The sequence below is a fragment of the Rhamphochromis sp. 'chilingali' genome (genome assembly GCF_963969265.1).
Source record: "Rhamphochromis sp. 'chilingali' genome assembly, chromosome: 16".
NCBI classification, from domain to species: domain Eukaryota; kingdom Metazoa; phylum Chordata; class Actinopteri; order Cichliformes; family Cichlidae; genus Rhamphochromis; species Rhamphochromis sp. 'chilingali'.
In genome coordinates, this window is record NC_137943.1 from 16,977,291 (window position 1) to 17,265,648 (window position 288,358).

The following is a 288,358-nucleotide window of genomic DNA, read 5'->3' on the forward strand; positions in this document are numbered from 1 at the left end:
AAAGTGAAAGTTCTTAGAAACAGACGTTTGAGTGGGATGGTTTGTTTTAAGGAGACGAGAGTGTATTACAGACGCTTTTGGCTGAAATCTAATCTAACCCCAGCCAAAACCAAGCTTCTTTTTTTTTTTGGATGAAGAATGAAGATTGTCCCAAAAGCAGCAATTTTACCTGAGTTTAATCAAACAACAAGAAACATCAGCAAATACCAACTTAAGCCACAGCAGTATCAAAGTATTCAGTGGCAGTTAAGATCTCATTGAAAGCAGAACCTTACCCCGCAGGCACTTGTGAAGTAGCAGGTCAGGTCTCGCGTCTTGTCTAATCCAGTTAGCTGCTCTAACTTCTGTTGGTTCTGTTTTGGCATCTGGCTTCAGCTCTGGTCTGGTCCCCCTCACTCTGACATCGTCACTTTCTGTTCCTGTTTCCCTCGCTACCCTTGTTTCATCCTCCTCCTTTTCCCTCCTCCTCCTCCTCCTCTCTGTGTAAGTGTGTGTTTTGGTCACAGCGTCACTGCACCCTGCCCACTTTGTATAAGAATGGGCCCTCTGTCTGTGCTTACATGTTTCCTACACACTGTGCTCAAGAGTTGTGGTTGCTTTACTTTACCCTCACTAAATGACGTCAGGCAGAAAGATGGAAAGTCAGATAAATGAAGTTAAAAAGTCTGATATGAAGTCACAGGAATGCCGTATTAAAAGCTGAATCCCTCCACAATAAGGCCTCCATGCATGCACTCATCTGAAAACCTTGCAACTACAGCGGAAGTTGCACGCAAGGTTGAAACATTTTGCATAATAGCACTAAATGACTGCTTGAACAAACACCGCTCCACCCATCTGTGGGCCCCGAAACAGGAATAAAAAGGGGGAACAAAAACTGCGCGAGCCTACGTTTGTGTGTGCTGTAAATACAGTGACAGAGGTATGAGCAAGACAAGAAAGATATGAAAGAAGGAGGTCATGTGAAGTGCACACACACACACACACAGAAACCCACTTTTTATGCCTGTGGCATTGTGGTCGATGCCCTTTCAGTTCAGTCAAGCAAAACACGATTTTTATTCAAGTAAGAATCAAGAAAAAAAAAGGGTTCAGCTGACATTAAAGAAAACTCTGTTCACTATTCTGATCAGAGGGTTGTTTTACTTTGACATGCAAACTGTAGGTCCTGTGCATTCATATATTATATGATGTGTGCTTATATACATGCAAAAATATATAAGCACACATTATATAAGGAGAATTAGTTCAAAGAGTGTCTAATGTGTGCAGAGCCTGGTCATGAACAGAAAGGAAAGGAACTTAACTTTTACCACCCTCTTAAGGGTGCTAATGCTAACTCTGCCATGGAGGAGCTGCACAAGACAATAAGCAACCAGCAGAACTCCCATCCAAACGCAGTGCACATTATAGCTGGGGACTTCAACCATGCTGATTTAAGGTCAGTATTCCCCAGATTTGAACAGCATATTAAATGTGCAACGAGGGGGAAAAACACATTGGATAAAGCCTACAGCAACATCCAAAAAGGCTACAGAGCAACCCCTCTACCACATCTAGGTTTGTCAGACCACATGTCCATGCTGTTGATCCCTGCATACACTCCCATTAGGAGAAGAGCCCCCCCAGTCACAAAAACTGTGAAAACCTGGCCAGAAGGTGCATCACATCAGCTGCAGGACTGTTTTGAAAACACGGACTGGAGCGTGTTCGAACATCAGGACCTTGAAGAGCACACAACATCAGTGCTCTCATATATTAACTTCTGTGTCAACAGTGTCACTGTGGACAAACGTCTCCGGGTGTATTCCAACCAGAAACCCTGGATGACTAAAGAGGTCCAGGTCCTGCTGAAGCAACGTGACGCCGCTTTTAGATCCGGTGATGGTATGCAGTACAGTGCAGCCAGATCTCAGTTGAAAAGAGGCATCAGAGAGGCCAAGGCAGCGTACAAGAGAAGGATCGAAGACCACTTCACCACCAACAACTCACGACAGGTATGGCAGGGAGTTCAGCACTTAACCAACTACAAACCTGGCAATACCACGTTGACTGAGGGTAACGCGGAGCTTGCAGAGGAGCTGAACCACTTCTTCGCACGCTTTGAGGTGAAGGGACCAGAGGCAGCAGCAGCAAAACATCGGACAGCAGCAGCCCAAGCCTCATAGTGCAGGAATATGAGGTGAGGCGCACACTGAGGGCAGTGAACCCCAGGAAGGCCACCGGACCAGATGGGGTAACCGCAAAGGTCCTAAAAGAGTGTGCAGACCAGCTGGCTGGGGTCTTCACTAAGATCTTCAACACTTCACTTTCACTGTCCCAGTCCTGCATCCCGCCGTGCCTAAAGTCAGCCACAATTGTCCCACTGCCAAAGCGTACTAACATTAGCAGCCTCAACGACTACCGACCAGTTGCTCTAACACCTGTTATAATGAAGTGCTTTGAGAAACTGGTCCGACGTCACATCATGTCCTGCCTGCCACCCACACTCGACCCGCTCCAGTTTGCATACAGAGCTAACAGATCAACTGAAGATGCCATTGCTACAACGCTCCACACCACCATCTCTCACCTGGAAGTGCAGGGCCGTTACGCCAGGCTGCTCTTTGTTGACTTTAGCTCTGCTTTCAATACGATACTCCCGGACAGACTAATAGTTAAACTGCTGGAAATTGGACTTCCTTCCACCACCTGCCGCTGGATCAGAGACTTCCTCTCAGACCGTGTACAGAGAGTTAGACTGGGGCCTCATCTTTCCTCAGCCCTCACCCTCAACACCGGCTCTCCACAAGGCTGTGTACTGAGTCCCCTACTGTACACTCTGTACACACATGACTGTGTTAGTTCCCACCCAGACAACACAGTCATCAAGTTTGCAGATGATACCACCGTGGTGGGGCTCATCTCAGGGGGAGATGAGATGGCATACAGAGCTGAAGTTCAGAGGCTGTCAGATTGGTGTGTCAATAACAACCTGGACCTCAATACCAACAAGACAAAAGAACTGGTAGTTGACTTCAGAAGGAGGAAGTCCGAGCTGCAGCCTGTCAGCATCAACGGGGAGTGCGTGGAAAGGGTCTCCAGTTTCAAGTTTCTGGGTGTGCACATAGACACAGACCTCCAATGGAGCTCTAACACCGCTGCGGTCTTAAAGAAGGCCCAACAGCGTCTCCACTTTCTGAGAATCCTCAGAAAAATGGACCTGAAGAAGGAGCTGCTGACCGTCTTCTACCGCTGCTCCATTGAAAGTGTGCTGACATATTGCATCGGTGTGTGGTTCTCCAGCTGCACCACAGCACACAGAAAGGCACTCCAGAGGGTCATCAACATGGCCCAAAAAATCATTGGACATCCTCTTCCCTCCCTGAAGGACCTGTACAGCACTCGCTGTCTCAAGAGGGCACGCAGCATCCTACGGGACTGCACACACCCAGGACACCGGGTGTTTAAGCTGCTGCCGTCTGGCAGGAGGTTCAGGCTGCTGAGGTCCCGAACAAATAGACTCAAGGACAGCTTTTACAACAGGGCAATAGCCCTGATCAATGTAAATAGCTGACCTGACTGGATACCTCCCTGGACTTTTTAGGGGGAGGTAACAATGTTTAAAACGATAACAATAATATTTATATTTATAACAAGGTGCAATAATAATTAATGTGCAATAATAACAGTGTGCAATACACATACACTTATTCTTCTTTTTTATACTAAGTTAATATACTGTGTTGTGTTGTTTGTTACGTTGTGATGTGTCATATCGTGTCGTGTTGTGTTATATGTAGTGCCGACGTAGGACAGTTTTTCCAATTTCATTGTACTACTGTACTATGTATGACTGTGCAATGACAATAAAGAGTTATCTTATCTCTTATCTTATAAGAAGCAGTAGTTGTGGAAGAAATCAAAAAGTTAAATATATAGATAGCTAGATGCAAAAGATGTCTGTGTCCTTTATCTGAAACATGATGAGACCAGATGAGTCGCCGCTCTTTTATTCACTGCTCATGGTGTATGTAGATGGGACGATTTCATCTGATAATCTGCTTCTTTTTTTTTAAATCATGCCTCCTGACAGGTTTCAGACTGCCTGAAGAAGGAAGTGGGCTCTTTTGTAGCTATGAGACATGGTTACGTGAAAACCTATGAGACAAGCCTCACCGTGTCTGCAGGTTTGCCTGAGCCATTTCAGACAAATAGCAACCAGGCATTCACACACACACACACACACACACACACACACACACACACACACACACACACACACACACACACACACACACACACACACACACACACACATACCACCACAGAGGGTGCCGTCTGATTGCCAGGGCATGCAGTGCTGCACAATACAGGGTCCAGTCACCTCGAGCAAGCGTTGATTAATGACCTGAGTGCAGCAGCACTTCTCTTGATGGAAATCCTTCTTTACAGTAGTTTGTATGAAAATGATTTCTCTGTGTATTCCATTTGCTGCTTTTGATTGCTGCTTCAAACACCTGCGCGCAGGAGCTGCCTTTTCTTTTGCTTAGATCTACTCTTTTGCACAGGCACACTTTTAAACCTGCAGGGTTGTATTAACCTAGATTTTATGTGTGCTGTTGGATCTGCTTCTCAACCTTGAGACGACACAAGAAGCAATCTGAAAGGTGTCGGATGTAACAATTTGCCTTTTCAAATAATGGAAAAAAACAGCAGGTTTCAGTATCAGAACAAATAAGAGGCAGATATTGTAGAAATATGTTGTCAGGGATTTTTTATTTTTTATTTTATAAAGATATATATATGATTTATATGCATTTCCCTGACAGACTGTGTTTTGTTCTTATAAACCTCAGTCTCTATTATCTCTTTCCTTCACTCCTTCATTCTGTGGACACCTTATGTTTAGCCTATACTGCAGTGACCCTCATATACGTCCCATTTCCTCTATGGAAATCTTACTCTCCATTTATACTACCTCGACCCTGTGCTATAAAGGGTGCAGCTCCCATCTGGTTTATAGAAACTGCTCGCAGCGGAGCTCACCTCAGAGAAAAAGGTTCCAACGATATATCTCTTTATCCTACTCAGGTCTGTAGCTGAACAAATTGCGGGAAAGACCACTGAGCTCATGTCGGATCACTGGTCATACAATCATGATGGCAAAAAAAGTGACTTTGACATTACCAGCAGCATTAAATAAAGCCTCACAGAATCAGTGGACTGTGCAAAAGGGCATTACGAATCACCATGACCTGCTGGTTCTGCCAGCATACACTGAAACATGAGTATGAACCCTATCCAGTGCACTGTGAGAGTTTCTGAATGGGAGTGCTAATGAAAACTGGCTAAAGGGTTGCTGTAGACGAATCTGACAAATGTCCAGAAATAGCCTGCTAATAAATCCAGTGTCCCCGGAGGAAAACCTGAGCTATAATCCAGTCCTGTAAAATGTCTAAGGCCAACTCTGTGACAACGGGCAGAGAGCAAGACAGAGAAAGAAATGATTTTGTCTATATAAGGAATTGCCTCTTGCTCTCAGAGAAAGTCATCTTTCAATAGCAATCGGTTGGCATTATAAACTTTGGGCTTTTTTTATGAGAGCACATAAATGCAAAAATCTAGCTATGATGTCAGTGTGCTATTTTAACATCTATTTATGTAATAATCTAAGCATAGTTCTCATGTGACACAAGCTCTACTTTGGGAATAAATATGTTAAACATGTCTTTCTTGGCTTGTGAAGAAGAAATGTCCTGCCTGTTCTGCTGCATAAATAAATACAGAGTAATGCTGTCAGCTTGCAGTGAAGGAAGTGTTTTTCCAGAGCACTTAATTATAATCAGCGGGGACTTTCTAAGTTCCTCTTTCTTGGCCTAGGATTTCCAAATACAGAAGAAACAGCGTGACACACTGTGGGAAAATAAAGTCACTCGTGTTGGACAACAGCTTACAAATACCTTAAGTGTAAATGACGAATACAAACCGCAGAAGAAGACCAGGCATTCTTTCCTATTTTTATGCAGAAATCTCTGGCACCCCTCATTTCTTTATGTTTTGCTTCCAAGGAGTCAGACATTTTTGTATTTTTTTTAAACTGGTCTGAAGTAATAGTTCTCCAGGCTTTCTGAAGGTCTTTCAAAGTTTTTCTCTCAACGTTTGTGGCTTTCAGTCTCATTTTTAGTCCAGCCATCATACCTGAATCATAGGAATGTTTTTTGAAAAAAAATATCAGTCACTGTCAGTCATGGATTGGCCTCCCAGAGACCAAACCCCAACATTACTGAAGCTATGTGCAATCATATAGACAGAAAATGGAACAAAGATTACTGAAGACCACTAAAGGAGTATAAGAAACCTTAAGAGAGCTCAAAGAGAGTTCAGTATAAGGGTGGTCATACTGAATATTGACTTTGATGTTTCTTAAAACTGCACATTTTTTCTGTTTTCTAAGCAAAATCCTAAGAACTAAGGCCGCTCAAGACATTACTGCACAGTTTGCAGTGCCCATTTAAGGCGACATAACATTTACTGTCTTTATCTCTTCCAGACAGACTTAACTTCTTTTTGACAAATAGAAAAGCTTGATGGACAGTCTTGAGACAAAAACAAGCTGTGTGGCAACAATATGTGGTCATAAGATAACAAAGAAACATAAATACACTTCCTTTCTTTTTTTAAATGCATACGTGTGTTTGGTTTGTCGGGTTTGTCTGTTTGCTTCAAAGGAAAGAACCTGTGTAGTGTTTCACAACTGTTTAGTGTAAGTGAAAATGATAATAGAGTGCCTGAAGCACATGTTTAATTTCTAACATGTAGTCAAAGAAACATTTTGACACAGTAAACAAATCCAATCAGAAAATGTTGAACCTGCACTTTTATTTAAATTATTATTAAAACTCAAAAGCACTTAACTGTTCAACCCCAGTTTATATCAGTGTGATGGTAATTGAATGTTTTTCTTGCATTAATCCCCCCCGCTGGGTCAAATTTTCTCGTCTTGTTATCACCATTGATCAACTATTCAGACTTAAATCTAAATCACTCAGAGGCCATTATGTAAGTAAGGCAGATATGCTGGTATGGTAAATATGACTTAACATCTTCTGTTGTTGTTGATGGCTAATCAGCTTGTGCTTGTGTTTACCCAGCGGGGTATAAAACAATACGATTTAGCCTTGAGGCAGTCTATGGAAAGTTCTCAGTAAAGTCCTTAACTTGGGTGATGATCACTTTGATTGTGCTCGTGCTTCATTCTGAGTAACTGAAAGTTGGATGGTGATCATATTTTGTTTTAGGGAGATTTTATTTCCAAGCATTCCTGGCATCCCGTGTTTGTTCCTAAGTCTTTACTTTAAAAAAAAAGAAGTAAAACTGACAGCCTTACTGAAATGCCATTACAGCATAATTACCATTTGCTACACATAGTGAGAGGTGTAGCGATCTCACGCCCTCATAAATGCACAGACAAAAACATACGTTTTCCCACCATTTTCCGCAAGAATCACTAAAAAAAAATCTCTATCCAAAGTCTACTCAGTGTAGAATTGCTTTCCCTCTAGGTGATGTGACGAAGTACAGAACATACTCTCTACTGCGCTTGTCCCTCGGGTCACTGTAGCCCTGAGAGACACTTTCACATGTCTCAGCTCTCATATCTGAATGGCTCCCGAGGACTTCTGTGTAGTTCAAATGATGAAGGGGGCATTAAGGATCCCCTCTGGCACACTACAAAATCAAAATCCATTTCCTACTTGGCCTTAAATCATGGAAAGAAAATGGCAAAGCATGTCTTTGCAGGAAAGAAAGGCAAGGGGGGGGGGGTAACTGACGTACTCTGAGTACAAAAAGTAAACAAATACGAACAGTAGCAAAATATGGGTTAATCAAGTGTGGCTCCCCATGTGGGTAATGCGTTATTTTTGTGTATGTGCACACACATGTTAGCAATTCATTAGCTGGTGTATCCATATGCTGGTGACACTGCTGTTGTAGCTGAATAAGGTGGAGCTAATCCATCCAGTTGGTCATAAACTATCTGTAACGGGTCACCAGCTGATATACACTAAATAGTGAGATACTCTGTGAGCATTTTTTCTTCACTTTTTATCTTTTAATAGATTTAATAGGAAATTAGCCTTGGAGGAAACGGCTTTTTATAAAGCAGGTCACAAGCCAAGTATTTTTAGCAAAACACCTTTGGTCTTCAGTTTAGGCTATAAATTTTAAATGTTACACCTTAATCTTGCAAAAACAAGCAACAGGAAATGGAAAGTCTCACTGTCCTCCATGTAATGTTTGGATACCCACACCCCCACATCCAATGTATCTTGTTTAGCTGATTTCAAGTCAACTATGACAGATTTCTTTACTATTTTTTCACATAAAACACAGTAATATAGAAAGTAACAGAACACAAAACCCATCACAGAACTCTGGACACCTTGGAGTACTTAGTAATACACCCTCTGGCAAATATCACAGCTTGTAAAGGCTTTTTGTAGCATGTAAGAGTCTTTCACTTCTTGTTTGTTGGCTTTTTGACCATTTGTCCTTATAAAAGGCTCCGCCCAAGGTCTTTTAGCAGTGCATAAAAGACCTTGGGCAGTCTTTTATGCACTGCTATTCTAAGGTTGCTTCACAGACTTTTGATGATGTTTTGGTCTGAGCCACAGACTTTGAGACCCTGGCAAAACCTTCAGCTGTCATAGCTCAGCCTTGCATATGTTGAGCGTATTATCTGTGTCATATATATATATATATATATATATATATATATATATATATATATTTCTTTTCCTTGCTTTATTTAGTTCTTTGTATTTCTAATCTTGTTATCTTAATCTTCTGTTCTCAGTAATTACTGTGGCTTTCAGGCTGTTTTTAGTGACTTCCCTTTTGTGTTTCATTCCAGTGTAAAATATGTGCCTCACCTTCAGTGTTCCTCTTTGTCAAGTTTATCTTGTTTCCCCATTTACTCACCTTGATTCATGTTTTATTTTGTAAGTGCTTTTAGCTTTTGGATCTTGTCTAGTTTCACTTCCTATCCCTGCCTTCACTCATTCCTTGATTGTCTTCAGTTGTGTTTAGTTGTTTCCTCTTCCCTCATTACCTTTTGTATATATTGCCTCAGTCTCTCAGTCATCAAATCACTGGCTAAGCGCTTCAGAAGCCCCGGGATTTTCGGACTTGGATTTGTGCTTTGTGATTCTCTGGGCTAAGAGCATTAAAGCTTCCTTAAAGTCTCCTGAGTCCACGCAGAGGTTCATAATGACAGCCAACCTGTTTTTCTTGGTAGACACCATTCTCTTTTTATCTACAGCTTTCCCCCCCTTTTTTCTCTGATAGATGCCGTAATACTTGTTATAGAACTTTCAGGGATTGGATTGAACCCATTATTTCCTCTCCAACTTCACTTGAGAATGGCTGCAGCACAAGCCCAAAGCATGATCGATCACCCCGTGCTTGACAATTCATCTTCACTCATTCTCTTATTCACAGTAATGGGCTTTCACACCTTACTGCAGCTATGTGAAAGTTGGGCTCTGATATGCAATCAGGACCACAAACTGGTATAATATCTTGAGTATAGGGTATGTTTACTTTGGTGTTCTGCCTGGGTCAAAGTGAGTTCATTAAGACTGCATAAGAACTAAGCGGGAACAAAAAAGTCACACTGTAAATTAGTTCAGTGTCCTGCTTCTGAAACTCCAAAATGGTAGTTTAAAAACAAAACATAAAGCTTTAATATCAACAATATGAGTGACCATGCTTTACATGAATTTGCATGCAGCTATGTTTTCTCTGCAGATAAATACTACTCTACAAACCTTTCCAAAAATTCAATCTGTCTGTGGGAGTACGATAAAGGCTTACACAAGCTCATCTGATATGGCTGTCAGGGGTACGCTGAAAAGGACTAGAGACCACTAATTTAAATTATATATCAAATACAACAACCTCATAGGAAAGGAGGGGAGGCAGGGGGAGGATGGTAACAGTCCTTAATAGAATGAATGAAATCAAAACTAGAACAAAGAAAGTGCGTGCTTTATCCTTAAAGAATCATTTGTTTTAAAAAAAATCATTTTCTCTTGTTTTACTCTTTTCTTAAATCTTCTCCGGGAGCTCAGCTGTCAGTTCTAATGTTTTACCCGGAATAACCGCACCATAAGAATCACGTCAACTCATATCTACTTTTGCAGGTCAGCCATGTCCAGAGGGATGATGGTTAAAGCTTAGCTTAGCAGCTGCAGACAGTAAATGCTTTGGACTAAATTTTAAAGATGAAAAAGTGCCAGTCATATCTGGTCAATCACTACAGGAAAAAAAAAATAGTCTTATGAAAAAGTACTCAGGCGTCAAACCTTCAATTAATGCATTCATTAATTAGCTGCAAGTGTCCAAGTGTGCTGAAAGCCCTAATGAGGGTTAGACAGTCCTCTTGAATAATAGGAGCTTTTCCCATTTTCATTTTTTTGTATTTTCCAATTTAAAAAAACTGGAGCATCACACACAAAAGCTAATGGAAAAACGTATGAGACTGTGACCAGCACAGCCAGATCTTACCTCACATTCAACTTGCTGAGGCTGCACAGACCAGTCTTCATGCCTTCCACTGCACTTGTGATGTATGTGAGGCCCTACTCATGCTCCCCCATCCCAACTCATGGAGCGCCAATAAAAGCATGATGAAAATCAAGCTGTTCACCAGCCGCATGCCCAATTAAGCCCCAGTGTTTACAATGCTATCACAGAGAGAGTCTAACTGGGAGAGCTGGATTGCACCTCCTTCTTATTCAGATGCCTGCCAGGGCCTGTTAGCTGTATGAGTTCAGTGAGATGTAAAGAGACTCCAGGAGCGCACGGGAGACTCGGGATGCCTCACAACGCCGCTTTTCATCAGCTTCAAGCCATCTGCATTCAATCCTGTGGAGAGATGTGGAGACATTACTGGATGGATGGGACGAGAATAAGATGAGTGAGGGCAGAAAATGCATGAGGAGGGAGGAAGAAGATGATGGCTCACACGAAGAAATGCATGTCTGCCGTTCCTTTCACCAAACACTGAAGTCATGTAGCAGCATTTTTTGTTTTTTATGAAATTTGTGGCTTGTTGTTTAAACTTAACCTTTTCAGTAAAAGGAAAACTCGAACTTCTATGTCTCAAAGGGAATTTTCTATGTAGTAACTGATTGTATCTTTTCATTATTATTTCTTTTTTCAGACAGCAATATCATATGATATATCTTTGGTTCTGAATTGCCTGATTAGAGCTTAATTAGTTTTCCATATGAAAACATTGCTTTGTAAACTCACAAAGTCTTCACAAGACTTTACAACAAAGCCCTCTGGCACTTTTGTAGAGGGGACTCTGTCGATTTTTCATAAGCTGGACTTAGCAGGAATGCACCCAAACATCCACAAAGCAGAGAAAGAAGACACTGGGATTTAGCTGAGTTAGTGAGCTGACATACTGGAGTCAACAAATCATCTTATGGCTGGAACTGTGTCGGGGCAAAGACATCCTAGTGTAGCAGTTTGAGCCTGCTGGGCTTTAAAGAGGATTCATCAGTTGTGCTCTTTAACTAACAACCACTATATGTCCAGTGTAATGGTTAGTGAACGCATAATTTAATTAAAAAGCACAGTGTTGCTGCTCCACATAAGAGTAGGATGTTTACCTGACTTCATTAATGTTTAAATTCTGTGTTTAGTTTTGAATAATCTCCAGGTTGGTGCACTGTAGCCCCTCTGTCTGTATGATTACTAATTCTTTTTATCTGGACTGGCACATGACTGAACCGAAGTTTAGTCACAACCTCATTTCTAACAAAACTATTACAACTTCCTCTGAGTTTATCCCTTATTTTCACACAATGAGCCCTAAGAAGTCATGCTGTTCCACCTGGGAGTTCTAGATAATAAACATGCTGCTATTTCTGTTTATATATATAAATGTAATAAAGTTATTTTAAACACCAGTGGCCCTGGGGTGGAAATAAATGATTTAAAATAATTGGGTTTGCAAAATAATGTAACAATACTTGCAATGCACAAATGCCGATGGCATTTTAGTTCTAAACTGAGTTGTAGTAGCTTTTTTTCATCGTACTTTGCATACAGAAAGCCTCATATTTTTTCCCCACTGTTGTTGTCACAGTGCAATAGAGCATCTTATTCCACACATTTGTGCTTTTTTGGTATTTGATTTAATGTAAAAACAAACTTTCTCAATGCTTTTTCATGTGAGCATTTACAGTTAACAAAGCAAACAAACAAACAAAAGAAAATATTTTGATTAGTCATGACTAATGGTTCATTAGTTATGATCACAGATAGTATAAAATGTGGACGTGGTTTCTGACGAAGTCACTCAAACCTGCATTCTACTCAAGGCCACCAGATGGCGATAGTGGTAGTTACAATAAAACTTCCAGGATTATAGAACTCTGTGGGAAAACATCCCTCTGACTTGACATCTATCAACACTTTTCTCATAATTTTATGTTCTCAGTTACTAATTTCGGGGTCACGTTGTATAAAAAATCAAGTTTGTTTTGTAAATCTTGGTCATACCATGTGTCAAAATGAAGAATTATCTGTGGTATGAAACTTCTGGCTCATTGGCTAATGACCTGTCAGTCAGCTCGTTAGGTAATGATTATGTGCTTTTGCAGTCAGACCTGCCCCCCTTTATCATACCCAGGTTTTTGCAGCCAAAATGTTGACAGCAGGCTTCAAAATGGGACTTCATAAGCCAGTGGGCGATGTCATAGTAGATACATTATCCACTGTATCTAAGGAAACTGTCTAAAATTAAGATTAATATTATATTTTTTATGACAAGATGCACAGTATCCATATGAAATACAGAGTACAAAATCATAACACAAAGATGGCAGTATGCAAATGAAGCAGATTAAAACAGAGCTATTTTTTAAGTGCAAGAGTTACAGTGACAACAGACATTAAACATGAATGGTTTTTAAAGCCTTTTCAAATTAAAAAAAAAAAGAGTTCCGTTTCCTTCATGAAAATAGGGAAGTGTGAGTCTATAGCTCAGATTAGCACAGACATGCACAGTAAGCATTTGAGGAAGATTGAGATGTGCAGCGCATGGGATAATCATAATCTACTGTCTTCTTACAAGTGCCATCAGACATGTTCCTTCATTTATTTCCCTTTATACAGAAAAGGAAATGTTTGTGTGTGTGTGTGTGTGTGTGTGTGTGTGTGTGTGTGTGTGTGTGTGTGTGTGTGTGTGTGTGTGTGTGTGTGTGTGTGTGTGTGTGTTACAGTGTAAAACCACTCTTTGACTTAGCTCAATTAGTGGAACCTAGTGGAAAGTATTAGCTGTAGCTAAGTTGCTACCAAAGCAGTAGGGTTTCATTAACCTTTTATCATAGTATCATACAGGATCACTGGACTTGTCATTCTGGCTGTTAAATTACAAAATAATTCTCATCTTTCAGGAACGATTTGGATTTTTTTCCTAGTCTAAAATGGTTAAAGAGTTATAGTAATGTGAAGCTCACATGGTAAAATGTAGGCAGAGCTGATTTTTCTGTGTTCAGATGGTACTGCTTTGTAAATACTTTGTGTTACTGTGATAAACTGAATATCCCCCATAAAGTATGTCTTCTCTTCTTTTAGAAACCATTGAGTTTTGTCTCTAGCAGAAACAGTAACGCAGCTACGGTCAGTAAAATAGTGCTTGTAAAATGGTCCTGCCACCAGAAAGGGTTAAATTGGCTTTACTGGCTAATTAAGCCAAAATAGTTATTGTGAATATATTTCACTGGAGGGAAATGAGTAGTACTGAACCTGATACTTGGGTTTTAGTCAGTACAGTAATGCATTGCAGTACAATACAAAAAGCCTTTTTATAATGGCTCTGCCTGAAGGTGCCATTTTGGCTGCTGCTATGTTGCGTTTTGTGGGCAGACGTAATAATATCAGCTAATTTAGAAGTTAAGTTAGCAAGCTACATCCATAAATTGTATGGGTGCAAAGGCACATATCTCATAATTACTGCAGTAACAGCATAAATCACTAACATTTCATTCAGGCCACACAAAAAGCAATTTTATTGGTTAAATAATTCAATTAAAATGCTCCAAAAACCATCAAGACCGCAAACATGGTCAAGAGGTCCTGTTCAGGGACTCCAATTAGCGATGGTGAGGAAAGAGCGGTGAGCTGTAGTGACCTGTTTCAGCAATTCTGTCCATCACAGCAGCCATGCACCCTACTTTAAGCCTCACCAGTACTCTGTCCAAATAAATTAGCTATTTAAAAATAAAATGTACCAACTGTACAGTTTCGGTGAAAGGGGATACTTTCCAGAAAACAAAACTATTCACGAACCATGTTGTAAATGTTTCTTTCAGCTAATAAGTTGGTCTCTTTAGTGTGTATGTGTATGGAAACGGGATTGCTTGTGGACTCCTCCAATTGTTGTGTAGGTCCTCAACAAAGACACCTGTGTTGTTTCTTGCTGCTCTCCTTTACTGCAAGACTAAAACAAAACAATAGTAAGTAAACTCTCTCTTTTACTTTCAGACTGAGTGTATGCTATCTTCATATACAGTACGCATTGTTATTGTATGTTTGCATGGTTCATTAAGACTTGTGAGTGTTTTGTATCTATGTTTATTTGTATGTGTCTAATTTCTATGCTGAGTTTTGGGTTGTTTAGGGTTTTTGTTGTTGTTTTGGTACATATGTTTTGAGTATACAGACCAAACCAATATTTAATTACAGTTTTTGTATTTTTTACATTTAAGGTCAGTTTTTAAAGGTTTTTGTAAATTTAAAAAAAGTTCCCTGCTGCTTCAAATTAAAAGAGAGTTTTTCCTTCCCACCGTCACAAAGTGCTCGCTCCTCAGCAGTCACTTGATTGTTAAAGTTTTCTCCAGAAAATTGTACAATATGGTAATATTGTAGTTCTGGGTTGTTTGGTGACCTTGTGGATGAGTCATTGATGCCTTCTTGGAGTAGTTTTGAGTGGACGACTACTGGAAAGGTTCCCCACTGTTCCAAGTTTGCTCCATTTGTGGATAATGGCTCTCATTGTTGTTCACTGAAGTCCCGAATCCTTAAAAATGCTTTTGTAACCTTTTCCAGACTTATAGATGCCAATGAATTTGCTTCTCTGCTGGATTCTTTTGAGACATTTTAGCCTACCTCTCTTTGCCAGACAAGTTCGACATAAATCATTTCTTGGTTCAATAGGTTTAGTAGAACTCAGGCCTGGGGGTGAACTGAACTCAGCTTTCCAAAACTAAAACTGGTTAATCATTTGTTTTCAATCATTCATCAAACAAATCAGTTTGTTTGATAAACTGGAACATTTAAATGCAAATATACAAAAGAAATTGCAAATGCTTTTTCACAACACTGTGGCTTTGTGAAAAGGACCTTGTGTTAAGAAATCAGATGAAAACATCATTCTCAATAAAAGCTTAGACATAAAGAAGACTCTTGAAGTGTTGGCTCAAATCAGGATTTTTTGTGTGACTCCCAAATCTGTGTCCATAAACCAGTGTAGCATGTGATGCTTAGTAATTCTGCACCAGTCCAACATAATAACTGTATCCCCCAGCTTAATCTCGCAAACTGAATGAGTAAGCTAATATACACTAAGTTGCTTCATATCTCCACTACAATGCTTTCTGTTAAAGATTAGACATACTTCTCCTAATTGGTTCTGACATCAGAACAGATCTAATCTAGCCTGGAAATTTTATTTCATCATTTTTGCAGCCTCGGCAGGTTCAGCTCAAAGTGTCATGTGCGCTGTTGTTTGACAATGTCAAATATTGCATTATAAATATATACAAAGTGCAGATATATACTATACTTTTGTGAGATATAGCCTTTGCTGCCTTGGTAACACACTCTCATATTTTGAAATATTATAATAAACAACAAAAGAGTTGAAACAAGAAAGAAAATGTCCCCACCTGCTGGTCCAAACGATGCTGTTTGCAAACTGGTCCGCCATTTTTCAAATGTATTTGCCATGAAAAAGATCCAAAGTTAATCCTCTGTAATTCCTAAATAATGTGGATTATAATTTGTATACAACTATCTTTGAATGCCTGGATTTGAATGTTTTTATTTCATAACTCATTTGAATACCTTAAACAAAAAGGGCCAGTGTCCAATTATATGGGCTGAGCTGTACAAGCCATATTTTGCAGTTGCCATGCAGTAGCTGAGATCTTAGTTTTGGTTTAGTGGAAGTTGGCACGTGTTTGTGAGTGGCTACAAGCATGAAGTAGCCTGTGTGACTTTGGCTGCAGAACAGCATTTTAGCCAGCAGCGAGAGGGTGACATGCTGGTTGGATATAAGGGGATCCCACTGAGAAAAACGATGCAGAGCAGGGAGCAGGGCACACTGGCTTAATCCTCAATCAGTGTGGAAGAGCTGAGCAAAGCAATAGGCACATGTGAGGGGAGGAACTAAACCTGAGGCACAGGAAACAAGAGGTTACTGGGAATTAAAAAACAAGAGTCACCCATGAGATTTAGATTTGGCTTGCCCACAGGCTACACTACCATGCTGGTGATGATTTAATGGAAAATGAGTTTAAATACTGCTGGAGGTGAAGACTGGATGAATCAAATGTCCAAGTCCACTGACCGAAGAGTTGGAGGAACCAATTAAAAAAGTGTCTGATCTTACCAAGAAATAACTTCATGCCATGGACGTACCTGGTGAGCTGATTGGGTGGCAGGCAGTTATTTTACACTTGTTGCTCTCTAATCTCGAGCCTAACCTGCTCCAGTCTGGGTTAGGTCTCAACATAAGTTGCCATGGCAATCTAACCTTGTAACTGAACCCCTTTCATAAATAAAAAGACACAGTTAACCTTGAATGTACCAGGAAATTAGCCCCAATCCCACTTTGAAATGAGAGCCTCTAGCTTGAGCTCTGTCATTAGTTAAAGGATACGTTTGGCACAGTGTCTCCTTGTTGCTTTCTGAATGTTGTGTCGATTATGAAGAAAATGTCACCCGATTACACATATCAGTTCCACATGACCGGAGAACCCTGTCGAATTGCGAGGATTACTTTAATGATCCAGTTGTGCATGTGACATGTTTTGTTTTGGTAAAGACTGAACAGATTAGCTTGTCTCACTGACCTTTATTCCACTGGTAAAGTCTGTGTTGCTCATCTATTTGTGCTTGACTCTAATATATTCACAAACTCCGCACAAGCTCATTACTTACCAAAGTTGTTTTTTGCTGACCAAACACATGAATGGATTATTATTGGATAATTAGAACATGCTGAAATCAAACAATGAATCTTAAAACTGCTGAACTGAAGATTTGCGAGTATTGTAGCTGTGCATTATAATAATGATAATAAAAACAATAATACATGGGTATAGTTGCGGTTGCACATATTTTTTTCCGCAGGCTCAGTTGTTTGATTTAGGATCCATGCTAGTCATTGCATAGTCTTTAAGCCTACATTTACAGCTAAGGACATGATGCTGTTCCCCTACCTTTAGGAGACATACATTAGGTGCTGCATCCAAGTCAGATTGGCAGAAAAAACATTTAGAGTCTTCTTCCATTGTTCTGCCATATTGGCCTAAACATGCAGTTATTTGAGAAATATTTTAAACAGACTCCATGCAATCTCGTGAATAAGTCCACCTCGTGATCCAAAAGCCTGTACAGCCACCTTTAGCAGCAATAACTTGAAGTAATTCTTTTCACTGTGACTTTCTCAGTCTCTCATCATCATTGTTGAGGAAATTTGGCCCACTCTTCTGGGTAGTGTTGCTTTATTTCATTGAGTATTACATTCATTTCTTGCACATCTCTCTCCTACCACATCATTTCAATGAGATTGAAGTCTGGACTTTGACTGGGTCATTGAGAATCCTTGATTCTTTTCTATTTGAGCCATTCTGTAGTAAGTTTTCTGCTGTGGCTGCGATCATTGTCCTGTTGCATGACTCAATTTCTGCAAAACTTTAGTTGTTGGACTCACATGGCCTCACATTTGACTCTAGCACACTTTGGTAGACAGATGGTTGACTCAGTGAGCGTAAGGTTCCCAGGTCTTGTGGCTTCAAAACAAGCCCAAATGATCAACCCTCCACCATCGTATTTGACACTTGGCATGATGTGTTTGTGTTGATATGCTGTGTTTGGTTTTTGCATATGTGATGCTGTACATTATGTCCAAACATCTCAACTTTGGTCTTGTCTCTCCAAAGTACATTGTCCCAGAAGTCTTTTAATTTGTTGAAATGCAACTTTACAAACCTAAGCTGTGCTACCATGTCCGTTTTAGAGAGCAGACACTGTCTCCTGGCAACTCTTTGAAAAAGCCACACTTGTTCAGTCCTGTTCTAATTATACTGTCATGAACTTTAACATCTAACATGCTAACTGAGGCCTAGAGTAGAGTCTGACATGTAGATCTGTTTTTTTCCATGCTCTCTCAGCATTGCACAGTCTGACCTTGTGGCAACTTTGCTGGGCTCCACACCAGCTAAAGTTCTGCTTTCATAGAGGTGTTGACACTTGCTAATGATCAGTTAATCAAGTGCAGTTGATTTCCAGCACCTGGCTGCCTCTTAATTCCTGTGGAAGAAGCAAGCGTGTACTGCAAATGTTTATGTATTGAGTACGGGAAATACACATTTTACTTTTGTCTACAATTAGTAAAAACACTAAACTGTAGACAACAGCTGATTCTCCTCTTTTTTTCTAAGCTAACCTTACAGAGCAGACGTTATCCAATTCCCGTGGTTGTTTTTTTTAAACAATTTCACTTAAAATTGCACCAATACTAAAAAAAAATCCTCCTCTTTGTAGATGATGATTAGGTCACGAGCAGTTGTCCAAGCATTTCACTACATATCGTACTGTGTATGACTGTGTACGTGACAAATAAAATTTGAATTTGAATGATTAAAATTTAAAATGAACGTGTTATTGTTCTTCTGTGCCTACCTGTAATATTGCATAGGTTGGGTTGTTTTAGGTTCATGCAGGCCTGTTTTGTCTGTTTGAGAATAAATTAGAGGTCTTGTAGCCAAACCACACTGGCAGATTGTTATTACTGCCCCTGGCACTATTCACGAGTAGAAGTTGCATTTCAGTTCAGTTTTTAATGGCCTCCAATTAGAGGTGGAGAGACTTTGATAAGTTTAGGACATGGAGTTGGTTCTCCATGCTTCGTTATTTCATTGGAGCAAAATGGAGAAGGATTTTCACAGTAACCATAATCCCATTTGTTTAATATAAAATGTGACTCAAAAATGAGTGTCTATTAAGCAAATACATCCAAGCAAGTTAAAGACCCCGTGAGCAGTTCATTGTGTCATCAAATTTATGTAACAGCTTGCAGTCAGCGCTCACGAAACAAAAAGGAGAGTCAGACACCGATTCAGACTATTTGAATATTTTATTAATATGTAGAAAATGTATTAAAAAAGGAACTATATAGTACATGTTTAAGTCAAACTAGAGCTAAATTTGACAGTAATATCCAAGGTTATCCAACAATAATTCCTAGTTTCAGCTTACATGAGCGTTTCAAACAGTCAAGATCACATTTTATCAACATTTACATTTCCATGGCAAGATTTGTCAAATGAATGCAGTTACATTATCTGCCTATATAAGAGTTATTACCAACCACAGTGGCAATATCAGTTAAGTAATCTGTGAACACAAACCCAATAAATAAAAGCATTTTCTTTTTTTTTTGTTGTTTTTGTGTCACATCAGTCACAAAGAAACAGGAAAATAAATAGCAGTGAAATAAATAAAGGGAGCAGATATCCTCTCAAGTGAGTGGGCCAGTCGAGATAAATACATTACTGGGTAATTATACAATATATGGACACAAGGTCAATATTGTCCTATTGTGTCTACAGAGAACATCACCAACGTTTTAGCTAACTCAATGTAAATGATTACCAGGAGAAAAAAAGAGAAGTGTATGATTTGTGATGTCTAGGACGGACAGGTTCCAAGCTTTGAAGCATTTGGCTCAGCCCTAATTATTATGCTGTCAGTATATCAGTAGCATAAAAAGGTCATATAATCGCCATAACATTGGTTAAAGGTGGTATCGTAACTTGTAAGAAGTTCAGTACGAGTCTTAAGTTTAAGCAATGGGGATAAAATGTACTTTTTAAACCGGATGCTGTGCAATAGGTGGAAAAGATTTTATAAAACACAGAATATAGACCAGATGTGGAAAAAAATATCAACACAACTTGATCTCAGGTAATGAGGGAAGGAAATAATATCAAGAAAATATTTCAGGCCCCTGTTTTTCTGTAGAATTTCATTGGATTTGTTTTCTCATGTAAATGCAAAGAAGAAGAATGGATGTGGATCTGTGGATGACGTTAAACAAAATGCTCGTTCTGTGAAGTTATTAACGGTTGAAGGATTATTGCAAAATAGAAAAAAATCAAAATCAATGGAAATATAACGTTAGCTTTCTTTAAGAGCACCTTATAATCCGCAGTGAGAGGTATTCCTCACAATGCAAATGATTTCTGTTCCTTTTCTGCTTCCCGACCTTTGTTCCTCGTACATAAAACCCAATGAGGCAAACTTCCTCTAATTAGTTAATGAAATAAGTACAGATAATTCTCTATTCTATTATAAATCACTACAGGAGATGGGCTGAAGCAGTTACTTAGACACTGAAACATAAATCAGACTCAGGAGAGATCATGTGATCACCTGACTTGGAGGCTGATAATCAAAGTGATCTATATCTTCTACCTAACAAACTTCAGGAGCACCTTTTACCCAGATCAACAAAGAAACGTGACTACAAATCAGATTGCAACGCATCCTCAGGACATATGGTTTTTACTGTCAGGCTCTTGATTGCATTTTAGTCCACATGCACAAGTCTCCCTCCAGCCTTCACCACAACACTGGTTAAAAATACAGCACTTAAAATGGAGATGTTCAAAAGGGCTTGTTGAATTAGTTTGCATCTTAAGGGGGAACACATCAAAAGCTGTTTTCAGCTCTATATCTACATGAGTATATTGTTAGTAGTTCATAGAGGGGAGAGTTACTAATATTTTAAAGTCTAAATGGGGAAGAAATAAAGACAAATATACAAAGTCGCAATAGGAGCCAAAGTCGCTTGCTCACTCCTGTGAGAAAAGTGAAGAAATAAAGAAAAGTTCACTTTCCAGCTGATCAAAAATTGAAAAAAACAGAATCAGATTATCAATCGTGAGACCAAATGTCGCTTGCAGTGATGGTGACATCGATTTCCGTGGACTGCTGTGTGGTTCATCTTCCGACTCCGCAGAGGGCATTTTCCCCCCCGAAAAGGGGCCAGCAAAACTCCAAGAAAACAACTTCAAGAAAACCAACTGGCTCCCAACACTTTGTGCGACTCTGTGAGCGGTGAATTAAAGCAAAATGTTTGGTGGGCACGCTGCAGATTACACCCGCCCAGCTAAAAAGGAATACAGGCTCAGCCGTGTTTGCTGATTTTGTTGTTTCACCAGGGAGCTTAAATTGTGAAGCGAGTAAAAGAAGAGCACAGAAGAAAGACTTGGCTCCTCTCCACCTACTGTTCTGCTTTCTTTGTTAGGTTCATTTTCAGCCAGCAGTGGGAGAGAGGTGGGCCAAAACATGCGCTGTACCCCTGACTTTCCCCTGCATAGAATTTAGCGATCATAATGCATAAAATTACGCCTGGGGACACAGTTACCATAAAAAGTCCCTGAAAAAGTGGGACTCTTATTAACACAGGGTGGAAAAAGCTGCTTCAGTGACTTTGGTGACTGGCATCTTTCCAAACAGCAGGCCGGGCCGTTATTATGCAGATCTTTGGTTAAATGTTGCATCTATCAGCGCCATCTCTGCAAGCAATCAGAGCATCTATAGCAGGGGTCAAAAAGCAATTAAGAGATTGTTATTTTTGGCCAAGAAGACGAGCTCGAAAAATCTAATGCCCATTAGCAACCGAAGAAATGAAGTGAATGACCAACAATAGCTTTGCTGTGTTCCCACTCACAGTGCAAATACTGTCTCAGCGTGGCCACCAGTAGTAGTAATAATAATAATAATAACAACGATAATAATGATAATAATAAGAGAATCGTTTTATTCTGCTTTAAAATCCATAATCCATAAGATAATGAAAAAAATAAAGTAGATGGTTATGAAGCTGCTGCTGGTGCACTGCTTTGTGAATGTTTTGTTTTTTAATGCTAATTATCCAGAAAATTAATATTAATTTTAATATAGGGTCAAAAACCAAGGCATCAAATAAATGGACTTTGTCACAATATCAGGTATAAAAATAGATATATATTTTACAGAGGGTTTTAAGGGCATATACAGGTTTTTTTTGTTTTTTGTTTTAGTTAAAAGTGTTATTTTGTAACGGTTAAAATAATGCTAGCTCTCACTCCTGAGGGCGCTTCTGAGCACATCGTAGGGAAAGACAAATCACGGATTAAAAGAAAAAAAAAACAAAGCTTCCTGGTTTGCCTTTCCTCTTGTTTTGTCTTTTTGTTTGTTTTATACAGCAAACAGAACCATTTTCATTCATAGTATTTAATAAATTACATACAGTGTCTTCTAACTTCTGGGCAGAAGTACAGCAGGGTAAGACAGCTAAAGCTGGGCAGGTGGAGAGATCAACAGAGTTCGGACATTGCTCGAGCCTCGCTGCTATTTTATGATTACATCCGTGGTTATAACATCTTCTTGTTAATGTTTTAATAAAATATTAGTAGATTTTTGTCATATTCTGCTTCTTCTTTGAGCCTCACTAACGTTGCCCTGCCGCGGTCACATCCCAGCCTGCTGCTCCTGTCAGTGAGGCACGCGAATAGCAAAAACTCAACATCCGAACTCCATTTATCCATGACTCTGGGCTGGATCGTGGCGATTCATCTATACAGGGGCAGACCGCCTCCTCTTGCTGCTGATGCTGCGGAAATTGAACGGCCTCATTTTCATGTCCACAAAGGGAATGGAGAACTCGTGGCCTTTCCAGTGGTACCAGTTGATACCCTGTAAAAAAGCGAGAAGTACAATTTGGGAAGCAGCTCGGATCAACAGGATTTTTTTCTTCTTCTTCTTTTATTTTTTTTTTTTTGAGCACATGAGATATGAGATATTTCTGAAGATGGAAAAGTTATGCTTCTATTTAAGTGTAGTTTTCATTTAAATGAAGCATTCAATCCAGGATGATAGGAATCCTGACTTAATAGCTAGCAAAAATACGACCCTGGTGTAATTACAGCCTGAGTCTAGCCTTTCTAATCCCCATCACCACCAACATTTCTTTCGCCGCATGTCTTTATGGCCGAACATCTCTGCTGCCACCTGTTCCCGTTTCATGTCATTAACAGATGAAGAGGAAGGCACGGGAGCAGAGTGGGAGAAGCGGCGATGCTCAAAAGTCCTAATCACGGCTTCACACAACACATTGAGCCATTTCACTATGAAGCAAGCAAAACGAGGAATACCACACACCAGTCAGAAGGGACACGAAAAGCCCTCAATTATCCCACATCACATGTACAAAACACAAAAAAGTGTCCATTTTCGTGTTTGGCTGGGGTGCCAGTGCTTTTTTATTTTTAATCTCACATTTAACAATTTGTTCCGTTCCTTAAAGGAACTTGAAATGCTTGAATTGTTTGAACTTACTGGGAAATGAAAGCGTATCTCTTGACAAATTAGTCTCAAGCGCCATCCTCTTTCATTAAAATCAGACGAGTAGTGTAGCAGATTTGGTCCTTCAAATTTTGACCTTTCATTAAAAAACTCCTTCATCAAGATGGATGCTGGTAGCAAGTTCCATGTGATTTCATTTGCTAATTATTACCCTTTCATAATGACAAGTTTTAGCCTTTAATCACTGTTCTGTATTGGATCCCATTAAAGTGAGACTTGTAAATGCCAAGATACACTTTCAAAACGCAACCTTTTTCAAAAGATGGCACTTACTTTAAGGCTTGATTCATTCAAATAGCCAAAAAAAACCCCCACATTTTTAAAAACTTTCCCACTTAGAACTGGCACGTTCATGCAGTAAGGTTGAATGAAGTTTTCAAAGGATTCCTATTCTTGTGAACGTGGTATCCATTGCACACCTCGTGGGAGCTAATTTGGCACAAAGTTGATGTGGATTCAAGAATGAAGTCATTCAATTTTGGTCATGAAAGATCAAGGTTAGCGTGGTCTCGCAGAACACATTATGAAAAGATTTAAAAAAAAATATCTAAGAGGACAAAACTGTAACGTTTAAAAGATCAAAATTTAGCTGCAACATCAAAAATATTCGGCACAAACATTTGTTGGCCGATAATCTGAACAGAGGTATTTCACAACGACTGCAAAGCTCTTTTACTATTTGTGTGAAGATGTGGGTGAAGAACATCTACATGCACTATATGTCTAACTTCATGGCTTCAGTTTTAATCCCATAGCATCAGCTGGTGTTGACATTTCAAAAGTTTTCACCACGTATATAAAATAAGTTGGACATGGAAGCACACTTCAACTGACTCGCTGGCCAAAATACTCAATAACCCACAAAACGGCTATCAACAACTTTCCCTTCAACTACTTCTCATCTGTTATTTCTAATGGAAACACTGTGCTGAATTTCATTCCCATTGCAATGAGCTGACAGTTAAATTTTCACGCTACAGTCATGAAAAGGAAAGCAGTGATTAGAGACCGCAAACAAATTATCGCATGTGTGTTGAATTTGCGATCGTGCTGCCTCTGAAACAGTTGCTTCCAGGACATCGTTCAGGTTTGTGACCACTTGCAGTCATCTGCATCTACCTTGACTTTGTTGCATCAAGGTGACAATAAAACGGCAATCAATTTGCAACCGAATGGGGTCAAGTTGCAATTTCAAGCGGTCTTGTGATAATGTGGAAATTGTCTGAGAGTGATTGGAGTCAGATTGTGGCTGTTTGGAGACAGGTTGCCTTCTTCCACGCATTGCAAACTTTGCTGTAACAACTCACCTGATGCAAAAAAACCCCCACAATTTTTCCTAATTGCAAGGAGGATGCCACCCTATTTTTACTGTAGTGTGACTCAGCCAGGTGATCCCAGAAGGAAAAATAGAGTGGTTTACATCATATTTTCTAACATAAACACAAATGAAATCAGGAAGCACAAAAAACAAAATAACTATCTCCGGTCGCACCGACTGAAGTTGTGTCCTGAACATACTGTCAAACTAGCATAAACCTCTCGGAGCTCAGGTTGCTCTAAGAGACTTCGTCATGTTTTAAATAACAAACACAATAGTTTTGCCCTCTTTTAAAAAAAAAAAAAACTTGCACCACAAAATTGTCAAAATTATATATCATTCATTCAGGATCATTTCTTTTTCATCACTTAATATGTATATATGAGCACTGACCTGACTGTGCCTGGACTCGCCGTATTTGCCATTGAGGTTAGCCCGGTGGCAGTTCTTGTACCACCAGGCTCCTTTGTATGACAACGCACAGTTAGTGACAGCGATGTCATTGTCTCTGTCTTTTGTCGAGAAGGGCCGACCCTGGTGGTAGCTCAAAGAGTCACCTGGGATCACAACAGAGAGAGAGGTAGAGAGCTTTTAATATTAGTACTGCTTCCTAAGAAACACTGAACTTCTGTGAATAACAGCGGGACATAAATGAGCCAATAAAAGCAGGAGGGTGACAGGAAGATGTAAGAGGAAAAATGTCCCAACTTCAGGCTCTTTGAGTTTATCTTGAGAGAGAGAGCATTACGATCATAAACATAAGGGCATCATGGGTAATTGTGGTATATTGTCACACTAACAGACTGAGTGGACAGGAATGGAAATGTGGAGGAGTGCTGAGGCAGGTTTACAACGACAAAAAAATGGCAGAGGCATAGGGACAATTCTGACATAAAATGAGGGTCATATAGCAAAAACTGACAGCGCTGAATGTCACCACTGGCTATTTTGGGGCATATATATATAAATATATATATATATAATACATATAAATTACCAGCTGTGCCATTGTATTCTCCTATCCTGAGCTTGTAGAGATTTCTTGCATCTCCAATGGAGAACTTGTCATAATTAGCGTAGACTGACTCCTGTCCGTCCCTCATGTCAATCCTCAGCTCATAACGTCCCTGAGCGGCAATCTTCTGGATGTTGTCTAGACCTGCAGAGAAATGTGCAATTTTAGATTCAAACTGAGTTATATTTCCCGTCTGAATTACCCCAACATTCGATCACCAAAAAAAAAAAAAAAAAGATTTTCAGGTTTAGTCAGACTTTCCTGTAGCAGGAAGTCTACATTGAAACATCACCAAGATGTGCAAGCATAGGCAATAATGAGCAGTAGCAGATTTAAATGAAGACTGTGCTGCCGAGATAAGGCAAAGCCCTTAAAAGAATTCACAGAACAATTTACAATTTGTTGTTTGCAAACGCCTAATCGCCCCGAGATGTTCTCATGTGACTGCTTTAACCACCTGTTATAATCTTCACAGGCCCGATGTCAAGCGTCTTCATCAGCTGGCCTTGTGGCTCTACTGGATATGATTGGCAGTGTCGGCCGGTGGACACCGTCACCACCAGCCCTCCGGCAAATGCCAAGTTCGCGAGATATGCAGCTTTGCTCTCTATCTCAAAGGTAGCAGATACGGGGGGCTCTTTTGAGCCCCGACAGCCGATAAGGCCCCGCACTATCCTGAGCGATTGGAACTGCCTTCGCTATCAGATTACAACAAGCACCCATTTGGAAAAAGAGCCTCCTTCCCTGCTTAACCTCCGACAGAAACACACATGCACTTTTTCTGAACCCTTGGAACATTTTGAGCAGCAAATAAATAAAATAAAATCCCCAAGCCTTCGCTGATAAGAAGTAGGAAGTCAAAATCGGGGGAGAGCAGGGAAACTAAATCTGCTGTAATATGTCAATGGAAAGTAGATAAAATCTATGTTACAACCCAAAGGCACTTAGGGTGACAGGGGAAAAGCTATTGTTATAATAAAACTGTGTTTAACACTCAGTCATCTCTAATATCCATAGCATATCACCGCATTATCAGCAATTAATCTGTCGCACATCGTTTTTCTTTTTTCTTCTTCCAACACTTTTATGGGATCAGACTGCTCTATTCCAAACTGAGGCAATTAAAAATGCATTGTGAAACACTATTGCGCTCTTCTCCTATTATACTACCAATATTACCATCTCATCAAATTTTATTACCACTACATTTCTCTCACAATGAAGTAGAAACAAGGAATAGGGGGATTAAAGAAAAATCGAGAGCAGGGGATAATGATCGCAAATCGCACACAGTCGCTGTGCGTTTCTCTCCATTATGACATCATCAAACTGGCATTGGATTCGGGATAAACCGGTTAAGGTCAGCGGGGGTGGGGAGAATAGATTGGCCTAGAGCTGCAATAAAAATGGCTGTTCTCAAGCTGTAACGGATAATAATGAAAGTTCAATTTCCATATTCTTTACTGCTGGCCCGTTAAGTGCTCCTTCTTTTCAGTTTGAGTGGATTTAGTATCAATGTTTATGGTTGGTATATTGCTATTCTGTGTGCAGAGGCAGTGATTAGCTAAATGTTCCCTGCATTGGCTCTCCAGGGCTAAGACGGTGACCTAATCTCTTGAAAGAGGAGTGAAGGTCACCTACTCTGGAACTGCAGTGACCATCTGTAGGACGATAACCTTCACGTTTTTATGAGGATAGACTTCTTTACACAGTGAAAAGTGAAATGAGAGCGACTACAGCGCCAGAATGAGACGCAACAGAAACATAGCAATTAGCTTAATTGATATGAACACAGCTCCCTGTAACATTTAGGAGTGCAGGGATATTCCGATCAGTGATTTGGGACGAAGTAATGTCCATTTCTACTTGTTTATTTTGGCTAGCAACAGATGTCTATGTATAACACATAATATACTCCAAAAAATGCAACATTCGCTGTGTTGGGGCTTGATGAGGGCAGCGATTAAAACCAGCATTTCATTTCACAATCAGCTTTGCGAAGCAGTGTAATTCCTGTCATCAGAGACTTTGCTCGTTCAGGAGAAACAAGTTGACACTGGGCCTTATGTAGAGTTTGATTGATTTTTACATGCATTTTAGGCAGTAAAGACATTAAAAGACAATTAGTGTTATTGACCAGGGGGGCAACACTGCATATTGCAAGGAAACCCTGAGGATTAGTGTTCTGGTCTCAACATTTTGTGTTAAGACCTGTAAAGCTGAGGCTTCTGTGTGCTGTGCTGTCAGCATATCTGTCTTGCTTTATGGGGCCGCTCTTGACGCTCCACACCCTGAGGTTACATTAAGCTCCTTTTGTGCACCGAGGACAAAGTTACAGCGCAGCCAGAAGAAATAGGATGGAATGGGGGAAAGTGTATCCTGGGAGGCACCTAGAAAGTAAAGGAAGACCCTGGAGATGAAGGTACCGTTCTACGGGGCCTGCTCAGAATCGGCGAGAGGGCAAATTATAGCTGATTCAGCTGTAGTGGAAACAGGTCAGATGAAATGTAGTCACTGAGCCAGATACGCTCAGGCATCTTTAGACTGTATTGTACTGACATAGCCATTAAAAACAATCTTTCAGATCTGTGCCAGGAAGCTTTTATACGATGCCTTCAGGTGCCTCCATCAGAAAGAGAAAAAACATTCCTGTCACTTTATAGTTCACTATCCACACTCAATACTTAACAGTGTGCAAAGGAGAGGGATTTCTCTCTTTATTCTATGTGTGTGTGTGTGTGTGTGTGTGTGTGTGTGTGTGTGTGTGTGTGTGTGTGTGTGTGTGTGTGTGTGTGTGTGTGTGTGTGTGCAGTATCATCCTACAAAAATATTTAATATTTTTATCAAAAGCTCTTTGCTTCCGGGAGTAATTTCCTCTCTTCTTTGTTGAAATACAAAAACAGATAAATTATTAATTCATACCAGCAGACAGCAATCCAACTTTTCCTGTTGAGATAAAGAGCTACCTTTGAACGCGCTCTCTTGTGTGCATAACAGTAACAGGAACAGCTGACAATATTATTTAATTCGGCTCAACAACAACTCAAAATAAATCTTTAAAAATAGCCAGCGTGAAACCCCCACCCCAAACAAATCTGATATGCTCAACAAGAACTGTACACTCTTTTACTGGATTATATTATATTGTCAGCTCATGATGGGTTAGATTTAAAAAAAAAAAAAATCCCTTTATGCTTTTACCTATTACAGCGTGCTTAGTCACAAATGGATGCCGCAGCTATCTTGCATTATTATCCAAAATGTGTCATCAAAGTAGCAGGCTTCCTTCTGGCGATAATGCAATGCCGTAAAATTTCCCCGCCGTGTTATTTCTTTCTTTAATCAAAAAGTTCAAAAAAGCATTCCACTCAAGGTCCTGATTCACTTGATGAAATATTCATGTAATATTTTTCCTTTAATCATCTGCACCAAAACAATAACACAAAAACTGGCCCATGAAGAAACATGAGTCATTTGCACATTTTTTAATGAATATAATTATTGTTTCATAATGAGATTTGGAGGGGGGGGGCTGGGTGAAAAGTATTCAGCCGTCCATCAAAGCAGTGAGGACGTTCTGTTGTTTTTGTCTTTGGATCAGAGTGACGCTAAAAAAACAATTACCAAGTCATTTCGGAGAGAAATGAGCTTTCAGAGATTCCAGTAATGAATCGGATAGACTTTGTGAAGTCAAGTGCTAAAAGACGAGATGAGCGGCGTGACTCTCTGTCTTTGCACAACGTGAAAAATCTGACGAGAAGGGCTTTACAGCCTGCACAAAATATTGAAGACATCTTTCCTCTCCATAAAACAGATATATCAATTGAAACCAAGTGAAAGCTATGAACCTCTATTGATTGTACCTATTAAATCCACCTCAGTCATGGGGGACAGGGTGTAGACAGAGAGAGTGTTACAGCCTTCAGAAAACTGCAGCAGAAATTGAACAAAATGGGTGGCAGCTTGCAGCTCAATATTGCCCATAAAATGCAGCTGAAATATATTGGGCAGGGTGACAGGCTGAAATACGACGGTGGCAGACCTGACCTTACCTGTGAAATGTGCGATTCACCTACAAGTCAATCAGTGTCAGTTTTTTTTCCAAGAAAAACAAATAAATGCAGATAATCTCACCCCTGCCACCTTAACCTCACCGAGTGATGCAACATATGTTTCTAGCCAAGCCCGCAGACTTTCAGAAACTCAATATGTTTTTTTTCTCTGTCTTGCATTTGACAACTAAACATAATGAGTGAACCTTTGCTTTGGAACCACAGTTTATATAATCGTTATCTAGTGGGAGATTTACCAAGCCAGAACTCATCCTCCAGGTTTCCAAAGCCGACACGATAATCACTCCACTTCCTGGAAAAGTCCGTCAGGCCGTTCTGACGACGCTGGAATACCTGCAGAACAATAAGGTTTATTGAAACCGTTTGAACCACACGGCTCATAGGAATTTGTCTTGGCGTGTTCACATATAACAACACAAGACGCATCTAACAAAACTCTATGGAGGTTATAGATCAACCAATCAAAGTAGTACATCCTATACTCAGATTGGTACATAATTATACACAAGCTGTCTTTACACCCACTTACAATCCAGCCTCCTTCATCCGTGGTCATGTCACAGTACACCTGCACCCCCTGGCTGGGGTCTCTGTTGATGTAAATGGTGTAGATGCCGCTCAGAGTCTCTCCATTTAGCAGGTGTTGGGCGCAGTTCTGAGGTGTCGCAAATAGGCGACTCCCTGGAAAAAAAGGCGGAGGACCAGTGATGAGAAGTTAAAATTTGCTTGCTGTTCCCCATTTTGACTTAAAAATATTCAGCTTGTCAAAATGTTGCTCTATTACAGTATTTAGAAGCTTGTTACTTTAGATATTATATCAAAGGCATGCTTTTAAACATCATTTATTAAGTATTTTTTGCCTTAAGAAAATGAGCTCTCCCCTGACTCTAACTTCCTCTAACAACTTGTGGCCATCATTTGGTTGAATTTGTTGAAAAATTGCAAAGGATGTGTCATGCAATGTAATTTGCTCTGCAGGTCAACAGTCGTTCTCAGGACTTTGGAGGCAACACAGAGAATAACCAGAAACAATTGTTAGGCATTGAAGTAAAATCAGAATTTGTCACTTTTACAAGCCTGGCAGTTTGTGCCAATGCTGGAGTCATCTGTGTAGGTTTACAGTTATCCGGTTAAAGGTAGTCTTGAGAGTTTGAAAAGAAGCCAACAGGACTCCAGTTAGAGTCATTCACACCTAGCTCCTATGCTGGGTAGTTAACAATTTGCTGTGTGAGCATGGTACGTTCCATCTGAAGAACACTGACCAGGCCCGCTCTATGAACGTGCTATAGCTTGTTTTTAAGTGCAAAAAACCAACCAATGGCTGTATTGCTGTAATGCTGGCTCTACCTTACTGAGGAGCAAAACGTTCCTGTTTTTCTTTACTTTTTCAACTTTACTGTTGGAATGCTCTCAGGTTAGGAGTGACGTCACTCCCAGCTCTGGCATCTGACTTCAGAGGCAAACAGGAGACAGGATTAACATCATCTACAAAAGAATCCAGTCTTTCTAGTAAAGTGCTTCTGGTCAAAAGGGAATATGACCAAAGTCTAGGGAAATCTAGGGCATGATTATCAGGGCATTAAGTTCACTTACAAAGTATTTCTGTGTCTTATATTTTGAGGCCAGTAAATTTGCTGTCAGTTTCAATCTATTCAGAAACTGCTGATGCAGCAGGTTGCAACAACATGAACTTGGTGTTTTGAAATTGGATGTGACAAGAGAGCGGCTGGGTCTGACTGTGAGAGCACACACTCATTGGCTAACAACCTAGCATAGGCCTCAATTTTTTATTCAGTACAACCCAAAATGAGTACAACTTACTCATCAGGTGTTTACAGACGTTTAGTCAGAAAGCTGTTTTCTATAGCTCTGGGTGTATTTCTGTCACCACAGGTGTCGCCACCTGGTGGCCAATAAAAAGAACAGGCATTTCTAAGATGGCTTAACTTTTCAGACCATGGCGCGATGTCTATCCTTTTTGATTGCCAGTGATATGTTTGTATGCCACAGATGTTGTGATTTATTCCTGCTGCTTTATGATGCTTCCTGACGCATCAGACATGCTGTCACACAATAAAAATTAAAGCACATTATTCATACAGCCACCCTGCAGGTGCAGCCTAACAGTAATTTTCTCTCACTAAGCGATGGGGTAAGGATGGAAATTGTGCTTGACTTTGGGGAACCATTACTGTGCACGTCTGTTAGAGTAACTGTAATGCAAAATGCAGCGAAAAGTCTCAGGGGCCAAGAAAACTCTACACATTAGTATCGCTTTCCCAGCTTCAATTAAAGAATACAAATGCATTACGTGTGCGTGTGATTGAATGAGTGCATTCTGTACCTGTAGTAAAGGTGGTAGAGACTACAGCGCTGGTGTCTAGTCCCCTCGCAGCCTGGAGCTTGACGGTGTACTCTGTAGTCTCGGCCAGTCCCTCCAGTCGAATCCATGTGTCCTCTGCATCGAGAATCAGCTCCTAGTGCACACACAGGACCAAATTCACTCGCGTAACGCATACTGTGTGAGGGAGGCGATGTCCGATAAAGAAACTACATTCTGTAAAAGTAATAATTTAATGTGCATTCAGTACAAACCTCAGGGTAAAAATAAAACTGTGAAATTAAATTCTGAGACCTTCAGATATTCGTTTTTAACACATGACAGCTGGACTTCAGGCCCAGTGGCCCATGGGGCGATCGTGGCTCAAAGAGTTGGCAGTTCGTCTTGTAACCGGAAGGTTGCTGAACCCGAACTCGAACCCCGGCTCGGACAGTCTCGGTCGTTGTGTCCTTGGGCAAGACACTTCACCTGCCGCCTACTGGTGATGGCCAGAGGGGCCGATGGCGCGATATGGCAGCCTCGCTTCTGTCAGTCTGCCCCAGGGCAGCTGTAGCTACAACCGTAGCTGCCTCCACCAGTGTATGAATGTGAGAGTGAATGAATCGTGGAATTGTAAAGCGCTTTGAGGGCCCCGAAAAGCGCTATATCAATGCAATCCATTGTATATTCTCATGCTAACAGAAACAAATGAGGAGTATAGCAAAGAAATTAAAACTGCACATTAGGTGAAACTTAAATATTGTACGAGTTACGGTAACACTTCCTTTGTTTTCACAGGTGAAAGTGCAAGAGAACATGCAAAAATTTAAAGAGCAGAGGAAGTGAGAAACAAGAGATGCTAAGGGCGGGGTGGGTGGGGGAAATGAAAGACTTTTATCAGACAGCTGCGCTGAGAAGCTGCAAAGCAATCAGGAAACAAGAATTTCTATTTTAAGGCGTGACACCACAGTGCAGTCGCTTCCTTTGTCTTTGTCTCGAGGAGCCAAGACGTTTGACCGATTTGTGAGCGTACTTTCTGTGACACCAGTTTCTTACATGTGGCATGAATCCAATGGCATGAGGTTTGACCGATGAATACAAACTTGTGCGTCTACGTGTGTGTGTGTGTGTGTGTGTGTGTGTGTGTGTGTGTGTGTGTGTGTGTGTGTGTGTGTGTGTGTGTGTGTGTGCATGTGTGTTACAGTCTGGCCTGAGTACACATTAAATATAAACAAGAAAAAATGAAATATTCAGCCGGTTTGGCCGGGGAAAAAAAATCATACATTCTGAAGCAATGTGTCCATGTGAATTATGCAGGGAAGCAGCTGGTAAACGGTGTCTCTCAGTCTCAGAGGATCTGTCATTGTCCCGCTGGGTTTTCAGGGTCAAGATAAGATTTTTATTGCAAGTGAGCAGCCCCGTCTTATCAAGGCTAATATATACCTACGTGCGCTTGCTATCAATTGTGTACGTGTAGCCGAATGGTTGGATGTTGTCCTTGTGTAAGATCTTTATCATTCCAGACATGACCATTACTGATACATGTATTTACAAACTGTTCTGTTCATCAGATAAGAAATTAATCTCAAAGCTACTTTGTGTAAATTATAAGAGCCCATTATCTCGCTAAGAGGAGAAGCTGATTGAACAGCTTTAAGGCTCACCACTATGTGGTTAGATTACTGCTGAGGTAAGACCGAAGCGAGAACGAGCCATACCCTAAAGCAGAGACTGAAAGAGAAAAATCTTAAAAGCACTTCAGTCTGTTGCTGTTGCTTTTATGGGTTGAATGACTCATGTGTTGTTCAATACCCTAAATTCATGATGCTATGAACAATCGTTGTTTACGCAGCTCATAGCAGTGAACAAAGAATGAATAAATAAATCATCACATCTGAATAAATGATAAAAGACAGGGTTCACACAGGTGCTGAAATACTTGAGAATGCTTGAATTTTAATGTGGTGTTTTCAAGGCTTTATAAGAGCTTGGATTTTGAATAAAGCAACTGAAACTGAAACAAAGCAACTGAAACTTCGCTGCCATATCTGCCTAAATAGATTGCTTTTTAGATAAAGTAAATAAGCCCGAGGGAGGATAATTGCTTTTGCCTTTTACAACAAACACAGACAACGCTCGAGGCTCACTTGCCACCTTAATCTTTTCGTGCGTGGCGTCAAATGTGATCTGCCGGTGTTTTTGGATGCGCGTCCTGTGATGCAACGTGAGCAGGAGATGACAACATGTCAGGATGTTGCTGTTTAACTTAGTGAGGGCTTAAAAATAACAACCGCAAATCGTGGTCGAAAAGAGGAGCAAATACTCAAAAGTCTGCAAAAAGAGCACGCAGCCTTTCACAGTAAGAGAGTTTGCGTTGTAAAAGATGAACCGCAAGTTTTTATTTATTTCTTTTTATTATTCAGTTTGCTAAATTATACATTTCTCGAATCTGTACCCCATCTGGCAATGTTAACACACAGACTCCTGAGGATGAAATGGACTGTGATGTTTAGCAGCAGAGAGTCAGTCTCCAGTGAAATTCCTAAAGCTTTTATTTTTTTTAGCTGTAAACTCTTCACACTTCACTCACTCAGCTCTGGACTAATCTGATCTTTCTCACATTGCTAACTCGGTCAAGTCTCTGAACTCTTTCCAGTCATTAACATCTGGAAAAACACCCAGGACATTGTTGCCTGATGTCTGAAGAAACAGATGTACATATATAGCTTTTGTGTGTGTATATTGATCTATATTGATTTTTCCTCATATCACGTGGCATTACACCAGCAGTTGTACTATAAAACCCCAGAGAGGTATACCTGAAATCATGCATCTCCACATTCCTCCACACAACCGCTCCCAAAGTATGGAAATGCAATTTTTCAGCTTATTTACATAAATATGCACATATATCATTTATACCAGCTGTGTGGGGCTGGAAAAGCTTAATTTTGCACATTGAAATGTGTCTGAAATCATCTTCAAAAGATTATAGAAACCCTCAGTTTGCCTATAAAATGAAAACAATTTCTAAATCTGTTAGCTTATTTTTTTCTATTACACAATTAAAATGCTACAAGGCATACTTTGTAAAAAAAATAAATAAATGTCAAAGTGACTTAAATAGCTAAATAGCTTTCTTTTCCTCTCTGTCTCTGAAAGAGTGTATTTGGAGTTATAATGAAGCGTAAGAACAACCAAGATACAAAATGAGTGAAGTCACAGCTGGAAATTTTAAGCAGCTTATGTGTCAGTTTTTAAAGATAGGAACATTTCTCCATCTCTCCTCTAGAACAGTAAGAGGAGTGTTTAGCTTGTTCAGGTAGCAGCTTTTTGGTTTAGTGCTGACCATTGCTCACTTTTTGCAAAAGCATCGTCTGCAGCAGGTCATGCCATCTGTCGCTAATTAACATAAATACTTCAGCACCTTGATGGCACTTTATTATCATCATCATCATTATTACTATTATTATTATTATTATTATTATTATTATTATTATTATTATTATTATTATTAATAAAGAAAATTAAACTATGGCCACTATGGATTTTTGAGATCACTGCTGAAATGCCCTCTTTCCACTTGACTACCTTCCAAGCGCTTAGAGTGTGTGGCATATATATATGTGTAATCAACATTTAGGTAAGTAAATCTTAATTGCATATTTTTTTTAAATCCAGTAAGAAGTTCACTTTCTTTTTATCCACCAGGATGAGCTGACCATATGAAGCAAGATAGGCCAATGCTTTTTCTGTTGTTTACTCCAAATAGTTTACCTGCTATCTGAACGTCCCAGCAAAAATTGAGACTCATGCAGACAGCCAAAGTTTTTGTAATCTGTCCAAATGTCTAATTTCTGTGAGCTTACATGAACCATAGCGTCAGACTTGCGTTCTGAGCAGACAGGAGTGTCACCAGCTTCAGCTTTAACCCACCTCCCTTAAGGTTTAATGTGTTGAGTGTTCAGCGATGATCTTCTGCGGTTTCCCCCATTTCCAATTCCCAGTTTGAACTTTAGGGTCACCTCGGCTATGTTTACATGCCTTAAATCAGGGATATCAAATATAAGGCTTGGGGGCCAGAAGAAGCCACTGGACGGCTCTGGAAAATGTGAAGGAGTCATTTACTTTTAACTGTATTTTCATAAGTTTTACAGCTTTTCCTACTGATAACGATTCCTGTTATTAATAGAAAAGTAATTAAGTAATAGACAAACAATTACATGAGACAAAGTTCCTGTTTTTCCACTATGTCTTCAAATGTATATTTGTATGTATTTTTTACAGTGTGTTCACAGAAAAAAATAAGATTTTCTCTGAATTAACAAAACCTTTTTATTTTAATTATGGGACAGTCTGACACACCTTTTTCCTGTAATTTACACATTTATTATATAGTTTCACTGGTTCGGCCCACAGTGTAAAATGACATCCCAGCCTTAAATGCTTCCAATTCTGCCATGTGATTGGCTTATTATATGCATTATAAAGTGGCCGAACTTGAGTAGCTAATAAAGTGGCTGCTGGGTGTACCCAGAGAGAGCAAAAGTAAATAATATAACAGTATATATTTAACGTGTACTACTATATTATTTACTTACATTCGATTTAAATTCAGAAAATTCATGGAGTTATTAATGCACATGAAAGCAAAGTGTTAAAACTAGTACATGAAATGTTGATTCTGTGTTTGAAAACAAACCATTACTGTGGGAAAAAGGACAGAAACACAGAGAACAGGGTCAGCAGAGAGATTCTTGATCTAAGAAAGAGCTTTGCTTGTGTAAAATCTCATAAAAGAGCTCATCTCAAGAGTCAGACTGCATTCTTTGTGCATGAGTGACACCCGATGGACAACCGCACAGCAGTGCCACACTTGCAAGGTCAATTTGCGTGTGTGTGTGTGTGTGTGTCTGTGTTTGTCTGAGAGAGCAAGGCCTGTGGTAGGTCATCATTACAGTACATCAGTATGGATCTTTGTGCTTGTTTTGACCACATGGCTCTCGCTAATGTGCTTTATTACCGTTACTGAGCCACATCAAAACATTTAATCAAAATAAACAACGTCTCTACCGAGGCACATTATAATCATATCTCTATTTGACAGGCAATTTCACTGTGTGAGTGTGTCTGTCCCTGAATGCGTGACCGCTCCCCAACAAGGGGCTTTACCTGATTGAAAGATAAAATTAGAACTTTAAAGGGATTATCATGAAGTTGTGATTCTGCATTAATATTCTGTCCTGATCACTGCTTAACTCGGTGTATTAATTTCACTAAATTCGCACTTTCCAAAAAGAGGTTTCAACACATCTGACATGAATTATCATCTTTCCGATGCATTTGCTGTTGATTATACCTGAGCAATTAACATCCAATCATCCTCCATGGCATGTATATAACTCTTGAGGAGGATCATTCGGTTCTGTTGTTTGTTTATTTATTCATTTTTAATAACCTTACAAAAGAAACAGGGTTCATTGTTGGGGCAATGATGGCATGAGCTTTGGTCACAAATGCAGTTTAACTGGCTGATATTTCAATAGGAGCAGTGAATATAGTCACATCTTCGTCTATGACATCAGTAAATATTGTCAGAATTTGTTGTTGACAGTTTACAATCGATGACAGCGATGCTCGTGCATTTGTCATTATCGAGGACACGATACGAGACTGCGTCTGCAAGAACTGCCCGCTGACGAATACAACGAGAGGGAGATATTACCAGGCTGGATGCTTGACCCCTACGGGGAGGGGGTCCGATGGCTGTGCTGTGATCTGTTTGATGAGAGTCTCTGCTGGCTGCTCTTCTCTGTCTGTGTGCTATCTGTTTCACTGTGGGCGTGTAGCTGCAGGCTACAGAGGACATCTATCAAAATGTATGTGTATGCGTGCATATGATTTTAAGTGTGTGTGTTTAAGTGTATGTTCCAATTAATGAGGTGTAGCTTGCAACGCATGCACACCTACATGAAATGAACACCAGACTCACACCTATGTCTTGGAAAACTGCGGCTGTGTATTCCGTGGTTGGATGAGATCTCAGATTTGATTGAATCCAAGCGATGCCACTATTTACTCCACTAATTCTTTAAATTTCAAATAGCTCTTTGCTGTTAAGCCAGTGTTCAAAAATCTCTGTTATACAAGTTACATAAACATTTTATTGTAATATTTCATTTCATTTCGAAACAAAAAGGAGGAACCACAGGAAAAAAAGGTCAAAATATACCACATTAGTATAAACACTAAAATAGAAAGTGCGTGAGAGTGGGAGTGCTGGGTGGATGTCTTCAGCTTTATATGGTTTAAAAGATGATATTATTTAATGAGGGGAGAGAAAAAAATAAGGAAAATAGGAAAATGAAAAAAGAAAATAAGATAAATACATACAGGAAGATCTTTGTCCTGTGTGTGGATTCTGTGGATACTGGGAAAAATACTCCTTCACATGAAGCCTCTGGCTTTACTGTTACAAGTAGTTCTCTTGTTTTGTTTCCAGACTAAAACCTCTCCAAACAAACAACATTTTAGTCAAATCAACAACTTATCATTCAGTTACCAACTGAAGCTGCAGCAGGTTCATGGTTCGACGTGGGGTTTACTTTGGATCAGTAAGTGGACCAGCCCTTTCCATCCGATATCTGATGGAACCGAGACTGTGACAAGATCGGATAGACTCGCCTTTTAGACACTGCTCGTCGTTTCATTTAAATAGGTTGCAAATATCAGAATACAGGTTAATTATGCTATACAAAAAATAGGAACCAGCACTACCAGTGGAGCTCAGGTTTAGGGGGTCGAGTTGAGGCGAGCGGGTTATGCCACTTACTTTACGGCTGCCGTCGGGTGTCTTGTAGGTGAGCATGTAGTTGTCTATTTCTGCAATGGGCGGCTGCCATGAAATGAGAGCACTGCGGTGATTCACTTCACTGGCTGTCAGGTTCACGGGTGCATCCATGGCTATCAGAAACATAGAAAACACATTACTTTGACACTCGTGAAGAAGGTTTGCAAGACATTTAGGCAACGGTGAAAAGACTTCTACTGGTGCTGATACTGCACATAATAATGCTGTTCTTAACCCTATAATGCCCTTTGTATCATATTTTTGCTGTTTCCGAGACCTCTATCTCAGCAACATGATCAATACTTGCCATAATTTCAAAATGTTACGGACAAAACTCTTTTTTTTTTTAAATATAAAATTAACATTGTTGTTAACAAAAAGTTGCCAAAAACGCCCAATGTATTAAATGCGATACAAAAAATATATAATAAATACATAATACAAATATATTATACACAACATGATATAGCAGAAAAAATGTGGATTTTGTTATAAGGGTTAATAAACATCTCAGTTCCAAAAAAATCATAATTTTCTGGCTATTTTTTGACGGGTTGAGTCTTACAGAGTAAATACCCACTGAGATCATGATTTATTACTCAAGACTGTTATTAAAATGTTCACTACCTTTATATTTTATTGGTCCAGTAGTGATATGGTACACTGGTGTCGAGTGCATTGTCCAAGTACCACCCCTGCAGTTTGAGGAGCTTGAGCAAAGCTAGGAGATGCAGATGGGTACAAAAAATGACATCTCTGAAGCTCATCTCTTTGTTTGGATAAAACTACAGCCTCCGCTGCCTGCTCAGGTTTTCTCTTTATGGACAGAACAAGCAGTAGACGAAGAAAAGTGGCAGTGATCCAGCCTTCTAATAAAACCTCAGAAGCTCAGATGAAAGAGTCTCGAGTGTTAAGATATAAATTGCATTCATGCCAGTACTGCTGAAGGCCATCTTGAAAGGGTTTAATTATTTAGATTTTTCTGCCACTTAACCACAAGTGCAGCGCTGCTGATCTCCATGAAGAAGGATGAGGCTGCCATTACCACATATCTCTTAGTGTTAACAAAATGAAGAGATCATGCACAGTAATTTGTTTTAGTCCATACGTCAGTATTTCATATGTTATTTCGAAAAAAAAAATGTTACTCAGACAGGAGTCAACGGCTCATTTTGAGCTGCAGAGTAATATGCCAAATATTTACTGTGCTGCACTGATGTATGAAGGGATGTGTCATCCGCTTAATTTGTGTGACTCATTTAGTCTTTTTTTTTTTTTCAAAAGAATGAAAGTCTATGATACAGCTTTTTAGTACTTACACTACGAGACCATAAAAGTTTTCTGTATATATACTCTAAGCATTTAAAAGATGCCAGTTTTATTATAAAGGCCCCTATTGTGCTCTTCAGTCAGATTCTGTTGCTTTTGTAATTGTGAATTTGTATATCTATGGTGCGAGATGACATCATTGATTTATTTATCTTGGACAAAAAGGCTCATAGTGAACACACCATCCCCGACATCCAGCTTTTCAAATGTTCTTTTCACATTCATTACATATAACACACAAAATCTCTCTGTCTGTCCATCTGTGAACTCTGACACAGTCAGGAGACGAGCAGGCAAACTTGAGCCACAGCTACACCTTTTCCACATCACATATTATCATTGTAAATGACCATTAGCTTGCTTCAAAGCAACTTTTACAGATGGAAGCAGTGAGTCTGATAAATGCACAACTTGATGGCAAAATGTTCTAGGTGTGCTCTTTCTTTAGTGGTTGTTAAATTCTGTTGTATGTTTTATATCTGCCTACGGAGAATCGATGTGAATCACAGAATGACACAGTCCTGAGCTGCCTACAGACTGCAAACGATAGCAGAACTCTAATTTCCTTTTTACCTTTCATAGCATCTGTGATATTGAACCCTTGGTACGACGACCAACGTATGTGTTATTCATTTGTTTTATGTAAATGTTGCAAAGATCTAAAAAATACTGCAACATAGTGTTTGATGTAATTTCTAAACTGATCACCTGCCAATGGGCTAAAATGAGCCATTTTTTATGGCTTATGCACCTACAGCATCATATAAACATCCTTATAAGGTCTCATTTATGGCCACAAAACCTGAATTATACGTTGTATATTTCCGAAAGCACCTAACAATGGACTAAAACCACAGACTAAACAATACTGTAGCATCGACATGTCCAAGTGAGTCCAGTGTGTCCACCTTAATGCTTTATGACCAGTGATGATTTTGGCATCTTACAACTAAATTTATAGCCATAAGCTAATAGAATAAACAAAAAAATTCAAAGCACACCTCACCATCTCTACCTTCTAAGAAATTAACAACAGAAAAGAAAAGAGGAGGTACTTGTACACTTTAAATGTACTCCAGGAGGTGTGTACTCTAAAATCTCCACATCAGCACTCCTGATTCCCTTTAGGGCCGGCTAAAAAGAGCAGCAAGATATTTTTCCATGTTTAGTCGCTGCATATCACTATGGAAGCCCGTTTCCGCCACTAAAAAAAAAAAAACGCTAGTATCCATAACTCGAAATTTCGAGATAATAACTCGAAATTTCGAGAAAATAACTCGAAATTTCGAGTTACTTTTCTCAAAATTTCGAGTTAGCTCTGTCAATCAAAAATATACGTGAATGAGGTCGCTTTCTTGTTACCCGGAAGCATATGGCGCAGGACCGCGCACTCAAAAACGGATCCCAACAAATTAAAGTATGTTTGCTGATAGTAACACCATGTGATTCAGCTAATAACACATCATTTGTGAAGCCAGGCTGAAAACACTCAGCAATCTGTGCATTCACGACTGGATGTAATACCGGTAGCTTAGCTGTAGCATTTGTAGCTGAGGGCTTCAGCTTCCGGGTAACATGGAAATGACGTCATTCACGTAGATTACTGATTGGCAGCGCTAACTCGAAATTTCGAGTTGCTTTTCTCAAAACTTTGAGTTAATATGTCGAAATTTCGAGATAATAACTCGAAATTTCGAGATAATAACTTGAAATTTCGAGAAAATAACTCGAAATTTCAAGAAAATAACTCAAAATTTTGAGTTATGGATCCTTTTTTTTTTTTTTTTAGTGGCGGAAACGGGCTTCCATATATCACAGCCTCAAAAAGCATTCAAACCCTTGATCAGCAAGCCCACCCAAGTTTTACCGCACATTACATTGCATCATCCAAGAATATTCTGGGTCCCTGCACGGTTTTAAACAAGGCCTGATTACAGTGCCTTTGTTGCTACTTTAACCACATCACAAGAAGACTCACCTCAGTTTCCAAACCTTACATCACCCTTTTTAAGCCAATATCTGATCTTCTGACATGTCGCGGAAGCACCGACATGCTCCAGCCTTATTTTAGTGCATAATATAAAATAGATGACCCTCTATTTGGAAAATCGGTTTCTTGGAGTTACATCATGACTCTGGGGCACATCGTCAGACACTCACGCAACAGCGCTCAGTGTTAGGGAGGACTGAAACAAATGAAGTGCTGAGCTTTGTGCGCTCAGCAGTCCAATGTCACCTCTGTGAATAAGAAATAAAGATATCCTCTACATGGCCGTCTCTTCTTCCGATTCCCTCTGTCTGATTTCCTTGCTTTTGATAGCCGCCCCCCCACCCCCCCCCACCCCTTTTTTTTCTCTTCTATTCGTCCTCTGTAGGGAAATTAACATGAGTTTTTAGGACTCCAAGGATTAGAAGAGCTGGGGAGTTAACTCTGAGCTCAACATCAAGCCCCAAAACTGAACTCAGACTTCATAAAACTTTGCAAATACAAAGAAAATCCTCAGCACCAGCTTCCCCGCACACTTGTCAGTTAAATCCTTTTGTGTGTACACATGTGGAAAGATCAATGACAGCTCGGTAATTAACTGCGTGTACCTGAGCTGATAACCTCCTGAGAGATGCAGGGTGCCTTCTCTCACAGAAGGTGATAGGCAGACTCACGCTGACGGGGGGATGTTTTAGGGTGAGAGGAGTGAGTCGTCCGCTTTAAGACAGAAGAGGCACTTTGCAGAAGTCCAGGGTGACGTGGCAACCTCCTCTCATTGCATTAAGTTTATTGACCTCATCTGCATCTTATGTCTGCTTTTCCTCCTTGTCCCTTTGTCTGTTTTCTCCCACGTCCACATCAACCCAGGGCCTTCCACTTTCCTTATCTCCATTAGCGCTTATGTTTCACTCTTCTTCTCGTTTTCCCATCCTTTGCCCACCTCCTCTTGTCCTCCTTATCTGACAGGCTGTCACTCTCTTTCAGCGTGCTGCAGAAACAATGGAGTTTATCTATTCTTCTTTTCATTCCCCCGTTCTGATGAACACTGCGGCTGGATTATAGCTGCGTAGGGGACAGGTGAGAGTGGAGCTTCTGATTCATAGAAATATAACAACCATCATTTAGCTCGTCTTTATTCTCCCCTTTCTCTTCCGTCTCCAGCTAAATCTGTCCCCTTGTCTCTCTCTCTTTCAGGCTCTCCCTCCAATTAAACCTTTGCATGGAGTGCGGCCGAGCAGGTGTTTCACAGTTCCTGGCAGCTCTGGCGCTCTATCTTTGGATGACGAGGTTTGAACAATGGGATTGGGATGAATAGGTTTGGCTACATCTAATGACTCATTAACACACGTTGTAAACAATTCCAGAGGAGGAAAAAAAATAAGCACACACAGAGCGGCAGATGGGAAGGGCAGCATGGGCACCAGCAATTTGTTGCAATGAGACAAGAGGGAGGAAGTGACTCTTCTTTTTTTGAGTGGATATCACATCCCTGTGCCAGTTTACGAGTGAGTGATGGTGTCTGGATGATGTATAGGCCATCCATTTGTGTTTATGAAGTCAAATGTAAGCAAATGCTACTTGGATAAAACTCACAGATGGAGCGATGATGGCCAAGACAATACTGTGTTATTATCTTTTAAAGTCCAACTGTCTACTCCGGTATACATACGTGCCCGGTCAGTCACTTTTTTCTCCGTTTCCTTTTGGAGAACAAAAACATTTGGAAATAAAATAAATGTGTATGTCATATCTTTTGTTTTCACAATTGCTCACACCGCGGTTTTGCCTTCGTATGCAAATCAGTCACACTGAGCTAGACAGCAACCTGCTGCACAACACAAGGACTAAACACCTTGAATAACTAATGTTAGCTTTTCTGCTCAAGTCTTTTTCTTATCTAACTATTAAACAAGAACACACGTGTGGCTTCTTTAAGGATATAAACTGAAACAAACATCTTATGGCAAAAGGTGCTCCATTAAAGTCAGTTTGTAGGATGTATTGCCAATTAGCTGGTCAGTTGGTGGAACTTGAGAAGTAAACAAACTTGCAAAATTCACTAGATGTGAGTATTTTGTGTCCTACGGTGGAGCAAAGACACTCGGAAAGTCTGCAGGCTGCTGTCAATCAAACACATCCATTCCCTATAACCAGCTGAGATGAAAAGCAGCATTTCTGTCTGTTAACAAATCATTTATGATGCACGGACAATATTTAAACGACAAAAAAAGGATGTCTTGACGGCTTTAGTGCATATTATTTGATATTATACTAAAAACACAATATACAATATATACGATGTTCTATTTTCCCATAAAACATTTAACAGTGCAGGCTTTTGAGGAAGCAAGACGATAAAACTGTCCAAAATGCATCATTTGCCTGAAGAATAAAGATTACGGTTGTGTAATAGCGGCACTCGGTGAAGAACTACAGTATAAACCAGAGCTGCCTGCAGCAAGGATTGCTGCTGCTTGAGAAACGTGCCAAGCTCTTCTCAGCTAGCGGGTTCAGACACATCTGAGAGAAAAGTCCCGGTGCTGCAACCTACAGGCTTATGCGGCCACCTTCAGCAAAATCCCTTATTTTCTAGCCTTTTAGCTTAAATATCTGCCTGTGGGGAGCCAAAACTGCCTCTTCTGACAACAAAAAACTTTCATCTGTGGTTAACAGGCTTGGGGAATCCAAAAAGTACTGTGCCACCACCCGAAAATAAATAAATAAATGATTAAATAAATATTAACTGTGGATGAGCCTCATCTCTTTTTCCACACTTCTGTCTGTGCTGTGCTCAGCAGGCATAGAAGAAAAGTGAAAACCTGACATCTAGAACTTTTACTGACCTTTTGGACATGTATATGTGTTTGTATCAGGTAGACAGGAACTGCAGCTTCTATTTGAACCTTTATGGATTCATTCTTAGTTTAAAAGAATTTGTTAACTTATTTAATTCCACGCTAATCAATATATCTATGAGTGCAACGTGAGAGTACCTTTACAAATTTAACAGTATGATCTTTCTGTGTAAAACATTTTAGTCAGCAGTATTTGTGCTCTAGACAAAACCTACTCACAGGCTTACTGCATAAAAAATACACAGAGCAGTAATTCTCAACCCTGTGATCAAGTAGACAGACACAAGAACAAAGTATTCAAAACAAAAGAAAAAAGCAGAAAAAAAAGATAGCGGGAGTAGGCAGGGTGGCACAGCAATAGATCCAAAGCCGGAGTAGCTGACCAAAACAATCAAAGGTCTCATGTTTTCTCCCAGCTCATTCGCAACTTGACATTTTCGGCTGGAGTGCAACAGCGTGAGAATGCAAGCTGTGAGAGAGGAACAGAACCGTGCTTTAAGGTTTCAATTAGGAAGCTTAATTAACAACACTGGAAGAGCTCTTTGAAGCTGAGGTTGACTGAGGCTCCCCCTGCTGAGACATGTCATCATCAGTCCTGGAAGGCAGAAGACTTAATTGTTGTGCGTTTGAGAGCTCACAGGGCCACACAGCACACAGCTGTGTGAATAGAGCCTACTGTATACAGTACGTGTGCACTGTGAGGCCGACACTGTCAAAAACTCAAATTGATTTTAGTCCCTTTGTGAATTCGGGCAAAACTCAAGAGAAAAAGCAGTGGATATATAAGTGGACAGAACAGAAGTACAGTAGAAAAGAGAAGGAAGAAACTTATTTTCTCATCTACAAATTTAACAGAATTCAGCTTTGATAATTTCTGTGGCTTTATGCTCTTTTAATGTAGGGCAGAATAGATCAAATACATTTCTGAATGAATACACCGAGTCCTCTGCAAATGCCTTTTCCTCTTTTCTGTCTTCCCCACCTGAGAATATTTCCTCCAGATTGGCACAGCGAGAATACATTTAGTCTGTTCCACTCAGAGAAGGACACCAACAAAAGGGAAGCACCCGACCGTTTTCTTAATCCAATAAGACAGGACATTCAAAACAAAACAAAATCCTTGTCCTCTTCGCTCACTCCGTGGCGTTGCCTGGATCACAGCAATTTCCCAGCTTCTATTATATGAGGGATTCTAACCGGGGCAGGAGCACGCGTTTCCATCCTTCTTGTTTTGTTTTCTCGAGAAGCAGAGGTACGTGATGCACAAGCAGAGCTACTGTTTCAAAATTAGAAGCACCTTAAACTGCCAAGAACATTTGTTTATGTATGAGTTACTATATGCATATGCCGCATTGACATGGATGCAGGCACACCTAATTTTCCTGAGCCCACATACATGTTTTGAAGTGTCTGGAGCCTTGCTCTCATACATTGTCAGAGCTTGTTTCCATTTCCAGTAGTTCGTATCTGCTGCAGTGCAGGACAGGCATCTCTGGTGCTCATATCCCATAGGGGATGTGAACTCCTCTGCTGACTATTTTTTTTATTTTTTTTCCCCTGGAAGAAAAATCTAAGTTTACAGAGCTGCAACTCAGCTAAACTAGAACAATTCCTTCACCCCTAACTTTCCTTTCAGTGGAGCAGGCGACAAACGTGAATTTACTGTGGGGGACAGGTGGAGGTGGAGCAGGGATGAGTTTAATCCTCATCACATAACGACTGTTTCACCACATCTACCGTCAGGCAGAATACAGACTCTCTGCAGCAGGTTTGAAAAAGAATCAAAGCTATTTAAATCAGTATCAGAATACATTATTAATCCCTGAGGAAATTATGTAATAAAGGTGTACATACACCTGACTGGCACTGTGAAACAATCCATCACAATATTAAGTATGCCTGAAATTCTTGCTGTTAGTCTTTTTGTTCCAAACTTTGATGCATGCATGCAAAAAACTTGTCATGAAAGATGGTAAAGGTAGCCCTTTACAAGAGTGGTACAAAGTGGGTAATACCATTGTAACAAATAGGTAGCTTCATGGTGACATCAGCATAAGTAAGTCAATAACTTTGGTTATTTGTCAGGATTTAGTGCGCAGAATATGAATAAGGCAAGAAAAACACACTGCAGTAAATACTGAATTATTTAAACATTACCGCTACTTATTGTTAAATCATATTTCTTAAGTTGGAGCAGATTTGTGTTTGCAATAAATGGGGGTGGGTGGGTGGGATATCAAAGCAGCAGATGGTGCAGATAAAGTTTAATGTTATAATCCTGATACAAAGGAGCAGATTTTAGGGTAAACATATCATGAGGGCTGTAAAAAGACAGAATTCCCTCTTTTCAATATTGTTTTTGTGTTGGTGGTTCACCCATCAGAGCTTCTGCAGCTAGTGTGACTTTGATATGCAGGTGAGTTTGCCAGCCAGCATTGCCTTCATCCAACAGCAGTGATCTTGGAGCCCTAAAAGGCAAGAATGCAGTGAGCTGTATAAACAACACTGATGACTTCTTACACCTGTCAGCTGGTAGTTTCTCCCACTCTTACTTTCCACTGTGTTCGAGCTCTTAAATGTCTACAGAATTCCTTTCTTCATTGGCAGATTTCATGTCTCTGGTTTTAGTGCCATTAACATCAGGACTGGACAAGTTCAAAACAGTCCAGTTTTTATTGTTGTTTTTCTTTTAGATAGTAAGCAATCGTTTTACATCTTAAGTTCATCAAGCAAAAGGCTCTGCTTGGTTTCAGTTAAAAGGTTAAAGCCACCTTTCTAATATTATGGTGCTAATGTTACACCCTTGAGCCACCAAAACAGCCATCACACTGACACGGGAGGACTGGGTCCTCGAGTGTCTGGCATCAGGCAGCAGTGAATTCTTTGGGTGCTGTGGGGTTCGAGGGTGGAGCCTCTGCTGACCAGAGCAATAGGGAGGTTCAATTCAAAGCTTTGGGTTCTTTCTCTTCTTCTTGTTGATGGTCCTCGCTATCCAACAGTGACAGTTCTTGTCCACAAAAGGCAATGCTCAACAGACTTTCTGAGAGGGCACCTTTGTTCCATGTGTGCACCGCACAGTGCATGGCAGGATCTATAGTCCAAGGATACTTCAACTGAACAGGCACCTGGCATTAATAATAATAATAATAATAATAATAATAATGGATACTTTATTGATCCCCATGGGGAAATTACTTGTTTTTCTCTGCATTTGACCCATTCACTCAGTGAAGCAGTGGGCAGCCCACTAAGCAGGCGCCCGGGGAGCAGTGTGTAGGGACAGTACCTTGCTCAGGGGTACCTCAGGGTAGCCGTTAAGTGGATTCGAACCGCCGACCTTCCGATCATGGGGCGACCACTTTACCTACTGAGCTATCCCTTACCTCGTCAACAGCACAATCAACTTTTGCTCCTGAGGTGAGGGAAGAAATCTAAACTCTGCTGGAGAAAAGGTTCCAATAGTTCCCACTCCAAAGACCCACAGCTACTATTTCATTGTTTTGAAAGAGCCCTCTGAGCCATGAGATAACCATGCTAAATAAGTACTTTCAGTTCAGAATGCTAACTGCATGTCAGGGGGTTGGAGTCACCGTGCACAAGGAGCTGGTTAGATTTGAAAGAACCTTATTTTCATTGCAAGTCCTAATTTCATCGAAGCAGTCCTTTTGTGTACTGGATAACGGCATAAAAATATTGTGCTCTCTCATTCGGAGTCTTGCTTGTGGCTCAAGGCATCGTTGGCACCCATCATGACAGAGGGCTTCTGGCCCCTGAACTACCTCTATGAGCTATTGATTTGGGAGAATTGGCTCATCCAGCCAGCACTCACGCAGTCCTGCTGATAATAGATTTACAATCGCTGAGGTTCAAACCAAGAGAAATACCATCTTCCTCCCAGTTAGAAAGTTTCTTTCCAGAGTTGAAGTTGGACTCTGTAATTAATAATGCATGGTTATCCCAGTGTGGTCAGGCAGTCCACACTACCTGACCACACTGCTTCTTTTGGAGAGACAAAGTTCCTTTCAACATGAACATGCAGGGCAGGGCTGTGCAAAAACAAATATGTGAATTTTGTTTGGCAGGACGAGGAAAGGTAGTATATCACTCCGTTAGAGCTGAGGCATTTTTACAGCCTCAATCCCACTGCAATTTTCATTTCTGCACCACGATGTAGACCGTGACAATACCCCCATATTCACATATATTCAGTGTTAGGATAAACTGCCCTTTGCCCCACTCTCTCTTTCTCTCTGTCAGCCTATTTAAATATGGTGCTATAAGCTGCTATCCCTAAAGGCGCCTCATAAACTGAGAGTTCTAAACCACTGAATGGATTTCAGCTCCTTCCAGAGAAAGAATGCGGTGCACGGAGAACAGATACAGAAACGATTTGGCCACTGTGGATGTGTTCACCTCCTTTACTCACACAAGTTGTTGCTACAGCTGCTGATTTAGGGCCAAGTCATCCTAATCTATCTGCCTGGGTATCAATGGTTGCAACTGAAAGGGGGCTGGGTGTTATGCATATAACCAATGAGGGAAGGAAACTAGATATAACACAGGTCAGCTCCTTACTGCCTAAAGAGCCTGTGAAGTGCAGTGTAGATTGAGGAGATGAGACTGTGCAGCATCTTTAATACCCCTTAGGGAGGGCGAAGCCTCTTGTGTCAGCAACACTCTCATTGGCCTTGACAGGCACGTTGAAGTTAATTTTTCAGGTCTCGCAAGGATCCAATGCACATACTGATGTGGTATACCTTGTCTCTATCCCTCAGGGAACATTCGTTATGCAGTTGTCGTTTTTTTCTTATTATACATATATATATATATTTTTTTTTTTACTTGATATTGATTGTCATATTTTCCTATAGTTTCATACAGCAGGTGCCAATAATAGTAATCACATTACTGTGTAACTATATTAATGCAGACAGAAATTAAACCAACTGACACTGTATTCTTTATCCTTTATGGGTTCGACATAACATAACTGCTTCTTGTATCATTAAGGCGTCAGTCTGTGACAGGCCTGAATTATATAAGACCCACCTTCTTGCCATCTAGTTACCAATTAATAGGAAAAACAGTGGCATGAGTATTTTGTTTTTGCCATTTTGCACACTTATTAAATTGATATGCACTAGCAGTTTTCTCTGTTAATTATAATTAATTATATATATTTTTTGTAAGAAATAGCACAGCTGATTATTTTGAATTCTATTAATCCCCTTTGAGGGGTGAATGATCCATTGCAACTTTTCAAGGGTAGTGCAGCAGCTGCCCTTGGTCATTAAAAAAGTATCAGAAAAATTAACAATTAACATAACGATAGTTTTTGCTATAAATAAAACTGTATGTGCCCAGGACACCTGCACAGACCCAGTAGGCTAAACTCAGGCCTGCAAGAAGACGGCAGTGCTAGCTGCTGAGTCAGCTGCCCACTGTACTAGCCGAATCAAACGGATACATACGGGTTTGGAGGTTGGTGATGACGGTGCCACTTGTAAGTGGTCCTTTGGTGGCGTAGAGGGCTACAGAGTAGGTGGTGCTTGGCTTGAGGTTGGACAGCTGCAGTTCCTGCTTGTTGCCTTCCACGAGGAAAGTATCAGCCGTTACTAGAAAATGAAAAACAGAACACAGAAAACACATGAATGTTTACTACATTTAAACCATCCTAAAAAGATTGCAGTGTGTATCTCTGAAAATGTTTCCCAACACAGGAAACATCAAAGTTTATAACTCCGCCTTGTGACACCTGGACTATTTTCTCTTCTACATTGTACATAGTAATATGTTAACTTGGAAATATTTAATTTTAATTTTTATTGCACTTTATATTTTTCTGTTCCTAACTGTGTGGCTCCATGGTGCAGTGATTTACACATTACACATTCAGTATTAAGAGAGCTCTTATTTACTTTAATATTATGAAACCATGTAAGACACTGTGCTCAGGCTAAGAAAGATAATAATACAAAAACAATGCCACATTCAGAGGCTCACTGGCAGTATTTGTGGTTGTGGAGTGTTAAATTAAGGTGGCAATGATGGAAGGTCATCTACACGATGTTCTGAAGCATCTTATAGATGCAGTTCTGGATATTTTGAACCTTTTTCAGTTTCTCGTTCATCCTTTTATATACAGAAACATCACAAGAGCACTGATGCATTTTAATTAATCTAAAACATTACAGTAGACAGGTATATATTATTCGTAGTCCATGTGATACCATTAATCTCTGATACCACGATGGCTTGGATTTTATTTTATGTAGGTGTTTCCATCAATAAAAACTATTTTGTCATGCAGGACAATGCACAATGAAATATTTAACTATTGACCCTGGTTTAGTACATTAACACTCAAGGGAATTTGTCCACAACTTACATTGCACTTCTCTAAACCTTGGCTGGGGCTGGTTTCCAAATATGTGTCCAGCATATAGATGCTGTCTCCGTATCTGTGATGATCTGGCTGCAATCCAGTCAGTCAGAGTGTAATTTACACTCAGACTCTGACAGCTGAGTAATACAAATTTCTCTGGATAACTCCAGGCGTGGCATACTGCGTGGGGTCATGTGCAAATGAGAAAGATGCTTCCCATTACATTTTCCCCAGCCAGTTTATAAAAATAACAACAGCATGAGATAACACTGGTTGAGTGTTGTATTGACCTATTAGTAAAACAATATCCAATTTCTTGGAAACCTTTTATACCTACACATATCAGCGCTCTAGTTGTGTGCATGTCAAGTGTCTTTAAGCCATATCTGTACCTACTGCTGCTTGGCAGTCATCCACTTGGTTCAGGGAGCACATTATAGACTGGCTCTGAGGGGCCAAGCAATATGGCTATCTTTTACCTGTCTGGATATGGCTGTCAGATGCTGAAGACATGGGCTGCATCAGAAATGCATGCCGCCTAGTAACTGCATTGTTTTTGCCAAGGCTAAGCAGTTTAACCAAGCATAATGAACTGTTCTGAAAGCAAGACAAATGGATCTATATTGCCTCAAAGGACTCATTGCACTGATCTCACTTCTTAATGGGAAAACTGTGATGGTACCTGTCACATCTTCACATGCAACCGATGACTCTCATTGCACTGTATGCTGCCACTACTACAGTACTACTATATATATATATATATATATATATATATATATATATATATATATATATATATATATATATATATATATATATATATATATATGTGTGTGTGTGTGTGTGTGTATGGTATTTATGGTCTAAAGTTAGAGCCAACTGTAGATGGGCACTACAGTAATTTTGTCAACGTAAGGAAGTATAAGCTAATGTTTTCATGTGTTTTAATGTGAAGTAGTCACAGTGTCGTGCTACAGTTTAATGGTTGTTAATGATGTTATCTAATTGGTGTCCTTTCACTGACTTTCCAACATCAAATCAAGCAAATGAATGCACACTCACCCTGGTTGTGTGTGAGAGTCACCACGTAGTTGTCAACATTGGACACGGGTGGATTCCACCTCAGCAGGGCTCCTTGAGGGGTGATGTTGAGGGCCGTCAACTCCGACGGCATATCCATCGCTATGTTTGCAATACAAGACAAGAATGAACACAACAGTTAAACAAAAGATAATATCAGGCTCTTTGAACATCTTCCCCATCATTTATGAGATACTGTGTCAGTGCTACACAGATAAATTGACAGCTGTGGATCACAACCAAGAATGACAGCGGTCCGCTCATTGCAGACAAACACAACATGTTTGCTATACATTGTCGAAATGATCTTGTTTGTTTGTAGCGTGTGCAAATCTATACAATTTTTTGTCAGCTTGCTTAACAGTGACCTATAAATCATTTGAGGAAAAAATAGGCACCCAAGTCAAGAGGCGAGAGAAACAGAGAGCATAACACATAACAGAGAACTTACCAAAGAACCCTTTTAAAATTTTAAATTGGCCTTTTTGTGTCTAGAAACCTGTTGTAAAAATACACAAGTTGTTCCAAAAAAAATCAGAAGTGGACAAGAGGATGACAAAAGAAGTGACATGTCCCCCAAAAAGATCTACAGCCAATCAGGAGTATTTGAAAGTCATGTCCTCAAGAAATAAGAAAGAAATCCAGCAAAAATCTGACCCTGGACTTGAGAGATGTATCTAGCCTATCAGCTGCTTAATCTACACTTCAAATGAGTCTTCACTTAAGCCATTCTTACGGGAAATGTGGGGGAAAAGGCTGAGGAATGCCAGAATAGAAAAGGTCTTATGGAGCAATGAATCCAAATTTTTGTCATCATCAAAAGTCATCATCAATATGTATAAAAAAAGGTCGGGATAGATGTACATCAGTGAGTATCTACAGTCATCTGTGGAGTCTCTGTCATTGTTTGGGTCTGCATTTTAGCAAGTGGTGTTGGATCTTATCAAAATTGATGTAATTATAAACGCAGAAAAGCATAATCAGATTTTGATCTACCATGCAGTACCATCCTAAAAGCATCTGATTGGCATTAATTTCATTTTTCTGAATGACAATGATCCCAAACACAAGGCCAATGCAGTAAAAGTACCTTGTTTATACCTTGTTGTCAAACGTGTATGGAACAAAATCCATCGCGGATTGACAGAGAATAGAATAAAAGGCAGCCAATGTTCAAAGAGGAGTTTTCAATGTCCTTCAAAAAGCCTGGAGAACTATTCCTGAAGTCTATTTAAAGAAGTGGGAAAAAAAGCTTGGCTAATATGTTTCCATAAACTCCCGATTTCCTAGTAAAATGTGAGAAATTAAGGATCTTTTTTATATTACTGTGCATAGTTAAACCAGGAGACTGCTACACTACTTTTTGTATCACATAACAAAGTTCATGTAAAATCATGTATCTCTTAGCTGCTGGCTGTCACTGGATTTCTCGCCCAGTAAGCTCAGAGCAAATAAAAGAAAAAGGGAAATTGACTCTGTCAATCACCGCTTTTAATGGAAAATAACTTATCACTGAATTGTTCACAAATTAACAAGCTGCATCATATTTCCCTTCATATGCAGAGAGCTTTGTATTTTGAACACTGTGTGAAATTCAATTGGAGACACACCTAAATTATTAATTAGACTGACAACAACGAGATATATATTCATATGAATTGCAGAGACAAAAAAACTTTGCAAGAATGCTGATTAATGGTGACTTCACCGTGATGCGAAAGTTTCATATTCTCTTAGGCCTCCTGTTTCACACCCTCTCCCTAATTTTGTTCTCAGACTGCTGGACATGCCAAAATTGAGTTTGAATTTAATTATACCTTTAACCTCAGTGCTTCAACCCCAATTTCTCCTCAGGCATGTTATTTTGGCACAGCAGAGAGCGTGGCAGGAGAACACAGAACACTGCGAGTGATCCCAATCTCTGCCCAGATGAGGTAATTAATGTTGCCCTGCCCTCATCAGAATAATAAAAAAAAAAGAATTGTGCTCTTTCTTAACACTGCGATAGATGGACGAACCTGATTAAAATCATTACGAGCCTTGCCAAGTCAATTAGATTGGCAATGGAGATAGAGTAGAGATAGCCAAAATAGAAAAAAATAAACAGGTCATCCTCCTTCATCAAGAGCTGCGATAATTCAATCATCATACTGCATCTACTGATTGCATGGGTGAATTACAGGCTCAGGCTATCTATATACTTTCACTCAGATCTGGAAGTCAAGGCCCAGTGGGAATATAAATGCAGGCCATTATATGATTGCAGAAAATGATTTGATCACAACTTTGTATTTATTATGTACAGTATGTGTCGTACTACGATGATTTATTGGCTCATCTTCTGACTTAGCCTTGGGAACAGTGGATATTTTTCAGAACTTTCTTTGCATCCATGATATCTGGATAAGCAGACAGTTGATATCCATGCCAAATATCCTCAGAAGGGACCATACTGATGTAGCTGAATGGCTCAAGGATAAACCTTTCATCTAAGAGATAAGAAAGGCAACATATTATTTTTAGACTTATTTTTCTCCCAATATTTTTTACTTTTTACCTGCTTATTTCTTTTCCACTGTTTGGTTAGATTTAGGCAACAAAACTACTATGATTTAGGGTGAAAAATATAGAGTTTCACACAGCAAACCAGTTGCTTGAAACCATTTCTTCTTCTCTTGTTACCATATTTTTCAGATCTTAATTATGGCACAACACAAACAACACAAACACAGCAATACCTGATAGACCTGCAGCAGTCCTGGTGAGGAGATGATTGAGGTTTGATGTTCTAAGTCGTCGTTATATGTTTTATTTAGGGCGCTCGGCTTGCTGTTACATGCAGAAAATATGCTCTCAGCTCATTATTAGTGTGTAATTCACAACGTAGGATATTTCAGAAACACTCCAGCTGTGCCGCTTGGTCACGAGGTCAGCCTGCGTTGTATTGAGACTGTGGCCATTAAAGCCAGTAAGACACAAAACTCCAGTAAATCTCTGTACACCCTCTCATTATTGTGGCAAAGCAAAAGAAAGCCGCATGCTCTACACATTAACCTCGGAGCTACGCTGAACGCGTATATGCGTGCTCCTGGTGTCGCGTTAATACTCATGAGGCGCACAAATATTTAGACACATAAACAGTGTTTTGGCTGCATATAATCTGTGGCGTTTTAGAGCCGCAGGGATACCGGTTGACTGATGATGTTGGATGTTGAGTGTGTTTCAAGTGTAGGTAAAATGCTCACTCATACAGTCATTTAAAATGTGAGACCAGTCATTACGCCCAATCATTAAGTAAAGATTAATTACTGGTTTTGTGGCACTTAGTAGCTGAACCTAAAGGAGTCTTTAAGATAAGGATCATTATGTAAATTCACAGAAAATAATAATAATTATCATAACATTAGCATAGCGGTAACTGTCCTGCTGATAAAGTGAGTTCTCTGTTTTGTGGAGCTGCACATTATTGCAATCCCTACTCGAGAACTGTTTCTTAGCAAACATGTAACAGTCACCGACTGTTAACTATTTCTGTGCCATTTCTTTTTTTAGTGATCCTAATCCACTAGTGATGAAAAAAAAGAATAAAAACCTATTTTCTCTTCTCCTTTCCTTTATTTTCATTACCCTTTTTAGTCAAATTTTTTCCATTTTTGTATTTACCATTTCCTCTGCATGCCTGGCATTATGCCTTTTGTTTTTCTGTCAATTTATGTGTTATCTCTGATGTTCATTAAGTGTTATTTGGTATTGTGTGGACTATTTTAAGCATGTTTCAATTAACAAAGCAAGTGCATTCCCCTCCTCTGTTTTCTCTTAACGCAGCTGGCAGGGAGGATGTTAATGTTCTTTCCACAAACTTCAGTTTTGGGAAGAGTAATACTTTACTGGGGGTCCTGACACTTTGCTAATGAGCACTGTCATTAGCCCTTAAACAGGCCTTCACACAGTCCATTTAGTGTCACCCCCGCCAAATTCATCTTAGATTAGCAGTACCTGCTGCGCTTGCAAAATGAAATATGGCTCCCCGCTTTCTCAGCCCTTCGCACAGTAATTGATTACGGATGTGAAGTAAGTCGAAATTGCAGCGTTACCCAAGTTATTACATACTTGACCAGGCAGTGTTGGATTACGCTTTCAAATCCCTTGTTTATGTATTGTTGTTGAAAGCAGTGTAAAAGTGTCCCTGGTTGAGCATTCTTGGATGTGAGGAAAATGTTGTTTACCATTTCTAACAAGCTTGACTTTGTAGTTATGTTCTTTTCAGGCTATTACAGCCCCTCCGTCTCTGCTCATTGTACCCACGCTGGGATTGTTGGAAGAAGGCGCTGATAATAAAGAACAGGAGGAGGCAGGAAGCGAGGCAGGGGGGAGAAAGAGAAAACAAGGGAAAGGGTCTCTTTCAGCTTCTTTTTTCTTACTGGATTCTTGAACCTTGCCGCTCCAGGTGAATCAGGTCTCATTGGTATGCAAACACACCTTCTACTCGCCTGTTCCCGCTCCAATTCTGCGCTCTCCTCAGCTTTCCCTTTCCCCTCTCTTGCACGTACACCGAGCATTTTGAATACAGCACTGGGAGAGTGTGTTAATCTCAGGTTAGCGGAATTCTTCAGAGAAGAATGGTATCTCATTGTCACACGTGTGTGCAACGGCGAGGTTTTATTTTTACCTAACTTATGATTTGGTGCTAATTTTGAAAGCATGAAAACACAGGACCTTTGATTTCATTAAATTCTGAAGACACAACAAAGGAGGGAGGTAGGGCAGAGAAGATGGAGGGAGGAGGAGAGGAGGAAATCGAGGCAGAATGGGCGAGACAGAGAGAGACATCACAGTGCTAAAAGACTGAAGCGAGTCAAAGGATAGAGATAGGAGGCAGGAGAGCAGCCAGAGAGATAGAAGACAGTGAGATGGAGCTGGGAGCAGGTTACCAATTACTGGGTCACGGAGTGGACGCTTTCATCTGTTGCAGCGGCAGAGACTGCACCGTCTACAACATGAGCTTCACCCTTGGATTGTGTGCATACTTGTGTGTGCATTTTAGTCTGCTGCTCGTTTTTAACACAGCTGTTATAGCTGTGGACAGAGCAATTGACCCGAAAGTCTAGCAGGGGAGGAACTCTTCATTTATTTTACATGGCAAACATTTGTCCTTCTGCTGCCCTCTCACAGCAAGACTTACTTTATTCGAGAACTGTCAGCACTGTGATTTTACGACCTCAGAGGAGAACAAAATACCACTAACCTGTGAGGTGATCTTCAGAAAATTAAACGTAAACTATTTTACAGATTATCTGACTTTGATTGACTCATTTTTTAATTTACTGTTTCCTTTTTTAGGAGAAGAAAAAGTAAACAATTCGATTTCAGAAACACAGCTGTGATTGTTTCTCTTAATATTAATTAAGGACAACAATGTCTAGATCAGAATATTATAGTTAATCGAATACTAAAGATTCGAAAAGTTTATTATAATAAAAATCCATTATGCCCTCTACACAATAATAATTTAATCAAACAATAAAAACTAAACTGAAATTATAAAATCCACTCTGGAAACTGTCTGAAGTTAAGAAGAAAAGTCTCAATTAAAAAAGAGAAAATAATAATAATTAGAAAATACAAAACTATGATAACTCTGGTGTTGATAAATTGAGTATAAGCATGGTCATTAGTGGCCTACCTTTAATTTAACCTGTTTCAGTCCATTACTGCTCAGTTTGCTTTGCTTTTGTACTTAACTCACTATACTCAGTGTGTTTGCTGTTAGCCAACATATCTTCATAGGAGACGGGATAAAGACTGTATGGCTATCTGCCTGGCGATGGACGCTGCTGCTAGCTGGAGAAACAATGGGCTTACCAGAACATTAAAGGTTAGTAACATCATCCTTTGCACAGGCACCTAACTACAGTACATGCATAAAACCTGACAAGAGAAAAACAATTGTGTATATGAATAACAATCGATGGTTAGGTATGTCTTTCACTATTGCGAAAATGTGGAAGCTTTTTATTCATTTATTTTTCTGCAGAGGGAAATTTAGGTCGTGTCACTCTGAGGTGGGGTTGCTCACTTACCAGTCATTCACAGTGTTGCCTTACTTGAGACATTATAGCAGAACTATAGTAGACAGCAGCTCTTTTTTAGGTGTCTTAGAAATACCTTACAGCTATTTAAGACCTGGAACAAACACGCAATGCAATAAGGTTTTATATAAAGAGAGGGCACTATGTGGAGAACAGCTCAGCACACTTGAATACCTTTACATGTGTCCACCTGAGCTACCACACTCTGTTCTCCTTGGCTGAGTTTCCTGCACTAACTGTTTCTGTGTAAGACATCGGAGTCTCCTCAACGTTCTTCCTGCATGAGTAAACCCGGTCTCGAAGGGCCCCCACAACAATATGGACCTAATGGTTCTGTGGTTAGCTCCTACCTGTGAAGACGGAAGTGCTGACAACACTGCTCTCCTGACTCCCGCTGACAGCTTTGAGACTGATCTCATATTCTGTGGCAGGAAACAGACTGGACAGGGTGTAGTTTGTAACATCGCTGTCAATCATCACGCTGTCTACTCGACCTGCAGGGGACACGAGAGAGAGGCCAGCACCTGAACACCAGAACTGTCACACTGATCTCCTTCTTCACGTACAGGGTACGCAGCGTAGCCAGCTGCTGTTCCTTTATTTTTTTTTGCATCACAGGGAAAATACTTAATAAATATGGAATTTTAATTAAAATTTCAATTACCTTTCACTGATAAAATGTTATAATTAATTAGGTGTGTGGCACGGCGCTCTGGTACAAAATGTATCTTACATCAGAGGGAGCCTCCTACAGCAAATGCCATGCTCATTTAACTGTAACAAGGAACAGCAGTGTGCTCTGTGTATGCTAATATAATAAATAGCGTGTTATTCAAATGCACTTAAGAATAACATCACGGTTTGCAGTTATGTGCACGCTACCTCTGGCCGACTGGTAGGACAGCTTATAGTATTCAAACGGAGCCAGCGGTTTGATCCAAGAGATCGTCACGGCGTCCTCGGTGACGTCCGACACCATCATCTCTTTTGGTGGGTCCATGCCTAAAAGTGCGATGAGAAAGAAAACACTGTCATGCGGTTCAAATGGTATAAAAAAAAAAGGATGAGCCCCAGCATATAATAGGAGCATGTTATGTTATGTACAAAGCTAATTCAGTCATTTTCATGAAAATCTATAAGAAAGACTGCCCTTGAAGGCCCGAGTAGTTCAGTAACCCTCATTTTGTCCACATTTAATGTCCTCTTCATTAAATTTACATAGAAACAGAGCTGTCCTTGGGTCTGCGAGACTGTGTGAATTTTTAATGAACATTTTTATTACGAACAAAACACCATCAAAAGATTAGCGAGAAGAAACTGAGCAGCATCAAGCTAAAAAAAACACAACCGTTAATGTTGAGGCTGAGCAGAGGAGACCCCTCCCCTGCCAAAATTCTGTTTTATATGTCTCCTCAGACCACTGAGCTGCCACGGAAAAGGTTACGGTGAAGACAATTTGAGCAAACAATTAAAGCCCTGACAGATCCTAGGGAAAAAAAGAAAGATATTTAGACAGTGAAGAAAAAAAAATAAGAACGTACGAGAATGGAACAAAAAAAAAAACAAAGATCAAGATTAAGAGATCGCTTCCATCTCCTGTTGTGGGCGATGGGTAAGAGCACTTATAGACGACTGCTACACTCTCTCTTCCCTGATTTGAGAAGAATTATGGCTATTATTCCCACGCAGAAAGCAGGAGATTTCAAATTCTTGGAAGAGGACTAATTTAAAGTCTGCTCGCATGGAATACAGTTGCATTTATTCAAGTCGTGCATGTTTTACTAATTACGTTTGCTTTGGCAAATGTAGAGCCAAAGAAAGAATAATGGCTGTAAAAATTTATTCTCTTATAAAGGTTCCTGGGGGGGGGCGCAGGCAGAGATATACAGCTAGTCACTTTTGCATTATGTCAGCCAAAGCGGAGCTGGACCATAAAGTAAAACTGTGGTTAAATCTTAATGCAGCACAGTTCAAGTGTAGCAAGTGATTCAAGGCAGCAAGCAGCCCCCCATCAATGCTCACGTTCAAACACGTGAGATCAAAGCAGGGCGCTAAAATGATCACAGCGTAAAGACCGGTGCAAGAAATAGTGTACATCTGTCCCATCCCATCCAATCTCACCCCCTGAAAATCTGCCTCTTGTGTGTGCGTGAATGTAAAGCGAGAAAGCGGAGGCTCCAAGCTGCCAAGGGGGTGTTTGAAACCGGCATGTGCAGGTGTTTCTGCCACCGATGCTAAGTTAACATCTCTATTGTTTACTGCTGGCTCTCCTATTTTCTCCATTTGTCTCCAGCCCTCCATTATTTTTTTGTCTCATCCTCTTCCTTTTGTCCCCCTCGCTACAAAGAAAGAGAGCGATCCTCTTTCTTCCAGCTCATTGTCAAACTCTCCGGCAGGTTATAATACTGACCCTCTTCTCATTCATTTATCTCTCTTCTCTCTGAGATGTAAATAGCACAGTCGCAATCAAATGGAATAGGGAGAGCTTCTTTTCATAATCTGCCAATTAAACTGGAATTTAGAAAGTCTGCAGAAAAATGACACAGAAATACTGTACTAATTAACGAGGGGTCACGGTGGCGTCGCTGAAGGTAAAATAGGTTAATAAGACATGGAGAGAAGTGATAGAGAAACCGTAATTAAGATGTAAGAAAAAAAGACAAGAATATACTTAAATGGGTGAATACACAGGAAAAACAAAACAAGCAGACTGCTCCTTTCTGTTACTGCATGGCCTTCACTCCATTAGGCTGACACTTGTTAGCCACTTGTTTTTTCTCAAATATAATCCAACGTTACATCTGGGTTTTTGAGGTTAGCTTCAACTGTGCAAACCTCAACCATCTGATAGCACTGAGGAGCAAAACCTTTATTTTTGGCACTGCATCTCTACATCTACATCTGAACAGAAAAAAAGGAGAAAAATTAAAAAAATTAAAAAGCCTCCAAGGCAGTTTCTAATTACAAAAGTCATTCTGCTGTGGTGCTGCGCAAATGAAAGCCTAAAAAAAGCATTTCTGCAAATACATATTTAATTTAAAATCACTTTGTATTTCCATTTCTTAAACTAATTTTCTTTCTCTTTCCTTTTACACGCTACCTCATACATGTTAATTCAATATTTTGCTCCCCCAAAATCCTTTCTTTCCTGTTCCCCATCTCTGTTTTTTACATTGTATCCCTCATTCATAAATATGATTAAGGTGATTAGAGTTGGAATCTTTCTTAATTGTTAAGTAGATCAAGCTAAAACAAATAAATGCTGGGAACTTGATGTCATTTTACATGCACAAATACAAAGCATTGCTAATTTAGAGCTTCTGGGGTGTGAGATTGTCTTGAATAATACTAGACTCAGAATATTTAGGATCCTTGGGGTTTTGTAGTGTTAAAAATAATACTTTGAGCTTCAAGAAGTTGTGATGATCATCTTTTTTCTTCACTTTCCAATGAACTGGGATGCTGCGTAAATAACAACATAACAACATAATACAATGATTTGTAAATCTCACAAAGCCATATTTTATTCACAGAACATAAAAAACATATTAAATGTTTTAAGTGAGACAATGTGCTGTGTAACATCAACTATTTTTTCACAACAGTCAACAAACGACTGGGAGTTGAGAAGACTGGCTGCTGGACTCTTGGGTCTGATATAGGATTCAACGCCTCTGGGTCATCTTTGTCATAGAAATAGCATCTTTTTGCTGGATGTCTCAGTTAAAACATTTCATGTGTTTTCTAATATAACTTTATGGGTTTTGCAAATGATTGGATTCTATTTACATTTAAAAAAAATTCACAATCATTGGGTCGGAGTTGCAGAAAAATGCATGTACTCTTGCCACACATAGACAAACAAAATTACTATGACCCTAAGTGTGCATATCTACTTGGACAGGACCCCCACAAAGTCACAAACCTTTATTTTGCTGCTGATGTTTCTCTATTTTCATCACTTACAAACTTTTTTTTCCATCATTCAAGCAGCTCACCTGTAGTAAGTGAAGCTGTAATGGGCTCTGAAGCAACGTCCCCCTGTATTGTGATTAGACTGACGGTGTAATGAGTGGACGGCAGCAGCCCCTGGATCAGTGACCTCGTCTTGGAGCCATGCAGTGTCACCTTAGAGGTGTCGGTCCCGTCGGCAGAGCTGTAGCTCAGAATGAAGAGTTCAGCGGGCGGTGCTGGGGCGCTCCACGCCACTGACACAGAGTCTGAAGTCACCTCTGATAAGTAGAGGTGGGTTACAGGTCTGATTCCTGGAGGAACGAGGGGGTTTAGAGGTCACCGAGGAGCTTTCAAGGACAGGCAAAAATCCTGCTATGAGCACGAAATGTTAATGGGAAAAAAAAAAAAACAGGCAGTTGCTGTCATTATAGAGATGACAGACAAGCCGTTAAGTGATGGATGAAAGCCGTCCTCGATGATGTAACAGACCGTTTATAATACAGTTGAGAAAATTAGCCTTGGGTGTAATCTTGATGGGGAAGGTGAGAGTCAAAGAAAACCACAATCATGTGGCAGTAATGAATTAATTGGTCATAAAAAGGGAAACTAATGAGATTACCCGCCGTTAGGATGAAGATGTGATGGGACTGTTCATAATAAGAAAATGGAAAAAGGATGATAGCAGCAGATGCTGTTGTCAAAATGTATGACCTGGACGGGAGATGATGTAATGAATATGAAGTAGTGTACCAGCTGACACAGCAACAAATGCAAGAGGACTTGAATTTAATTAGCCATGCGTGGATGTATAAGCAGGGGAAATGTGGCAACACTGACTTCTCCTTTCCTGAACTGCCAGGATTACAGGCATCCTGCGGAGTTTTCTTTGCAATCAATCATCATATGAAACCTGCATTGTTTACACTGGCCTGCATCTGTATTCTTCTTGGTGAGCTGCTGCCTTTTATTATTCTTCACAAGTTGTCAGTATGCATTACTGCCATGTGCAGTCAGCAGAAATTCTGTATCACATAGACCTCACGATACCAGTGCCTGTGTGCGTTCATGATCTCAACAGTGGTGGAGAGACGGGGTACAAAAAAGATCCAAACGTGTCTCCAGAGCAGCTTTAAAAAGAGAAGATTGTGGCTACGCATTGATTAAATATGAAAAAAATGCAAAAGGGGTCGAGAGTCTGTGTGAAGCAAAATTCCACAGACGTGATGAAAGTGCCGTCTTTGATCAAGATGACAGTGATAAGCTAGTTAATGGTTTAACAGCAAGTAAGACCACATAGAGGCAATGTGGGTGATGTGAGATGACAATGTGACTCACCTTTGTAGATATTAATGGAACTTTTTTATAGAGAAAATTATGTTTCCTTAAAGAGAAACCCTTGTCATGGATTGTGAAAAAACTTCAACTTCATAGTTAATAAAAGAAAAGTTAATATTATCTCTAGCTGAGGATGGAGGATCTTGCGACAAGCAGTCTGTGGAAACAGGCTACACTCTGAGTCTGAAAGGACTTTGGTTAAAAGGTTAGAATATAAAGATGCTATTAAACGCAAAAATATGGGGTTTAACATCTTCGGAGGTTGGACTATATTAAGAATCACATCCCAGTGTGACAAAATAAATCACTTAATAATCTGTCATAATTCACTACACTTCTACACTTCATAAATATGAACATAGCTACCGCGACGTGCCCAGTGGGTTGTCCTGTTTAAAAGTCTCGAGATGGTCATTTTTAAAAACTCACGTGACAAAGAGAGGCGGTTCTGACTGTGAAACTGCTCACTCATTGGCTATTGACTTGTGATTGACTCGTAAGCCGTTTCATACCACAGATAATCCTCTGTTTTGAAACGCAGTATGAGAAGATTTTTTGAAATAGTCATAAATAAATATGTCCTAAAAGTGACTGAGCGCATAAACTCATCAGTGTTTGCAAGCATTTACAGAGGTCAAAAGAGAAAGCTGGTTTCCAATATACATAGCTACTGCAGCTATCGCCATCTGGTGGCCTTCAGACAAAGTGCAGGTCCGCATTAGCTTCATTTTTTGGACCCAGAAGATAAGTCCATGTTTTATCTCTATGGTTACTCTTACTGATGTGCAGATCGTGTATTAGAAAACTCTGAACGCATAAATGCTGGAAACATGCAAATGAACGCATCACCTGAGTATACCTGAGTGAAGGCGGACAGATGTCTCCAATAAGTGAATAGTGGATGAGAAGATGACAGGTAATTTATGGTTTGTCCTCTGATTCTCTTGATCTGTCATCGTATCATTCCTTCACGTCTCCCCAGACAGTTAAAGTGGTGTTACCAAAGGAGTGCGAGATAACAAAAAGATTAGAAGTAGGATGACATGATTATGACGCTGCGGCGGTGACAACAACGATGGCCGCAGCAATAAAGAAAAAGAGATGATGATAATGACACTGGTAAAGAAAGGAATGATGGCAGGTGATTGCATGTCCATCATCTCTGAAACCGGCCTTTGTGCAACTGAAACTCACGTCAAGCTTTCGGAAAAAGAAAAAAAAAACAAAGAACTACCAGAGTGGAGTAGCCTGACAGGCGGTCCGACGTATAGTTGGGCGGATGGATGTGAGTTTAGAGGAAAACGAAGTGATTGAAAAGAAAGGAGCAACATCAAGCTGAAAAACAGGGCGAGCAGACAGCACAGAGCGTGACGGCAAAGGGAGAGAATGTGGTACGAACCGGAGTAAGAAGAAACAGAAACACAAATACATTGAGATGCAAAAGAGAGGTGCAATTAGGAGCGCTTGTAACAAGCTCATTAACGGGCTGGAATAATTTGCCTCTGCTAATTGCTCCTTCGAAGTCTTTCACGGTCCTCCATTTTCTTTAAGCGGTACTCCCCTCACCTGATGTCACACTTTAGTTCATTATATCCATCATTCAACTTCATTACACCCTATACCGTCTTTAGAAGTGTTCTCCAGCTTTCCGTAGTAATGGGCTGATCTTTCATGTCTTTGTCTGTGCAGAGACGCTCGTGAGCCTGAACGGATTAAATGAGTGCTGTTTAGGAACGTTTAGTTGAAGCTGTTGCAATGGAAAAGACAAAGGGAGACTGTTTGTCGAGGAAATGATCTCATCATTATGTTATCTGTATGCACGTCTCTGCTGATCTTCATTAAACACTTTAAAGTTAGTCCTTCACTATATGAAATTAGACTACGCTCCCTACCTGTGAAGGCGTCTATGGTAGCTGCAGTGCTCTGCTGTCTTCCTCTTCTTGCTGCTACAGTGATGGTGTACTCAGTCCCAGGCTCCAGGTCCTTCAAAGTGGTGGTGTTGATGTCTTTAGGCACCGTCAGCTAGAACAGGGAAGATGAGTTAAACAAGGTCCAAATCAGACATATACATGGTTATCATTTCAGTGTTCTTTACCTCATTAGTGACGCCGGAGGCTGATGTGTAGGTGACCTTGTAGTGGTCAATGGGGCCCTGGACTATGCCCCAATTCAGAGTGATGGTGTTGTCCGTGGAAGCCGTCACAGTCAGATTCATAGGTACATCCAGAGCTAAAACAGGGAAAGCAACACTCAAAATTAAACTCAAAACTCCAGCCCAGATTCATGTAACACTCTCACCCTGAAAGATATATCTGAGTGGGTGCACATCGAAAAAATACATGACCTTTGAGGGACCTTCCTCTTAATCCTCCTTCAAATTCACAAGTATTTATATTAATGTTGTTCTCAGTCGTCTTCTCAACTGTCTTTGCAGCTTCTTAGCCCATTACCACCTGCTGTCATTTGGGAAAATACTACTGTGTTGTGTCACCTACAGTACGTGCTCGCGTGCATTTGCATAAAACAAAATAAGAGTTTATGGAAATATTCACTGATTCAAATTTGATTTGACATGTTGTTTTCTACATTTGAGGGCAACACAATTGCGCTGGATTTTTAACAATATTTTCAAATAAATTTAGAGCCAGATTTACTAAACAAGGTAAAACATCACGTGAGCATAATCCCCAAATAGTGCTCACACATGTGGTTAGAAAGATTCATTTCACTATCAAGCGCTATCAGTTTGCGCGCTTGAATATCCTCCTGTCCTTATTTTGCACCTTGAGAAAAGATCTCTCAGAAATGCAACAGGTGTGGTCGCAAACATCTCACAGCCTTGTCATCGCATTTTTGTAAATACCAACAGTGCTTTTATTCAGGTTAGTAAATCTAGCTCGAAATGGTTAAAAATAAGAACAAAAATGTTGCTTTCATGATTTCAGTGGAAACATAATTACTGCTACTGGTTACTATGTTTTTTAATTCATGTTTAGTTTCTGCTATACTCTTGTCTACTTGTGTAACTGTGGTGCAGTTCTCATATTAAAGGACAGACCATTACTAATAAAACATTTACAGCGTTTCCAATGGGTTTAATGCATATTACCACAACGATCTGACTGTCTCCTTTAATCTTTTTATATTTCTTGTGTTTTTAAGTGAGTTGTTCTCTTCCCTGCAGAATGAGTAACCCAGTTTGCCCAGTGGATCATCAATGTTTAATCCTCAGCTAATCATCTGCCGCCTTGTTTGCCTGAACCTTTGGTGTTTCACGGCTTTTTAGGAGGTCAAACAGACATAAAAAAAACCTGATGTAAATGTGTGTTAAATGAAATGATTATTTTAGCAGCTCTGGCTTAAGGTAACACCGGCGCTGCCATGAAGCTGTCTTCATAAACGGCTCTCTTAAAGCTCTTTAAGAGAAATGCGACAGATGTGATGCATTTTAAAGTTCAAAACGAGTGCAGGGAAAAGAGGCGTTACAACGAGCTTGTTTGTAAGACAAATGGAAGCATCATTTTTTATAAAGTGCAGAAAACCTTTAGCCATTAAAATAACTGCACCTGGATGAAAGATGTGCTTGACGGTGAACGTGAGGGGAAAGATTAGCGAGGCACCTCCACGCACTCACTTTTCAGACAAAGGGTTACATTTTTTTCTCCTTTCAGCCAAACAACTCAACAACACAATAAATATTCAAATAAAGGATCAAGAGAGGGCCATTAGCAAAAAAAAGTATGCATTATAACAGCTTTAAAATGTTGTAATGGGAACTTTGACCCAAGCCGACAATACCAAACACTTCTGGAGAAGAGTACAAGTCACGGCGAAACATATTTTGCTTAATTTTCTAAAATGGCTTTTAGTAGTTGGAGTGGCAGCGCCGAACCACAGGTGAGAATTACACGTATAATAACAAATGGGCCCACGAGCCTGCTGTGATGCTGCGATTCCCCGCTGTGATTTCTGTGTTGTACATGCGCGAGTGACTCACTGGCTTTTTACAGTGGAGCACAAAGCATAATTCACTCACTCGTCCTGGCGTTCATTGTGGCTGGTGTACTCTGGTTGCTACCTTTCATGGCAGAAATGCCAATGCCGTACTCTGTGCCTGGAAGCAGGTCTGAGATACAAAGAGAGACAGAGAAGCGGGAACTAATTTAACACATAACGTAGCAGGAACAAAAAAAATCATAATAATAATAATAATCACAGACAGTGCTTCACGTTCTTGTCCTCGTGCAAAGTGCACATCAATTACACTGAGTTTTTTTTCATGACAGCCCCAATTAGCTCGACACCGGTGATGAGGTCTCGGCAAATTTACATGTAGCATCGTTGTGATTTCTGAAGAAATTTCTTTTTTTTTTAAATCAACTGCACAACTGATCAGTTTCAAATCGGTTGAGTGCATCCACAGAGAGGATCTCGAGCTACAGAAATAGAGATGAAGAGATGAGGAATGAAAAATAAGGAGGCGGACGACAGAGATTATTAGCGGAGGAGAGCAGGGGGAGAGGGAAAATGAGAATGACAGAATGGATGAGAGTGAGGGAGAGCATCGATGGCAACGAGCGAACAGAATAACACGGGGACCTTTTGCTTCTATTCTTATGCAGGCTGTGCCCTTTCCAGCACTCTGGCCTTTCAGAAAAAAACATCCCAGCTGACCCCATCTTTCTGACAGCCTTTCAATACGCCCGCAGGACAACAAGCGTTTCTACAGATACAATCAGTGGGCCGTCAGCCAAGTGTTAGCTCCGGAGATAATCTTGCCATGTAAAACACAGACACTTCCAGCTTCTTTGGTACATATTAGATGCATTGTGATGATACTGAAAGCATCAGGAAAATAGGAACTCTACAAATGTCGAGGATAAATAATTCAAAACGCAAAAAAATGGTTATTCCTCACTTACCTGTGAGAGTAGTCTTAGTAGTGGCTCCCTCATTGCGCGGTACGATGACTTTGTCATACTGATCTCCTGCTAATGTGCTATAAACCACCTGGTAACTCTCCACCTACATTTAAACACAAATATATTTACAGCATTAAAGAGAAGGTAATGCCTGAAAAAGTCTCGCTATGCAAGACTTACACAAACAGTCCAAAACTGTGTGGTTTTTTTTACTGTGCATTGTTTGGTTTATTTTGTCTCGGCACAGTGTGATGTTTGGCTCTTTGTCAACACTGCAGTGCAGAATCAGAAGGATGAATAAATTTGCCGGCATCGAGACAGACGGTCTTTATAAGTCTGAATGTGTGGTTAGCGAGCCCTGGAAATATCATTGTGACAGCTGAGCAAAACGCAATTTATCACATTTTCATTCACAGCAAAACATTCGGTGACCATTTGCACCGAGTGAAGCGCTTGCTCCAGCGCTCTAACTGGCATTTTCCAAGGCAGCGAAAGGCAGACCCGTCTGTGTGGGATGGTAATGTGTCCAAGAAGGGGAAAAAAAAGAAAAAGTAGAAGGAATAAAAAAGCTGTTTTATTGAAACAATTTAAGAGGAGTAATAATGTCAGAGGGATTAAGAGGAAATTAGCTGTTTTTTATAAAAAGGGCAAGGTAAACATGCAGCAGGCTCACTGATATAAGATGTACCTGCAGTATGAGAGCCAGCAGAAGCCTTAATGTGTTTCAGGATGGTCCACTACACTTATTTAATGCAGTGAAATAAAACAGCAGCTTGCACAGTATTACAAATCCAGTGACAAATTAAAGGTAAGCCATAATGAAGCATCTTTGGTAGGTGTTAGGCCATCACATGCCACCAAAACAGCTTCAAGTACCTTGGTACTGATTGTCTAAGGTCTTCTGGTGCCGAACACTGGCTTTCAGTTGGTTTTGAGTTTAAGATTTGCTTGTTTTTAAGTCACTGAATGAGTTAGCGCCGCCTTACCTTCCTGATCTTTCAACAATGCACACTCCCAATAGATCATGAAGGTCAGCTGACCAGATGTATCCACTAAACCTGCCTGAGTCTTAACACTAACTGTTTTACTGCTCGTGCTGTTTAACCTTTCAGCTGTACAGCGCTCTGGTCAGTGCTTGTTGTTTTTAAATGTGCTTATAAATAACTTGATTTGACTTGACAGCATTAGCCCAAAAGATCTTCCCTCATTTGGTGTTTGATGATGGTGATGGAGATTATTAGACGGGACTCCCATAGTTTGATTCACTTGATTTTTATACTTGTTAAATCATCCAGTGAGCCCTGTGGATCATAACCCAGGAAGAGATCACCTCCATGTTTCAATTTTGTATTGATTTACATTTGAACCCACATCAGCACAATCTCGCCCACAGACACCAGATCTCAGTGTATGAGTTTATTCCTTTAATTTGTTCACCATCTTTATATAACATTAAGTTGTTATCATCAGGATGTACGCAGCACTTCTATGTTGTAAACTCTCTCATTATTCAGGTCGCCCAGTCCACCTAAGGAATGCTGCAAGGATCCGATCAATCCTGAGCTTTAGTGGCACTCAGACTATCGTTCATGCTTTTATTTTCTCTCGGTTAGATTATTATAATGTGTTTTTTTTTTTATCAGGCATCAATCAGAAAGCATAAATAGGCAGCAGCAAGACCTCTTACAAGAACCAAGAAAACTGAACATATTACGCCGGTCTTAATGACTCGACACTGCCTGCCCATGACTTTTAGAATTGATTTGAAGATTTTACTCATTATTTTTTAAGCCCTTCATGGCCTGGCCCCTGAATTTAAACCAATCATATCTCCCAACCAGTGTGCAGCCTCAGATTCTCAGGCAAAACCTGATAACTGCTCCCACCTCTCGCTTAAAAACAAAAGGCAATCCAGCGTTTGCTGTTGGGGTTGCTTTTGTTGTGGTATGAACTGCATGAGGAAATCTGGCCTCATCAGTATCTTCTTTTAAATGACTGCTAAACACTTTTTGGGGGAAATTTTAACATGGATTTTATATTGTCTGACATTCTTAGCTTATCTTATAACTTCTAAAGTTTTATGTTGATTTTAAGTTATTCCTTAAGGTGGAATCATACTGTGTTTTATTCCTATTCTTATACTGACTACATACAGAACTTAATATATAAATTGTTTTGAAAATTTCCATCTAGTTTGTTCTTTTTTTCTGTGTTTCTAGTACTTTGTAACACTGGTTTTGATCATTTTTACAAATAATGTTTATTATGATTAATATTTTTATTATTAGATAACTTTGGCTTATGCTTGGTGATTTAATGCATTACACTGCGTATAATTCTATATATTTGTCATGTGTTAGCTATTAAATCTAAAGATGATATAATTAATATAGCATCAGATGCACTTTTGTAAGCATATGGAAGCCAAAATAATAAACAACAGATGCTTCGTGTCAAAGGTGTTGTTAATGATAAAGTTTAAAAAAGAGCCAGACCGATATAGGATGTTTACGACCAACACCGATATTTGGTCTGACAAATGTTTTCTTTCAGACATAAATAGATTTGCCTAACATTTATTATGTGTAGTTTTCTATTAGTCCTTACTAAGAAAATATGATAATGCAGATTAAAAATAAACGTTTATGTTCTGCCCAACTCTACTCGGTTGCTGTGTTTTGTTGCCAATGGGGAATGTGCAGAGTGCCCTCTGGTGGACAAACATAGAAACATAAGCACTCGTAACATGGTTGAATGGTGTTTCTCAGTCTCTTCTTTACTTTTTTATAACTATTTTTTTATAGTCATTAGCAATTATAAGTGCACCCATTAATATATTGGCAAATACCTCATATTGGCCGTATATTAGCCAGGGTCCAATACACTTTTCATTATTGATGGCTTCATATTACCTGCAAATTTTTGGTAATTATGCAGTCATGAGGACTAAGTCAAGCTGGTTATGCTTCACTATACTAGAACATGGGCAGTTAAAAAATGTCAAAAGACTTCCTACCTCAGCTTCACTGTTATCCCATTCAAGCTCGAGCGTGGTAGAGGTCTTGGAAACGAGACGCAAGTTCTTGGGGGCATCAATCTCTGAGAAAAACGATAAAGCTGACAATGTTGGGGACACTGAGACCCATTCTCAGAGATTGTGAACAAGCAAACAACAAACACAGGTCACATTAAATTGTCAGTTACTCATATTTAGCTCTTCATGTTCATCAAACACATTTCTCTTTGTATTTTTATAAGGTGTATCCTCTTCAGTTTTCTGTAGATTTTACTTCAAGTATCAACCACAAATAGATATTTAATGTGTAAATATGGCATCAGCGGGGAAAAACAAATCAGCATAGTGTTTCCATAAATAAGTACAAACTTTAGGAGCGTAAACATTCCCCTGAACAGATGTTCACTACTCCCTCCAATACAGATAAAAAGTGTGGCGTATATTAGGCCATATGTCATTACTGTTCTACTCTCAGAGGCAGACGCAGGATCACACACACCAGTATCACCACATCTGCTTGCTGTCAGACCTCACCGGTAGTAAATTCAGTGGAAATGGATCCGCTCTCGTTTCCTCTTTTCACGCCGCTCACTGTCACCTCGTAACGCGAGCCAGGACGCAGGACCTGTGGAGAGGAAAAAAAACCAAAACAACAGAGGCCGTTTAGTCTGTGTATAATCTCTTTGCATTATGTTTTTTTATGTGTTTGTTTTCTATTTGTTTTATCTCCAGACACAGAAGGCAGACAGACTGTGAGATTAGATCGTTTAACAAGCATGGCAAGTACAAACACAGACACACACACACACACACAGATATACTGGTAATACTATACTTGTGACCTATAATGACTCTAGCCAAGTCTCATTTCAAAGCACACGCACCTGCAGAGAGTACTGGCTAAGTGTGGGCTGGAGGCGGAAGGTGGTCCGTGGCCCTTCTCCTCCCACGAGGCCGTAACGCAACACAATCTGATCAATCTTTGCCCTCGGTGGCGTCCACTCCACAAATGCCACTGTGTCCGACACGTCACGCACAATCAGCTGAGTGGGACCATCGATTACTGCAAAACAAAGAAAATGTCTAATTATAAGGTCCCTTGGTGATGTTGTTACAAAGCACAGTCACCAGGGTGCGGTTTCTTTGTTAACCTTTCCGAACTTGGATGAAGTACATGTTGACCAGGCTGGGTATTAAAATTGAATGCCAAACTATTACTTGACAATTACTATTACAAGTTATGATCTCTTAATTTTTCACAACGCACTTGTGTTTTATCATAGTTTAAAAAAGTAAACTTTCATTATATGCAAAGTTAAATACTTCACTTGAGGATGGCCCCAAAGCAAATCAATCCCCACACACGCCCACATTAATAGAGATAAAAATAGTCTGGAGAAATAACTGTCTGGTTTTGGATAGATAATTTTTTCTTTCGTGACAACTGTACGAGAGGTGACTTTCTTTATGGCTTAAGAATCTATAAAGCTTTTAGGCTAAGGGGTATTTATTATTAGAGGCATGGCTGCTTTGACTGATTTGTGCTGCGAGCTGTGTGCGAATTCAAGTCACTTAACTTGACCACTCAACCGGTGTTGGTGCTTTTCGGGGCATTTTAAATGTAATTAAAATAATATGGCTTGTTGAGCAGCTGATTATACTTTTGTAGTTTAAAAAAAAAAAGGTTTTAAAATGGGGCTTAACCAATGCCTGAATACATAAAGTAATAATATAGAGAATCTATAGTTTAGACCAGTTGGAGAGACATCCCCAGAAAGAAACTGTCAGATGGTAAACATTTGAACAGATTATTTACTGAATAGCATTTAATCTGTCATTTGATCCCAAACAAGCTGAACCCCTAAAATGTAATCTAATCCCAAGAGGATGTAGTGTCATCGCCTTGAATTTTCTGGAGCGCTGGATGTGGATTTGATATCAGTGAAAGCTGTTCTGACAGCCAGTCACGAAAAACATATCAGACCTGACGCACGCTGAGACAGTAGGATTTATCTGCGTGAAAGGGTTAAAACATAAGCCGTGATTGAAGTCTTTCCATGCTGATTGCTAGAAAACAACACTTATCAAGTTCGCAGAGCTCAAAATACATCAAGGGAAAACACAAATGTCTGACAGAGGAGGGATTCACTAAACATTTTCTCTGCACTTGTTACAGCATCTATGCCAATGCACAGACATTTTGTCAAGGTAATGGGGTGTTAGAGAATGTGATAATTAGCACTTTATTTCATTAACCTGTTAATTACCTCTTTCCGCAGAAGCTACGGTTTAACATCTGCTGCGTTTAACATATTGTCTGGGAGAATGAAGGAGCGTTTGATCTCAAATTGAAACTTTTCGGCATAAATTTGCTGCCGTTAAAAGAAGTTCAGAGCTTAAAATGAAATGGCATTCTCGCACAGTTCGTGGCACTTAATTTGAAGTAATCAGCTTTTTGGTTCCGTTTGAAAAATGCGTGAAATTTTTAAATGTTGAGGTACTGACCAACAGAAAACTCCACAATGGATAGTTCAGCATACATATTTTTTAATTGAAAGCACCATGCTGTGCTGTAAAACCATAATTATTTTCCACTGCTCAACCCTGTGGGAACTCAGGTGAAAGGCAGATCTCACACACTGGGTGATGTAGAGCCAGTTTTCTTTTCTTTCAAACCTTTTTTTCTCTTCTTTTTAGTTTTCTGAGGTCTAAATAAAGTCTCAGACTAAGGCCTGACATATTGCAGGTCCGGCCTGATTCTTGATATATTAGAAATTGGCCCCAAGGGTCTCGTCCTAGAAAGCATCCCAGGGAAGGCAGTTGCTGAGAACCAGTTCCCAGATCAGCTGCGCTCACTCTCTGGCTTTCCTCTGACTCCTCATGGCGCTACGTTGTCTCAGAGGAAGGATAAATCATTGCTCTAAATTATTTAGTTACTTCAAATTTGTCTTTTCCTCTTTCTTTATCCAATACGGTGTCATAGAGTGGGCTGCTGTAAAAAAATAATGAGCGGGTGCCATAAATTATTAATCGATACTTAATTACAACCCAAGAAATGAACAAAGACTTGACAGGAAATTGATGGTGTTTTGACTGTGCATATCAGAGGCTGAATTGTTATGGAGGAGGTTTGAATTGGTGAGGAGTGGGGGGGGGGGGGGGGGGGGGGACGATACTTCAGCGAGGTTTACGTCAGGGGCCTAAATGGTTTGCAGAGCAAATACGTCAAGGTGACATTCGCTGCTTTGCTGAGCGTACAGTGAGTCGGGAGCGTGCAGGGAAAGCTGTGCTACGGTTTATGTCGAAGTGATTAGCTAATTAACTGATTAACAGAAAACTTTTTGTAAACATTTATGCAGTTTCATTAAATATTTAGGTTTAGCACAAAATATGCTAAACTGTTTCTTTTTTTCAGTTTACAATTACAAGGATTAAGCAAAATAAACAAAACAAAACCCCCAAAAATCATCAGACTGAACTTATTTTTTGGCCTAATCACGTTCCCAGTTTACCGAGGATAAAAACTGATTTAGCTTAAAAAGGTAAAAAAAAAAAAACATTCCCTGCAACCCTCAACATGGTAAGCAGATTCTGAAATGGATGACTGAAAGAATTTATGGTTGATCAGCGTCGAATTTTATAATCACAATTCAAAAAAAGGTGGGACGCTGTGTAAAATGTACATAAATAGCAGAATCTCTTCTAATATTCTTAATCAAATATATAAGATCTTTAAATTGTACTATTTTATGAAAAATATTGGCTCATTTTCAATTTGAGGACCAGCTGCTTGTCCCTCTTTTGTCTGAGAGACGAGTCACTCAACAGTTGTGGGTCTTCTTTGTTTTATTTTTCATGCTTTTATGTGTTTAAACTTGGAGAAACTCTTCTACTATGAAGCCATTCTGTTGTAATAGCTGCAGTTTGTAGTTTAACATTGTCTTGCTGAAATATTCGAGGCCTTCCCTGAAAAATATGTCATCTGGATGGGAGCACATGTTTCTTTAAAACCTGTTTACACCTTTCAGCATTCATGGCGAGCTTCCACATGTGCAAGCTGTCAGTTACATATGGCACTGCCATACCATCAAAGATGCAAGCTTTTGAACTGAGGACTGATGACAACCTTGTCATTTTTAGTCCCTCTTTAGTCCAGAGGATCTGGCGTCCATGATTCTCAAAAATAATTTTAAATTTTAACCACAAAACAGTTTTCCACTTTGCCTCAGTCTATTTTAAATGAGCTTCAGCTCAGAGAAGATTATCATCACCACATATGGCTTCTTCTTTGCATAGCAGAGCTTTAACTTGTATCTGTTGATGGCATTGTGAACTTTGTTCACATATAATGTTATTTGAAAGTGTTCCTCAGCCCATGCTGTGATTTCCATGCTGGCTGAGGGTCTGAAGATCATGCACAGTACTGAGTTTCAGTCTTGTCCCTTGCACACTGATATCTCCAGATTCTCTGCACCTTTTGAGGATAATATAGACGTACGACATATGACAACACGCATTATTCTGAAGTTGTTCCCTGATTTGTAGATGCAGTGTTTTTACAGAGCAGTGAAACTCTGCCCATCTTTTTAAAGATGATCTTTTTAGTCCTGTTCATGTTACTTACCTGTTGCCAGGTACCCGAATTATGTGCAAAACATTCCTCCAGTTGGTTTTTTTAGTACTATTTTCTTTTCAATGCTTTTGTTGGCCCATCCCAACAAAAGCAATTGTGTCATATTACTGCCATCAAATTAAAAAATAACTAATACTTCTCATGAAATAGTAAAATAACCCAGTTTAAACATTTTATACGTTTTGTATGTATGTGAATAAAATATGGATTTATGAGATTTGCAGAAAATGGCCTTTCTTTTTAACGCACATTTCGCACAGCAGCCTAACATTAAATACAAATTTTGGTGGTTATAATATTATAGCTAATTGTTGTTAATTTACAGCTTCCAAACTGAATACATACGTGTTGTGACAGTAGCTGTGACTGGCTGGCTTCGACCTTGGTCCCGGAGCGCCACCAGGTTCACTGTATATTCTTCGCCTGGCCTCAAACCAGTTTGCACAAATGACGTGATGGTGCTGGGCAGCTGTGTAGTCATCCCTCCATCATTATCCTGGAAGAAAAGCAAGGATTAAAGTGACATAGGGGAAGGAAGAGAGAGAGAAAGCTCCTATCTGTTTTAATTTTTCAGTAAATATCAGCAACTGTGTGGCACAAACAGTGTCTCTCAGTGAAGGTAAGAAAAAGGCCCTCCCCCAATGACAGAACTTCAGCAGCTAATTTACATGCAGTACATTTTCTGTGTTGTATGCTTAAACTTTTGGAAGGTTTAGCACATTAAATTCCCAAACCGAATATCAAACGGGCTAGAGTGATATTTCTCTGGCCATGTTCTGCAAAGGCAGCACTGTGTGCGTTTCCAAAGGCGTGTCACTCATCCATACAGAGTCACAGCCATTCCCAGCTGTTCTCAGAGAGCCAGCATTGCTAATGCACTACCTGCCATCACACAGATGTTACACCCACTGCTGGTCCGAGATCTCCAATCCCCTGCGCTTTGACGGTTGCTATTAAAACAGAACATATAACAGCTTGCTGCTTTCCTGAATCAAATCTGTAATTAGAGATGTAATCCATTTAATCACCTCAGCTCCAATTACCAGGGTGGGCAGTAACACTCACAATGGTAATGTTCTAACAACAAGTGGTGTTCAATCTCAATAATAATACAGTTTCATGGAGGTAATGCTAAATTAAGCAAAATGAATCACCACAAAAGTATATCCCACTCCCATCTCATGTGTCACTTTGCTCATAATTAGTCATCATTATCTGTGCCGACAAGATCGCTTTGGCGACTTAGTCCCTTGTATTTTCTATTGCTTCCGTTTCACTGGATGAAAAGAAAATGTAGCAATTTAACTGCCCATTCATACATTCACTGTTTTCGTTCTTTTCTAATGATAAGAACTAGTGGGAAGTGTTTTTAGTCATCTCACAATTCAGAGGAAAAAATTCTGTACAACAAATACATCTAATTTGTTTACAGTTACCCGCGCTGAAAACTTATGTGTGAAAATCATTCATTATCCTTTTTAAACAGACAGCAATAGACGGTAACAAGGAAGATCGAAGAGTTCCCCCAGCCCGACACACAAAAGTATAGTCTGTTATTCAAAGTAACGGTGACACTGCTTCCGGAAAAGACGTTCTCGTCTTTTGTCTTTTAAATGTCATGTTTAATGCTGTGAGCACAAATATCAAAAAATCATCAACTTTGCTGTCTTAAGTTGAGAAACACTTCCTCAAAGACTAGTAGGAGAAAGTTAACAACATGTGTGCACGAGCTCGTTTGTTATCCTCTCATTTATTAACACAATTCTTTTTAAGGTGATTTGAGAAAAATAGACTTGAATTGGAGTTTTTCATGGTTGCATTTTTTTAAAGTTGAAAGAGTCCTTACAGAAAACAAATATGACACTAATGAACACAAAAATTGTTTAATGTCAATATGTGACTGCAATATCTGTCCAATAACACCAGCCCTAGTTGTCAACTGACTGATTCTTCTGCTTTTTCTCCTTCTTGGTGTCTTTTATCTCATTCTTTCCCTTCCATCCTTTTCTATCCCACCAACCGTCTGCATGTCTGTGGTTCTCCGCTTTTCCTCTTTCCTGGCAGCTCCATCGTCAGCATCCTTTTTCCAGTGTATCTACAATCCCACCCCACCTGCACATGTCCAAACCCTCTCAGCCTTCCTTCTTTTTCTTTGCCTCCAAACTGCTCAACCTGAGCCGTCCCTCCGATATACAACTGCCTTTCTTTGTAGTCTTATCTATTTTTTTTATTGAATTACAAAATCCAACATATGAGATGTTGCAGTACTGCACGCATGCAGTACAAAAACCCTGGCAGTATATTACATTATGGGAATGTACCATATATACTGTGCTATAGCAGTTTCTAACCATATTAATGGTGGGTCCTAAAGCTCACCTTCCCCCCTTCCCTCTCGCTTTGTTTCCTTTTTACAGGGTAGTGAGTTTTGTGTTTGTTCGCATAGGCCAAAGCTTTCATGCCTACTTCCATTACAAGATTGTCAAAATTCACAATCCCTACTGCTAGATTAAACCCACCAGGGGTGGGAATGCCAACTCATAATATGATTTCCCCTGTGGCTGGAGAGAGAGGGAGGGAGGGAAAGCAAGGGACGATTGAGGAAAGAATATGAAAGAGAGAGAGAGAGAGAGGGAGAGAGAGGGATGCGAGAGAGGTGAAACAAAAAGGGATGGAGGGCAGTTTCAAGGGGTAACTGAAAAAAAAAACAGTTACAGATTTCAACCAAGGGCTGTTGGATGGAAAATAGAAACAAGGGATTAGGTGGAAAGGCCCGGGGGGGATGGGAGAACACAACAGTGATGAGACATGAAGGAATGGACAGACCAAAGGAGGATGGGAACACTAAAAGCAATAAAATAAAATTAAGATGAGCACTTTTTTTTAACTTACTATCCTTAAAAGGCCTTGAAAAACAAACACACAAAAGCATCTTAACATCAGATTTGAGACTTAGTGCCTGGCTGGACCAAAGGATATCTCCCTTGAGAACACCTTAAAGGAGAAAACCAATTACTGTGAGAGGGGACAAGATTAGAGTTCAGAGTACCTGAGTTTACAGCAGGAATTAGAAAGAGAAAGGCTTTTGCTTTTTGGCTTTGAACCTGGCCCTAGTATGGCTTCGCGAAGGATTATTCAGGAAAAAAGAGTTCAATGGCTCATCCATCTAATAGCCAATAAGCTTAAGACAATCCGCTCGTTTAATTTGGTATGGGCTTTAAACCCCCAAGAAAACCTAAATCCATGCAGTTTTCTCCCCGTTTTTACAGACATTCAAAGCTAGAGGATGGTATTAGTGAGATTTGAAAACAATTATTTCCAATCAAGATTTCACAAGCAAAACCCTGAAAAATAAAGAGTGTGCAAATATGTATCTAAAGCATAAATAACTCTTTATTCCTTCTGTTCACCTCACAAACACACGGGGATTAGGCGAGACTCGTGCACTCTCGCTTCTGAATGGGTAGATGTCACATGGTGCTGAACTACATTATCAATCCCTTGTTTTACTTTTCTGGCACTGTATGTGATAAAAAACAATCAAAATTCAACCTCTGAAGCACCATCGTAGACGTCGTCAAATCACATTGATTCAAATGTTCCAGCAGAGCCATTAACCAATGAAACGATGGTACGCAAATGTACTGAGAGTCTGGTTGCCTGGGCAGTTGATCATTGCGGTGAATAATCAACCTGTTGAACAATCGAAGCTCAAATAGCTTGCCTTGTGATTCCACTCAAGGTACACCCCAGCCACACACAAACACACACACACACACATATCAGGAATGCCCAAAATCAAGAATCGCATCCATGTGTGTCATGTTTGAGTCTGCAAGCTTATTTAATGGTAAAAGGACTGATTATTATACAGCACTTTTCTACACTTTTCATTGTTTTTATGTCTTTGTATGTTATAATTTTGGTCTTCTTCTTAACCAATGGTTGACAGGCCAACAACAGCACTAGCGAAGGTAGTCGTGGCGACAATAAATGGTTACCTGTAGACAACAGTCTGCAAAACTCACAGCCAGCTGTGCGAAGGACTATTGCAGAACCATACTGGATATGTTTCACTGTACTTTCAGCATCTGTGGTGTAGTCTGACATAAGGAGGAGTGTCAATTCCATTCATTTAGATTCAGACAGGTAGATTGTACCTTGGGGATGAAGCTAATCTCCCATCCATCGAAGGAATAGTAGAACGGTTGCCAGTGGACCTCCACTGATGTCTCTGTCATGGATTTGAAGACTAAAACATCTGGACTTGAGAGATCTGAAGGAGTAGAGACATATCATTGTTCTTCAGTTAACCAACAGTCCATAAATCACAACTGTCTAATGCTTAAAAAACTCTCTTCTTTCTCTTTTTAAGTTTGGATACGTGAAAGTTTTCATAGTTTTGATGATATATAACTCACTGAAAAAGAACAGCTCATTCTTTAATTTTCAAAGTGCTATAATTAAATGTTTCCCAACAATCTTTCCAGAATATCTAATTAAACCCTTAAAATTAAGTTTAGCAAAAAAATAATGCCCAAAATAAATCATATTCTAGTGGAAAAATGGATCCATCAGAGTAAATTGCCCTGAATCTAATTTATTAGTAGAAATTCTACTTAAATTAAATTCAGTTGTTGTTGAAATTGAGAATAATTTTACAAGCCAAGCCAGCACTAATAGCAATACACTGTATGTACCTAAACGTCACCTAATACACCGATCATACAATATTTTGCTTCCAGTGGAAGAAAAAAAAACTTATTCAGGGTTTTAATGCTTGCAGAGTGTTGGTAAGCGTGAAAGCAATTGGTGTATTTCAATATCAGGTGCAAGGACCCGGCATTAACACAGTGTGTGTGTGTGAGTGACACTAAGCAGTTGTTACAGGTGAAAATCACAAGCAATTTGCACAGACAAGCAAGTGGTATTCTCACTCTGTTGACACAGAGAAACATCTTTGGGAGGACTTGACAAAAAAAAAAAAAATCGTGATAGACACTGTGTGCACATTTGTTAATGTAGAACTGCACGTGCAATAATCCAGGAGCCCGGGGATATTGCATGAAGGTAAATTGAGATATTAAATTGGGAAACAAAGATGCTTTCAGGCTCTTTCTGTTGCACCACAAGGGAACATTTTATAAAAAAAAAAGAACAAAAAAAGAACAAAAACATATGATTGCACTTACAGGTCCAAACAGTAATACTGGCAGGAACGCTGATAGTGTTGTTAATGACAGCGAACACATTGATGTTGTACTCCATGCCAGCTTGGAGCTCCAAGATAGTGCAGGTAGTCGTGTTGCCTGGAATCCTTATCTCTAGCTGCACACCTGACAGGGAGGCAGGTGAAGAGATATACACCGATACATGGATGCACTGCTTTTTTTTTTTTTTACAAAGAAATAGGAGATGTCGATGCTTTCAAGAGATTTCGAAGCAACGGGAAGTTAACTCACGGCTGTCCTGCTTTGAAAGGTCAGCGTGGATCTGTACTTACCTCCGGGGGTGCTCGGTGTGTAGGTCACCAAGAAATCTGTCAGCACAACTGACCCCTCCCACTCCAGCTCGATGGTTTGATCTGTCACCCCTCGAACTTTCAAGTTCATGGCGGGTGCAACTGTTAACGAAAAACAGAAAGCAAAACAACTAATTTGAATTTTTTTTTGTACATTTGTTTTTGGTGTAGCAATGAAAAATACAAATCTTACACTAGTAATCTGCTACTGTAATAAATATGTGATAAAAAAAAAAACCTTAACACAAAGCAAAACACTGAAAAATAGGCTTGAGTGGTACCATCTGTCTACCAGCAGCAGAAAGATGAGCAGCCGGACAATCTGTCCCTTCATCAGGCTGACACTGAAGCAGAAAGTTACAGGATTAAAATAGTTGTCATCAGCTTAGCGGAAGGAAATAACTACTGTTTTAACATGAAGATTTAATTATTATTAATTGTACGGATTCTTTTTTTAAGTAACATTTGGAACCATATTAATTCTTACAAAAATAATTTGTTTATTTGTGTGATTTGAACAAGTATCTGTGGAGATTACTTCAGTAGATGCCAAAAAAACAAAACAAAACAAAAAAACGACGAAGAAAAAAATGTTGTGCGCCTGCGGTGATGTGTGACTCACAAGAATGGCAATCTGTCTGCTCTGTGAGATGGGCGAGCGACAGATTGCTTCCAAAAAACGTTTTCTGTGTGGATTCGCCTACTTTAATCAGAAAACTGTGAGCATTTAGTAATCGAATTAGTATAAAGGCTGCAATTTGCAACAGAAGGTTCACATGGCATATGTCATTATTTCAGTGACTCGCACAGAGAGCGGTCAACCAGGTTGTGTATCCCTTGCTGTAATCCTTTGGTGAGCCAGCTTAAGCGCAGCCTGTCCAGTGAGTTAAGTAAGCCTGACATCCAAACTCTACAGATAAAAGATAATTTTACATGAGAGCTGTTGCCTTATCAGCTCAGCCAGATCAGTCAAAGGGCTAGAAAATGTTAAGGTGGTTATTAATCATGCCGATTTTAGAAGAGACATTAAAGTCTTACTTGTGGGCTTCGCAAGCTACTTATGTAGGAAATATGAGAATTTGTGTATTTTTGAAGCATTTCTGCAATAATCATTGAAGGTCCTGTGAAAAGGCTGAAACTTTTTAAAAGAAACTGGCTCGCTATAGTGGATTATACTGTGAGTGGAGTTTCTTTGGTGCACGTTCAACATAGCCAGACTTCAAACCCCAGTCAGAAAGGATGTTAGTTAGTTATCATCTTTCTTTGTTAACCCACACGTTGTCCTTCAGGCTCTGTGCGTGCTCCCATTTAAAGGAGGTGTTTGACCCATCATTTGACTTTTCTTTCTCACAAAGTGGATCGATTCAGTGCAGCCTACTTCAAGTCAGAAACCCCGTCAGACCAACAGGTGATGGAGATCTATAAAGAATGTGAGGAGTGTAACGGCAAAACAGAGCACTAGTTGGAAATAAGGTAAGAAAGCAATGCTGACGCTTGATCGGGTCTCTTTAGATTTGTGGCAACAAAGTAAAATTCATCCGTGCAACATTCTTGGTAATAACTATCCTCCTGACAGACTGATCAGTTTTGTAGTCTATGTTCTGGCAGCAATTTCAGGACTGTACAACTAAACTGATGTTGAATTAGTACAAAATGTAAAAACATATCCCTGCACTATTTGTATCACATTTGTCTCATCACGCGTGCAATTATTCCACATTTCCTTTGGTGTTATTACCAACATATGGCTAAACAAGCTCAATGTATAAACTGTATCTATTCACCAGAGAATATAAATCACACTTATACCGCCGCCGAGGAAAAGAATCACTGAAAACATGTCACTTCCACTCAATTTACACTAAACTAACTAAATGATGCCTTAACTGAACACTTGCTTTGAGTCCGGTTATGTTTTAAGTTACAGTAAGAAAGACACAACCATTCATGCATGTCTTTGGCGTGTAGGAGGAAGCCAGGGTACGCAGGGGGAACACAAAAGTGCAGAAAGGCTGCAGATGTGATGGGTTCAAACTGGGGAGTGTCTTGCTGTGAGGCAACAGTGCTAACCACTGCACCACCATGTCGCCAGCTGACTTTGTGACAACGAGAACTTCTAACTCATTAATCACGGTCTTTGGTACTCTGCTATTTAGCCTGTATTTATTTAGATTTTAGAACATTAAGTATGCAATTTCTCTTTTTCCGATCTAACGTCAGATATGTTAACTAACAGCATTAAATACACTGACACTGAAGAAATTTTAAAAAACTGATGATCCATGGTAAGCTGTGATGCACTCCTTTTTTCTGGCCCATTACATCCTTACAGTGAGTTACAGCTTTTTTCACCAAATTGGCTATTAACTGTTTTTTGCTTTGTATGAGATAATATCTCAATTTAATGTTTTCTTTTTAAAGAAAGCAGTGATGTAATTAAGAAAGTGCACATGCTCCACTGCTTATTGAGCAACATGCATACAAATAGGTTGTACAGCTAGTATGACCAAATTTCCTGCATCCAACTGGACCGTTGCAAAGCCACAGTTTGATTTAACGTTAAGCAATAGTAACTAGGCATGTTGAGCTTTCAGAAGAGGGGGAAATTCAGAATGTGTGCAAATGAAACCTGCAAATCACATATACTGTTTCAAAATATTCAGCTGACAAATTAAATAGTGAATGTGGCTTCCCAGCACAAGTGCTTTCTCTCATTCATTTCAGAGATTTACTATTATTTCCTTTGAATGTCTCTCATTGACAGTTGAAAATGCCATAAATTGACACGCTGGGTGCTGGAGCAGCACCCGACAGGGGCGGGACTTGGCTAAAGGTCAGAAGCTTTTATTTATTTTTTTACATTTTTGCCTCATACCGCCACCCGTGCATTTCACGCAGGCTGACAAGACGTCATCATCATCGAGTGGCGAACCTATTTTGTGGTAATGGAGTATGAGTAGAAAATATATTTATAGATTATTAAGATCTTGGTTATGAAAATGTTCTTACCCATAAGGCAGGCAGTAATTATTATATTTAAAACTTTTGTTTGTGTTTTAATTATCCCGAAGTCACGCCTAAATAGTGCTCTGTTAGTTTAGACACTGTGATTAGAGACAGATGTTAGCCAGGTAGCCTGTCATACTTAGAGACAGCTTATTACACCCATCTCATATTTGAACAGATTGCATTGTTAAAACGAATCCCAGACAGTAAAAGAATCCAGTGCTGGGTGCAAGAAATCCTGAACTTGAGATCATCAGGTCGTAAACCTAAGAGGTGGTGCTGAATGCAAATGTGGAGCCATAAAGAAAGACCGTCCACAACTCCCACAGGCAAACACAACAAAAGGGGAGGGGGAGACAAGTGAAGGACATAAAGGAGGTGAGACAAGACAGATGATACAAACAGTTTGACTTGGGGGGGAAAAAACTGTAGGATGGGCTGGATGCACAGAAGACACAGAAGAGGAGAAAGAGATCTGCTGGAGAAGAATAAATAATTTAACACTGAAAAACAACTAAAAGTAAACTAGAGCAAAAAGGATGAAAGAGAGAAGGAGATAAAGGAGAATTGTGATGGTGTGAAAAACAAAACTCTCCCCACCCCTGTGATACAGGACACTACAGCCGATCAGTGAATCCCCCACCGGAAACCCTTGGGCACTTTAGTAGAATTTTCCAGCACTTTCTCACGCACTCGACAGATGGGCCCATCCTGTACAGTGGCTAGATCATTTCAGAACTGAGGGGCAAATCCTGCAGCATTCACTTAACGAGATTTATTTCGTCAGTTCAACTTGTCAGGTATATAAAGGGAATGATAAATCAAAGAAGGGGCAATAATCCACGGGACAAAAGAATAGTGACTGAATAAGGTCATGCAAGAGATGAATGGATGAACTCCTCGAAAGCAAAGGCATACAATACTATGCAAAGGTCTCAAGCCACCCCTCATTTCTTGATATTTTCCTTCCGAGAAGCCAGACTTTCTTCGGACATTTCAAAGTGGTCTTGGGCAGTAGTTCTCCAGAGTTTCCGATTTCCTTTGGTTGTTGCCTACTTTTTCACTCATTTTTAGTCCACTCCTAGTACCTGAGCATTTTTAGAGGAATGCTGTTTTCCTTCTTATGCCACTTAACACTGACCTATGAACCACTCAAGAACCACTCCAGCTCAAGGGATAAACAACTGTGTCTATATATACAACTAAGCAAAGAACTGAATTTTCTAAAAGTATCTAAATGAAGGATGGCTCAAGACTTTTGCACAGTACTGTAAGTACAGCAGAAGGTCAGGGGTAGAGTGATTAACAAGGTTACTCAGAGAAGTCTGTCAACAGTATTAAATATTATTTCACTATGTGGCCATGTAAAAGCTCACTATTAAACAATTAAGTTGGGTAAGGTTTTGGTTAATTTTATTTACCCTGATGAGTGGTCTAACAGAGGATTGGTGCATTCAGACATCCCATCAACATTTCTAGTTGGTGAAAAACCAAGAGTGAATGACAGGCAGCACCAACCAACCTTGGATGGAACTAATCGCCTCTCTTAAAACGATCCGCAACATAAATCACATATTTCAAAGTACACTGCTTGAATCACATGAACTAATTAAAATGCTCAAGGTTTTTGTCTTCTTCAGCTTGTATTCTTCTGAATGCTTGCTTGAGAAAGGGCAAGTTGCTGAAGGTTGTTGAAGAATCTTGCCCGGAGTGTTTAAGTCTCATTAAGTCTAATCAGTATACTATTATAGGCAGATATAGCAGTATCCACCGAACTAAGACCCCGATGGTACAACTTTAAGCACACAACGAAGGTCAGTGCATCATCAGAGAAGGAACTTACCTTCAGGCTGCTATGTGTAATGGAATTTTTCATATAAATCACGCTTAAATGACTAAACTGCATGTTTTAATGTTAATTATAATATTTTGGAGTTTCTGTTGGGTGGAAAAGAAAGGACAGATGATTTTTAGGAAGCAAATCACGACAGATATTTTGAAGATACAGTACAAGATTGTTTTCTTCCTCTGGCTCAGAGTAAAAGACTTACTGCTGCACTTTGAATGATCCAAACAAACCAATATCTCAATAATAAATCAAGCTGAAGTTAAACAGACTGAGTTATCAGACTCACAAAGCCTGATAATCGTGAATCACAGGCGCGACTACCCGCTGAAATGTGATAACTGCCAACACAGACAATGCTGAATAAAAAAAATAAACAACAAGCACAAAAAATTTCTTTTGTGTTGTTTTTACAATAGTCATTGATAGAGATGCAAATAATAATTTTGTGTTGCACATACAAAAAGAGCTAAAACAAACAAACAAAAAAAACAAGCTGAAGCACAGTTTCAGTCGAAACCATAATAACGATGTATGTTCTCACCCTGCTGAGGCTGTCCGTGAAAGCAACACGTGAAAAAAAAAAACCCACCCGCACAGCTGTCAGCCGATTGTGACAATGCATTACTGTGCGATGAGGCGAGTGTCACATTCCTGCCAAAATCGCTCGAGCTGTTAATCATAATATAATTGTATGGAGCAAAGTTAGTCTTTTAACAGTAGGCTTGTTTTAACTGGGCTGCTGTAAGTAACAAGGCCATGCTTTTGACTCATGAAGCCATAAAACTGACTGATGCTGAATGGGGCAATAAAACAAGGAAACAACATCTATAAGCAGACCACAGCGCCTAACTCTAAAAAATAAAATGTATACATGTGGCTTCCACTTTGTCCTTTTACAACACACATCCATTAAAATGGTTACATACATTTTTAAAAATCTATAATATTCATATAGTTTAATGGCATAATAAAGCTATTACAGTTATGGCGCATAAAGCCAGCAGCAACAGCCCTTAATATTAAAAGTACAGCAAAAGGTGATGCAATTTTGCTTGTATGACGTCAATAAGAGTGAATTTTTTTCACACCCATGCAGCAACATGCTTCCTCTTGCCTGGAAATGTTAGATGACGTGCTGCGGCAGCTTCTCGAGCCACAACTCCCGCCACGCAGGCTCTGCGGCTGTTCTAACCTGTCAACATCCTCGAAATGAGGATCCACGACCGTCACGCGCAGGTCGGGTAAGCGGTGAGGCCCGGGCCCCGAAGCTTTATCATAGCGCTGATATGATGAGAAATGTAAATGTCAGTTGTCACCACTGCAGCACTCAAAGGATGTCAACAAAGCAAGAGTGTCACTGTCTCTCCACAGTGGCGTCGGGACTCATAGAAATGATCGTGGAGCACTTCTGCTGTATGGCTGAATGTCACTTTCCTCCGGGTGATTTTGGCTTTTTGGGGGGAATGTATTTTTATGTAAAGATATACTATTTCTTACTGCACGCCTGAAACGTCCAATTTAAATTCAACAACCTCCATTATTTCTCGTAGCGGGAGAATATAGGCCACCATTATTGAAGCAAAAATACATGCCGCTTTCTCCAGTTTGTGATAACGTGAAACACTTAAGCCTGTCACCCTACAAGTCTCCGGTAATTGAACTGCTTCGTTTGGTATTCAGCAAACTATCCCCTACAAGCGCTGCCTATTTTGGTCTCTAATTACAAAGAAATAGGCAATTCGGTCTCCCTCACTTGGTGTAGATATTAAATGGGTGGGGTAGGACCGAGACGCCTTAGTAATATGATTTTGCATCCCTGCCTTTCTATCACTCGCTCTTCTGTCTGTCCCCATCCGTCACCACGTTGACAGGCCTCTTAAATGGCAGAGGAGGATCTGATATTTTGGCGTGGAGAGCTGGCTTTGAACAAAAGCGGCTCAAAAAAACGTCTTAGCTACGGCTAAAATGACAGCTCTCCCCCAGATGAATGTGACTTTTGACAAATGAATGCTGTTACACCTTTGGCTGTCCAGCAAGTCAGGCACCCCACCACCTCCATTTGAAGCACAGATGGGTTTATTTTTCAGGTGTGCTTTCAAACCTGTGAAGTCTACTTCCTATCCAAACACTGCACTAGGTTGTTGCATTAACAACCTCCTTTGTTCGTGCACGTGTTCATGCAAGCTCTCTGCGGCAATCACAGATAGTACTGGGTATTTACAGGAAGCTTTAAGTTTCTGTGTTATGTTCCACTTAATGTGGAAGCAGTCAGTTAATACATTTAAGACAGAATTCTGAAAGTGAATTACGCACATATTTGATCACGGTTTTAGTCAAATAAGAACAAAAAGCCTCTTAAATGTGATGTTTTGCAGTTTTCCACTGCTTTATATAAAACTGTAAGATTTACATCTTTAGGTTTAATGACCGATAACTGATATTGCTGTTTCTTTGGGCTCAGGGAAATTGTGATGGCCTTCAGGTAATTTAATTAATTAACTGAATAACAATGAAGTTGCAGCCCTAGCTGTATGTGGGGCAAATATGTAGGACTTGTAAAATCTCTAGCTGGATGTAAAATAGTGACTAAAAATATCTACTGCTGGTAGTTTGTTTTTAACAAGAGACAATTTCTTATTTTCCTTTCTTTCTTTCTTTTTTTTTTTAGATCTCTATAGAAATAACACTGATATCCTCTTTATAAAGATACTCGTCTGAAACATGTCACATCAAGCATGGTTATGAGATACATAACCAGAACTTAAAGAGGAAAACTTTATCATGGTACACTCAGGAAACACTGTTTACAGATTGTCTGTACACTGAAGTTGATTCTTGTTCCTCTGAAATGGTTGTTTTGGAGACAAGGACTAGTTCTGCGACCCCACGCAATCAGTCATTGCCTCAAACGATTTTTTGGTGCAGTAAGTCTGAGAAAGACCGCCAACTGTGCCACACAGTGCCAACTGTGGCACGCGTGCCTAGGGTTGCCAACTCCTGCTGTAACTGGACTGAACTTCAGTTGGGAGAACTGAGATAATCCATCCACAATACGAGGTTAGTTATCAACATACTGCTGCATGGGCTGAGCTGTAGTTACATCGTAAGGTTTTAAAAACTGAGCTTAGCAGTAATAAAAACCGAGAGAGGCCGACAGTGATCACAGACTGTTTTTAGGGCCTTGTTGAGATTAAATGGAACAAGATACAAAGCATTAAAACATGTAAAAAACACAAAAGCCTTATTAAAGGCAGAGTAGTTTGGGCCCGGAAGCAGGACTCATTACGTCATCACTTAAAGACCGAATAGAGTCACTCTATTAAACATTTTAGCTACAATTCCATAAAAAACATGCCTCATTTGTAAAGAATTCAGTCTAATCTGTCTGTGGGTCACGCAGTGTTACTATAAAATCTGCTTAGACTGGATTTCTGTTCTGAGTGTATGATCCTGGTCACACCGATACCAAGTGTTAAGAAAGACATCTCCTTCTCCAAGAGTTTCTGCTCTAGGAAATAGAACCACAAACGTCAGACCAACTGCTTTTGGTACTTGCCAACAGGCAGACGATCAAAGCGATCAGTGGAAGATCAAAATTAGCAGTTAGTGTTAGTGTTAACACACAGGAGTTGTTTCAAGGCAGCATTTAGCTATGTTGAAATGTATGCAGGAGTAATTGCTTATATGCTTAAACTTAATTGATTAAAGTGGTTGTTTTCTTTTGGATCTTTTAGTAGAATAGGCGCTTACGATGATTTTCTTGTTAAAAAGGTGACTTAAGATTAGAGTAGAGGAACTTGCAGCAGCGACAATTTGTACACAGGATGTTGATGATCAGATAAGGGAAAAATAGAGCGAGCAACCGGACGTGAAACCAGCGCTTAAAGAATTTTAAAGTGATGAGGAACGTTGAAGAATATATATAAATACAAGTCAATAAGTTAAGAGCATAATTAGGATCATGCTTTTGATTAAAGAGTCCCAAATAGGATAAGTTAGGGAGGTGCAGGAAAAGGTGTTTTGTTTCCTTTGCAGAAGATCTCGACGACCACAGGGAGGTCCGAGACCACCAGAGAGGGACCGAGAAAACCTAAGCTTACACATGGAGTGTTCTCGAATGGGAGCGGGTGTTTATTACTGGACCAATTAGATGACATGAGGTTGTCTGAGCGAGGACACAATGTATTGCGACCTCTGGTGTTCCAGAGGTCGAGAGAGGGAGTGTGGAGCAGGGAAATTATTTTACTGCTATTGTTAAATAATCATCATTATTACCATTGCATTAATAATATAATCTGCAGTATGATCATTGCTTTAACAATGTAACAGATAGCTTTAAGATGGCCTTAAGATGTTTATGATGATGTTAATTTTGTATTTCAGATGCAGTTATAACTATTGTGTACACAATGCATATCTGTGCTTATTTGAGTTGATGTTCAGGTTCTTTAAAGGTCTTAAGCTTCACTGACGTGACTGTTCAGGTGATACATGCTGAGGGAAAACTAGAACATAGAAGGAATTGCAATACATGCTTACAAAACACTTATATATCAGGTCATTTCATATTAAGGTTTTAGTAGAGGTTCTTGGTTAAAACATTTATTTAGTAGAAGACATACACATAGTCTCAGTGAGCCTCTGGTCTAGTGAAAGGTCAGAAGTGCAACAGGTGAAGAGGTGACACAGAGAGCATGTGAGGTCGTGACACACACACATGAGTTAGATTTATTTAGAGGAGAGAGAGATTAGTCATGTCTGGATTGGAACTGCGAAAGTGTCTCGGTAAAAGAGGAACCGTCCTTGTCGTCTCGGCAAGAAAGAGGAACTGAAAGGTAGAAAGGAAGTGCCGGCCATGAAAAATAGAAGATGATGTTCTGTCTTAAAAGTCATTGTGGTGTTGATTTGACGTATGTATATATCCTGTCTGTGACGTATGAAGGGGCGTCAGTAAATCAAACCCTGATGCTATAAAAATCTGTTTATGCTTTGATTAAGTTGAAGATCACTTGCTGTCTGCGCACAGAGTGTTCTTCCCACACGTGTGTAGTCATTAAAATCATTGTTTGACCAAGAGCTTCTGGACCAAGGGTGGTTTGTACTCTCCCTCCTCAATTTTGAACCTTAACACAGCCTACCAGAGTTGCAGTCATCTCCAGCATATCCATCCTGACAGACGCAGAAGCCCTCCTTGCAGATTCCCTTCTTGCTGCAGTTGTTTGCACAGTAGACGAGCGAGCAGTCCTCTCCCACATACCCAGGCCGGCACTGGCACGTCCCGTTTATGCACAGCCCCTGGTCCGAGCAGTCATTGAGACACCTTCCGACCATGCAGTCTTCGCCTGTGAACGACTCCTCACAAACGCACTCCCCATCGATGCACAATCCGCGGCCAGAGCAGTCCGAAGGGCAGCGCGGCTCCGAACAGTTGTCACCTCCAAAGTCACGGTCGCACACGCACTCCCCTTCAACACACACCCCTTGACCGGAGCAGTCATTTGGGCAGCGAGGCTCGGAGCAGTTTTTGCCGGTCCACCCTTCCTCGCAGATGCAGCTGCACATATCGAAGCTGAAGCTGCCGTGGTTGCTGCAGCCTGGGACAAAGTCCAAACGGCCTGAAAAGACAGATTGAATCGCTTAGTACTTGATTCAAGTACAAAACCTCCCACACACACGTCTTTAAAGCGGGAGTTTGAAAAGTTAGGGTCACATTACTTTGTGCATTTTGTGATACCTACCTCAAGTAACCACCATGAAATACATAGCATATTTGAAGAAACATATCAATTCAGTATAGAATAAAAAGTAACAACCAATCAGTTTATCATTTAGTTAATGTTGTCAAACAGCCCTGATTAAAGAAACAGTAGTTAAATCTAAAATACTCCAACTTTTTCTACTTTGCCTTTCCCATCCTCCCATTGCTCTCGCAGGCTAAACATTTCATCCTCTTTCTGATTCTGATCGTGACTGCTGGAGATAATCATATTCTCACAGTGGAGATGGAGCGTTTTCAGAAAATATTTGACGGGGGGGATGGTGTCAATGGAGCAAATCCTTTAGCCATAATAAATTCTGTAACTCTATCAGTTGCAGTCCCCTCATATTATAATGGCAGCATCTCTTGAATAGACAACAAATTTTTGCCAGTAACAAAGGTTTCTCCACACATTTCAGACTGTGAGCAAGACAAAAAGAGGAAGAAGAAGAAGAAGAAAACCCACCTTCCAGCATCAATATTTTACTGGCGTCTGTCTTTTCTTTTCTGCCTGGTTTACAGTTCATGTAATTCTTTTCATAACGCAGTCTTATTTCTTTGCATTTTTGCCTCAAAAAGCTCTCTGCAACACCACGGTCTGTTTGTACAGATGCTGAGGGGATTTATAGACAAAAACTACATTCTACAAGTTTGTCTATAGTATTTGTTGTCAGTGTTAAACAGTACTCACCAATGGCCGAGCTCTCCCCGCAGCATCCGGATCCACACTGAGCTCTGAGCATGGAAACCTCTCTCTCTAGCATCTCCACCCTGGTGGCAAGCTGCTGGATTGTGGCCGTTGCTGGACAACCGCACGCTGCTTTGGGGATATTGATGCGGTGTGTAAATGTCACCTAAACAAGGAGAAAATTTTGACAACTAAGTGCATCCATTAGATAAAAGAGTCACCATGAAGTAGAAATGCATCTTTAATTAACATCTTGAGGAAATCCCGAGTATATGCACACACAAATATCTCCTTTCAAGGTGTTTTTATTACACAACCAAGAGGTGCTTAGAAACATTATCATTCATTGGGAGTCGTGCTCATGGCTTCCACAGATAGCTCTGTGATTCACCCTTTTAGCTCTGTTTTTGTGCTACTCTCTCCTGATGTAAATAGCTGTCTCTTTAGCTGCAAAAAAGTCTCTGCTGTATTCACCAGATAGTTGCCAGCTCTGCTGTTTAATGCTGAGCAGGTAGAGTGGGTTTTTAGAGCTTTATTCCCCAAAAACAGTTGCCTGCTGCAGCAAAAAATCAATGCTATGAGAATGACGGGAGCTTACCAAAAGAGTTGTTGGCCAAATCGCTAGAAGATAAGCTAGACTAGCTATAAGCTCTGTAAACCCAGGGAAGCTGTGGATTTGGGTGATAATTCTCTGTAGGTTTATCACTCTGAGCTGCTGTGTTCACATTATGAAATGTTTTTTCACATTGTCACGTTCTCATTCTAGCATTTTAAACTTCTAATTATTTATAATGGATGAGTTGGCAAAGACTGTTGAGCTGCATTTCATGCTCCAAAGCCTGAAATAGCACTAATTATATGACTTCTTACCTTGTGTGTGCTTGTGTAGAATCATTTAGAAACAAATATAATTCATGGATAATCATAAAGCTTTAGAGGTGTCCAGGTGAGACGTAAATGAAGGCCACATTTAAAGGACAGATACAGATAGGGAACAGATCCATCGTGACAAAGTTATTAATGTCTGGCCATCTATTTTTTTCCCTTCCATTCCTAGAGTTTCTCAACAACCCCCTTCCTTTTCTTTATTAGCATTGTCATTTAATTACTTTAATTAACTTAAATAATTAACTATATATATATATATATATATATATATATATATATATATATATATATATATATATATGTGTATATTAATTCATTTATTTTATTCCAATCTTAGGATTCTGATCATTTTTATCATAGATGACATTGTTGTTGTTATTAGTACTCGTTCATCCTTAACCCATCTTGGTCATGTGTGATGTAATTAATCACACTCACACAGCCTTGAGTGTAGTATGCGTCACACTCTTTTACACGCCAGTTACCCTACCATCTACCCCCCTTCTATCCTGTTTGTTTTGGCTTTGTCATGCTTTCTTTGTATGTTCATGTCTTGTGATGTTGTTGATCTGTTTTTGTAAATAAAGCCGTTTTAAGCTGTAGTGCTCGCTGTCTGGATCCAGCTTCTTTTCACCCACCCAGACCATCTACATCCTAACCACCTGTCCTTCGCGCTCTCTATTACCAGAATCTCACTGTAGAACAATAGTTTTCAGTTTGACAGTTTCACTTTGACTGGATTTGTCAAACCCAGTTTAAAAGAAGAAGAACAAAACCCAGACAGAGAAGCGGAGGGTTATGTGCCCAGATACAATTTAAAATTCACCTGTTTGCACTCTTGTTGGAGAGCGCTGAATCGTAATAAAGGGAACTATTAAGGTTCTGTCCCACATTAACTGTTACAACTGGATTGTCATTAAACAGGACATAGTTTAAAGTAATGAGGTTGGCATATACACTACGTAATCCCTGTGAGTCAAATGCTTTGGCTTCATGCTAAACATTCATGGCAGTTTTTTTATTCCTAACCTGAATCTGAAGAGAGGTGGTAACTTTAATAAGGTCATCTCAGAAAGAAGCCCAACTTACCTGCTGTTCAGTTTTATTATTTACAAGGGGTAGCCAATCAGGAAAATACTGCCTAAAAGGAGGGCGACCTTACAGGGAGAGGAGCTACAATCAGGGGCTGCAACAAGGCCCAGTATGAGATAAACAGAGATTTTTTTGATTGCTTTTTTGTTTTAATTAACTCTGGCAAAAACATCCCCATGAAACTCTTTCGTATCATATCTTTTCACATTAGATTATTTAATTCAACCCAAGAAGTCTCTTCACGTCTCGTAGCTCTTCCAAATTTTTAATGCTAATTACACACAAATAAAACACTGTTGAAGCACCCACCTGGCTCTCAGCATCCAGTGTTTGCTCTGTGTATTCTGTTGCTCCATTTGGATCCACTGGACCCTCTACAGAAGGTCTGGATCCCAACTCAGCACGAGAACCTATGATAGCAAAAAGAACAAGTCTCAAAAACTTCTTAAAGGCTTGTGTGTGTATTTGTGTGTTTGTGCGCGCACGCGCAGGACCAGAAATCGATCCTCACCGTCCCCTGGGCCTGATGGTGCAGAGGTGTCCAAGTCAACAGAGCATAGAGACTCCAAGGGTACGTTAATGTTATAGACGTGGTTAAAGACCAAAGGTTGCTCCCGCAGGGTCTGGTTGGCTGATAAGTCGGAGGGGGGCAGATCCCCCCCTGGGGTCTGCCTCCTCACTCTGGTGGTACGAACCAGCCTGTTGTCTCCTGATGGAGCAGCATGAGCGGCACCCTGGAGTGAGACACAAAATGAAACAAAAAAATAAAAACCAGGACACGTGGTTTGTACTCAGAGGCTTCCAATTGTTTTTTTCTGATACCTTCTGTTTACAAAATGATAGAGTGAAAACTCAGAGGAACCCAGGGGACACAAAACAAGATGACACTAATATACAGTATATGAAAGATTTTCTCACTGGCTGCAACACTGACAAAACAATTTTCACATGAAAAAATTGGGTCATTTTCAAAATTCTGTGGTGACAGTTTAGTGTTTTCAGCTTGCACTCCCGGCGTGTGAGGTAGAGAATTTGGAGAATTACTGACATTTAATAAAGAAGTAATATTTGAAGCAGAAAGGGAATGATAAGTAAAAAAATACAGCCTGAAGCAGGTACATTTGAACTCTACTGGATGAGCTCTTAGTATAGAGTAACTGCACCTATCTACACAATTAACTGTTTGTTAAACTCATTCCCTCAGTAGCACAGCAAATGGTACAGTATGTAGCATATATTTCTCAAAATGTTTCCACATGGCACAGTAGCTGTACACCTGTATATATTCTGCTGTAGCAAATTAATCAATAAACTAATATTTTTGTCAGTGCTATCACACTATCATGCTATAGCTATAGCTTGATAATATAGGATTTTTAGGATTTCACTAACATCTGTTATCAGCTGGTAGTTGTGGCGATTTGCCAACAGGCAGGTTGCAAAGTGTCCTCTGGTGGCCTAACTGCAACAGCAACACGTTGTAACATATTGGCAAATAGCTAATAGTGGCCAGTAATATTGGCCCACAATAACTGGTTAAATACAGACTACATGTTAGTAAGTTTTTGGTGATTACTTTTCTATCTATAGTTTATTTCAACTTGACCATTATTTAAGAGTCACAGAGTGCATTTGCCAAAAGCATAGACACTTCTCAGAAAAGTGTATTCATCTATCTGCTTGTTAAGTGGTGGCACATCAGCCCCAGTCCAAGTCAGCTATACGTTGACTGAGGCTGTCTTCGTAAAATGTTATGTTCCCTGCGCTATAGTGTTTATATTAGCCTAATGATAGCTCTGCAGCTAGCCACTAGCTATCATTATATGTAAACTTGCCCAACCACTAACCCTGCTATTTAGTCTTTTGTCTTTGTTTACATCCAAACTTGTAGAAGAGCTGTACATTTTAGCTTTTTAGGAACACCAACGGTCAGAACATGGTGTATTATCTTTGTACTGAAACTAGCAAGCTAACGTCCTGCTAACTAAAACTCCTAAATCCTCTTTTTCATCGATGCTGTTAAAATTTATTGTTACACCTGGCAGAACAGCCACACTGATGATTTTATTGAAGTTGAAAGAATTTGGACCACTTTCCCAGTGCCTCAGTATCTCGGTTATTACTGAACTGAAGGAGGGTTTGTACCCGGACATAGCTAATGATGTCAAACCTAACAAGTGGACAGAATTAAAAGAAAGCAAACTGTTTGACAAAACATATCTTGGTAATACAAATCAAACAGCTATTACTGGAACATGTCTTACATCTTTACTGAAGAATGATAGCAACATGTCTTAAGTTTTTTCCCCTTCGATACCTGTCCCATAATTCTATTTTATTCTATTCTGTTTTAAGTTAGTGAATGTGATCTCTGCCTATACAGCTTATTAGGGCTACCCTTCGAAAAACCAGCAATCTGTTCTAATGGTTGTCAAACCATATCTTTTTTGACATATAGTGAACTGTGAAAACTCATTGAGAGTACAGGGGAGGTTGTCAAATGTTGTCGAGTATGCCTACTTTTTACTTGACCATACAGGTTTAGCCTCATCCTTGAACACTGTATTGTGTTTGTAGCTCTCACATAAATACAAAAAAGCGTTTTCTTTAAAAAGAAATCTGAGAAAGGAAAAAAGATGTCAGTTACTAACTGGTGGAGAGAACATTAGCTTAATTAGGTAGCTAGCTGCAGATGTCAGGGACAGCTGTCACTGTCAAGGAAAAAAGAAAAAGAGGAGCTTGCTTTTGTCGCACTCTTTCTACCTCTTTCACTGAGAATTTCAACCTCTTTTTGTTGTTTATTACAGAAAACTGCACAAGTGTAACGCAGGAGCAGAAAGCTCGACAAACACAACATTAACTAAGACAGTCAACTGTGAAACTTTGAGTTTAATAACTGAAACAGTCTACTTTCTAGAAGAAACTGGAACAAACTGAAATGCAAGCAGTCGAACTCATTATTTCTTCTCGATATTCAAACTGGCCAGGGCAGGATTTCAGTGGATTTGTGCCCAGAATCAAGTGATTAACATTACTGCCAATAATAGTTCAGTGGAAATAAACAATGAATGTGAAAAAACAGTGCTACTCATTAAAAGAAAAAAGAAAAAAAAAAAACAGAAAACAGAACAAATAAAGAAACCAACAGGAATATTTTTTTAATTCACCTGTAGAGTGAGAAACAGAGCCAAAACCAGGATCCAGCTTGTTGTGGGCACACTGGCCTGGTGATGCTGTCGTGCCATCGGCATGCCGGAGACAGCCCGAGTGAACAGTACCATCCACTGGAAACTGCGAAGGAGCAAAGAAGTAGAAGAGAAAGAAGTGAAGCAGGGAATCATTAAAAATTAGGTTTCAGGAAAAGAAAAGTATGGAATTACTCCTGTGTCTGTGCATCTCTCTGTCTGCTGTACGTGAGCGAATGGGTAGTTGTAGTACCTTCAGCTTATCCGCTGTAAATGATAAATAAATGCCTTTGATCTGATGTGAAATAATTGGCTTTATAGAGAAAAAGAAACTCTTCCGGGGATTATGGAGTCAGCTAAGAACCTTTGAATGGATTTCACTGTGCAATACCAAATATTTGATCTTCCCACTTGGGAGCAATACAGAAATATTGCTCAGGGAGAGGGTTGATAGATGGATTTCAGCAGAGACATGGTCTGAGTGATGCTGCTGTAATCCCTCTCCGTTGAGCAGAAGAGGGAGAACGGGAAACTACTGGAATAAAAGCCGCACAGCTGATGCAGATGCTCGAAGCAAACTGTCAGATATCAGCAGGGACATGACAGGACTGAAGTTTAATTTTAAAGCTGCTAGTTTTGTCACAATAATAACACATTTTCATTTTATGCTCGACCGTAGATATTCGCACATTACCCCTAAGTTTTAACAGACATATGTGGTTAGTGGGGGCGAAAGGAAGGAGTTAAAAACGAGTCTGTGTTGTCTGCATTCAAAAAACCTTTTATCACAACAATACAATCTCATGTTGGTGAAGCAGGCTATTGCTCTCAGCTGGCTCCTTTTGTGAGAGACAGATGTCAAGTCAAGTCAAGTCAAGTTTATTTATAGAGCACATTTAAAAACAACCAAGGCTGACCAAAGTGCTGTACAGTAAATACAGATAAAAATACAATAGAACACAATTTCGTAATAACACCTCGCTGATAAAAATAAAATTAAAATATATAAAACAAATAAATTAAACCTTTCTAAAAGCCAATGAAAAGAGGTGAGTTTTAAGAGCGGTTTTAAAAGTTTCTAGGCTTTTGGAGAGTCTGACGTGAGGAGGTAAACTGTTCCACAGTCTGGGTGCAGCCACAGCAAACGCCCTCTCTCCCTTTGTCTTTAATTTATACCTGGGAACATCTAAAAGCATCAGGTCGGCTGACCTCAAAGATCTCCTGGGGCGATAAGTACTAAGGAGTTCTGACAGGTAAGAAGGTGCAGTGCCATTTAAAGCCTTAAAAGCCAGCAATAAGATTTTAAAATCAATCCTAAAGGCAACTGGGAGCCAGTGGAGAGAGCAGAGAACCGGAGTGATGTGGTCTCTTTTTTTTGAACCGGTCAACAGGCGAGCGGCAGCGTTCTGCACCAGTTGAAGGCGATGTAGACAGGAACGATCTAGGCCAGCATAGAGGGAATTGCAGTAGTCTAGCCATGAAGTAATAAAAGCATGGACCACTCTTTCTAGATCGTTCCTGCAAAGGTAAGACTTGACTTTGGCTAAAATCCGCAAATGATAAAAAGATCCCTTAACTACAGAGCTGATTTGTTTATCAAGTTTAAAAGCATTGTCAAAAATAACACCAAGACTCTTAATGGAAGAAGTGCAATCGGAGGTTAGGGGTCCCAAAAAGTCAAGAGAGAAGTTGGGATCTTTAGGAAGCCCAAACACAATGACTTCAGTTTTGCTTTCATTAAGGTGTAAGAAGTTAAGAGTCATCCAAGTCTTAATGTCAGACAAGCAGGAGAGTAGCGGCTGCAAAGAAACATTGCAGTTCAACCTCAGAGGGAGGTAGATCTGAATATCATCGGCAAAGATGTGGAAGGACACATTATGTTTACGGAGCACATCGCCCAGAGGGAGCAAGTACAGAATAAACAACAGGGGGCCTAGTATGGACCCCTGAGGTACGCCACAGGTTAAAGGAGCTCTGGGAGATGACAGTTCACCAAGGTGAACAGAAAAACTCCTATTATTCAAATAGGACTGGAAAAACTTTAAGACAGTGCCCTTTAAACCGACACAGTGTTGAAGGCGGGATAGCAGTATGTTGTGATCAACAGTGTCGAAGGCTGCTGTCAGGTCCAGGGTTACTAAGACAGCAGCACAACCAGAGTCAACAGTTAAAAGCAAATCATTAAAAACTCTCAGAAGGGCGGTTTCTGTGCTATGCCGAGCTCTAAAACCAGACTGGAACTTCTCATAGAGATTGTTATTGTCAAGAAATAGCTGGAGCTGCGTGAGGGCGGCTCGTTCCAGTACTTTAGACAGAAAAGGGAGGTTGGAAATGGGCCTATAGTTAGAGAGTAGGGATGGATCTAGATTAGGCTTTTTAAGGAGAGGTTGAACAACAGCGTGCTTGAAGGGTGTTGGAAAACAACCAGAACTGAGGCAGGCATTGATCAGGACCAGAAGGAAAGGTCCGACTGAGTCCAGAACCTGCTTCAGAAGCCGAGAGGGGATAGCATCGGTGGAACGGTTGGTAGTCTTAACCTTGCAGACTATTTCATGCAGCTGAGAGAGAGAGATTGGTTCGAACTGATTAAAGGCAGAATGGCACAAAGACAAAACACAGGGATTGGAAGGTGAAGATGGAATGACAGACTGCAGGGAGGAAATCTTGTTTACAAAGAACTTTAGAAAGTCATTACAGAGGGTGGCAGAAGGTGTGAGGCTGGTGGATGTGTAAGGATTTACAATGGAATTTAAAACACGAAACAGAGTCTGAGGTTTATGGACACTACTGCTAACCAGGTTTGATATGTAGGAGGACTTGGCCTCTTTAACGGCTTTCTGATAGGTTGAAAGAGAGTCTCTGAGGATATTAAAAGAAATGTGCAGCTTGTCCTTTTTCCATTTTCTCTCAGCACACCTACAGGTGCGCCTGAGAGCACGAACAGAGTCTGTAATCCAGGGTTCAGCGTGAGCTTTGGGACGGAGTGTTTTTAGGGGAGCGATGAGGTCCAAAATAGAAGTACATGTTGAGTTGAAAAGAGCAGTTAAATCTTCTGCACACAAGGAATCAATCCATCAATGGAAATGTTCTTATCGCACCTAACTGGCTCAGGCCTTTTTTTCTTCTTTTTTTTGATCATTTAGGGTGGAAATGTTGAAACATGAGTGTATTTGCACATAAATGAAAAACAGAGAGACCCCCAGTGCGTTTGAGCCAAGCATCTTTAAAGTTGTCTCATTCAGAGAAAATGATTTTTTTTCTGGAATTAATGCATACGCAGTGTCTCGGACTATTTGCTTCTATACTGAAGATTAGTCACACAGTCACATATCTACCTGAGCACATCCTTCATTTTGTGACAGAGACAAAAAACCCTGAGTAGATGTGCAAGGGATTTTCTATATGTGTGGTGAAGATCTACACTCACACAAAGCACGACAGCGCACACAGTTTATCAAAACGGTTCCATAGGAGGAGAATGGTTGGTCATATGTTACCATTTCCAGCACGCCTCGCTCCACACTGTGCTTCTAGCACTTTTAAAAATGACTTTGGCCTTGCAGAAATTGACTTCCAACCAGCGCTCTTCACTTTATGGTGAAGAGATGGAACTTTTTTGTACTTTGAAACCTCCCTTCAAGCATGGAGCTACTGCTCGACAAGACTGGAGCCATTTAACTGGTGAATTCAGCACAGAAACGATGAGCATGAAGATGATGACAAAGTGAGATGAACAAAGCCAACTGGAACTGTCTTGTTCACAGCCATTAGCCAAAGATGGATGCCATTGGCGAGCTTCAGTGGACGGCGGACGCATTCTTAAAAAATGACAAATGGCATTACATATGTAGGGATTTCATTCAGTTCCTAAGAAAGGGAAGACAGGAAGCAGCTCTCGTGATCAACCTTTACCACGATGTTATAATATAAACAGCATGACTTGTGTCAACATATCAGACTGTTCAATGACACAGAAGGACAATGACACAGAAGTATCACAAAAATTTTCATTTCTCTTACTATAAACAAATAAGGTAGAGGTCTGGGGTGTGCATTCAGAGTTTCATCCTTCAAGGCAAATAGCAAACCCATATATATATTTTTACGCTGGCAGTAATAAAACTTTGAAAGAGGTTCAAAGTCACAAGAGTATACTTCTGTTCCAGGGTCATGGTGCAAGCTGATGCCCACGAGCATTACCGCACAGACAAGGTTTTTCACGGAAGCTCAATTAAATACAGACCCACTCATTCACACTGAAGAGAATCGACATGCTTTAGGCAGTAAAACAGGCTTAATTTACTCACTTTTTTCCAGGAGAGAGAACATATGCACTTAGAGAAGCAAACACAAAGCCACCCAGCAATGATACACATGCTTTCAAATCCACAATGCACTCACAGAAAGCCCCCGTATGCACAAGTACTTCAAAAAATGTTTGACAAATGTGTATATTTTCATAAAAACACACTTTATGTCAAATATAAAGTGTTTTTAATTCTTCTGTATAATAGAAGCCTAAAGTGGAAGTTTAAAAAATATTTCTTCAGCTTCACAGGAAAATATGAGCGCATGTGCATGTAAGATCAAAGCCATTTCCTTACCGCTAACTATTTCGTTCATCTAGGAGAATATAAATTTTATGGCTTTGAGGAAGCTCTGAAACAATGCTGTCACATCATGTATTACCTGGTGATTTTCTTCAGTGAAATTGGGTGAGTTCACCCCCTGCGAGGCTGAAATGAAACTGCCTGTTCCAATTATAATAAAAACCATCAGGGCACTTTATGCAATGTCACAAAGGAAAAGGTAAAATCAGCCTACACAAAGGAGGCCGCTACAAAATATCTAGCGCTATAAAATGAATCACAAAAGCCAGCAAGCTTATGAGTTTGATGTTAAAAAAAAGTTGCTTTGATCTCGTCTTTCTAACTTTTTTCATCTCTGTTAGATTAAACTTCTCTCTGAGGTGAATGTTTGAATCCTTGACAATATCTCTCCCTTTCATCCACAATGGGGTTTATGAGCAACCGAGTCAACATAAAAAGAGAACTGAATCTAAAAATGCATAGTGTAATTACACTGAGATACTTATCCCATTATTTAGAAACAGTCCTTTAATCATATTTAGTAGATATTGAAGCTGGAGCTGGTAAATGGCAAAACTGTATCTTGGTTTTAAGACATAATAATCAAACTATGACACATATCAATATGTAGATGATGTAGATGATGTTTACAAAGGATTAATGAATACTGTAAAGCGGAATCATTAAATTATTATACAGAGTTAAGTGTATCTCACAGTCTCCAGACCAGCTGTTACCAGCAGTACATGACAAAATATCCCACCTTCAAAAAACATATTAAGTATTTTACTCAAGCAATGCAATACTGAAATATTCTTTGCATTTTTTGACATTAAATACGTCAGTCTTTTGATTGCATTCCACCGCACAGCTCCTGCTTGTGATGTTTTAGCATTTGATTGAAACTGTAACATGTGCTATGTATAGCATCTATTTGTATTTGCATGATAAATGGCTGCCAGTGGGTGGTACAGTTGGAGCAGTGCATAACACTTTCACCTCACAGCAAGAAGGTGTTGGGGCCTTACAGGTGCAATCTGTATGTTGTCCATGAGCCAGCATGATACTTCCCCATTTGCTTTGGTTTCCTCCCACAGACCAAAGACAGGATTGTTAATTTAAATGCTGATTCTAAATTGGCCAACAGTACAGATGTGAGAGTGTGTGGTTGTCTGTCTCTCTGTGTTAGCCCTGTGATGAAGTGTTAAAATGAAAATGGACGGATAGCTGTGGGAATCTACCATTTTTAACATTTTGTGATATGCTGAGTACTGTAACAATATATACTACAATTTTTTTCCAACTGCTAATTATATCCTTAAAATTATATTTGTTAGTGTTACACTTCAGTTGTTTTTCTTTTTTTGAGTTGTGTAAAGCAACCATCACTGCCACTAAAACCTGCCATAAATGTTGTCATTTGACACTGTTTGTTACCAGCCTATGTTTGAATCAGGGACAAGCTGTTTCTGGTAATACAGCAATTAACACTGGTAAATAGTTACAGTCAATCGAGTCAAATCCCCTGGAGTTACACTCATTGATAAAGACTCATTCAGCATTTATAAACTAGGCAGCGATCATTTACCAACCTTCGAAAATCTCTTTGAGAGTGGCCGCAGTCAGTCCAAGTCAGAGTGCAACTAGTTGCAGAAAGATTGCCTTCTACTAGATGTGATGAGCCCTTATAGTTGATGATCCTGTATCAATACAATATTGCCATGCAAAAAATTGCAATACTAACGATACATACCCCCCCACCCCCGACCCTACCCCCCACCCCAATACCTACTGGATGGATGGATGGATGGATAGATATATGGAAATGTGAATGCCTGTTCTTAGCCTCTTATCCAATATCATCTTCAACAGGCTCCAGCATATCCAAGTTGCTACCCTGGCTGAATAGGCAGTGCAGAAAATATTGCAGGCTTAATGTTCGCTTGAGTGATGTGATAATCAATTTAGCACCTCTAGCCAGATTTCCACAAAGTGATACAACACTTGGCCTTGTCAGTAGAAGTCTTCATCTTCTGAACCCAACCTCTACCCTTTTCACTAAAAATAGCATTTTGGATCTAATAAGATGTCCTGGGAAGATCACCAGCTGCTCCAACAGACTCGGAGAAGCCAAAGTAAAATCAGAGAATATCCACATACTCTCAAGTGAGCTAACAAAGGATCTCTCTCTCTTTCTCTGATATTAGCTCAAACGTTTACAATCTGTGCTATAGAACTCGATTTGTCACACAAGTTTCTACAATATTTACAATATACAGAACTGTTTTCATTACGAACCACTGAGGCATGGTTAATTAACTAAACCTATTTTTGTAACTCATCACTCATAAGTTTCGACTACAATAAAGGAAGTTTACTGCAGTGTTTTCCGTTGGGGCTACTGCAATTTGTGTTTGAAGACAGCAAGTCACTCAATCACAGTGTAAGGGTGTCAATACTGCTTGGTGCCTTGATTAGGTAATGCTCATGCTTCTGATCACATTCTTACTTAAAATCTTACTTAACCTCTTTTGTGTATTCCCCAGGTTTTAAAGGTGATCCTTTCAAATCTGAACATACATTATGTTTCTGTATGAGGATATTTCTCTTTTTTTTCTGGTTTTGCCATATGCGACAGAGCAGACAATGGAAACTGAACCATCCTGAGATGTATAAGGGAGCTTTATTTTGCTTTTCTGTGTCTCTCCTTGCTGTTTTCCTTAGACCTCTCTCAGTACTTTTTATTTTTAAAAAAGAAAAACTGCTGCACCACATGATGTTCACTGGCATTTATTCCAATGGCTCTGCTTAGATCACACCTCTTGCTGATTTTGGCTCTTATTCAAGCATTAATTGAACCTGTTGACCCAGCCACACTGAACGTATAATATATTCAGGTGCCGTTATATTATTCATCCTTTAGAGGAGCTTGCAGACCAAGTTAACAAGCATGTTTGTGTAATAGCATAGCCACTGACGGTAGGAGAAAGAAGACCCTTTGTTTTGTTTTTTTGAACTAGATCCTGATGTGACTGTGTCGTGACTCTCACACAGTGTAATGTGTCAGAAAAGTTTTTATCTGACTAAGAAAGCTGGGACTTTCTTTCATCTATGAGGCAGCTTTTTTTTTTTTTTTTTGCTTTTTATCCATTTACCTGTATTTCAGACTGTATTTCACACTGGTTAAATAACAAACCTGGGAATACTTAATAAATTTTTTTTTTCGATGCGATATGAGTTGCTATAAAACCAAAGCCTATTGTTTCCTATTGTTTTACACATGAGGACATGATAAAAATAACATGATAAAAAAAACATAGCATGTTATTAAGAACTGTGCCAAAATGCAGAAGCAGTGTGTGAAAAAAACATGAGTACGTCCTTTCTGCGAAAGTAAAAGCAATACACTGAAAATCTAATGTTATGACAGCATAATTAGAAAAAGACTGAACTGTGTTGCCAGGAGAAAACCTCGTATCTAAGGGGCCGAAACTAGCATCGCTGGCGAACACAGCTCATTGTTCGCTAGTGGTGCTAGTTTCAGTCATTATGCAAATGTGCAGTTTGAAAGTTTGGGAAAACCTGCAGTCAGCTGAGACTTAAGAAGTCACTTGGATGCCCTCTTTAATAGACATTCGTATTTGTTCTATATCTTTTTACTTATTTGAGCTACCCTACTAAGTCCTGATGTGCTCAACAGTGAGCATCCTGACCTCTCCAATGATATCTCATGTGTTTGGGTGGCCTCTTTTCTGACTCCAAACAGGAAGGAAATCACAAAAAAAGTTGAACTGAACAAAACATTTTTCCTTGGTTCTCATAGAAGCTGGGCTGTGCCTAGTTTTTTTTTTTTTTTACATGCTAACTCTTGACTTCTCTTTAGTTTCTGTTAATAATAATGATATATTGTTATATGTCGCGTCTTATTGTTCATCTGAAGTTCTTTATCATGCCCTGACATGTAAAAACTTAGAACTGAAAGACAGTCTAGTTTTTCATAGCAAATATTACTTTTGTTAACAGGAATAGAAAACATATTTTTCTGATGACTATTTCGACCCACAGATTCATATCCATTTATTACACATGGATTTCAAATAAACAGTTTTGTACAAATGATAGTGAAACAACACATCGCCCAAGCCAGTACAGTAGCTTAAGAATGAGCTGTTGCTATATTTGGGTAGTTGCAGTAGGTAGTTGCAAACACTCGGCTGTACTTTTCCCAAGGATTATTATTGCTGTTGTTTGGTCATTCAAACTGCAGATATTTTTTTTAAAAACATATTGTGCTTAATATTGAACTTTGATGTCAACAGACTCACACAGAGTCCTGCAGTGCTGTACAGCTTATTCTTAGTTTACACTGGAGGTGTGAAAACCTGTCTTTCTATGTGAGCAACAAAAAACACAACAGGTTGTTATTAGCGCAACAGTATCAACAGCCGCTGTAAGCGCTACTCCCTGCCTCATCCATTATGATTCCCTCACCGCGGATGAGTGAACCGAGCCATGAATTGTGCGAGTGTTGTGCTTGCAGCTCTTTACTGAGCGGATAGCAAAATTTACAACGACTCGTGGCGTTCTCGCTCCCGTGGGTTTTCTCTTAAAACATGTTGCACCACCTGCATTTACACTTGAGCGCCTTGTAAGGTTCTGCATGAACCCACTTTTTTCATAATTTATACCAGTTATTATTTTAGGGGGAAAAGTGAAAGATTTGAAGAAGATGAAGTATTAGAAACTATAGGAACACAAGGGAAAAGGGGGGGGGGGGGGGGGGGGGAGTGTGCACAGAAAGAAATAGCATGCTACAAAAATAACAAGATGTAATTACAGACAGGAGTGAAAGTAAAATGATTACAGGGATGTAATAATGAAATAAAACAAAACATGAGAACCAACAGAAGACGGTTCAAGAGATATGAAAAAGAAAGTTGAAGAGAAGGAGCACGCAGCTGAACAAGCCTCTCTCATCCAGCCAGCTGCACCATGAAACGGGAAGCAGCTACTGAATGCCTCACTTCCCACACTCCCCTCACGATCATAGAGTCTCTCAGAAAAAAAAAATGTGTGTGTAGGTGTGTGTATCTGTGTGTTTTAGCAGTTAGGGACCCACAGGAGATTAACATCCCTGTTGGATTATGGAAGGGATGCATACTGGAAAGCTTCATTAACTCTGCATGTGTGTGTGTGTGTGTGTGTGTGTGTGTGTGTGTGTGTGTGTGTGTGCGTGTGTGTGTGTGTGTGTGTGTGTGTGTGTGTGTCTGCCGCTCTCGTTCCATGGCCACGGGGCTTTTTAGACTGTTGCCTCCTGAATAAGTGTTTGCTGTCTGCCCTGTATGTCTCAATCTGTGCATGTGGTCTCCTTCGTCTGTGGAAGCCTCCGGGGCTTCACGAGAACAGATAAATCAGCCCTGGGAGCAGTTGACTGTCACTATCCCTTTACAGCTGTCCAGAGGAGGACAGTGAAAGTGTTTATGAAGCAATCGCCTTCTGTAATCCAGCCCTGGTGATCTCTGGGGCCTCCCTAGCTTATAAGACACAGAGACACATCGGCGTAGAGAGACACTGTGATCAAGCCCTCCTCTGCTTTAAGGTGCAGCAGACTGGATGCTAGACTCAGGCCTGAACTGCTATCAGGGGGCACAACACATCCATCTGCTGAAATGTTGCCGGTGCTCTTCAGTAACACACCGCTACATTACAACATGGAGTCGGTGAGGAGAGGATGAAGGCGACAACGTTTTTTCCCCCCGACTTTTCTCCCCCTCATGATTTTATTCACCTCATTCAGAAAAATCACCTTTGCTCTATCCCGGTCCATCTCCTCTTTTTTGCTTCTCTCGTTTTTTATTATCTCCAGTTGTCACTTTCACCATCTTCTTTTATCTCACTAACAGGGATTTCATTTTCTCTCTTTCTCTGAGGATTTTCTTTATCCCTGAAAGTCATTTCTTCCGCACTGTGAAGTAATTCCATTCGTCCAGAGATGCTGATTTTCAGACTGAAAGCCACATGCTGTAGAGATGGAAAAACTGACATTTCTCTCCTCTGCCATCATTTATTTCTTACTCTCTTTTTCTGGAAGAACCCCTGTTATCCCCTCCTGGCTAACCCTATGGAAGTAAAGCCACAACTTCCATTTGCACAGGTTAATGTGCAGCCACCTCAACATGAACATAAAACCAATACCATGCTTTCTTGCGTGGGTGATCGCTCATTTTCTCTCTCTCCCATCGCTCGTATTCCTTTATTCCTTCTCCATCCTCGCATCTGCTTCTTTCTCCCAGTGTCTCTCTCTCTCAGTCTCCCTGCTTCCCTACCTTCTAAATTGGACTCAGGCAACATCACGATGCTTTTCTCATTATTCCCATCACTCTGGCCAAATTGCCTTGTCTTTCAGGACCATTGGGCTCTGTTCATTGGCTGTTCCTGCAACCAGTCTTTCCCCCATTTCAGGGCTGTTTCAGAGCAAAGATGGGACCAAGAAATGGATTCAATTCTACAGCAAATAATACAACCTCAGGCCACTGATGACTGTGTGCTCCACACTGCACACAGTGATCCATTTATCAAGGAACGTGTAAACAAATGTTCACAGGAAGAACTGTGATAACATGCAGTGAAGAAAGAACTGCTGCACAGTGGTTGTTCATCTGAAAGAAGTTTCTTTAATCTGTGTCTTTCAGTCTTTCACTAATTTGTTTCTGCTAATTAATAACTTTCAGCCAAACACATGGCCAGTACAACAACAATAGGCCAAGCAGAAATCCCAGCAAGACTTTACTCAGAAAAAAAGACATAGAAGAGCGAGACGAACATTTAGCATTTGAGGTGCCAGTCTGTGAGGTGTGCTACATGAATTAAGGATGGGCGTGTTCCACTATTGCCAGCTTTTGTCATAATTTAGAGTGTACACCTGAATGATTAAATTCAACTAATGTCGATAGATGAGAATTAACACACCAGACAACATTGTTTGAGTTCCTAGAGGACTCAGGGTAGTCTTCTGCTGTTGTGGTCTATCTGCTTCAGGATCGATATGTGGTCCATTCAGAGATACTCTTCTGCATACCTTGGGAATAACGAGTGGTTATTTGAGTTCCTGTTGCCTTCCTATCAGCTCAAAGTAATCTGACCAATCTCCTCTGATCTCTTCCATCAACATTTTTCTTTTTCGGATCCATTCTCTGTAAACCCTAGTGATGGTTTAAGTGACTTTGAACCATGCTATGTTGGAAATTAGTGGAATGAGCTTTCTTCCCTGTTCTGCTGCTCATATTTAAATCCAGCAGGTCATTCTGACCATGCCTACTCGCCTCAAATGAGTTGCTGCCATGTGATTGGATAATTGGCCGTGAGTGTATGTACCCCATCTAGACTCCTTTTGTGTTTAGCTTATATTCAAACGTTGAATTGTCTTCTCTCACTTGTTCAGTGCTGGTAGAAAAATAGTTTGTCTCACAAATGAGACAAATTTGCACAGTTTGACAGAAAATGAGACAAACTGCAACAAAAGATAAATCCTGAAACAGAGATAAAAAGAGAACATTCATAATGACAAAAAAAAGAAAAAATCAGGCAGATAAACAATGGAAGAAAAACACAAGCACAGAGTCGGTGAGGAGAAACCAGATAAAAAATAAATAAATAAATGCTGCATAGACACAAGAGAACACGAGAGAGATTCAGAAAGAGGGCACGGGGGACAGATTGAGCTAAATGGACAGAATGGACGGGTGGACGAGTGTGAGAGGAGAGTTAAAAAATTTAGAGTGAAGGAAAATGCTTAAGCCCTTTTGAGTTCAGTCAGCTGTGAGTCGGGAGAATGAAAAAGACTTCTTTTTCTCTTTCACTGTCTGCTGCAGCCGAATACCCACTTCTCCTCTATTCTGCCCTGATACAATACATGGCTTTTAGCAAATTCATTTTCCATCTCAGGGCTGCCCACTGCACATTTTTGAAAAGAAATAATCATTTATTAAATAAAAGAAAATACATAAGGGCAGAAAACATAAATATACCAAGCCAAAAGCTGCCATGCCGTATTTTGAGGGGTATTTTATGCATGCTAGGTGTATATTCTCTTTCGAAAGCAGCACTCATTTACATTTTATCACTCTTCTATGTGGGACCTGCACAAAACACATCAAACAGCCTGTCATTGCCTGAGTCCGACATGCATTTGTATTCCTCTGCCTCTCTTTCCCTCCCTTTTCACTCAATTCCCTTTCACTATCTTTTTACTCAGGCATGACCTAAAACAAAAAAAATGGACAAAAAAAACCCTTCAAAAACCTCCAGCCTGTCACCTGATGAGCTGTCATCGTCTGCTTGTCCAATTCCCTTCTTTTCTAGTAAGCCATTTCTCTCCTTTCATCTTCCCCTTTGAAAGGCTTTTGTTTCTTGTGGGGACAGAAATGACAAACACTTTCTGCTGTACCTTTCATATACAGTAAATAGGTGGGAAAAAAAAGTCATACTCCTCCCACCTGTGCTATCTGTTTCTCGCTCGCTCTCTCTCCTGTGATTTAAGGTGGGTTGAAACGCGACACAAAACGCAGCAACAATCCAATATCATAAGCTGTGCAGAGACGATAAAGCAGCTACGAGGGATCAGAAGGATTGACACGTTCTTCTGTTGCAGCTGTCTGCTCGATGCCATGACAGCGAGGGAAGAAGTGCTCCTGGCGCTCACTAGGGATTGGATTCAATTACTAAATAAATAGCTCAATGGCGGAGAGCCACAATAAGATGTTGCTTTAACGCCGAAATAGTATTATGTTTCATTATTATGACTATCTGCTTGTATTTGTGCAGGCATTGTCATACTTTAATAAAAACCTGTTTCTAAATGTAGTGAAGGCATTAAAATGGAGAATGTTTCATGCTAAAGCAGGCTTATCAATGACACTGTGATTTTACGCTTCATTCTTGTTTAGTTTAGTAATATTTTGTGGTAATACCTATGTAATCTGCTACACCTGTCACAATGAGCTGTGTGAAGAGTAGCGAAACCACAAGCAGATACTCTCGAGGCAGATGAAAAAAGCATTTATTGCTGATTAGTCCTAAAGAAACACAAAGTCTTTTGCTCTTTTGATGCATTATAGACACAAGATCAGAAAACACTGGAAATACACTACCACCAAAACACAGTCATGTTAACGATACAGCAATGAACAAAGAAATGGCAGGAGTATTTACCCAAAGGTAACCAAGAACACAAACCTAAAGAATAGAATCAACATAATACAAAGGATAAACAACTCTCAAACAGGAACTCCAATTAAACACATCAAATATAAAATCAAAACCCAGGACAATGGCCAAAAATGTCAGGCCTTAGGCTTTACTATTTCTTTCTGAAAGGTTTTGCATTCTGCCTGTGAATAAATAAATAAACTACAATATAACCTACAGAAATATATTCAATACTAACAGCACAAAGAAAACTAGGCCCTGCACTGCAAAACAAGATTGACATACTCAGGTTATCTTTCGGTTATCTGGATTCACATACCCTAACAGTAAACCAGTTAACCAAGTGTTAACCCAGTATTTCCTGATCTTGGTATACACACACTCACATAAAAAGGCTTGGCACTGGCAGTCACATTTATTAGTTCGCCGGCAACCGAGTGGATGATTTTACAGCAGAAGAGTAAATGATAATATTAAAGAAATATGAAGAGGTTACACACCGACTACAGAATGATAATAAAATAGCTGCGACAGATAAAAGACAAGCACTACAGTAGTAGTAGCAGCTTAGTGTTAAAACACTGTATGAACGTGTGCGCACTTTAAACATTTTAGTCAATAAGACTGGAAAAAAGCTACTGTATTACTGAAGCGTCGCTGATTTGAAGACAGGAAGCAAAGCTGTGTTAGCAAACTTGCATACTTTCAATTGAATATCACAACTCTATCATGGAGTCAAGAGAGAATCTGATGAGTTATAATATAGTATTAGTATACAGTATATAATTGTATTCTGTTCAATTAATGTTTAAATTTGCATAAGACAGCTTTACCATTCAGTCTTTCAGCTGTAGTCTCAGTGGTGTTTAATGGTCTGACAGGAAGTAAAGAAAGAAATACAAAGACAGAATTTAAATCTAGCCTTAGTTTACGTGTGACTGATATAAAGCCCATGAGTTCAAATAGCTATCCTGATTTATGCATTAATGCTTATACAACAACAAAATTGTTGCAAACCGGGACAAAATAAGGAAAATCTTAAATAAAAGTCTGTATCTCATACTGATGCTCATCCAGGAAACACAAAGACGTTTGATGCTATGAAAAAATGTATACACTCCTGCTATCCAGGTACAGCGGTCGGAGAAATCCTCCAGGAATTTTGGTAGTGTCGACTGGTCAGAAAGTGGTGGCTTCATATCTGCTGATCTCTAATCTGGAACCTAAACTGATCCGAAACAGGTTAGGTTTGCATCCTGAGTTACCATCAAAGGTTAAGAAGGCAAGCGAACATCATAGAGGAAGCACTTTTATGGAGGGAATTTGGGGTTTCTACCTATAGAATCAAAAATGCTGTCAGCAACTAAAAAACAAATAAATAAATAAATAAATAAAATTAAGATCCCCTGCTGAAGTTGAGATTTATGAGTTTATAAAATTATATAGTATTATATTTATTGGAAACAATTATTTAGGTTTAAACCATTTAGGTAAGAGATGCCCCCAAGAACCTTGCATAACTGATTGTTTGTATTATTATTTTTATTATTAGTAGTAGTAGTAGTAGTATTAGTAGTAATAGTTGTAGTGGTAGTATTACCACTGGTAGTATTTTTGTGCTTTTTTCCTTTGTTTAAATATGCACCATATAGTGGTTGCATCCATTTTCTATAGATACCACTCTTCATTTTTTCTCTGTAAAGGCTAACCTGGTCCAGTACTGACTTTGACTTCCAAATATAAATTATTAACCAAACTATAACTGGACTTGACTTTTATTACTGAGTCGGGTACCAACTGAGAGGAAAGACTGATAAGCCATTTTATTACTGGTCAATCTGAAGAGTTACAGACATAAAATGTAGATAAATCGTTTGATTGTCAAGTCCCTTGACAAATCAGTGCCATTGTTCAATATCTTCTGGTATAAATCTCCAAGGATTGCTTAAAGAAGCTGCTGGATTGACTTCATTCCTACCCCTCGTTAATAATCTCATCGATCTCATTGCCAGAAATCTTACTCCTATTGAGAACTGGACCTTGCGTGCCTTTACTGGCTACCAGTACAATGAAGAAATTGTATTCATTACCCTTAAGCCACACCTTGGACTCGAGCCCAGCTGTATCTGAGCTTTTAAGTCCTTGTGAGTATAACCGTGGCTTGAGATCCTGAGGCAGTACTGATTTGGTCATTTCACGGTCTAGACAGAAGACTAAGAACTGTCAAGCTTTCTTCATCAGAACTGCAGAAAAGTCTTTGAATGACATTTCTGATGAGATCAAGTCAAACTTTGTGTTTTGTTTTGATTTTTTGTGCTTTTGCAATTTAGAAATGATATAAATTCATGTAAATAAAACAGACAAAGAAAAACAGAGCAAAGCTTGCAAATCATTATCGTTATTAAGCTGCCACTTATAGGGTTTGTCTGGCATTTATTATGACTATAAATCACAGCGAAGAAGAGTCAGGTATCACAATCACAATCATATAATAAAGGAAATGTCAGTTTTTTTCTGCGGTAGGGACAAACTGTTAAGACATCCAGTATTGATCGAGCTTACACAAGGTCAAATTGAAGTTGCCTTCAGTATAGAGGAAGGTAAGGTCAGATTGAACGGGTCATCTCAGCTACATCTCTTTTCCAGGGCATCAGATTGTGATGCTTTGAGTTCCAGGAATAGCCTGGTGAGGAGAAGACACAAGGGTCCACTTCATTAGCAGAGAGCCTGTCACAGTGACAGACTGCTCGAAGTGTTTTACCAGCCTGGTCTTAACACAGCAAAAGCAGAAATAGAATAAAATCTCACAAGTAAGGGTACAGTTACAAAAGGAAAAAAGCTCCAGTTAAGGAACAGTAGGTAAATTGACATTCCTTTGGCATGAAACCTGTAATGATCTTAATTTATTTAATTTCTCCTTCCCCAGTGTTCAGTAAGAGCAGAAAAGTGCTACATAAACACCAGGCAATTTACATGCAGTGTTGGGAAGGTTACTTTTAAAATGTATTCCATTACAGAATACAGAACACATGCCCCAAAATGTATTCTGTAACGTATTCCGTTACGTTACTCAATGACAGTAACGTATTCTGAATACTTTGGATTGCTTAATATATTATCATGCTTTTTACAACAACGTGAATGTACTATTTAGGGCTGAACGATTATGGAAAATAATCTAATTGCGATTTTTTTGCCCCAATATTGCGATTGCGATGCGATATGCGATTATTTTTTAAGGTCTTTGTCTTCTGTATTATTAAACAAAGACAAGCAATACATCATATAGTATGGCCAATACTATATTACATTAATTTTAAACTGTTCTTTCCTGGAAGACAGACCTCTGTTATGATGACATGAGGTGATGCATGAATTGATGACTGACATTTTTATTTAACTTCTTCAATCACAACAGTATATTTGAACATACACAATAGTTTATTTTTAGCTTACAAACATCTGAGCATAAAGTGCTGACAAGGAACCCTGGTGTAAACATTAAAATGAAAGTCAGTACAATGTGCAGATTGCAGAAATATACATAAAAAAAATCAGTGGCTTTACCACACTCAGTTTTTCGACATCTGTGAACTACTAGACAGTCATTCAATTAAAAAATAATATTAAATAAATAAAACTAATAAATAAAAAATACACACATCTTACTGATCTCTGCAGTCAGTAACATTACACATAAAGTGCAAACATAATAGCAATTGTATAAACACACACACAAACACGCCTTTAAAATTTAAAGGCGTGAAATTGGACGGTCTAGCCTTCTGATTAGCGTCACCGCTGTCTCGGTGGAGTTTAATAAACTCGGCCGTCTGCTTCTTGCTATCTAAAATATAACCAGACACTGGTGTAAATTCTCGACTGTCTCATACTTCTGTTTAATAAGTTTTCTGTTTGACGTTTAGTCAGCTGTGTGAAAACCAAGGAGGAACCCACCCGGGGGATTAATAAAGTTTTATTTTATCTAATCTAATAACTTTAATCTCAGCCAAACCGATTTACTCGCGAACAAACAAAACACTGAAAAAAGCCCAACAATAACATTTTTAGGTTGTCTAAGTGACTTATATATTACGTTTAACCCGAGCAGCGAAACACCGTGGTGATCTGAAAATGATGTGCCGGGAGTTGTGCCGTTCTCGGCCGCATCAGTAACCCTCGAGCTCCCGGCTAGCTGTCGAGCTGGTGGGTAGCAGACGCCTCTGAAAACGTCGAAGCACTTTTGCAAATATGGGATATCTTGATAAACCGAGCAGATATTTGATGTTTACACAACTACTTTCTCGCCTGAAAATATGTTAAAAGTTTATTTTGTGACCCAGAAAGATTAGTATGAGTAATTTTAAAATTTAGTAGCGGCCGCCATTGCTGGAAACTGGAGTTTGGCTGGGCCGCGCTATGAATTCTGGGATATGGTAGTAATTTGGACAGCCTTCGGCGCGTCGTTGTGACGTAATCGGTCTACAAATGCGGCCTCAGGAGGATGCAGCCCATGAATTTGGACATGTCCAGAGTATAATCGCAGCCTTTGCGGTTAGAAAATTGCACTTGATCATGTCGCGATATTATCGCAAATGCGATATATCGTTCAGCCCTAGTACTATTGCTGTGTGATTTATTACTATTACTGAAGGTCCGCGACTCCGAACTGTAGTAAAGGGACCTCTGACTAATACGGCGGGGTCCCTGTCGGCTCGTAGCCGAAAAATAGCTTTACTTTGTTGTGTGGGTCAACTTTTCTTGCGAGAGACAGAGAGAGGCGTTGAAAGGCTGCTCCAACGGAACTTATTGTTTTCGGAGGAAAACACGAACACGGTGTACAGTCGAGTCTTAATAGCTTACTTACAACTGGGCTCGTCAGGCACTCTTCTTGGCTGAAGTGGTTATTATTATATTTACATGCTTCCAGCTCCCGTTTTTCCTCGATGACAACTCGTACCTTTCCACTCTCCTTTTTCTCCCTCCTCGCGCTCACAGACCCATAACGTGTATGGCAGTCCATTCTCCCTGCAACACGGACTACACTGCCCATGAAGCTACATTCTTTAGAGCTATGCTTGTAGCATTCTGCCTGTTAGCTTAGCACAACAACAACAACAACGAAAAGGCGCTCTCTCACCCAGGAAACACACAGTCGCAGAGAGAGAGAGAGAGCGTCACCCTGTAACCATGGCAACCGTAACGTTGCCGCCTGGAACAACAGAACGTAGCTGTCAAACAAAACCCAAACAGTCCTGACCCGCGACAAAATTAAACAGGAAAGTACCGCAGTGCAATCCATTTATTTCAACAAAGTAACTGTATTCTGAATACCACCTTTTTAAACGGTAACTGTAACGGAATACAGTTACTCATATTTAGTATTTTAAATACGTAACGGCGGTACATGTATTCCGTTACTCCCCAACACTGTTTACATGTTTCTATTTTTACCAATACAGCACTCTATGCTTGCGATCTTCTATGTTTATAGTTTGTAAATAAATATTTGTATATAACGGTTTTAAAGTTACATAAAAGATACCACAAGACCACACCGGTTTGTGTACTATGTTTTAAATATGCAGCACTTTCCCTGCAGAGTTCTCTGCAGGGTTATTTGACATTGATTCAAAGAAATATGAAACACAATAATCATTATTTTAAATTTTGAATTCCCACTGCTATTTTGCTTCAAACCAAAGTGTGTGTAGGGTTATTGGTTAAATTTTTTTTCACTGTGTTGTATGTACTAGCCAAGAGCTTAGAGATTGCTATACCATGTGGATTGTATAAAGAAAACACCAGCAACCAACTTGGAAGAAATTTCTAAGGCTGTGCCCACCCACCTTTCAGAAAAAAACACATTTCTGTTGCTTGTGTTCATGATCTCATTCTTTTGGTCATTACCCAGAACTTGTGACCACTGGTGAAGGTAGGGATTGTAGGTCAACAGGTAAATTTACAGATTCGCTTTTATGCTAGGTTCTCTTTTCACCACAACAGACCAATATTGTGTTCGGGTCAATGCAGACACTGCACCAATCTGTCTGTCAATTTCCAACTCTCCTTTCTAGTCACCTGTGAGCAAGATACTCATATACTTAAACTCCTCCACTTGGGGGAGCACTTTGTCTCTAACCCAGAGAGTGCACTTGTTTTTTTCTGCTAAGAATCATGGTCTCAGGCTTGAAGGTACCCACTGCTTCACACGCAGCTGTGAACTACTCCAATGTGAGGTGGAGACCACACTGAAGCTAAAAGAATCATGTCATCTGCAAAAGGCAGAGACAATATCCTACGCCCACCAAGATGGAAAATCTAGAAAATCCGTCTATATAATTTATGAACAGAATTGGTGACAAGGGGCCTGCCAGAGTCCAACACTCACCAGGAACAAGTCTGAATCATTGCCAGCAATATAGTGCAAGCTCTCATGGCAGTTGACTGGAAAAGGCAAACTATGGGACAGACATTCCATACTCCCAAACCACCCGTCAAAGGATGCTCTGAGGGATGCGATGAAATGCCTTCTGTAAGTCCACAAAACACTTGGTAGACTGACTGGGCAAACTCCAATGTATGCATGAATATATTTGAGATGACAGAGCTGGTCCAGTGTTTCACAAAGGAGAAAAAAAATGTTTCTCTTGATTTCAAGGTTTGACTAACACATAGGCTCTCCTCTCCAGTACTTCTGTGTAGATCTTTCAAAGGAGGCTGAGGAGTGTGATCCTCCTATAACTGGAGCACACCCTCAGATGTCCTTAAAGATGGGAACCACCACCTCAGTTTGCCAATTTGGAGGCACTGTCCCAAATCAACACATGCCATCGCAGAGGCATGTGTGGGGATGAACAGAAAAGTATTTGACCAGCATAATATAATCTGCAGTATGATCATTGTTTTAACAATGTAACAGATAGCTTTAAGATGGCCTTAAGATGTTTATGATGATGTTAACTTTGTATTTCAGGTGCAGTTATAACTATTTTATACATATTGCATATCTGTGCTTATTTGAGTTGATGTTCAGGTTCATTAATGGTTTTGAGCTTCATCTAGTGAGAGTGTCTAGGTGATACATGCTGAGGGAAAACTAGAACATAGAAGGAATTGCAATACATGCTTACAAAACACTTATATCAGGTCATTTTATATTAAGGTTTTAGTAGAGGTTCTTGGTTAAAACATTTATTTAGTAGAAGACATACACATAGTCTCAGTGAGCCTCTGTCCTGGTGAAAGGTCAGAAGTGCAACAGGTGAATTGAGAAAGAGCATTTGAGGACGAGACACAGACAGTAGGAGGTGAAGAGGTGACACAAAGAGCATGTGAGGTCAACACATACACACATATTAGTTAGACTTATTTAGAGGAGAGATTAAGTTATGTCTCGACAAGAAAGAGGAACAATTCATTTTAAGATAAGAACGGAAAGTACCAAGCCATGAAAATAGAAGATGATTTTCTGGGTGAAAAGTCATGGTGATGTTGATCTGATCTATGTATAAAATGTACCGGTGACGCATGAAGGGGCGTCAGTAAACAAACCCTGATGTTATAAAATAATTGTTTGTGCCTTAGTAAGTCGAAGATCAATTGCTGTTTTCAGTGATCTTCCCACGTGTGAATTAAAATCTTCGTTTGACTTCACCCGGCCGGACCAGTGTGGTTATTTTTCGATCACCTCTTGTACCCTTTCTCAATTCTTGAATCTTAACACATGTCAACCAGTATAGCATGATAACATCCAAGGTCTTTGGAAATTCAGGGACCCTGTCACCGAGGAGTTGTTTAACTACCTCATTGTCCTCATTCCCAATGATGGATGAGGAGCTTCCCCCGGCATTCCCCAACTCTGCTTTTTCTACACAAGAAAGTGGGACTGAAAGTATGCTCCAAGTATTCCTTCAACCAACCAAATGTATCCTCAGTTGAAGTGAGCAGCACCCCAGCTGGACTATACAATGTGTTAGAAGAGCTTGGCATTCCCCTCCTCAGTCTCTTAACATTTTGCCAGAATTACTTCAAGGCCATCTGACGGTCTTGATCCATCGTCTCACTGAACTCCTCCCACACCCAAGTTTTTGTTTCAGCTACTGCCAGAGCAAGACTCCACTTAGCCTGCCAGTAATGCTCTTTTAAAAACAAAAAAACAAAAAAAAACTACCAAAACAAAAAACTATGGAATAAATGTTTACCATACTTTAATAGTTTAGGTTAGTTTTATTAATTATCTATGATAGATATTAGGATTAAAATATTCATGTTAGTTATTTCTATGCAAAAAATAAAACTGCCACATCTGAGGTATGTATGTATATATAGTATGTTATATAGAATCCAGATGCTAAGAGACATGTTTAAAAAGGTGCCAAAAACAAGTGAAGCTTTTGCAAAACCTAAAGTAAAGGTTTAGTTTTTTCAAAAGCAGAAACTTAATCAAAAATAAAACTTTTGAAAGTCAAAGAAAGTCTAACAGATCCTCATCCAACCTTAACTAAAAACCAAAGAGGGGAGCTTAGAAGCTTAAGCATTATCCCAAAAAGCCTAAAGATTCAAAACATTCTGGGTCAACATTGCCACATGTAGCACCAACAACAAACTGAGTATTCCATTAACATCAGCCTTTGGCTGTTTACCCTCTGTTTGAGACTGATGGTTGAATGGTGGGCATCATTTTACATCGGGTTCTTGATGGGCAAACAGTGCAGTGGGTGGTCTTCTGTTTGAAGAGGAGAACATGCAAATGAAATGGACTGCTGAAGCTGCATGTGAACATGTCATGGTGTGCTGAGGGGCTGACACTGGAGTAGCGCCTCACTAAGGAGTGGAATTTGATCAAAGATGGGCCTTCTGGCTTATTGTGGCACACTGCATTTATCAAAGTGCCCAGTGACTGAAAAAAATCAGTGTTGGTAGCATTCTGCTGTGTTTCCAAAGCATAAAACATGTATTCTTCGACTTCATGGTTTGCCTTCATTCATTTTTTAAAAGCTGCACTCTTGTATTACTGTAAAAATGTTCAGATTCTTGAAAATCCTTCAGCAGTTTCCTCTGATGTTGAATGCAGGTCTGGAGGTCAAGACTTTCACGCTTCGCTTTCCTCTTACATTGGACATTTGCCAAGAATCATTTCTTCAATCATTTCTTCATGCTTTTCTTCATCCTAGCTACCATGTCAGAATGCAGCATCACACATTTGGATGTACTGTTGACACAGCTATAACAGTTTCAAGGAGCACAGCTCCAAACTACCACTTTTGTCTTTGCATACACACCTCTAAACACTGTTTTTGTGGTATAAAAAAAAACATCACATGCTTGCTTGATGCCTTTAAATGTCTTTAACAGCTTAGGCTACGTTCACACTGCAGGCGAAAGCGCATCAAATCCAATTTTTTTGACCCTATGCGACCCATATCCGATCATGGTATGACAGTGTGAACGGCACAAATCCGATATTTTCAAATCCGATCTGGGTCACTTTCGTATGTGGTACTGAATCCGATACATATCCGATGTTTCAGAAAGCGACTGCTGTGTGAATGGTCATGTCGCATTAAATCCATCTTTTACGTCACTGACACAAGACAGACGCCAATTATCAGCGCCAGAGAAGACATCACGAACGTTTCCCTGGCCATCCGGTGAAACTGCTGGGAAGACAACGTTGGAGAAACGTGAACATTTTATTTGTACTGCATAACCTGCAGATTCTGACAGAAATCTGCAACTATCCTTTGAAGCACCACTCCTCTAAAACAGCAATAAGGATCATTATTAGGTTATCTACATTATTATGTAAATAACAAAATAACTTAAAGCAAAACTTGGGAAACATGAAGTCCGAAGTCTTTATATTAAGGGCCATCAGTCAAACAATATAGTTTGCTCTGGGTCTAAACAGAGCACGTTGTGTGTGACGTCTTCTTTTGCGCATGCGGGCCGCTTTGAGCGTTCACCCTAGAGCGCATTTGCTGTCGCATTTTATTTGTAGTGTGAACGAGCAGACAAAAAAATCGGATTTGATCAAAAAATCGGAATTGAGCATTAAGACCTGCAGTGTGAACGTAGCCTTAGATTACTTTGATCTGTGCTGTCAACATTTCATGGAAAGTGCACAAAATTTGAAGCAATATGAGCACAAAAGTTGGGATGGCAGCATCTGCAGTTGCTCAAATGAGCCATTCTAACAGAGCAACTGCACCAGAGTATGCTTTAATCAAACCAAACCTGCCAAGTGTGAGCACATTCATGCTTTAGCATATTTAACACATAGTCTTCCAGTATTTAATGCAGATCTGCAATTCTGCAGGAACCCACTGACTCAATGAAATAGCATGTTATGTATTAAATGTGCATTAAATATTTTTAGGCTATTCCCTAAAAATTCTTGGATACTATGAATTATACTTTGACAGTGTTTTGCAGTTTACAGTGCTATGTGTAAATACAAAAGAGGAGAAAAGCATTAGGGACGAGATGCATAATCCATCATATTTCAGACTGTGTCTCAGGAAAACATCAGTAAAATCTTAACTCCCTAGATGCAGTCAGTGGAATCCATCTGCTGTCACTGGAAGCTGAAAGAATTCAAAGATTTAAAAGTAGCTCTCCAGGCTCTGCCTATCCTTATGCTGCAGTTTACAGTCTTCTGTTACGTTATGTTTCATGTGATTTCCCATGTCATGTATTCACAATGTTTACTCCCCGTAGTGGAGATGCACTCCCCGCTGGCACATTACAGTCACTCCGGTTTGACTAGTCATGGCAGTGCAGTCTCCAGAGACGATTTTAATATGACCAGAATCAACTTTCTATGCTGAATCCATCTCCACGCTGGATTTCTGTGTCCTGTCAAACACTTCATGTGTCTGATCATATTCACCTATATGGAGCTTTGCAGAATGCCTCTTTTTGGAAGATGGGGTTGTATTTGTCTGCTGTTTTTCTGGATGCCCACTGTCTCTATGTGCCGGTGCAATAATTAGGACTGACACAGGCACAGAGACCATAATCCCCATTGATTAGAAGCCTAAGATCAAAGGCTTCCACTGCTGTCACTCTCACCTCGTCTCCACTCTGCTTAGCCTTCCTCTTTGTCTACCATCCCTCTCTCCATCTCTTTTGATTTTCCCTCTCCTTTTTGTCTGTGTATATGTTTCTCATGCTCTGGGCTTCGACTTGTTATTCTCCTGCCATTCAAGCCCTTGTATCGCCTTCTCATCCGTTGTCTCTCTCTCAGTAGCTGCTCGACATGCTACCAATACCCAGAGGATAAGCTCAATCAGAGCACTTCAGTCAGAATAAACTGGCTCACTCTGAAATAAATTTTGTTTCTGCATGCTTAACCACATATTTGCTAGCTAAGTTGATTCAAAATCATGGCTGCTGCTGCCTCTTCTCATATTTAATGACTGCAGGAGTAATCAAACTGTTTAATCAGTCTAAAGGTTGCAAACAAAGCAGCAACAAAAATTGTCAATTGCTATTCCACTATCATCGTTTTACCTCCTGTCTTCCATTTTACTCTTTTTTGCTACAAGTAATTGTTCTCTCTCTGCTGCTATCGAACCTCTACAAGTGTTCCATTACGATGATAAAGAAGCTATCCATGGCGAGTTTTCCCTGGTTCCCTTCAATTTTAAACTATATAAAACAAATCAAGGATATACATCTGCATTCTGATGTGTTCATTTGTGTCAGTCTCAACAACATTATAGTCTATTGTGATCGACTAGAGTTTCTTGGAGGTTAAATTCACGCTTACTATTAGATGCTGTCTGGCTGACTGCTTTGTTCTTAGTTTCATTTATAGTTTATTTTTTTATTCTCATTTCTCTAGTTTTCCAGGGTCTCCAGTCCTGGTTGTATTTTAATTCTAGTTACACTTTGTACCTAATGAGTTAATTACTTTCCTCTGTGTTTCCTTCTACTTCCTCCCCGTGTGTTTTCCCTCCTGTTAAGCACACATGTTCAGTGTCTCAGTTCCGATTGAAATTATTAACGGTTTTATTTTGGTAATCATTTGTCTCCTGTGTTTTACATTTAGTTGTACTTCCTCCCCTGTCATTATCCAGATTAGTTTCAGCTGTGTCTTGTTACTTTCCTTCCTCCAATTCCCTGATTTAACAGGATTAAAAACAAAAAAAAGGATTTCAAAAAATGTAAAAAATGAAAACTACATATTACCAACCCACAATGAAAAAATAATAACTACGTTCAAAAAAAGAAAAGGAAACAACCAAAGAAAACCAAAAAAAAGAAAACAGGCTATTTAAACATACACATAATGAGAGATGGAAACTGCATATCATCAATAAGGCGGTAAAGCCTGAAGAAACATCCATTAAAAAAAGAAACATCCTGAAATTGAAACAATGATTTAATTATACTGACACATGTATGTTGATCTGATTATTTCTAGACTGAAATAGTGCTTATTCAAGAGAAGTGGTGTGTATCCCTGTCAATTCAAACCAATACTTTTTGCAGGCCTTCAAAGAGGAGGTCTATATATCTAGGCAGGCAGAAAAGGTCTTCTCTTACTTCTGTGCTACCCAAATTAGCCGAGCCTCCCCACGCACCGATTTATAAAAGCGGACAAAAGAAGACAATAAAGACACATCAATAAAGACTTCCACAATGTTCAACTGCTGTTTTCATATAATCAAGACAATGACACAGGATAAGTAAAACTAGAACCAAGAGACAGAGAACAAACAGCTGCCAGAATAAACAGCACACCACTAAGTAACCACATAGACTTCGTGATATTTACTTCATATTGTTCTTGTGTCTGCATTTCAGTCCATTCTTCTATCCAATTGATGACAAAGTCAGAAACATTTAAATCTCCAGCTGAAAGACTGCTGTCTGTCCTGATTCTCAGTCACAATCAAAAGGTTCACATAAATGTTAAAACCACAAGACCAACATTGCAAGTAAAAATAATTTCACACAATAATTTCACACTGCAAAAATATACTTTTTTCTTCTATGTAACACAATTAATAATGTAATTAATGTGGCTCCATACAGAAGTAACTTGTGAAAATACTGAACACTTTATTAACCTGCAGTTAAAATGTAAGATGAAATTAAATTATGTTGAAGTGATTAATATGCACACAACAATCACTGCTGTAAGGACTGCCAGAAAAAATATTATGCATGGTGTGTAAACTGTGAAACTGGTCCTAATCATAATCCTGTTTATGCAACTAATAGATTTACTTTATTATCCGGGAAAAAAAAAATTCTGTTTGAAGTACTGGCACTCAAGACCAATCCTACGGACACCTGCTACATTCCTGATAATCACTGCCTAAAATTAAAATCTGTGCAAGATTCTCCCCAGTTCAGTGTATAAGCAGTGTAGGTTGTGTTCCTATTTTGTCCCAGGGCTGAAAATTTAATTAAGAGATAAAGATGCTAAAGCTGTTTAACCCATGTGTAATTACACAGAGCAGTGCATCATATTCCCAAATCAGAGAGTGCGACTCAAACTTACATATCATCAATAAGGCAGTAATGCCTCGTACCTGAAGAAACATCTATTTATAATATTATATTAAATTACGGATACTAATTTAAGTTTACTGCCATGTGTATGAACTGTATATTCCTTCTAGACTGGAAAAATGTTTATTGAAGAGTGAAAAAAGAAGTGCTGTGTCTCTCTCTGTCAATTTAAATCAACACTCTTTGCAATCCTTCAAAGATGAGGTCTATACATGAACATAAACACTGGCATCAACGTCATCCACTTGGGTAGATTACATCGTAGTCTCTGTACACAGATTTGCCCAAGAAGTTTAAATCAGCTGTAAGGAGCAAGAATAAGATGGAACAGTGTCAAGAAACTGCTTAGCATGTTGGAGTCTTAATGGAATTAACCTGGAGAATTGCTGTACTAGCGCAGAACAGCTATGCGCTACAGCCCACAGATCATGGCTGCGGCTTCTCCAGTCTATATGTCGAAGTATCCTTGGGCAAGCTACTGAAAGTTACCATCAGAGTGTGAGTGTGTGCATGAATATTAGGCAAAATGCTTAAAGGCACAGAATGTCTTCCTCCCTTCATCCCAACCAGTCAGGGCAGATGGCTGCCCCTCCCTGAGCCTGGTTCTGCTGGAGGTTTCTCTCTGTTAAAAGGGAGTTTTTTGTTCCCACTATCGCCAAAGTGGTTGCTCATAGGATTCATATGATTGTTGGGGGTTTCTCTCTTTTCTTTGGATTATTGTAGCGTCTTTACCTCACAATATAAAGCGCTTTGAGGCAACTGTTCTTGTGATTTTGCGCTGTGTAAATGAAATTTAACTGAATATTTAATTGAATTGAATGAAGATGTTGAAAGTACCGTGTGTGTGTGTGTGTGTGTGTGTGTGTGTGTGTGTGTGTGTGTGTGTGTGTGTGTGTGTGTGTGTGATTGGGTGAATGACGCTTGCAGTACAAAGCACTTTAAATGCTCCAATAGAGAAGTAAAGCACTGTATAACTAACTAATACAAGCTTAGAGATACTTGATCTGAATGTATTACTTGTGTACATTTGTTATTTAGGATACAGCAATTAACCTGAAACTGACACTGAAGCTAAATAAATAACAGACACCTGACTGAACAAATCACAATGCCGACATCTCAGCAATCTGCAGGCAGAAGAACATTAACAGCTGATTGCATGCTCTCTCATGCATGTTTGCAATAGATGACTTTCTGTCAGAACCTTTTCACGCCTGAATGGGAGCAATTAGAAACTCTGGACTATACATGGGGGTTAATACCGAAAGATCAGATGGTCTATGTTTTTATCTTGGTTTGATGATCGCTAGCTTTCTGTGTTTGTAAAGAATATGGATCATTTGTATGCAACACTGTATGTGTGTGTGTGTGTGTGTGTGTGTGTGTGTGTGTGTGTGTGTGTGTGTGTGTGTGTGTGTGTGTGTGTTTGTATAGGTGTGTGTGTGCACTATGTGAGAGAAAGCTGACAATTCATTTGTGTTTCTATTAGAAAGCCACTAATGGTGATGAATACATACATGGAAATTAGCCCAAGATGAGGGCTAATTGTCTGATTAGATGTGCTTCAGGTTGATAGATTCACAATAAGTCCATGCACATAAAGCAGTCATTAAGGAACATTAGACCATTAAATTGAACATTACACTATAGCCAGAGGGAAAAATATGGATGTTCATTAATGTGTCTCGACACGTAGGTGAGCGCCTATGTTTGTGTATGCGGACGGTACCTTCTCCGTGAGGACTTTGTTCTCTTGTAGCCAATCTCCCCCTGACTCTGCACCTGTCCAAGAGAGTGGAACATTAAATTAGCATTAGAGCAATTCCACATTTGAATCGCTTTATCCCGGACTTAAGAGTTACAGCGCTCTCTGGAGATGATTTGAAATGCAAATTGCTCAGTGGTAAAGATGCACAGGCATTAGCACTGCTAACACTGCAGAGGTGTTTATTACACCCACGTACTACATAACGAACTGAGATGTATGCAAACCACAGGTAAAGACGTGCAGTTCAGCCTTCTTAAGTCATCTCTGTCTCTTGTAGATTGTCTGTGTCTATATATACTAAATTAGCAGTAAAAGTCAACACATATATTCACTGACAAATAAGTCCTGTCTATTATGCCTCATTTATAATGGCAGAGTAACAGTGGGACATTGCAATGATACTGAAGACACACACACACACACACACACACAAAAAAACCTATAAACATACAAACAAAAGCTCACACAGGTATGTATGTACTAGAGATGGACCGATCCGATATTACGTATCGGTATGATACTGACCTAAATTACTGGATCGGATATCGGAGAAAAATAAAAAATGTAATCCGATCCATTAAATATCACGAAAGCACCTCACAAAACTTGCGACACGCCGTAACTCGCCTCAGAACGTTAGCACATCGGAGCAGTATGCATCACGTGATAGAGCGGCTGTGGCATGCGGGACCTGTGGTGGTCTGGATAGCATGTGGAGCTTCGCTAGCAACCCGGCATTTCATCTCCGACAAAGTTATCCCGAGAGAAGTAAAGCAAGTGTGTAAGTCCATCTCTGAATGTTTGTAAAGCATTCCTGCGTTAAGCTTAACAAGCGATATATGGAGCGACTGCTTCTTCTTGCTGCTACTTCAATCATGAAACTGCTTAATGATCAGCTGATCGGCTTTTCTGTTGCGAGTCCGTGTCTCTAGTTTGCTTTTGGCCCACTTCGCACCAGAAAGAGGAAACCAGCGGCTGAACAACAGCAGCACGTTTAAGCTTGATCAGCTGTTGTTAGAATGTATTTAATATTACTTTCTACTCCAGGATCTTTTTCTACGTAGCTGACGGCTGGTAACTGTGCAGGGGCGGATCTAGCAAAGTTTAGCCAGGGGGGCCGATAGGGCGTTAACAGGGAAAAGGGGGCACAAAGACATACTTTTCTTTCTTATTCTCATTTAAAATGTCTAGCTTTTAATAAATAATTATCTGACACCCAAAGTTTTAATTTGATGCAAAATGAATAGAAGTCCATTACTGTATATAGTAACTATTAAGTATAATATAAGCTATAGTACTTTTTCCTTTGGGAAGGTACCATCTGTGCAGTCTGCAATTTTGTTGAAGAAAGATGTTGAATCTATTTAATATTTCTTGAAAAATAATTGATTTCTGTGCATTTTTTTTCACACTGCATCAAATTAAGGTTGATTACGTCGATTAAGCATCATGAGGTGGAGTGTGAGGGGTGGTTCCCTATTTTTTATTTATTTATTTTTGTTGCTGGGAGTTGGAACCCTATTAGTTAGGTTGCTTAATATTTACGCTAAGTACTCTTTAAAATACCAGAATAGGGAGGATGGTGCAGGTTTACAGTTTTTTACAGACGCTAGGACACATTTCTCAATACTTAGGTCACGTTTGCAAAACTCCTCACACAGTGAGCACAACAGAAGTCTATGTGGGCTAAACTGAGGACCAGTTATCATTGTTTTGGCACAAAATGCATTCAATGACTACATCTCTCAAATTTCATGAATCATCTTCTCACTCAGACACAACAACTGCCAAAAATCTTTGTACGTACAGGACATTTTGCATGTGCTTACATACTGTTTTCAAAACTGTTAAACTTATGGCCAAAACAATAACACAATGCAAAACTTGAAAAGACAGCAAAATCCAACAGCAATATTTTATTGAAACATATTTTAAATCTAAAAATGCAGTTTAACCAGCCACAGCTTATTCTCATTGTAGATGAACATCTACACAGGTGTTACTCCTTCAATTTTTCAACTCCTTCAATTCTGGCATGCCAGAAGATTCTTTCCTAGGTGTATTGCCCTAGATGACATAAGATGTGATGTGGCCAAATGGAGAAGACCGAGTAGATTAGCATTACTATTGTATGTGTATCAGTGGATGGTGTGTATACAAATTCTTGTATTTTGGGATTACTTAGTGCAAAAAAATAAAAATACATAAACAAATATTAACGAATTCTGCATGATGTCTGATTCATTCCAGTAACATATATTGAAATTATAAACAGAGATGTGTCCTTGTTTTACACAAGGAAACACTGTGTAATGCTACATGTTGTTAGTGTTTTTTAGGTCATTGTTTTGTGGGTGACAAAGTGTGTTTGTCGGCTGTCAACCTTTGCTAGTGTTCTGGAAGAATGAGTTTATTTGAGACCTGAATGAAGTGTTTTGGTAGTTGTAGTGCATTTTGAATGTGAAATGAACTGCTTTGCCAAGCTGACGGTCAGTTAGGAGGATTGTGTGAAGAGTTTTGCAAAAGTGACCTAAGTATTGGGAAATGTGTCCTAGCATCTGTAAAAAACTGTAAGTTTATTAGATTGATCAGTATTGCTGAACTATGAAATATTTTTTTTTGCATACAGGTATAACAGAATAGCTTTAGTGTAGTTGTTGTTTTAAACTTGAGTATGAACTTATACAAAATGCAGCAAGATATTTAAAAAACAGTTTTGTTGATTAAAAAACACTATATCGGATTCATATCGGTATCGGCAGATATCCAAATTTATGATATCGGTATCGGTATCGGACATAAAAAAGTGGTATCGTGCCATCTCTAGTATGTACACATCCCCTTGCTGAGAAAAGAACGGCCAATATCAAAGCTATGTATCAACAAGGAAAACAGAAAAAGGACTTGTTTGCTTTCCTTGTTTGTTGTACTATTGAGTTTTTTTTGTTGCAACAAACCTCCTGAGGCATAGTCACTCAAATACATACACATGCACCCACACAAGACACAAAATCCAAGCCCTCTTTGCTCTAGCGGGTGTCTCACTCACCCTCCGAGACACAAAATAGCATGCTCTGCTGGACGTAGCTCCTTTCAGATTAGAGCAGTTGCAAATTCTCTGAAATTGGTGTCATTTTCACTTTGGCTTATTCCAGCAAAGAAGGTTGATTAAGTAAACAAAAGAACTAGACTCCTCTGTTAGTTCTTCAAACATTACAGGCGGGAGAGATATTCATCTCCATCTGTGCTCTTCATGAGGGAAATAAACATGCAAAGTCACTGTTTACAGTTCTGCAATATTATTTTCAAATATATATATATATATAACAATATGAAATTTATTATGTGTTTGCTACTTTGTATGCAGGATGAAGCCTCTGCTGGGCTGATAAGCAATCATGTGCTAACACATTAACCCTATTTATTTAGTAAAAAGGAATTCAGAGTAATATTTTCTGGTGTTTTGTAAAAACATCTTCTATAATCTTCACTCATACATGTGAAAAAAATGTCTCTGTCTTTAGCAGCTGAATGCATCGCTATCTCTCCACCATTTGGTCACTGGTCTGCCGTTTGCAGCAGGTTTATTAGAACAGTTTTGTTCACTGCTGCTAGAAATGACTCAAGCCAAGATCATGAGCTGAAAAACAGGATACAGCAGAATGAAAAATGGCTGAGGTAACAAGAAAAAATATTTAACTAAAAGGGAAATAAGAAAGCAGAAGAGTCATCGGTTCCAGATGAGTGGTGGACCCTACCACCTACCCTTAACACCTCTTTATAATGTTTTTTGCCACTGGAAGAAACACTTGACACATGACTTTGCCTAGACTGTCTAGATACCGTTCAGTGACCTCAGGCAACCTCCTGCCAATCAAATTACCTATGATTTCTGTAAATGCATAGCCCATGCCATTGTTGGTGAATGGCTGCTGTCGTTGGGTGAAATTAGTTGCAAACAGGGTTATGCACAAAAAATCTCCTTGGTTTTGATTTAGTCGCTAGCAGATACTGCAGCAACCTATAGTGTTACTCCCAAATGTCAGCAAACACATGCCAACTTTCAAATCAGTTTTTGGGTTTGCTCATTTCTGTTCTGTCTTTATTATTTGTTATTCTTTTTTTATTTAAATTTTTATTAGTTTCATCATTAGTTTTAGTCTTTTTTCATTATTCTCATATGGGGGGAATAAGCCAGAGGTAATATTTATTTAAATTAGTATAGGTATTACAATAAAATAACAAAACTGTAAGCAGTTGATTTGCAATCTCGATGATATCATATACCTTTTTGCAACCAATTACACGTAGTGACAGCAACCTCCTGCAACCACTCACCAACCAGTCAGGGAATACACATTTTTCCCTAACAACCAACTGATGGTTGACCGGGGCCAAACATAGTTGTTACATATATATATATATATATATATATATATTTTTTTTTTTTTTTTTTTTCCTTTAAATTACCACTTTGTTTTTCTTTTCAGTACACGCCTCTTTCAATTTGCTGCAGTTCAGTAAAAGAAACCAAACAAACAAACAAAAGAAACCACAGTGTGTGATTGCAAATCAAAAGTGCAACAATGAAACAATGATTGCACTAAAAAAAAATCAAGGCCTATTTATAGGTCTTGGGAGAACTACAGCATGTGTGGAAAATGTGGTATAAGGTCCTGTGCTGCTGTAGAGGAAGCTACGTGAAAGTCTGGGGTTACAGATAACTAATAATAAAAAAAGATGAGCTGACCAGCCTTCAGCAGGTAATCATTTTTGCTGAGACAGCCAGCTTGAGGACCCAATAACCGCGACTAGCATAAACAGTTGAAAATGGAGGTGTACTGTAGAAAAGTAAAAGAAATCAGTATGTGTGGTAAAGAAGACAATATCTAGTTATCTCTGTTACATGAATCTGCTACATTTCCAGCGACTACTTTGTGCAGTATTGTTTATCCAGCTTGAGCAGACAATGTTGTCTAAATGGAGAAAAGTTGCATGAGTCAGTGAAAGGCTCTTTTCAGCCCATTTCACAGCATTAGTGAAATGAACATTTCCTTTCCACAGCAGTACCTACAGAGAAAAACCACCAAGAAAGTCTTGACAGACCAGAAGTGTTTTGCCTAAAGAAAAAAGTTTTTGCACAGATACATATACACAAACTCATGCTCATACTCTTCAGTAATCCACTCAGAAAAAACACAAACATCTCAAAACCTTTGCATTATCATCCATGCGCGCAAATATAGACAGGCTTTTTGTGTTGCTGCTGTACGCTGTCCCACTGAGAGAGAAGAAAGTTACAGATGGTCCTGTTTCCTTCCTCAGACTGCTTTGTAGTTGTGAGAGCAACACAGAGGAATGCTTTTGAATGTAAATCACATCATGTTCCCGCAGTTTATTCGCTGGGCCAGCAGCCAGTGAAAAATGCTGTTATTGCAAAAAATCCGAGCATAAATAAACAATGTAAGACAACAGAAATGAATGTGTATAATAAATAATTTGCATTCCCCCCGTCTTGGTTTCAGCCTCACCAAACAATAGCAGCAAGTCTAAGAAAAAAAGTTGGGGAGAACAGATTACTGATCGGGTTGTACAACTCTTATGAAGTGAAAATGGGAATGGAAATTATAGTTTGCTGATTTTGTGAATTCGTGAAGCTTGGTGCGGAGGCGTAGAACAAAAGGATTTGTGTTTGCTGACTTGTATCACAGCTCCCATCTGCTCTTATTTTATGTCCATTCTTGTAAGCAATGCCTTTAATACAATTAAAGTTGAAAAAACATTGCCAATAAAGGCACTCTGCGTAGATGCACATATGGCAAGAATACTGCATGCAACATTTTATTTAATGTGCACGGCAGCTGCGTGGAGCTGAATTTGTTTGCATCTTGGAACTTTTGGGACAAACGGTTTTAACTTTGGCTGAGTGCAATTGCCAAAGGAAAAACCCCAAAACTGCATACTTCTCAAAGAGTTCAAATACTTTTACGATTGCATTAACAAGTTTGATTTATCCAGAAAAAGACTCATTTACCTCTGATTTATGAAAAATAAGGAACACTGTAAATTACCCACTCCTTCACACTCTCTGCGGTCCACTGCCAGTGTATTTTCCCAGGAGGCTTGAAGTTTTAATATCCAAGGTTGTTTTCACACCTGCAGTGTTCATCTCCATTTAATTTCCATTGGTGTGGTTCATTTGTGCAGATGTGAACACAGTAATCGCACTGCGGACCAACTGCACAGACACTTCCCATAGCCATTAATGCTTCACGTTCTGAGATGCAGCAGAATACCGCACATATGCAAAGTACACAAATTGTAGCAATTAGCTCTCAATCTTCCATGAAATAGTCACAAAGCGGTATAGAGTGCTGCAATGAAAACTTCCTTACCATTGCTTTGGTCGCTAGCATATTCCTTTTGTCACCAGTAGTTTGCATGGACTTGATGAGTTGTCTGCAAACACTTGTGAAGTACTCGCCAACTGACAGAAAAACTGTGAAAATTCGTTTATATTATTCTTATTCAAAATGGAAATGGAGACCATTTTTGAAATCCTCATCGCTGCAACGGTATTGCACAATGTTTCCCCTGAAGCCAAATGGTCAGCAGTCCTGGTTTTTGATGCACTTTTTCAAGTTTCTCTACAGCTCGGAGAGTAAAGTCTTTCAGGCAAACAATGGGTGACCGCAACCAAAGCAATCACAACAAGGTTTTTAGTGCAGGTCACCTCTTTGTGATCGATTTCACCTGGTGAAAGCCAGCAACCTCAGGCAAATGATTTGCAAATCAGTGGGGGAATATACATTTTTCCCTAGCAACCAGTGGTAACCAGGGTGTTGCACTGGCCTGCAACGCTATGCCTGTGTGGCTTGTGTGGCTTTAAATACTAGATAAAGACTTATGTGTGTGTCTCTGCAATATTTTCCATGCAAGATTAAAATCCATACTGATTCACTAAAAATACCTCAAGCAGTTTTAAAGTTTATACAGAATACGGATTTAGATTAAAAAAATCTACCTTTCAGGCATTTTTTAATATGCACTTAAATTTAAAACACGAAGAACTTAATGTATATTACTGTCTATAGTCCTAAACCTCAACATAATTCTATACCAAAGCCACCCCAGCCACTACATAAATCATATTGGCTTATTGAATTAAGAAAGTATGAAATATCTCAGATGATAGATAGTTGGTATTTAGTCAGGATGGCACACAGCCACTGGTGAATTTCTCTCTTATATGTGTGTGAGAGTGTGTGTGTTTGTGAGAGAGCGTGTGTGTGTGTGTGTGTGTGTGTGTGTGTGTGTGTGTGTGTGTGTGTGTGTGTGTGTGTGTGTGTGTGAGAGAGAGTTTGAGAGAGAAAGACAGAGAGAGTGAGACAGCATGGTAGAGAAGAAACAAAGAGACAAAGAGAAAGACAGACTGAAAGACATCCTCTGTCCATCTCTCTCATGCACACACACACACACACACACACACACACGCACACACACTACTGTACTCTACAGTGAGTTTAGGTCTGGTGTGAATCAGGCTCGTCTCTCACTGTGCAATCTTTTATCAGTGGACGATCCCATTTCCGTTGTGTTGATGCAGCAGATGGATTCCCTCCTACTAACCATTCATCACCTGCCACACCAAAACCTTTCTTTGCCCCCTTTTCACCAATGAAAAATGGGTTTTGGACCATCTTTTTCCTCAAGAAAATAAGAATCGTTTAACATGTCATCAAACAGGTTTCTTACTGGATGTTATGAGTTTGAAAATTGTTTTTATTTATTTTGTGCAACACAGCAAAAAATGAAAAGACAACGTGTTGACTATCAGACTGTTTTATTTCAAGTTACTATTTAAGAGAATGATGTTTTTTTTAAAAAAAACAACAACTGCAATACAGTGGTCTTATGCATGATGAAATATTATAATAACAGTTCATTAAATATGAATATTAATTTCTTAAAATTTCAAAGTTTTATATTTACATGATAGACAGGGATTTAATTAAGAAAATCTCACAAATCACAAGAGGTCTTTCTTCCAACCCCCCCCCCAAAAAAAAAAAAAAAAAAACGGCAAATGATTTAACCTGGACATTTCAAAAAGCACAAATTCATTTAGGAATTTCTCCAGCATGTAACTGAAATAATTAAGCCAAGACTGTTAGTGAGACATTCAGAGTCACGACAGGTGAAAATGAGTTTTATCTTTGCAGAGCAGGAAATGACTACGCCCACAAGATGACTGCAATCATGTTAATAAAGTATGTAATGTAATAATGTTAGTGGCATCAAGCAAAATTTTGATCCTCAGTCTTAGGTATCTGTCACAGAGACCAATCCGTGACTGCCCACCAACTTTCAATGAATTCCCTATCTGACTGGCGAGTGGTTGCCAGAGGCTGCTAGTAGTTGCTAGGTAAACCTGGTTGCTGCATCCAAAACCTCCTTGTGATTGCTTCAGTTGCTAGGTACAGTCACTGTAGCTTGCATAGAAAATGCTAACTTGTCTTGAAATGGTTGCCAACTGCTCACCAAGTGGTAATTAAACTTGCATCTTTCAGGAAGTAAAGTAAAACCTTTGCCTTATCACTGCAACCGATGTGTTTCAAAAGATGCTAATTTTAATGTGACCAGCTGACTATTTTAGGACAGATCTGTGTCTTCCTTGTAAACTAAAGCAATCAAAACAACAAACATCATCTTTTTTTTTGGTGTAGCACCATATACTTCTTTGCTACCAATAGTGACAGCCAACAACCTCTAGCAACCGGATACATATTTTTTTACTACCACGGATGCTTGCTAAGGGGTTACCAACTGGCCTCTAGTGTGTGTGACTGAGGCCTTAAGCCTACTGTGTTCAATAAAAAGGAACTTATTACCCAATTTTTTAAACTAATTGACACAAATGGTTTTTACTTGTTCTGTTCATTTCACAGGCTGGGTGTATTACAGCCAAGTTACTTTGAAAAAAGCTGAAGAAATGTTTGGACTTTCAGAGCTGAGCCACTGTATATTCAATTAAGTGATTGCTGTGACTATTTACTTCTCTAAATTGATCAATAAACATGGGATTCAACTGAGAAGATGATAGAAATCCTGTCAAAGGCACGGTTCATTAACTTGTTGGGAAAACTAGGCTTATGGCTTCGCTTTTCAGACCAAATAAATTAACCACAGAGTCTGAGCAAAGGTCTCCACTGACCGATTTAAAAGTTGAAAAAAGATAATGTTGTTAGAAAGCAAAACCTCTTCCCCTTCTGCATTTCTTATATTTTCATGCTGGCCATAATTTTATTTCAATAACCCACACTAATGAAAAAACAACAACAAAGAAACTGCAAGGCCGAACAAGTTTATGATGTGAACATTTAGTGGAAAATTGGAAATTAAGCGAATACTTCAATGTTGTGCAATCAGCATGATTACAGTAGTTTGAGCCACTGTGTTTTATTTTTCCTCACAAATTGTACTTGCACTAACGACACATTCCAATTAAGTGTGTATGTGTATGTATGTGTGGGTGGGTGCATGCATGCACATACATCTGTGCGTGCAAATGTTTTTAAGAATCTATCACAAGCATTCAGCCAGTTTGTGACGCAGGGGTGCTCACATTGATTTGTAGACTTTTTATTGCTGAAGCAAACATTGGCCGTACTACAGAAGCACGCATAGACCTACAGGCAGACCTTCATATACAAAAGGCAGTAGATGTTATCTTTTTAGATCACTCGGCCTTCACATAACACTGTTAATCGTCATGGTAATCAATCCCATAGAGATGGACAGGAGTAGAAATCCTGTAAGTGAAGAAAGTGATAAAAGGTGATGAGGAAGCCAAAGAAAAAGTTAAGACAATCTTATGAACCCACAGGCTATGCGCAAAACTGAATGTTAATTAGGAAAAAAAATAAAGCCCATAAATATTTTAACACTGCAGGATACAAAGTAAAATCCATCAAGTGAAGATCAATACCAGAAAGCACACATGTAATGATGTACAGTAATACCAGAGCCATATAAATACAGAAACTATTATAGTTTACATAATATTTGAAATATTTAACAACTGACATTTTCACATATTTAAGTGATTTGAACAATGAAAAATAGTTTTTCAGGTCTTATTTCCAGGGATACATCAATACAAAGTCCAATAGCTCCCGAGCAGAGATGGACAGTAACACGTTACAAGTAACACGTTACTGTAATCTGATTACTTTTTTCAGGTAACGAGTAAAGTAAGGGATTACTATTGCAAAAACGGTAATTAGATTACCGTTACTTTCCCGTAGGAATGCTGCGTTACTGCGTTACTAAAACCGTGATTTTTTTGCAAAAATGTCTCATGACAGTGACGTAAGCGAGTGCGACGTTTGTGACAACAGCTGTGTGCAGATCAACAGTGCATCATATATCGAGTGCGGGAGAGAGTATGAGCGTGCAGTGTTTAAAGCGTGGAAGTACTGACCTTATTTTGAGTTTGATTCCATAAAAAGTGACAAAAACATTAGTGTCCGTTGTGCGTGGGAAGAAAACTTCTTTTTAAAGCGAAAAAAACCCCTTAACTTCCAAGCAAGCACCGAGTGCGCTATGACGTAATGGGAAATTCACAGAGAAACTCGCGGATTCTTCCACTGACCGCTGCGGCACACCTGCACCAGGGTAAACCTCCGCCTATGCCCCTCCTGTTGTACAGGTGAAAATAGAGCAACAGGACCGCTAGTCTTTGATGTTATTTATTTTCTGCTGTGTTTTACTTGCATCTATTTGAAAGAGTGAGTGTAAACACACACACAAAAAATATATTTTATGTGCTGGAATGTGCAGAAAATAAGTTTAAATCCATCCATCCATCCATTCGCTTCCGCTTATCCTTTTCGGGGTCGCGGGGGGCGCTGGAGCCTATCCCAGCTATCATAGGGCGAGAGGCGGGGTACACCCTGGACAGGTCGCCAGTCTGTCGCAGGGCTAACACATAGGGACAGACAACCATTCACACTCACATTCACTCGCACATTCACACCTAGTGGCAATTTGGATTATCCAATTAACCTATCCCCACAAGAGAATGGTGCATATAATTTAATTTTTGCTTGATGCATAAAGTTAAAAGGTTAAAACTAATAAAACAAGTTTTAAAAAGAGACTTTTCCATTTGGGCTGAAAGGTCTATCGCTTTATCACCTATTCAGGTTGTAAATCGTGTTTTTAAAAAGTAACTAAGTAACTAAGTAATTAATTACTTTTGAAAATAAGTAATCAGTAAAGTAACGGGATTACTTTTTTGGGGGAGTAATCGATAATTAGTTACTGATTACTTTTTTCAAGTAACTTGACCAACACTGCTCCCGAGTGCAAATGCACCTTCATTTAACAATGTGGACCCTGGAACAGCAAAGCACGGCGTGTGTGCTTTGCTTTTGATTTCACCTAGCGGAGAAAAAGGGCAATGAAAGATCTTATAAATCACTTTAGGAGTAACCTCTCAGGACTTTGAAAGAAGTCAATAATGCTTTAAAATCAAATCTGGAGACAACTAGTAGCAAGTATGCCAATGAAGCCCCCGATTTGGTGAAATGTGGTCATTTTTTCCTTCACTGATACCATTTATATGAGTGCAATGAGTCAGTTAATGCTGTTTATTACTCCCAAATTTCTCTAAAAGAGAAACAAAGGCTTTAGTTTAAGCTGCTGATTGGCTGTCTGGCAAACTGTGGCACAAGACATACTAGGCTGCAAAAGTTTAAAACTGCCTAAAACATAAAAGCTAGCCCTTTATTAGCTTTTCACTCCCAACAGAATGGGTGTACACTACATTTTTTTCCTACTCTTTTCTTTGTGCATCTACACAGGCTCTCTGATCTAAAGTGCTTTTATATCACTAGGTTGCAGACAAGGGTCAAAAAGCTGGTCATTTAAGTTGTCACACCAACTCAGACACCTTCTGTGCAGGTGAAAAGCCACCATTTACCTCTCACTGAAACAACATTAAAAAAAAGTAAGACTTGAAATATGTGGGGTCTAATTGCACCAGTTCTGGTTTAGAAAAAAATACACAACATTTAAACCGACAAGCTTACTTTTAAAGCTTGCTTTTAAAAAAAGTGCTGTATTGAACGAACAGCTGAAATAAGATGCTATTGTAGCCCTCTTCAAAGCAAAGGAGAATAACAAGCAGTTTGTGGCTGCACATGCAAATAAAATGCTGTTTTTACTATTAATATAATTTATTTATATTTCTTCGAAAAGAAACAGCTACTCACACAACCTACCAGCCTGAATACAGCCCGTTAAATATTTTTACAGTGTGCTTTTTAAAAATGACAAATCTTGCTCAGCTGTCTCTACAACCATGCAGCAAGCCACCAAGTATTAAGTGTCATTCAGTATACTAATCATTTCTCAGTCTTAATGCAATTAGAATGAGAAAGCTGATGTCTTGGTAAATTTTGCATTCTTTAATATAAAGTTGAAACACTTACAGCTGTGGAAAAGTGTGGTGAAAGGAGAGGTGATGTAAAACTTCCATTTATTGCTCATTACTCATGTTGGAAGGGTGACCTCTGAGAGCATCAAGCATCTTGCTGCAAGCATAGTTGCAGGTTGCTTTGGTTGTTATGGGTATGTCTGATGTTACTGGTTGGAGTTATTAGTACTTGAAGTGTTTCGATGGCCAAAATGTTTAAGTACCAACGGCATGGGAGTTGAGGAATTCCCTTGCTTCAGAACAATGCACCAGCAAGCACAACCGTCACCAGATGCATGCAGTTACAATGCTATGTCACCGCAAATCGTAATCAGACTCTAGAGCCCGACCGACATAAGACTGACACCAATATTGTGTGAGCTAAAAATGAGATATTTCAATATTTCAGATGTTTTTTTTCCTCAGCAGATTTTTATGTTCTGAGTTATGATTGATTGGTTATTAGTTTTCTTATTGTTTACATTTTCAGCATTGTGTTATTCCTCAATATTTTCATTCTTCAGTGTTTAGTTGCAGTTATTGTTTATGTTAGTTGGTTTACTTCATTTGCTTTGTTTCTCATCTTATCCTCCTGTGACAATTAACCTGTTTTAAAACCTTCCCTGTGCCTGTATTCCTTGAATTGGTTACAGTTGTCACTTTCTGAGGTTTTTTTTGTCTAGAACTTTGTGTTTAGTCTCACTATCATTGATTATTTTCACCTGCATCTCATGGCCCTGCTATGTCCACTTCCCTCTAATGACCTTATGTGTATTTAAGCATTATACCGCAAAGCAAAGTCAACATATCCACAGTATCTTTCTGTTATCTGGATTCACTTATCTTAACATTAGTAATCAAAATAAGTGGTTACACGAAGCTGTTTATCAGCTCACTAAGTTAACCCAGAGTGTACTAGGTACAAGTGCGTTCGAACGAAGGGGTGACATTTGGCCAATCACACTGATTAGTGCACTGGCAGCTGAAAAGCTGATTTACAATTAAATTACAATTTTTACAAAAATATGAAGTGGTTACAAAACAAAAGTAGCACATCTGCTCCATCTGAATCAGCTATGTGAGATAAAAATCACTATATAGCAGTTTACCATCAACAGCACTTCAAGTGCTTTGGTCAATAAGACTGGAAAAGAGTTACTGTATTATATTAATAAAGTGTAGCCTATTTGAAGGCAGGAAGGAAGGCCTGCAAAACATCAACTCCAAAATAAAGGCTCACTTTTGGTGCCTGTCTCAATGTGTCTGCATTTGGGTCCTAAATGCCAGCTCTGCTCAAATAAGCTGGTTGTTGTCATCACTGATAACATGGTGGAAGGGTGTTTCTCCTTTGCTCTTTACATTTTCATTCACCAGAAATTATGAATGATATTTCTGATAGTTTGGCCCACAGATAAATCAGTTCTGTCGGACTCTGGTGACCCAGCTACTCTAGATTTCTTCTTTGCAATGTCGAAGACTTGTTACATGAGTAAGAGCATTGTGAGATATCAAAAATAGTCAAACCAGAACTAAGAAATGAAAAACATGTGTTGTAGCTGAGAAACATAATATGGCAGTGAAGAAATCTACTCCACTTCTCTACATATACTGCACATTACATACTCAGGATTATAGAGCAAGTAACACTTCCCCACACTGCACAGTCACTATCTCTCTGTAGCTATCTCTCTAGTGCACACACACACACACACACACAAACACACACGGGCGCACTTTAAAGGCAGTCCTTGTCAGAGCAGCGCAGAGAGGTTAGGGCTGCAGGTCTAGCCTCGGATATCCTGAAGGATGACTGAGATTGTGAAAGGAGAGTGTGAGAGAGGTGGAAAGCAGCACTCAATCTGCTTCTATTCTATTCTATTTCACTACTGTGGGGGCACTGGAAGCAATGCGGAGCTAAGCAATGCATGTCTTTTTTTGCTTTCTTGCACTTTCAGGAATAGCCAATGTGGATTCCATGAAATGTTGAGGCTGCTTTGATACTCATACTTTGGATGATTTGATTAAAGAAAGGTTTTGTATAGCAAAAGATCGTTTTATTTGCTAAAACTACAAATATTTATATTTTCACTGTTAGCAGACAACGGGTTACAAAACTGCAAGGAAGCAGGGAAACCACATTAAGGTTTTCCTTCTCCTGTCAAAAATCTGTATGCATCCTGCATGCTGAGCAGGTGCAAATGTGAAAACCACAATATGGCATGAAATTACTAACTTAGGTTCCACGAAGGTTAATGATATTCAAAATACACTAAAAAATGCAAATGTAGCTCTAATGGCAGAGTGGTCTTACAATGCTTTGCAAAAATTGTAAAGTGGTAAAAGTGGTAATTATTCGTTGTTTAATGAACACTTTTAGAATACAAGTATTTCAAAAAATGGAAATGACTGATACAACAGTCACTGTTTTAAATTTTTTTCAATTTGGAGAAAATGGAAAATACAGAGCTTTTCAGAATAAATCTGATTTGTGGCTTATCAACATTGCTATCATGTTTAATAACCCAAACTAAACACAATTACATTTACACCACATTCATATTTTTATTTACCTTGTTCCCTGCATTTGTAAATTTCTAGCATCAGTCTTCAGGGCCTATTTTGACAGACAAGCACAGGGACAAGAAATATATAATATTTAAAAAAATGTTTTACTTTCCTTACATCATTTTTTGTCTGTGCATGTGCATTTGTGTATGTTTGACAATCTAATTTCCAGAGTGAGTAACGCATATTCATGATGTCAGGAAACTTTTCAAATAACTGTGTGAGAGTCAGTCTGAAAGGAAGTATGTCAGCTTCTATTCAAATGCACTGTTCAAAATCATTTTGATATTTTTATTACACAAGTTATCCCTGAGTCTTTTTTTCCCATATGTTGTATATCCAAAACTATAACCAGTGTAAAAACCAAGACTGATGTACAAAAGCACATCAGCCTGTGGGAGGAAACCGGAGTACCTGGAGCATCAAAATCTCAACAGATTTCAATAACAATGTTGGAATAAACCAACAAAGAAATTATTAAGACATACTATAGCATGGGAAGAATACACCATCTGGCCCCTGCCAGGAATTTGCATGTTTTTGTGTCTGCATGGATTTTCTCCAGTCAGGCTCTTCTTAACCATGCATGGAGCTAGGTTAATTGAGACTATAAATTGGGCTTAGGCATGAAGCCTCCCAAATAGGAGCTGAAGAATATGGATAGATGGATGGATGGATACTGTAGTGCATCTAGGCTATGTTTCAGCACGGGAAAGACACGTTTGGTGATAATCTGACTCTTGTATTTGTATTGTATCCTGAAAACCAATATAATTTTAAAGGCAATCTTGCATTCAGTGGCATTTTGGCAAATTTGGATTAATGTCTGAGCTATTAATCTTGGCAGTAATAGCAATATCTCTATAACATTTATTTCAAAATAGGAAAAAGACTTTCAAACTTTAAAAGCAGGTAGTAATACATACTGGATAATATAAAAAAAATCACCCTAATGTTTCCAAGACAAACAGTGTTGGTGTGAGCCTTCGATAAAAGTTTGCTGTGGTTTTTCTTTTTCATGTTAACTGTGAGAAGGAGGCAGGATATCAGTGTTTTTACAATTCATAAAAAAATCAAATGATTTTAAAGTCTTAATAATGTCTGTGTAAAAATGTATGTTGTGGTTTGATGCGTTGACCTGCAAATGGTCTTGAGGTGTCTTGACAACACATGCAGAAATACCTGCGATTGATTCACTTTCAAGGTTGTGATTCATATATTTTATGGTTTTAAGCTTGCTTGATTGTAGAATTAGTCATGTAGAACAGCTTAAAACGTTTAAAAAGCCATTTTTTTTTCCAAACTAGCTGAATGCTATCAAAGAAAAACAGATGCATGTCCAACTGTATGAGTGCTGCATGTGAAATATCAGAGGTGGGACCAAGTCATTGTTTTGCAAGTCTCAAGTAAGTCTCAAGTCTTTATCCTCAAGTCTCAAGTCAAGTCTCAAGTAATGTCAGGCAAGTCAGAGTCGAGTCTCAAGTCACTGGTGTAAAAGTCCGAGTCAAGTCACAAGTCTGAAACTTTGAATTTCAAGTCCTTTCGAGTCTTTAAAAAAAAAAAAACGAAAAAATAATGTTGCAGTTATGCTAAATGTAAATATTAGACCATGTAATTTTTTAATCTGTGTTTTTCTCAACACATGACAAAATAGTGAACTTAGAAAATATACACAAATTGTGAAATTGCACCTCTTTAAAATGCAGCTCAATTAAACCTAGCTCCAAGAATAATTTTCACCGACAGTTCTGAGATAAGCTGCATGTTATTCTTGGATGCGGTTGTAGGACCGGCTTTGAAATCGCATGACAAAAATATCATACATAAATAAATGATTTTTTTTTTAAAAATATCATTTAAAAAAAAAACTGTATCACCAACGTAGCCTTGAAAACATTTGCTAGTTAGATGAAGTCAGCTATCTCATTGTAGCATATTTATATGCATATTTATAATCATACGGTTCTTGGAGTGAGTGCATACACTCATGAAGTTTAGTAACTTCCGGTCACTGCAACAAGCCCAGGTACAGTTTACCGACGGATGGGTGCAGGACCTTGAAATGCACCGTGTAGAACGAAAGACCATCGTACGTATCATAAGTTTACCAGTCTCACAAATTGTCGTCATAAATACACATTCCTTAACCGTTTATTAATAGGACCTTTGAGCTCAACGGTAATTAATTAGTAGTGGAAATAATTTCTGGTACCCATCACAGAAATGTAGCAGTGACAATAATACTGTATGCTGTAATCGTACTGGGCAATTAGTGATACAAAAAACCTGTTTTATCCTGTGAATAAAAGTATATGTTTTTGTCAATGTACCATAATAACAGAAGCGAAACGCAATATTGTGTCAGGACAATTCACTATTTATGCACAATAAACAAAGGAGCATAGCGCGGCAATTTCTGTTCAGTGCCAGACTTGCTTGTAACCTATATCACCAATTATGTTAACTACAACAGCAGACTGACCTTTGTGTAAATGCTTGGAGCAGACTAACCTGTGAGCTGGAGTGTTCTGGGACGTTATATTTGATCTTTGAATGGCTGCAATCCAGGCCACCCGTCGCGTCTTTGTCACTTCGGAAACATGGCTCGAACAATTTCTCTTCAACGACGTAATCCGATAACAACCGATCTCTTTACCCGTCGGCTTCCCGTGGCTGTCATGCGACCGGCTATTGCAGTTAATAATACAACAGCTTCTTGACATTTTTGTGTTTCTTTTTATCGCTGTGTGACTGATTTTAATTGAAAGCCTGCGTGCGCTAGTACCTCTTGCCACGAGTTCCCAGAATCCTTTGCGGTTCTACCCGTGAATGACGTCACATTTTCAATCTCTATATAATATGCATGTTAAATTTTATATTTGGGGTGAAATATCAAGTCTTTTCAAGTAAACCGGTTCAAGTCCAATTCAAGTCCCAAGTCATTGGTGTAAAAGTCCAAGTCAAGTCACAAGTCTTACAACATTTTTTCAAGTCAAGTCTAAAGTCATAAAATTAATGACTCGAGTCTGACTCGAGTCCAAGTCATGTGACTCGAGTCCACACCTCTGTGAAATATATCCTTTTTCTTATGAATAACAGACTTTCCAATAATCTCGAGAGACGGCTCTGCCTGCCAATGAGCAAAACTGCATTCGGAAAGTGAGAAGGGGCTTTGATAAAAGTTTTTCTATTACCTCAGTTATTCAAGCAAAACCAGTGAATCAACTTTGCATGTTTCATTGATTCCTGAGAACCTTTTCATATATTAAACAGTCATCTACTTGAATACAGATTCATATTTTTCAGGCTGCAAACCAATGAGGAGTTTTATATCATAAAGTAAGTTTGAAACTGTGGTTCTCTCTTTAGTAATATGTATACAGTATAGTACAGTTACAGATAAAGCTCCGCATGTTACAAAAGTTATGTAGTGTATATTAATACAACAAACCAGTCTATTGTTATAATGTATAAGCATATTGTTCATAAATGTGTTACTGTAAGCAACAGGGATCATTGGAAAAACTAATAATATATACAATTCAACCATTTGAATTAAAAGGAAAAAAATATATTACTACATTATGTAGACTACAAAATTTTGTGGTGCAGTTAAAGCCACTGACTAAAGCCAGTAGTTAAGTAATGGCACACTTCACGACAGCTCACAGAGTGTGACTTAGGAGCTTGCAGCTATCTTCAGGATCTCACGTCTAACATCCTGGCCTAGTTAAGACAAGCATTTCTGCACATGAAGCTGACCTTTCATTTTATCTACAAAAAAAAATAAACTGGTGAAAAATGTGTATTTGCTTAGTAGTTCAGTGCAGAGACAGAAATAGTTTAGTGTGTGTATATCTGTGTTTAAACCATCCCTCACTCACTTTCCCATGTTGCTTGTTTGTCATCTTGCTGCGAACGTATCTGTTAAGAACAGATATCAACAGTGTGTCCGCACTGATTCTTTTCCTTTGTTATGACACCAAATTCCACTCCAGTGCTCTCTCCTACATAAACAAGCCACACGCAAACCCACACACACTTGTGCACACTGACACCATGATAGATGGCTACGAACGCATAACTTGATACAAGATAATTTGTTATTTTGAGACTATTGATTTGTGTGTTACACAATGAAACAAGTCTCTTTCAGAAGCATCCCTACAGCAGTCGATTTCAGCATGCTCGCCCATTCATCGCATTCTAATAATGTGATCAATATATTTTCTAAGATGCTGAATACACAGAAATATGGCATCATTATCTAGGGACAAATACAACCACATAAAAAAACCCAACAAGTATGACAAGAACAGTATTGTGGGATGACAGTGTTTTATGTGTGAGGCTCCTCGGATGGAAGTCCTGAAAGCGCAAAGCTCCCCTGAATATCATCCATCATCTGAACAACTACAAAAAGGATGAATATATTATGTTATTTTTGGCTCGGTATTTCTACGTTGTGAGGTTATACACTATATTCCTTCATTATCTTGCAACAAACAGGTCCAGTTGACATGTAAGGCAGCGAGTTAGCCTATCAGCAGGGAACACTATTTACAGAAGGGGTCACAAGTAATGGAAAGTCATTTTCACCAGGGGCTGTTTTCCATTCTGGATGGCTACTGCGCTGCCAGCCCAACTAGGACAAATGGCTACCTCTTGCTCAAATCACTACAGTAACCTAGACTAAGTAGCTAAGCAGCCCCAGCTGAGGGCTTTGGATGGCTAAACGTTTCCCTTGACCACTGCTATGCTGTCTGCAACCTTTAAAAAGCACATTCATTTCACGTAGCAATAGAGTTGTATTTATTAAACAGTTAACAGTTCTCAGTATAGATACAATTTACAGCTATTTTCTTTTAAACAAAGAACACCTCAGTCAGAAAACATAAGCCCACAATGCCTTGATGCTGGTAATGATACTAATGTCAGGAGGTGGAACACAAAACACATGCATTACGCCTGTAAAAGCAGACACCCGCGTTGGTGGGAGTGTGTTGTTTCAGATATCACTGAGACATGAAAGGAGCCCTTGACTTTGAGTACGAGATCCAGGGACTGAATGCTTCACGGATGGACTACACTATAAAGCAGTTCACAGTTAGAGCTGGAAAACATTGGAAAACACTGATGCTTCTCCCTTTTTTTTTTTTTGTATTTTCTTTCCTCAATTACCTGTTGAGAGGTACCTGCTTACATGCCAGCACACTCAGGGCGTTTGTATCTGAAAACCTCGGTATTTTGGCTTTTTAAAATTTTAAATAGATTACCATTTCTTAGTTGTTTATAAGTGCGTTTTCAAATGAAACTGCAGCACTACTGAGCAGAAAAGCAAGAGCTTCCAAGTGACTGTAAAGCACCTTTAGATCACCTGAACGTATTTGTTTCCATACACTGTAGTTTCAGATGTAACGAGCGATGTGTGGGCATTTTAGAAGCAATTCAAACTGATTACACAGCAGTATTTATTTCATTAGGGTGATTCATTAACCTCCTCATGGCTGCAGTAAAAGCCAGAGTGCAGTAGCTGCAAACACCAAGGATCCCTGGCTACAAAAATATATATCTAGCCTCCTAAATTAAACTTACATTTATGTATAGGGCAGGGCAATATGGCCCAAAATATTTATCACGATATACATTTAAAAATTTGTGATAACGATATAACTGACGATATAATTGATGCGGGATAAATCAAGCACAGTACGTATCACTCCGCGACGCTCCTGCCTACGGTAGCCGGAATGCTCAGACAGTGCTGCTTCGTAGCTTACCACTTCGTACTAAAACATTTTTTGACAGAAAATATGTACCACATAAAATCGGTTCGAGGTCAGTAAGCACAACCAGAATTCATACATAAGGTGCACCTGCTTATAAGGGTTTTCAGAAAATTTAACGGATGGATTTTAAGTGTGCCTTATTTTCCGAAAAACACGGTAAAAACGACGGCCCGCTAGCAAGCTCTACCAAAAATAGTGCTTTGTTGTGTATCTGACGGACGGAAGCCAAACCAGTTCCACATCACTGAAGTTGCAGCATTTTTACAAACCAGTTCTGGTTCATCCGTTTCATTCAACGATCCGCTTTCGCCTGCTTTTGTCATTCTCTGTCGCCGCCATGCTTTTTCTGCCATGTGCATATGAAAACAAAGGCACCGTGCATGCGCGTTTTACCCATACTCTATCACGATATTTCATTTTCTTATCATTGCCTAACATTATACCTAACATTATTACCATGAACGGTATGAAATGACCCAGCCCTATTAATGTATTTGTATTTTATTTAAGTATCTCTTTTGATGTAAAACCATATCAAAACTCAAAACTAGTCAAAACTAAACAGTAAAACTTTGATTGTAGACAAACTGAAAGTAGCATGGTGACAAAGTTTGAAGTCTTTAATGAGTTTTCTTGTGCTACACAAATGATGATGATAGTGGTGACCAGTGATGCATTAACAACATATTGGAAACTTCAATTAGAAGCAATAATTAAAAAGTTTACTGAAAATGATTTAGAGCATGAACAAGACTTCGAACTTTGTCACCATGCTACTTTCAGTCACCATGAGGGCGTTCAATGGCAGGACAAAGGAAAAGAAAAAGTTAATACATTAAGTTTAATGTACTATAACGGGAGACTATAAGAGAATATTACAGTCGATGTTTCAAGCAGTTGTTTATAATGCGGTTTAAGTCAAATTTAAAATACTTTCATATGAAGTGAGCAACTGTAAATATAACTGGAGCCAAACAGATCATTTGAGTAATGGATATGTCACTAATTTCTAAAGCTCAAAGCCTGTCTTCCAGTACCTCTCCCCCACAGAAGAAAAATAAACTGCACATAGTGTGACAGCAAATAAAGCAAATTAGAGCTTTCTTTGAATTTAAATTGTGAATGGATTTAACTAGATAACGAGTGCCTCTTAACAGTTAAGTAAAGCAAGTAATTGCTTTTTCATGGACTCAGATTTTGACTTCCTATCATGTGGTGAGACTAACAAAATCCAATCACATGGATTGCAATTAAACTCTTCAGTGAACTTCTGACATGGTTCACTTCTAAGGTAATCACATAACTTACTGTGATCCATACTTAATTTTCTCTCAGGATGTCAGTGATGTCTTCTGCCTGTAGCAGAGGCAAAGTTTTGTTAAAGGCATGTACTGCTGTCGTGGACAGCAGCTAAAGTTACAAAGATGGCTTTTATGTGATGCACAACGAATGCAAGAGAAAAAATAAACTTTACGTAAAGGGGACTTTTCTTAGGCTTTTATAGGCCATAACAGGGATTTACTGTAGTGCAATATTTCCAATAATGACATAACAATGAAAATTTATCTGCCATTCCTGTCAATGGAGGGGTTTTGGGGGGCAGAGTTTGAAATGATCACTATTAGTTTTGTACAAAGGTTCTGAAAGTGTGAAATCAGTGCATCAGGTGAGGAGCGAGACAAGGAGAATTTTCACTGCTCGGTTTTATTTATTTACTGTTTCCGGTTTTTTTTGTTGTTTTTTTTGTATGTTTGCTTGTGTTCAGCATACACTAGGGGTTCTGCATTATGAATTGGTCCCCACAGGAGAGACTGTCTTTTGTTCACCACTTGTCATCCTGTTAGATTTGGCTCCTTGCAATTTTTTTGGACCCTCCCTGCTGATGAGAATCGAGTTGAAGGATTTTTGTTTTGATAGACTGAAGGAATTCCAGCTGAGAGACAAGTGCAAGTGGACACAACAGGACTACTATAAAGTGGTTTTAAAATTGGGGCAGTGCTGAATGCAGCGCAGAGATTCAAGAGAAGATGTATGCGAAATCAGGCACATGCGTTTCATTTTTAAAGACGCCACCCTGAAACCTTTCAGTTGTATATGTACTGCATATGCTTTTAATTATTAATTACATTAATTACATTAACAATTATTATCTTATAATGTTGTTTGTTCTCAGGGTTTTTTTTTTCCTTATAAAGGATTTTTTGCCAACCCTGGAAAAATGTAGCTAACACGTGTTTTTTTTTTTTTTTTCTAATTGGGGTGTATTTACTTAATAATAACAAGCATTTTTTGTTGAATGCACAGATTTATGCCCACCAAGGTAAGACTCAGTGCCATTGATTGCACACAGAACAGCTGGGCTTATGTGCACAGCCACCCCTGAAAAAAAAGCCCTGGTGTTAAGAAGTGTGATGAATTGATAGAGCCCATTCACAGAGGAAGAAGAGGACATGCTATTCTAATGTTTTTGCCTGTTTGAAATAGTGGGTTTGTGTCTAGCCTGTGACACCAGAGATGGGGCAAATACAGGATGGATCCAGGCAATCCCTCTGATTTCCTGCTGTTTCCATTATTACGGCGGTCTGACTCACCCAACGGCCGCTTCCATATGGTGGCCTGTCCAACAGCAAGAGCAGATTGCATTATTGGACTGGTCACAGCCAATGGTTGCTGCTAACAAGTTGCCGCTTCTCTCTGACCCCTGTTTGTGTGGTCGGTGTGTTGCTGCGGCTGTCCGTGTGTTCATGTGGATTCGTATTTGTCTATCTGTGTGTGTGCAAATTCATGTGTGCATGACCCAAGGTGACTTGTTTCCAATAAGAAAATGAAATCCATTGTGAGGTTTTTTCCCCCTCCCTCCCAGCGAACCATTTTCTTTTATTACTTCACCTGCACTTTCCTGAGCCACTGGGTATGCTCCCACACTGCAACTCCCAGACAAGCATCGGCAGCATCTATCTTATGGACAGAAGTGCTGAGTGGCTATTACTTCTCAGCAGACCACATAAAAACCACAGCAATTAAATGCTATTGGGCCATTTGACTTTGTCTTCTTAGAGGAAAAAAAGGAAGTGAGCAGCAAGAGAAGAAAGGCAGAGAAATAGAGTGGAAGTGAGAGGAAGAAAAGAGACCTCAACTTAACGGAGAGAAATACCTTCGTGTCAGATGCCTGAAATGAAGATAAAGGAATTAAAGGGGAAAAGTGGACGGGAAATTAGAAATGATAGAGTACAGTAGAGTACAGAAGCAGTTCTCAATGGGAAAGAGTTCTTTAACTTAGATCTGATTTAAAGTAAAACTAGATAATATCATAGGAGTTTAAGAAAGATCTTCACTTTTAACTGGACTTGAAGTTAAAGTGAATCAGCTACATTGTTGTTCTGTCACACTGAAGCAACTTCTTAACATTAGAAATACCAAGGAGGTTATTTTAATCATGTGACATAAAAAAAAAACATGTAACCCTGTTAAAATAAAACTCAATTATCAAATATCTTGACTTTTCCTAAAAGATATACAACTGCTTATACCTAGAACGGCAGAGGATGTCATTTTGACCACATCGAAATTAATCCATGCAACCGCTTCCCTGGTGTTGTTAGTACAACACTTATTGTTTAGCAACAATTTGATGTGAAACCATGCTGAATATAAGTGAGAGCTATCTAGATGTGATTAATTCATAAACATTTGAAGAACTGTAGTTTGATAAAAGATGAATAATTGTTGGGATCAGAGCAGTGGAGGGTATGGTGGAAGTAGGTGGCTGCTGCCTGTGCAGAGTGGCAGGAAAACAGTCTAGAGTGTGTAGAACTAATCGGAGTAAATGAAGAGTGAAATCTGGAGCAAATCGGACGGGTTTTAGGTCTGAGGAGGTAAAGGGCAGCAGATTTGAGGCATGGAGGAGTGTAGAGAGAGGCTACAGGTCTGATGAAGAGGAGGCAGATATGGATGAGATTATACTTTTTTTAAATTCTACCTTTACAGACTTAATTTCCTTATTTTATTTTTTAAATTTTAAAATGAAGACGCCGATCAGTTCAATCTGTTTCACAGTGAGCGCTCTGTTTTTTTATACCTTCTGTATTTTAGAGTAACTAAATACGACACATTCTCCAGAATGTTCTTCTCCTACAATAATTGGATAATTTAGACATGTTAGTTATCAGTGTTGGGGAGTAACGGAATACACGTACCGCCGTTACGTATTTAAAATACAAAATATGAGTAACTGTATTCCGTTACAGTTACTGTTTAAAAAGGTGGTATTCAGAATACAGTTACTTTGTTGAAATAAATGGATTACACTGCGGTACTTTCCTGTTTCATATTGTCACGGGTCAGGACTGTTTGGGTTTTGTTTGACAGCTACGTTCTGTTGTTCCAGGCGGCAGCATTACGGTTGCCGTGGTTACAGGGTGACGCGTGCTCTCTCTGCGACTGCGTGTTTCCTGAGTGAGAGAGCGCTTTTTTGTTGTTGTTGTTGTACTAAGCTAATAGGCAGAGTGTTACAGGCATTGCCCTAAAGAATGTAGCCTCATGGGCAGTGTAGTCCGTGCTGCAGGGAGAATGGACTGCCATACACGTTATGTGTCTGTGAGCGCGAGGAGGGAGAAAAAGGAGAATGGAAAAGTACAAGTTGTCATCGAGCAGAAACGGGAGCTGGAAGCATGTAAATATAATAACAACCACTGCAGCCAAGAAGAGTGCCTGACGAGCCCAGTTGTAAGTAAGCTATTAAGACTCGACTGTACGCTGTGTTCGTGTTTTCCCCCCAAACAACAACAAGACAACAAAGTAAAGCTATTTTTCGGTTATGAGCCCGACACAGAACCCACGTAGTAATGAGCCAGAGGTCTCTTTACTATGGTTTGGAGCCACGGACCTTCAGTAATAGTAATAAATCACATTCATGTAGTTTTAAAAAGCATAATAATATATTCAGTTATCCAAAGTATTCAGAATACGTTACTCTCATTGAGTAACGTAACGGAATACGTTACAGAATACATTTTGGGGCATGCATTTTGTAATCTGTAGTGGAACACATTTTAAAAGTAACCTTCCCAACACTGTCAGTTATTGTGTTGTTTAGTATACCTTTTGTTTATTAGTAGATAGTAGAATTTATTTAAACTTTATGGTTTAAATAATTCAAATCATTTGTAAAACAAATAAACCCCCTAAAGAATTTAAATTCACATCTTAACTTCTTTATAAAATTATTTCTTTGCTGTTGATGATGTTGTTACAGGATGTGGAGGGGACTGACCGCTCCCCCAGCGGTTCTAGTATTAAATCACAGTCTATGACATTCAGCCAGCACCAGCTTGCAATTTCCACTGGCCAAAAATATCTTTAAAAACTAGCAGTTAAGGGGACTCAAAAGTCTAAAAACATTTAGAAAAAAAGGTGTCTGCTGAGACTGATGTATCAAAACCCCATGTGACAGCAGAGGAGCTAGAGATTATCTGCTGTCACTCAAATGGATAGGATGGGCCAGTGCCAATGCTATATAGGATGGATAAGGATATACTATATACAGTACTTTTGGCCTCTGCATAAAATGCACTGCATTTAATTTTGGTGATGCTTTAAAACAGTCTCCAGAAGTACAGGAACTTTTTACTCATCAAAAGCTGATACGAAGATAAAATTATGGCAGCTGTCAATATCGATTAAAACTGACTTTGCTCGGTTCCAAGTCAAGCCAATCAGGGGAACTGCTGATTGATCCATTGCAGCTGTATCAAATACTTCCTTTGACAGATAATTAGATACACACACATACTCCTCGAATCCCCCTGAAAAAAAACAGATCAGGGCTTAAAATATGCTCTGCTGAACTTTTAATTATTGATCTACAGGCAATTCTCTGTGCCCTACAAACAACAGCTCTCTGAAGTAAACCAGACAATCCCAACCAAATGAAAACTTGGAAAATCAGAAATGTAAGAAAACCTTTAGCGTGTTTTACACACAATACTTAGAGGGTGGTGTTAGAGGTGCAGTACATATTCCAGGCTTTGTATCCTTTGTACTGGGTGTGGCAAGTTTCTGGTTTCAATAAGACAAAGAAAGCAAACCTGTGTGTGAAGTCGTTTTTGACTTCATGACCGCTGCCTTTTCCGAACCTCAATCAATCTTAGACTGTTCAATTCTTCTCCAATCCTTCTGAACACATGTCACAAATGATCAAACAACAACAATCACCAATTTTAAGCAAACAGAGCTAATTTTTTTCAAAGTTGGATGTAGTGACTAGAGATGGCACGATACCACTTTTTTATGTCCGATACAGATACCGATATCATAAATTTGGATATCTGCCGATACGATATGAATCCGATATAGTGTTTTTTAATCAACAAAACTGTTTTTTAAAATATCTTGCTGCATTTTGTATAAGTTCATACTCAAGTTTAAAACAACAACTAAGCTAAAGCTATTCTGTTATACCTGTATGCAAAAAAAAATATTTCATAGTTCAGCAATACTGATCAATCTAATAAACTTAAACCTACACCATCCTCCCTATTCTGGTATTTTAAAGAGTACTTAGCGTAAATATTAAGCAACCTAACTAATAGGGTTCCAACTCCCAGCAACAACAAAAATAAAAAATAGGGAACCACCCCTCACGCTCCACCTCATGATGCTTAATCGACGTAATCAACCTTAATTTGATGCAGTGTGGAAAAAAAATGCACAGAAATCAATTATTTTTCAAGAAATATTAAATAGATTCAACATCTTTCTTCAACAAAATTGCAGACTGCACAGATGGTACCTTCCCAAAGGAAAAAGTACTATAGCTTACTAGGGTATATATTAGACTTAATAGTTACTATATACAGTAATGGACTTCTATTCATTTTACATCAAATTAAAACTTTGGGTGTCAGATAATTATTTATTAAAAGCTAGACATTTTAAATGAGATGGGGCGATCGTGGCTCAAGAGTTGGGAGTTCGCCTTGTAATCGGAAGGTTGCCGGTTCGAGCCCCGGCTTGGACAGTCTCGGTCGTTGTGTCCTTGGGCAAGACACTTCACCCGTTGCCTACTGGGGGTGGTCAGAGGGCCCGGTGGCGCCAGTGTCCGGCAGCCTCGCTTCTGTCAGTGCGCCCCAGGGTGGCTGTGGCTACAATGTAGCTTGTGTTACGTTCCCCTGAGGGGTCTAGGCGGTGAGGGGGGAGTAACAAAAAGTGTCCAGGTCAGAAAAAGGAGTCAAGGAGGCAAAAGGGTTAAATCAAAGAGTTTTATTAAAGTAGCTCAACTAAAAGAGACAGACAAGCCGCTATCACCATTTAAGAAAACAAACAAAACTCAGGCGTGGTCAATAAAGTAAAACGTAAGCCAAAAAGAAAGAGAGCAGCTCACTAGCTGCAAACCACAATAACACAGCTCACTAGCTGTAACCACTCACAAACACACTCAGCTCACTAGCTGTAACCACACTCATGGCACTCAGGCCCAGAGCTCACCTTTCCCTGGGCTTAAATACTTTTAATTACTGATGTGAGTCAGCTGTGTAACAGGGAAAGGTGGCACCTCAGGCAGAAGAGGTGGTGGGACACGCTCACACAGGCACCTTCAGGAGGAGGCCCTGCTAGGGCCGTAACACTTGCCATCACCAGTGTGTGAATGTGTGTGTGGATGGGTGGATGACTGGATATGTAAAGCGCTTTGGGGTCCTTAGGGACTAGTAAAGCGCTATATAAATACAGGCCATTTACCATTTACCAATAAGAAAGAAAAGTATGTCTTTGTGCCCCCTTTTCCCTGTTAATGCCCTATCGGCCCCCCTGGCTAAACTTTGCTAGATCCGCCCCTGCACAGTTACCAGCCGTCAGCTACGTAGGAAAAGATCCTCGAGTAGAAAGTAATATTAAATAAATTCTAACAACAGCTTATCAAGCTTAAACGTGCTGCTGTTGTTTATCCGCTGGTTTCCTCTTTCTGGTGCAAAGTGGGCCAAAAACAAACAAGAGAGACGGACTCGCGACAGAAAAGCCGATCAGCTGATCATTAAGCAGTTTCATGATTGAAGTAGCAACAAGAAGAGGCAGTCGCTCCATATATCGCTTGTTAAGCTTAACGCAGGAATGCTTTACAAACATTCAGAGATGGACTTACACACTTGCTTTACTTCTCTCGGGGATAACTTTATCGGAGATGAAATGCCGGGTTGCTAGCGAAGCTCCAAATGCTATCCAGACCACCGACAGGTCCCGCATGCCACAGCCGCTCTATCACGTGATGCATACTGCTCCGACGTGCTAACGTTCTGAGGTGAGTTACGGCGTGTTGCAAGTTTTGTGAGGTGCTTTCGTGATATTTAATGGATCGGATTACATTTTTTATTTTTCTCCGATATCTGATCCAGTAATTTAGGTCAGTATCGGACCGATACCGATACGTAATATCGGATCGGTCCATCTCTAGTAGTGACAGGAATATTCCCAAAGCTACAGTCAATTCTGCTACTGTTGTTTCTGCCACAATGGAGGACTGTTCCCATTCATCACGGTCTGTCGATGTACGTTTCAGACAACTAAAAATAAACATTTCCAATCTCTCGGTAATCAGGAACGTGATGTAGGTACACAGTGTAGAAAAGACACAAGGAGCACTGAACTAACACCGAAAATTACAAAAGACTGGCAGTCTCATTACCAAAGCAAACCACATTAGATACCCTTTGGAAGCCTGATACAGATGCTGCACTGTGTGGCCCTCTCGCTCTCAATAAGCCTTTCTATCCATCTTTCTTGCTGTTGATATGTCTCTTGCTTTCTTCGTCTGCCCTTTTGTTGCTATCGTTCTTTATACCCTTCCTCACTCTTTGTCCCTTTGCCTTTTGTAACTCTGTGTTTATTTTTCAGTCAACAGAGAGACTCTCTCTTTTCTGACCAGAAAGATATATTCAAATGGAAGTTGAAGAACAGAATGATGCATTATTCAAAACCCTTCACAGGAATAAGGGAACAATGATAGGCAAATTCCTATTCAAGTAGGCGATATCCTGGCAGGACAAAACCAAAGACCAAAGTAAAAAAAAAAGTAAGCAGCAGTACAACTCCAGAGGGGTGTTTATGTGCAAAAGAGACTGAGTCATTTTTGTCAGCAAGCCATCTCTTTTTAATTCCCAGTCATTAGAAGATTTAAGCTACCACAAGTCGTGCATATCAAGATGACAATGATAATCTTTCAAATCCACCATACAATATAGTGTGCACTGTGCACTAAGTCATGTGAAAAATCAAGAAACTGAATCCAGGACAGTGCCAACTTGGCGTAGAACACGTGGAGCCTTCTGGGTAAAAACATGACCACCAAATCCACCAGTCCTCCTTCAACAATGTACTGCAGGACTATACTGGTTGTTCTCTTACTTTACACCTTAGCTTTTTTACAGCTTACCATCACAGACTGATAGATTGACGCAACACTGTCAGAGTTGCAGGCTCGATTACTGTTGGTTGGTGTGGCAATCATCGGAGAAACAATAGCTATACTGGTGTGCATTTTAAAAAATTAGAATACCTACTAGCACTATGGGGGCCATGCAGCGTCTAATCAAGTAGTCACACACAAACACCAGATAGCATTTTACACTTTCATTAGTGCTAAACTGTAAGAGGGTTCTTAAAGTTTTGATGGCTGGCTGCTTTGGGAACAGTTAGTGACTGCCTGGCAACCACCGGTCACCAAGGAAAAACGAGTATTCCCCCAGTGAGTGGTTGCTCAATCCCCATGCACACATGCCTAGAGCTTGGTCACTGACCCCCTGATAAACACTGTTTGCTAAGGAAAAGTGCATATTTCTCAACAGGCTAATGAGTGAATGCTTGCTGGCACTTGTTGGAATTGGTCACAGAGAGGTATGCAGTGCTGCAGCTTCATTGTGGTTTGCATCACACTTCGTGGCTTGGTAGTTAGTTTACAGTTCAATTTTCTTATATACAGTAGTGCCACTTCACAGCACCAGTTGCTTTAAGGCGCTTTATACTGTAGGCCAAGAAACCCCAACAATCACATGACCCTTTATGAGTGAGCACTTGGCAACAATGGGAAGGAAAAACACCTTTTTAACAGGAAGAAATCTCCAGCAGATTCAGGCTCAGGGAGGGGCAGCCTGTCTCTGCTGTAGCAATATGCTAGCAGCTGACGCAATCGAGGGGAGATTTTTGGTGTAGCAACTTCTCTGTGACCAGTTTTTAAGCAATAGCCATTAACTTCTCACGTTTTTCTCCATCAACCAGGGGATAACCAATGTTACCAGGGGGGTAGGCCTTTTAACAGATGAGTTGTTTTAAATGTGTTTGTATCAGCTGAATTCATCAGTGTCAAAAACAAAAACATAATGTGAAGCACAACATTGTTTTCTCATGCTCACATGAAAATGATACACCTGGTCTATGGACTGTACTTTGTGAATCCTGGTATTAGAGGACTCAGTCAGTTTGCTGATCTATATAGTTTGTAAATAATGATGTAATTTTGCCAACTGTAAGAAGTTAAACAGCCAGGGGTTATGCCTACAACTTTATTTTGTATTTTAATGCTTACTTTGCACTCCTTTGTACTTGACATGCTGTCATCTCAACTTGCAATGCCAGCAGAATTCATTAATGGATAATTAAAGTAGTTATTGAACTGTGGCATCACCTAACATTTAGTTACTAAAAATATTGAAAGAGACTGCTGATATATTGTGGCACCCCTTCTGACCTTCTGACATGGTGATCTGTTTAGAATCACAGGGAGGCAAGTCTTGTGATTTTATCCAATGAGAACAAACAGTTTGCCAATAGCTTTTGGCTATCTCAATGTGCAAGTAAGCACGCTGTTTCCCCTTGCTTGATCGATGCTTCTCGATTAGGCTTCCGGGGCCAAAAGAAATGCAGCAACTTTCCTATTCCTCAGATACACAAGCCCATTCTCATTTAATCTACAGAAAAAATGCATGCACAGACACATTTGCATACCTCTTCCTCCGCACACATACCCGCAAACAGATAAACCGATGTCACAGACAAGCCCACTGACGTCATTCGTCCCCTGGTATTTAGCACAAACGTCAGATAGTGTAGAGTCCTGCTAAAAATCAATGAGCATTTGCAACAATCAATAGCTGGGTTCCTATGAGAAGTAATTAGAAAGGCAAACATGCAGTGCTGCCTTCCTGCTCACCCCCACTGTAGGCTCAAAACAGAGTTTTACAAAACAGTGATACTCGAACAAGTAAAATACACAGATTAAAGCACGAGTAACACACTGGTCCTCATCCAGTATGAAAATTGGTTTAAATTAAAGACTAGTTATCATAAAGAAAATGTTGAGTTTTTATGAACCTATTTGTTCATCTACAACAGCCTTTGGCTAAAAAACTTCAGTGTATTTAAGTACGTCTATTAGAATAAGTGACAAAATCACATAATAACTGAGTCTGACCGTGATGCCCAGCAGCTATTCACTTCACTGCTTTGAAAAGGATGTCATGACTGAAATCCTCTATCGAGTTCCTTTTGTACAAAATCTTACTTACAAAGGCTTTCATGTTACATGTCAAAGATTATACGTCCTTGAATGACCGCTCTGGTACTAATAAGATGTTAATTCCATACACCTGGCATGAGATCGTATTGACAGGTGTTAGAATTATCTTACCTGAAGTGCTTTATTACTGTGCCTTATATTAATCTCATATTAATCAAAACTGCCCATATAATCATATAGAGTAGTGTTAAGTGGACACAGGCCTGAATAATAAAGGCATTAGAATAGGTGTCCTCCAGTCGTAGACTCTAGTCCATGTTTGCGTGAAGAGGAGTAGATAAGAAACATGTGCAAACATTAATAAAAACATAGTATATAATGCAAACATTTATTTGCATTATTCTAATAGAAAAAAAGTTTTTTAGCCTTTATAACATTTAGTTAAGAAAAAATATCTTTGAGTAACATTAAGAGCACGAAACTGTCTGCACATCAAAATGAAACTTGAAACTCACCCGATAACGGGTAATAGCTCCTTTACTTTGAGATGGGGTTCAAAGAAACTAAGTCTATTGTGCTACATTGTGTGAAACCTCTGATCCCGGAGTATCACTCCATAGCTCTGCAGGTATGTGGATTCCGGCATCAAAATGACGATGCACATTACATCCTCTGAAGGCAGAAATTGTCTCGTGGCAAATGGATACATCAGCCTCTTTTTACACTTTATAAAGATACATGCTTTTTTTCACACCCCAGTGGAAATTCTCTCCCTTCAGCATCAACTTTTCATCTTCTTGAAACTTGTTTTAATATGCGTGTTCTTTTAAAGCTGCAAAACACGCCTGTCTATTCAGGTGGAGTGCTACTTGGAGTGTTCGGGGGGCGAGCTGTGCAGATCACAGCCACAACCGGGTGAGACGAACTTTAATAAGAATGTAAAATGATCTGTGAGTTAGATTAAAACCTTGGATTATGGATTTTGGCTCAGGACTTTGACACACGATGTACAAAACGCATATTAAAAGCATAACTTCTGATTATTGCTGTGTGGGAAAACTGGCTAAGCCATGTTTGTAATATATAGATAAATAGCACTTCTCCATAGAGTAATCAAATGAGAGATTTGTCTCATTTTAGTTGGCAAACACTGATTGCTTCCTTTTCACTGTATTCCTTCTGCTGACTGACGATGAGGAGAGGATAATATGAAAACAGCAAAAAGAATGAGAAGCATAACAGACAGATGACAGGACAGTATCATATAGATAGACAAGGCACAGATATAATACAGTATGTCACAGTTGAAAAAGGAGCCTTTATCACATAATAGAAATAGACGCTATCAGAGCAGGGTTGGCCAATTTTCAAAATTGAAGTTTTACCAACATATAATCTACCATATGACTCCTTCATCAACACCAAGACCCTTTTCCTTCAAGATTTTACTCCTGCTGCTGAAAAAGAAATAATAAATAAAAGAAATAAATAAGAAAGCTGAATGAGAAAATTGCAGTCATATTGTGAAAGGCAGCCTACTCACCTGACTGAAACCTTTTGCAAGACTGCGGTGCCTCACAGCTTGTTTTCATTTTACACTGAAATATCATAATAATACTGCAATTATCAGATGGAACTCTAAAGATTTTTTGACTGGGCTGAGCCCCCAACGGATCCTAACAACACCTCTTGCTCTTGATGCATGTGTTGTATTAGTGGCTGTGATGCCGGTGTTTATGAGGCATCGCTGCGGGGCGGGTGTTTACGTGGCAGGGAGGGACACTCTGCAGTATACCCAGTACAGTAAACTGTCGTGTTTTCACAAATACCAATGTGAAGTAGCTTCATTTTGGCAATGCTGAGAGGAAAGGTCATTCTTCACTTTTTAGCTTTTATTTCTCAAAATAGTGAATCATGTTTTCATCTGCCGGTTATACCCTGCATTAACAGTATCATATATTGTTGTTTGTTAGACAAATGACAAACTGAGTTCACATTTTTATGTCCAAATTTGAGCCGGCACACTTGAGTTCAGATAAATTAATCAAGTAATTTTTCTGTTCAGGAATGTAAGTTAACGACTGTATAATAATAATAATACAATAATAATTCATGTATAAATACATTTTTGCATTAAAAATATCATTCTGATTGAAGATTAAGGAGCCTGCACACACTGGTGGATCAGCAATTATTAAAAAATATTTTGGTAATTATCAATACTGTTAATTTAGAGTAGCTGTGGCATAAACATTAGACTGGGTGGTGATTGAATAAATTTGTTAAGCACTGTTGTGCTATTGTCCTATTGTACTATGTTCATCATGTTGCTGCACACCTTGCTGTAGCTGGCCAGAGAGTGAACTGTAAAGCCAAAGTATGTCTAGAACGTTGACGTATACAGCACACAACTTTTGGAAAACCCTCCAAAGTTTGCACCTCGGTTTTCATTGCATTTGTGAATGCATTTTATATATTTTATTTGAAGTCGTTTTACATAAGCAGTAGAGGAAAAAAACAACAACAGAGAGAACCACACACACACAAACACATGCCGTAGCATTCGTTTGAAGTTCCAACTCACCTGGAAAGCACAAACTGGACTTGATTGTTTTAGTGTTGGTCCCTGGGATGATGCTGTCAAGAGAAAAAGAGAGAGGTTGTAAATTACTTAAACATACCATAAAATACATATATTTTTTCTTTTTGTCCCTTCTTTGGTATTCTTCAAATCCATTCGATCTGGCAATTATAGAAGCATACAGATTTCCTCTCCTCAGTGAGCCCGCTATCTATTGTTAAAAGTCTATCTATGTCAAAATGTTCGACAGAAGAAAACAACAGAATAAAGGACCAAAGATCTAGAGCAGGGGTCTCCAACTCCAGGCCTCGAGGACCGGTGTCCTGCAGGTTTTAAATATCACCCTGGGTCAACACACCTGAATCAAATGATTAGTTCATTACCAGGCCTCTGGAGAACTACAAGACATGTTGAGGAGGTAATTTAGCCATTTGAATCAGCTGTGTTGGATCAAGGACGCATCTAAAACCTGCAGGACACCAGCCCTCGAGGCCTGGAGTTGGAGACCCCTGATCTAGAGTTTGAGATCTAACTGAAATGAATTGGGATTTATTGTCCATCTCCATTTTTTAATAAATAGGTCGGCTTATACTTCAAGAGTCTGTGATTTGTCTTTATACATCGTGTAATGTCCACACGGTGCCTGGTCAGTGTGTACTGTGTAAGAATACTACAGCATTACCTGCTTATATGAAACAAGATGGAACAAAAACAGCATGGTCAAGAGTTAATTAGAATTTTTAATAGTTCTGAGAGACAGTAAAAGTTTTACACTTGAGAGACGAGACAGCACTTGATGCTCGCTCTTGACACACTTAGTGGATGCAGGTATTGTTTACGTACGTGTGCCTGGTGAAGTACAACAGGATGTAACCTTTCCTGTTGCATAAGGCACTCGTCTCATGAGCTCCTCTCATGATACTAATTATCCTGCCATATTGTTCCAAGCACTTAGACTAACAATCAGTTTTTGGTCAAGTTCAAGTGTTTATTAAATATAGAGTTAAGGTGCTTTTGTGTGCACTTACAGAGGCATGCACATAAAAACATACACACACATGCACAGCTGCTATCCAACCCCCCGAGGGGTTTCAGCTGAACCGGAGGTCACTCTGCAAAGCTCCATACTCCCATTCAATCTGTCTCAATGCACACAAATAAACATGAAAATTGAACAGTCACAAGGACAGAGAGAAAATGGCACAAAAGCAGATACTTTGGTGAAATAAACTAATAATTTACACTGATGTTAGAAAGATGAAATGTGTCTAAGCTCAGTGCTGAGCTAACACGCTTAAAGACTTGGGGCGGGGAAAAATATAATATACAGATACATTTCAATTGGAAATAACTGGCTCCAAATTAGAAAATAAATATCAAGGCAGCACACAAAGTGTTCCATATTGAGCATATTTGATTTTTCTAACACTCTCAACAGAAGCTGGGCAGGCAAGGCGGGGACGAAAAATAAAAATGATTTAAAACGAGTCAAAGTTGTGGAGACGGGCTCTGATTGTTTTCGAAAATCACGGTGTTTCAGAGTTTGTCCCGCTCTCATCTCCCTCACTGAATGACACCTCGCATTTTACCAGCTGACGAGGACAAAAAGGTAATGTTAATTCAATTAAACTCAACTGAAAAAATTATAGGATCACTTGCAATGACTTAAGCTTAAAAGGAGCTAGACTATTTTTGGATACTGGCTCCGTTTTCATTCATTTTGAGTCCAAGTGTTGTACCTAATCATTTTCAGAGAAATGTTTTGTTTGTTTGTTTGTTTGTTAGGTCTCTTAACGATGACCTTTGATTTATTCAAGCACAGAAAAGGCATCGACCTTAAGAAATGAACCAGTGTCGTGTCTTAGCAAGGAACCAAATTTAAAGTGTCTTTAGGCACTTTGTCACTAACAGCCTGTTTCAAAAACACATCATTTGTTCCCATTTCTTTAGTTCGTTCTACAAAAAATACCATCGATAACACAGTGTGACTGACACATAATAGTATTTTTGCACTAACAAAGATCTCAGTGAAAGTGTGGCTGTAAAAAAGCTTTCTAAAGGAAGGAAAACACGGAGAAAAGGCTAAAGTATGACAAATTACACGAGTACTTGACTGAAAATTAGTGGCAACAGGTCTTGTGAAGAATCAAAATTTGACATTTTTGGCTCAAAACAGAGTACCATCAGATTTAATCCACCATGCAATACCACCTGGAAAGCATCTGATTGGCCTAATTTTTCAGAGTGACAATGCTCCCAAAACAGCATGGAAAGAAGGTTATATTCCAGCTATGATCCAACCTTAAACTACATCGGGGTGCATCTGCTCTTCCAAATGTTCTGAGTCCAGCAAACCATTTACAGGAAGTGATTTTATTTTGTTTAGGTAAAGAACCCTTAAAATATCTCAGGGAGACATAAATAAGGACATATGCAGATGGTGAATATAAATTATAAATTCACTTGCGCTCAGAGTGTAGGAGAGGGGGGATATCTGACACATATCCAGCTACATCTGCTGCTGCAGCTGACTGAGCCTTTGGTGAGAAAACGAGGCAATGTGTGCGTGTGTGTGTGTGTACTCATGTTGTGAAGAAATAGATTTGTTTACAAATTTCCATAGTGGTGGTCCACAAAAGCAATTCTCCGCAGAGAATCGGTAGTTCTTGTTAATAGTAATGTTTGATTTGGGTTTGTGGTCAGGTTAGACTCAGGTTAAGGCAAGCAGCAGCCATAGTTAATATTACTGTAGGCCAGTGAGAAGTTAATGTAAGTCAGTGTAATGTCTCCTCAAGTGATGGAAATAATTCTGTGAGTGTGTGTGTGCTGTCACTTTATCACTTCATTAATTCCTGGGGACATCCAACAGCTTGAGGGAGCAAGTGACAGAACAAGAAAGGAAGACGAGAGAAGCGTGTGGGAGGTGAGACAAAGGCAAGAAGAAAAAAAAAATCGCAGTGGTAAAGCGGGGAAGATGATTGGCTGATTTTCACACCAGCTAAGTCCCTGAAAACAGAAAAACACAGTGATATGCTGGAACCAAGAGAATCCTTTGGCTCCTCACCAGGACTGAAATCTGGCACTGGAAGCAGACAGCAGCTGCTACATGCACTACACTTAACACATCTTTGTCAGTACAGTATACACACTGAAGAAGAAAACTTATGAATTTTGCAATCACTTACTCAAACAGAAACCCATTACCACAGTGAGTGCACTAACACCATTCTGGGTACCTCTTGCACTGTTCCTTATTTTCTGTCCACAATGGTGAATGCTCATATTGGTCTTATTAAAAATCCTAAAAATGTTAGAAACAGTAATAAAATGTCTGCTTCACCGGGTCACAAAGCTCAGATCATCTCAAGTTGGTTGGTCTCAGTCCAAGAAAGCACCACGATGTAGTAGAACAGGAAATTTGCACTATGGATGTGTAGCTGATAAATTTGCACGAAGAATCAAAGACGTTCCGAAAGCAAACGGAGGACCAACCCAGTACTAGCAAGGTATAATTAAAGAAGTGCCAATGATTGTACATTCAATCTCCATCAGAATTAGTTATTATCCTTTCAAGGGAGATATAGGCCCACAAATTACTCTTTTTCTTTTTTTCCCTCCCTCCAAGACATCTACAGGAAGCGGTGCCTGAGGAAAGCGGGGAGGATCATCAAGGACTCCAGTCACCCCAGCCATAAACTGTTCAGACTGCTTCCATCAGGAAGGAGGTTCTGCAGCATCCGGTCCCGTACCAGCAGACTGAGAGACAGCTTTTTCCATCAGGCCATCAGACTGCTGAACACGTCATAGACACCTCAGCTTCACTACTGGAACTTCAACATTATGCACTCCACACTGTATATAAATGCCACTTGTTTTGCACATATTCAACTCTGTATATTTTATATATTTTATTATTATTATTATTATTATTATTATTTTATTTTATTTTTTTACTATTTAATTTGTAAAAATGTGTATACACACACACACACACACACACACACACACACACACACACACACACGTAGGAAAATATTTAGTATACACATCCAGAAATGCATACACTATTATATATTGTACATATATTTATTAGTTTCAGGTTGGCCATTCTTGTATTTTGCTCGTTTGTGTTGTTGTGTTTGCACATCTCTGTTGCTTGTGGGGCTCGCACACAAGAATTTCACTCGCATGTGCTGTGCCAGTGTGCCTGCACATGTGATGTGACAATAAAAAAAAAAAAAAAAAGTGATTTGAAAAAAAAAAAAAGTGATTTAGACATAATACTAATACTCACTGCACACCCATCAGCTGTACAATTTATTGTCTAACAATATAATAACTCTGTGCCCTTGACAAGTAGCTGAAAAGTTAAAAGCAATTTAAGAATCACTTATTTTGGGCATATTTTCAGTTGTTTCATTTAAAATACTCTGATGGCTGATAAATTCATAAATCACTCCTCTTTTTTTAATGGGAAAATAAAAAGCCTGACAGCAACCCTTTCCTCTGTGTTTCTGTTGCATTTTTAAACCTTCCTCATCTTTCTTAGTCATTATTTCATCCACCCTGTTCCCTTTTCCCCTTCTCACTAAGGTGACATAGTGCAGTCGAAATGTCACAGGAGCTAAAAGTATTGCACTATGAATATTTCCCCGGCCGGCTCCAGACCTTCTGTCAGGCGACAAACTTCTCGGCTATTTGTCCTCATTATAGAACAGCCTCCGACTGCCCACCTTAATTCCCTTTCCCGTTCCTCAAGGGGCTCTTTTCCACCCCTGCTTGGCATGAGTCATTTTTACGACCACCATTTTGGCTCCCATCGGCCCTCGCCATCTACAGTTAAACCCAGCTTGGCGAGTAAATCTGCAGCTTTAATTAAAATAGCTTCTTTTGTAGCACTTTCCATCCCTCTGTCCTCTTATCCCTGGTGGCATAATGGTGCTGGGAACTTCCCTCTACAGAGCTGATTCAGAAGAACTAGCACTTGAAATAATGGAGGTGTGCTGCTTTATGATGAGTTAGCAAGATGAGTGAGCAGTATCTCATTTTATCTCCTCATCTTCTTCCTTTGACCTGACTTTCTGAGCAAAGGAAAATTAGAAAGGTCAGGAGCAGAGGCTACATCGATAAGAAGAGTCAAGATAATAGAAATGTGAAATATGCAACAGAAATCAATGAGGCAAAATCAGCATGGGGTACTTTTTCAATCAGAACAAGCTTTCCGTGCCTTCAAGGTCAGTCTTTCTTGAGGAAACAACGATTTTTGAAGCCAAATCAATGAGACTCATTCAAGCCGTTTTCCCACAATATTGTTGAGGGACTGACTTTTTTGCCATTGATTAGCTGATTTATCGCCTGAATCTATTGTGGGCTCACAATAAATGCAGATCCGCTCACAAGAGTAGCAAAGTGTTTTACAAATATGCTGGAAGAGCTTACAGCTGTAACGTCGCTGTGAGAACAAGAGTAACTACACAAAAGCATTGTGTAGTAATGACCACAGTGGAGCTGCAGGTCAGTGGAGATGCACACTGGCCCAAAAAGGCATTTCCTCAACACAAAATTATTGCAAAAAAAATGACAAATACATTTTCATGAACACTTCAAAGACCCTGAAATGACTCCCATTATCACGATTTGATCCACAGTGTTCATCCAAACCTGAAGTCTCAGCTCCATCAGTGACTCATCAAGTCATTCGGGATATGTGTGTATATTAGGGGTGGGGGAAAAAATCGATACTGTGTAGTATCGTGATATTTTGTTTGCTAATAATATATCGATACAGGGACAGCAGAAATCGATATTTTGTTACAAAAAGGTTTTTGTGCTCTGACTTCAGAGCATGTTGATCCTTTTTCTGAGCAAGAATCCTGACATTCCTTCACTGTCCAAATGTGTTTAACTTTTTTTTGGCAGCAATAAACATGACAGTTTACTTATTTTAATTTAAGACATGTTTTATTTTAATTAAGTTTAAAACTTTTTTATTTAATGTAAAATTAGATTTTGTTTTAATTTACTTTCAAATTCTTCAGTTGCTGAAGGGGCTGCATAGTTTTCACAAATTGCATAGTTCAGAATAGCTATAATTGTACCAGATGGTTGCATTCAGTTAAGTTGGACTAGACTGTAATACAAACCGTTCAGTTTGTCAACAATATAACTGACTGAAATGAGAGAAAGACTGAGTGTGAGACTTTGATATTAGATAAAATGAATATTGATAAAGTTAACCATATCGCAAAATATTTTACAAAATTGCAATAATATCATATCGTGCGTTAAGTATTGTGATAATATCGTATCGTGGGATGTATGGTGATTCCCACCTCTAGTGTATATGTGTTCTAAACACGGATGTCGAGAAAACCTGCAGTAATGAGGTTTTTGTCATATGTGCCCACCACACATCCTACAAGTCCTATTGCACAAGTCCATTTACCATCCCACATTCTCTCCTTATCTTCTCCTTTTTTCACTTTTTTCCGTGTTGCTCATCTTCTTTTCCTATTTTTCGCTCATCTTTCTTCCACTCATAAAGCAAGCTCTAGATGCACTAATAACATAACCCTCCCTGCGTCTTCTTTACTCTCTCTCTCTTATTTCCTCTCCTTTCTTATCTTCACCCCTGAAGGGGATGTCTGTCTCCTAACCAGCTGAAGCAATGCTTCCGCTGGTCTGCGCCTGGCCCCTATTACCAGAGCATGACAAGGAGCTGCAGTGTCGACTTGTCAGCCTAATAAACATCCTTTATGGCACCCGCCTGGGTGTGTTTTGAGGGGAGTCAGCCAGCCACCAAGCAGTGGACCATTGATTTTATGGATGGCACACAGTGCTTACACTTCTACCCGTCTATTATGCAGTGGACAGGCTGCAATTGTTTTGCCATGCACAGCCATACTTATGACACTCATACTGCCAGAGGCTTTCTATTTAGTTTCAGACATGGTTACTGAGCAAGAGGCAGAAGAGAAAGACAGAATTAAAGAAACCAACACAGGTCAAGTATGGCAGGACTCAGGGCAGATGTACATTTAATCACAGGCTGCTTTATCACACCTTTTGCACAAGACCTTCTATACCCTTTGCGCAGCAGGTCAAGGTCAATAAAGCTTTTATATTTTCTCTTTGTCTCCAACTTCTTTTCTTCTTTTCCATAGCACGGCAAAGGTTAGAAGTCGCTCAGCTGCTGAACAAGCTATTCAGCTAATTTCCTCCTCGGCCAGCCCGAGTATCTGACAGCATTAACTGTTCCAGGTGCAAATTCACTGGAACAAAAAGGAAAAGTTAAAAAACAAAACCTAAACAACAGAACAGCACCTCTCTGAATAAGCTGTGAGTTCAGTACCACGGACAGCAACTTTTCTTGCCCACCAATTAAGTAGCAGAAGTGAAGGCAGTGAGCCGAAAGCAAAATGCGTCTCTTTAACCTTTGTCCTCTAGCACGTTATAAATATTCAGAGCATTCGGATATGTCATCTTAGCAAGCAAGCAGCGTAGGCTAAAAGCTCATTAATATCAAACGTAGCCATGGAAAAATGATAAAATATTAATCAAATGCTTGACATAGAATAAGTATGCGGTTTTGTTTTGAATGATTTAGTGGTTGTTTCCCGTTTATAGATTACATGTCAAGTCTTTTTTTTAATTGTTATTGCTTTTGATAATATGTAAAGTCCCTCGCTTTTCTGAATGTTAATAAAGCCAGTTTACTGACCTGTGATCACTGACAAACAGGTCAGTTGGTCACCTGAATGATAAATAATTTAATTCTACCTTAAAGACACACAAGTGATATATACAGATACAAGAGCTAAGGATCAAGGAAAGCACTTAGTGTAATCGTGAGCCTATCTTGCACAAGTGGGGGAAGGTCAAATTCAGACTAATGCACCTTTGATTGTATTTGCTATTTGTTGAACTGGTCGTGTGTCATGATACAATGAAATAAGCAATGCCGAGGAAGAAACAACCTTAGAGAGCTTTGAGAAGCAACAGCACTAAGGCAGGAAAAGCTGCCAACCCGTAAAGCTGTCATAGCGACCTTCACTTACCCCTAGTATTGATGGTCCAATCATACAGAGAATATGAATAAGTACCTTCAGGGATTACTTAAAATGAGGCATATTTCTTGGATATGTCTAAAGAAAGAAGAATAAATCATGCGGTGGCTTTACGGCATCGCCCAGAGAGCTGAAGAAGATGAATTTCAAAAACATGTTTTCCTCACTCTTTCCAGCTGTTGTGGTCAGAATAGTGATAATGACACTTTACTGATTAAACAAACATTTTACAAACACTTTAAGAGAATACATTTTGACTGTACACATTTTTTTCTTATTTGCTGACAAACAAGGGAAGTCCTATTATTTGTTACATTACAGCATTTCAACTACTAGTGGCATAATACTGTTTGGCCTGTGCATACTGGTGGGAAACTGGTATACTTAACTATACTGAGAAAAATCAGGAGAGTGTAGATGTTAAAATGTTTAATTTTAGCCTGTTGCGAAGTGGTTGCTAGGCAACCTGATGGCATCAAGCACAGTTCAAAATTTGTGGATATAAATGAGCTGTTAGTGTCATTGAATTTAAAATGATAGGATGTCTTTTTAAGGTGGTGCATAAATGCTAAAAATGTGTCACTTTAGCCTGTTGCTAAGTGGCTGCTAGGCAACATCATCACATTATAAGAACCTTTGGATTTGGATAAGAACCTTCAGTGGCCTAAGATGTACTGGTGTGCCATGTTTGGTCTAACAAACAAATAAACAAACACAGGCTGGCAGACAAAGGTTTCTTGCAGTATAATATTAAGATAGATATTATCTCCAGCAAATGTGCTGCTACGAATCTTGGAAAAAACAAAATAATGCCAACACTTCTCAATTGTGGGATCCCTGAGTGAGGTTCAGACCCCAGATAAACTGAATATAGTCCAACATTTTACTATAGATGTTTTAAGTGTGTAAGAAATTGTGAAATATACCATGCATGTTGTTTTTATTAAAAATAATCTATTAATCTAATAAGATCTACTTTTAAAATATTTTATTTTTATTAAAAATATTTTTTTAAGTTGTTCTACCTTTAAAAACAAAGTAGCAGAAAATAAAGACACTGTGTTAAATATCATAAAGGGCTATTATGCTGCTCTATCTACTTTCTGACATTTCGCTGACGCCTGTTTCGTTGTCGTCCTATACACCATGTGCCCTGCTGACTGAAACCTGCATTTATTCACATATTTTGTTTTGTTTTTTAAGCTCTACTGGTTATTTGATTAAAATAAACTATTGATGTAAAAGAAAGTGCAGCTGTAGTCTATTGGATTTTCTCATTAAAAACATTTGTTTTTAACTATAATGGTCAAAATGTAGTAATAAGCATATCTTTTTTTCTCTTTCGTTTCTTTTTTTAAGCCAGGAAGTCATGCTGCATTAGACTGTCTGCCCACTAGTGTAGGAAAGCATTACAGCCAGTGGCTCTGCTCTCTCTCCCTCTTTGTTCAGCTTTTCTATTCATCTTCTTTAGCTTTCCCCACTATAAATAGAAGGAAGTGTCCATTACTGTTGCTGGACTCCTAAAAGACCCCGTTGTACTTTCCAATCTCTCTGTGCCCGGTTGTAACTCTGCTTTCAGACACTGGACGTACCAAACACAGTGGAGCATTCTACCTTTTCTTGTTGGCTAAAGTTATCCGATGAAGAGCATGTTTAAGGTTTTAATTTTAACACCTGATAAATAATCATAGGCTATAGTTAAACTGTAAAACTTTCAAAATATGTTTCACTGATACTGTGCTTTATATCTTGTGTGTAAACATAATAACTGAGACATTTGTTTGGATTTTATAGCCTTTCTGGAGGTGGAAGACTGATTTTTCTTTTATTTATAGAGGCATTATTATAAAGACAAGCTGGCGCAGTATACCTAAAAACCATCTGATTCATCTCTGACACAAAAAGGATCTCTTTATGACTCAGAAAATGAGCTTTGATTTTCTAATATTAAAGAAAAGATCAGACCATGACAGCAATGGCCTTACATTAGTGCTCCAAAAAAAAAAAAAGGAAAAAGGCTGAAATGGAAAAAATGAAATTCTTTGTAGGCTGCAGAGCATATTCCTCATCTAATTGAACAGCTCTGAACATGTTGATGCATTATCTATTATTACAAGGCGCACGAGCTGAATGTGAGTGGATAAATAAAACACAAAAGTCAGTAAAAAGGCTGATGCATTATATGTCACGCAACAAATGCAGGGACAGTAGGAAGATTTCACACACGCAAATAATCATGCAAATTCTTTGTGTACTGTAAATTTGTATTGCAATAGTGTCGTCAGTGTCCACGGGAAAGAAAAAAAATGTGACAGTTTGGTAATCACAGTGACAGGAGCAGGATATTGGATTTTACCTGCTATGTCCAGGAAATGACACATTTATCTATTCAGTATGTTAAGAGATAAATGTACACATGTGCTGTACTCATGCACTGAATAAATGTCTAACGCACAAGAAACACACTCACTTAGATGCACGTGAAATGCGCCGCCCCACTGAGGCCGCCACGAGTGCAGGGGTGCTCGCTCACTCATCAGCTCAGAAGTGAAACAAAGAATTGCTGTCAGGAAAAGGCACAGCACAGCAGGGATGCGGGGTGGGGGCACATCACTTGAATGCTGGACAGGTTTCTATCGATTCTGTCAGGTACACAGCAGCGTCGGCAACTGAGTTCATTTTTGTTAAAATAAAGAAACAAAATCTCATGTTTTTCCTTTTATTTGTGTCTTTTGTGCGAAGAACAAATGCGGAGGTGTTAGATAACCCATGAAAGCTCCCAACCTCTGACAGGTTTGCCAGTTCGTTTGATCAGGCAGCCCTTTGGTCAGATGACTGACTGAACAATTGCTACCACTTCAGAGTCCATACCAGTCTCCTATAGGAATACAGATACGTGTTTTTTTTAATAGATGCAACGATCAACTGGCTGATTATCAAAATCAAATTAGTTTCAGCTGATCAAACACAACAGGTTGGTGCTTTAGCCTGAGTGCACATTTCTAGAAACATAACTGCATGTAGTGATAAGCACTGTAAACATGCAGATGATTACAAACACAGCAAAGTGATCTGCATAAAGATCAGCTATCTAAAATGAAATATGTGCCAAGCTCGCGCTGTAGCATGTTGCATTCTCCTCCTTTTCATAAAACAATCTGAGCACACACTCATTTGATTCTTCAGTGCAATTTAGTAAAGTGTAACTGCCGTTAGACTTTTATTGGCTTCAACGCCGACAAGATCAGCTCAGCTCAGAGAACACAGGGAAGCTCAACACAGCATGTTAACACCACCAACAACTAAAGGTGTAATTACAGCGCAAACGCTACTTTCCACCTTTTGGAATAAGGCTGAGCTGTATTCACAAGGGGTCTCCACAGTGAGTTGCCCCACATATTTGATATCACAGATTTTTTTATGCTCTCCTAGAAGTGAACTGGAAATCTTTAACTTGTTAGGAAAATGTGTAAAAAACTACACTATGGAGCTGCTGTAATTACGCTGTGCAGATGCATAAAGCTAGATAAAGTGTTATATGTTGTTTGCAGTTGAATGTAATTGGGCAGGAAAGCTCTGTTAAGTAACCGGATACTGACATGGACTAAATGTAAGAGTCACTAACAGAGGTGGCAAAAATACACTTTTTTTTTTTTAACTTAAGTAGAAGTACAGATGCCTGTGTTTAGAATACTCCAGGTCAGCTGACCTGCTGGTTCTTCTGGATTTCCACAACTGATTTCAACAAGATGTCAGCAGATGTTTCAAAGCTATCTTGGCTGTTGGCTACTGTATATTGTCTTTATACTAAACAGTATACAGTTGGTATAAAGGTGGACTTCAGTGAATTAATCTACCCATCATCATCTTAAATGCGAATTAGTCTACTACAGTTTATGTAAACCAGCACCGACACAGCAACTGTGCGCCAGTCCAATACAGTGCTTTAGAATAAATTCACCACAGTAGCTAACCTTGTATTTTAATGCGACATTTGAATAACACAAAATTAGCATAGCTTGTTTTGCAGGAATATCATATATGTAATTAAAAATTACGACATTATATGTAATCGTTAAGTCTGCAGTTTATTAAGTGTCACTAAGCAATCCTTACCTTTAAATACAACATCTCTTCTTCCTGTCCCGTCTATCCTCCTATGTCTTTCTCCATTTTAGACTGAAGTTATCTCATACTCTTTTCTCTCCCTGTGAAATACAGCAGCTGGACCATGCTTACCTCCCATCCAATGTGGACGCGGATCAGCTGGAGGCACACCCTTTATGCATTCTCCTCTTCTGTAGCGGTAGCTAGATGCTAGATACACCAATGGTATCAATATGAAGCTCCTATAGGGCTGCCGCAAACGATTATTTTGATAGTCAACTAGTCACCGATTATTTTTGCGATTAGTCGACTAATCAGATCATGCATCCATTGAATGTATAACGTACAGCTTGCACCAGCATGCATCTGCTCCTATATAACTATCATTAGCTTACAGCTTTAAGTGTTTAAGGTATGTGCTAACTAAAAATAAAGACAAGATGATATTTTATAAAATTTTAATGAAATTTGCAGATTGTTTCGGTGAAGTTTAATAAACTCAGCCGTCTGCTCCTTGCTATCTAAAATATAACAGGACACCGGAGCATATTCTCGAGTATCTCACACTTCTGATACTCAGTTGTCTGCTTGACGTTTATTCAGCTGTGTAAAAACTATAACTTTAATCTCAGCCAAACCGATTTACTCAGGAACAAATAAAATACTGAAAAAAGCCAAACAATAACATTTTTAAGTTATCTAAGTGACTTATATATCATGTTTAACCTGAGTAGCGAAAGACGGCGGTGGGTTTGAAAATGATTTGCCGGGAGTCCGGTGTTCTCACCGGCTCTAGTGAGCCTCGAACCCCGGCTAGCTATCGAGCTAGTGGGTAACAGACGTCTCCGAAAACGTCGGAGCGCTTTTGAAAATATGTGGTGTCCTGATAAACTGAGCAGATATTTGAGGTTTACACAGCTACATTCTCGCCTGAAAATATGTTAAACGTTTATTATGTGACCCAGAAAGAATAATAAGAGTAATATTAAAACTAATTAGCTGCCACCATTGTTGGAAACTGAGCTGGGCCGCGCTATGAATTCTGGGACACATCATCTTCTTCTTCGGGGTTTAACGGCAGCTGGCATCCTTGTACTGTACCTGCAGTGCTGCCATCTTCTGTTTCAGTCCGTTATTACACTCTTAAATCATACTACTTATTCCTGCGTCTTTTAATAATAATAATAATAATAATGGATTGCATTTATATAGCGCTTTTCAAGAAACTTCAAAGCGTTTTACAATTCCACTGTTCATTCACTCTCACATTCAGACAGTGGTGGAGGCAAGCTACAGTTGTAGCCACAGGTGTCCTGGGGCAGACTGACAGAAGCAAAGCTGCCATATTGCGCCATCAGGCCCTCCGGCCAGCACCAGTAGGCGGTAGGTGAAGTGTCTTGCCCAAGGACACAACGACCAAGACTGTCCGAGCTGGGGCTCGAACCGGCAACCTTCCGATTACAAGACGAACTGCCAACTCTTGAGCCATGATCGCCCCTTTTGGGACCTTACAAAGCTTCAAACGACGCGTCGACTATTAAGTTAGTCGTCAACGATTTAGATAGTCGACGTAATCATGACTAGTCGACTAATCGTGGCAGCCCTAATCTCCTATGACGCCTCATTTTCGAGGTATCCCATACACACACTTGGGTGTCCACACCGCTGTTGACGACAACAATACCCCAACAGGCTTTTTAACAGGTAAAAATTTTTATGTATAAAATGTAAAGAATGTTGAGTCTGCGTTTAAATATACTTATCACACTATGACACGTTTTCACTGACAGACAGGCAATAAAAAAACAATATTGGGCCGTAAAGTCAGGACTAATAGGTGATCTGTTATCCTGTCAGTTTTTGAAAAGAAGTCCCAGACGTACATTCACTTTAAATTTGCAAAAGCTTGATGAATGGCCCTTTCGACATTGTTAAACTAGTTTCATTGATCTGAACTGTAGATTTATTGATTGAGACCGTGATTAATGGGCATGGGGTTTAATCACGCTGAGATTAATTACTGAAGACAAGAGCTAAAAAATACTATGAAATATTGCCCCGTATCTTAAAACCTTCCCAATAATGAGCAAGAATTAGCTTTTGTGGCCACGCTATATTAGGTCTATGCAAAACAAGGTTGAGAACAGGACTTAAATGCTAACATCACTTGTTCTAAGTTTCTTCCAATCAATCATTCTGTCAGACAAAGTCACAAAGTGCCATTTTAATCGAACTTGGGTTTTTTCATTTTGGTGCCTTGGGCTTCATATCCTGTACTAAATGACCAAATCCTGAAGCTGTATGTTCAAGGGCCCATCTCTGCTGACATTCATCAGCAGGTCATTTTATCCCCACTGTAGTTAACTATTCAGTGCACGCTGTTACCAAAACACACAATCCAAGAGCAGCAACCAGATTATACATGTATTTGTAAGTTATGTGGTACTGGGCTCTTTTTGATTTTTTTCGATACAAGGACGTTATGGTCAGAAAATTGGATCCAACTCATCCATTAATGCTGAAATGCTCTCAGATGATTCATGCTACATTATTTCAAAAGCCTCATCAAATCACCCACATGTATCTGCCTCAAACCTCTCACCAAAACACGAGAAAACGCTGCATAGTAAAGTAAAATGGAATCCGCCACACGTGGATCCTCTGAGAGCAACACAAGATCAATGAGAGTGTTTTTTTTAAAACAGCAGGGTTGTCCTCCAGCCAGAGTAAGAAATGATCTATGTAGATCTCATTAGCCCCCTATGATGACAGACGTACGACCAAATGATTAATGGCCAGCTGGAGAAACAGGAGAATTATTGATGTGACCTTTAGGAATGCCTCTGTCCAGGAGTGACATGCCTTCCACTAAAATGATCCAATTTGACACATCCATCCTTTCCTTTTTTACCTCTATAAATCTCTTTCTCTTTCTTTGTCTTTAATGCAGTCCAGGAATCCTATAAAACATGACAACCTGCTCAGGCCTGTCTTTGTATGTTAGAATAAAGCCTATAAAGTGAAACTGGTAAGAGGCTTCTAAGGTTTTGTGCAAGAATTGGTATTATTCCAGCTGTATAAAGCACTCTGTCTTTATTAATCTGTACTTATAAAGTCCATAAAAGTTTTTAATGAAATGATGGTTGAATAGTCATCGGCCGATTGGATTTTATGGGCATATCCTTTGTGAGGGGGGAAAAAAGTGAAAGTCAATAACAGTAGACTGTGTCATCTCAGATGATGAGGTTTTAATGACGGGGAGCCATCCAGTCACCTTTCCACAACCCCCAAAGATAAAGGACCACCGGCAGCGAGCAAGGACAGTGAGGGAATTAATTCAACATTTTGTCTTTATGTGTGTGTGTGTGTGTGTGTGTGTGTGTGTGTGTGTGTGTGTGTGTGTGTGTGTGTGTGTGTGTGTGCGCGTGTGTGCGAGAGTGGTCGATGCAATGAAGTGTGGGCAGGTGATGTAGATAAGAAGTCTAAAAGACAGAGGGAGGGGAGGTCTGTGAGGAGGTAGCAAAAGAAAAGGAAGCACACAATAAGACAGTCTATTTTGTTGTATATTTCCATTATATACATAAAAAAACTGCACAATAAAGGGCACAGAGAAGCGAGGGAGGCATAATGAGAGGTGCAGTGGGTATAGAAAAACTCGAGGGAAGGAGGTGGGGGAGAACAGATGAGGGAAGCATAAATGAAGGAGGAGTTGTGGGTGGGAACATCCGCCAATGGGCACTGCCGCAAGGCTTTGCAATTAATTGGTTTGAACGAACACAGATGTTTGCATTTTGCCTCAGGCCCATGTTTACCTCCCCACATTCTTTGCTGCTTCTGACAGTCCATAATCGATATGGGGGAGCTCCAGCCCGATTCATCTAGCTCACTGACTTAACACCACTAATTTGAAGCTCTCCATAAAAAATACATAAAATGTTCCTTTTCAAATTAAATCAATGGTAAAAAAAAAATATGTACCTTAATAAGAAGAAACGCTATTTTTTGTTACATTTTATCAAAAACATCTGTGTAATTCAATGTTTTTTTCCATGTAGCTTCCATTTGAGAAGCTACAAAACACAATCAGGTTTTCATCATGTTCTAGGATGCAAGAGGATTTCAAAAGACTGTTTAAGCATCACCTGTTTAAACCACAGTTGTCATTAATATTTAGTCATATGCTTAAAAAATTGCCATGCAGAGCTGATCACACGGCACGATTTAACAAGTGTACCAAAAATGTCAAGGTTACGGGGAAAACGCCTCAAACAAGAGTATGGATCAAATTTTCTTGCTCCACCTCTTGGCATTACTACTAATACAATGAAAGAAAGAGCAGCATTAAATAAAGAAGAGCCTGCCACTCAAGTAGAAATACTGTCCAGAATCTAAAGCAGCTTTGGGGAATAATTCCAATAAAAATATCAGCAGTGTGAGATTTATAACTGAGCTGCTTGAGAAAAACAGGTACTGGCACAGAGCGGCTTAAAATATAGAACATTTATTTATTTGTTTTTAATACAAAAGTCCTGATGTGATCTGATGTACTCTTCTAGAGTTGTGCGATGTATATTTTTTTTAAATTTAAATACACTGTGAGAACACACAAAGGAACTTCTTTTAAGGGCAAAGAAAATAAATTTAAAACTTTAAAACCAAAATTGTTTCCTTTCTTTATTTACCCAAATCTACTTTTCATTTCAGTGTAATGCGAGAACTAACGCTAACGCAATAAAAAGACACCCACATCATTGCTTGTGTTTGTACCTGTTACAGAGACATTAGGAAAAGTGTTACATGATCAAACTTCATAGATCTTATGAGACATTTATCACAGCATTTGTTGCCAGGAGTTACCCTGATTTATTATGGCTGTATACAGGCTGTAAACTTTATTTGAATTGTATTTTTATTAAGCCGTTCTCATGTCCAGTCTCCCAGAGGCCATCGTCTTTATTGACAAGCGATACGGGAGTGATACGTCTCTCCCTTCAACTTAATGGGAGCTCCGGGACTTAACGGTGTGGCGTGTCACCACGGACATTCGCTGTAATATTTCTGGTGCTGTAAAATTGAGTGCAGGTCCCAGCTGTGTTGTATCAACATCTATATCTTCCAATCCATCTTTTCTCTCCCTTTCATTCACCATTAAACAGAGGTGCCATGGATGCCATACTAAAGCGCTGGGACTAGGTTTCATCTGCTTAAACCTTCGGTGTGTTGCTTGCTTTCATTTTTGAAACGGCTCTGAGAGCAAGTGTTACTGTAGATATTGTCAGGGTTTTGAAAAGAGCCAAAATAAATTCAGTCGTGCTGCTTAGTTCTGGGCTCGCAGTAGCCTTTAATCAAAGCTTCACTTTATGTCAATACTTCTCTGAGATATTTTTATATTTCTTCTATCTTTTCTGTTCACATTTGTTATGACTTACTGTCAACACGGTGCCTCTAGAGGCTAAAGGCGCTTTAAGATGAGATTCTGATTTTTTATTTTTTTTGTCAACGATGGATACCCTATGAGAAATAAAGTCATACAAGGTGAGAAGTGCAAAGCAAGAGATCCCTTCTCCACAAAATCCTATAAATCACAAAAGCAAATGCATAACAAACACCAAAAAGAAGCCGGCTCCATCAATGCCTGCAGATGAACAAGCTCCCACCTAAAAGGAGAACCAGACTAAATCGACGTTTTTTCATTACAGTTACATACTGTAGTAAGCAAACCAAGCTACAATGTGTTATGTCTGTGTTTGAATCAGTATCAACAATTCAGGTAAAATTACAGCATTCTGTAAATTTGCTATATTTAACTTTTACCCTACGTTTGCATACAGTAAAACCTTCATACATAGTTGCATTAAAGAATGGAAGAAATTCAAATTATATGTACACAATTGATAGAACACTTACCAGATGTTTTTGTTTTGTTCCAAATGACATCAGTTCTTGCAGAAAGTTTGCAAAGCATGGGGTATTATGGATTTGTTCGGTTTTTTTGGTATTGTGTTATAAGTAAAAGAGGTCGTGGAGCTAGGACATGCACTTCAAACAAAACCAATTAACTCTCATGCAATGTCTGAAATCCATCTACTAACAAAATGTGCATCAAGGCCAATAACAATACCCTTCTAAAGTGCACAGCAAACTCAGTGACAAATGTAATGGTTTCTTATTGCTTTACAATAAGCGATGGATGGTCTGTTGTCTAGAGTAAATTCAAAGAGTCAGTATCAGGAAATGTTCAGTTTGCATTACCAGTAATTCAATAGTGGCATAGCTGTAGTCCTATCAAGAAACAGGAAGGCCTTTTTCAATGAGACAAAATTACAACAGTAAGCCTTGTATGCACTGTTTTGCATAAACTAAAAGCACACTTGGATCAGAAAACGCACAATGTGACTCTATCAGTCATGGACTGGCCTCCCCAGAAGAAACAAAAGGCAGCCAAAATCCAAAGAAGAGCTTTGAATGTTCCTGGAAAACTATTCCTGAAGAATAAAGAAATTACAAGAACGAGTGTTTGGGTTGTGTTAATGAATAAAGGTGTCATACTAAATACTGACTACCAAGCTTGATATAATTGTACAAACTGTGTTTATGCCTTATAATGGGACTATAATATACCATATTTCAATAAATCACTGCACCTATTTTCCATTTTCTAGCAAAACAAAAAGCACTGAAAGATAGAAATATGCTGTAGATCATTTGAATTTCAACTACAGGAAAACATAAAAGCAATGTGCATGCAGTACTCCTGAAATTAAAAAAAAAAAAAAAGCCAAGGAAATCTACATGAAGCCAGGCAAACGATGTGCTCGCTTCTTATTCAACACCGCCGATAAAAAGTATAAGAATTTTATCATAAATATAGTCACTGATGCCTATTCGATGCTCACACCTGCTATGAAGAACCCTGGATGAAGACATTGAAGTCTGGGTCGATGGAGCTGATAAATGGCTCATCTTGTTCCTGTGAAAGGTCAGAGCTCTTATTATTTACAACACTGGATCTTTGTCACGGCTCAGTGACACTGACCTTGCACAGGTCTTACATCCCTCCGTCTGTCTGTAACGGTGTGTGCATGGGATTTCATTTTCTTACATACTGCAGATTCACAATTTACAACATACACACGTTCTCCTACTCCTCCATACATGTACAAACACATGTGCGCACACAAACACAATAAATACACAGAGTGGTTTTCAACCGGAGTGACCTTGGTCTAGATTAACAATGGTCCTAGAGGAGCAGACCTCATTTAGAAATTCTCTAAGAGAGCCACGGTATATTTTTGTTATTCCTCATGGGCAAGTAGTGGTATATACTATGCAAGAATTTGGAGATCCTTTCTTTTTAAACCCTAACAATAGCACACAGAAAAGGGGAGTGGGGTTCGAAGCTAACCAAACAAACAAAATTTTATTTGCTTCATTAGTGTACAAAATTCATCAAGTCATTGCTCTTCGGGGCAAAACGTGGTCAAAATGGCAGCTTGGCAAGCTGCTCTGCTGCAATCCATTACAAGCTCTTCCTCAAAATGTTGCCTGAGGATAATTGAATATTAATAGCTGTTAAGTTGCTTGTCAGTTTATTGGGATAAATGGTAACATTTTAAATACCTCTGGAGGCTCGAACAAGAGAACATGCTGTTTGTTTTAGGATACATTTTAATGCAAATGAGCATGTGTGAATGATGTATGAATGAGTTTGTGCTTAATGCCAGGTAAAAAACACCAGGTACTGTCAGTGATTTAGTGTCTCCCAAGTAATAAATGTGGAGTCGTTTATCAAAAACAATGCATTACATTCAATTTAGACATACATACCCAACAGTATAATGCTTTATTTTGTAAAAGCACATCTTAAGACAACAAAAAAGCCTTATTTTTGTGAAACATCACTTGGAAATTTCATCATGTAACTGCTGTGTGTTTTGTGGTGACAGTGCCAAGACAAAGGGGTCAGAAAGAGGGAGAAAAATGCAAAAAAAAAAAAAGAGGTGTTTTTGAAAAATGACTCCAGGATATCTGTGGCTTCAGAACAAATAAAAGCTATGTGTTATAATCCTCTACATTAACATTTCATAAAGACATGATGGACCTGCAGGGACTCTCAATGAAGTGACATTAAAAAACACCCTTTCCCCAAATGTGAAGATAATAAGTTAATCTCTCAGTATGAAAATGCATCTCCAAATGCACTTTAAAACAATTTTCACTCAAGCTAAGCGCCACAGATGCTTGCCTTTAAATCACCTCGCATACACGTCCCCGATTTAAGTCTAATTCAGGCACAGTAAATGCCAGCAATATGGTGCCTTGGCTAGATTACTTTGGCTAGTTTATGAATACAAGGTATCAATCACCCATGCTGTCCCCATTTTATTTACTGCAACTGACTACTGCTGATGATTCATGATAAGGATAATTTTGGGATTTGTCTAATGATACTGCTGAGACAAGCAATCTCAGCAGACGGCTGCTGCACCCTGTCATTATGTACAAGGCCACCACAGTTCACATCAGCTGAATCTTTAATCTGAAAACCCTAGGTGCTGTTTTGATTTTAGACAAAACGTGTCCTTGATGATCTACACCCTGCAGAGGCTTTGGATTTATGGATTGCATCCAGCTGCCTGCAACACTAAAAAAATGGCAAATCAGCATATAAATGACGACATTATTGAGAGCGCTAAGAAAAACATCAACCCACAAGTCCATTATATTAATTGGAATCCCCTTCACCGTGGCAAGCGGCTCCAGTCGCACTGGGGTCGAGTGGTGATAAATGAAAGGCCGGAGTATGAATATAGCTTTGACCAATGATATAGCAGAACATGCGAACAACTGCACCCTTTTGTTTATACTGACCTTGTAATTAATCAGGGAGCAGCAGGAAAGTTGGAAAATGTATAGGAGTGGTGAAAGGTGGATGGGTAGGGTGGGGCCAGAGAGAAGGCAAAGAAGGGGGGAGGACAACGCTGGGAAATCCTGAGTAATGCCAACAGTCAACATATGTTCGAAGTATAAAGATAAAGAGGTGATATATCTGAGGTATCAGGAGCCCCTTACACCTGCTATGTTAAGACATAAAATAAAAGTATTATGTCAACTTGCCTTTCTTTCTTTTTAAAATGACAGTACGGCCAAAACACCAAAACACCAAAATAAATTTAAGATAATTTTTTTACTTTTTTCCGTCACAGTAATGGATGATTTGGGATTTCACCTTTTATGTTTCATGCAGGCCTAATAGACTTATTTTGTAATTTTGACGGTAAAATTACAAAATAGCTCTCCATTTGAATTTACGGTACTGTGAAACACACATTGGTATAATTTAGGCAGAGATTATTTTTTTATGTCTGTGTTCAGACAGCAGTGCCTTGTTAATGTCTTGCGCTACCATGATAAACAAAATATATCCACAAAGCTTCTTCTCTTCTTTCTGAAATATTTAAATTTTATGTCTAGCACAAACTATAGATTTTTGGTATTTATTTGGCAAATGTAAACAAAAGGTGAACCTATTGTGGCTAATAAAGAGACCAAATCAAAGTATAAGAAAAAACCCAAAAGGATCCAAAATGCAACAAGGCTAAATCAGGAAAAGCTGGAGGGGGAGACTGAGGAGGACAGAAGTATTTATACACACAAGATTCACATTATAATAGGACTGAACAATGAATCAAAACTTAATTAAATGCAGAACTGACCTCTAATCTTACCCATTTGGGTTACTTTGCTTTGTTTATTTTTCTTAATGCTGTTATTTTTTTTACTACCACTTGTGTTATCGTGTCTTCACCATGGAAGCATCATGAAGACATCATGAAAACTTAAACACCGAGCCGACTGCAAATTTGTGTCCGTCATTTGACTTTATTAAAGATGACATTGAACAAAAAGGAAATGGAAAAATACTTTTACCAACTAAAGATAATACCACCAACCTGTTCAACATTTAGAGCGTGGAAAAATCATTAATTAGTCATAATGGTGCTAAACTGTTAAGATAATCACAATATCGTGTTGGAAACAGTTTTAATAGCTACTTCATCCTTAAGTACTAAATCCATTCTCAGTGTCCTCAAAAGCTGTAAATTCACTGCAGTTCTCTCTCTGACATTATAGTAAATGGGAAAAATTGTAAAGCACATTATCTATTTTTTTCTGCTTTGGAGTAAATATGTAACTAATCAAATAAGAAAACTGTTAATGAATAATCAATATCAGTCAATATAACGGTTATCTGCAGCTATGTTTACCCATTATTGAAAGCCCCATAACCATCAATCGGTAACCTATGAACATACTGAATTCCAGTTACTTTACACTATAATAATTAGGGATGGGTACCAGTGTCCGGTGCCATGATGGCACCGGTTCTGACATAAACGGTAGTAACCAGACCGTTGGGTGGACTGTCCCGGGCTCTGTGGGGCCGGGCGGCGCTGCTGCACTGGGCCCCGGTCTGGATGGGCCTGGGCCCCCTTTCCCTGGCGGGTCGCGGAGTGTGGGGGTGCCTACTGGGGTCAGCGGGGGAGCTGGCCCCAGGGAGGGGTCACTTGCCCCTCCCTTCCTTCCCTCCCCATCTCCAGCTGCCTCCCTCTTCCCGCTCCACCACAACCACCCACACATGCAGGGCCTTGGATTAGGGGTATGTCACCAGGGTGCAGAGGAGGCTACCCCCCCCCCCCCCACCTCTGTCCCCTTCTGGCTGCCTCTGCCTCAATTTTATCCCACAACTTAGACATTCACATTACTCACACTCTCATTACACATACATATAGGATCTTGGGGGTGGGCACGATACACGGAGTCCAAAGTACCATCAGGGTGTACACCCCACCCCTGGCATCGTTGCCCACCTCTCAATTTTAAATACACATAGACATTGAGGGCTAGCAGGAGGGACCATGCGCTTACCTGCTGCTCTCTGGCAGGTAGCTCCAAGCCCTCCTGGGTTTTAAATGCACCTTAAAACACACATGCATCAACACTACAATGAGCGGGTGGAGGGAGGTTTGGAGTCTTCTCTCACCCCCATTCTCTGCGACCTGCTGGAGCAGGGGGGCTAGGAGGAGGAGTTGGCCGTCCGACTGCGGTCTGGAGTGTGGAGCCTTCCTGCTGCTGCGGAGTCGGGGCGGTCTGCCTCCCCCCACCGCAGGGAAAAGGGAAACACCACCTGGGTCTGGGTGCAGTTCCCCCCTCCAGGGGCGGGGGCACCTAGACCCGGTTTGTAGAGTACGCTTGGGGAGTGTGATTGTGTGTACAGCGTCTCTTTATGTCTGTCTCCACGTTGGTTGAGTGTGGAGTAAGTGCATATGAGAGCATGAGGGTGGGAATGGATGTTTGTATCTGTGTGTGCCTGTATGTCTGTGTCTATATGTCAGGTTGGGTATAAGACGCCACCTCTCTGGGGACATCTCAGGCCCTCCAAGGTTTGGAGGCCTATCTCCCCCTACCACCACTTCCCCTGCCAGTGGCGGACCCCCTCAGACATCGGTGCGTTGGTGGTTCTTTGTGTCCGGGGATGGGCGTCCAGGTACACACCGGCTCACTCCTTGGCGGCCGCTTATCGGGGCCTGGAGCCTGGGGCTCGCTCGGGCCACGTCGGAGGTGGGGTGCCCCCGGCCTCTCGGCCTGGGGCTCGGTCACTCAGGCGCAGCTGGCTGCCGGCGGAGCTCACGGGCGCGTCACTGCAACTCCCCCTGGCTTCTGCTCCGCGGCTTCTGAGTGAGCCCTCATCTGGGACTCTCCTCAGCTCTTTCCGGGACAGTGGCGCGGCTGCCCCTCTGTTGGTCTTCCTTGGTCTCTTGTGTTCTGGGGGCCTCTGGATGTCTGGAGTTTTGATCTCCTCCATACCTGCTTCATGCCCTGGAGGACGGGGCTGTGCCCCCCCCCCCCCCCCCCCCCCCCCCCCCCCACACCCTCTAGCAGATTATTACATGAAGGAACCTTTTAAAAAACAAAAAACAAGCGCGTCCATGCTCACAGGTGTACACACGGGTGATCACACCCACAAACTACACCCTTTTTGGCTCCTACCTCAAAGCACACTGTGTTCTGTTGATCTTATGTGCTGCACAATAATGTTTAACATTTAGTATTTACTGTCATATTCCCATATATCATTGTGATGTTGTTTATTCTATTACTCTTGTTCTCTTCTGCTTGCTTTCTTTTTTCAGCAGGTGACCCAGGTGATTGATATATGCATTTTTTTTTTCTCTGCCCGTTCTGTTGGTTTTTGTCTTTTGCCCTTCTCCCCCGTCCCTCTTCTCAGCTGTTTCTCTTTCCCTCTTTCTCTCTCCCCTTCTTTCCCCCAGTCAAGTCTGTCCCGTATTCAGTAAGTGAAAATAAAATAAACAATAAAAGGTGAATCAAATGGACCATTACGGCAAGGCTGGGATGGTCAGTTTGGTAAAGTAAATAATCCATTGGGCATCTTTCTTTGCCTTTAGACAACAATTCTGAGGGCAAAAGAGCCAAACGGGACAGGCCAAAAAAAAAAAAAAAAAAGAGAATGACTCCATGATGATGAGCCACAACTTCTGTATAATCAAATGCTGTTATTAAAGGCAGCCTGAAGCCTTGCTTAGCCACAGTGTGGTCTACGCCTGCACTAAAAAAAAAAAAAAAAAAAATGTAACCAGACCGAAAAGCAGCGCACATTTTGGTGCTTTATTTCGGTGCTTTTTTTCTCCCTAAGCTGTGATACACTTTAGATTCTAGCCAATCGTTTTACGTTTCCGAGGATAGTAGGCGGGTCTAGGTACGTACGTTCTTTTATGCAGAGCTACAGATTAAAATGCCCAAGGCGAAGCGGTCAAAAGTCTGGCTGTACTTCACAGCAAAAGATGCAAACTCAGCAGCCTGCAACAAGTGCTTTAAGGTGATACTGTGATACTGTCAAAGGAGGTAACACCTCAAATCCGATGAAACGCATAGCGTTTTTTTTAAAAGCCGAGAAATGCGCCGTATTTGATAGCTTGCTGCAAGACCTCACACCGTGCACATCTACTGCGGGTGGGTTGCCAGTTATCGGACCCGGAGCAACATCCCCCAAAAACCCGAAGAATAGAGTCCTGGCCCCTAGCCCTGCCAGTGTAGCAGAAATGAATGACGGATGATGATGGCAGCAGCAGCCGTTCTTCTCTGCGTGAGTAGCTCAATGTTGTTCGTGTGTAATTTACGTTGAGTAGGCTAACCACATTATTACATTAATGCATGTAAGGTGAACTAGCAAACATCATCATAGCTACATGCGGCTGTCTTCTTGTTTGATGGCAGATACTCCCTTCACCCTGGCCAAAAAGGCTAAAATGACCAAAGAAAAAGTGGAAAACAGTTAAACATGAGAGGTTTTTGGACAAAGTTTGTGTTTTTTCCATTGATTAAGCACTGCTTCCAGCCAAGAGTGATACCATATATGCCCCATAGCTGCAGAAAAGGCTAACATTGTTATCTTTTTACAAAAAAACAGCTGAACATGAGAGGTTTTTGGACCAATTTTGTGTTCTCCATTCTTTAAGCACCAGTTTGAGCACCGTTTAAGCACCGGCACCGTTTCAAAAGTAAAGTACCGGTTTGGCACCGGTATCGGATAAAACCTAAACGATACCCATCCCTAATAATAATAATGATACATTTATTTTATAGGTGCCTTTAAGACCCTCGAGGTCACCTTACAATAGTACAAACAGCAGCAACAATACAATATAATAAAATGTAGCGTGAAAGTATAAAGGCTAAGCAAGGTAAAAAATTGACTATGACCGAATCAAGGGTATGCCGTTCTAAATAGAGGGGTTTTGAGAAGTGATTTAAAAGTGGTGAGAGAGTTTGTGGCCCGGAGATCTGGTGGAAGTGCATTCCAAAGTCTCGGAGCAGAACAACTAAAGGCTCTGAGTCCTATGGCAGTCAGGCGAGCAGGTGGAACAAACAGAAGGGAAGCTGAAGAAGAGCAGAGTGTACGAGGGGGCTAGTACGTATGGAGAAGATCAGATAAATATGGAGGAGCGAGGTTATGAAGCACTTTGAAAGTAAGAAGCCGGATCTTGAAATTAACACAGAGGTGAACTGGAAGCCAATGGAGCTGTTTAAGAACAGGTGTTATATGTTCAGTGGATCTAGTTCTGGATATAATACGAGCAGCTGTATTTGAACTAACTGCAATTTATGGAGAGATTTATGAGGTAGACCATAGAGGAGAGAATTACAGTAATCTAAACGAGATGTGAAAAGAGCATTGACAAGTATGGCGGTACTACACGGTAAAAGAGCCAAGCTGATAATTGCCAGCAAGCTAAATTTTTGATTATCCTTTAAATAGCGCTTTGAGCCACACCCACCAATGGTCCATTAGGAGATTTGGTAATCAAACCAAGCTTGAGGCAAAAATGTTAACAAACTGACTGACAACAACACACAGGTTTCCCCGGTGTAAGTAGGTGAACAAGGTCTCGCACTTGCATAGCTCGGATTACTTTCTCTTCATAAGAAAGGGCAAAATACACCCTCCTGCTCATTATATCTCTCCTTTCATTAGCAGCAGGATGTCTGCACAGTAGAAAGTAGCAGGAAGTGCACCTACACTTTTCTGTCTCTGCTACAAATTACATCCAACACACACACACAAGCACACACTACAGAGACACAATTTTGATCTGGACATATCAGAAAAATTCAAACTTGACTTGGATAAACTTAGAAAATAAAGCAGACCTGATAACACAAAGATCTGCTTTGAATATACTCAAAGATAATTGGCAGCAACCCAAATCACGTCCACAAAGAGACCGAAAGAGGAGAAAGAGAAGAGCAGCAGCATCATGATGCACAACCAATTAACAGGGAGACAAGGTTAGCTTGTACTGCACTTGTCACTTCACAATCACTGTCTTACACACACACCCACACACACACAGCAATGCAATGCAACGATTATGAGGTGTCACACAAAGAGCTGACACATAAACCCAAGAACTTTCAAAATATAGCTGGACCGTCCTGACCTGATTCATGATTCCTCCTGACTCATCTTATTTGGACCCAGCCCACTTTGGTCTTGCCTTTTATGGTCATTCCAGCGGTTCTCCACTAAAACTCAAGACAATACTATTTCCTAAAATATGCCCACTTCAAATGATAGTTCTTCCTTGGTCATTGCACTGATTTTTAATGTTCTAGCAGCCTGACATTATTTCAGTGTTTCGTTCTTTGTATCTGTAAAAGAAAAGTCCTTCAGAGAAACCACATTCAAAATCATCAGATCCCCTCACTCAGTGCTAAAATATATAAAGATTTTTTCTGTTTACTAATTTAATCCTTCTTAATTTCCCACTACCTAAGAAGTATAAGAAAGAGCATACTTGAGCTTCGTTTAGAAAAATACCTTATAATTAGTTATATAAAGGTTCTGAAACTAAGACTCAGTCCACAAAAACTGCCATAAGACTTTGGTGTCCAGGGTTAAAGCATTTTATGTGAGCTCCACATCAGAAAACAAGAGCTCAGTGTTTACAGAGTTTGTCACTGTTGCTAGCTGTTGATCACTAGGCTATATAATAAAAGATACAATCCAATATAATGTAATAAGAAATAGCAGAGGCTTTTCAACAACAGGACTAAAGATAAAAGCAACAAAGGGTCTCCTGCTAATGAATGATGCTAGTTTATCTCAGTGATTCTTAAACATTATTATCTCACAAAGCACATAATTTAAGAAAACAATTTCTAATGCAGTCCTTTTAATCTAATTATAGCTCAAACTATAACTAACTCAAAGACACAACCACTGGTGTGTCCAACTACTTAGTTATGTCTATGTACAGTATGCATGAGAGTAAACTGGTAAATTACATATGTTTTTTTATGTGGCTTTACGTTAGCATTGACACATACACATGCCTCCAGTACAGGAGAGAAGAGAACTCAACAAGAGAGCAGAGAATAGATGAGACACCAAAAGAGTTAATGAAGAGGAGAGTTTCAGAAAGCCTGATAAGATGCTGAGTTAACACAGCCTGTCTGTTCTAAAGGAGCCCACGACACACCATAGCAGAAGAAGCTATCAAGGTTGGAGAATGTTAAAAACTGACTTCTCATTCAACATATGAGACATTCAGTGATGTAAAGACTTAATAAATAAATAAAAATAACAACGAAATTGAATGAATCCACTGATCTTGTTTATGCACCTGTTTGCTACATTCATTTTATTCTAAAATAGTTTGGGAATTATGCTATTGTCAGCTGCAACGCTAAACATTCTTAGTCTTCCCAAAACTGAGGGCTGAACCAACAATTACAAAAAAAGATATAGTGCCGTATACTTTAGGCCTGACGGACCAAAACAAGCAGAGAAACTCATATTGGACGCAACACGAGGTTGTTGAGGGTTGTTTATTGTGAATCTCCCATTTTTAAATTCAATAACTATCAAGGTTAAAAACAGAGCTACTTGTCATTTGCATTAGAAACTGTCTGATTTACTTTGATGAATATAAAATTGAATGGGATTAGGGCTGGGCGATATGGCCTAAAATCAATATCACGATAAATTGAGCAGTTAACCTCGATAACGATAAATGGACGACACCCACCCCAAGTTCCAAAAAAACAAACGTTGTTTTTTTTTTTTTTTGTCATTTGATGGGGCTGTGGCAGGCAGCATAGTTTCTCCAGTTATTTTGATAATATTATTCCCCCTAGACCTATTCATTGCAATTATATTATTACCACTTTAAAGGACTGTAAAATGTCACTGAAAATAAATGAAGACAATAGTAGTAAGTACTTTTAGTGGTTAAGATTTATTAACTGAACAAAATAAAAAGTGTAGGATACAATATGTAACCATGCTCTCTAAAAAATGTGTATCCCTTGTAAACAAAATAGTTTAATAATAAATATGTTTCACATTGGCTATTCACAAAGTAAACAATGATTGTGCAAATGTAATGCCATCATGGACAAAGGCCTATCTCTGCTAAGGCCTTGAGGTACTATAACTTGTAAACAAATAATGTCACAAACACAAATGTCAATTGAACACAGAAAAAACTATAATAAATACTAAGCACTGCCATGTGACTAGTGAAAACTATAAACTCTTAAACAAAAACGTGTGCTGCAGGTGGTGGAAGAGGTTGGTTGTGTTACCTTGACTTGACGCAACAGTCTTTTTGCAGAGTTTACATTTAACAATTTTTTGATCAATATCATCCTTGTTTAGACAACAATTCTGATGGCAAAAGAGCCAAACGGGACAGGCAAAAAAAAAAAAAAAAAAAAAAAAAAAAATATATATATATATATATATATATATATATATATATATATATATATATATATATCATCCTTGTTGAATCCAAAATGTTGCCAAACGATTGATGATGCATTTTTTTTTTTGTTAACAAGCGTCTCCTCTTCCTCCTCCACCAGCTCTACCTCCGTCGCTGCTGCTTCAACATTTAAATCGTCCTCCATTTGTTCACCCGTGTCTCGTCTTGTTATGCTGGGCTTACACTGTGCGATTTTTGGCCCATTTTGAGCCGATTTTTGAGTCGTGCGACCGTTTTGGCGATCGGCCCGATTTTGGCCTTCATCGTGCGTTGTGCATCGTGTAGTATACGTGGGGTAACGAGAAGCGATTGACACCTCACGACGAGCTCCCGATCATCAATCGCTTGGTCGTGAGGATTTCAAACCTGTTTGAAATCCTCGCGACCGTCGTGAGAGTGTCACCGCAGTTTGTCACACTGCGCACGCGCAAACACAAATGTCAGCGAAAAAGACGGCGCAGCACGGCAGTGTAGCGTGTGATCTGGACACAAGCGATGGAGGCACAACTTGTAGAACTTTGGAAAGCTCATCCGAGCCTTTTCGATGTGACCTCACAAAATCATCATGACCACAACAACCGTGAAAATAGTTGGATCTACACTGCTGCTCAATCACAGCTGCCTGATCAATGTTTTTCATTAGCAATTTAGCAAAGTTGATGGTGGTGGTGTGCATGTCTGTGTGAGTGAAAGACAGAAAGGGAGAGCGAGCGACAGAATTTCTGTTATAACCTTCGTTTTATGGACGCACAGTGTGAGCACTCAGGTCGCATCAGAGCATCAGGCCGTATAGTGTGAGACCCTGCATCGTGACCTATGAACTTCTAACCTCTGCGAGTCAATCGTACAGTTTGAGCAGGAGCTGAATCGCGCGACTGAAAAAATCGCACAGTGCCGTAGTCATGTGACTCCACCCCGTCAAGTCTGTAACGTAGCACAGCGTCTTAAAGGGACATGAACATCGCCAACCTGCACATCCCTTTTCTTTTTTTTTAAATACCGAATTTACTGACATGGGTAAAATGACGTCGATGAGAGTCATAAATTTCGGTAACGATACATTTTTGATATATCGCCCAGCCCTAAATGGGATGCTATTCTGTCACGTTAGCCTTTGGAACGACAAAAGAAAAATAAACCAGTATAGATTTAAAAACACAAAGCTGATATATTTGATTTTGTGCTTACTAGTTTTATAGCCGCTCTTAACCAGCTTCGGCTATTATTCAAACGGGCACTGAACAGAGAGAAAGATGCAGGTTTATTTAGCAAACACAAGAGATTTATTTCATCTCTACAAAAAAAAACTAAAATATGACACAGGTTCATAGCGGAGTCATAATTCAGCCTTGAGAAAATATATTCATGCACAATCTGATGCATTACAAGAATTTATAATCAGTGGAGCAACACCAGACTTTTATAGAGATGTAACTCTCTGGGGTGCTATACTATGCATTTCAACACACGGTAATGCTCATACAGCTGAGTTACAGTTTTAATGTCATCCACTGATTAACCTGAGTGCATGTCACACAAAGATTTCTCACACCTGTGAGACATTTGTCAAAGAAAGACTCTCCATTACCTGCATTAATACAGGACATTTCTTTATGTGACGTAGAATTTAGAAAGCTTTTTCAAAACGACTAACATCCGCTGTGTTTAAGTTCTCATATTTATAGAATGTTTGACTCTAGTGTACATGCATCTAGAAATTCAGTCAGTTGCAAAACTGCCTTAGCTCACACACTCAATGTCCACGTTCTTTGGTTAGGTGATAAGGCTATTCAATACAAATATCTAATCAGCCAATCACATGGCAGAAACTGAATGCATTTAGGTATGTAGGCATGTTCAAGATGACCTGCTGAAGTTCAAACCGAGCATCAAAATGGGGAAGAAAGGTGATTTTATTGAATGTGCCATGGTAGATGCCAGACAGGCTGCTCAGAAACTGATGATCTGCTGAGAACACGGTCGGTTCAAAATACCCATAATTGGATAACATGAAAGCCCGGATCTATTTTCTTCCATTTTCTTTCCTATACTTTCATAGTACCAACTGATCACTTTTTAAATTAAAAACAGCCTCCCTGAGTATTGTTGCTGACCATGTCAGTCCCCTTGTGACCACAGTGTACCTGTATCTTCTGATCGCTGCTTCCAGCAGGATAACTGAAAATGTCACAAAGCTCAAATCATCTGAAACTGGGTTTTTGAAGATGACAATGAGTTCCTTGTACCCAATTGACCTCCACGGTCACCAGACTGGAGTCCAATATAGCACTTTTGGTATGTGTTGCATTCTTAGTCTTCCCAATCATGGATGTGAATCAGGAGATTCCCAACATGGATGTGAAGCATACAATTCAGCAGCAACTGTGCGAAGCTGTTGTGTCAATAAGGACCAAAATCTCTGAGCAATGTTTCCAGCACCTGTTGAATCATTATACCATAAACAATTAAGGCAAACAGGTTCAATCCACAATTAGCATGGTGTCCCTAATAAAGTGGCTGTTGACTGTAAACTTATAGACCACCTTGAGTCAAAGTCTTACGCAAAACCACTAATCTTATAACCCTTTGCACTTCAAACACAAAGTGAGTACAATAACCTTTTACATTACACACTTCAGCACATTTCACAGTAACGCCAGGTTTTATAATTTGACACTTCAAAAAGCCGACACTGTCACTGACAGATAATCTTTTATTTTTTCCTCATGAAACAAACCACAATAATAAACCCCTCCTGCCCTAAGGGTCAAAAGTTTTCTAATATGCTGAACTGTTTACAATAAAAACTTCATATATTGACAAACTGTCAAGACCTTTGCTGCAATCAGGCAATTTACAATTCACTGACTCAGAGAGCTGCAGCTATACCTCAAAGAATCTCACAGCCATGTTCGCGGATAACATTCAGTATAATAGTATAGCTGAGCTTTTCCACTTATTTTTACAGCTCCACCTGCCCACTTTTTTAATTTAGCATTGGTTGACCTTATATGAGATTTAAACACTAATAAGAACTAATAATAATATGAAGACAAATACTCACTCCATTCATTTGGAAGCTTAATGTAATGAGTGTTTCCCAGTCAAACATAAATTCAACTACTGAAACCCTAGGTGTTTTATGAATGAGCGTCAATATAAGACACAAGCAGTTGCTGTGTATTTTAAACTATTTGGTTTTATTAGGCTGCTCGGATTGATGGCGGTCCTCCCTGAGGTCCAGATTTATGCAGTCATATGAAAGGTTATGCCTATTTTCTGTATGTGTGTGCCCGTGTGTTGCTCACTCCAGCCAGCCAAAGTAATGGAGCAGCCCCATCTGGACCTAACACATGGCCCAGCCTGTTCAACCTGTCAGGGGATGAATGTGCTCCAGAGACGGACTTTGTGCATGTGTTTGAACTACAGGCAGAGGCTCTGAGTGGTCAGCCAGGACGAGAGGCTGAAAACCTGCACCTGTTACTGCTTCCAAAGAGGCAACAGAACAAAAGCAGCGATGCAGTCGAGAGCAAAGGAGTGGTGAGACAGATAAAGAAAAAGAAGGAGAGAGGAAAATCAAAACGAGGAGAAAGGGACGAGGAGGACGGATATAGCAGAGACGGGTTGGTTTGCCCGCCCGTATTTGCCTCCATCTCTGTGTTGTGTGCTTTATGGATCACAAAAACATGATCAAGGCGTAACTTTATTATGGTGGCAGCTTTTGGCTGTAGTTTAAAAGACTGATCAATTTGGCTTCGACATAGCCCTGCCATGCTGCCCATGACTCCGCAAAACATTCAGCTGCTTGGCAGCACAGAAGGGGCTGGCGGGCACCAAAAGAAACGGATTGTAGCTTTGCGAAGAAAAAAAAAAAAAGGACTGTAGCCCAGTGAATGAGCTCATTTTCTGCCCTCTCGCACCATCTCATCTGCACTGGCACAAAGCAGTGCTGTGATGTATACTCCAACACAGCAAAAATATTCATTAATTCATACAATAGAGCCTATAAACCACAAGGAGGACTGAATAATCACGGCTTTTCTCCAATTATGATTTAAATGTAAATGTCTTTTCACAGCACAAGTTATCTCTGCATTTTGGGAAGTGTGAACTTATTTGAGGATTCCAAGCTGCAGAGCTCATAAAACCTGAAGGGACTGAGAATATCCAGCTCGTTTCTCATACTGGAGAGAACAGCAGCTGACAAAAATAGCCAGGCGGCACCACCAATTTAATAGATTTAACAGCCATTAAAATAAAGCGTCTTGTTTAATGTTGCTTGCACATCAGAGTGACTCATCTGCCCTTTCGAAGCCAAACACACGCACTTTATCACTCGCAACAAACCTCAAGCGAGCCGAGTGTCGCTCATTTTCCCGCGTTAAGAAATATCAAAACTCCAAACAAACACACTCAGAGACTTAAACTTACGCCTACACATCAACAGCTCTTCCCTTCCCAGGCAGACGTACAAAATAAAACTCCTCAGGTGGAATGATTTACCTGTTGAACAGGATGATATGCTGCTGAGAGCTTCCATTTTTCACTCGGGGGGCTGACACATTTGCCCCAAAGAGTCATAAAGAGACAGGGTACATCCATATAGCAAGCATAGCTCATTTCTATGTTCTGCATCCAACTGCACTTTACAATGCTTATCCAAACATAGCTGGAATAAAATGTATATCATAAATACATGTGTAAGGACTCCTTGAACACTGCCATGCCAAGCAAGGATACATAAGAGCTGCTGTGTTCTCGATTTAATGAAGCTTTTCTCTAAAAGTCTGGTGTCTTTATAATGGGACTTAATGGTGCTTTCTTTAAAAGAGTAGCCCTTTATCAGGACAGACTGCATCAGAGATCAATTTCACCAGAGTTCAAACATGAAAGCAATTCCTCGTGATGACTTCAATCCATTTTGCACACTCTTGGAGACTTACTTAAGAACACATATTGATATCCATTTTGCAATCCATAGCTGTTTGCAAAATATGATGTTCAAGCCATTTAGATCTGCATGTTGACAGAAGGCAGTGACAAATGTTTATTTTACAAGAACCTAATTAGGAAATATGTTTTGGGAGTTTTATTGGAAATTCCTTTCCATTTTTCTTTCTGGGAATGCTCTTTACCCTAAGCATTTTCCAGTTTGATTAGAACAATGATAAATTCTGAGGTCTTACTTTGACTTTTCTTTCCCAAACAGCTGTTTAAAGCTTACATTTAGCTTCATGCTGTAAAAATGAGGGTGCTCAGATATTTCTATATGGCTGGTATTCAGTGATAAATGCAGGAAACTTGCTTCTCTTTAAATAAAAATGACCTGTATAAAAAGATCATAAAGAGCCTCAAGCACTTTGAACTCATTGTGCTATAAATCCTACAAAGCTAACTATCAGATATTGGATTGTATGTAAACTTTTGTCTCTAAAGTTGCCTTTGTAGAGCATCAGACCACCCACCTCTCCTCAACTCCCCCGTTCCTCTTTGGGCCTATTTAACCCTCCACCTGTGATTCGGTTTCTGGCAACTGGGTTACCTAAATTTTCTCTCCCTTGACCCCGCAGTAACAGCACCAGTAGGCGGTGGTGTCTTTTTATCCAGCTTTATTTCAACCCCCAGAAAAGACAGGAAGACGGAGAGCAAGAGGAGATCTGGGCACACTGTTGGTGTCACAGTGCTGAGCTTTAGGAAAGGGCCAGTTGGATCTGCTGAGATGACTTGGCAGAGCCTGATTTGTTGCATGATTTGGCCACCATTCCCGCAACAGAGCTTCATTCAAATTCATCTTATTTTTATTCTAAAGCAGCAGCCCATAGCGCTGCTCCCTTTATAATAATTATGCACGACCAGCATTTACATCTAAATTTGCTTTAAATGCTGTTTATCAGATGATCAGCAAAGTTGTCCTTTGACCACTGAAATCTAATCAGTTTTTTTCTTTAGTCCAAGTGAATGTTTATGCCTTATTCAACATAATTACTTTGAGGCCTTAAAGGGATATCACATTCACAAAAACAGGACAGTGGCAGCTGTGACAGTGGAATAAACAGCCCGTCCTCACTCCCTAGGAATAACATCCTGACGATTTGTCATGTCCGTGGCATTCCTAAGGAACGCGAAAGGCGACCTTCGGCGTTCTTATGGTACACGCCGGGTTATGGGTTAAATACAGTGGAATGACTGTCCCGCGGTAAAACACATCCCAGCCATGTATTCCAACCCTAACCCTAACCAGCATTTTAATGACGCGAAATAGTGTTTTCCAAAGCAATTTGAGGAAAATGAACGAACATGTGTGGATTGATTCCAAACGGTTCTCATGTTTCCTCCTTTTTCCGATCTCGTCATTTAGGAACATGTTGGGTGCCCGGAAGCGTAACATGTTGTTGTTTTGTCACAAGTTAAATATAAATCACTAAAAAAATGATTACTTGCTAGTGTATTCAGAGTATCACCAAACTACCAAAACCACCATTAACAACCTGTGCCTGAGTCAGCAGGTTTTTAGCAAATAAACCTGCAGAGTTTCTGGTTGATGAAGGCCCAATAAGACTAACACAGCTGATGATAAACCCAAACTTCATCAGTTACCTTTTTTGGTTGATTTAACTGTGTAACAATTTTTCGCTGAGCTAAGCAGTGGTTGTTACAGCTATCAAATAACGTGTTGCTTTCACAGCTGGTCCAGAGGTTTGACATTACTGATGGTGCAGCTTTCAGTTTGTTGGTCCCCTCAAAGACATCAGCTTCCATCTTTAAATCTGCCTTGCTCATTAACAGGGTTTGTGCACACTTTCATGGGTTTATGAGTGAGTTTTAATCACACTTCTGATGACAAATGACCGGAGTGTGGCCAGTGACTGAAACTCTATCGCACTCAGTCGCACACATACACACAGTTTTCAACCTCCAGCGCCCTTCATGTGGGCCCTGACATCTGTTCCCATGGCAACTCTATCAATAGGGGACCAACCAGGGTCAGAAAGCCTCTCCCTCTCTCGCTTTCTCCTCTTTGCACAAATCCTGACATTTGGAGCTCTCTCTCGCTGTGTACCTGTTCATCCCCAAAAATCCCTGATGGTATATTTTCTCTTTCTATCGATTTCTCTGCTCCGTCTCTTGTTGGCTCTTGTCTGTTCAGTTCAGTGTCAAGCATGTGCATACAAGAATACAGACACATGCACATGCTCGTGATTTTTTTTCTGACTCTACTAAAGTAGATTTACATTTTGCACTTATCTCACACTGGCCCCGATACAGATGGAGTCCCTTTAAGGACACCCTTACTTTAGGCCAGTCGTCTTCTGATTGGCTGCTCCCTCACCTGGTTTTCACATCAGCTACATGTGGTCATCAGAAAACGCATCTAAAGTCTTTAAGCCCAAATCCTATCGTGAACATCCGCAGCGACAAAGATTACAGCAGGACATCATGTTTAGTGAATACTATATTTATTACCTGCTTAATGTGGAACACAGAGATGGACTTAGCCTTTCAATAACACTGTGTATGAAATACTGTCTATATATAGTCCTGTCTTAGATTGCATGTTAAAGAAATGTGTTGAAATATCAAGTGAATTGGAAAACTTGTGCTGTTTGGAAACACAAAGGTAATGTAGCGAGTAAAATGTTATTCTGCTGTTGCAATGTGTCTGTGTACTATCTCTCTATGCGGCTTATAACCCAAGCCTTACATATACAAAGAACAGCTTAGCAAGGGTTAGCAGAGAAAAGGAGATGTTTCGCTACGTTGTTAATATGCCTCCTGTCAGTACTGAAACTGAAGCCATTTAATCTGATTATCAATACAAGGCAAACATTTCAGAGATATAATATTTCTTACAAGTTGGACTTCTAACTTCTGAACACTGCCCTTTGTGCAATCTCGCCTTTTACATTAGCCTATAAAACCCAGCTTCATACTGGTTTATCTTAATGAAGGACTCATCTATAGCAACCAAGTTATGGTTGCTATAAAATGTGGCTTACGTTTGATGTTAGTCTGAAACAATGTACCTTATCAAGTGCTGCAGTGCTTTCTTCTTTAAGAAAAGCAAGCACGTTCAACTTTGCTTCACAAACACTCTGCAATAAATATCAATAAATCATGTTTAGTTCCATAATTCCCTCAGTTGGGACAAGATCTCCAACACCACTGGCTGAAATAAAGCCAAAATCATGGCAGAACCTCCACCGTGCTTTACAGATTAACTTAGGTGCCTCTTATAAAGTACACTTTCTTCTTTCTTTATAAATGCTTGAATGATTCATAGTCCACAGTTAAGTCACTTAAAAAAAACTGCCTCCTCTGAAAATGGTCAGGTAGAAGGATTGGACTGAAAATGAGTCAAAAATCAGCCAATATCCAAAGAATGCCACTTTAAAAACTTATTTAAAAAGAAATCCTGACTCATTTCAAGAAAAATATAAAGAAATGTGGGGTAGCTCAAGATTTTTTGCACAATATTGGGAAAAGAAAAAAATAGATCCACTTAAACATTTATTAAACAGGACTTAATCTCATCCTATTGAGACCAAGCTCTAAATCCATATGCACTCTGCAAATATGCATGCATTTTCTTACAATGAGTCAGCCTTTGCATTGAAAACAGCTTTTTATCAACATAAGTTAGAATGAGCATATTCATAATAGCAATTATTTATACCCATACACCATGAATTCCGAAAATGTCAACTAAGCCAGAATAATGAATTAAGAGAAACATTCAGGGATTTATTCAATGGGAACTCGACTTATTGAAATGACTTGCTGCATTAGCGGAGATGGGCATAATTATGAAATGAATGCAACTGCATAATGGGCTTAGGGTTTTTGGACAATACATAGCTCCTTAACTACAATCCTTTAATTAAAAAAAGTACGAGACAAGATTGGATGCCCTGCTCTTTTTTCCCCTATATGATTGTGCTGTTGCTTCCTCACTGAAAATGTTAAATTAATATTTATAATTATATGATGCATATTTTAGAGCACGTGGAGTTTTCTGAGTAACAGCGTCTGGTGCAAACTGATGAAGAGTCACATTGGTGTTGGTGTTTGGAAGACAGGACTAAATGAACCGTCAAGTTGTGGAAAAACAGAGATGGATGAAACTGTTGTTATGGCTTTTTGCTGCAACGACAGCAGAGCGAATCAATCCCCGTCCACCAATGACAATCAGGACAGGAGAGGCAGCTCCATCTCATGCGATATTCAAAGCGCTTGCTATAAATCTGGAGTTGGTCAGGGATGTGTCAATAATGGTGTCACTTTTTCTCAACATGGAAATGGTGTTCTGACCTGAGCTAACCCGGTTTAATCCCACTCCCAGTGGTATACTGCTGAGTTGATGCAAGTCGCACACTTTGTTGGAGAGAATGCCAATGGCTGTCAGACAGCCACCTGCCCATGCGTCTCTGCCTAGGGAGGTGCTGCCAGGCCAAACCCCACTGATTAGGTTATTTCTGAGTCTGATTGTGTCCCCACTTCCACTTGTAGTTTTTGAAGAGAAATAAGAGGAGGGTAGTTCTGGTACAAGAGAGAAAATGCCCTCTATCTAATCGCTTTCATTTTTTTGTCCTTTCCTGATTAAAAAGTTTCCCTTCAAATAAAAGACCTGCTGTAAACCTGCAAAGGTTTTAGCACGTCTCATTTGCTTTGTTGTAGTTCTTAAAACATGCCTCATTTTTGGATAGAATTGAGGCATTTAATTCATATTCACTGCTGAAAAAAATTATGTCAGTCGGTGCAGAATAAATTGCAACTTTGATCAACTATAAATTTATTTATTTATGAGTGAAAAATTACACACTCTCCCCTCCTCTACTGCACTGTGACAAGTTCCTGCTTTTTTGATTTATGAACCTTCACGTTTAATATTGCGGTCTGCTCCTTCTTTGCACCTTTACTTCAGTTGCCACTAACAAACTGTGGAGCGAACTTACAATGTCACTTTGTTGCCTTCCTCATACTTATGTATGCCTCAAGTGGGATGATTCAGTCTGATGACCTTTAGTGTACTTGCTCAGGCTCCAGGCTGCAAATTCGCAAACACATGAACAATGCAAATAAATGTAAAAGCAAGAAGATCAAAGATGCTAGCAGGAAAAGTTGACTTTAAATCCTAAATCTTTCTTTACATGTAATGAGTCATAACTTTAAAGTTGTCACTAATTGAGAGGGGAAACGCTCATGTCTCATCTAAAAGCAAGAAAACAGTGAAATGAGCACAATCGAAGAGATGGTATCCGACTTTTCACTTTTTATTTGATACTAAGAATCTTTTAAATCCCACTGATTATGGCACACACACACACAGAGACATACACAATCTCATATTAGCTCACCAGTTGGAGCTAGCAATAGCAGTGGCAGCATCGGTAACCTGTTTTAGCCTTCTTTAGTCACGCTAACATCCATCCATCCCATGCAAGATATGGTGCACTAGTCCCAGCATTTACTCACAAAGCCTACTTATAATTCTTCGTTTTCCTGTCATTTTATATCATTTTCTATGTCATGCAGCACAACATCTTTGACCTAAGTTGTCAAGGCGTGTAGATTCAAGAAAGTGCTGTGAAAAAATAAACTTCGCACACTGTGGCAGAAACATTTAAATGTCAACTAGTCGGGCGCATCCCAAGCATCGCGCTATCCATCACAATATCCACAAAAACTGTGGAGAGAAAGGGTTTGCAGGCAGCTGAGCGCAAACGCTGAGCAAATAGGGAGGGATATGTAAGATTCACTCTGTTACACTTTAAATCTTCTTGATTTTTTTATTTTTATTTATTCATATTTTGAACGCTGTTTCAGCTCAAATGTTAATGAGTTGTTTTTGTTTGTTCATCTGTGTGTATAATGAAAGGCTTTTGGCTTTGGAACTTTTTGGTATGAAAAATAACACAAAACAGATCGAATGAATTCAGTTTTCTTCTGGAAGTGGTACAGTGCTAGGTAATAAATTACATTTACATGACATGTAAAATGCATTACTTTTTACAACAGCGAGTAACTTTAACCTGCTGCCTTGAGTCATGACAGTCCCGGCTACTCTGATGTAAACACTTTTTAACTATATGTCCACCTACCAGTCATTATTCCAGCTGGCTAGCTGGCTCTCAGTCACAAGGTGTTACCTGCCTTCACCTGTTACGACAGGTGAAGGCATGAGAGTCAGCCAACCAGTGTGTGGGTTCTACCTTGTTTAGACAGCCTCTGCCTGTCCAGTAGCCAACGCTAGCAGCTGTCTGCAGAGGTCAGACTGAGGTCCACAAACACAAAGACAGAGAGAAGCTGGACCACTCAACATTTTTGTCTATTCTGTGTTCTTTGCTTAACTGCTGTGGCTTTTAACCTTTAAAAATGAGAAATACATCAAAATGGCAAATTGGCAAGAGACTAAAAACAAAACAAAGTCAAAAAGAAATACAAGGTTTTTTTCTCCCTCCATCCATTCTGCCACTTATCCAAGTCTGGGATGCGGGGGCAGCAGTCTAAGCAGAGGCACACAGACCTCCCTTTGCCCAGCGACCTCTTCCTGCTCTGCTGGATTTTGTTCGTCAACCCTATTGCTCCAATTTGACAGACCAAACAGCCAAATGAGCAAGTCAACGTGAACTCTCCTTGTTTGCTTCAGCCATAAACCATGGCTCTCAAAGACCTTGAATTCCTAAATGAGCTTAATATTTTCCCTAGATTCATGTTCATCCACATCCACATTTGGGTTGGGCTGAAGATGTGACAACATCACAGCAGACAAAAGGAGACATTGTGGAGGTTGAAAAAGTGCTTAATAAAGAGGTGTGCTAATTAATGATTTATCATGCCTTGAGGGTTCAAACTGGAAAATCTAAGAAACCTGTCAACACACTTGTGAAGGTTGCCATGTAATTCCATGCTCCCTGTAAAGCTGCAATACAGTTTGATTATCCATCAGTGTGACGACTCAGTTGTTATAATGACATGACTACCCCGTTCCCTGATGTCTGCCAAATGAAAACAGAACAGCGTCATCCCCAGAGGAGCTTAATGATCCGCAAACACACAGTCACGTCCACACATGCAAACGCAGCTAAACCTGCACACACGAACCCACACAGAGACAGCGGCTTATTGATCACTGTCAGATCAGTCTATAGACTGGAAACAAGCCTCTAAGCAACACAAGAATTGGGACACTGATGATTTGTTAGTTAATACAATCAGCAATGACAACTCCCCCTCCCATATCCACACTGGCCACCCTGTCCCTCGTTTTGGCACACTTTTGCACATTCAGAAACATCGCCAACAACCCCAAACGTACACAGACACGCACACACATAAATGCAGACACAGTAATTGACTGATATGGAACAGTGAACAAGGAGTTCTTGTCTGTTTTTGAATTATGTCTGGCGCTGGACAATTGTGGATGAGTCTCTGGCGAAAAAATACAGTGTGGGTATCCAAGAGAGAGAAAGACAGAGAACAAGAGGGCGAATCAAGCATGGCAACTAGGAAAGACTCAGGCACAGAGCAGCAAACTGTGTGAACTTCACAGCTCCCTGCCCCAGGTCTCCACTGTGCCTCTTTTGGGCTACAATGGAGACCTGGGGTCTGACAAAAGCCATAAAATCTGAACACACAAGCATTTAATGAAGTGATTGGCCGGAGCCAAACTGGAACCAACCAACTTCAGTTGTCTAGACCAGCCATCTCTGGATTTTGGACTCTGGCTGGACCGGCCCGCCTGCCTGTCTCGGCAGAGAACTAATTGTGACACTCAGTGTGAAAGAAGGCGCCAGAAAAGTGGAGAGGAAGACAGGAAGGCAAGGAGTTAAGGATTCAATGGGAAAAGAGAGTGTGAGAGAAAGAATGAGGACAGATGCTGTAACTGTGACTAACACTGGTTGTAACTAACGGTCACACAGCACAAAAGAACAGGGAAATTAGTGTTCACAGTCGCCAGTGTTAAGAGGTAGTTTCAGGTCTGTGCGTTAGGGGTGGGTTTTTATAATCGATTCATCGATTAAAATCGATTCTGGCTTGGATAACGTAAAATCGATTCATTAAAATCCTGAATCGATTTTTTAATATAAATTTATTTTGTCCGAAATGCCAGAATCTCAGGTGACATCTCACAAAATTTCAAGAACCACCAAACAGTAAATGAGAGCAGGTACAGGGATTCTGCACATAGACTTAAACACACAGCGCGACCCGCGGATCAGAATCAGTTAGATGTCGCCTTTCTCACAGTCGGGGCTGAAAGCCGACAGCTCGCTGATCCGGGTCCGCGCTTTGTGTTCACGCCCTTTATGCGCTGATTCTAAAGCTGTTAGTTTGATCTCTCTCCAAACAATATTGACCGAACCAGCAGCTAAAGAAGATCCAAACGCTTCACATAAACATCGTCATGAATTCACTCTTTTACTGTTTTGCTTCCATTGCGATGCGCAGCTCTCTCTCTCCCTCTCTCCCTCCCCCTCTCTCCCTCCCACCCTCTCTCTCTCTCTCGAACAGTTTCGCTTTCTTCATTATTCGCTTGCTTGTTATGCACAAGTCTACTGTTGTTTACAGCGCTGTCGGCCGCTGTTTTTTTCCCTTTTACATTCTTCCGAAAAGAAAACCTCATTTCTGCTGTTCAATACTGAACAAATTTAAACTTTTTAATATTATTCAAAATGCAAAATGCTTAGCCGTGTGTCTAATAAAACCGCTGTAACGTCAGAGGTAATGTTCATTAATTAATGGTTTTCTTTCGTTTTTGATGTACTGCAGAATATTTTTATAAAATCCCAGGCCAGGAAAATCACCTTCATGTTTTTCTGTGTTTTATCTTCAGCTACTTTGACACAAAGGCATCTGCTGTGATGCTCACACCTTGGATAAAGTCTTGCGAGTGTCAGCTTCCTTTTTATAGATACAAAAATATGTAAATGTTCTGATCTGAATTATACTTCTGACTGTCAAAATTTCCCAGATTTAAATCGAATCGAATCGAATTAAATCGAATCGTGGATCGAATCGATTTGGGACCTTGTGAATCGGAATTGAATCGATTCTAGAAATCAGTGACGATACCCAGCCCTACTGTGCGTGAGCTCAGTGTGATTAAAATTAAAGAAAAACATGAAGCAATTACCCCAATGGGTCTGTTAGAACGTACCTGCAAATTACTACATTATTATATACAGTTTGCCTTCATTTTTTTCAACTATTTCTTCTTTTTTCTTATAACTCACATCAAATTATTTTTTACATGAGAGAGCAAACAAGGTTAAATCCACCTGCTGGGTGACTCTGGCTTCCTCCCACAGTCCAAAAATGTTAGGTTAAAGGTCTTAATGTGAGCATGAATGTATGTCTGTTCCTCTATGTTAGCCCTGCGAAACTGCCAATCTGTCCTGGGTCCTGGGTGCACCCCACCTCTCGCTCTGTGACAGCTGGGACAGATTCCAGCTCCCCTCTGGAAATATTTTTTTCTTTTCTCTTTCACTCTTTTTCCTGCATAAAGTCGTCAGCACTTGCACTTACTTTATAATGCAGACTGCAGACTAAGAAATAAAAAACCCAGCCACCCAACTTTTGACCTCCCATGAATCCTCTCCATGGAAACAACAATCATGTGTTTTTTTCCCGAAGATAGTTTAAATTAAATCTTGTGTAGATCTTAGACCGGCAAAAGCTGGATAATTGCATTTCATATCCTCAGTTACAGCTATTTTTTTTCCTTTCTAGTCTTAAGCACGTTCAGTTGCACTTCTTCTCCAAATTCCCAAAATACAACTCTGAGATTACGCTACATTTAAATTTTAAGCTGTCACACGTCTAGCACCCTCAATAGATTTCAAAACTGATCCCAGTGGGGAAGTTAAGAGACTAAGAGAGTAAGGAATGATAAAAGATGACCCTTGAGGTGTGACTCAGAGCTTTGGAAAATAAAAACCAGTGAGAAAGAGCACGCTCATGTGAGTCTAAGCACACATGCGAAGCATCGTTCGGCTGCAACTTAAGAAATCCTAAACAAGAACCGGAGGAAAGAAAAGCAGCTCATCTCTGCACAAGGAGAAGGTGGCTGTGAACTGTAAATCATTTGCCTGACTGTTAATTGCCTGAGTATTATGCAAATAAAATGCATGAAAGCTGGAAATTTAAGTTACTCTCAAAACCATGAAAAAAAGAAACTGAACGGATGATTTCACTTCGAGTGCCCCACTTCACTGTGTTGCATCAGCCTCGGCAAATCAAATGCACCCAAAGCTTAGTTAAAAAGGAAGTCAAAGACAATGCTCCCCGACAGGTGATTTAAAAGCAAGAGCACGTACGCATTCACACACCATTACCTCCTGCTCTTCACTTCATTGTCTCTATACAGCCAAGGCCTCTACACCGCAGTAGGTTTTAATACACCTCAATCGAAACTTTGTACAATTGTACCAGAAATTAGTCACTTTGAGCTAAATCTGTCACCTTTCGAATTATTGTGCAATGAAGTTGCACTAAAGGCTAAACATGGAGCCAAAAACTGTTATATTCCTCTGCAGCGTGTCCACTTACTGCTCATGTGCACACATGTAAATATCCACTGTGTTTCATGCATCCTCCAGACCCACTAAAATAAGTCTTAAAACGCGAAGAATTGCGTGGGAGACAAAAACAGTAGCACCCGAGTTAACAAAAGGTAAACGCAGAATCTCCCATGTTCCGTTAATGTGCGATTTCACCCAATTTCAAGCATGACTGACTCAATAAGATTCCTGCATCCCATTTAAACATTCCTCCAGAAATAACATTTATCCAATTTGTTTCATGGCTTCCCGCTTCCATGCACTCAAATCACACATGCCTTTGGCAGCCAGCAGGAGTAGTTCGGATTTCAAATGTAAAAAAGGGACTACTCTGTCCTCTCTAGGAAACGTATTTGTGGGCTAATCCAACATGTCTATTTGCAGATAGGGGATATAAAAGTAAATGTTCTTCTAATACCACTAATATGTGATATTCAGTTGTGTATTGTGTAAATGGTGCACCAGTGTGGCACATATGAGCTGGGAGCGTGCATTCAGTGATGACTCGCCTCAGATTTTAGATGGTCATTTTGCACTAATGCATCAGGCAGGTAATGACCGCAGTCATGTTTTTAGTCCCCTTTCGGGGTGCTGTTCATTCCCCCCCGAAGAATATCACTCCACTGTGCCAGCTGTTTGTTTAGCTTTTTTTCTGGCATTACTTCCCTTTGAGTAACCACGGATGGTACTGCTGGATGCGAAACCACCGCTGTTTCCAGGCACAGCGCCTATCTCAGCAGCAACACGCGGCAAAACACAGAATCCATCCAGCTAACAATGGCAACCCTCCCTATTTCGCTACATTCCCTGCACTGCTCATGCTGCTAATTAAAAAATGAACCAGGTAATTAACCACCTTGTCCTATTGTTTGAGATGGAATATTTCTCTTTCTGAGCCATGCAAGTGTGTTTATTGGCAACTTATAATGACAGTTTGGGGGGGGCGGGTTTGTTTCAGTGTGCATCCGTCACTCCAGTTCAAATAACCAGCAACTCAAAGAAGCGAAGATGAGGCAAAAAAAGTGGGAAAAATGGCAAGAGCTTGTTGGGTGTGATGGTTCTTTGCCTTATCGCAGAACACAGCTCTTTTTTTTGACAGAAGTGCTTATCTCCAGTTTTTTTGCTGTATTTCACTTATTGCACAAGAAAAAAAAAAGACTGAAACTGCGGGATGACTGCCGACCGACACATAATTATTACCACACCAACCAATTACCATTTTAAATTTAAAGTCAGTGAAACATTTCAGAGAAACGGAGTTGGGTTTCTTTTGGGTTTCTTTTGGCTTTTTTTGTCGGTTTGATGCGCTCATAACTTCACGTACAACAAAGACCGAGCGACACCGCGCTCTGAAGCGAGGCTCCTCAGCACGGGATCAGGGCTGGTGTGGTTACACCATTATGTAAACCTTGAACTTTGTGGTCCCCAGAGAAGAAAAGAATAAGGAACATTGATCTCTTTCACGAAGCTGACAGCCACCTTCTAACATCGGTAAAAATGTGCGGCATAAATTATTTTGCAGCACTTCTCACTACTTTTCATTTCACCTACAAGCGATCAAGGACAAATGTTTTTACTGAAAGAAGGTAGAGAAGCTGGGGAAAAAATGATCATACAGAAAGTAATTATCACAGTTTTTTGCTCGTGTTTAAGGTTAAAGATAAAGCTTGCAGCAATAATGAGGACCGCTTTGACGAGGAATGTCTCTGAATTTCACTTGCAAATTGTGGTATTTTTTTAATGCCTCTGGATGATTTGGATTTACTTCACTCTCATAGCTTTAGCAGAATCTGAAAATGGCCTAGAAGGAAAGGGAGGAATGATTGTAACAGCACTAATAGCAATTTTTCAGAGGAAGAAACGTATACAAATTTAGTATTTCAAACGAGGTTACATTCAGAGAGCCTGCTACCTTCACAGCCAGAGGAAAGCTTGAGAGAGCCATCATCAACTGGTTTGTGAATTCCTATTTTGAAGTATTGATCTCATTATTATGATAAGATGTCACAAGCAAAGGTTTCTGAGTCTTTGGACACCGCATGTCCATGTGGTGGTGACCATCCATCCATCTTCTTCCACATATCCAATTCAGGGTCACAACTGGGGTTTAAGCCTAGCAAGAGGCTGCATTCACCCTGAACAGGTTGACAGTCTATCACAGGGCTAACACATAAAGACAAACCAAATGTGCTCATCATGTGGGAGGAAGCCAAAGTACCTGAAGAGTACCCACGCAGGCACAGGGAGACAGCCAGCGGATTTAAAACCAGGGCACGCTGTGATGGGAGCCACTTGCCTCACCAGTTCATCAAACGAGCATCACTGTGTATTAAAATGATGTGAAACTAGTGACTGAGGCCAAATTTTAAGCAAGAAGTAGGGTCAGTGTCTCATATACCTTTATACAAACTGACAATTCTGCAACCAGAGGAGTTGTAACCTGCCAGTGATTTAAAACAATGCTCGTTTAAAGCACTTCTACACTGACACCAAAGTGTTTCCCTCGCTATTGCATATCACCAGGCTCACGTATGCGGGAGTAACCATGTAGAAGAGGAATGTAGAGCATAGAGCAGAAGCAATGAAAGAAAAGGTAGGAATACCCAAGTTGATGACAACTTGTTAGGAGGGAACTAAAGTTCCCCAACAAGTGTTAATTGGTCTAAACCACAAATGGGCAGTGACAGAGCAATCCCAGATATCTGTAAGTCTTATGGCACCAAAGCTAATGGAGCCTGAAGGAGTAGCACAGAGATGAGTATTTATTTTTTAGTATTACTGAATACAACATTAATGATCTTTTTCAAGCAGACCAGGATAACTGGAATGCTTTTCCATTAGAGCTGGAGGACCTTTTATTGATCTGTGACTCGCAGCAATAGGTCAGTTTCTTCACGTATAACAGAAAACTGGTTGAACAGTCTCAAAGGAAGAATAGAAATAGAAAACACAAAACCTTAAACAGTAAATAATGGAATTATAATGACACAGGGCCGCTTGTGATACAGGTTTTTTTTTATTATATTAAAATTTGTTGGTTTTCCTCCAAACCGTAACAAACCACTGAAAGATTTTTCAATGAGCCCTTCTGATCTGTGTCCAGCGAGCTTGATTAGAAAGATGGTTTTTTGCCAATTTTTTCACCGGCCAGATAAAAGGCCTTGAAAAACCAACTGCAATGTGTCACAAAAAGAAAGAAGGAGAAAAAAAATGCGGAAATGTGAGAGACAGACAGGCGGACAGGGAGAGTGAGAAAAGAATACTTCATTGTGTGTGCTCTCTCTGGGTGGACAGTCTTTGTAATGAGAAATATTAACATTGCCAGAGTCTTTCAGCCTAGTTGGAAAAAAAAACAAAACTGTGCAAACACAAAAGAGTGCCCCTAAAATCCATCCAACCAATCAATGGTCTTTACAGAAAAGGCAGCGCAAAGAGAAGAGCACCATTGAAAGCTAAATTATTGCTATTTTTTCTTTTTTTGGTCTGAAACATATGTTAGTACAACAGTAATAGGTGAGTAAGACAACAAATGACATGCAAGAGGCCCATCAGGGTTTTTCCTTCTGTTTGGTTAAATAAATACACATTCAGATGCTTTGCCATTGTGCTCGAAAGCTTTTATTTCTTACCAAAAAGTCTTCCTGACATGTTCAGGAAGATGTCTTTATTTGATGAATATCTGAATGGATGTGACGCTGAACACAGCTAAGTATGTCAGTCGTAACCCTCAAGGCTGGATCTCTGAAGATTTTGAGCCAAAGCATTTCAACAAGACTCCACATGAGCTCTGTGTGTGATACTCACACTTATCACTTGTAGTCAACAAGAATACGGATAAGGATTTTCTAATCATCTCCCTATAAGAGACACTAAACTTCCACAGAGATGTATCTTTGCTTTCAAGCAAAGTCAGTCAATACATTATTATTTTTTAAGAAGAACTTTATGACAGTATTTTCATTTGTTGCCATACGGTTTCATAAAGGACTGCTTCTTTTGAGCAACATAACCTCAACATAGTTCCCACACAATAAAGAGTCACAGAGTGAAAAGGATTTAGTCCTTCAAATGATGGCAAAGGCGTTATTCAGTGAGGGTAGCTAACCACGTTAATTTGATTTAAAAAAAAATCTCTTCAAAGGACAAATGTATATGAGAGTTAAAAGAATGCACAGGAAAACTCGATGCGATTCAGTCACATGTGTAAAAACCTGAGTAGGCTAGTCTTAGCTTTAACATTAGCAGCTAACTGACTCCCTCCAATTCTCCTGAGATGCAACCATTTAACGGTACCAACATCACCCTGCGCGCCACCTTTTCCATCTGCTGCCCTCAGGGAGAAGGTACAGGTCTATACAGGCCAGAACATCCAGACTGGCCAACAGCCTGTATCCACAGGCTGTGAGGCTCCTGAACTCTCTGCCCCCCTCTCACGGACAATAACCATATCCAACTTCTTAATAGCAATGAACTGGTCTGCATTGGTGCATCATATCTTTATTCTCTTCCCCCTCCTGCCCCCCCCCCCCCCCCCCTCTTTCTTAAATAGATAACTATCATATCTGATATCATATCTCACAGTACAATAATATTGAAAGGGTTGCATTGTTGTATTTTGTCATGTTTCTCAGGTCTTTGTCTGAATTTCTACGAACATTATTGCTAAGGATTGTCTTATTGCATTGGAGTCACACTGGGTTAAATATGTACACTTGGGTTTTAAGGGGTATTTATTATTTTCTTCTTTTTTTGGGGTTGTATGGAAGCCCCAAACGCAATTTCATTGTTCTTGACAATGACAATAAATAAATAAATACTAAATACTACCATACAGTACCGCACAGTCTCAAGCTTCCTCAGTAAGTTCATAATTCAATCGTAATAATCCATGACAGTCGAGAAAGGTTAAAAAAAAAACTTACAGCAACACTGCTGTTAAATTGCTCAAGGTCAGATAGTAGAAGTCTACAATGATTTTCTGCTATCAAGGCCAACAGGGTATTTGACTAGCTGTTTGGGTAAGGGAGTTCGGGATAGTGTTTTGTACAGATAAAAGGTAGTTTTAGAGTTTTGGTGGTGAGACTGATCCAGAAAAGACTGTCTGTCTTTGAAAGGTTTACTGCTGGAAAAGCTAGGATTCCTAATTCTTAGTTTAAGTTTAATGACATCATCCAGGAAACACTGAGCGTCTGAATTCACACAACTATAAGTTTCAGTCTGGCTATTACTATCCCTCTGCTGCTGCTATGTCAAAGTCTTTTCAAAATGCGTCAAATTCAAAATGTTGCTATCACAGCTGGAGTAAAAACATCATCATTAGTCAGGCTTTTTGCTGGGAAAGTTGTTAAACCTGTCAGCTCCATTACCCTGGTGGAGATTTAACGATTAATTCTTACATAACATACAACTATTCACCTGCCTTGCTGCATACAGTGTGACAGAGACAGAACAACGGAGCTGCGTAGGTGTAGCTCCCACTGCTTCTTCTGTGCAGACAAATTTTGTTGCTGATGAGAGGCGGTGAGGTCGAGGAAAAGGAGCAGGGAGATTTTTCCCACTTCCAGCATGAAAAGAAAGCTGCACAGGGCTATACCTCCACGAGTGCCGCAAAACATGCTTAACCTTGTTTGCGTAGAGTAATACTCATGTGAAAAAGAAAGTTTTCAAAGAATTCTATGCAAGTAAATCCTACGATTCAATAGCTTGTAGAATCCATTTTAGCAGTAATACCTTGAAGTAATTGTTTTCTATATCACTTCAGTCTCTCACATCATTGCGGGCGTGGCTTCTGTTCATTGAGGTTTGAGGACATTCGTTTTTGCATAGATCTGAACGTCCCACCACTGCACTTCAGTCAGGTTGAGATCTGGACTTTGACATTTATTTAACAAAAACTAGCCCAAATTGAAAAGCGCATGAGAAACTATATAATATATTTCATGATTTAATATCTTGTAGAATCACCTTTAGCACCAATAATCTGTTGAAGCAGGTTTTTCTGTATGACTTTATCAGTCTCTCACATTGTTGTGGAGGAGCTTCAGACAGTGCTGCTCGCTGATGCTCGCTGTTTGCAAATCCCTGATTTTTTTCCTTTTTGAGCCATTCTGTTGTAGATTTGTTGCTGTATTTCTAATCATTGTTCAAATGCATGACCCAGTTTGGAACAAGCTTAAACTGTCGGAGACAAGGCCACACATTTGAATCTACAATACACTGGTATTCACAGGAGTTCATGGTCCACTCAATGACTGCAGGGTTTACAGGTTCTGTGACTGCAAACAAACCCAAATCATCACCCCTCCACTACCATGTTTGATAGCTGTTTGAGGCGCTTCTACTGATATGCTGTTTGTTTGTCGCCAAGCATGGTTCTATGGAGATGTTTAGTCAAAATGCAAAAACTTTTGGTCTCATTTTTTCCAAAAGTCCTTTGGTCTCTTCAGATGCAGCTTTGCAAACCTAAGTCATGCTGCCGTGTTCTTTTTAGAGAAGATGCTTTCTCCTTGCAAATCTTTCAGGAAAGCCATACCCTATATTTATAGAGCGTCAAATCACAACAAAGTTGCCTCAATGGCTTTTTCTATTTGTACTGTCAGAAACTTGAACATTATCATGTTAAATGACATTTGAGGCTGAGATTTAGCTCTTTTTTAGCTCTTCCCTGAGCTTTGCACGGTCTGATTGGGGAGAATCTGCAGGAACGTCCACTCTTGAGAAGATTTGGCATTGTGTTAACTCACAGCTGAATGCTCCAGACCAGAAAAGTGCCAAAACTTCTGTTTTATAGAGGTGTTTAGCTAGGCTTAATCAAGTGCATTTGATTAGAAGCAGCTGGATGCGACTTACTGTCTTAAATCCCATGAACGCAGTAAGGGTGTACTTCATAGGACTCCATAGAGACCTATGAAAACATTCCTTTTAATACGACTGTAAAAGACTTAGCATACAGTTATTTTCAACTGATGAAAATAACTGGACAGGCATCATATTACAGAAACAATGGTTAGAAGTTAGTGTTTGCTTGGTTCTTACAAAAATCTTTATCTTTCCACCGACTCTAATTAATAATGCATTCATTTTCAGGCATCTCTGCTGGTAATGAGCGGTGTGCATCCTACATTCTCACAAAGATGAGAGAAAAACAACAACAGTAAAACCAGGAAGGCACCCACATGAGCATATATTTGCATTATTGAATTCACCAGACCTACCTGAATCGCTACATTTATTAACTAGCCCCTAACCTTACTCTTATCTGTGTTTGCCTGTTAACATCAAACAAAAAACTCTACTAAGTCTCACTTATAAAGCCTTTGGTATTTTACAACAGTCTTAAAGTAGAATGTAATTGTTTAGTTTTACATTCTTACACTCCACATTTGACTCACATTAAAGTCATAATCTAGGACACACATTCACGTGGCCTTCAATCGCTCTGTCAATTACACAGAGGAAGTCAGAGAGGAGGAAAATGATGAGAGTCAACAGTGCATGGAACATCGATGTGTCCAACCACCACTGTCTGTTTAAGTGGAATCGACTTATGCTCAAATCCCAAATTAAGCATATCTGACTGTCCCACCGCTGCAGGGGCTACAGGAAGCACAGGGACCCATGGAGAGTCTCTCTCTCACACACACACATACTCCATTTCTCCGTTTCTCTGCAGGGAATCAATGATGTCTGCTTAATTATTGGGTGAATTTAATCAGCGGCACAGCAGTACGAACTGCCGTGTGACCCATTGGCTGTCAGGAAGTCATTTGGTTTCTAGCAGTTAGTGTTTGGATACCACCACAATAATTAAGGGTACAACATTTTAATTGTTGTAAAGGTGTAGAGGTAGCAGAAAAACTACCTCTGCATTGTGGTGGCTCTGCTCTCACTTATTCTCACACACTGGTTTTGTGAAAATGGTGCCAAAACACCACAAATCTCTCTGACCTAAAAACCACTGTAGTGATTAATGATTCTTACCTTTGGATTAGTGTTTAAAAAGGAATTAATTAACAGGCCTAGCATTATGTCCTGATTTATTATCAAGACAAACTGTTTAGATTATTTAGAATTTATTCTTAACCTTTATTCCCAAGGTTCTCAAAGCAAAGTCCATCTGTGCCGCTGGTGTTTCTATTGTAAATAAAACTCTAAATGTAAATACTGTTGTGTCAAAAAACTATTGTTAAAAATAAAACACAATCATCTGAATAGATACATTATAAAGCTTTAAGAATCAGTGCTTTACACAATCTGTATACCTGTAAATGTTTTATTTTTGTCACGTAAGACAGAATGGCATTTTATATTATACATGGACTATAGCACAGTGATTTGTCAATATAAACTCTTCATGTAATTCGTAAATCTACAAATCTCTTAATTTAAGTGTTTTAATTGGCCATGCATCATCACACGCAGATATCTGTGAATTCAACAATTTTCAGGTAAGTCAATGCAGCTGTTCAGCAACAAACAAACAACAGAAGTCTCTTCACACTTTTTATCTCGTCTGCCAAACACTCTGTGTTCTCCAGTGAAGTGCACTCAGTCCAACCTGAGGAGACACAAAAATGATGCTCTGAGCAGAGACTCACAAACCTACGCTCCTTCAAACTGATGATAAACAATATATATGTGGAAGTTTCTATCTATTATGGGTTTAATCTTTAAAAAGCTTATCAGAATAATTAGACATTTTGGGACATAAGCATATTGGCTTTCTTGCAGAGAGTTCTGTGAGAAGATCAATTCAGTTTCAAGCCTACAAGCATGAATAATGAGGATGAAGCCTTGAGGCAATTAGCTTAGTTTACCATAAAGATAAGAAGCACGGCGGGGAAAGTTAACACGCTCCCTGAAGTTACAAAAAACATGTTGCAGCATCTCTAATATCCACAAATTACCACACAGCATCATGTTTGTTTAACCTTCACACCCACATGCAAAACAACAGGAAAGATCCCAAAAAAGAGAAAAACATCTTCATAAAAGTAGTGACCCAAGGTTCATATAATGGACACATCTGTATGAAATGTACTAAAAACACCATTTGTGGGTTTTGCCACAACACAAATACTCATCCTAATCTCATCTACAATACTTGTCAGCAGAGCAAATAGCCATGTTTCTCAAAATGTCTTTAAAATTGTAATAATACATTTTTGAGCATGTGGTTACTAATGGTACTTTTATATTCACTTGGGAAAATGCAAAAAAGAATCATCATTAATTAATGAACCCACCAAAAAACAAACAAGCAAACAAATAAATAAATAACAGCTTGTTTTTTTCTACTTTTTGATTTTATGCTATAATCATATGCATGTGAAGAAAATGTGCCACGGACCAACTTTGATTAAAAACAGCAAACTGGAGCATCAGTTTGGCTCATGAACCATCATCAAGGTTGTTCTAATGTGTAACGCGCTAGCTTTAAGTTTCATCTCCGATTGGCGGCACTGCAAAAATTATTGAAATTTAAATCTATTGTAAAGTCAATGAGGCTCAAAAATTTAAGTCTGATTAAACAAGTTAGCTATTAAGGTAACTTTTTTTTTCCAATGCACGTATTTTTCCAGGGTATTCAATGCAAGTGCAATTATGTGACAAGCAATTAAAGAAGCTCATTAATTGGTGGTCACATAAATATGAAAAATTAAATATTTAAATCAATTTAGGCCTGAGGCACTTTTTTCCACTTCTTTTTTTGTCCTGAGCATAAAAATCCAAAAAGAAAAACAAACCCTTATTTATTTTTCAGGCGGAGTCGTAATGAAATAACAAAACTTTAATTATATATACACAGATTTATAGATATCTAGTTTAGAATTTGCCAATAACAGCTGACTGAAAAACTACAACAGTTGTCCTAATCTTATTTAACAGTGTAAGTAATGCAAAGGGAATAATACCGTAACTGTTCTGTTGTTTCTCATTCAAAATACCATTTAAACATCCCAAAAAATCTTTCAACAGCTACACAACGAGGATGATTTCCACCTTGCCACAGAGCCTCCGGGGTGTCTTCCCGGCTTCCAGATAGCACCTCTGATGTTTTTGGAAAGGTCTAATGAAAGTATTCTGAGAAGCGTCTCATCGCTCTCCAAAACGATATTGATCGGAATATATCAATGAAAAGTCTGCAGGGTAAAGGCAGTATTGCCTCATCAGAATACTTTTTTCCATCAGAACATGGTGCATGGTCATGGTGCATGTACATGTAGAGTCTACAGTGAAGAATGTGAAATTCTCTCATCCAAACGAGTACTCTGATATTATAAAAGCCAAAAAAAAAAGCAGCTACTGCAGTATTTACAAAGGTAGAATTAATCAATCTCTTTACTGTCAAAAATCCATTGAAAATACTTGGTCAGCTGCCTCAATTGATGAGACAGCACACCAGGTGAACATTAAAGCCCAAACCACAGTGGTGCTAAACATTATTTCCCACATATAGACATTATGTTTCCTTACGAGCAAGTTGACCATTCACCGCCAGTCAGGTGCTATTCCAGTGGCTTTCTCGTTATGTGGTCAGATTGAGTCATCATTGTTCTACTCTGTGCATTTGCATTGATATGGAGGGTTGCACTAACCAGAAGCTGCAGAAGAACGAGGACTGGTTTGTGTACCACTATGCTCTGATCACAGTACAAGTCATCTGCAGAAGGAGAAACTAATCCCATAAGCAGATGATTATTTTACTTGTGTCAACCAAAATACTTGGCACTACATTATACACTCTATTTAGGTATTCATTTATGAATTGATAAACGATTCTTTATATCCTGGCACTAAACACATGTCTGTTAGTAAACACATGAACTGAACATCACACAGAAGAACGAACCAAACATACTGACTGCTCTTTCCAACATGTGGTACAGCATTTTAAAAATGGCTGCTTCTTCATGATGATTCAGTGATGATCTTTGTTGCAACCCATACCTCAGTGACAACAGACGCTATAGTCCTTTTAAAAAAAGGATGAAATGTACACTGTTTTCATTTTACACAGCTGAGATACTGATTAATATATCTGTATCCCTGTGCTATGATATTAAGTAAAAGTGTTTGCTTAGTTGAGCCAATTATTAGGTATACATTGTGCAAACCAACCCATAACAGCTCTGTGCTGCATATTAAGTAGAAAACCCAATCTATCTGAATGCATAGTCTATAAAACTATGCAAATGGGAGAACTGGAGCAGGTATAATTGCTGAGTGTGTGCTAGGAATGAGAATGGCTTTTCGTATGAGCTAAGGACATATTACGTTAATGACACCATTCTGCTAAATGGCAGACAGATGGAAAGTTCACAAAGACAAAGAGCTGTCTTAGTTCTTAATCACATGTGCAATTAACTGCAGTATGGATGTGATTTAATTGGCTTGTGGTAGCCATGTTTGATTGAAAAAGTTGTTTTGCGGTCATATTAGGCTAAATCTTGGAACAAAGACAAGTTTCACCTAGAAAGGAGTGTTTTATGACCAAAACAAAAGTGGAAGAGTTGTAAGTGTGAAAAGGGGAGCAAATGAAGCAACGTGCACTGTAGTACTGACAGGAAAAACAGAATAGCATTCCCACTGAGATCATGAAAATCTGAAGAATATGTAGATTTTAAAAGGACTTTGTAATGTATGCATTGCAGAGCTTTTCCACCATCAGTTCATTGCAGGTTAAGAATTGATGCTGTCTTAAAACTAAAAATCTGTTTGGCATGCACATGCTGTTTATCATCCAGGTGTCAGGCTCTGAAAGCAGCTACCAGACTAACCCAAACCTGCATCTGAAAGGACGGGACGCCATGAAAAATGGAATTCGACTTGTAAATCATTTAAACAGTATTTTTAATTGAAAATGGCACAAAATGTACTTGGTTGTGTTCAATTTTGAAGGTGATGTTAGCAACACGTGTCAAAAAAAATGCTGGGATAGATCGAAAGGACCTATCGCTGATAACATGACTGTGAGTCTTTCAGAAGGAGCTACTGTGAGGCATTTACAACTCTGTGATAGAAGGCAAGTAATTCAAGTTAATAAACTATTTCTAAGAATAACAGAAATATTTAGGAATTTCATCTTTTTTCATCTGGTACAAAATATCACCAAAAATATTCAGAGAATCCAAAGACGTGTCTGCACCCAAGAGAGGCAGCTAAAAATCCTGAACGGTCATTATCTTCTAGCCGTAGGGTGACACTGGATTAAAAACAGTCCCAATTATGTGGTGGAAATCACAGCACCGGCTCAGGATCTCTAAAGACCATTTGTCATTGAACGCATTTCACCGCTGGAGCCACACATTCCAGTTAAAACTCGATCGTGCAATTCATAACCAGGATTGATCTCTGGGCGCTTTACATTCTCGGATGGTCAGACCTTCAAGTATCACGACTAAAACCCCAAAAAATTCCTAAAAAGCCAGGCTGATAACAGTGTACAGGCGGAGGTCGAGAGTGAAATTGTCCTCTTCTTTGACAAATTCAAACTGTATTTTTGTTTTTTCTGGAAATCATGAATGTTGTGTTCTCCTCAGACCACAGTTCTAAAGCCAGCGCCCATGATGCTATATTAAGTCTGACTAACTGGATTTTTAAGACTAATACCAGTGTTTGGGTATTTAAAAGTCTGATATACCAGGTAGTTTTTTCTCTTTTTGACACTCAAAACATAAACAGACTAACTAACCTTTGTTATGTGCAGTTATTTAGGAATTCTTACTAAGATAATCTGTGCCTATGAAATTTAAAAAGAATCTTGATTTATTGTCACAAGAAGTCGTGGATTACCAATTTATGCTCTGCCTAACTCTTTCTTGGACTTACTGGTTGAACGGTGTTTCTCCCGTATTTATCAGCACTTACAAATGCAGATACCAACAGATTGCGCATAGCTAATATCAGCTGATAAATTAGCCTTTGTCCAGTGTTAAACATTAGAAGCGCTATGACTAAATCTAGCAAAAACTGGCTACGGCAACTGGTCTCTTCAGCTCCCAAATGTTTAGATTTATCCTAAAAGAAGAGATGCACACACATACCTGTTCAAATTTTGTTTTAATTTTTAAAAACTCTTCTTAACATCTTTTTTTACATTATTTTCAGTTGAATACAAGTGTTAAATGAAATGCAAATCATTGCATTCTCGCGTCTTACACCACATCCCATTTGGAAACAGGTTTAAATGCAATTAACTATCTTCGCAACTTTGAAAGGAAAATATTCAAAGTTGCAGCAGATTTCCATTATGCTTATGAAAACTTGGCTTTGCTTGACTTGGACATGTCTCAAATGACTTTATAAACTTGAGCTGGACTTGCCTCAACAGATTTAAAAACAGCACTGGCTGCAAGGCTTTCCACGCTACGCTCTCGTTTCTTACTCCAAACCGACACACTGGATGATGTACTTCAAACATCAAAAAGACATCTTTACTCACTCCAGAGTTTGCCTCTTCCAAACATACTGAAAATAAAAATACCAGGCTATCGTCCAACCGAAATATAAGGAAGACATATCTTTTCTGAGCCAAGTTTACAGCTTATTAGAAGACTTTGTTTTTAGGCTATCAATTTGACAGGTTAATTACAAGGAGAGAAGACAGCATGCAGTATGAACCATCTCATTTAAAATCAATTTAAATATTCATTAAGGCTATTATCAGAACTCTAATACTAATTCATAGTCTGATCATGTCATATAGTTGCCCAAGTAATGAATACTAGATGAGAGGATTTTTCTTTCGATGTCGAAGTTTTATGATCTTCACTGCAATACTACTGTACCAGCTGAGCGGTTTTGAGCACCGTGTAAAGTACACATGTTCCAAAAAGGCTTAATGTCACATTTGAAGAGATCTGCATGCTTCACAGCTGAGGCAACATAGCTAACTTCTGCAGAATTTTTAGTATTTAACCTTATTTTTGCCTCTATCAAATTCTCCAAAATTGCTCATTCAACACAGCGGAACCAGAATCAGAATTCATGCATTCAGGGCACATTTTAGGGGACATTTATTCCCCCCCCCCGGTGATCAGCGTGACTTTCCTTCCTAAATAAAGGTTATATTAAGGCAGCACATTTAAATAAGTATCAAAATGGTGCCGTATGGAAGCTTGGACGGTACGAGTGCAGATATCAAACAGCAGCATCAAAAGTTTGCCTCTCACCACAGCACAGCTGTTGTATAAACAGAGCCAGAGCATATTTACCCTTTAGCTAAAGGTGTCTCTTGAGCCGATATGTTTATATATCCGAACATCCTTCACAGGCTGCCTGGAGGGGGCTCACGCCTGAACTTTAAGCTTTTTACTTCACAGTAGGGGAGAAAAAGCAACTAGTATCAGAGGTCATTTGGAACACTTCCCTTTTTTTCAGCTATGTGCTCATACATGATCACTCACAGCAGCTACAGCATCAGCACACAGGAACACACCTGCATCCAGGGAATTGCACCGTGCAGTAAATATCTTGAAAAAATACGTTTGAAGAAGAGGTTGAAAGAGATGGAAGACCTTTATGGATTATTTCCCAGTGCAGACAGCGAAGTGGGAAAAGGAGGAGAGCGAGAGAGACAGAACGAGACAATGAGGGAGGAAAAGAAACGATGCTGCTGCAGAAAGAGGGGGAAGTGAAGAAGCAAAGTCAGACGGAGAGAGAAAGTGTCACGGCTGCCGGCGTGAGCCGTGTGGTGTAGGAGGAAAAGAACCCAAAATGCAGGCAGTTGACTGGTGATGAGAATGAAGTTTTATTTGCAGAAGTGGAGCGACTGAACAGGTAGTGAGACAAGACGAATGACTGGAAAAAACCTAGACTGGGAAAACTAAATAACAAACCTAAGCATGAAACGGGGAGCGGAGAATGCAGAGAGACGTAGTTACACCGAGAAACACAGACGATCCGACGATGAACAGAAGCCAACACACACTATAAATACACACTAGGTAATGAGGAGATGACATGCAGGGGTGGACACAGCTGATACTAATGGACATGATGAGAGGCAGACCTACAAAGTAAAACCGGAAACACCCAGACTGTTTAGCAACAAAAACACAGGGACCTGAACGGAGCACAGAGGGGAGACACAGGTAGGGATAATAAACACGACAACCAACCCAAAGAATTAATACAGAATCAGAATAAACACCAAACACAAGATGAACCCAAAAAGAAACACAAAACGCTGGGTCAACGACCCAGGATCATGACAGAAAGGGAGAGATAGTGAGAAAGACAGACAGTAGAGAGAGAAGAACACCAAATGTTAAGTAGCAATTGAAGTGGAAGAATTCCAGTTTGGATTCAAGCTCCTTGGCTAATGAGGATCATTAACGTGGCCTGCCCAGCTACTCCAAACGCTGGGGAGGACTGCAAGAACGAGGATAAAAATAAAACCTCTCAAGCATATCCCCACAAGATTCATAAGGCGGGCACTTGTAAAAAATATATAACACATGCTGGCTACGGAAGGTACTTCATAATGTAACACCACATGCCACAGATCCTGAAAACAGCGATACTTACCCAACAAGTGCACTCAGCTGAACTCTGAACTGTTTGGATTTAAAGCACAGTGGCAAAAGAAGCCATTTTCGCCCCGCTATTTCGCAGATTGAGGTGATAATGTCCATACAGCACTCCATGATACAATATAAATCAGAGGCTTATCAGTTCAGCTGTGTCATCCCATTTGGGAAATTTGCCTCACAGGTTCGGGACAGAAAGGCGAGGAAAAAAGGGCTCCGGTGTAAAGCTCTCATATCTTACGCACATTATTTCAAGTGGGCAGTTCACATTCCTCCACACATTTTATGATCCTATCAGCTTTGTCGTTTTCCATCTCTTCAATTGCTGTTTAACACACTGTAAAACTGAAGCCGCACACAACGCTCAAGCTCAAAAACCAATCCAAGTTCCGTCCTGCCCCGTAAATCATATGTGATATACAGTTTTTAAGCACTTCTGACCACATTTACAGCACAGTCCATTGATTGGCTACATTCCTGGGTTTAAAAATAGTTCCTCAATGGTTCCAAATAAAGGAAAGAGATGCCTTCGTACAAAATCTAACCTCTGCATACTGTTTAGAGTATGTGAAATTTGAACATCTCGCAGAAAAACCTCAAAGTTTCGGTTTCGTCGGCCCTTCGGTCTATTATTTTTTCCTTGAGAATGCTCACAGACTCTGCTGTTTGAGACTCGAGGCAGTCAAACAGACAAGTGTCTTGATAAGATTAGCATAATTGGCACATTCATCCGTTCTCTGTTAATAAAGTGCTTTGTGGTTGAGAAATCAACAGTGTAGAGATGTGATGCTCACTGTTGGATTGGTCTCCAGCGTTTACTTAAACAGCCTCAGCCTTCGTTAGTACACAGTAAAGATACGTTTTGACTACAAAATATTCCCAGATAGGGTTGTGCAGCCTTAAGCAAATCAATTAAATCTCAGCAAAATGAAATGAACAGCAGTTTGAAGATGCTTCTGGAAAACCAAGAAACTGTGCTGGCAAACCCGTTTTCATTATTGCATGATGAAAAGCACTGTCATGGAACACAGGAGTATGTGAATGTTTCTGAATCGCTGAAATAAAAGAGCTGGGTTGTTAGATTGACAAAATACATAAGCACAATTGATCGGTAACAAATGTGGTTTTTTTTTTATCTCTTCTCTAATTGTATTCCAGTCTGCACACAACATTCATGTAGCAGCTTCTTGCAGTTTAAAAAATGTTGTTTTGTATTAATCAATTAAAAAAAAAAAAACATATCCTTAGCAGGGCTTAGAACTAGATAAATACAGGCAAAGATGATCTACAACGCAGGACATAATATACCATGTCATTATTTATTTAACAAAAACTGAGCCAAAACGCAGGAGCTACTATTCGCAGCTATGGTGAAAAAACAAGTACACCTTTACTGCTTCCATGGGAATTAAGAGGGTAAGTCGCAGCCAAAAACTTGTTAATCAAATAACTGATCGTCAGCATGTGTGAAAACCTCTATAAGAGCAGATATTTGGACAGTTTGCTGGTCTGCAGCATTCGGTGGGTGTTAACACATTGACACAATCTTCTCAGGAGTGGACGTTTCAACAAATTCAACCCAAGGTCAGACCGCGTAATGCTCGGAGAAACTGCTAAAAACTAACAAGCCACATCTCAGACTCTACATTTAGCATGTTAAATATCAAAGTTCATGAGAGTACAATTAGAAAAAAGCTAAACAAGTACGCTTTGTTTGGAAGGGTTGCCAGAATCTCTCTAAAAAGAACATGGCAGCATGACGTGTGCTGAGCTGCATCTGAACAAACCCCAAGGCTTCTGGAACGATGTCCTTTGGACGGACAAGACTGAAGTGGAGATATCTGCTTATGATGCACACCACCACATGGCAAAAACACAACATGGCATATTTGTGCAGTTTGCACCAACAGTCAAGTATTGCAGTGGAGGGGTCATGATTTGAGCATTTACAGGACCTGGACACTAGAAAGTCATCGAGGCGACCGTGAACTCCTGTGAATACCAAAGTATTGTAGAGTCAAATGTGAGGCCATCTGTCTAACAGCTAAAGCTTGGCCCAAACCGGGTCATGCAACAGGACAATGAACCCAAGCACAGCAGCTAATCGACAACAGAATGGCTGAAAAAGGAAAAGATGCTCCAGACCTCAATCTGGCTGAAATGCTGTAGCGAGACCTTAAGAGAGCCGCTGATAAACGAATGCCCACAAACTTCACTGAACTGAAGCAACATTGTTAAGAAGAGTGGGTGAAAACTCCTCCGCAACGTTGTGAGAGATAAAATCATAGACAAAACAACTGCTTCAACAAGTTAGTGCTGCTAAGTTTAATTCTACAAGCTACTACATCGTAAGGTGTACTTAGTATTTCACACTGCTCTTTGGTTAAGTTTTTAAATAATCATAAATAATGATGTTGTGCTATGTCATGTGTTGTCATTCATAAGAGGTTTTATTTAGCTAATTTTAGAACCTGCTAATGACCAGATGATTTTTTTTTATATCCTCACACATAAAACCTCAGAACACCAGGCAGGTGTACTTTATTTTTCACATCACTGTATTTGTAGCCAATGATTTCACCAGTTATCCTGATGAACATCACTGGTAGCATATCAGCTAATTAGCCTTGTGTAATCAAATGAAACTTTGCTCTGTGTGGTGAAATCCAATGAAGTCATTGACTGTGTTCATCCAGACAGCCTTTATGAGGGAAAAAGAAACAAACACGATTGCAATGAATCAGATTGGACTCCATATCAAAAGACTCCAGATCTGGACCAGGGCCAAAAAACTCAATACGTACTATTTAATTTAACATCATTATGCTAACTGACCTTGTTTTTAAAGGGTTTTACAAAAACAGCATATTTGCACTGCCCTCGTGAGCACTTACACTATTGTTCTCCATAAGGTTACACCACTAGAACAGAGCTGGAGGACACGGCACCCAACAGTCTGTAAACATCTATTAATACTGAAAAAAACAAAACAAATAAATAAGGGTTAACTTATAGATGTTGGAAAGGTTTATGCAATGTAAACAAAGATGTTGCATTCATTTGTCAATCTATTAAGGAGTTAATTATCATATCCATTATATTCTTGGTTATTTTCATTACAAAACTTGATAGAAATCTATCTTGCTTATCAAGTTATGCAACATTATATACAATTTATCTTATAAATAATCATAAAATTATTAATTACAGCACTTTTACAGCACTTTTACAGCCTACTTATCGGTAAGTGTCTACCTGCCGCTGATAACAGAGGGACAGATGTGAGTGTGACAGGTGCTGCAGGGAGTGGGGTAAAAATGCTGTCCTGCTGCGCTGTTCTTAAATAAAGAGGGTTGTTCAGACAAACTGTAGCCAGCTTGTCTTTCACAGCACATAGTGTCTGTAGTCTGGACAACACCACCCACCAAGAAATCAGGACTACAAAGCCCACAAGTGTCTCCGTATTGAATATTCAGCATTTTCAGTGGACTTTTTCATGCTTACGGCGCAACTGTGAAGTTGCTGTCAGCTGTGTTTTCCCAAGTAATCCGTCTAATGAGTTGTCCCATTTCTCTGCAATCAATGGCATTCTTAATGTCTTTTGTCATCGATTATTTTGCTAATATTTATCTAACAATGAAGACAACTCCCTGCTATCAACTCTGTTGGACACAACCTCGAAACTGAGCACGCGCACACAAGCACTGAGTGTGTTTGTGTGTGGTGGTGGTGCGGGGGAGACTGATGCAGACAGACAGGTACATGTCTGGCACTGGTTTAAAGCAGAGGCTGGGTGGACTATTATGTACAAGCGCATCAAAAAATTTTCATTAGAACGAAATGGGAAATCAGGAATAATAATAAATCATAATAATGGGCAGACCTCCTGCCTGTATAAACATGTATTAGGAGATGTGGATGCCCCATAACAACATGGCAGCTGCACAATATTCAACCATGAGGTAATGAAGCTGACAAAATGCGGTGCAATGTTTGAGTGGTAAAATTAAAAACTGACGTAGCTAGTACTGAGTGGGCCCTCCTTTTGCCTTCAGAACCGCCTTAATTTTTCATGCCACTGATGACTGACACACTGATTCAGAGATTTTGGTTCATGTTGACCTGACAGCATCACACAGTTGCGTCAGATTTGTAGGCTGCATGTTCAGAGATGCTCTTCTGCAAACTGTTTTTGCGATGAGTGACTCTGAAAAGCAGTCTCTGACCTATGACCTCTGGCATTAGCAAGACATTTTCATCCAGAGAACTGATCAGCAGTTTCTGAAATATTCCATCCATCCATCCATCCATTCGCTTCCGCTTATCCTTTTCAGGGTCGCGGGGGGCGCTGGAGCCTATCCCAGCTGTCATAGGGCGAGAGGCGGGGTACACTCTGGACAGGTCGCCAGTCTGTCGCAGGGCTAACACATAGGGACAGACAACCATTCACACTCACATTCACTCGCACATTCACACCTAGTGGCAATTTGGATTATTCAATTAACCTATCCCCACAAGCTGCATGTCTTTGGACGGTGGGAGGAAGCCGGAGTACCCGGAGAGAACCCACGCAAACACGGGGAGAACATGCAAACTCCACACAGAAAGACCCCGGCCTGATGGTGGAATTGAACTCAGGACCTTCTTGCTGTGCGGCAACAGTGCTAACCACCGATGGATGGATGGATGGATGGAGAACTGATCAGCAGTTTCTGAAATATTCACACCAATCAAATCTAGCACATCAATGTACAGAATAATTCTGGCATGACAATTTGGTACGAGATCCACATCCCTCAACTGCATGCGTCGGTTTATTTGGGTGTCACTTAGCCAAAATCATCCCATGAGGTTAATGGTAAGTGAAGAAAAGCAAAAGAAAGGAAGAATTGTAGTCTTCTGCTGACTCCTCCACCTTGGAAACATAAATCAGAGCCCTCCATTCGGGATTCATCACACAGACTTAGATGATAGTGCAGGAGGCCACTGAGGTGATTCCTTGAATGATGAACCACGGGTGAAAGGAAAGGAAATTCTTTATTTCCACAGAGATTTCTCTTAAGCTTTTAAATACTGCACGCTGTACAAAGTGTGTGATGTAAAAATAGTCGTGCAAACGTGCAAAACTTGACAATGAGAAGAACTGTGTTCATGTTAAGGTGCTTGTTTCTAAACCACAATAACACTAATCTAATTACCAAACAAGAAGAGAAACTACTTACGCGAATGATGTAGGCGCTTGAACTCCAACTAACAGAAGAACAAATGGTTAAAGATTTGTGTCCCCGTTGTGCGGTTTCTTTCCTGCTACTGTGTTTAAATCTGTGTGGCTTCTGATGGATGATTCACCCGATAATGAGAGCTGGATATGTGCACATTTAACTGTCTTCCTAATGATAAGTAATGACGGTAGCTTAGCTAACACAATTAACGCTGGCGCAGAGGAAAATAAAATTCTCCCAGAATGAAGTATTATGTAAATTATTAATTAGCACACAGACAATTGCAATCTTGTTCGGCTGCCCATTGGCACTCGAATAAATGTGAATGATCTGGAAACAGAGAAAGGAAGATTGTGAACATAATCCCAACACAGAGGGAACGTGAGAGAAAAATTTAACAAATACCACCTGCTTCTTAAGCAATTTATGGAAACAATTTGCATTTGAAATTGGACCTCTAGACACGGAAACAGACTCTCGGCAAATGCAAAAAAAAAACAAATGTGGAAACCATTTGTGCACTTCTGCATTTGTACTTCAGCTATTGCGTCTCCATTAATCTGGCAGATATAACTCTAGCTGTAATGAGTGCCCTAGTGAAATCCTCTAAAGCCACTGTTATAGATTGCAAAAGTCCAAAACTAAAGGCCGGGTATAGTAATCTGTTTTTAATTTGAGCTCCAATTCCACAATTTCTGTACATTCTACATTAAATGAAGGATGCATGTTTTATGAGCATCAGTTTCCACAAATGCATTTTCACTTGTACAGATGCCTCCTCCTCCATGTGTGCGTGTTTTCTGAATATATATATATGTGTGTGTGTGTGTGTGTGTGTGTGTGTGTGTGTGTGTGTGTGTGTGTTTGTGTTTGTGAGACATAGAGAGAGACAGAGTGAGTAATGAACAGATAAAGAGCCAGCGTGAGGCAAAGACAGAGGGAGTCCAGTGCAACAAGGGGGGGGGGGGGGGGGAGAGAGAAAGAGAAGAGGGTGGGAGAGAGAGGGAGAGAGAAAGTGATCTCTCAGATTTGGTGTCTCAGCTTAATGACACTGGACCCACATGGGAGAGAAGGAAAGCAAAGCTCAGTGCGAGAAATGATGAATCCAAAGACAGATAACCTCCAGCCTCGCCATTCGCAGCCTACACAAAACCTCAGAAATGAACTGCTCAGCTTTTGTGTCGACAAGAAAACCTAACCAGCACATTTCTCTCCACCTTCTTCTAACTGCACCTGCCTTTCTTTTTTTCTGTCACTCTCTTGTCAAGTTCCGTACAATATCGTGTCAATTGAACTGGCCAACCTCTCCTCCCGTTCCGACCGTGGACAATATGTCTGGACGACTTTGACAAATTAAACTGACTCAATATATGGCAATAACCTTCACCGTATAGCAGTGAGGGAGAGGCGGAATGGGAACGGGAGAGGAACGGGGACTCAAAGCGGAACGGAGACGCTGGCAGATGGATGACGGGATAGATCGAGCATGGCGTGGTATTTACAAGGCAGGTATAACATGAGAACGCAGAGAGAGGTGGTGCATATATAGACCAATTTTCTAAATGTCACCATGTCTAATAATAAGTCAGTGCAGCTTGAAGTCACTGAATTATCTGAACTGGAAAGACAGTTAATTAACCTAAGAAAGCAGCAGTCCACAAGAAGGCACAGTGCTACAGGCATATGACAGGCTTGGGAAAACAGGATTTACCTCACCAAGTTTTAAAAATATTGCAATATGATTACAGCACAGCTCAAATTTATTAGATGTCTTTTTTTATTTTTTAGATTAACCCTTATTCATGTTAATTAAGTTTGTTTGTTGTTTGAAAGTAATTTCCTAAAAGATCATCAAGAAATTTCACCAAAAAAATCTGCTTTTTTGGGGGGGGGCTTTCTTTTTCCATAACTGACGTGATAAATGAACAAACCGGCAGCTTTTCCTGACAGACGTGACAAATTACACTGAACGGCATCAGGCTCTCTAATTAATTTTCTCAAAGCAAGCTTTTATAATAACCCGTATTAAACGGCTCACGTGGCTGCTATTCAGGCGCACACCTTTGCCTGGTAGGATAAACGGATTCAACAGCACACCGAGATGCACTTCGACTACACACGCACGCATTCATGCAACGCACAAACCGGCGAGAGGGGGGTCGTTAAGAACCTATTGTAGTCTTCCTCTCTGCTCTGCGTGATAACGGCTTGATTGATAATGAGGTTCCAGAGCTAATCACCTGCCTAGAAGACTGTAAGTCACATGCTCTGGCAAGTGATGCACTTTGCTAAAATAGAGGGGGGTAAAAGAAACAGGACAGCAGAAACTCTGTGCATTGGTGAAGATATAGGACTGACACACACACACACACACTTGTCACAAGCACAATGTACCTGCAGAACATGTACTGCCACTCCACACAAGCACAAGTTAACTCACCCTTGCTCTGAGTGACAAGCCGAAAGCTTTCAAATTGGCCCTGGGTAATCTTCTCCCCTCTTGCTCTCTTCACTCTCTCCGTCCCTTTGGCTACTCTCTCGCTCCCTCTCTGGTAGTGCACGGATGTCCTGCGGGCGGCTCACCCCCTCTGTGTGGCTCGGCGTAAGTGCATCGATCTCTCAGCCAAGTGGTACGCGGGTCCCGCTGTTTCCACGAGACTCAGATGTGCTCGCTCCTCTCCACTGCTCACTCTGCTTCACACAGCTGCAGAGGGAAATATGAGGACGGGCAACGTGGTACTCCTCTCTCTCCCTCTCTCTCTTTAGTAAGCTAAGACTCTCTCTCTCTCTCAGGTTGTCAGTTGCTGCGATGCTCACCCCCGCTATCTCCTCACTCTGTCACTCTTTCTTGCTGAGCTGAACTGCATGCTACCACCATCGCTCTCTTTTTTTTTTTACTGTTTCTCCACTGACTCCTGTGCCTCTCTCTCTCTTACTATTGATCCTTGTATCTGTGTCTTAGCTAGTGCAGCCTCTAGTGGCTGACTTCTCTTTATGCTGCTCAGAAAGTCAGAATTATTTATTTTATTTAATTAATTCTTTTTTTTACTCAAAGAGAAATTGAAGCTGAATAATAAATAAATAAAGCAGAATGGGGAACAAAGTGAAATGTCACAATTCAGCTGATATGGGTTTCAGCTAAAGGTTATTTTCATTATTTTTTCAATGAATCAATTGCTTCATTTCTAAATGCGAGCAAATGCTTAAAAGACATTTCACCAAAGCTCAAGGTGAAGGTCATCCTGTCCAGTCAATAGCTACCAACACAATGATGGCAAGCTTACAGCAATAGAAAAGTAGAAAATTTTAACATTGAAAAAAGTTAAAACATAAAATTATATATATAGAAAGAGAGAACTAAAAACATTACAATCAATTGCAATTAATTAAAAGTTAACATTTTTGCCAAATTTTTGTTAAACAGTGCAGGCTTTCTATGAATAAAAGATGAAAATACATCTTAGCATACATTCTTATAAAACAAAAAACGGTTTTATCATGTGTGATTGTAAGTTTCACTCACTAAAAATGAAGAAGAAAACTATTTGATGACCAGAAGCACGGGACAGGACAATTGGAAAACCACGTGACTGGTAAAAAGCAATATTGCAAAGACACTCAGATAAAACAAAGAAATGAAACAATACAACAAAATTCTATTTTTTCATACAATTAACTTTAAATTTAAAGCACAATAATTAGATTTACACACCAAATCAAAACACTGATCTTTCTCAATGAAACTCCAAAATCAAAAACAAATCCAAATAAACACCTTGCAAGGTCACGAGACGTACACATTTACTGGTCACTCCAATAGATAGACGTGGTCAACTGATTGTTAATGAGAATATATAATAAGCCAATCACAGGGAAGAAACTCAAAGCATTTAGACATCTGGTCAAGATGACCTGAAGTTCAAAGCGAGCGTGAGAATGAGGGAAACGGTGACATAAGTGACAGTCGCTCATAGTACAACTCCATATAAAGTACGTGTTGCCAACTTAGCGACTTTGTCGCTATATTTAGCGAGTTTTCAGACCCCCTTAGCGACTTTTTTTCTAAAAAGCGACTAACGACAAATCTGGCGACTTTTTCTGGTGCATTGGAGACTTATTTATGACGACTTTTTGACGTGAAAGGGCGTGTTGCTCTTACTCTCAACAAGCAGCGGTGCTGCCGTGGGCACCTCACCCGTGCTAAAGCGCTCACGGGCGGAGGATAGTCCTCCCCCAGCTGCAGGAGATGTTCACACCTATGCGTCCAAACTGCAAATGAACCGCGCATGAGCGAAGCCGCTGCTCCCGCACTGAGTTCTTCTTTTACTGTTATGCTGTTTTGTGGATCACAAGGTTTAAAACTACTTATAAACACACACACATAAAGGAACTCCACCAGAGTGCCAATTTCGGGTCACTTTTGCCGGTCGAAGCCCGGATAAAGGAGCAGGGTTGGAATTGTGACATTAAAAAACAATAATTGCTAAAAGAAATTTAATTTGTAGTTCTAAATAAATTCTAAATGCATTTAGGACGTTTTTTGCTTCCACGATATTATTTCTCTCTCCAACAGCATAGGTTACAATTATATTAGCATGACCAATTATGCAAATTAGGCGATGACGTCATTTAGCGACTTCTAGCGACTTTCAGGACAGCCAATAGCGATTTTCCTTACTGAGGAGTTGGCAACACTGCGTCCAACCCTGAACCAGATGGGCTACAGCAGCAGAAGACCCACACTGGATGCCGCTCCTGTTAGCTCAGGCTATAATTTACATAGTTTAAATCTATGCCATGAAGAACTGAATCAGTTCAGAAAGCAAAGGGTGGTCCAAGGCACTACTAACAAGGTGTACCTAATAAAGTGGCGGTGTGTCTACATGTCTCAAAACACGCATTTGCTTTTTACTGACCTAGCTTTAGTTAGCCGACTTTACTTTAGTGGGTCTGTTCTGAGCCTTCTTCTAAACACACTAACATTAGCTCGCCACCCGTTAGCTCTCAAATAACTTACCATAGAAAGATACTTTGAGGAAAGTAAGCAGAGACAGCAAAATGTCTGCAGAATATCTTCCAGTCAATTAAATCAATATTAAATGAAGACATGATATTTGGGAAAGATTCACTCTGGACCTCTGCATTTTGGCTCAGTGCTGCCACCAGTGGCAAAAAGGGATATTGATATCCAAGCGCTCCCATCAGCTCTACAGCACAGGGTGGCTAAAAAAACACAAATCCAAATTTATATGAGCATGTGTTTTGACAGTATTTTGATATGCATCACATATGAGTACTATTGAAATATTTAGCTGCATAAAGCAGTTTCCATTTACTTTTTTTAGTGCTTAGTTTTCCTTTCAGGACTTTGCAGGCCAGGTTGTGAAGCTCCAAAGGCTACTTAAGGTTTTATTTTGCCTGTGTGTGTGCTCTACAGCATATCCCAAGACCTTGTTCCCCTGTCCAAAACTAAGCGAATCCCATACAAAATATTTTGTCTTTTGTTGTCTTTCAAAACCTCCTAAGATACATTTAACTCACTTTGTATTTCATTTGTGTCCGACTCTCTGTTTAGCCCTGTTATATTTTGTATTCCCCTAAATTTCTCACTTCAGCTCCTTCTCTTCTTGCCCTTGTGCGCGACCCGCCCATGTGTTTACCTGGCCGGCTCTAATGAGCTCCGCTGTCTCCCCTCCTCTTTGCCTTCAAGCTATGTGTGCTTCCCTCGCCCTCTGCCAGATCGTCTTAGTCATGTGCCAACCATTTCAGCACTCTTTGCCTCGTGTTAGTCTTCCCATGTGCCCGTATGTTTTGTTTGCCAGGTTGAACTGACTGTTCATATACTGAACTTTGCTTTGATTGAGCAAAGACTGAGCCTATGAACTTTTACCTGATCTCCCAAGGCGTGCATGCAAGTCCCACTCTGCAATGCTTTGATCATTGCAATGAATGTTTTTTTTCTCTTGCATTCAAGAGAAAAATATTTTAGCCTTCTGCAGAATCCTTACATATCAAAATCACTAAATGATAGCTAACTGAAAGTTGTGCCATCTTGCAGAAATTCTGTTATATTCACATAAAAGTGAGAGAAAGTACCAGACTAACAGAAGGATAACAGTTATATATAAGACGTGGTTTTTCAAAGGTTGCTGCTGTGAGGGACATTCTGTAAATTCAACCTCCTAAAAAGTCCAAAATGAATTTTGTTTTTTAATTGAATGCAAAACTACAACCATTGCATGTTAATGAATAATGCTAAAAAACATTATTTTGTTTTGATCATTCTCTGTGTGAGTAGAAAAGGTGTCAGGGAGCCTCATTTGATAGACCCAAGTTCAAATAGAGAATAAAAAGTTGGCTCCCGTCATTAAGAAGAATGGCAGGAGAGGGTTTTTTTCCCCCTAATTTGACCATGATCCCAAGCACACTGCAAAAATCAGCAGTAGTTGTTGGCTGACTTGAATTGAATAGGACACCCATGGAGCATTTTAGAGGGAGGCAAAGAAACAAAAACCTTGCAGCTGAGAGCAGTTGAAAGGAATAATCTGTGAAGAATGGATTAGCAAGGCTAGCGTAATCTGTGCTCAGGAGGATCAAATCAGTCAACAAAAAACACAACATATTAAAAAAAATAATAATACAAGATGCCATCACTGGCGAAGAGTGCACGTAGGCATGTATTTTTTCATCCAGCATATCAAATCTATTTGTTTTTACTTGTAAAATTAAAATCCCTTAACATACATTTGAGTCACTTCATGTTTTTGTGATGTCACATGAAATTGTTGCAGGTTGTTTTTTTTTAATGTCACTTTGACCCTGTAATCCCAGATTATCGTGCATCTACAGACTTTTTCTCTGACTGATGAGTTTCAAATTGGCAATGTGCTTTGTTTTATTATATATATATATATATATATATATATATATATATATATATATATATATATATATATATATATATATATATATATATATATACATACATACAGTGGGGCAAAAAAGTATTTAGTCAGCCACCGATTGTGGTCAGTAATTTGCACCAGAGGTACACTTCAACTGTGAGAGACAGAATGTGAAAAAAAAATCCATGAATCCACATGGTAGGATTTGTAAAGAATTTATACGTAAATTAGGGTGGAAAATAAGTATTTGGTCACCTCAAACAAGGAAAATCTCTGGCTCTCACAGACCTGTAACGTCTTCTGTAAGAAGCTTTTCTGTCCCCCACTCGTTACCTGTATGGATGGCACCTGTTTGAACTCATCATCTGTATAAAAGACACCTGTCCACAGCCTCAAACAGTCACACTCCAAACTCCGCCATGGCCAAGACCAAAGAGCTTTCGAAGGACACCAGGAAAAGTATTGTAGACCTGCACCAGACTGGGAAGAGTGAATCTACAATAGGCAAGCAGCTTGGTGTGAAAAAATCAACTGTGGGAGCAATCATCAGAAAATGGAAGACATACAAGACCACTGATAATCTCCCTCGATCTGGGGCTCCACGCAAGATCTCATCCCGTGGGGTCAAAATGATCATGAGAACGGTGAGCAAAGATCCCAGAACCACACGGGGGGACCTGGTGAATGACCTGCAGAGAGCTGGGACCAAAGTAACAAAGCTCACCATCAGTAACACACTACAACGGCAGGGAATCAAATCCCGCAGTGCCAGACGTGTTCCGCTGCTGAAGCCAGTGCATGTCCAGGCCCGTCTGAAGTTTGCCAGAGAGCACATGGATGATACAGCAGAGGATTGGGAGAATGTCATGTGGTCAGATGAAACCAAAGTAGAACTTTTTGGTATAAACTCAACTCGTCGTGTTTGGAGGACGAAGAATACTGAGTTGCATCCCAAGAACACCATACCTACTGTGAAGCATGGGGGTGGAAACATCATGCTATGGGGCTGTTTTTCTGCCAAGGGGACAGGACGACTGATCCGTGTTAAGGACAGAATGAATGGGGCCATGTATCGTGAGATTTTGAGCCAAAACCTCCTTCCATCAGTGAGAACTTTGAAGATGAAATGAGGCTGGGTCTTCCAACATGACAATGATCCAAAACACACCGCCCGGGCAACAAAGGAGTGGCTCCGTAAGAAGCATTTGAAAGTCCTGGAGTGGCCTAGCCAGTCTCCAGACCTCAACCCCATAGAAAATCTGTGGCGGGAGTTGAAAGTCCGTGTTGCTCGGCGACAGCCCCAAAACATCACTGCTCTCGAGAAGATCTGCATGGAGGAATGGGCCAAAATACCAGCTACTGTGTGTGCAAACCTGGTAAAGACCTATAGTAAACGTTTGACCTCTGTTATTGCCAACAAAGGTTATGTTACAAAGTATTGAGTTGTATTTTTGTTATTGACCAAATACTTATTTTCCACCCTGATTTACAAATAAATTCTTTACAAATCCTACCATGTGGATTCATGGATTTTTTTTTCACATTCTGTCTCTCACAGTTGAAGTGTACCTCTGGTGCAAATTACTGACCTCTGTCATCATTTTAAGTGGGGGAACTTGCACAATCGGTGGCTGACTAAATACTTTTTTGCCCCACTGTATATTATATATAGATATTGTTTGCACACAGCTGAATGACAAACACGGATCTGTGTTCTCAGGGAAACGTCTTCACTAGCACTAACACTGTTTGTCAGATAGGTGCAGAAGATGAATAGCAGCACCTGCTGGTTTGCTACTACGCTTTGATTCCTTTTACTATTACCTCGCATACACACCAAAAAACACAATTTGCTCATAAGAGGTAAAGGCTTTGCTGTGTTGTACACAATTAAGCAACAAAAGTCAGAGAGGTTTAGTTCACCACTGACGTCTACTAATTGGTTAAGCGCTGGAGTGAAGTAGAAAATACTCTTTGTGATGTGTAAATGCCCAGTTTGCATCACTGAACTATAGGTGAAGAAAGAAAAATCATCAAACAGAGCTGCGACAAAATATGTTTCTTTAATGTCACTGATTTGGCTGCTTGTTGAGTTGCAATAAAGAAAGAAAGCACCCAAGAGGAGTGCTTATGTTTTATTCTTAGTGAGACACGTGTGCACACTCACACGCACAGAGCAACTTGTGTTTACAATCATCACAAACAGGATCAGGAGATCAGCCAAAAATACCTCAGGCTTTCCAACAAACACTATAGATAATTGTGAGTTTGTGTAGGAAAGAATATGTGGGCTGAATGGGTAAGACGCTGGCCTAGATAAGAATCCACAGGGTGCCATTAGCCGGGTACGGCAGGAAAACCTGATGCTAGCTGTCACAGCTGATGAACAGATTTTAGTCGGAGATCACTCGCTGGCTTACGCGCAGATCGACAAAGCGAGCTAATTAAAAATGCTCGGTAAAGAATCCCAAGGCAAAGATAAACACGGTATAAAAAAAATAAAAAGTCACACATCCCAACACGTGGAGTGTGAGAGTATTGTAAAAGCAGCTTTTACTTGGTGGAATACATGCATTTTTCACACTGGCAGTTTCATTGTTCGGTTAAAACCGTTGATCCACAATTTACAAAAATAGACGATTGTGAAAAACATAACCAGTCTGAATAAAAGTGGATCAGTACAACTTCAGACTCTTGAGCTTTCTTGAAAGACAGAGCACGAGATTCTATTTAGAAGAAAAGAGCTGAAACACACAGGGTCAAGGCACTGAGTGGCTCTCACACTGTGGTAAAATGAACCGAACATGAGGAAACATACATGTGCATGTGATCGAAAACATACATGTGTTGAACTTGTAGAACAAGCAAAACAAAAACAGAGAACAGAAGCTTGGTTTATTCTGTATGCCAGAAGCTCATGAATTTAACATAGACAGTTACACGGTGAAAAACATGATCCGTGGACACCTGCCACACTTTTTCAGCTCTGACAAGGATAGGTTTCACTTTCAAATGTTTTCCTTGAACCTATAAAGAACAGACAGTGTACTTTTCCACTGTGGAAAACTGATATCTACTGATAGTGATTTGCATTTACATTATTTATTTTGCTGGTATTTTTCTCTCTTACATTCATACACTCTTCACTGTGTTAACTGAAGGGATCATATAGCTGAAATGATTCATGATGTTATGCAGCTGCACAAACTTAAACTTAAATGCAGAATTCAGTTCAGTCCTTTGGTTATTCAGAGAAACACAGAGTCATACAGTTGAGGGACAACTTGGGCTGTCGATGCAAGACATGCTTTCATTTTTACACCAAGTTCTGACCCTGCCATCTGAATGTTGCAGCAGAAATCGAGACTCGTCAGGTCAGGCAACGTTGTTCCAATCTCCTGTCGTGAGCCCGTCCAAGTCGTGAAGTCAGTCAGCTGATCTTCGCTGACAGCAGTGGCACCTGGTGTAGTCTTGTACTATTGTAGCCAATCTGTTTCACTTGTGATTTGTTTTGTTTTCAGAGATGTACTTCTGCATACCTTGCTTGCAACAAGTAGTTATTTGCCTTCCTGTCAGCCCAAAACAGTCTAGCAAGGTAGTTTCATCAAGACAACTGCCGCTCGCTGGGTATTTTCTCTATTTCAGATCATTATCTGTAAAACCTAACAATGTTAGCTATCAGAAATATTCAAATATTCTTATCTGACACCAACAATCATGTCCAGAGTCACTTTCATCAGATTTCTTCCTCATTCTGATGCTCGCTTTGAACTTCCGCAGGTCATCTTGACTACGTCTACAAATTGTTTCCATGTGGTTGGCTGATGAGATATCTTCATTAACAAGCAGTTCCTACAAAAGTGAGTGTATATGATTCACAGGCTTGTCAGATATTGTCTTTGTTTACAGTCTGTCACAAGTGTAACAAAGTATTCAGAGTCCTCACTCAATGACTGTGTGCATCATCCTCAGTTCACAGACTCATGAAAATCAAATGAAGGTGAAGAGCGGGCATTGCAAATGGAGATGCAGCAGCTAATTGTGTTTTAATTGAACAACTAGCATTCCAACAATAACCAGGCTTCAATTCTTAACAACTGAAACGTGCCATCGCCCACAAACAACAGTTTTGCAAAATCACTAGACCTACTCTGTATTTTTGTGAGCTTAGCACAAAACAAAAGTCTGATTAAACTGATTAAAATTACCACTGATTCCTTAAATATTTATTTTTAATTATATGTTTTGCTAAACGTGTTATTTGCGTAGTTGCTGTGCCTCATAATGTTTAGCAGTTAGTGTAGCAAAGTCAAATCCCACGTCAAGATATTTATTATGGCCATATTTTCTAATGTGTTCTTTTTGTTTCCTCTTGCTGTACTTATAATAAAGCTGTCTATGGGAGGATGTAAGTAGACACTTTCAAAAACTCTGCCAGTGTGAGGAATTTGATTCAGGGTGTGCGACTTGCTGCGGTACCTCAAAATAAATTCATATTGGAAAAATATTGCTTCGTCTTCACAGTCCACAAATAACATGCACGATTTCCAACCAGTAACAGCAATGTTAATTTTTGTGAGCAGCTATTTCCATGCAAAACACAGCAAAACGAGCTGCACTCTGCAGAATTATGCTGCTCCGCTGATTTTTCGAGTGATTTACCTCTTGCACGAAACATTCGTAGATGCAATGCCAGTGACATTTCCCATATCGAACGGCCATTCATTGCATCATTGTCATTTATGGGCCTGAGAAAGGAGACTATTTCATGAAAAATTGAAGGTAAGAAATGATTTCAATCACTTGTAGAACCTCGGCCTGTTTCTGCCCTGCCCTCTGTTGCTCCCAATATTCTTCTTCCTATTGTGTTGTCAGGTTTTATTCTTTATTTATGCCACTCTGTGTCTTCTACAGCAAAGCCTCAGGCAACATTGGCTGTATTTACTTTAGGTTCACTGTGATGCTGAACTAAATAAAGAGTGTAATAATTTTTTTAATCAGCAACGAGGTTATTCCTGTAAACCCTTTGCTATGGAAAAGTGGTTCCTGAGTAAGAAGTTGGCTTGCAGCCTGTGTGATGAATAGATAATATCGCACAGCTATAGAGTGTGAGAAGCTCATTCCATTGCTGAGCTACTATAGGATTCATGATAGATCCATTCTTCCTGGGAAAACACCGCAGACACAGTGAGCTTGTACTGTAAGGAGACCTTGGTTTATCACAAAGCTCAGACAAGGGCATCACAGAGAAATAGCATTCAGCGCTGTTCTTCTGAGCCTGCGCACTCGTGTCTATGTGCTTTATTTTTCCGGAGGATCAGGGGCACTGACTCGTGATAAAGCCTCCCACATCATTCTAGTCAATAGCACTTCACCATTGTTTAATGTTGGTAGTTGCGTGTGCCAATAATCCAATTAATAAATGTCTGTTTTTAAACATTGCAATTGAGCAAAGCTGTTACCACCTTTTCTTATTTGATTAATCTGCCTTGTTAGTGTCAAGGACAACTTCCATCCAGGGATGACAATTAAAGTTGAACAAAAACTGCACTTCCTCAAATTGGCGACTTGAGGCTGCCTCTAAAAGTGAGTGGATTTTATTTCATTTTACCATATGGATCAACCAGGGACCCATAATGGTAAAATCCCGAGTTTTACAGTAAAGTGAAATGTTTAGAGCCTGATCTAAATTAGCATTCTGTTTTCTTAACATTGAGAATTACAGATGTACAATGATTTTACAGGGCTGCAGGAAGTACTCGGAACAAAGCTAAGTAAAAAAAGCTAAACACTAAAAACACATTTACTGATTTCATAGGAATTAAGAGGGCAGTCCAGTGCTGCTAATCAAATGCACTTGATTAAATGAACATCAGCAAGTATGCCCACCTCTGCCACTATGTGTCAGGCTCTACAGGCCTCAGTTAGCAAATTAAATATTAAAGTTCATGACAGTATAATTAGAAAAACACTGATCAGGTATGGCTGGAACAATGTCCTTTGGACAGACAAGACCAAAGTTGAGCCTTTTGATGATGCACAGCAACACATTTGGTGAAAACCAAACACAGCATATCAGCACAAACACCTCATATCAACTGTCAGCACAGTGCTAGAAGGATGGTGATTCTGAGTTTGTTTTGCAGCCCCAGCACCTGGACACCTTGCAGTGACTGAGACAACCATGAATTTCTCTGTATATTAAAATGTTATTAAATGTGAGGCTCTCAGTTTTACAGCTAAAGGAATCAAGGTGTTGCAATGGCCCAGTTAAGACCACAACCAGACTGAAAAGTCATGCTGGGACTTTAAGAGAACTGTGCATTAGCAAATACATAAAAGCTTCAATGAACTGAAGCAACATTGTAAAGAAGAGTGGAACAAAATTCCTCCACAATGATGTGAGAGCCTGTTAAAGTCATACAGAAAAGTACTTCATCAGCCTGTGGTTGTGGTTATGGACAGAAATGTTTTCACATGACTGTGCCTTGTTAAGCAAGCCAGCTATCTAGGCTGCTGAAAACTGCCCAGCACTGTGGTACCAATATGTCCAGTTTCAAAACAGTCAAGGTGCTCAAAATTTCAAATTAAAAGCTTCAAAATTGTGTTCCACAAAACAGCAGGGGACCTTATCCTTAATTTATTTATTTTAATTTAAAGTTTATGTTAATGGTGTATTTATAGGCTGCTTTACTTACTTAATGCTTCATCGAGCTGATTATAGCTTTCATTTTTCCTATAAATCTTTGACTTGGCAGATTGATCCGTTTTATGTCTTCTAAATACTGAACCACATAAGGAACTTTTAACCTTTGTAATGATACATTTTTTTTGCATATGTTACAATTTTTTTTTTCTTTTTTGTCAAACAGGTAGACACAGTGCCTCTCAGGTTATACCTAACTGTATCTTTCTTTATAGGTCATTTCAGGAAAGACCCAAACAGCTTTTACAGCCTCAACAAAGATTTAGGACTAACAGAAGGGCGGCTATTCATTTAAGACAAAAACATGCTGAGGATTAGTGCACTTTAAGAGGAAATTTTTAGAAATGGGAACATGGTCTAAACATCTGTCACAGCAGTTTAATTGCCCAGGGAAATCATCCAGGCTTTTTCTAAATGAAAGACGAAACATTCTCTTCTTTACTTAATTAAACATGAAAACATTCTTTCTTTCTTCTAATTAAAGATCTACTGAGCTGGCCAACGGAAGTAATCTCAGGTGTCTAAGTGTCTCGCCACACTTCATTTCACATCTTTTTAGTGCCATGCCAGCACCAGGAGAGCTCTCTGTCACTGACTATTTATCAGCGCAAAACAAAGAGGGGAACAACTTAAATGAGCAGCTTTGATGTTCGGCGCTGTGTATTTTTAGTCGAAAGTCCAAGTAGCAGGTATGTTGAGATAACAATAATTGATATACAAAGGGTAAATGGAGCAAAACTCAACTTAAGCAAGGCCGAGTGCCAATCAAGCAAGGTGACTAATGACGGAGAAAAAAACCCATCTGGCTGTTGTGAAGAGAATAAAATGGAGAAATAGTTTAGAATACACTGCAAGCAAGTGTTTTTATCCCTATTCTTCTGCTTAATCTTAAGGGACACAGTGAGATCCTGTACTATCTCCTAAATTAGATAACAGAAAATTAACTTACTTGAAGGCACAAACAGACACGCCAGAGCAGAGAACCTGAAGTCATCCACAGAGACAGCTCATCGCATTTCAGAAACAGGCTATAGTAGGTGTGACCTCCTGATATCTAACCAATTTAAAGGAGATCCAGTCTAATCACTGCTTACCCAGCATGTCAGGATCCTTTCTGGATGATGTGCACTTGCGCACATGCTCATGCAGTGAATTAGAGATCAGGAGTTATGCTTTAAAAAATTACTTTCCCAAAGAAATAAAACTAGCTGGGTCACCTTACAAGCCCTTTCTCCTGGAGGTTTTACCCACTTTAAATTACAGTCATTAGCAGAGGAAGCAGTGGAAGAGGAGAGGTAGGTGGGGCCATAAAAGCTAATAATGGAACGTTATTGTAATGACACTGTAATTTCATTTAAATATCTACAGCAGCGTGATGCCGAAACAAATTTGTCTGTGAAATAAATTAAGTGAATGCAACCTCAGGAGCAATAATGTGATGTTAACAGCACATACTGTTCCAGCTCTCAATCTCATTTCCTGTCTCTCTCTGTGTCTCATGCATATATAAATACATATATATCACATATAAACACAGCATTAAACTTTACTAATATGACTCTATAAATGGGAATAACGACATGAAGTAAACAGGCTGTGACTTTAAGTATTCTTTAGGGAATAGCTGCACTGGCCTGGCAGGTATACAGTCCTCTGTCGCTCCCTTCCTAGCAGTGTGTGGCAGGTACTCCCTTACCTGGAGGCCCCGCCTGGAGCCTTGGCTTCAAGCAACCGTGGCTACGATTCATCAATACACATGTTCTACATCAGTCGCTGCCAAATGTTTGTACCTAGTCGAGGCAATTTCAATTTTGAAACGAGAATAGGAGGCAGATCCTCCAGCTTCCAGAACTGTTCTGTCGAACCATTTCCATTAAGATTAGGCTTAAAACCTTCCTTTTAGATAAAGCATACAGTTAGGCCTGGATCTAACCCTACATCTGAAAGCATATTGATTTGCTCTCCTGATATTTAGACTGTAGTATTGATATTTTAACCTTTTTTAAACTGGATCTGCGATCATTTGAATTGATTTTGTAATCGAGCCTTGGCTTAAATTTCATGTTGCGTTCCTTAAACTCGTGCTGTTACCTGCCCACTCTCTGTAACCCAATCAGAAAATTAAAAAAAGTTATTTATTGTATTATTTATTTATTTATTTATCTGTAGAGCTAAAATGTTGGTTATTGTTTTAAAGGCTGAGATAATGACAGAAGATTAATGCACATATTAGAATTTTGACCTGATAAGGAATGTTTCGTTTTCTTTTTGGCAGTGTCAAGCTTCCACATCACAAGTCAAGTCAAACTGTTAGGATTTCCTAGCCGTGAATAAATCAGTTAAACATGTGATCTTTATCTGGGTGTTTTGAGTCCATCTTTTCTGACTATAATGAGTAGCATATTGTAAAAAAGAAAAAAAAAGCTCTCCATGCAGTATTGTATGCCTTTTGAACTAACATGCTGCAGCTATATATGCTCTTTACATTTGTGATGGGTGAATAATGTATTTTAAATGACGTACACCTTTTCAGTGTACTTTGGAGGGAGGTTGTTTGCAGTTTCTCTGTATGCTGTCCTTGTACTTCCTCTCTCTGTATAATCCCAGATAATGTTACTATCAGGACTATGCAGGACTCCTTGTTCTTCTCATCACTGGACATTTTGGCTGCATGTTTGAGTTTGCTGGATGGATCTTGGACCAGTAGACACTTCCTGTGTGTTTTTTTGACAACGAAGAAGAATCTAAAGACCGAAAATGTTTTGAACTTTTGTGCCCATTTGTCTTTTTGCAGATGCAAAAAGCCAACAGATACAACAAATGGATGTAAATAGTGAGAGATAAAAAAAAATAGAAATAGTTCTTTGTTCTTTTCCTTTTCTTTCTCTTTTGTCTTTTGGGTGAGCGTGCTGACAGCACTCCTGCATTTTGCTGTAGAGGTATCTGTTGCTTGGAGTCACATCTGCTGAAGGAATCAAAGAGACATAGAAAGAATTAATGTTCTGCCAGACGAGTGCGAGCTGACAACCCACTACTTGTTAAGCAGTCTTGGCTCAAAACAAGCTCCTCGTCACTTCCTCATGAAGTGACCTTCATAGCATGTCTGTACATCTATTTTTAACAGAAAATGAGACAGACCTATTCACTGCAACTGCAAGGCAAAGTAAGTGAATTTCTTTGGTTTTTGGATTAATCTGAATTATTATCCTAAGGAAAGGAGCAATAGAATATCTAATACCGTAATTGTCGGGCTATAAGCCGCTACTTTTTGCACAAGCTTTGAACCCTGCGGCTTTTAGTCAGGTGCGGCTTTTCTGTGGATTGTCCGTGATTTTTGTCATATCGTAAGACGATTTGTTTTGTGTGTTCCGCTGTTGTACGGCACTACGTTGCCTGGCGGAAGGATCGGGGTTCAAGAGTGGTATGTTAGTCACATGTCCGTCCGCCAGGCAACGTAGTGCCGTACGGAGTGGCGCGAAAAACAAACTTCAAAGTAGCGCTACGCGTTCAGCGGGAGGCGTGGATGATGAGCGGCGATAAACTTGCAAAAAGCAAGTTATGCTCAACTCCACCGGTGGATTCTGACAGCGTGGAAAAGTGTGAAAGCATCCACGATCACCAATGGATTTTGAAGGGCTGGACTGCTGCATGATGGAGAGGAGGACACCGCCACGGCCCTTCAGAGGGTGTTCGACTCTGACACTGACAACGAGGATTTCTTTGGTTTTGAAAGTGACAACGAAGGAAAGGAGCTAAGAGTGGATGACGAAGCCATCCTGAGCCTATTTGTATCCGACACTGGAGGAGAGGACTTTGGTGGTTTTAGTGCGCAGGAAGAAGAGAAAGATGGTGGTGAATGACTGACTTTTCTTCTTGTTAAAGCCGTGTCACTGCACCTGAGCCTAAAAGGTAGTCCGAATCTATTTTTCTGGTGTGCTGTAGGTTACTGTTATGTACTACATGTGCAAATATGTACCCATAACTTGTTTTTCAAAATATTAATAAAAGTGATGTCTCCAAACAGCCATCTCTTTCCTGACAATTCCCTTTGTGCATATTCTCTTACATATGATAAGTCAACATTGAAACACCTGCGGCTTTTAGTCAGGTGCGGCTAATGTATGTACAAAACAGGATTTTCCCCTGATTTTAGCTTGTGCGGCTAATATTCAGGTGCGCTTTGTAGTCCGGGAAATACGGGTAATCACTTTTTAGGTTCAACTTTGACCTCTGATACTTAATTGTTATGACTTCTTATTCATGATGGCTGCTGCTTATTGTGCCGACATGTGATTTTGTTTCATGGTTCATTCAAGACAGGAACAAATATAAGTGCAGGACACTCTTGAAAGCAGTGTTTTCACACAGTATACTGGGATCTCTAACATTCACACAAAGCTCAATTCACTAACGAATAACTTGGGTGAAACATGACATGCTGTTTAAAGCTCTACGGAAAGCAAATACGCTGATCGTTTTTACGCTGATTGTTTTGAGAAATTATTTTCTCAAACCATGATTTGCAAGGTTAAGACTGTCAAAAAACAGACACTGCCACTTGTGTCTGATGCTGCTGGAAAAAAAGGAGTCAAATTTATTTCCGATGTTTTCTGTTCAGTTCAGCCAGTTTAATCAATGTGCAATCAACTGGTTGTGATTGCACATTGATTAAACTGGTTAAACTGGTGGTGGTGTTTTCAAAATTTCATTTAGCTTAGAGAGCATTTATAATCAAGTCCAAATTCATTCGAGCTCGAAGGTTATGGCCTGTATTTGTATAGCACTTTACTTAGTCCCTATGGACCCCAAAGTGCTTTACACTACATTCGGTCATCCACCCATTCACACACCCATTCACACACTGGTGATGGCAAGCTGCATTGTAGCCACAGCTGCCCTGGGGCGCACTGACAGAGGCGAGGCTGACGGACACTGGCGCCACCGGGCCCTCTGACCACCACCAGTAGGCAACGGGTGAAGTGCCTTGCCCAAGGACACAACGACCGAGCCTGTCAGAGCCGGGGCTCGAACCAGCAACCTTCCGATTACAAGACGAACTCTCAACTCTTGAGCCACGATCGCCCCATGGTAACGTAAAACTCACTTCTCTGTGGAAGGTGACAATGTTCTTCTCAGCAGCTTCCAGTTCATGGCAGGATTGAGCCTTGGTGGTTCCTGGATTGTTCCTGAACATCCAAATCTCATCTGAATGTGACAGTGATGACACATGTGAATAACTTGTTCTTAAATATGGTCGCTTGAACTGGTGATTTCAGAATCGGAAGTTGTTGAGAGATCTCTCCAAGAGATTTTGCCAGCTTGTGTAAATCTACTGTTCTCCTTAGATCTTCCCTCAGTAACACTTATTAAAAGGTTTGAGTGAGCATATATTTGAGCCTGTATGTAGTAACAATCCAAAAATCCAAAAGTCCAAAAATGAGCGGTTCAAAGACATCATTAAAACCCCAAATTACCATGACATTCATGCCCATGATGAGTGCATGTAAACTTCTGCCCACGACTGTATGAAATGAAACTGGACCAGTCAGTTCTTTTGAAGTGAAGGGAAGTACAGCAGTCTTCAGGTCCTGCTCATCCGAGCTGGCAGAAACTGTCACCGACTGTCAGACAGTGCAGCACACTCCTGAATGTTTTATCTACTTGCTTGTGGCTGTATGTGTTCTGTTCAGAGGTATATCTTCTTCTTTTTTCTGCAGATTGAATCCCGCTGTCACTGAAAAGATTGGTTTGCTCTATTCTCAGTCCTCAAAGTGTACTCTAAGCTCTTCAAATTCCTTTCTAAACATGCCAGAGTTTCAAATTGAATCAGGGTTTTATTTGATACATTAAAACAGCTGTCATAATCCTCAAATTCTCCAGCTGTGCATTGTTTATTAGGCTGACACCAGCAGGAAAAGTAATTACAATCCCTCAAATTTGTGTCTATTCTGTGTGCTTGGTGTCTGACAAATGACATTTGTTTAAAAATGTGAATTAGAACCTGTGCAAGCATCTGCGACTCTGCACTGAAATAATATTTTGATCTATAGGTCTGCTATAAACAGAAAAAAAGAGGATTAATGAGTGTGTGTGTGTGTGTGTGTGTGTGTGTGTGTGTGTGTGTGTGTGTGTGTGTGTGTGTGTGTGTGTGTGTGTTTGTTTTTCTGCCTGCACTAACACACTAAAAATCTTCGTCCAATCAAAGTTACTTCTCTCTGTGCTCCTGATGTGCTGCCCTTTAAGTCCACAGGGTTGACAGCAGTGACACGGGAAGAGTTTTTGTCACGCAGCTTCTTCCAGAGATAGCTGAACGATGCTTTCGAAGTTTCCTTATTGGGAAACTTCTCACCACAGAGTACACAAGTTACCATGGATAATCTTGCACAAACACAAGTGGATACATGCTCAAAGACACTTTTCCAGGTTCCATTTCAGTGAAGTGAGGAGAAGAAAGCAATGAGCACAAATAGAGAAAGTAAGTACAAGTGAGAGAGGTTCAAATGGATGTGATGAAGGAGGGTGAAATTACTGAGATCAGACAATCTGAGGCCACACTAGGATTGGGCTGCACGAGAAACGAGGAGCAGTGGAGTGTGCTGAACACGGCTGGGACTGATGGCAAACAGTAAGCAGGCATCTCGGTGGGAATTTTTATCTTGAAGCTTAAAATCACTGCAGATCAGATCAGCTGTCCCACATTCTGTAATAGTTGCATGCTTTCAACATGCAGGAGAAGTATGTTGACTGTAAATGTTAATTAGCAATACTACTACTAATAATAAAAACAATCTCTAAAATCAATAATAACAGCAAATTTTACCTTTTCCATGTTGATTAGCATACAAGGTTATCAAATCTGCTTATACATGAACTAAGACAAGAACTAACAGACTTAAAAACTCCTTTGTCCCACACGCCATCAAACTGTTTAACTCCTCTCTGGAGGGGAGAGGGAGGGGAAACAGGAGGACAAAGGAGGGGGGAACAACTAAGCTGTAGTGCCTCTGCACCTCACTGTACAATACCTTGTGCAATACTTTTTGTAAATAGTCAACAGTGCAATAGACTCAATACTTGAAATGTGCAATTCACTTGTATTTTTATTTTTTTATTCCTATTTATTCTATTTATCCCCTTTGTATATTTTATTTATATTTGTCTCTGTATTTATATATGTGTGTGTGTGTGTGTGTGTGCGTGTGTGTGTGTGTGTGTGTGTGTATATATATATATATATAACAGTTCTGTAACTGTAACTTTGGTCGTTGCTGTGCTTTTTTTGGAAGTCGAATTTCCCAGAGGAACCCACCCGAGGGATTAATAAAGTTCTATCTTATCTTATCTTATCTTATCTTATCTTACATTGCTTTGTACTCCCTTTATAGCGCTGGTTGGATAAAACTTATGAGTTTAACCTGTTTTGGAAGCTAAAGTAGGACAAAAGCAAAGCCTCACTTTATGCAGGGAGCCAGCAGTGCCAGAGCCTGTGTGACAGCTTGTACATTTTTAGCAAATTAATCCAGCATTGCTGAATGTTGTCTCAGAAACCACACAGAAGGAAAAATCTTATTCCAGCAAGTTTAAAGTACTTCATATAATTATCTTACAACAATTCTGCGAAATGCCCACAGTTATCCCTGAGTATAGATTTATCCTTCTTCTAACAATAAGCATAAATGAAACAACAGAGTGACACGCACAAACTGGCTCCCAGCTGAAATTGATTATATTAGCCAAAGACCACTGAACCGCATTTATATGTCAGCCGTAGCTGTGTTATTATACTGTCTGTTTTGTAGAATAATGTGTCGATATGAAACATCGCTAAACAGCATAACTGTCCAGTGAAAAATATGTACCTCTAAAACATTCAATTTTGTCAACCAATAACAACAGGGCTGTTATGAAGTTTGAATTTTGCAAACTTTCCAGTGGAGTGGGATTTTTCCTGTCTAACGTCTCAACCTATCACAACTGGAATTACATTACACTGGAAGTACATGCTTACTGCTTCCACAGGAATCAAGAGAATAAGTAGAAGCCAGGTGCTGATAATTGAATGCATTTGATTAATTGATCATCAGCACATGTGAGTACCTCTAAAAAAGCAGAGCTTTTGGAGCATTCAGGTGTGTGTCAGCACAAGCTTCCCAAGAGTGGACGTCCCAGTAAATCCACCCCAAGGCCAGATGGTGCAATTCTCAGAGGAATTGCAAAATACTGACCAAAAAAAAGGGTTTTGCAGGAGAAAGCCTCTTCTCTCTAAAACGAACACAGCAGCACAGGTTAGCTTTGCAAAATTGCATCTCATCCTATGCCTAGCATCCTCCTCTGTCACACCAACCCCCTGCATGTGCTCCCTGACTTCTTTGCTGTGGTTTTCCTCTTTTCTCCTTATATACGCACTGTCACTCGTCTTCACATGCCAAAACCATCTCAGCCATGCCTCTCTAATTTGGCCAAACCACTCAGCCTGTGCTGTCTCTCTCCATACACTCATTTCTAGTATTTCCAGTTTAGGGCACTGCAAATGCAAATCTTCATATTCATCATCTTCAGCTCTGCCACCTCCAACTCGGCCTCCTCTTTCTGTCAGTGGCACACATCATAGCAGGTCTCACTACCATCTCGTACACTTTCCCTTTCATTCTTGCTGTTACCCAGTCACAAAACACCTCTCACAGTCATCTCCACCTGCTCCACCCTGCCTGCACTTTCATCTTCACCTCCCTTGTGCACTGTCAGTTGTTTTGGATGGTTGACCCCAGGTATTTAAACTCCTCTGCCTTCACTACCTCTACTGTTTTTCTACCTGTTTCCCACTCATTCACACACATATATTCTGTCCTTCTTCTCATTTGAGGACTATCATTCCTCAAATGAGTTATTAATAGTAAAAATATAAATCCATATTCATATTTGTTTGTTTGTTTTGTAATTAAAACACTTTTAAAGGTCCCCATACGTGAATAATGTGTTAGCAGTTAATGAAGATAAAAATAAAACACAGAGCATTGCAAAACTCTATTTGAAAAAGAAATGTTAACTTTGAGTTAACATTTCTGAGTCGGCATTTCCATCTGCTCCCCCAGGTTGTGAACTTTGGCTAAATTTAACCTTACATTATTATTCCAGCGGCACAGGTAGCCCGGAGGGTAATGGTGTGAAAAGAGAAATATGAATATCATCATGAGACCATAAAATATTTCCTTCTCTTCAGATTGATATCAGGCAGGTGTGCAGTCCTTTGACCCGCTGACATTCAGCTGTTCAGTCAGAGCTCGGGCTGTCGACCAGAGGAGGGGTGAGCTGGAAAACGCTGCTTTCAGGTAGCATGTTTTAGACTGTAAAAAAATATGACAACATTATGGGGAAGACAAGCAATGTTTGTGCTGACAACATGATTGTACTGAATAGAGTGCGGTTTAATGTAGTTATGTTACGTTTGATTATGCAGTGTGTTATATAAACAGCGTAGGCAGTGTGGTTAGTTCTGCTGGTTCCTTTCAGCTCTCAGTAAAAGAGATGAGTCAGTGAACAGATATGTAGCTCCTTTATGGCTTTGTGAAAGGTGGACTGACTAGACAGCTTTTAATAAAAGGGTTTTTCTCAAAGCGCTGCCCATGCACATAAAAGTCCTCTTTCAGTGTATACCAATGTTTAGCTAATGATCTACCTGGGTGTTTGCAGCTGCTCCAGACAACACAAGGGGCAAATTGGCTCTATAACGTATTCGGCACGGCAACCGAGCGGTTCATTTCCCGCTGACTATTCAGGCTATAGTGGAGATGCACATCCAAGGCAAACCTCTCAGTGGGATAGCATTGTCTGTTTTATTGTATTGGATAATAATTCTATATCATATATATTCTATATCACACTGTGTATAATGCTATGTATTTCATCTGTTTATCCCATAATTTACTGTATTTTCATTCAACGTATAAGCTTAAGATATATATCTCTGACATGGTTTAGTAGTCGCTAAGAGGGAAAACAGAAAATGAAGAAGGAAAAGGAGAAAAACGGGAGGAGTGATATGATAGGAAAGGAGCGGGATGAGAGGAACACGCTGCAGGTTAATATGATGAGTTGGAGCTAGATTCGATCAGCTCCGCTTGTTTGACCCAACCTTTCCCAGCCTGAGCAACCAATCATAGTAAAGCATCGACCAAACCGATAAGGCTGATCCAATCAAAAATCAGCCAATATAGTGGGGCGTAGAAGCTAGAGTACAAACACAGAGTAAATGAAAAAAAACAAAAAAAAACAACCAAAAATAGACAAGTTCTGAATAAAAAAAATAAAATAATGCAGATTTTATACAAAGCTCATCATCATTTTAATAAATGTCGATCTCCTTTGCTTCCTGAACTGATTGTATATTTCTTTGTTGAGGAGTGATTGGATCAGTCAAGTGTGTTGGAAGCATCCCCGGCACTGGTAGATGTGTACGGCAGATGAGAGTGAGCGTGGAAAGGGAGAATATCAGAGCCCATACTGAAGAGGGGAAAAAAACTCAAGAGCAACATGAATGCGTTTCAGAGCAGCTTAGTGATGTGCTAGAGGAGAGAGCTCACAGAAAATAATTGGATTTCATTTTGGTCTGCAGGCAAAAAAATAAATAAATAAAAAATACAGTAGATGCATGCCGTCTCCTCAGAGCTCCAGCTACAGGTATCATAAAGCCGAAAAATGTTTGAGTTCTTTGCAGAATTCATATAGAAAACAGACAAGAGCAGAAAACTTTTCCCTAAGTTCCCTTAGTGCTTCATGAAAAACTGCCCCTCCAGTCTCTATGTGTAGAAACACTGCAGTAATCACACACACATTTATGTGGATACCAAAGAACTGATGACTAATTTATCACAATAAGCTGTTATTTGCTCATCAACACCTGTTGTTTACTTTGAGAGAAGGCCATGTGGTGGTGATGTGGCAGATTAGTATTCATAGAGTATTTCTGGGTTTGCTGCCATAAAGATGCCTGCGATAATGACAAGATAGTCAGCCATAACAACATCTGCATTAGGAGAAGGCACATTTCTAGTCAAAGCGAAAATCTCGAATGGTAATTAGTTTTACCTAACAGGGCTCCAAAAAATGTTTTACTTTTAGTTACTATCTAAAATAACTAATACTTTCTATAATTTTGCAACAAGATGAAAAAGCTTCATAGGCTAGGCAACACTGGGCCAGGCTAGGCCATACAAACCACTGAATAACATTCCTTGTTGCTGTGATGAAATTTCAGCAAAATGGACTAAAATGGCCTGACACATCACTTTTTTCACTTTGATTTTTGGGGTGGCTTTAAATTCAGTCCGCTGTAGGTTGATAATTTTCCGTCAACTGATGTGGAATTGTTTCATTCCAAACACATTACCCAGCAGTGTATGAGTGAGAAAATACAAGAGCCATCCCGTATCTCCTTGAAGTTTTCAGCAGACTATCAGTCTTTATAACTTTAAAATCTTCTTTTTTCTTTCCCCCTAACCCTTACATATAACGCTGTCTTTTGCCAGAGGTACAGCTTTTAAAATTCACAGATATCCATCTGCAGACATTGCTGCGATACATCCTTTGCATCTTCCTTCGAGTCATGAGATGAGGATGTTTCTTTGCCTCAGCTTTACAACACTTTTCAGATCTCTGCCTTCAAACAAACCCACCTCTGCTAAATAGCTTGTCATGAATATTAATGTAAATGTCCAATAAACATTAATGAGATCGTGAATAAATCCTGCTGATGAAAATACCCACTCTCTTAAAGGGACAATTTTCCAGTGTGCAGCTTGAGAAAAAATAGCTAGTTAGAATTACAGGACATAAAGTGGTCATCTAGGGACACACATTTTTACAGTCTATTAATCTATGAAAAATTAAAGGCTCTCAGTTATCCCCGAGGAGATTACAGCACTTTGTCTTTCAATATAGTAACTCGTTTAGTGGTGTCCAAGTACAGCACACTGCAGTCCCTATTGTCAGGAGGCCGTGAGCCCGAAAAACTGAGCACCTGCACCAATTTTTTTTGCAAACAGCTGAACAAAATAGGTCAAAAAAGAGGATGCAAAACTCCTGATATTGGTATTCTTTAATTGGAAGAGACAAAAATATGCAACCTTCAAATTCCTTTCACTTGTTATTTTTATTTCAAAGTGACAAGAGACGACTTTCTCTCACAGCAGACGAGATTTTATCATTTTTACACAGGAACATATTAAAATCATTTGTCATTATTCTGTCACATTCATAATGTGACAGGACTGAAGATACACAGATTTCTTTTTATTTCCAGTTTCCTGAGCAGGGAGGAGATGTCCAAACAACAGCTGTTATTGCTGCTTTGCTTGCTTTGAGATTTCAAATGCTGGCTCGCAGAGCCGATGACAGTAAACAAGCGCTCCCGCGTGCAGATGACAAAAACAAATAGTTTCCAATCTCATCAAAGCCCAGGCGAACTGCGGTGGATTTACAAGCCAAGCTGCTGCCAGCGTCCGACTATTAGAGATAAAAATTATTCTGTATTTCTTCCACATTAGTGGAAATTATGACACTGGAATCAGAAGATCTTCTACTCTGTGACTGGCTTACATGACGGGATGTTGTTAATCTTTATATTTGAACGATGTTGCCAGTTTGATCCACCTTTAGCAGGAATAGTTTTGGTGTCGGTGAAAGTTTGTCATAATTTACAAGTCTGAATGAAAACAAAATAGTTGAGACAAAAATTAAAGAGCATATTCAAGTAAATGTGAGTTTCACAAGGAGGATTAACGATGATGCTGATTTGGCTCAGGGGGAGGGAGTTAGAAACTGAGGAACTTTGCAGCGCCTTCACTGTTATCAGCAAAATCTAAAAATTGATTCTTTAACTCACAGGGAGACAGAGAGGGAGGCAGCTGTGGGTGTAATAAGCATCCTGTCTCCTGTAATTTGATAAAAGCCTCACAGCAGCATTTTTGGATGAGCTGGAGGCGGCTGATTGACTTGTGAAGGGCCAAAATAAAGGGAATTGTAACAATCCAGATGCAGTTGTTCTTGTGAAGATGGGTAGTTGTAAAGGGAAGTAAAAGGCTTAATTTCTGTTATGATCTGGAGGGGGGGAAACTTCATGATTTGTTTTATATACAGTGAAAAAGAAAGTTTTCAAAGGGTCCTGCTGAAAACTAAATAGACCCCACGATTTGGTAGCTCTCAGAACCACCTTCAACAGGAATAACTTGAAGTTACTCTTTTCTGTATGACTTCGTCATTCTCTCGTCATTGTTGTTGAAGAATTTTTCTTTCTATACTTTACAATGTTGCTTCATTTCGTTGACGTTTGCAGGCATTCATTTCTGCACAGCTGTCTGAAGGCCTCGCCAAAGCATTTCAATCAGATTGAGGTCTGGACTTAGGCTGGCCCATTGCAGCACCTTTATTCTTTTCATTTTCAGCTATTCTGTTATAGATTTGTTGGGTCATTGACCTGTTGCATGACACAGGGCCAAGATTTAGCCAAGGCCATAGAAAGTATAGGGGTGCTGAGAGTGCTCCAGCACCCACTGTACCAAATGGTAGAGATAATAGCATGGCCCTGCTTTTATTCTTTAAATAACACAAAGAATCACAGCCAAATGATGTAACGTAGCAATGGTAAATGGCCTGTATTTGTATAGCGCCTTACTAGTCCCTATGGACCCCAAAGCGTTTTATACACCCAGTCATCCACCCATTCACACACCCATTCACACACAGGTGATAGCAGCTACATTGTAGCCACAGCCACCCTGGGGCGCACTGACAGAGGCGAGGCTGCCGAACACTGGCGCCACCGGGCCCTCTGACCACCACCAGTAGGCAACTGGTGAAGAGCCTTGCCCAAGGACACAACGACCGAGACTGTCCAAGCCAGGGCTCGAACCAGCAACCTTCCGAAGGTGTACTCCCAACTCTTGAGCCACAATCGCCCCTTGATCATGACTTGTAGCTAAAAAAAGGTGCTTTTTTCAAAATCAGCTATCAGGTAATATTAATCAGGTAAAATTATCACTCTTATATTTTGTGAACTACCATCTCATAAAACCTCAAAACACCTGGATTTGTCCCCATCTTGGATCCAACAAAGTGATCGTTCTCCAACCTGTGATTCAAAACATTAAATCCATGCATCCAGATTAAAGTACTATGAGTATGAGTTTAACATTAGCATTAGGCAGTAATTCCACTCTACCACCTTTGCTGCAAAGGTCTATGTTGCATGCTGTGCAAATTTGGCTTTTGGGCTTCACTGCTGTGTCTTAAGAGGCCTCATAGTTGCAAGACTGGGACACTTTTTAGTGGTTTCATAATGACTTTGCTCATTGTGCACACCCTGTCACCGATTAGAGGTTTAATAATTGTACTGTCCATGTTAAAATATTGTTTGTAAGCCTATATATTGTTGTCCACCAGTTGGGTTAAGTTTATCCTTGTCTGATGTTTGCAGCGAGGTTAGAAGGTGACAAGATGAATGAAATTATATCTAAATGTTAAATAAAAACTTTTAAACCTTTTATATTATTATAGCCTCACATGTCAGCACCTCCAACTTCAGGGCCATTTCCCATGTCTTTGGCTTAAACTGACAGTTGACCTCACACGTCACCCACAAAGTATACAGATGAGTTCATGCTTGACTTACTGACCACAAGGCCCCTTTGGTTGCAGGACAACTGTCTCTAATAGTTAACAGTCCAGCCAACATAGCTCAGAAGCTAAAGAGACATAGCATAGACAATGAAGCCAGTAATAAATTCAAAAGTTTGAAAATAATTTCAACTTTAAAAGTGAATGGTGCTAAAGGCTCACAAAAAGTTTTACTTTGAATCTTAGATGTGATCTTACCATCTAGAAACATCCTGCTGAAGTCTGAACTGTGCAACAGCAGGTTGTTCTACCCTTTTATTCCGGATCTGGCTCCTGTTCATAGATGGCGTCTGCGGTCTTTAATCTCCACATGAAGCCATTACTCATGGTAAATAAGGAAATTAGCATTATTCATTAGGTAGTATTTCAATTGGCTGGAGGTGAACCTGGGGCCAGACTTCAAGCCTATTGGAATAAGTTTTCATGAATAATGCAAACCTAAATAGCTTTCAAAACAGCTGGAAGACAGAGGGGGATCTGGGCTGTAAGGAGAGATGGATTTAGAGAAATCTACACAACTTTTAGGGGATACAATTTAAAATATATATTTATAAGAAACTCAGTATGTCTAAAAATAAGTTTTTAAAAAAGCAGTATCAGTAAAACCAAACCATGCAGGAGAGCTGGGAACTCATAGGTTTATCTAAAAACCTCTCCTAAAGCTTGACAGAGAAGCAAGATAAACAAGTTACATTTATTATAGATGCAAAGAGGGAGAGAGGCAATTAGGGGCACATGAATAAAATTGAAAAAAAAAAAGAAGAAGAAAAAAGCCAAACCTCTTCCACAGGTGACTACCGTGGAATCAGGAAAACAGGTGCAAGTAATAACATTTAACTGTCACTTTTCCATTTATGAGTGCCAAAGCCTGTGAGTCAGCATGAACAATAGCTCAGCGTTTGGTATGGACACACACAAATGGCATACTAATGTTACTAATGTTTGGGAAGGTGAAATGTCAGTGAGAAAGGTTTGGACATTTACTTTCGGTCTCAGTTCTTACCAAAGGTGACCCTTTGAACACATTAAAACAGTTTGATCACTTTCACATGCCATGACCTGAATTTTATGTGAAATTCAGGTCATGGCATGACAGACAGAACCTGACACACTGTCTTGAAAAATATTATCATAATTATGATTTACTTTATATCTTTTTTGTAATTGCTGGTTAATATAAATGTCTGTTGTTGGATTTTTGATCATTTGTTCATACTCTGTAACAGAATAAGGCTGACGCTGTCGTAAGCAGTGTGGGATATTATCTGTAAATAGCTTTTGTTACCTGAGTACACCACCACAGAGGATTTTAAATGAAAAAATGATTGAAAAGTAGACTTTTAGCATTAAATCAACAGTTAATTTTGCATTAAATATTTAGGAATTTAAGCTATTTTTATACAGAACCCCTCCATTTTCAGGGGCTCAAAAGTAACTGGACAGACTAACATAATTTTAATATTAATAAATATAGGCATTGTTTTTAATACTTTGATGCAGTCAATGGCTTCCTGAAGTCTTGGACCAATGGACACCCAATTCTGCTCTGTCAGGTCTGCAGCCACCAACAGTTGCTGCTTGTCTGTGCGTCTCTCCATGCATTTTCGTCTTCTGGAAATGAAAAGCTGCTCTGCTGGGTTGTGATGATGTGACTGACTTGACCACTGGAGAATATCCCATTTATTCGCCTTAAGGAATTCTTACGGTTTGTTTTGCAGCATCCTTTGGCGCATTATTCATTTGTGTTTTGGCTGAATATGAGTAGAGAGTTCAGCCCTGTACACTTTGCGATTCATCCTGCTACTTCTATCAACAGTCACATCATCAGTAAACATTGGTGGCCCGTCTCCACTAACAGCCTTATATGCAAATGTCAATGCTTCTGTTTCTATCTGTTCATGTTTCTAAAGTAAAATCACCATGGTGATCACTTAAAGTCTCTTTGGGCTGGTTCTTATCCTTGCTGTCAGCTTTGTGCTAATATGTGAAAATGAAAAGAAAGGTAGCATGTGTGTCCGCAATAGGAAGGGATTTGTGTTGGTGTGTGGGACTGCAGCCTATAGGTTTGTATTATTAAATAATAATTATGGGAAAATGAAAGTGATTAAGTAACAGATGGCATTACGTAAAGTAAAAAGTATGTTTAATTCATTACTTTTCTTGAGTAACAACCTCAACACTGCTTTTATCCACATACTATAGCAAGAATGCCATTACTACACCCAGGGGGCAACTTTTTGTACAGCTAGCAGTAACCTACTGTCATGAGACACAAAACTACAAATAGACAGCAAATGTAATATAAAAATAAAACTGGGTTATTTAAAAGGCCATAGGCAGCTGGGAATAAAGACTTGTGAGCCTGTTTGTCTGGCATTTTGAGAGACAGACAGGAACAACCTGAACTCTATAGACTGGGTTTTACAAGGATCAGGTCTTCTTCAATATCTCAACCTTGAACAAAAGAGAAAGGTCATCCGAGGTGGCTCAAGCAATTTTGCTGCAAAACTCAATAATACCCATCGTAGAGTAATAAGAAAGGGTTAAAACATCACAATCTACCTCTTACTTTACTGATATTTCAGTGTGACTGACTTCAAGGCAAATGACGAGCATAATGGACTGTGTAATGGTACATAATGTTAGGATTACCCACAAACAAACTGAAAAACACACCAATAATAACTATAAGATGGAAAGCAGGTCCGTAAACTTTTAATTAGTTCAACAGAAACGCACACTCTGTCTAAGCTGCAAAACATTAATAAGTATAATCATCCCAGAAATGTATTCATGAAAAATGTGGAGGGGAAAAAAGTGTCACAAAGTTACTGCAGAGTCTCATTTTTCTTCGGCATTATCAGGCAATTAGTTCCTTTCATTTATCACACATTGGGTTCAGCAGACAGTATCGCCTATAAAAGACACACATGTATTTGCGCGCTCTCTCTCCTGCTCGCACACATATGCGCAATTTCTCTAATGACGGGCATGCATGCGGAGGTGCCAGCATGGGGGGTGCACACACGCGCTCATGAACACATCTCATTTCCAGCAGGATTAGCATATCATTTCACAGAATAAAGAGAAACTCCTGTACAGGAACATGCAGTGAAGAAGAGGCAGCAGGTTTCTGGAGATTAGACACATATTCGTGGATGCTCAGGACTGACATCGTCTGAGAGAGCAGATAATTTGTCTCTAGTTAGTTCTGATATGATATAATGATCACTTTTGTGAAAGAAAATTGAGAATGAGAACAGAGTGGCTGCTTACAAAGTCTGAGGGAAAGACGCACTTTATAAGAGAGGTGATGTCTACAAGCTGGAACATGCTTATTTGGTTTAGTCGTGTACAGAGAGAAGGTAGGGGCAGCTCATGGGGGCTCAGATGGGAGCTAATGTGCACACCTCCAAAATCCCTGCTACCCATTATCTGTATCTGCAATGACGGCTGGTTGAGCAGAGAAAGCTATCCAGGACCACCAAGGTGGGGCCAGCACCCAGCTATGAATTAATGAGACTAGGACCAGCAACAGCATACACACAGACTATTTTATACACTTTCCCCACTCCATTCCCTTTCTCTTAATAAATCCTACCCTGCTTCCTAATGTTAATGTTATGCCTAGTACATCCTCTGCATAATACTCACACTAATCAAAAAGGAATGGCTTTTGACACGATGAGCTGGCTTAACTATTACCTTACATCTCGAAAGACCGATGCACGGTGTGTTTTAAAAGTTTATTAAAACACACCAACAGTTATTACTGCTTCTCTGTGTGTTTCTCTTAAAGGACTGTATTTTGGGAAACATGCTTATCTGCTTTTTTGCCTGCTACCGCTGTATGAAGTATGAAGGGAGCTTAGTTTAGCAGAAAAACTGGGGGTGTTTTTACATAAATTTAAGTCATTTATGTCATTTTTTTTAGATATAAACCAGTGCGCTCAGCTTGTAGGTCACAAAAGAATAGTTCCAGCACTTTTTAAGATCATTTAAGACCATAACTTGGATTTAAAATTGTCTTTTTTACTGATTGAACAAATTCATCTGTGTGCTTTGAAGGTACTGCCTTCTTTTGTTTTCCTAACCTTGAACCCACAACCAACCCCATTCCCAGTTTTTGAGGCCACAAAGGCCACTTTCCATGTCCCAGAGTCTGCTAGTATGGTTGGGTTCACTTGGGTCTTCTTCGGTGTAGGTGATTTAAATTTTGTCATTAGATGATGAGTGTGAGGGTCCATGTGGACATCCACATGCCTGCCTGCTACTACTTCGCAGAGAGCTAATCAGCCTGCAAAAAATCTCACTTACCTACTATATACATCTATCTTCTTCCTTTGACAGTAAACATCACAACAGTTACTTTACTGACATGTAACAGGGCATATCGCACTAAAAATGACTGTTACGTGACTGCTGCCGAGCCCCTAACAACCTGTGTTTGCTAGGGAAAACCAGCCAGGCTGCTGGATGTCACTTCAGTAGCAAAGATGCAACGGTGTTGGCTACTATTAGATTTCCACAGTCACCCTATAATTTGCACGGATGATCCTAACATGATTGCAAACATTTTCCATCTACTTGAAAACCCCCCAAAAAGGTGTTATGAAGGTTTTTTGGTGTACACTGTATATCTCCATCTTTCCCTAGCAACTGGTAGTTTCCAGGGAGTCACTGACTGGTCTCTAGGCCAGTGAGACCTCAACCTCAAGGTAAATGGTTCCTATTCCAGTCCTATACTTTACGAACAGCGGCCTCGTAACATTAAAATTCAGCCACTTGTATGAAAGCTGAAATCAAAAAGAAATGCATGTGCCAGGTTAAGGCTCTTATACACCACATCCGCTACTCTTAAGTTTTAAGATGATGTGATTGTAGCTGCTGGTAAAAGGAGCAAGAGAAATAACATGTCTCGAAAATACATACGAGAGTTATCTTTACAGCCTTGGCTCATATCCAGGGACTAAATGTCAGTTGCATTGATTTAGCCTTTTACTGTTAAAATGGTCCTCTCCAATATTTAGGTTAAAACTTGTAGATGCATCCAGAAGCAACCCTGAGCTCTGGGTAGCGACTGAAAGAATGAGATTGTGGTACATTCGGTGTAAATAAGGATCATTTGAAGGATGGTTGGATCTCTCTTGAAAAGTTCAGTCATTCAGGAGGGAGTCAGCCACTGCTCCTCCACACTGAAGGGAACCAGCTGAGATGGTTAAAACATCTAACAGGATGCCTCCTGGGTGAGGGGTTCAGGGAGGAGGCCCAAGGGTAGACCAAGCCACACTAGATATTATGTCTCCCGGGTGGCCTGGGAACACCTCATTAGTTGAATTCTAGTATTAGTTTGTTACAGCAATTAGTTTGAAATTGGAGTTCACAAATAAAGCTTGGCATCCATCTTTTAAGTACAGTTGGTGCTTTAATTCCACATATTAAGCAGTGATTTTATGGAGGAAAAATATTTTGGTGAGTCATCGATTTCTGAGAAACACCGAGTTCTCATCTTGAACACCAGCCCGCCACACACTTCAAACATCACTCCTTTTTGATCACTGCAAAATGACAACACCCTGTTCTCAGTGTGCAAATAATGGTGAAATCAGTATACTCTTCACAGCAGAACTGAGACGACCTGACACGATTTGCATTTCTGCTGTAGAGCTGGCGGTAGATTCATCTCCTGAGTATGCTGTAATTTGTCTGCATCTGTAATTAGTACAGATACACACGAGGATGTGCAAACCTGATAGGAAATCTGCCTTTTTTTTTTTTTTTTGCTTTTTGATTTTCTCAAAAATCAGATAAGCACAAGTCATCGTGAGGAAAGTGGCTGGATTTTGTTCTAACGGACGACAAGCTCGGATATAAAACACATGCAAATGGACATTTAATCTGGGATGGATGTTATGAACAAAATAGATAAAGCTGATCATTTAAAAAAATATTCTAGAAAAATGCTAAAAAGCCTGAATATTTTAGCGCGCTTGTATTTTTTTCGTCAGTACGATTCATTATTCTTAGAGGCCCCTGAACTGAGACTCTGGTCTAACAGCTGCTGTGATTTCCAGTGGTGTTGGTGTTTGCCTCTCACTGTTAAAGTGAGCAGCAGGGTTCTCGGCTGCCATCGTGTAATGCCAGAGGGCTTTTCCACTCAGCAGTGACTGACCATGTGGATATGTGAGCGCTGTTTGACCCCGTGTACCCTTCACAGAGCAACAACTTTTACAGGGCGAGTATTCTCAGCTGGGAAAGCACTACCTGTAATCCTGACAGGAAGCAGACTTTGTGTAAGAGAAAGAAACACCTGCTGCTAGCAAAGCTTCAGCACTTAGCAATCTTTTTGAAGTACAGAGTAGCAGATGTGCTTTAAATCGGTACAGAGAAACATTTACATTTCATACTCTTGTTGCTTTGTCATCTAAATTAGATGAGAAAATCAATGCAACTTTCATGCAAGTGCGTCCAGCAGCTGGTTAGCTTAATTACTGCTAGCACTGTAACCTTAAAAGGATCGCTAAACTTAGTCTGTAAAAAAATAAACAAAAGCCACCTGATGATTTTTGTATTTCTCACCTATTACGACTTGTTATCTAATTTGTTTAAATCTGTTTAAAAGTCATATTATGTTTGGGTTTGTATTTGCTTGACTGCATCTTTGTTTAGCCCAATAGCCAAAGTCTCTGCTGGCTAGGGTTGCCAACCGTCCCTTAAAAAACGGAATCGTCCCGTATTTCGAAACAAAAGTACACGTCCCGTATTGAGCTAATAAGGGACGCACTTTGTCCCGTAATACAGTGAGAATCAAAAGTAGTCTATAACTTTTAATGGAATTAACGCTTTGTTGGAAAACAAAATTCCCAGCCCCTCTCCTGCTTTGTGACCAATGAGCTGACAGCACACTTATGAAAATTCGAGTATGACAATTCATATTACCGCTTATCTCATTGGTCGAGGAAAGGTCGCTTACGGAGAAAATACAGGAAGACAACAGATGACCACAACAAGAAGCATGGCCAACAGGGAAACAAACGCCGACACTGCGGTGCAAGTCTCGGACGTCAGTACACCTAAAGCTGGACATACACTGGGCGATTTTCAAACTGCACGATTGACTCGCAGGGGTTATAAGTTTGTAGGTCACGATGCAGGGTCTCACACTATACCGCCCGATGCTCTGATACGACCTGAGTGCTCACACTGTGCCTCCATAAAATGAAGGTTATAACAGAAAATCTGTCGCTCGCTCTCCCTCTCTCTTTCACTCACACAGACACGCACACCACCATCAACTTTGCTAAATTTCTAATGAAAAACATTAATCAGGCAGCTGTGATTGAGCAGCAGAGTAAATCCAACTATTTTCACGGTTGTTGTGGTCGTGATAATTTTGTGATGCCACATCGAAAAGGCTCGGATGAGCTTTCCAAAGTTCTACAAGTTGTGCCTCCATCGCCTGTGTCCAGATCACACGCTGCACAGCTGTGCTGCACCGTCTTTTTCACCGACGTTTACGTGTTTGCGCGTGAGCAGTGTGAGCAGCTGCGGTGACACCCTCACGAGCGATTGATGATCGGGAGCTGCTCGAGGTGTTAATCGCTTCTCGTTACCCCACGTATACTACACGATGCACGATGAAGGCCAAAATTGGGCCGATCACCAAATCGGTCGCATGACTCAAAAATCGGCTCAAAATGGGCCAAAAATCGCACAGTGTAAGCCCAGCATTAGAGCAGCAATGTTTGTTCCCCTCAGAGAAAGAAAAATAGGCTGTAAAAGTACAGGGAGGAATGGGAAAAGGAAAACACCTGGCTGGAAAAGTGCACGATAACACCTTTAAAGCGCACTGCACTGTGTGCCGGCGCACTTTTTCCATAGGCATGCTTCTAATGGTGGGCACATGAAGAACATGAGGGGCGTGAAAGCTCGGGGAACCCTTAACCAATTTCTTGTCCACCAGGCCACGGCAGAAGCAGATATGGTATGTAAACATTGGTTTGTTTTTTTTTAAACCCTCTGGTTAAGGTTAATATGGGCATGTGCAGTGAATATCAGCGCTATGTGGCCAGAAGTGTGATAATATAATTTATTTTGTGTAATAAACAACTGCAAGGATAGATGATTACAACAAATAGATGACTAATACATAAAAGTAATACATAGATGAATAATGATGATGAGTTATGATGCGTAATCATGGGAACAAGTGGGTTTACAAACAGGAGCAGCTGATTAGCATTAGAAAAGCTGAAATAATAGCTCAACTGAAGCCAATTGTACTAAATGCACTATATGTGCACTGTTACAAGAATGATTTTGTTCTATTGTTTTCTATTAATTTATATAATTTTAAGTTAAGCAGGACAGAGTTCTTTTAAAGAAAGATTTACTTATATTCTCAAAAGTTAAGCATGACAGGCTTCTGTTTAAGAAAGAGACCTGTTTTATTGTGTTAATGTTGTCATTTTGAGCTAAAAATAAATGGCTAAATGATCATTTGTTTCCCATATGGTCATATCACAAAGAATATGCATCTGCTTAAATCAAATTCAAGTCAAATGGTTAAAAAATAATTTCACACACAAAAAAAGAGCTACCACACTTTGCCCGGCCCTGGCCACGAGGTGTCCCTTATTTATTTTTCAGGGAGTTGGCAACCCTACTGCTGGCTGGTAGCTAACAACCAATTCTAAAATGTCAAACTGTTCCCATAAATCACAATAGCACATTTTCATTACATTTGCATTTACTCAAAGGGAAATAGGTGTTTTAATTCTTCATGGCAGAAATTCAACAAGGTGCTGGAAACATTTCTCAGAGATTTTGGTCCATGTTGACATGATAGCATCACACAGTTGATGCAGATGTGTCAGCTTCTGTTCCAGCACTAAGGTGCTCTATTGTACTGAGATCTGGTCAACGTGGAGGCTTTTTGAAAACACTTTATAATACGGCCTTTGACAAAGGGGGTAATTCCTCTGCATTTACTTACAAATACTTTAAGAAAGGGAAACTAGAATGAGGGGGTAGCATGTCAGTGTTTTGCAAGAAACAATGAAATAATTACACTATCAGTAAATTTAAATAAAGTTTCAGTGATTTGAAATAGCATAACTAAATTTAAGTAATAATGTCAAGTCTATCATGTATGATATGTGAGTTTTTCTGAGTTTTTGAGACTTTTCTCCTAAAAACACTCCTGAAAAAATTGCCAAAAAAGAGCAAAGTTGGATGTATCAAATATATTACAAATTAAAATTCATAAATCTGAATTAAGTGATTTCTGGTAAATTTGTCAGAAGGTTTAATAAACATTTTCTGGCCATTATTGGAGGCTCTGCAGAGTTAAACAGCACACAACTTTAATGTATTTTTGAGGAAATATTGAAAATACATTGTACTTCTTTAGGACATGTGTCATATTATGGAGTAGTTTAATCTTGGCTTTTTACTTTTTAATCTATTTTTTTACGTCTTTATTTAATATTCATTCTGTTGTTCTGCACCATGGTCTATGTTTTCATGCTGTTTATGCCAAATTCTGACCCCACCATCTGAATGTCACAGGAAAAATCAGGAAGGACCAGATCAGTTAATATTTTTCCAGCCTTGTCTCATCCAATTTTGGTGAGCCTGTGTAAACCCTCTCTTCTCTGTTAACCCTACATGTGGTTATGTGGGAAAATGCATAAATGCATTGACTTGATGACATGTGATTGGCTAATTAAATAGCATCAGTTGAAGATGTGTTCCTAAAGAAGTGGCCATGTAAAAATAATTAAATATTTTTAACTTCTTGTGATAATTCAGCAGTTAGTTTCTAGTTATATAACATGGCAAAATGTAGTTCAACAGTCAGGCTCCAAAATGACCTGTATTTAATAGAGGCCCATAACAGCCATTGCTCACATAAAGCCTATTGGCCATAGGAGCACTCACTGGAGACAAGAGGGGAGAAGTGGTGAGGGAAGAAGATGAAGCAATCATCGAGAAATCAGACCTATTTTATTTATTTATTTATTTATTTATTTATTTATTTATTTATTTATTTTGCTTCACCTTCGTGAAATTATCAGACAGACTGGGGGAGGCCACTGCTTTCAACATGTAAAATCCACATAAGCAGCTGCTAAAGAGATTCAAAAATATACAAGAAGGGTCTTTGGGGGCATGCAATGCTCCAGCCAAGCCAATATCCTGTCTGCCAAATTTGAAAGAAAAAAAAAGAAAGGATTCACACTGCTATTGTGATTGTGTGAATATTGTACAAATGGATGGGTGACAAAATGAAGAAAGAGAAGCAGAAAGAGGGGGGAATTTGAACAGACTTCTTAAATAAAAACATCGCACATAACGAGCATGAAAAAGTGTCTGGCACTCCTTACGATAGGTCGACAGGCTAAAGCATGGAGGATTCAAACGCCTAGGAAGTGTCATATTTAGAAGAGCAGAGCAAAAAGTGGTGATTAAAAGTGTTTTCAACACCAAGAGACTGGAGGTGAAGTGTTAGCCAGGAGAGAGGAAGAGTTGAGTGAAGGGGAGGAGCAGCAGTCAAGGCCTGTGCCGGCTGCTCTGTTCTCACGTGGGATGGCTGTAATTAATTTGGACACTTGGCTGCTGGGTGGCATCAGCAATAATGTGTGTGCGTGTGCGCTTGTATGTGTGTATGCGGGCATGCAGGAGCCTTTTATCAGTGAAGACATATCCCCGCCCTCCTACTGTATGTTGCCCTTGAGGTGGCTATTTGCATTAGTGTCAGAGTAGGGCACATAAGCTAGTTGACACACAGGCTTACACACACCCACGCACACACAGAATTCAAAGGAGTCAAGTCACATTAAGTTGGTGTTAATCATTTAAGATCATTTCCGATTTAATATTTTAGCATAAAGCAACATTATTCTGCACGATTATTAACGGGGGTTTTTTTTCGTTTTGTTTTTAAAAATGTGGGCAAGTTGTCATTGATCTCAGCAGGCGTGCACTTTGAATTTAAAGCACGCTTATTAAAAATGCATTCATGCCTTTTCAGGGCCACGGGGGGCTGTAGACTGCAGCCAGCGCTCGCATACACTGGGTGGAAAACAAAGAAAACTCCTGTATAGGTTACAAATTTATCACAGGTCTAACAAAAAATGAATAAAAAAAATACACAATAAGTCACATGCATAAATATGAATGAACATGGCGCACAGTTCATCTGACCTGCATGACTGAGGAGATAATGATATAGAGGGGGAAAAAGTGCACGCGCAGAATGAAAATTCAGGGAAAAGGATCCGTCTCTGGGGTGTTTTTGCATTAAATTATTCTCATTGCTCAGCGCGGACCAGGAGGGTTAAATATCATCTGAAGAGCGGTGTATATGTGCGGGGCCGGGCACAAGCAACCTGAGCCATTCAAATGTGTTTACTGTCGAGTAAAAGAAGGAAGATAAAGAGATCCACCAGATAGGAAGCATAAGGCACATCAGCTGTGCAGCACAAAATTAGCAAAGCATTATGATCGAGTCTTTTTTTAATCACTTGCATGCAGCACTTCAAAATGCAATTACACATGGAGCATTCACACAGCAATGCATGTGTATCTTTTTTGGTTTAACAGTAAAAATTGTAGGCTCCAATCCCTACAACTGAAAGACTGAGAGAATGTACTGTACAGCTGAGAGGAATGACAAAATTGATCACTACCGGCAATTTATTTTCACACTAAACACAGAAATTAGATTTGCAAAATTAGTTCGTGGAGCTGGAAGTGAGCTTTTGGTTTGTTAAATTGCATATTGATGATTAGCTTGGTGCTGTGAGGGCAGCCAAGTGTAACGGCATCTCAAAGCAACTGCAGCTGAGATAGAGCGCACTTAGCTAATAAATGTAATTCTGAAGTCTCGCTGAAGAAATATTTAGTAACAGCGTAATTTAAGCAATCAAAGAAGGGGTTAGTAAACGTTTCATTTGTGTGTTAAGGGAAAAGCCGCACTGAGCGTGCCTGCTGTGCTTTAACCAGCGGTTTCTGACTGTTTATCTCTGAGCTGGGGTGTGGCTGCCAGCAACTAAGGAAAATTCACACTTCCTCTGTGACGTGCAGTCTGAAACAGCTTTCATGCAGACCATCAAAGGGCAGGAAAGTCATGCAGAACGTTTCACCTCTGGCCCCCTGGGAATTACTGTCACCAAAGGTTGGGTGTTGAATAAGCATCATGCAACTGCCATTGATGATTTCCACACACTGGGATCAGAGGCTGCCATAAGGGGTCCACCACAGTGCTTTGGGAGTGCACTGCAAAATGTTTAAGCTCTGCTCCTGTGGATTGTCTCCCGTGTGTCATGTGTGACTTAAACAGAAGGCCACAAGCTGTTCCACAGCTGAATCAGAGTTTGTATGGAGCTGTAAGTGGTGTTGGGGATCTTGTCAAAATTAATACAATTATAAACAAAGAAAAGTATGGTGAGACTTTGATCCACCATGTAATACCATCAAGAAAATCCTTTGATTTCAGTGACTTAATTTTTCAGTATGACAGTGATGCCAAATACACTGCCAGTGCAGTAAAACCACACCTGCATAGAAAAACCGCAGACTGGCCCCCCAGACCCTGGACCTCAAGATTATTCAAGCAGTGTGGGATCATGTTGACAGAGAAGGAAACAAAAGGCTAATATCCAAAGAAGAGCTTTGAATGTCCTTCAAGAAGCCTGGAGAACTATTCCTGAGGATTACTTAAAGAAATAACAAGAAAGCTTGACTAAGAGAGTTCAGACTGTGTTGAAAAATAAAGGTAGTCATACAAAATATTGATTTTCAAACTTATCAGAATTGTACAAACTGTTTTTGCTTTCTATGCCGTATTTTATACTATTTTATGTTTGCACATTTCATTACATCTCAGCACCTATTCCCCCTTTTCCAAAGAAATAAAGGGTGGCTCAAGACCTTTGCAGACTGCTGTAAATAGTGAGGAGGTAGAATGAATCAATGACATCAAACTCCATATAGCAAAGGATCTGGCCTAGACCCTCGACACCTCCCACCTGGGAGAGAAGGTGCAGCAAAGGCTCTTCTTCCTATGGCGTTATTTTTGTGCCAACTGAGCGAGAGGGGCTCCTATTGTGTGTGTTTATGGATAATAGCAAACACGGAAATAATTTTTTTGCACGCAGCAATGAATTTTGTTCACTCAAATTCAGCTTTTTTTCATTCAAAATAAATTTCTCCTCAAAATACAACACTTGCACCTGCAAACTTTTTTTACGTGCGCTCAAATTTTTTTTTACCTGCGCTCAGAATAGTGGCACAAACATAACACCATATCTTCCTGCAAAAGCTTTAAATCTCCCCTCTCAGCTCTTAGTGAATTTCTGCAGAGTAACAGAAAGCTTTTGCTGCTACTGTGTCACAGTATGGTGAACACTGCAGAGAACTGGAGAGACTTGGCTTGGATAGATGGGATAGCACAAAGGATTGTGGGAAGTGTGTCCCAAATCGAAATACAGTTAATGTATAATTCAATTCAATTCAATTCAATTTTATTTATATAGCGCCAATCACAACATAAGTCGCCTCAAGGCGCTTCATAGATACAGAGAAAAACCCAACAATCATATGACCCTCTATGAGCAAGCACTTTGGCAACAGTGGGAAGGAAAAACTCCCTTTTAACAGGAAGAAACCTGGATTAGCTGAAGGCTTTTCAGTGAGTCTTTTGGACATCCTGATAATAATGAATTACAGTAGTCCAGCCTGGAAATAATAAATGCATGAACTAGTTTTTCAGCGTCACTCTGAGACAGGATATTTCTAATTTTAGAGATGTTGCGCAAATGGAAGAACGCAGTCTTACATATTTGTTTAATATGTGCTTTGAAGGACATGTCCTGGTCAAAAATGACTCCAAGGTTCCTCACAGCGTTACTGGAGGCCAAGGTAATGCCATCCAGAGTAAGAATCTGGTTAGATACCATATTTTCAGGGCCGAGTACAGTAACCTCAGTTTTATCTGAATTAAGAAGCAGAAAGTTAGCGGCCATCCAGGTCTTTATGTCTTTAAGACACTCCTGCAGTTTAACTAATTGGTGTGTGTTATCTGGCTTCATGGACAGATAGAGTTGGGTGTCATCTGCATAGCAGTGAAAATGTATGCTATGTCTTCTAATGATGCTGCCTAAGGGAAGCATGTATAATGTAAACAGAATTGGTCCTAGCACTGAACCCTGTGGAACTCCATAATTAACCTCAGTGTGTGAAGAGGACTCTCCATTTACATGAACAAATTGGAGTCTATTAGATAGATATGATACAAACCACTGCAGTGCAGTACCTGTAATACCTACAACATGTTCTAATCGCTCTAATAGGATATTATGGTCGACAGTATCGAACGCTGCACTAAGGTCTAGCAGGACAACCACAGAGATGAGTCCACTGTCAGAGGCCATAAGAAGATCATTTGTAACCTTCACTAAAGCTGTTTCTGTGCTGTGATGAGCTCTGAAACCTGACTGAAACTCTTCAAATAAACCATTCCTCTGCAGATGATCTGTTAGCTGTTTGACAACTACTCTTTCAAGGATTTTTGATATGAAAGGAAGGTTGGAGATTGGCCTATAATTAGCTAAGACTGCTGGGTCTAGAGCTGGCTTTTTGAGTAAAGGTTTAACTACAGCTAGCTTGAAGGCCTGTGGTACATAGCCGATCATTAGAGATAGGTTGATCATATTTAAGATCGAAGAATTAATTAATGGCAGGACTTCTTTGAGCAGTTTTGTAGGAATGGGGTCTAAAAGACACGTTGATGGTTTGGAGGAAGTAATTATTGAAGTTAACTCAGAAAGATCAATTGGAGAAAAAGAGTCTAACTTAACATCAATAGTACTAAGAGTAGCTGTAGATAATATTACATCTGTGGGATGATTACTGGTAATTTTTTCTCTAATGATAAAAATTTTATTTGTGAAGAAGTTCATGAAGTCATTACTAGTTAACGTTAAAGGGATTGTTGGCTCAAAAGAGCTCTGACTTTTTGTCAGCCTGGCTACAGTGCTGAAGAGAAACCTGGGGTTGTTCTTATTTTCTTCAATCAGTGATGAATAGTAAGATGTTCTGGCTTTGCGGAGGGCTTTCTTATAAAGCAGCAAACTATTTCTCCAGGCTAAATGATGATCCTCTAAATTTGTGACACGCCATTTCCTCTCCAGATTACGAGTCATCTGCTTTAGGGTACGTGTTTGAGAATTATACCACGGAGTCAGGTACTTCTGATTAGAGACCTTAGTTTTCACTGGAGCTACAGTATCCAGAGTCGTACGTAGTGAGGAGGTGAAATTATTAACAAGATAATCGACCTCTGTTGGGGTAGTGTTCAGATAGCTGCTCTGCTCTATGTTGGTACAGGGCATTGAAGATGATAACAGTGGGTGGATTATATTCTTAAACTTAGTTACAGCGCTTTCAGAAAGACATCTACTGTGATAAACGTCTACTCTCCACCGCTGTGTAATCAATTATTGTAAATGTAAATGTTATCAGGAAATGATCAGACAGGAGAGGGTTTTCAGGAAACACTGTTAAATGTTCAGTTTCTATGCCATATGTTAAAACAAGATCTAGAGTGTGATTAAAGTGGTGGGTGGGTTCTTTTACAGTTTGAGAGAAACCAATTGAGTCTAATAACAGATTAAATGCCATGTTGAAGCTGTCATTTTTAGCATCTACATGGATGTTAAAATCACCCACAATAATTATTTTATCTGAGCTCAGAACTAAATTAGATATAAAGTCTGAGAAATCAGACAGAAACTCTGTGTAAGGCCCAGGTGGACGATAGATGATAACAAGTAAGACTGGTTTCTGAGTTTTACAGCTGGGGTGGACGAGGCTAAGCATCAGGCTTTCAAATGAATTAAAAGTCTGTCTTGGTCTTTCATTAATTAATAGGCTGGTGTGAAAAATTGCTGCCACACCGCCCCCTCGGCCTGTGCTTCGAGATTTCTGGTAGTTAGAATGACTCGGGGGTGTTGATTCATTTAAACTAACATAATCATCCTGCTGCAACCAGGTTTCTGTAAGGCAGAGTAAATCAATTTGTTGATCAATTATTAAGTCATGTACTAACAGAGACTTGGAGGAGAGAGACCTAATATTTAATAATCCACATTTCACTGTTTTACTCTTTGGTTCAGATGTGGATACTTTATTGTTCTTTCTTTGTAATTGTTTATGTTTAAGTTGCTTGTTGCTGGTTTTTAGTTTGTTTTTTGTCTGGGGGGCTAATAACATAACCGAGGACTTAACCCATCGTGGTCACAGATGGTTTGTACCGCTGTCATCAGGCTAAGGAAACAGGACCATCATGTAAGCTACCAACTGACTGGGGAATACTTTTCCCCCAGAGGTGCAGCTTCCATTACGCCCCCAAACACACACACACACACACACAAACACACACACACACACACACACACACACACACACACACACACACACACACACACACACACACACCATAGTATAATCATTTCAACTGTGCAATACCTACTGCTTACTGTGAAATACCTGTTACACAAATACAGGTGCAGTGCTTGCACCATCCGAGTCTGCTGTGTACATACAGTTGGAACCTGTAAGTGTTTTATATCTTATTTGTAACATTTATTGTATGTTTATGCTATATTTGTATCCTATATTTTAATTATTTATGTTTTTTGCTGTTGGTCTTTTGAAATACTTTCAAAGTTACATGATATAATTTACAATGGCAGTAAAGCCTTATTTTCTTATCTACTTGCCTTCCCTTCACCAAGCCTAGGGCAACTAAATAACTTGGCATACTCTGACCATGGTGTAATTAAAGTGGGGCTGCAGTGGTCATGTAGGCACTCATAAGCAACTGAAAAACAAAACAAAAACAAGGTTAGAGCAAGCTTTTTTTGACAGTGATTGTTTGGATCTGGACTCTTTTAAGACTTTAGTGGAAATGAGGTCACACGAAAAACTGATATGGATCACGGAAATGTAAAAGATACGTACACATTTGTCTGTTGTGTTACTTGTTATTTTGTTATTATTAATTTTGCATTTTGTTGCTTTCGGTCTCTGTGATTCTCTGGCCTCTATGCTTCCCATAGATATTGCGGAAAACAATCACTGATTGCACAATGTTTTGTTCCATGATGGAGTCGATCTATGGGTATCTGACATTGTGTGGAAACTAGATGAATACGGATGAATACGGGGATATTTTGCATAAGCATTGAGACTTGCTTTATCTGAGATTTATATTATGTTCTAAACTTAAGTATTTTATTATGACTGTAAATAGGCCTGGTTATGTTATTCAGGTCATATGGCCTTTTCCCCCACTCAGTTAAGTACTTAGTCCTTCTATTAACCTTGTCCATTTACCACAAGGTGACCTTGGTCCGTCGCCAAACAAATGGCACCTATGGGCAACATTCAAACGCAAAACCTCCATTTATTACACTAATAATTACTAGAGAATAAATCTCAACTATGACCAGAAGGCTTTAATATAGATATGCAGAGTGCCCCCTTACGGTCCAGCGTGGGTTGTGACAGGAGACAATTAAGAGTGAGTGCTATCATTACAGCGTGAATTATGAAAGAATTTCATATTCACTGGAAATGTGTAAAAAGTGGAAGGAAATCAAGGACGGATTAGATGCATAAAAATGAAGATAAATAAGAAAATTTGAGGTAGAGTGAAAAAGAGGAAATGTGCATGTGCCATTATGAATATTAGTCAACCTTGGGCCGACTAATGAAGGACAAACCATCGATAGAGCGGCGCTGTGCCTGCAGGCGGCCAGAAATGGGAGCACACACACGCATGCAATCTAACTTACACTCACACACACATACTGTTTTAATTAAATTTACAGATGTCAAAGCTCTGATCACGAAAGCAAACCCCCCTCCTCCACTCCTGTCATTCATGCGTCCATCTCTCCCAGCATCCCTCCCTCTATCCCGCCCACCCGAGCCTCGAGGACAGCTCCGCCTGTGACGGTTAAAGTTGTGTCTTTCAAACCGAAACACATGCCCTCTCTTTCTGCCTCTCTTTCAGATACTCTCTGTCACGCACACACATGCTCAGACACACGGAGAGAAAGTGATTCCAGACAGCTATTGATCTGTTATGTAGCTGATAGGACAGTAATGAACTTCCTGTAGAACAAACGGCAGCCCGCAGAAAAAGAACTCTGCTCCAAATGTCCCTGCCACATCAAAGTTGTCCGACTGATGTTTTTATAGTTTTTCATAGCCTGCACTGACTTCATTATTTTTGAGAACTTGTCTTTTGCAGCGCATACAACTTCAGCGCTTTCAGACTGTTTTGTTTTGTAAGTGGCATTTCAGTGAAGGCTGCTGGCACGAAAAAAAGCAAATGTTTGAAATGCCTGATATTTAAAACCTCTTATTAAAAAACTTCTAAACCTCTGCTGCATGCATAATAATGTAAACCAATGGCTGATAATGAACTGCTTCACCCCACTCAGTGAAGGCTGCAGACTGCATTTACCAGAAGGTAAAAAACAAAAACATTTACGTCAAAATTGCCACTGTGCTTTGCAATCTAATTGGTGTTTACTGTCAAAAATACTTCTCATTTATTTGTTATCATTAAAAAAATATCTTTGCATGTTAAAATGTTGTTGTTTACTTTATCCTAATGTTAATTACATGGGAGCAATTTAACTACATGTGAAAAGCTGAAAGCAGCTTTGCTAAATGTTAATTTAAAAACAATCCATTTACAAATAACAGTGTATTATGTACTCACCGGCCACTTTATTAGATACACATTGCTAGTACTGGGTTGGACCTTCTTTTGCCATCAGAGCTGTTTTAATTCTTCATCACACAGTTGCTGCAGATTTGTCAGCTGCACATCCATAAAGCGAATTTCCTTGTCCAGCACATCCCAAAGGTGCTCTATTGGATTGAGATCTGGTGGCTGTGGAGGCCATTTGATTACCGCAAACTCATTTTTATGTTCAAGTAACCAGTTTCAGTTAATCTGAGTCTCATGACATAGTGTGTTATCCTGCTTGGAAGCAGCCATCAAAAGATACACTTTGGTCATAAAGGGATGGACATTGTCAGCAACAATACCTAATACTTTAAACGATGCTTGGTTAATAATCAACGTGTGCTGAAAATATATCCCCTGACCCAGTGTAGGATACAAGGCAGGATGTTTTTATGTTGTTTGCACCAAATTCGGACCCTACCACCTAATTGTTGCAGCAGAAATCGAGACTCATCAGACCAGGGAACCTTTTTCCAGTCTTTTATTGTCAACTTTCAGTGAGTCTGGTTAATTTTAGCCTCAATTTCCTCTGTTCTTAGCTGACTGAAGTGGCATCTGCTGTGATATTCTGCTCCTGTAGCCCATCTGCTTCAAGGTTCAAAGTGTTATACATTCAGAGATGCTCTCCTGGATACTTTGGAAGTAACAAGTAGTTATTTGAGTTATTTCTGTCTTCCTATCAGCTCAAAGCATTCTGTCGATTCTCGTTTTCACTTACTATAGTTTCTCTTTTTGGACCATTCTCTCTAGAGATAGTTGTGTGGGGAAACCTCAGCAGATCAGTAGTTTCTGAAATACTTAGTCCACCACGGCTGGTACCAACAACCAGGAGTGCCTCCAAAATTTTTTCATAGGGGTGGCCGTATGGGGGCTACTAAAAATATTGCGGTGGCACACCACCAAAATTTTTCTGCCACCCCTGCCAATCACCAAGGTCCCTTAAATCTTCTTACTTCATCATTCTGATGCTCAGTTTGAGCTTCAGCAGGTTATCTTGACCATGCTGAGTTAATGCTATATGATTGGCTGAATACATATTTGCATTAACAAGCAGCTGACCATATAAAGAGGCTGGTGAGTGCATAGCTGCACCGCAAAGTCTAAAAACTATTGCTAATTTACATTTAAGCTTTTTTCTTATCTTTTTATTTAATATTGTGTATGTAATAATATGTATAGCTCTTCCGGCCTGGAGCTATACCTACAGTCTTTGAAAATGAATTACAAAAAGACATGGCTGTATCATTAAAAAAAAAAAAAGAGTAAATGTTAGTATCTCACAAATTCATGTGGAATAGCCCCATGTTCTGCTTTACAGCCACGCTAAATCGTATTGGTACAATGTTGCCCCCTTGTGGTGGCAATTTTAATTAAGGTTTGAAGAGGAATCTTACGTATTGCTTCATTAGGGGGTGGTAAGTAAAAAGGGCTTGGATTGGGAAGCACAGATTTATAATAGGAGGAAATTAAGATACAGACTTGTTGACTTCATCATTAGACTCACAAGCAGTGGTAAAAATCTGCCACTGACTGAGTGTGCATATTGGTTTCATGTCCAACTGGTCACACACCGTGGGCCTACGTGGGTGAGCTAAAAGGATTAATAAACCCACGAAAAGTGACAAAATGATCATGACAAAAAAAAATGGCAAGGACCAACCATGGTCTCCTCCCTTCACTGTGCACAGAGTAATTTCACTTCCTTTTGTCTCTTTGCTTTTCATCTTTTCCCATCTCCCCACCATTAATGGGGGTGCTACAGCAAAGTGTGCGCATGTGACAGAGATGCAGAAAGAGTATGTCTGCCCTAAATGCCCCTGGCACCTTCTCTGAATTTAGAAAGGAGCCCATCAATCTCTGTGTCCAGCTGCACTGGTGCTACAGTAACAGTATCCAGTGTACTTGTGTGCCAAATGTAAATGTGCGTGAGTGTGGGTGTGTGCGTGTCCTGAAGGTACCTTCTGCTAAAGATAATGGGCTGTATGTTTTATCATATATATATATACACACACACACACACTCCCTTTCTCTTGGCTCATTTTTTATCTCCATCCCTTCCTTAGGCTCCTACACTTTCTTCACATTTGCTACAGAAAATCCTGTGATGTTTCACTTTCTGACTGACGCGCTATACAGTGAAGACTTTGCCCTGGGCAGTGTCTCAACTTACATCTTAGATATTCCTGTAGGATGCACCACAGCCAAAGACAGGGCTTAAAAGTGTGTGTGTGAGAGCGAGAGATACCCTTTATCTCCCTACCTGACTTAATGCAGGAGATGAATCCAAGCAGAATTTTAAAAAGTATTAATTTAGCCCGTCTGCTCTCTCCTCCTTCTTGACAACAAGCTCTTAATCATATTAATGTTTTTTTTTGTCAGTTAAAAAAAAAAACTAGTAGTTTTCAAGTTGTCACAGATCATTTACTCCACCCCCAACAATGTGCATAATCTAAAAAATTAACCAAAACAAAAAAAAAGCCTCTTATGGCATAAATATAAATAAACATGGGTTGTAGTTGCAGTTCACAAGGACTCAGAGATTTGTTATAAACATACATGTGCACAAAGGCTTCTGCACAAACAGCCTCGTCATCAGCATGACTTGTTCACACAGGGTTTTAGGAGCTGGTGTAACAGACAGGAATTTACCTTCAGGATTCATCACAAGAGGCAGCCTCCAACAAGACTGAAAGAGAGCCAAAGTAGCAAATGGTAAAGTGCGAGCAGGCAGCACTGAGCTTCAGGCTCCAAGAGTGGGGAGAGCTAAATTATAATTTCAAACATTACTTTCTTTTTTGTCGCCTTCCTCTTCTCAGTTTTTCTCAAGCACAGTCCCTCCTTCCCTCTTCTACATCTTACCTCTACAGCCTCAAGTTGGATTCATTGCTGTGCGTCAGCATATTGTGTGTTGCAAGGATGACTTGTGAGGCAGGAGGAATTGATGCAACTCTCATATGCTAAACGGGGCAGTCATTTGCAGGCAATGCCAATCACTCAGGACTGTGAGTGTACCAGCTTGTATTTGCCTCTTTGGCTTCTTTGTTTATAGGTCTGACGTGCTTTAGGCAGAAGGCCTTTTTGTTTTTAATTAGTCTGCTCAGAAAATATCAGAAATGTTTTGCATGTTGTCACTCAAAGCTGAGGTGACAGATATGCTGGTTTCACTCATATGCATAATAAGCTGCTTTCCATTAAGAAAGCCATGTGAGAGTTTGAATATGTATAGGTTTCAGAGTTTTGCAGTGTGCTACAGTATTGCAATCAGTGCTAGACTTTCAAATAAATGCACAAATGATAAAGAGTTTTATCATTTAATTAAATTCAGTCACCATTTAAGTCTTCAGCTTTAGTAGGTAGAGTTCTGTAAAAGCAGCAGCGTCTAGGGTTCAAAAATAAAGCTAATAGGGAACTAGCTCGGAGGGTTGCGTGAGGTTGGCTCTGAAAGCGAAAGACAAGACTTTCACAATAAAATGCTCACCTTCATGGCACAAAGATGTTTACAGCCTTGTATAGGAAAAATAAACTTTGGGTCTCTGTGGCTAATTTCCAATCTATCTGACAACTTTCTCAACCTTTTAAACTCTAATAAGATTTAAAGTGCTGCTTGATGTGAAAGGTGGGTCCAGTCATGTTCAGTGTGTAGATTCAAAACAATAGTCTATAAACCGGTGGAAGACATCAGAGTGGTTGTGTCCATATTTTATATGCAGGTTGTCTCTGAAATTCACCAGCTGGTGCCTCCATTGTTTTTCCAACAGACTGAATAAGTCTCCAAAGACATGCCAGCAGCTCTGTGAGGCTCCACTGAAGCACGGTGGTGCTTTAAGCTAAATCAAATGTGCTAATAATGACACTTGCTGAGACTACTAGCAGAGGTGTACCACATTCAAAGTAAAGATTTAGTGTGTTATACTAAGTGCAGTTGAAGCCAGAGTTATAGTTTTGTTTGTTTCTAATTAGTTAATCCCCCAAGATTCTGGAAACACTCCTTGGAGATCTTTGTCTATACTGACATGATAACACCACACAGACCTGCACATCCACAATGTGAATCTGCTACACTACACCCAAAGGCGCTTTACTGGATTGGGATCTTTTGACTCTGGAGGACAGCTGAGTATACTGAACTCATTGCCATGTTCAAGAAACCAGCTTCAGATGTTTTGTGCTTTGTGACATGGCGTGTTCTCCTACTGGAAAACGTGGACACACTGTGGTTGTAAAGGTTTGGATGCGGTCAGCAAGAATACTCAGGTAGGCTGTGGTGTTGAAATAATGCTCAGCTGATTTTAATGGGCCCAAAGTGTGCAAAGAAAATATCCCCCACATCACCAGCACAACCACCAGCCTGAACCAATGATAAAAGACAGAAAGGGTCTGTGCTTTCCATGTTGTTTACACCAAATTCAGACCCTACCACCCAACAAAACCACTGTAGCAACAATTCAGACTCATCAGACCAACCAACGTTTGCAAACATGCTGTGCGTTCACAGTGCTCTCCTGCATAGTTTGGTTGAAATGAGTTCCTGTTGCCTTCCTTTTAGCTTCAAGTAGTCTGATCATTCTTCTCTGATCCACGACTACATCAAGAAATTTCCACCCAGATAACTGGACAGTTTCTTTTTTTAGGCCATTCTAAGTAATCCCTGGAGACAGTTGTGTGGATGCCATGTTTAAAGACATTTAAATCACGTTTTCCTCATTCTGATGCTCAGTTTGAACTTTCAACCATGTCTACATGCCTAAAGGGATTGAATTGTTGACATGTGATTGGTTGATTACATATTTACATGTAACAAGCAAATGATTAGATGGTGTGGAGGTTAACATTGTCACTTCACAACAAGAAGGTTGTGAGTTTGAATCCAGTCTGTGGATACTTTGATTAGGTATACCCAATAAAGTGGCTCTATTAAATAGTGGTGGTCGTATTGTTTTGCAAACCACAAATGCCGTTGCATAATTTCAATGGCACCGGGCCCAATGACGTATCACATTAAAATGTAAGGACACAACTTATTACTTCTACAATACCACTGTCTTTCAGGTTCTAGGAGTTTAAACAGCATATCAATAATTCTGACTGATGATTAAAAAAATAATTAAAAGAGAATCTGTCCGTATATTTAAATCTTTTCAGCCCAACATGTGTTATTAATGTTTATTTTAAACCACTGGGAGCTGTGTGCTGTTTATGCAGCGCACTCAGGTGAAATATTTTTTGCAACAGCACTGGAGAATAATCTGTCATATAGAAGTCAAGCAGTTCATGCAGTTTGTATAACATAATATAAAATTTACTTTATAACCTTTAAACTTTGCCGTTTGAACCAAACTTTCCAAGTTTACTTTTACCTTTTCAAACCAAAACGCGTGAACAGTTCATATGAGACAGGTGTGCTGAAAACCATGCCAATAAGGTCAGGCTGGTTCAATGATAATCATTTTAGAGTACTTATCAAACACTATTACACACACCATATATCGCTTTATATGATCTGTGAATGGACTTCACTGAGAAGGATGTACACTTTGTCCTTGGTTTAATGGCACCGTAGTTTGATAGAATTGCAGCTGCCGGCATCGTAACGTGTCTGATGTATCATATTCTCTCCTCTCGCTCTCTGCACAGTGGGACAGCGGTTTCTGTGCTTAAAGTCATCACCGTGACTTCACTGGGGGTTCATTGAAAAGAGATGACCCATGGACCTTTCAAGGGTGTGATTTGAGAGCAAATAGTATTCAAGCTTTTCATTATAACTCATGTCTTCTATAAGCATTCATGACATGATTCACAGGCAAACTGAAATATGCTACTGGAAATGAGCAATTTTACCAGCATACATTGAGTATTTTCCCTTTTTTGGCATCTGTTTCTTCTGCATTGCCATTTACGCCAATACCATCTGGGAGAAACTATTTTCTAACCGTCCCAAATAAGTAAAACATCTGAAAGTTTCGCTGATTGTTTTGTTTGAAGCAAAAGTATATATTTATAATACCAAATTGGTAGAAATATATTTTCTACTATAATCTTGAAAGGTTAGTAGGCACAGCATGCTTTTGCAGTTTAGGGGTCTGCAGTGAAATGGAAAGAAAGCTGTGCCATTTTCTGCACTGTTATCTGTACTCAGTGGTGGTATTTAGCCTGACAAGCCCTTCTTTAAAAGCAAATGATCCTTTATACATATTCATGATTCCTGCGGAGTATCCTTCTCATGACCTCTAAATTGCTAACTCATCTGGAGACACAAGCGGACACAGATCCTTGATCAGAGTAAGATGTGCCGCCTTAGAGCGGCAGAGCCAACAAATGTCTATTTTTTTCAATCAGCTCCAATTACCTCTTTCTTGGCTGGCAAAGCAGAGGTATAGAAGTAAGGACAAAGGGCAGGGATGCGTGAGACAGGGCAGAAATATATCCAGAGAGGGGGAAAATAAAGTAATGAAGATGTTAAGGGAAAGTGGGAGAGAGTAAAAGCAAGTAAAGGCAATATCAAAAGGAGGAAAGGAGCTAGGAGAGAACAAATGAGGTAAGTTATGTAAGCTGGGTGAGGATAAAACAAAGGGATAGAGCAGCAGAAGTGAAGAGTGATAACAGCGTGTACAATTTCAATGATATAATGTTAATCAAAGCGCCATCACAAATTTAACGACTTATAAAATGAAAGGAGAATCAATAGAGAGACAATTGGGTTTAAAAGGATGATGATTAACCCGAGTGATAGATGACCTGCTGTCTGTTGATCATGTTGGCTGTCTTTTTTAAATCATGTGCGCGTCCCGGGCTACAAATGCAGTTCTTTCAGCAAAGTGGTGGAGCTTGCCAAGAACACTAGTGTACTCCAACTCAGTCTTTTATCTTCAACAGAACACGAGGGGAGAGTTGACTCAACCAAGGAGCTGCTGTAAAAATAATTTAATCTGTAAGAACAGTATAGGCATGCATTGAAAGTACACAAGGACCACTGGGTATGCTGGAAATTGATGGTAACTGTGACACTAATTATGTAGGGGGAGGGATTTAACAATATGCACCCTTTGGAGGGGATTACAATTACTCATAGAAAGGTGGAAATGTTAAAATCACCCCACATTCTCTTGGGAAATAAATCCAGTTTCTTGGTGGTAGTAAAACTAAAATGTCAGCCTTGTGTTAAAATGGTAAGTGGACTGCATTTTTATGAAGCTTTTCTAGTCTTACTGACCACTCAAAACAGCATTAAAGTGGTGGGACTAAATGAAAAAGTCAGCAGGCTTCATTGCTGGGGACCATAAATGTTGGTACAAAATTTTATGGCAATCCATCCTATAACTGCTGAGATCCTTCAGTCTGGTTGAGTCTACTTGATCTTAAAGAAAAAGGGGGAAAGACCATAACCTTGTGACATGTGAAATTTAATGTATTCAAATTTCAGCATCACAGAGGCCCAGGAAGCTGGGCTTCTGTGAAAATTAACCCCAAAGCTGCTTGCGCTTGCAAGCAAGCATGTTGCACGGCAGCTCTGTCACCACTGCGGTGTGTTAAAGGTATAGTCAGTCATTTTTAGAGGTTATTTGATAGAAAATTTCAATTTTACTCATAAATATGCATTTATTAATGGATAATTACATCTTCCAAAAACTGACAAAATCTTGTTTTCTTCACTTCAAGCCTCATCTGAACTGAAGTTGTGACTTCAGTTCAGATGAGTTGGGACAAAAATGTGCATAAACATGCTCATTTAATCCCAATATTGTTGCAATTATCTATAACCTTTACATGTGACCCGCCATCTCCAGACAGCTGAGCCAGCTAAACCACAACAGCTGGTTTTAAGATAGCTATCTTAGGCTTGAGTCTCCTAAAAATCACTCTTTGCCACTGACAGTCATTTGGATTACATTCTCACATTGTATGTTCATTTGCGAAGTTTCCAACAACGTCAGATCCACTTCAAACGAAGTTTCACTAAGGCTGACTAACAGAGGCTAACTTCAGCTAACAGAGGCTAGCAGCAGAGCTTATCCTCAACAACTCACCTCAGTATCACTATCATTGCATAGAAGTGAGCTTCTCAGACACATCGACTTGTAACAGACTATTTTCACAAAGATTTACCACGTAAAGCAGAGTAAATAGATCTGGACGTCAGGAGTATTCTCTTCAATAATGACTGCAATTCTTCTATTTGCAAATAATCACACCAACAGTTATCACATTCACTGCTATTTTCTCTCTTCATTAAAATGAAACAACCATAAAAATTATAGCTATATGCTCACTTACATTATATTATTTGTAAGTGAGCAAATTCAATCTCAGCAGGGAATCAAAAAGTTATTTCCCACACTGTATCCAGACATATGGAAGAGAAATGTGCATAAAACAATGAAATAAAACACAATAACAACATTGGAATTTGAAATGTAAGAAATCAGGTGGGAAAGGTCCCTGGTGGTTATTGCCCTACGTTACCTTTGATTCACCACTTGAACTTAAACACACCGATTAACATTTGTCATGAGTGATTTTTTAAACGAACTCATAAACAGAACCCAGTCAGAGGCACTGTAGGGCAGCTTTTCAAAGTAAAAGAAACCTAGAGCATTATACATAGATTCATGCTAACTTTTACTGTCTTGTTTTGAAAAATAAAATACCTGAGGTAACCTCATAGCTAGTTACAGCCACTGTGTGTGGATCCTGCCTCAGGGCAGCATGGTGGTGTAGTGGTTAGCATTATTGCCATACAGCAAGAAGGTCTGGATTTGGATCTCTTGGCCTCGGGGCCTTTCTGTGTGGAGTCTGCATGTTCTCCCTGTACCAATGTGGGTGTTTTACCTTCCTCCCAGTTCAAAGACATGCATGTTAGGCTCTTTTATTACTCGTTAAATGTAAACGATAGGTAGATAAAGCATAAAATAAAGTGTACAGTATCTGTGAAAAAGTAAATGTGGGTGGTAGAGAAAAGCACAAAAATATTCCAGCCCATTTCATTAAGTTTATGTAACAAAACTACTTGACGGGGGGTTTGACAAAGAGAATAAGAGACAATTGTCTTGTAACCAAGCCAACTGTGGTGAATATTGTTTGGCAGTTTTGTTTTCATGAGACTAGGCTGATTTTTAAGCAGGCCTGGCTAGAAACACAAATGTATAAACAACACCGAGCTGTCTTTTGTGTGATACACATACATGTTAACCAGCTCGATCCCAAAGCTACGGTGGCCCCTAGAGACAAAGCATGTATAAACTCCAAAACACTTACAAATTCCAAATAGCACGCACAAACTCCTCAACACATACAAAATCCAAAACACATGCAAACTCCAAAACACATGCAAAATCCAAAACACGTACAAAATCCAAGACACGTACAAGCTCCAAAACACATACAAAATCCAAAACACGTACAAAATACAAAACACGTGCAAACTCCAAAACACGTACAAAATTCAAAACACATACAAAATCCAAAACACGTACAAAATCCAAAACACATGCAAAATCCAAAACACGTACAAAATCCAAAACACGTGCAAAATTCAAAACACGTACAAAATTCAAAACACGTGCAAACTCCAAAACACATGCAAAATCCAAAACACGTACAAAATTCAAAACACTTACAAAATCCAAAACACGTGCAAAATCCAAAACACGTGCAAAATTCAAAACACGTGCAAACTCCAAAACACATACAAAATCCAAAACACGTGCAAAATCCAAAACACGTACAAAATTCAAAACACATGCAAACTCCAAAACACATACAAAATCCAAAACACATGCAAAATTCAAAACACATGCAAAATACAAAACACGTACAAAATCCAAAACACGTACAAAATCCAAAACACGTACAAAATCCAAAACACATGCAAAATCCAAAACACGTACAAAATCCAAAACACGTGCAAAATCCAAAACACGTACAAAATTCAAAACACATGCAAACTCCAAATCACAACGGAAGTGCTCCAGGACGCTAGGGGCAGTGTTGAGCTCGATTTGTAAAATAAACGGCAAGTTTGTTGCAAACACATGGGCTCTAGTCTCCGTTGCGCTTCCCAGGTTGCCTAGCAACTATGATACTAACAGCTGGAAACGTGTCATACAACTTTTTTTGACAGAAATGAAGGAGAACATATTTTTTTTCATTTGTTTGTTTGTTTCTACAAGAGCTTTGTGTGATTTGATAAGTATCTGAGGCTGAGACCACAGGACAGTAAAACATGATTTTTGGGCTTCATTTCTGTACTGAACAGTCATTTAAGATTAGCTAGTAAATAACAATTAGCTAATGTTGTTCATGAGACTAAAGTCATATCACTTTGGTAATGTAAATATAATATGGCCAATATTATGGTTATTATATTAGTCATTATTAGGTATTACAGCAGTGAACATGAACTCTTTGTCAAATACTGAGCTTCAGTACAGATTCAAGTTGCAGTTATTTACATGTCTTACCACCTTAAATCTTCACTCAAAGACAAGTATATAGGAATGACTGCCAAATTTATTTGCCACTGAAGCCGAAGGATGGCATCTGAATAAAACCTCTCTTGACATGCCTAGATGACATTAAAGCTTGGTTGGCTCTAAACTTTTTAAATTTGAATGAAAAGAAAACAGATTTGTTGGTGTTTGGACCCAGTGGCCCCTGTGAGTCCTCTTCTTTTCATTTGGAACCCCTGGAGGTTTATTTTAAACCTGTTGTTACTGCCCTTGGTTTTAAGTTGGACCAGTCCATTTTTATCATTTAAGGCGACTGGCAAGAGTGAAATCGTTTCTTTCTAGGCAGCACTTTGAAACCGTGATCCATGCTTTTATTTCTTCCCCTGTGGACTACTGTAACGCACTTTATGTGGGGGTCAGTCAGTTGTTACTCTGACATCTGCAGCTGGTTCAAAATGTATATTGACAGTGCATATATAGGTGTATCATATATAAGAGACAAATGTTGTTCCTTCAGTATGTTGGCATTACTAAATTTGGCTCAAATGCTTACATACATGTGTAAAAAGAAAATGTACAAGCTGTGAGCTGTTTCAAATCAAATCACTTTTATTGTCACATCACATGTGCAGGTACATTGGTACAGCACATGTGAGTGAAATTCTTGTGTGCGAGCTTCACAAGCAACAGAGTTGTGCAAAATACAATAATGTAAACAAGCAAAATACAAGAATGGCTACATCTGAAACTAATAAATATATGTACAATATATAATAGTATATATATGTTTCTGATAAAATGAAGAGTAGACTGATGTATTAAATATTCCTTTATTGGGTGAGAAAATCAGACCATGTCATAACTGCTTTAAGTCATACAGAATAGATATCAGAGCCTTAAACAGGCTGACGTCTGCTAAATGGGTCAAACTGGGCAGAAAGTATACAAACACATAACATCCTTATAGAATATGATGTAACACTATAGATCAACTTACCTCAGAATATATAAAGCATATAAACAATTACAGCAATATGATGCAACAAACACAGCAGTGCTACTGATCCAAAATACTCAAAGCTTCATAGAACTGAAACAAACATTTATTTTTAGTTCCATTCTGCTGCTGATACAGACTTTAGGTTTCTGAACATTACACTTGTTGCTGCCTTTCATAGTGCGTAACTTGAAGGCCCTGAGTACTTTCTCCCACACTGGAAACACTGGAATGATAAAATTATTTGAACATTACCTAATAAGACTGATTCAGGACAGACAATTAGTTATTTTAAACTTTTCTAGCAGTCCTTCACAAACAGGGAACAGTCTGTCTATTCTCTCCATCTGTCAGCTGCTGCTGGCTCTTCCTCCTCCTCTTCCTCACATACTGCTGAGATTGTCCTGGTGGATCATCAGGGGTGCAAAGCCTCACAGATGATGTAATGCAGTGGGTCCCTCAGTCTGTCCTCACTCTGGGCACTTGCAGGTGTCACACATAGAAATCAAATGTGTGATAAGCTGCAGGATTCAAACACAAGTGTGACTTATAAATACATGTTCATACTTTTATTCCACAATCAGAGAGAAAGAAACAGAGAGAGAGTGCAGGACAGACAGACAGGTGACAGTCTCAGGTGTACACACTGCTACAAAACAGCACCAGAGAAGGAGGATTTAGTGTTTGTGTCATTACGAGTGCTAAACAAGAAGAGTTCCCAGATGGTACAGTGGACACATGTGTGACTCCTGTGATTAAAGCATCTTTCTTTCAGCTTAAGGAGTGAACCGTCAGCTGACTGACATGACTGACTTTAATTACGCATAAAATCATCACATTCTCTGTAAGATTAAAGTCAGCTATTGAACGGCGAATATTTTGAAGTGAAGGCTTTAAAACCAAGTTAGTACAAACGTCGCTAATGTCACATAACTTTCCCGACATGTTGCCAACAGTAATGTTTTAATGTTCTTCATTATAAAAACATTTGCGCATAAATAAGTGACATAATATTCAGTACTTACTTCTGGAAGTTTACTCTTCGTCCGCTCCGCTTCCGCCGTTTTTTTTCGGCAAAATTATCCAAACCA

General features: G+C 39.6%; 1 protein-coding gene across 1 annotated transcript; it reads right to left on the minus strand.

Moving 5' to 3' along the window:
• Positions 1-19,531: 19,531 nt before the first annotated feature.
• On the minus strand, positions 19,532-231,287 carry tnr (tenascin R (restrictin, janusin)). The gene is made up of 31 exons (XM_080907118.1): positions 231,153-231,287; positions 162,871-162,923; positions 127,910-127,962; positions 98,837-98,960; positions 96,181-96,403; positions 95,979-96,079; positions 93,693-93,855; positions 92,382-92,858; positions 82,371-82,490; positions 82,060-82,203; positions 81,028-81,143; positions 77,213-77,363; positions 73,119-73,297; positions 72,769-72,859; positions 72,235-72,335; positions 69,219-69,321; positions 68,333-68,422; positions 66,392-66,525; positions 66,189-66,318; positions 63,006-63,272; positions 59,890-60,009; positions 59,358-59,501; positions 52,901-53,020; positions 50,922-51,065; positions 39,262-39,392; positions 32,454-32,586; positions 30,639-30,790; positions 30,346-30,442; positions 26,019-26,180; positions 25,415-25,578; positions 19,532-23,034 (listed from the first exon to the last, which is right to left on the minus strand). The coding sequence occupies exons 4-31, from the start codon at positions 98,948-98,950 to the stop codon at positions 22,915-22,917; spliced, it is 4,191 nt and encodes a 1,396-aa protein (XP_080763244.1). The 5' UTR covers positions 98,951-98,960; positions 127,910-127,962; positions 162,871-162,923; positions 231,153-231,287; the 3' UTR covers positions 19,532-22,914.
• Between the last annotated feature and the right edge of the window lie 57,071 nt (positions 231,288-288,358).

Coding starts and splice junctions, on each gene's coding strand:
- tnr (XM_080907118.1), bottom strand. CDS start 98,950: ATGGTACTGTTCACTCGGGCTGTCTCCGGCATGCCGATGGCACGACAG. Junction 81,144..82,059: donor CAGTATTACTGTTTGGACCT/GTAAGTGCAATC, acceptor CTACTCCTTCAG/ATCTCTCAAGTCCAGATGTT. Junction 30,791..32,453: donor CTCTACCACCTTTACTACAG/GTACAGAATGCA, acceptor CTTTTTTTCCAG/GGAGTCGCCTATTTGCGACA.